The 233,475-nt window shown below is 39.7% G+C and overlaps 8 protein-coding genes and 1 long non-coding RNA gene across 10 annotated transcripts; 4 read left to right on the plus strand and 5 right to left on the minus strand.

Annotated features, from left to right (window-relative positions):
- Window positions 1-44,468: 44,468 nt before the first annotated feature.
- On the minus strand, window positions 44,469-50,464 carry adcyap1b (adenylate cyclase activating polypeptide 1b). Of its 2 annotated transcripts, XM_061045048.1 has the most exons (5): window positions 50,157-50,463; window positions 49,674-49,778; window positions 48,561-48,695; window positions 48,146-48,250; window positions 44,469-47,554 (listed from the first exon to the last, which is right to left on the minus strand). In XM_061045048.1, exons 2-5 carry the CDS (start codon window positions 49,775-49,777, stop codon window positions 47,371-47,373), a joined length of 528 nt encoding a protein of 175 aa, XP_060901031.1. In that variant the 5' UTR covers window position 49,778; window positions 50,157-50,463; the 3' UTR covers window positions 44,469-47,370. The 2 variants fall into 2 exon arrangements, with proteins under 2 accessions (XP_060901031.1, XP_060901032.1); XM_061045049.1 differs by lacking the exon at window positions 48,146-48,250 and having other exon boundaries at window positions 50,157-50,464.
- A 3,954-nt stretch (window positions 50,465-54,418) lies between these two features.
- yes1 (YES proto-oncogene 1, Src family tyrosine kinase) lies at window positions 54,419-81,255 on the plus strand. Its single transcript, XM_061045050.1, has 12 exons — window positions 54,419-54,797; window positions 66,014-66,304; window positions 67,616-67,715; window positions 69,323-69,421; window positions 70,710-70,813; window positions 71,061-71,210; window positions 72,479-72,634; window positions 74,431-74,610; window positions 75,825-75,901; window positions 76,738-76,891; window positions 77,220-77,351; window positions 79,391-81,255. Exons 2-12 carry the CDS (start codon window positions 66,022-66,024, stop codon window positions 79,597-79,599), a joined length of 1,644 nt encoding a protein of 547 aa, XP_060901033.1. The 5' UTR covers window positions 54,419-54,797; window positions 66,014-66,021; the 3' UTR covers window positions 79,600-81,255.
- A 130-nt stretch (window positions 81,256-81,385) lies between these two features.
- Window positions 81,386-86,533, minus strand: clul1 (clusterin-like 1 (retinal)). Its single transcript, XM_061045052.1, has 9 exons — window positions 86,411-86,533; window positions 84,923-85,065; window positions 84,480-84,628; window positions 84,221-84,391; window positions 83,517-83,955; window positions 83,264-83,386; window positions 82,946-83,160; window positions 82,105-82,283; window positions 81,386-81,950 (listed from the first exon to the last, which is right to left on the minus strand). Exons 2-9 carry the CDS (start codon window positions 85,023-85,025, stop codon window positions 81,935-81,937), a joined length of 1,395 nt encoding a protein of 464 aa, XP_060901035.1. The 5' UTR covers window positions 85,026-85,065; window positions 86,411-86,533; the 3' UTR covers window positions 81,386-81,934.
- A 2,891-nt stretch (window positions 86,534-89,424) lies between these two features.
- LOC132979337 (collectin-12-like) lies at window positions 89,425-137,086 on the plus strand. The gene is made up of 23 exons (XM_061045055.1): window positions 89,425-89,947; window positions 93,295-93,345; window positions 114,129-114,251; window positions 117,152-117,238; window positions 117,360-118,403; window positions 119,785-120,366; window positions 120,749-120,891; window positions 120,995-121,104; window positions 121,272-121,336; window positions 124,592-124,687; window positions 127,683-127,767; window positions 128,003-128,078; window positions 128,617-128,712; window positions 128,850-128,996; window positions 129,315-129,405; window positions 129,592-129,787; window positions 130,226-130,320; window positions 131,353-131,441; window positions 131,601-131,688; window positions 131,842-131,896; window positions 132,001-132,154; window positions 133,032-133,153; window positions 133,916-137,086. The coding sequence occupies exons 1-23, from the start codon at window positions 89,941-89,943 to the stop codon at window positions 134,127-134,129; spliced, it is 3,816 nt and encodes a 1,271-aa protein (XP_060901038.1). The 5' UTR covers window positions 89,425-89,940; the 3' UTR covers window positions 134,130-137,086.
- Window positions 137,087-139,317: 2,231 nt separating this feature from the next.
- tmem236 (transmembrane protein 236) lies at window positions 139,318-144,453 on the plus strand. Its single transcript, XM_061045054.1, has 4 exons — window positions 139,318-139,698; window positions 140,631-140,703; window positions 142,154-142,277; window positions 143,764-144,453. Exons 1-4 carry the CDS (start codon window positions 139,445-139,447, stop codon window positions 144,402-144,404), a joined length of 1,092 nt encoding a protein of 363 aa, XP_060901037.1. The 5' UTR covers window positions 139,318-139,444; the 3' UTR covers window positions 144,405-144,453.
- A 2,805-nt stretch (window positions 144,454-147,258) lies between these two features.
- cacnb2b (calcium channel, voltage-dependent, beta 2b) lies at window positions 147,259-185,183 on the plus strand. The gene is made up of 14 exons (XM_061045053.1): window positions 147,259-148,873; window positions 148,969-149,293; window positions 173,669-173,734; window positions 175,416-175,538; window positions 175,647-175,786; window positions 176,783-176,844; window positions 176,946-176,971; window positions 177,718-177,798; window positions 177,893-177,951; window positions 178,054-178,163; window positions 179,829-179,980; window positions 180,074-180,169; window positions 181,116-181,289; window positions 183,331-185,183. The coding sequence occupies exons 2-14, from the start codon at window positions 149,246-149,248 to the stop codon at window positions 184,141-184,143; spliced, it is 1,950 nt and encodes a 649-aa protein (XP_060901036.1). The 5' UTR covers window positions 147,259-148,873; window positions 148,969-149,245; the 3' UTR covers window positions 184,144-185,183.
- A 2,239-nt stretch (window positions 185,184-187,422) lies between these two features.
- Window positions 187,423-207,753, minus strand: LOC132979338 (macrophage mannose receptor 1-like). Its single transcript, XM_061045056.1, has 31 exons — window positions 207,550-207,753; window positions 206,458-206,814; window positions 206,166-206,336; window positions 204,837-204,992; window positions 204,541-204,651; window positions 204,301-204,438; window positions 204,019-204,198; window positions 203,625-203,779; window positions 203,361-203,474; window positions 202,608-202,723; window positions 202,331-202,479; window positions 202,033-202,235; window positions 201,509-201,624; window positions 199,923-200,010; window positions 199,664-199,808; window positions 199,445-199,483; window positions 197,844-198,007; window positions 197,673-197,734; window positions 196,695-196,795; window positions 196,395-196,537; window positions 196,104-196,209; window positions 194,764-194,903; window positions 194,528-194,560; window positions 192,583-192,700; window positions 191,643-191,872; window positions 191,011-191,176; window positions 190,746-190,916; window positions 190,529-190,645; window positions 189,181-189,336; window positions 187,910-187,939; window positions 187,423-187,821 (listed from the first exon to the last, which is right to left on the minus strand). Exons 1-31 carry the CDS (start codon window positions 207,611-207,613, stop codon window positions 187,556-187,558), a joined length of 4,305 nt encoding a protein of 1,434 aa, XP_060901039.1. The 5' UTR covers window positions 207,614-207,753; the 3' UTR covers window positions 187,423-187,555.
- Window positions 207,754-212,385: 4,632 nt separating this feature from the next.
- Window positions 212,386-213,401, minus strand: LOC132978472 (uncharacterized). The gene is made up of 2 exons (XR_009673930.1): window positions 212,743-213,401; window positions 212,386-212,700 (listed from the first exon to the last, which is right to left on the minus strand). It is a non-coding gene; the product is annotated as an uncharacterized LOC132978472 (long non-coding RNA).
- An 864-nt stretch (window positions 213,402-214,265) lies between these two features.
- LOC132979339 (macrophage mannose receptor 1-like) lies at window positions 214,266-230,753 on the minus strand. The gene is made up of 31 exons (XM_061045057.1): window positions 230,561-230,753; window positions 229,924-230,280; window positions 229,495-229,665; window positions 229,206-229,361; window positions 227,946-228,056; window positions 227,470-227,607; window positions 227,163-227,339; window positions 226,589-226,743; window positions 225,979-226,092; window positions 225,607-225,722; window positions 225,345-225,493; window positions 225,053-225,252; window positions 224,264-224,379; window positions 223,852-223,924; window positions 223,599-223,752; window positions 222,845-222,883; window positions 222,316-222,479; window positions 222,158-222,219; window positions 221,548-221,648; window positions 221,050-221,192; window positions 220,433-220,535; window positions 220,058-220,185; window positions 219,669-219,713; window positions 219,336-219,438; window positions 218,549-218,781; window positions 217,699-217,864; window positions 216,512-216,676; window positions 216,260-216,376; window positions 215,841-215,996; window positions 215,504-215,533; window positions 214,266-214,899 (listed from the first exon to the last, which is right to left on the minus strand). Exons 1-31 carry the CDS (start codon window positions 230,661-230,663, stop codon window positions 214,652-214,654), a joined length of 4,293 nt encoding a protein of 1,430 aa, XP_060901040.1. The 5' UTR covers window positions 230,664-230,753; the 3' UTR covers window positions 214,266-214,651.
- Between the last annotated feature and the right edge of the window lie 2,722 nt (window positions 230,754-233,475).

Below are 233,475 nucleotides of genomic sequence, written 5' to 3' on the forward strand. Positions count from 1 at the left end.
TTCTGGTTAACACTGAGACATTTACATTGACTTTGTTGACTGTGACTTCCCTTGAGAATAGATACATTAAATAATATTTAAAAATTGTGCGCACTAAAAAGGCTAAACACCTTTTACAAAATGATTTGCAGTATTTGCAGAAGCTACACAACATGAGCTGCCTAGGTATCGTAATCCCAATTAATTCACAGAGTACATTTGTATGTTGTTTGTATTACTTGAGTTTATGACACTAATTTGTGATGGATTTAGCAATGATGTTTCAGCAGGAATTATTCCTCTTTATTTTGTGTTTTCAGGATTTAGTTTACAATTAGATATAATTATTAATTCAGTATTATGTTTACATCTCTTACACTTGCATGTAACATTTAAGATGCTATTTTACGTCTACTTGCATTGTTTTGAACATTAGTTCCTACCTGTCGTTGTTTCAAGAGGAACATTAATGAGTTTGACAGTGCAGAGTGACTCGTGCAGCTTTAGCACGCCGTAGTTGTTGTGAACGCTGTGCTTTACTGTCTTACAGTATTAGTGTCAATTAGGGGTGAACAAAGAAGACAACTGTTGAATAGATATTCTAGCCTTGCTTATTACCCACGGCCAAAAGAACTGGAAGTTATTTCCCAAGAAAAGATATATACATAAAAAATTGTAAGTACGGAATAAGGAGATGCCAACAAACCATCTACAGCCACAGTAGCCCTGAAGGGACATATGTCATGTCTATTTTTTTATTAAGCTTGTTATAACACATTATAAATTTGCATCAGGGTGTGAAACACGTTACACTCTCTCTTATCCAGCTCATTTTCACAGCTGGCTAAATTTGTTCTCATTTGGTCAAGTTCTTCAAGAGTCCAAATTAAAGTCTGCTGAAGATGTTTCAGGCAAGGCGATACTGGGATTTGTGACTCTCAGACTGACCTTTGAGTAAATGCCTTTCACAGAACAATCGCCTCATGCATTACAAGTTTCTTAAGGGGATGTTTTGGAGAGGGAAGAGTGGTTTATCCAACAAAGACCTTGCATGTCTTGTCTTGCATGAGGAGAAAAGGAAATTATTTCTTGTTTTTATCCATGTTTTATTTAATAATTCTGCCACTTCTTTCAGTCATAAATTAAAATGGTATTAATTGTAAAATATAGATTAGCCACATGGTGTTGTTAGTGGCTTGGTGGAATGTGAGTTAATCTTTACAAGGCTAAACCTCTCATGATTATATTCTGGACTTCATGGTTGATGTGTGAGTATAAACAGCTCTTTTCACAATTGGTTGCCCAGATTGTCGACCAGTCGTACCATTTGATTCTATCTTCCTACAGTGAAAAAGCATCAGCATCCACCTGTGGTTGACTTGTGTTTGTGTGTTCAGCCTTTTCTTCAGTTGAATGTAAAGATATAAAAAGCAGCTTTAGAAAAATTCAATTGAAGCACATGGTACATGGATTGTCACCTCTCGGGGGAAGGAGCCCGAGTTGGTATGTGAGGTGGAGCGCTACAAGCTAGATATGGTCAGTCCTCAGTCTTGGACCTCCAGCAGGCATTGGGGCGGTTTGCAGCCAAATGTGCAAAGTGGCTGGGATAAGAGTCAGCACCTCCAAGTCCAAGGCAATGGTCCTCTGCTGGGAAACGTTGCATTGCTCCCTCCGGGTTGGGAGTGAGTCATTGCCCCAAGTGAAGGAGTTAAGTATCTCAACTTAACTTCAACATTATTTGTCCCCGAAGGGCAGGGCAGAACAAGACAGTAAAAAGACAGAAGACAAAAGTACATCCAAACCGCCAGCACAGCGAAATACAAGAGACACTGAATATAGCAGCCTTCGAGAAACAACCGAGTTCGTTGACTGAGGCTCTTAGCAGCTTTCATTATAATAAAGTGGAGAGTCAACATGAAATACAAACAGGTCACTGTTAAATATACATCACTGGTAATAAAATTAAAAAGTGCATATTGCAACACAGTCAAATACATACCGAAACAACTTGGGGTTATCTGGGGTTTTGAGTGAGGACAAGATGGGCCTTGAGATTGACGGGCAGATTCAGGCCATGTACTGGATTGTCGTGGTGAAGAGGGACCTGAGCCTGAAGGCAAAGCTCTAGATTTAACGATCTTCATTCTAACCCTCACCTATGGTCATAAAGTATGGATACTGACTGGAAGAATAAGATCGCGGATTCAGGTAGCCAAAATGAGTTTCCTCTGGAGGGTGGCAGGGCTCAGTCTTAGAGATAGGGTTAGGAGTTCAGACAATCAGTGGGAGCTCCGTGTAGAGCCGCTACTCCTTCGCATCGAAAGAAGCCAGTTGAGGTTGTTCAGGCATCTGATTAGGATGCCTCCTGGACACCTCCTTTTGGGGGTTTTCCTGGCACGCATAACTGGGAGGAGATCCTGGATAGACCTAATTTTCGCTGGAGGGATTATATATCCCATCTGGCCTGGGAACGCCTCGGAATCCCCCAGGAGGAGCTGGGAAATATTGCTTGGGGAAGAGAGAAGTCTTGGTTGACTTGCTTTTCCTGTTTGCCACTGCGACCTGACCTTGGATAAGCAGAAGAAAATGGATAGATGGATTGATGGATAGATGGATTGATGGATAGATGGATTGGAATGAGATTTTTTGTACTATCCACTGTTTTACTATGTCTTATTGTTGTTTACAGGAGGACATGTAAAAACTTTTGTAAATGTGTCTTTAAAGGTCCCATATTCAGCTTTTTCTGGTTTTATATGCCCTTTAGTGTGTTTTCCAAGTGTCCTGTGCATGTTTAGGCACATCTATGTGCAAAAATTCAAAGTCTGCGGAAACGCGGCTTCTCCTACATCCTCCTGTTAGCTGTAGCATTAGCTGCATGTAACGCTCGGTTCTAGCCCCCCTCAATAAAAATTTGTAAGTCTGATGTCATTGTCAGTGTGAGATCACTGATCTAAGCCCATTGGCTCGTTGTGGCAAGCCCAGCAGCTCATGTTGAAATTTCCGAGACGCGTGCTGAGCAACTGACCAATAACGACAGAGCGGCTCGGCGACCAATCGGAGCAGACTTGGCCCACGTGGGGTCTAACAGTGTGGGCTCAACAGAGTGCAGCTGACGGACTCAGAGCGTAGAGGGAGCAAGGAGGAGCAGTACATGAAAACAGACGCTTTTTTCGGACTTTAGCTATTGTGAACGTACAAAAGTAGGTACATAGATTAAATATACGAACCCCAAGAAGGGCATAATATGGGCTCTTTAAGGCAGAGCGATACACCATACACTCAGGTTTGTTGCTGAAGAACCAAAACAATGCTCTCGAAGAGGCCAACAGATAAGTCTTTGGAGTCTTTGTTCTGGGATTTAAATTTTATATAAATGCACCTTCTATATTCTGAGGATTTTTTGCTGTAAATGACACAGCCTTTAACCAATATTAATACTAATAACTATATATTGCACATTAAAGAGAACCAGACTTTGAGGAAGAAGCATGGGTATTCCAATACATTTATTTTATATGCCTGACAAGACGACAGGATTACAAATACAAGTTTAAAAAATAAATTGCCATTTAATGTAAAGAAAGATGATATTTTTCTCAACCCATGTACAGGACAAGATCATCAAAGGGATTAATTGTCCTGCTTTCACATGGGACACAAAAATGAACACAAACTGAAAGTTCCTCATAGTGTCTTTAAAAGGAACATTTTTAATCCTGTCATGAATTTATGATTATATGATTACGACGCCTAATTAAAACTATTAGTTACACACAGAATGCATACTTTAACAAAAAATAGAACAGATGGTTTGGTTTCACAAATCTGCATCTTTTATTTTCAACACATACCAGTTACTGAATCAGTTTAGAATATGGTGTTCAACCACCAATTAATTAAAAAGCAGAGAACATGTAAGAGCTGCACACATGCACAATTGCTTGACTTTGTCCTGTCCTGATACTGTTTGAGGCCATGTGTATGAGCTGTACTGTCAATACATCGGCCTAGAGCTCCTGTCTAAAGAGTCTCTATTGCTGATAACAGAGATTGACATTTACCTCCTGGCTTTGAAAGAGTATCGCTTACCATTTGTCTAAAAGGTTTGATTAGCAGCTGAGGCACTCAGACTTACTGTATATGGGTGTCTGTAAGGGGAGATGTAACTGCTGTATGGCAAGGGTAAAATGTATGTACCTGAAGGAAACATTGATGAAAAAAAAAACAAAGATATGTTTATTCATACTCAACAGTTTTACTGTATGTAAACTTTAGGCCCTAACTGATGAGGTAATTGTGATGGACAGTAGTTTTAAAATGTGCCGTGTGGAATTGAATGTTTTTTCCTTCTTCAAAACAGATAGAGAAACAAGGAAGAAATGAGCAGGGATAACCAAGAAGTAAATGTTTGAGAAATGTCCTGTGAAAAGTTTATACTTTCCAATCAATCTTGCTCGAGTGTATTTTGTTGGGCAGAGAAGTTTCTCTTTCTGTTGCTTATCTTATTTATTAGTTCATTGCGTGTTGCATTAAATTGTTTCTATTGTGTGAAAGGCAGTGGATGTTTCCACCAGTTGCTTCAAGTATTGCAAAATCCCCCAAAGAGACCACCTTGGAAACTATAAATGTAAAACTGAATTACAATAAATACATTATGTGTTTAAACACTATTTTTCTGCAAATATACATGCTTCAGTTTCATAACTGGACTTTTTAAAGGTATCCCCTTCTCCTTTTCGGCTGCTTTAACCCCCTTTTTGTTCCCATCATGAAGAGAAGTGTTCCTAAAATCTTTGTTCCTAATTAGGGCTCAGTTCCTGCCTCTGGCGCTGCTGCACACACCCTGCAGATCACTGCAGGTGTTTGCATTGGCACAGAGGTGGAGAACACCGTGCCTGAACAGAAAAGAAGACAATCACAAAACTCTGGTATAGTCACGTGGACTTCAAAACTCCAAGAATCCACGCAAACTGTCTTTTCTTGACTCTGAATGGTAGAAGCCACTGGGACATCGGCAGCGCTTTATATTTAGCTGCCGCAGTTCTTTTTCAGTGTTGTGACGTCTCCTGCGGTCTCCCCCAGCTGTTGTATCAAGTCATTCTGTCAGGCAGGCAACCCCGCACTGCTGCATTATTCATCCTCTGTTATGGAGATGGGGGAATCGGAAGTCCCGACCACCACTTTGATGACATGCAAAGAAGGGGGGGGGAGAGACTCTCTGCAACATTTACATCTGCTGTCACCTGTGCTTTCCCCGCCACTGTGATCATCAAGACCAGCACAGGAATCAGAGATGAGCCTGAACATGTGTGTTTTTATGGGTTTTGGATTTCATGGCGGGCGATGAGATCTGTGTGGGGAGGTAAATGAGCGCTTATGTGTGCGTGTAGATAAAATTATGCACAAATCCTCCACTTGCATGTGCGCAGCAGATTACATTTTTTTGTTTAATGTTATTTTCATCCACATCTCCCTCTGGTATTACATTTATGCAATACGTTCATTAAAACCATTCATCATCCTCATAGCTTTGGGTTTCCCTTGCACAGCTCCTCTCTGTGCTATATATAAACTTCATGGTGAAACACCCTCCTAAGGATGTGTCAGAGACAAATCCAACCAGCAGCTTGGATAAAATATGTCCACGTACATTGTAGGGTAATTACATAATCCAGACATTCTGACAAGGAAACAGATGTGAAAAATGAGAAACGTGTGCTTCTAATACATTATATTCCACAAAGTCTTGCTTTCTACTTATGTTTGACAGAGACCGTGGCTGCAGGGAGTGTGGCTTATCCTCCATCACAGAGATTTTGGTGTCAGTCTAACGTCATAATAGTAATACAACAAAGCCAGATGGATTATAAAGACACACACACAGACACACACAACAAAGGTATTGCCGCTGGAAAAGAGGAATGTTTGAAACCCTGATGTAAAAGTCGGCAAGAATCAGTGTTCGCTGATGTTTGCCCATTTGTGTTTGCATAAATGGGCGAGCTTGATTGACAGTGTGAGTGCTGGTGTTGACTCAGTGTGATTGAGTTGGAGATGTGAGTGCACTCCGCCGGCTGCGTTCTCCATTTGTCACCATCTCAAGCCTGCGAGACGGTCCGGTAGACCGAAAAGCTTCTGTCTGCCTCCCCGTAATCCCACTCTTAGCATGTACAGGCACGTCTACGGCCCCCGAGAACACCCATCTCATGGAAGCTAATCCATTGATCCCTCTCCGTGTGTCAGTCACAAAAGCAGTTAGTGCTGTGTGCCACAGAACCATGCTATGTCAAGTGTGGCCCTCGAGGCTCAGGAATCCATAGTGTGAACGTCATTTGTGATGCAAATGGCGGAAATGATGGCTCTCAGTGTGTGTTGAGCAGGGAAAGAGGACGTACAGTTGAAATAGGTACTTTCATAATAAACGAACCATTACATTACATTGTAAACAACAAATACGCCCCACAATTTCAGCTTTACCTACAGACACTCTGTGTTATTAGGGATGTTCTTATCAACTAAATTCCCCATGTATTAAACAGGACATTTCTATCCGGACAAAACTTGATTTATTTTAAGGTAAGAAAACAATCAGAAAACAGTTCAAATTGAGCACACCCATTAGTTAACTAATTAGTGAATTTAAATGAGATCTCGCTTCCTACCAACCTGCTAGTCTACTATTTCCTAGTGGAAGGAGCTATGTAAAATTATTCCACTAACACCCTTTTGAGGACAGATGAACAAGTTATTATCACAGCCCCAGGATTATCTGCCTAAAATTCATTTCTAGAATAATTAGATTCAAGAATAACCCCTGATATAGGACTCTATAGTACCCGGCCCCGGAGGGGGAATAACTGTGAACTCCCCTCGCTAGAATGTTAGGTGTGTATGGGATGTGTAGTAAAAGTGTGCCGTGGTGTGACTGCTCAAACTTACCTTCCGAGGTTCACGGGGTCCTTAAGGGGGACTTCAGTCTTTGTGTTGTAAATGATTTCAGTCAGAAAATGATTTCAAAAAGTTTCCAAAAATGTATTAAAAAATTTCAAATGATATTCCAAATGCAAATACAAAACAGTAAAAGTAAAAATATAAAAATGTAAGAAGAAAAGCAAAACACAAAGACCAAAGTCTAAACCCGAGAGTGTAGACACTTGAGGTTTTAAAAGATCTTGGTCTCAGAGACTAAGTCCCAAAATGGGTATTCAAAAGTCAGAGTGACGTGGAGTCCTTTAGAAAGGCAAAAAAGAACCCCGATCAACATTTCTACATCGTTTTTATAGCCAACCCGTCTCTTTTTTCAAGATCCTGTAAAACCTCAACAATGCACGTTTGCAGAAACGTGATATATCCACAGATGATACCAAGTTCAACCAAGTTCATAACACAGGCGATACGAAGTTCATATGTGGTTTTAGCTCGAAGACCGTGAACCGAGTAGATATGCAGAAATGCTATATACGCCTACGAGCTCGTATGTGGTTTTGCTCAATTGTATGGCACACTTATCCTGACCTCACAGGTGCGTAGGCAACGCGAGTGTGTGTAAGTTTAACAGGAAATATAAAAGCAGAGAGAAAAAAAAAAAAAATATGACATATGAATTAAATGATAAATTGATTAAATGATAATAAAAGAAAATGATAAAAACAAATTCAACAATTGCATAACTCTTTCTGATCTTTCAACACAGCCAAAGAAAGCACATTAGAGATCACCTGGTTGAGCCATTTTACTGACGTCCCTCCCCTTCAGCTAACCAAAACATTAGATCAAACTAACAGATCAAATGTCAAAGGATCCCTCAAGTCGGTACAGTCCACAGCAGAACAGATTCAGTTTGAAGCTCACACTGTGTGTTATGGGAAGTTCAATGACTGTAGTGTTAATTTATGTTACATTTTCTTTTATTGTTCCTCCAGTACTCTGATATGCTGTCAATTCTTAAATTGTACCCCTTTTCATAGCTTCAAATAATTATTAAATAAGTTTATTATACAATTAAACTGTTAAGACCTAACTTGATTTTCTAGTTTGACCCATGTCCCAGCTGTTAACACAAATGAGGCATTACATATGACCTATACTACAGCCTGACAGTAGGGGGAGCTCCAAATATTTTGGCTTCACTTTGAGGAAGCAGTCATTTTGTTAAATTTTAAAACATTTTATAGCCGTGGTCCTCATAACACAAGGGCCCATAATGAACTTGCCACCCACATTTCTGATATTTCATCAGATTTAGGTAATGATACTGACTCTGTTTGATGCATGTCATCCCACACTCTCTCCCTACATTTCCTGTCACTCTACAGCCGTCCTATTCCCCCCCCCCCCCAAACAATTATTTTTTTTTTTTTTCAGTATACACTGAAAAAAAAGATACATTGGATTTACTCAATTCAATAGTGGACATCGGTTGCACACAGAATAATTGCTTTGGACGCAAGTTACAGAATTGTGTTAAATCAACACAAACTATTTATGTTTAATCAACACAAGAACTTTATGTTGATACAAAGTTATTTAAATTACATATATTAAAACTATGTGATTATTTTAGTCCTACACAGTTTGCTCGCTTTATTCCAATACAATTCACTCCCTTTTACTGCAACACTATTTCATCAGTTAACTTTAACACTATCTATAATATTAATATGGATATCAATTATGTTTTCATAATTATTATGATTAAATTACATTTTATATATATATTTTACGTATACATAATTTAACCAAAATATAAAACAGTTTAAATATAAATTCAACAAATTACAATTAAAATGTCAATTTTCTTGTCTAATACTTTTAGTTTAGTTACTTTAATGTTCTTGATTCTAAACATTACCCACTTCCCCACCATTTAAAATGATGAAACAGAAAGAAAATTATAATAACAGTCAAAACTTTTATTCCTGCAATAACTGCACATGGAGTATTAATAAAATTGTCTAAAACTAATAGCTGTATAACATCAACACTTCTGGTATGACGAACAGCCAAACCACTTAGTCCAGGTACGTGGAACTCTTTCACAGTCCTTTACCAGGGGTATTTTTGTTCTGCCAACTGGTGCATTCAAGGCTTTGAGCCTTTTGTGATACTTCAGCTGCATCTAAGTCCATGATGAGCTTTTAAATGACTTCAAATGTGTGGCGGAGCTTTAACAGATACCTATATTAAAAAAGGTATTTAAAAAAAAGTCCACAGCAATAACTATAAAAACAGCAAATGCAATGATAATAAAAATCAAAGAACTTTACAGTTATACAAGTATAACATGTATAATACTGGTGGTAGGACGGACAGCCACACCACTCAGTCCAGGAACGTGGAACTCTAAGTGTTTTATACAGTCCTTTACCAGGGGTAGCCACCTCTCACTGGCGCATTTTAGTTTTTAGGCTTCGAGCCTTTCGTGATAGTTCAGCTGCATCTAACTCCATGATGAGCTTTTGAATGACTTGAAAGGTGTAGCGAAGCTTTGACGGATAGCTCATGTTGAGGGTGTAAAATAGGCCAAACAGCATGGCTGTTGCAAGTGCCACCGTGTCCAGATCGTGCAGTGCCACTACACCCTCAATGATAACACCCACATCTGAAAAGTCCCCGTTGGGAGTCTCTCTGACAACATAAATTCCGACGGTTGTGCCCTCTATGGCCCCCGAGGGTGTTGGTGTCAGTCAAGTCCTGGTGAAAGGAATATATTTTTTGGTTTTTTCCTTCTTTTTAAACTGTTTTTAAAACTCAACCTCATTAAGACACAAAAAACTGTCTGAATGAGGTGAAAAGATTAAGCTCTAAAGACACTCTTTTTTTAAACATGTTTTAACAAACTACTTTTTTTAAATGTGGCAAAAAAAAGGCACCAGCTACAATGCACACTCACCATGTACTCCTGCACCAGATCATCAGGATCCTCATTGAGGTAAATGCAGAGTCCTTTTATGATGCCCTCCCTGCCACCATCGATGTCTTCCTAAAGAATAAGAACAAAGAACTTAGCAACATTTTAACTCAAATTGTCAGTAGCTGGGATGAAAGTGGGCAAAGACAAAAATGAAACTGTTCTGTAAAAGTTCACTTGTGGGACTGGCATCTGCATAAACAATCTGAAAACCAAATAGAATGCAGCCTCATCTGTTCACCTATGAAAATAAATCGATCATTGAAAAACTAAAGCCAGGGTTTCCTGCAGCACTTTATAGTTTGGGCAGCTGCCTAGACAACACACACCGCCCACCTTATCTACCGTGTTTTTATATATAAATAAATAAAGAAGAAGAAATGCAATTTATAACTCCATAGTTAAAAAGTTCTTACCGTCATCATGGCCGCCATGTCTTTGAGGTTTTTGGCCCTGCTGCCCCGAACGCTTCTCAAACACCCGTAGCAGGCTTGCAGAGTGTAGGTCAAGCTGTGATAGAAACCTTGACTGAAGAGGCGTAGTTGTGACACGCTTGAACTCTGCGTTTATCTGAAACATAAAACACATACACACAAAATGTGTTACTCCCAAACTGCACCGTCCGACCATCACTGCGTGCACTTGTTTAGTCATTTAATTTCTGAAAAAAAGGGGGGAAATCTTGAACTACATCCTAATGGAGCCAAGCATTAGTCTAACAGTTGCACATACTATCTATAGCACAAGTCACAACATTATTGAAAGACTTTTTTTCTTGCCTCCATTACATTGAAGAGACCAGGCCATCTCTCTTTTACATCACTGATCATGGGAGCATCACGAATGACTTCTTGTCTTTGTGATGCAAATGTTTTCTCCATTTTAAGCCGAACTGTCTCTCTATTAATCAGCTTCTTGATATCTGAAAGGAGTTCAACCCTCATCTTCTCCAGGGACTGTTGACTTTCTCCGGGTGGAAGAGAGGGGCAGTAAGCCACTTCACCCCTCTTTGGTTTCTTAACAGAAAAGGCAGGAGAACGTTTTCCATCTGGTTTATGTTTCAAAGCATTTACACATACTTCAGGACATCCCACTTTTCGGAGATGTGTGCGGTGGTTGGACAACTTGTATTTGAGGCTGGACTTCCAACCCTCATAGCCAATGTCTGAGCCTTTTTTCTTTTCGTGCCTCTGCAACTTGATCAAACTCCCTGTCTGTGAGATAGACTTTGTGGTGAACTACCTCCTGAATCAACCCCTCCAGTATATCGGACTTCAGTTTTGGATCAGGGATCAGCAGCGTCCCGTTTCCTTTGAAAGCTTCATGAGCTTTCTCAAGCTTGAATTGTGCATCATAAGAAAAAACGGGGAACATGAAATGTATCTGGCCAGGAAGACCGTGAAGAAGTGGACTCTGGAGATGTTAGAATAACCGTGCTGTCACCAGAAAAAGATGTGGTGTCATCAGGAGTACTGGTTGGTGGAAAGGAGAAACAGCCCGTACCTTGATCTGCATCAGCATCTTGAGGTTGGCATGATGTGTAGATGACCTTGACTGTAGCTTTGTCTTGGATTTCTTCCATAGAAGTTAAGTTCATAAACTCACAGCCAAAAAGGGTGTCCATGAACTGTAGCCGAAAGGATTCCATTATTTTACACTGACTCTTAATCTCAGTCTCCAGCTCAGCCCCAGGATCACTCTGAGAATAGCTGAAGTTGTCATGGTCTAACTTTACTGTCTGTTAGGAAAGAGTAAATAAACAAAAAGTTTAGAATAAGTTTTGTTTCAAGAGGTTCATGTAATCATTAAAAAGTAATTTGACTGTCACTATGCTTTATTTGTATATTTTGAATGTGATTAACAAATTCTGAAAAACATTTAGTTGGAGAAAAAAAAAACTGGAAAAGGAGATGTAGGCACAACGTTTTTTCGTAATGGCGTCAGTTTAGAAATACCAAAAGCAAAGTAGGCTACATGTGATTCAACAGCGCAGCGAATAACCTCACAACAGTTCATTAACTTATGTTAGCGACTCTCAAGACATTAAACTACATTTAGTTATTCATTGACCAACATTCAAATTTATTCCAGCCATTCAAACTTACCGAGCTGAGCAGTACATGGACGTATGAGGAGAGGCGATGACACTGCTTTCAACATGGACGTGAAGCATGGATGAGAAGTTGTTCTGGCGCGCAAAGCGGGATTGCACGAAGTATCGCGATAATAAATGATGATTCATGATTCACTCACTTTCTCCAAATATGAGCTAAACATGTCCGTGCACTCTCCCTGCCTATAATGTAGTTTCTACACAATACGGTTCCATTTTGCTTCAGAACATGAAACAATTGTGATAAATTGATACAAGATGCTTAAATAAATCGAACAGATGGCCAGTGCCCTTTTTTTCAGTGTAGAGATAAGAGGTACAGATTTGTCCACAAGGGAAGCCAACATCAACACAAAGTCCTTACTTGCTGCTGTAACTTCAAGAACGTTTACTATATATATATAAAAAAAGTGGATTTAGATGAGAGGAAAGTTGTGTGAAATGTAGTTTTCTTCCTGACACTGAGTGGACATTTAGGTATTAATAGAACTGTTATTGTTTAGAATGAATAAATGTGTGTAGACTTAAACTTGTTGCATTTTTAAATTATGATTGTTATATAGGTTTACTGTTCATTCTTTTGTTGTTATTCATGTTAGGCTATTAATTTACTCTTATTCATTTGCATGTTTTAAATAAATGTATTCTATCCAATCAAACAGTCCTTTTTAAATAAATATGGTTTGTCTATGATTAAAAGTCTGAGCAAGAAAGCCTTAAGAAGGCACCAGAAAATATCATTCATCACCCTCTATTTTTCTAAAGTCTAAGGACATTTGTTCCCTTCCCCCCCGTGTACATCACGTCTAGGAATAAAACCCAAATAAAAAGTGATATAAAATGATTTATGGAAGAGACTCATTGGAGAGTCAGGCAATGAAAATGCCATCCGCCTGAAAATCTAATAAGCATCCTCAGTGAATGGGCAAGAGAGGCGGTGGCATGTTCAGGAAGCCTTTCACAGGATGATCATGTATTAAACAGACTTCCCCTCCTCAAATATTCATGGGCAGAGATTTACTCATTAATCTTTCATTATCTTCTATCGCTCTATTTTGCATACATCAGGGGCTTGTTCTTGGTTACAATAACCTCCATTGCACTTTTTCCTGGGAGAGGACGTCTGTGGTTCCGGGCTGCTTGTATTGCCTTCAAGAAGAAGACAATGAGTCGATTCAATGTTTGAGTTTCTGATTTTGTCGTCTCAGTTTTTGTTTGCACTGGAAATCAAATCAGATGTTGTTATCGTGAAAGACACAGACAGAGAGTGAGTTCTCTGGATTTCCAGCTCAAAGGCTTAAGTGAGAGAGGAGTTTGGTTGACCGCACATCAGCAGGCTCACTGCAGCTTAACAGGATCTCTACATCAGTACAGATGTGTGTCTCACTGACAGGACTCGATTCAACATGTCAGTACGGCTGCAGGTGTACCGACAGAGAGAACAAACAGGGCTGGAAGAAGTACCTGTATTCCTTCTTTGTAACCCTTTATAGCTGAGAGCACAGACACAGAAGGGGAATACAGGGACATAGAAGAGACATGAAGTGAGAAGATATTCTAAGAACCAGAAATTATTAAATGAAACCCTTAAATATTAACAAATCACAAAAGTGAACAATCAAAGTACAAAAATCACAATTCTTATGTAAAGTGTAAAACATAGCGTGAGAAGATATAACCAGAAATACACAGAAGTATTCAAAAACTTTAAAGCAAATCAAGCAACAACACAACGTTAAAACATCCAATTACAAATCCTGGGAGCAATATTCAAATGAAAAGAACATAATTCTTAACGAGTATAAGAAGCACTCATTTCTTATAAAAAATAGATATATATACCATTGTTGCGGTGCCACTTTTCATTCCATGCTCTCACAGTCCAGTTTCTTAATGTTTCCATATCCTTTTATTTAATAAAGGCATAACCCCCCCTCCCCCCATTTTTTAAAAAATTAAATAAAATCTGTTGACAGGAAGCATTTATTTTTGTACCTGGATCTAAATTTGACATTTCTATAAAGAAAGGTATAGAGTTGCCCAAGGGGATTTTAATGTGGCAATCAAAAATTTCCACTAGAAATGTTCATATACCATTTCTTCATTCCTGACACCGATTCCAGCACCTAAATTAGAATATCAGCCGACACCAATTGCCTCACTAAGATTAAAAGAATATATTTGACGAACATTATACTCTCTTCTAGCACCACATTGTGTTGTTGTTGTTGTTGTTGTTGATTGATAATTTACCTGATAACTGTTTATTTTTGGGGTATCAGACATTTTTTGCCTAAAGTTGTTTTGTTTAAAGCTGTATCAAAGGCTAATAGAGATACTGGCATTGATATCATCCCTTCTGCCTCTCATACAGATACACAGGGTTCACTTTATCTATTTTCAGCCCTTCAGACATGCTTCAATGTGGGAAACAATCGTTGGTCGGTAAGGTTCAGGCTACAAAACGTCTTGATGAGGAAAATAACGTAGTTTGGGTCACACAGGACAGTATCAAGGGTCTCCTGGGTTAAAGTCCAGTGTTTGACCAGTCTATTGACAACAATCCCCTCAATATATGCAGACTATGTCACTCTTTATTCTTCTAATATTGTCTTGGCCTGGTTGACATTGGAGTTAGAAGAAAGCCTAGAGGGAGGTGGAGGGGCTGGAGAAAGTGTCAATACTTGACAACCTTGGAATGAAAACAGTGATAATCTGATGAGATGAAAATGGAAAAACAGAGTTGTGCTTCATGTGTTGGAATACAATTCTTGGAATAATCTTTATTGTAATTTATTTTATTTCTTAAATATACAAAAAAAATGTCTCTTTTTGTCTCTTAAAGTAATTTATTATAAAATAATTGAGTTTGGAGTGAAAATCTGTCTTTGGTGGAAATACTACCTGCTCAAAGACACCTGAAGTAGAAAAAGAGCCTTAACTAGATATTGTTACTGATATTAGGGTCATTGCAAGCTTAATTTTAAAAGTGCAACTAGATTCACAATCTTAACACATACTTTTTTTTTTATAGAAACCCTTATCCAAAAAAGTAATACATCTGTCATGAATATAATGTAATAAAAAAAGCATATCAAATGTACAAATGTATTAAATACAGAATATAAATATTTAAGGAAATCCACCTAATTTATGTACTTAAGTAGAGTATGGGAGCACAAGCATGTTTATCTACCGTCTCTGCAGACATGCACATTGTACAACAACAACAATCTTTACCTTCTCTGCTGCCATTAAAGGGCATAAAAAGATCTGGATTAGCTTTAAAGTAGCCCTCCTAAGATCATAACAACAACCAGTCCTTTGATTTGCAGCCATTTCTGTGATGCTGTGATGTGAATCCTGTGTTTAGAACACATTAGACTATTTCAGGGAGAAAAAGTACAAACTGTCCCTCTGAGATGAAAGTTGTTGGTAATCCACAGAGGTCAGCGGTTCACTGGATGCACACTTGGCTTTGCTGAACCGCCCCCAGCATGATTAAGGCTGTGCTGTGATGTGATCCCAGTGATTAACATAGATGACTATAGGAGGGAAAAGCTGCTGGGAGATAGTGTGTGTGTGTGTGTGTGTGTTTTGGACTTTAGGGGGACACTGGTGGGCAGGGGCTCTATCGACCTGCTCCCTTGGATCTCTGTTAATAATATACAGGGACTTAACACGCCTACACATGTGGACAATGCCCAGACAGAAATGCATGGAAAAAAGGCACAAACCAAGAAAGCAAGCACTGGTAGAAAGAAATAAGAACAAACAAGGCACCTAACTAAAAATATATATCACACACACACGCACACACATACTATGAGTGACATACATAAACTCAATAATACCTCAAATACAACACGTTGTTTGAAATGTGGTAAAATGTTGCTTCCGGTAATGAATTTTCACACCACCTGTAGCATCATTAGCACCCTGGTTCTGAGCAGTGATTCATTTGATATCCTCCACAATCTCTTCCATCACAATGATTCAATGACTTATTGTTAACAATGAAATTAATCGTCACTTTATTTCTGAGAAAACAAATAATTCTCCACCAAAAAGTCAATTGTTGCCTTTTGCTCAAACATTGACTCACTGAAAGCTGAAACAGCTTTTAGATCAGACCAGTGGAAAAACTAAAATCTCCACAGAACAACATACGCTAGCTTGTGTTTGTATCCTGAAGTGTGGGTTTCTGTCTCTGAAAGGACTTCAGTAATTTTATGAAAGTAAGAAACATTTTTTTATAGATTCTTTCTTCATCTCTTTCTGTCCACTGATGTGACTAATGTCATCGTGAATCAGTGCTGTGCAGTCAGGCTCATGCTGTTCCCACTGGTCATCGGGTTCTGAAGAGGTATGCATGTCGGCCATCTGTTGTTATTTGGACACCCGCTGACACCATAAAATGATGCATTGATTCATATCTATTGACAGGTTTTCATGCTTTTATTTAGCCCCACCCCACAAAAAGAAACCTACAGAGGAAAAGGGATATGATGTAACTTGTTGCTATTATCAGAGTGTATCTTGCAGCGCTAACCCCTGATAGTTCATCAAACACACGGTGATAAAAAGAGTTTAAGTCAACCAAGTTTTCATACACCTGTTAGTGGTAGAAAAATAATTCAAGCAGAGACTGCACATTTCCAGCCGCCTTTGTGTTTGTTAGATCTATCTGTCGACTTTCCATCAGAGCCGTACTCTTCACAGAAAGCGGCCTAATGGGTGTCTTACGCATGTGTTACAACACTCTTCTGGGTTTAATACGTAAGTTAGCTAGCTTGCTTGGAGTCAGGCTAAAGCTAAATTAACCAGCCAAAAGAAACCGGAGCTGCTCACAGCTACAGTTGAGAGGACTAAGGCAATTGAGGATGATGTTGTACTGCGTTGCAAGAAATTGTCCTTGCTGCTTGTCCAGACACATTCTAAATCCTTGATGTTCTCTCCGCCCCCATTAGCATAGCCGTTAACAGGCAGCTCGCTAAGTGCATGTAAAATTAATATTTTATTACTGCACTTTATTATGTATCTTTGATGTGGCATTGTGTTAACAAGTTTATATTACATTCTTTCAAATCCCTGGAAATCAAACCAATTACTGATGCATTATAAAAGCATGAGTATCTCAGCTGATAGTTAAAAAAAAAACACATTATAAAAGAGCCATAGATGTTTGAGGTATGTTTAATAAGTGGGCTTTACATAATATATCCAACACAGATGGTTAATATCATCATGGTTGTTATCAACTAAGTACAGAACAATCTGAACCACATCATTATTATTAACAAGACCCGTTAAATGATCCATTAAATAAAACATTTGTGAATTTTATGAACTTATATCTAGCATGAGTACAAGATAAGCAGTCAGTGGGGCATTACCGACATGGTTGGGTGTAGACTGGGGGAGGGGCGGGGTTGTTCTGTCATGTCAAACACAAGATAAAGTAATGAACAACGTGCCTTTGACCTGACCCCAGTTCAATTCCCAGTGGATTGCAACACCTAAATTGCCCCGTCTCGCCTCCGTCACAGCTGACACAAGTCTCACCTCCCACTTCAGCTCGGCTCGCGTTCACGCTGCGTTTGCGAAATCAGAACAACAGAAAAACCTTTGTAGCTGTGAGTTGACATTTTCACTGCACACTCATGCAGAATAAGCCCCTTGTGGCACCCCCCCCCCCCCCCCACATGCTGTCATGACACTGGATGCTAACTGGTCCCTGTGTTTGACCATGTGTATCTTCAATGACTGGTGATATGGCTGAAGTTCTCTTGAAGGGCAAACTGACAGAGGACTTTCCAGCACTAGCTGCTTTGAGCCTCTAATGTCTTTGCTGACGATGGAGTAATAGAAAGTCCTGAGATTCATCGAGAGCATTGATTAAAATTACATACAGCTCTGTCAGTACTAATGTACAGCTGAAACAGATGGGCAGATGAAACAGCTGTGCTCCTAAATTAATAGCATGTGCAGCATCTAGCTGACAGCCCGTCTCAGTGGACACTGTGGGAGTTTCCGAACAAAACTCAGGCGCCGGTGGCCTGGTGGTTATGTGCCCCATGTATGGAGGCTGTAGTTCTTGAAGCGGGCGGCCCCGGTTCGAATCCGGCCTTTTTTCCTTCTTTCCCGCATGACATTCCCCCACTCTCTCTGTCCGCAATTTACAACTCTATCCACTGTCCTGTCTCTACGATCAAGGCATAAAATCTTGAGAAAAAAAAAAACCCAAACTCTAATAACAATTGAAACTCTTCTTATAAAGCAATGTCATTTTAAATTGGTCAAACACAAAGAGTAGGAATAGTAGTCATGGAGATTTGTTGTTTTGTTGGGGGAGGGGGAGGCTTCACAAATTTCTCTTAGCTAAATGCTACACTCTTGTTCACCAACTAACTGCTAGTTCTGTCTTTTTCTTGAGTCGTGAACAGAGGCTTTAAAACTGAAAACATCTGCCTGCTGCGTCGATGAAACTTTTGAGAGCAGTTACAAGGATGAAAACAAACAACCAAAAAAACAAACTTAAAAGCTGTGCGTTGATTTCAGGCAGTGTACACTGATGCACAACGACCTATTACAGCTTGAAGAGTTTACCCTACACTCACACACTAGAAGTTCACATTAACCCCAAAACCCCGGCTGCAGTCAGCTTCCCCTAAAACATAATCATTACACAAACTCTCACGTCTCACACCACAACATTGTTCAACATCAACATATTCAACACATACACACTGCTCAACTCCTCAACTCTCTTCTACCTCTCAAGTCCCCCTTACAAAGCACCTTCTCTCTCTCCCCTTCTCTCTTTCTCTCTATCGCTTCTTTCACTTCTTGTATCCTTTCTTAGGTATTTCCTATGGTTTTGTAATGTCTTTGCTGGTTGTAGTCTAATGTGTGTCTATTGATGTCTTAGTACTTTGCTGTCTTTATTTATTTATGCCTCATTTGTTATGTATATGTCACCAGTTTGTCACACTATTGCACCTACCAGTTTTAATTATAATTTCAATATTATTTTGGGGGTCAAATTCACATTAGGTCACTCAATCTCAGATAAATTGGATGCCAACTTGTTTGACGGTGGTGAAAAACGACATCTTTTTTTTACCCACCTTCACACATAATATATGATGCTCTGGAGATGAGATTCTCTCATGTGAGACTACATTTACATACTATCCCTCTCTGTCAGTTGGTGTATTCTCAGACTACTTCGTAAGGCATGCCATGACGCGCGTGCAGCAGTGTGACCTTCCTGCCTCTGCGCCTCAATAGCATTTTTTATTGGATATCTCTTTTTCAAAGTTCTGCAGACACTGTGAGATCTTATTTCAACATCTCTTGGTTGATTCTGGCTTTTAATGTGAGGCTTGAAAGCAATACGTCTGAGACAGATATTTTGCCTTCTATTTTACAGAGACGCACCTTGCTGTTTTTATCTGTAGGACATTTTTTACTCCCAATTCTTAGTGCGGTTTGTCACAATGCCTCATGGATTATTGGTCCATGAACGGGGCGGATGGGGACTGGATGTGTCACCAGGCTGATGATGTGTTGCCACTAAGAAAAGTCTCTGAAGACAAACATCTGACATGTGGTTTTGTTACTGTCTAATGGTTTCTGATGGAATGAAATCATCCTGAGACAAAACTTCACACATGTATTCTTAGGAGAGATGGGGGAAAAAAATGGCTCATCTCTCAGCACTCTGCAAGAATTCCAAGGATGTTAGAACTTCTCTTATCTTTTACCTCAGAAAAAGTAGACCTCATTTATGTGTTAGTCACTATATTTTATAATGTATTGCTTAACTTCTCCAACTGCACGCTTACTTACTTTCCTCATAAGCCTGGAGGGGCTGGGTGTGCGTATCTGTGTCCACAGCTAATCTTGAAAACCACTGGACCCATCAGCCAAATAGCTTGTGTGCAAGTTTGAGCCTGTGTAACAACCACCAATGACAGCTGTCATTCAAAGTTTTCCAAAATGCATGTCTTAATTAATTAAAAGTATACTCTAATTCGTTATATACCCGGAATAAGCCAGTCATCCGTCTACCGCCTGCAGCTGGTCCAAAACACTGCAGCAGCTTCTGACTGGGTCCAGGAAGGAGGAACATATTACTCCTGTCCTAGCATCCCTTCACTGGCTCCCAATGCGCTGTTTATATTTAAAGCCCCGAGTGGCCTGGCTCATCTGTACATAACCGCCCTCCTTTGCCCTTACACCTCATCATGGCCCCTTAGATCGTCCAACATGGGCCTCCTGGCAGTCCCTTGCTCACGGCTCGAGCTCAAAGGTGATAGTGCCTTTGCTCCTAAACTGTTGAACAGCCTTCCATCTGTTGACTCTTTTAAGTCCTGCCTCAAATCATATCTTTATATGTTAACATTTGAGCCCTCAGGTTTTGTTTATTGCCTTGTTATTTCTTTATTCTTTAGAAATAAATGTGACTTGACTTAACTTGACTATTGACTGCTGACTTCTCCCTCATCTTTTCCGGCCAATAGGAGCTACAAGAAATACAAAAAAAATAGCTTACATTTTGAACCTTGTTCTGAAGTAGAATCTAGTCCCTGAAGAACGCAGCATCCCTGTGTCCTTGCTTCAATTGCGAGTCAACCCCTGTTCATTCTGGCTGTGGACATATCTTTTAATGAATTTGCTCTTGTTCTTACACTTACTCTCTTTATATGTTAACTGTAAAATGTCAAAGAAATATAGAATATGAAAATAGTAAAGATTAATCACAGTCAAATTATTCTTTAAAAATCCCCAAATTTCAAAAGATTAGAAATTGTCCTGTAGTAGAGACACACTAAAGAGGACTTTTTCTATGCAAAATGTTTTGCATAAACATTAAATATATTAGAATGATTTGGTTTGATCTGCATCTAATAATTTATTCTTTTTTGGGCTTTTTGTGCCTTTAATGGAGAGATAGGACAGTGGATGGAGTCGGAAAAAAAGGGAGAGAGAGTGGGGAATGACATGTGGGGAATGAGCTACAGGCTGGATTTGAACCTGGGCCGCCCGTTTGGAAGATTAGCCTCCATACATGGAGCGTGCACACTAACCACTGCGCCACCAGCGCCCTGATTGAATACATTTTTGTGGTCAACAATGAACAGTTGGCGTCTGTTTGGCAAAATAAAACACATTCCTTTTTAGTTATCCTTCCCTGTTAAAGGGATACTTCACCCATTTGCATTAAGCTTTGTATCATTAGAAACCTGGTAGTATTTTTGAATGGTCGTGCATCCCGCCCTCATTTTCCTCTGAGATGGGAAATCTTTGTATTTCTGAGTCTGAAAAGGAGCTTCCAGTGACGCAAAATGACAATTTTGGCGTCACTGGAAGCTGTTGCGGTTAGCAGGGTGAAACTACAACGCTAGTACCTCATATTCTTGACCGCTGAAGCTACAGACCAATCACAGATCAGTGGGTGGGAACGAAAAGAAGAAAGCTGATAATGGCGAAAAAATATAAATATAGCGGCGAGACGGCTGCTGCCGACAGGCCGGTCTTGTGTCTTGGCTGCTGCGGCCGCTGGGCGCTGCCCGCCAGGTGCTGGCCGCCGCTAGCTCGGCCACTAGCCCGGCCGCCGGGCGAAATTTGGGAATCAGTTGAGGAAATGGCCTTAAGTGTTGAAGTAAATATGTCTGTAAATGTTTTTATTACTATATTTCTACTGCTATACTGTATATTTTGGAGAAACTGTAACGATCGAATTTCCCTCTGGGATTAATAAAGTATTTCTGATTCTGATTCTGAACTAGAGGACCTTAGTGGGAGTGGCCTGAGGTGCTGTGCATTCTGGGATTTACTGTCTTTCATCCACATGAGCCAAAAAGACACTTTCTGCCTTTTCCCGGCCAAGAAAGCACCAACTTCAAAATTGATTTCACATTTCTACTACATATATGACCCAGTGTCAGTACAGATTCATGTTTCAACGGGTGAAGTATCCCTTTAAACTTTAAAACTTTCTCAACAGTTTAACATCCTGATCCCTAAGAAAACTTGAGAGCTCAGTTTACTTTCTAAGCCTGTTAAGCTGACCTGGCTCTGCACTGTCTGGCAAATAGCTGCGAGATGCCTGAGCAGATCCATATCCTCAGAGACCAAAGTATTTTTTACCTTCTATTCAAGAGAAAAATACAACAGTAGCTGTCTAATCTGTTACAGCACAGCATGTTTATGAGGCATCCACCATGTTGGTCTGACTGAATGTGCCTTAAGGTCAATACTGCCACATCTAGCTGCATTTGCAAAAAAGGAATAACATTACACTTACATGCCATCATAGTCAGGCAAATAATAGTGTGATTCTGTGCTTTTTGTAATAATTATTTTGTAAAATGTAAAAGCTTATCGCCATGACTGTGTGAATACAGATGTGCTTCTGCATATGTAACAGTGTGCATGCTCCTGTATCTCCTCTCCTCCCTTCACCCAAATGTTTCATCCGTCTGCTTCTTAGGCGATGAAGCAACTACAGAGGGTTGAGGAATACCCTCTTATGTTTATTTTTAGATCAAAGAGAAAATAACACGTCAAATGTGGCGTTAACAATCAGCGGGTTTATTTTTCCTCTAGGTTAGGACGGCTTCTGTTTGGATCTATTTATGAACCCACCAGGGAAATGTTATATCAGCTCTGATGTGTCCCACTAACTGAGGGAGCTGACTGCAGCTCTGCAGCTCTGCAGCATCACAACAGGCTTTACTGATCCTGCAACAGTCATGGCAGGATCAAAAAAGTCCCTCATAGAAACTCTGGTGCAAACAGAGAGCATCGTGGGACCATGCACTGTGGCTGCTATGATTATGGCGTTCTAACTCCAGCTCCCTGATGCTCTTTATTTATGATTGTAAAGCCTTCAAAGCAGGTATACACCACCACTATTTGGACTCCTTCAGACACTTAAATGTGAAGTTATACTACTTGGTCAGATCCCTAAAAGCCATTGTGTACATGTTATATGGCCCATGGTTGATGTGGAAAACAAGATGCATCAAAAGAGAATGAATTGAAGCTTAATGTTATTTTTGAATAATAAAAAAAATACATTTGGGACTTTTAAAACATATCCACCTCCTCATTTATAGGATACAACACATTCTATAAACTCTACTGTTTTTATAAAACCAACAAAATAACCCAAAAGGCATGAAAAACTTGAGTTTGAAACTTGGACAGAAAAACATCCGCTGTGACCACAAGTTGAAACTATAACTATAAAATAAAATAATAGCAAATTCAATTTCAATTATTCTTCCAAGATTGATTCCTTTGATTCAGTTCTATTAAAACACCTTATTAAGATAAGTAAAAAAAAGGAGAACAGCATGCATGTATTGAGTCATTCTCAGTGTTGGGACTACCGCGTTACCACCACGTTACTGTAACGCCACTACTATTTGTGGTAACCAGTAACATATCTAGTAACTTTCCAGATCCAATAACACAGTTACAATTACTGACATTTAAAAGCACGTGTTATTTATTAATTAAGGCTATGTGAAACAGCCGACAACAACACCAGATTAAGGTTTATTGACATTGATCCTGGGAGGAAGAACGTTACGTGCAGTAAACAAACACAGGCAGGTGATCATTCAGCCGTGAGCTGTCTGGCTCGGAAATACTGTCTATATTTTCCCCTGCTCAAGTTAAACGACAACAATAAAGTAGTGGGTTGTATTCTGTGTACAGGAAGGAAAACCTCTCTCATAAGATAGAACACTCGAGACCCAGGAGCAGCTCAAGTTAGCTCGGCAAACCTAGGAAGAGACACTCCTCTCAAACAGACAAGGCTTGATTTAAAACACTGCCAGATCCGTGATCTGTAAGCGGGGCTAGTAGACTGATAAACAGGTATGTTGTCGGCAATGTGCTTCATATCAACTGTTGAGTCTGCTGCCTTCAGAGACCTAATTGGTAAAATACCTTTACATTTCAAATGACTACACTGTTATTTGAAATGTGCAAGTGGTCAGAGCTCAATTCTGCCACAGCACCACTAAATAATGTACACATTGATATGAGGAATGTAGAGTAACTTTTATAAAGCAGTAGCCCTGTTAGTAATTCAGTTCCTTATTGAGTTGTTTTTGTAGTAACTAGTAACTGTAACTACTTATTTTCAGTAACGTGCTAAACATTGCTCATCCTTTCTACAATTTTCAACTGGCCAACTGCAACGTAAAAAAAATGACATGCAACCCCAAAAAAAAAACATTTTTCCCTCAAACAAAAGCCCATCAAAGTCGGTTCTCCATCTGATAAATTCCCTTTTTTATGGGCAAAAGTTGAATTAAAACCAAGCATCACACTTCAGACACTTCAACAGCAACTCCACCTTTCTTTACAAAGATGTTTCATCACTTTGTATCATTGAGTCCTGCTGTGGTAAAGGTTGCGATTAACATCAACTTTTATGAAGACAAAAAAAAGTACAAAGAGTTGCTCCCAGTGACGAAATTCTGAGGAAAGGATCATGCTGTTTTCCCCTTAAAGTTTTGACTAGATCCTGGTACAGATGAGTTATTCACAAAGCATCTTAGCCCTTAAGAGAGCTCATTTGGTGAAAATCTGTCAGGAATAGTGAGGAGGACTTTGAAGAGAAAATTGTAGTGCAATGCAAAAGTAGGTGACCCCACAAACAATTACAGCATTTTCACAACCTTAACATTAATATCAAAAAGCACTAAAATAATTATTTGATCATTTTAGACATTTTATTCCATTAGCGAGCACTCCTTGAACTTCTTTCTAGATTCATCTATCCATTTTCTTCCGCTTATCCGAGGTCGAGTCTCGGAGGCAACAGGTGAAGTAAGTCAACCCACACATCCCTCTCTTCAGCAGCACTTTCCAGCTCCTCCTGAGGGATTTCAAGGTGTTCCAAGGATGGGAGAAAAAAAAAAAACCTTCAGCGAGCTCTGGGTCTAACCCGAGTCTCATCCCAGTTAAGGGTGCCTGGAAAACCTCCAAAGGGAGGCATCCTAATCAGAAGCCTGAACCACCTCGACTGGCTCCTTTTGTTGCAAAAGGAGTAGCGGCTCTACTCCAACTTCCCCTCGAATGTCCGAGCCCCACCTGCTAACTCTTAAGGCTGAGCCCAGGCACCCTCCGGAGAAAACTCATTTCAGCCACTTGTATCCACAATCTTGTTCTTCCAGAGAATACCCATAGCTCATGACCATAGGTGAGGGTTGGAACAGAGACCGAACGATAAAACGAGAGCGTTGCCTTCAGGCTTCGGTCCCTCTCCAGTACAACTGTAGAACTAGCTTTCAAACTCAGAAGATTTTGGCCAGTATTTTACAAACCACCATCACCTTCAGAAAAAAATGGACTAGACACATTTATTAAAGGTCTTTATTTTGGGGCTTTTTATTGCCCTAATTCACAGATAGGACAGTTGATAGAGTCAGAAACCAGTTGTATTTCAACCCAGACTGCCTGCCTGGAGAACCACAGCCTCATACATGTGGTGTGGGCACTAACCACTAGGCTACTGGTGTCCCCTAAACACATATTTTTGTCTTTATTGCCAGTCATAGCAGAATGGCTGCTAGTGAGGCATTGTCGTTCACTTGCATTCACAGCCTTCACAGCTTGTCCACAGCACAGTGCCAAGTCTTTATCCGGCTCTCAGGCCAATCAAATATTTTTCCAACCAAAATAAGATAGAGAAAATCAAACATCTTGCCATCTGAATAACAAAAGACTTTGCCCTGCTTTTAATAAACCTCAGATTCCCAAAATCAATCAGAATTAAAGTATTTGATTACCAGTTTCCTAGCAACCCAAGACCATGGCCATCTGTTGCTCCTGCAGACAGACGAGTCAGCCTGCGCTGCAGCCAGCAGGGAGGAATTCCTCCACGAGTTATATTCCTCCAGCTCATGCAGAGGTCCTCTCTACCCTGAGATGAAAATACAGGACCCAGTAGAATGGAATATGCAAAATCTGGGAGCCTTACAAAGACTGTTTTTCAGAGTGTATTCTGTTCAATAATTTAGCATTGGACTGAAGGAGAAATGTAATATTCATACAGACAAATGTCCCGCTGTATTTCAGTCAGGACTATGGAGGACTGAGAGGATACCAAGCACTTCCTCTGACACTGTAGACAAAAAAAACACGAGGGGTATATACACAGAGACAGGGGATCAGTTGGAGTTCAGCTTGTAGCTTTAAAAGAAGTGGATGAAGCCTCAGGGTGAAAACTGAAGCCAGTAAAAAAAAAAAAAAAGCCTAAAACCTGCATTCTTTTTATTTCATCTACTTTCATCACACACTGGGTCCAGCCCTCTGGCAGCGACTCTGACTAACACAGAGAGTAGAAGGTGGAAAGGTGAATTTTCTACATAAACTTTACAAATCAACTTGTGGCTTACAATTGCGTTACTGGTACCTCTCGTAAAACAAGCCTGACCGTCTTCAGCTGCCTGTGACTCCCACACAGTGCTTCATCATGTGTGCTGCAGTCACCTCTACAAGTAAACAATCAGTAGAAAATCCGCTCCATTAACGGTCTGTAAGTGTGGACACGGCATTAAAGAGCACCAGGACGAGCTGCTGCTGATAAAACTCATTTCAGATTTGTAATTCAGCATCTGCCTCGTGCTTCATGCCAGTATATCCGGGACGACAGCAGCATCACCTGTACCCAATACATTTTTACATTAAGGTTACACATGCACACTGGTCAGTTCTCTGACTACTGATGGTGATATCACACAGACTTTTATTGTACATTAGTCATGGAAAAGAGAAAACTGGCTATTTTGGTTTGCATCAAACAGTTCAAACATTGCATCATGACCATAAGAAACAATTATTAGCTGAGATGCTAACTGTGCTAGCAGAGTGAATGCTAAAATGGGAGACCTTTTCAGTGCTGGGGTGCATTACATTCTGAATCCCTTTACGATGCTCAGCCGTTAAAAGGCCTCACTCAGCAGATCCAAGAGGCCGTTTAGGACATTAAGGAGCAAAATACTTACTCATGTACTCCGGCACTCTGATATGCAAGGCTTCATCCAATCAGAGACACTGGCTTGTAAAGACATTGACAGCAAGAGCAGAGAAACCAGACTGTGATATGATGAGGAATTCATGCATTTTTGATACAAGAGATTTATGTGCGTTTTGAATCATTTATCATTTAAAAATAATTTTGAATAATCCTATATCATCTTACAAAAGTGCAACACACTGTTGCTAAGTACAAACAGATTGCCTAAAATCCTCTACCCTATTCATATTTTATTTATCTGCAGGAATTATACTTTTTTTTCCCCCATTTATCTCATTTGATGAATATTTTAAGTAATGTTGCTGAGCATAGTCCCAGCTCAATTTTGACAAAGAGTTGCTGTATTCATATTTTAAGTTGTCCTGTAAAGAGAAGTCAATTTTTTTAACTATCCTAAAACCTCTCCTAAAAACACAATCCTTTACCAAAATGTGTACCTAAAGGTTATTGTACAATGACTACTCAAAACAAAAGGTTGCCCCCAACTTTTTCTACCTAGATGAAGGAGAACATAGTAAAACTTGTTCTTTATAAGAAGAGATGGTTTTAAAGGAACATGTGTAACAATATCGACTGACATATCAATAAAGAGGGCCAAACCAGTGAAGATAGGGAAAGGAGATACAACAGGATCTCCTCTGTGTCTAGACAGTGGTGGTTTTGAATCAATGGGTTGAAAAATAAACCCAGTCGGATAAATCTATGAAAGAAAAAAAGAAGATCATGGTGGCGATGGAAAGGTGGTGGGTTGTGAAATAATAGATCTGAAGGACAGAATTAAAAGATTGCACTTGTGTCACCAGGTTCAAATAACCAATCTGCTCAGAAAAGACTGCTTCAATGATGGATAGAGACAATATGAATGCTAAGAATGAGCTGAAAGTCATGAATATAAGAAGAAAGAATCTTGCTGATGATCTTCATCAAAGGTTAATTTGTTACAGAGACAATGCATCAGGGAAATGAAGTAAACATTGATTTGAACATCAAAGTAGAAATCAAGCCTGAGTGTGAGTACATCCATTTGACTATCAGTGGAAGAAACATGAGCATTAAGTTTATATCAATTCCTGCTGCAGAACCATTGTATACAGTGTCACACTGGAACACATCTGGCCTATCAATAATTCATAGTTTTATAGATTTTACAATAATAACACATGCGCACATTATCTAACAAGCAAATCACTTCACGAGCAATTAAGTCTGGCTTCAGTCTAAAGAGGATGTTAGCCTCAATGATTGGATTTATTTAGGGGCCGAGCCTGATCATTTCTGTAACTTCCTATATGACATTAACACCCTCTTCACGCTGTGATTAGACCAGAGAGGAGCCTGAGATTAAACTTCACACATAAATTGTCTTTTTTGTTTTTCATTCCTGGCTAAAGACATTTAGTGTTTATGAACCAACAGGCTGAGAGGGGGGGGGGGGGGGGGGTCTCCATGCCTGTGATCTCCATGATTTTGATGTCTTTGTCATCTGTTGTTTTATGCCTTGTCTGTAAAGCACTTTGACCAGCTCAAGCTGTTTAAAACATGCGATACAAATAACTTGACTTGACATGACTTGACTCTTTTACATTTTATTAGCCTTTTCGATATACAGGTGTATATTTTTTTTCAGCCTTCAGCAGTGCAGAAAAAAGTGAAAGGATTAATATCTTCTCGTTATATGTCTATGAATCTGTATGAGTGCAAATACGCTTTTTTGTGCTGCTGCAGTGGATGGCTACCAAACTGAATAACATTGTTGCCCTTATGCAAAAAGGATCTAATAATAACTCCTCATCCTGAAGAAACAACTTAAACCTCTTTCAATTACAAAATACTGTTGGACGATGTGATTATTATTATTATTCTTTTACTTTGAATTCAAAGCAGTTGACTAATCACAAGAAATGTTCATATATTTGTCGGTTTTCAAGCTTTTCTAGTACTTACAGTATTTATTCAGCTGAAATGTTTCTCCCAAAATAGAAAAGCCCATGGTTTGGCTTTCATAGCTGTCACTTTCTTCCTGTACCTTTGTGAACTAAACCGCTGACTTTTACATCTGTGCAGGAAGAACGTCAGCTTCACATCATCTGTGCCTCCAACCCGGTTTGTCCTCATTGTGACAATATTTCTTGCAGCTGTAGGCAGCCTGTTAGAGTTGAATGAAATCATCCAGCACGCAAAGTTACTCTCTGCAGCTCTCTTTTGATTCTTTGACGTTCTTCTGAGACACTTTTTGTGTCTTTAATTTTGCCTTGTTTTGTGACTTGGTAAATAATACTGAAAATAGCTTGGTGTCACCTGAGAGCAGGTAGCAGGTGATTTTCCAGTGAGACAGCTAAGCTTCCTCTCTCTCTCTCTCTCTCTCTCTCTCTCTCTCTCTCTCTCTCTCTCTCTCTCTCTCTCTCTCTCTCTCTCTCTCTCTTTCCTCCTCTGTTCCTCTCACTGCCTGGCAGACAGACTGTCTTGACTCCAGGCTGTGTTTGCTGCACACTGTACCTTCACTGAGACATTCAATAATGTCTTTCTATAATTAGAAGCTGTAGTAGTGCACTCATTTCCCCTCTTTAATCCTCGGTGGTAGCTGTTGGCTGCAGCCCTGGTTTGGTAATATTATGTTATTAGCTGGATTTTCCCACCATATGGCTGCCTGACATATAAGTAGCCTCTATAATATCCTCGGTTTTATTAAAGATCTTATCCCTCATTATTTTGTGGGAACAGTATCTGCAATAAATTTGACAGTTGCTCAACTGTTGTTCATACCTGTATAAGAGGCTTTATCACTTAAAATCCATCCATATTCTTTTGATTTACTCAGAGAGTGAAGACTAGGGCTGGGTTATAAAACAATCTGAAAAGCCATTCTTAAGAAAGTTCACATCCAAAGATATGATTAAGATGAGTTTAGTGTAGTTTTAATTGTACTTAATTGGTAGCCGCCTGCCATTTTGGTTTGCACATGAAGTAAACACTGGAACAAGGCCTTTCCTTTCTTCGCGCTGACAGTGAATAAAGTGGATCTCTTAAAATCAAACGAAAAAAAGAGAAACAAAAACGACAGTGAAAGTGATCTCCCATTTCTCACAAAAATTGAATTTCTGATGAGGATCCAACCAAAACCACCTCGTGTGAGCCTGTTCCTGTTGGAGAACATTGTAGGTGCACTGAGTTTTAACTGTCTTTTTTCTAACTTATTATAATTAACTTTACTGAAAATACATTCTAGCCTTAAAACTGTGTCAAAGAACTTAACGATATGTCCACTAACTATTTACTGAAGTTTAACTTGTGAGCATTTTGGTTTCATGAGAAGTTCAACATTATCAGGATACTCTTTATCAAACTATATTCTTATTATATTGACCTACGGAGAAATATAAGTAATCATTACATCAGGGTCATATTTTTTGCCGGATCAGCCAGATATTGCTACTTTTCCATTGTGTTCTTTATGCACTTAAAGGGGACATGTGAAAAATCCACTTTTACAGTGTTTTTGAACATATATTTTGGTAACCTGAGTGTCTACTGACCCACAAAATGTGAAATAAATCCATCCAGTCCTTTGTTTGTAGTCTGCATAAGTCTTACAACACAGAGAAAAATGCTCCATTTCAAATTTGCTCAACTTGTGACATCACAAGTTGGATTCAGGTAAAAAGAAAAAAAAACCTCTCCTTCCCCTGATATCTCCACCCATGGACTCCACCCCCAGAATAGAACAAAACTTTTGCCCAGGTCCGCCATTTTTACTCTCGCTACAGAGGAGTGAAGTCTACCGAGAAAACTGAGTGGGGCTAAAGGCTCGAGACCCCATTGATGAAGGGCGGGCAGGAGGTGTGGTGAGGAGCATGGAGGAAGCAGAACGGAGGGTTCGAGAGGGTGTGTAGGTGTGAAGGAGATCAGAAAGGTACAGAGGTGAGAGGTTATGGAGAGCCTTGAAAGGGAGAAGGAGAATTTTAAAATGAATGAGATATTTGACAGGGAGCCAGTGGAGTTGTTGAAGGAGAGGAGTGAGGTGTTCTGTGGAGGGGGTTCTGGTGATGATCCGGGAATCTGAGTTCTGGACCAATTGGAGTTTATGGAGAAGCTTGAGAGGTAGACCAGAGAGGAGAGAGTTGCCATAGTCTATACGGGAGGTGACCAGGGTATTGACAAGGATGGCGGTGCTGCACTTTTCTTTTCTTTTCTTTTTTTTGCATTTAACCCTTAAACACTTTGTTTATCATACTATCTGTGCTATACTTTTAGAGAAATCTAGCACGTGAATTCTCATCAAGTTATTTTTTTGCTTTTATCTGTATGGAGAAAATTCACCGGTTCAGAAGGAAGCCCTTAAACATACATGCACTGTAGAAATCTTTGTTTGCATTAGCTGTTGTTTGTTTGCTGGTAGTAACCTCCCTCTCCTCCTCCCTCTGGACACCACTTGCATCATTACACCATTCAGCACGGGTGCTGCTTTAAAAGGGGCAAAGCCAGCCCCGCTGGAATCCTTCAATGGCCATTATTAGTATTCTGTGGGGAAATGAAGCGACCCATCTGTGGTGGTGGTGATGAGGGGGTGACAGGAGGACGAGGGGGAGGAGGAGAGGGTGGGTGGCGTCCCCTGAGAGACCCAGGGATTAACCACTGACACATGGAGCCTGCTAATAAGGCGGTTGAGAGAACCCCAGCTATAGGGGGTGTTAGTTACACATGCGTGTGCATGTGTAACAAACAGCACACATGCACAAGCAGTCTTATAGTTTAATATATCTATCTACAGTAGCAGTGTTTCTCCCACGCACAAGCAGAATCTTAAGTCTGTCGAACACACGCACACAGGCAAACACACCCAGTGGCATCTTAGCATCTTTATTAAATTTGTAGAAGGGCCACATCTGGTCACTTACACCCCGAGAACAAAAGGAAGAGGTGGTGGATGAGGAGGCGGAGGGGTGGAGAAAAGCTTGGTGTCAGATATGGAGATTTAATTCCTTGCTGCAGATTATTAATGTGCGTGTGCACGCGCCAAGCATCTGTCACATCTAATTGGAAGGTGTCAGGTGCGGACATGGGGGCCAGATTCAGTCCACCCACAACATGAATTGTCTGCTCCTGTGACTGGTAGAATCTGTGTGTCAACATCTTTATTTATTACGGGGGTGACCCAGAGGTTTTGGGACGACAACTGCCTGATGGGGGATGAATGACTCTTGAGATTGCTGTGAATCACGCTGCGTCAATCGGCAGACCAGAAGCGCCTCATTTGTAGCTGCCCCTATGTTGCTGTTGTAGATTTAATCGGAATTCATTGATTGTCTGGAGGTTTTCCCCTGGGGATGTTACTTCTTCTTTCTTTCTTTGGACTAAGGTAAAATCTTGGTTAATAGTGGATATTTGATAAAGCAGTACTTTTAAAGACAGACTTTTTTGGCTGTCCAAATTGTCCCATCACCAAGTGCTGCACCTAAATGGGATCCAAGTGCATGAACATGGACACTTCCTCTCATTAGACTTACCTGTCTCTACAAACACAACACAAGCTCCCAAGAGGCACAGTCCTGCTTGGTAGGAGAAACCACTGCACCGCCAGCTTCTGTAAAAAGGTTTTGACACATCCCCACACTGTTTGTGAACGCAGCCCAGAATTGTCTCAGAGTTGAGTTCCGGTTCTGCTTTGTCTGACTGCTGCTGAATGGGTGCTGACATGAGGCAAAATACTGCTCGTTACCTCCAGGTTTCATTCACGCTGCGTAGGTTACCTGACACGCCTGTTGATGAGCCTTCTTGGAATTTACCCAAGAGGCCATGCAATTAACAATCAGGCAGAGCAGCCTCAACAACAATATGACAGGGGGTTCTTCCTCCTTCAGTCTCTGCATCTAGCCTAAATTTAGCTTAAGTGACAGTTGTAGAGTTCTCGGATAGAAATAGATCACTTGGACAGGGGGCGAGACGAGGCAATCTAATGTCATTCACTGCAAATCAGGTCTCGTTGACTTCCTGAGATATGTTGGATCCAGAAATAGAATTTTGCTGACAAAGGAAGTTGTTGCCACCAAAAATCGATACACTCACTCGCCTCCCCTGCTTGAAGCCCTCAGCATTTTTCTGAGCGCTGCATTTTGTTTTCCTTGTTCCTGTCTGGCCGTGCACTGACTTACGAGATGCTAGTTTTGACTTTAATAAAGTTTACTCCTGAAAGACTGGAGTGCCTGCAGAGTCAGCTTACAGGGAAATTATGCAGACTGAGGCTGCAGTCAGCCAAGACTTTGAGTTAGAAACCTTTATTATTGTAAGTTTTACAGCTGGGACAAAACAAATATTAATCTTCTCTGTAAGATATGATGTGTTGCTATGTCAACGCACTTGATAGGAAATTTCCTCAGCGCTCAAAGTCTCAGGTAAAATCCAATACATGAACACAAAAAGCAAGATCCTATTTATCCACTCAGACCTTTGTGTTGTGTGCTTTGTGTTGCTTCTTTTATTGCATGACATACGGACCAGTGAAAAGCTAATGAAACACCACGGTGCCATAATCTGGTCCCATTGTACTATCGATTGGCTTTCCAGGATTTATTTCTAGTAATTCTTTATTCTCTGAAACGTCAAACAGTGAAAAAAATGCCTTTCACTATTCTCAGAAAATCAAGTTGGTTTCCTTAATGCTTGTTTGGCTTGACCAACAGTCCAAGAATTTAAAAAAAAAACTTAATGTGCCGTCACATATAATGAAGAAAGAGGCATTCATTTCCAGTAACAACATTCAGCAGCATTATCATGCACTGATGATCAGCTATAACATTATGAGCACTGACAGGTGAAGTGAATAAAATGGACGATGTCAGTAGGTTGGACATGTTAGGCAGCAGGTGAACATTTTGTCCTTGAATTTGATGTGTTGAAAGCAGGAAAAATGGGCGAGGGTAATGAGGTTAACAACTTTGACAAGGGACAACTTGTGATGGCAAAACAACTGGGAAGGGCATCTCCAATTCTACAGCCCTTCTGCGGTGTTCCCGGTCTGCAGTGATGAGTACCTCCCAAAAATGGTCCAGAGAAGGAAAACCGTTGGACAAGCAACACGGTAACAGGCGGCCGACGCTCATTGATGATCACTGGGAGCGAAGGCTGGTCTGTGTGGTCCAATTCAAAAAGAGAGCTGGAGCTAAAATTGCTGAGAAAGTTAAGTCTGGTTCTGATAGAGAGGTGTCGGAATACACGGTGCCGTTGGTTTTGTGTGGGGCAGCGTAGATGCCATGCTGTCCTCTGTCCACCACCCAAAGCACCTACAATGAGCACATGAGCATCGGAACTGGACCATGGGGCAATGGGAGAAGGTTGATCCCTGCTCCTGTTGAGTATCTGTTGGATGTCCAACCAAGTCTGATCCGTGGAGGGCCAACCCCGCAAATGACAGGACTTAAAGGCTCTGCTGCTAACTCCAGAGGTCTAGTGGAGTTCATGTTTCGTCAGCTCAGGGCCAAAACAGTTCATACAGTGCCAACAGTCGCATTAGTTCTAATTTGTCAAAGTGCTCAACCAATTTTGCGCTTAGAGAAAAGTCTTCTCAACCTCAAAGCATTTTCCCTCACTCTTTTCATTTGAGAGGCCTGGAAGACAGGACTCCTTCCTTGGAAAGCAAGCAAGGACAGTTATTGTCCTTTAAAGTTTTTTTTGTTTTTTTTTACTTTACTGGAGCCAAGTAAAACTTTGTTGTCATGCTAAACAATAGCAATTTAATTTAATTTATAAACCACATTTTATTAAAGGTTACTCGATGTGCTTATCATTCTGAACAAAGAACATGGGAATATAAGAATTAACAATCTCTTCCACCATCATGAATAAGACAAAAATCAAAACAATTAAACAAACACAAACCCAAACCAAACACAAAACTAGAAAGTCACAGCCACACAAGTGATCACATATACAATCACACAGAGTAACTATTAGCACACTCTAGAGAATGGATTGGCTTTGAGTTTAACTAGAGAAAAAGGCCTTCTTACAGGACTCTAATTTTGGGTAAGGGTAAGACCTGCAGGATTGCGTCTGATATTCAGGTCTAATATTGTATCCATGTATTGGACACATTTCAGGGTTTTGCAAAACTTTCCATGTTGTCTGATAATAAGTTTATGGTAACTTTTTGTAGAGAGTCTCTGCCCTCCTTACAACTCTAATGTGAAGATTTCAACTTTGGATCAACATCATTTGCTCAAAGGGGATTTGCTTCTTTTTCAAACAACAACAAACTGAGCTCCTACATGAACCAATTGAAATGTTCTGCCTGGCACAGTGCTGTATTTTACACACTGAGTTAAACACTGAAGCCTTTGGCTTGCACCAACATGCGGCAGTCAGTCTTTCCCCATATGGCTCTGAACATGCTCACAAGCTGCTGTCAGTCAGTGACTCGATGCTTCCCACACCCAACAGTGGAAAGTGAGATGGGCCTACGCTACACGTCCAGCAAAACAGCAGCAGATGGTGAATATTCTGGATCCGCGAGCCATTGTGATGGACTCCTCTGAGAGTCGCCTGAGTGACAGCTGTTTCTCAGTACCTCTCCAGATACTGTGTATTCAGCCACAGATCAGCAGGATGACCCTGGGGGGGGGGGGGGGGGGGGTTGGCAAGAAAAAGCTTAATCACAGATTGGACGTTGTCAACATGCACCCTTAGTTATATCATTAAGTGATAATGAGGTGGTCAGAACCAGTAAAGATAATGGGGTTTTTAAATGATCAAGGATTTCACAAATTTAACCTTATATTCTTCTACCTGGCTCGACAATTATTTTTACTTCCACACAGGCTCTATAACAATGTCATTAGACAGATGTTCCCTGTCAACCTCTTAAACACTTTTTTTTTTAAGAATGAAAGATGGCTGCTTGCATCCCACCTTAATGAATTATGATCAACTAAGCTTGTGAAAATAAAGCATCTAAACAGTTTAAGTAGGCAATCTGTGAAGCGTGCTTAACTCTCATGACGATAAGGTGACTTTTGACATCTCTGTTTGCACATTTTCACTATTTTTAGCTCCATTTGCTGAACTTCTTTTCCTTTTCTTTTCTCAGAAGACATGAACACAAAAGCCTTATCCTCACCATCTGCTGGTGTTGCTGCTTCTGTCAAACATCTAGCAATGCTATTTATGGTATAAACAGTGTCTGAACTCAGAGGTGGAAGAAAAGTCACGCATAAAAAAGAAAACATCATATACTCATTAAAGGTGCTCGACAGAAAAGCGGTCATGAATGGAATTTGCTCAAGCACTAATTCAAGTATCGGTTTTAAGGGCAGGTGAAAGGTTAGTCTCGTTAAATTCGAACATGCTTCTCTTACTATCTTTTCTTCTTTTCTTATGTTGTGAATAAAGCCACTTATTTGACAGGGAATATCAAAGGTATCTGCAAAGCGCTGGAGCGAGAGCCTCTGTAGTTTTTTTAAATGGTTTCACTTTGCATAGGATTGGCACAGATTCAAATCAATCACATCAAATGAATACTGTTGTGAAAGTAGATGATGCCAGTTTGACATGCATTTGTGAAATTTGAGGCACACTCATTATAAATCCTTGCGTAATTTTTGCCTAGAAATGACTGACCTAAATGGGCACAGAGCTTATGCAGGGTTAACTTGGTTGTTGATCTTGTCTTTTGGGATAGATTTGTGTTTCTTCATGTTTTCTCTGACTGAAATCTACCCACTGAAGACTAACTTGACTACATTGTACTAAGCCAGTGTTTTAGTACTTCATCTTTATTGCGTGTGTCTCTTAACATTAGCCAATTAAATTAGCTTATAGTGATTATCTGCACTGTTTTTGTTTTTATTTGCAGACATCTTTGGTGCTAATCAGTCATCGCTGTGTTGTTTTCACTGCATCTCCGACTAATCACTGTGCCAGTACTGGGTTGTCACTGCACTGACAGCAGCTGCCAAACCCCAAAACAAACAGGCACGAGCCTCGGAGGCTACAAATAACACAACGGCAGAAATTAACACAGTGACTAAGTCTGAAGAGACAAGAATATCTGCACAATTTTCAAGAGCCTTTTATGAGTTGATATAGATGTAGACACCCGTTTTGTAGTCATTAGAGAACAAAGTAGACACTACTTTGAACTACTTTATTGAGCCACTGCTTACAGTACTCTTTTCTCTTTACAAAATATTCCTGCCTGAGTATTTTTCTCGACGTATAACAAGATGTGAAACTTGCTGATCCATGACAATTAATGCACTCAGTCTAGACTGTGACTACAAGCCGCTATAGAAACAAGCAGTGCAAAAGATAAAACAGCGTGATTTACATCTAATAATCCGCCTTCACATCCTTTTTTAATGCAAAGTGAAGATGCAATGCAGTATTACATCAGTCTATCTCTATTCCCCTCACACTTAATTGTTTGAAATAATTCCAAAGAAAGATAAAAGAGTCCCCTCCTCTCCCCTCCCTCCGCATGACACAAATGAATAATATCAAAGTACTGCAGTGTCTGTTTGTGTCGATTAATATGATAGTACAGCAGCGATTACTTTTTGCCGTTTCCCTTAAAACAGAGAAATTAGAGGCATGTGTGGCCCAAAACTGACTGTGTATGTCCTTGTTCTAAAGCCCTCTAGCTACGGTAGTTATCTGACAGTGATGTAGGCTGACCTCAGGCCAAAAAGGTTGGAAACCCTGAGTTACAGAATCGGCTGCAGAGCTATTAAACACAATTTTTAAATGTCACGGATCAATCCTTTAGGAGCAGGATTGTTTCATCACCATGCCTATCAATGTAACAAAAGGGTCTCTGATGGGAAGAGCGGCATCTGACAGAAGTGAGGAGAGACAAAAGGGAGATAGCGGGAGACACGAGGCAGAATGTGTCTCCCCTCCGTGTCATGCTGCTGCAGTAACAGGATGTTGCTCACAGGTGTGAATGAAGAGCCTGGTTGGTTGCCTCGCCTCTCTATGTTTCCCACTCACACCTCTCCCCTCATCACACCGCCTCATTTCTTCGGGAGCCACTGCAGACAGTTCCCAAAGAGTTATGTGTTGCTCGGTGACAGGCAGTACATTCTGTTGAGAATATGTGTGAAAAGATGGGAAAAGCCTACGCCTGCTTTGTGCCTCCACCTCTCAAAGCGAACGCTTACCCTTTTTTTGGTTTAGTATTTGAGGTTTTTCTCAAAGCAATCTCTAGAATCTCTGTGTGGGAACTCTTGCAAGCATGTGAAGTCTGTAAGAACGGAGACGAGGCATTTAACAAGCTGATGCGACTATTTTAACACAACAAACTGTTTCCAGTACAAACAGAAGATTGTGAGACAATGTTCAATTCTCTCTATGTGAATCCTTCCAAGCTGTGTACCGCAAGAAAATAATAACTTTTTAGCTATTTTTATTTTCCAGTAACTTTTTCTTCAAACACATGCTGTGCTTCATAGTCCATAGAACTTGCATCTGGAGATGTTCCCATAGAAACGGGATGTTTGCATCACCCTGCCTTATGCAGTCTTTGCCAGTATTTTGTCGACCCATTAAACATTCTTCACTACACACTCACACCCACACACTCATTTTGTGTTCATTAAAGTAAAGATACATATAGAACAAAGATAACACGAGCACAAGCTGTGAGTCAGCATGTGAATGTAACTATCAGGAAGCCTGAAACCTGACGTGTTCACAACTCTCATGTGTTCATTATCACTCTTCTCATTCAGGAATTGTGTCCCAACTTTGCAGCCGTGGGGGCGAATGATGTGGAAAGGAATGGATCTGCAGGGGGCAGGAGTAATAGGGAGTCTTTCTCCTTCATTAACAGGAAACTGAGAGAGACGGGGAGGAGAATAAAAAGAGCATGAACATGTTCCTTCCAACTAATCTCACACTGAGTGTTCACACCTAACTGCTCCAGCAATGATACATTATTCAGTGTTTGTACAGCATCATCCAATCCAAAATGAGCTCTGAGTGTTCCAGTTACAAGTGAAATATATCACAAAAAGACGGTAAAGTTCAAGGTGTCTATTGGTTCACCTCGTACCCTACTGCCAGCGTGTTCAAGGTTTAGATTCTATAGTTCATGCGTACTATGTTGCACAAACCCTCTGGCGTTGTTATTGACAGAAAATTTTGAGGACACATGGGACGGTTCTCTGTTCATGTCTTTTTTAGAGATCCACAGTGGGAGAAGGCGGCTTTAAAGTCATTTGTTTGAAGTTAAAGCACACAGAGAAAACAATCTCTGGGGATCTTTCCAGTTAAGTATTAGTGACTAAAGGGAAAGAGAGTTCTGAGGAAAAGCCTGTTAAAATGTGCACTAACAAATCAGGGATAGCACTGATAACCTCAGTAATCAGACTTACATAAGAGAGGGGTGTAGAGAGTATAACGTGTAACTAATGGAGATATGTGCAAATTAATGCTCATGTTTGTTCGATTTGCCCTCATAAGGATTGGATTCATGACTGTGAGTGAAGGTGTGACTTCAAGGTTAGGTGTAGACTAGTTCCCCAAGAAGCAAACCCGCCTGACTGAAAATCAAACCTCAGGCAGTGATAGTACATGCCTCACAACTTGGTATATTTCTGTGAATACACATTTGAAAAGGTGCAGTAAAGTCGCCGTTCATTTTTTATCCTCTAGGATAATGCTACAACAAATGCATGTCAAATGCTTATTAATAAACTAAAGAAATACACGTAACATCCAAGCGGCAACCTCTGGTGTTGAAAAATGAAGCCAATGCGGAAGTGTAATATCTTGCAATTCATCTAGTGTCCACTTGGACTGGCTGCAGAAGCACTAGAAGTCACATACACACCCATACAAAAAAGCCAGTTTTTACAGCAGAAATTAAAGTCTTAAAATGTAATTGATCTGATTAGCTCATGCCATGATCAGCAAAAAATGTACAGCGGGGCGAGTTTTTTTGATAACTCAACCGTTTTGATTTTATGAAGGAGAAGTGTTATTCACAATATAACCCATAGCTGACCTGATTGACAGGCGGCGCGATGTAACGGTTTGTCAAGAGGCTTAAAACCCGCCTCAGCTCCAGCTCTTACCCTGTCGTTGGCTTGACTGAAAGTTAGGGTGAGACAAGCATCTCTAGCACGGCCCAACAAAGGACTCCAAAGCGCTCAGCAGTAACAGATGGGTGATGTCACTCTGGCTTCGTCCATTAATATTTACAGTCTATGATGACATAAGATGAGATGAGATCAATTTTGTTGTTCTTCCATTGGGGGAAATGTGGTTGTTACAACAGCTCCAAAAAGAGAGGAGTACAATCAGCAAAAGATAGCAAAAAGTTATAAACAAACATATTTAAATTAAATATAAGAAGGAAAATACGGCAGTAATAAAATAGTAGAAATATACTCTATGTAAACTTTTGCTTCTGAAAAGGCAGAGAACAATTATTTTAAAAAATAAAATCACACACAGTGTATCGTCCAGCCCCAAGAGGCCACTTGGAATAACTGCATTTTTCTAAATATTTTTTTTTTCCCTCGGAGGCTGCTGCTTGACTTTACATTGAGTTTATTGGATTGTTAAAAACATGATTTCAAATAAATACTTACACTGATCCATTTCCCTCTGCTGTTATCAGAGGCAGTTAACACACCCTTCATATCAGTTTACCTATAGGGAAACATTGTTTTATGCAGGTTTCATTTTACTTATATTATAACTTACTGAAGAAAATTACACTTTGATTAAATTGGAAGAGCAAATATCTGGCAAATCATAAAGCAATTTCCTTTAAATGATCCTAAGACATGCTTTGTATTTGTTTGCTCGTAGTTTTTAACATATTGCACCGTTCTTTGCAATCTATTGATTTCCTGTGTTTAGAAACATTAGCCGGTACCTCAAACATTGCATCATCTGATAAACCTTGTGGCTCGTTTAGTCTTTTCAGTTTACCTGCTTGTTCTTCTCGGTTTAAGCATGTCTTCTGTTCTCATCCCAAGTTTTCAGATACGGTCAAATGATGCTGCATCCTCCTTCTAGAGTCATTTCTGGATACTCCTCTGAATTTTCTTTTTGATGTAGCTTTGAATTCAGGTTGCCAAGTATGAAGACCAGAACAGTTAGCTGTCGTTGGTGATCAGGGTAAGATGGGTTAAACAAACACTGGACATCTTGTTCACCTACAGTATATCCGATCCATAGTTACATTGCTTATTAGTGAAGTAAATTATTGTGGATTAGTTAGTTAGCTTCATCATGATACAACAGCTGTTTACATGAGTACTTACAGACTGAAGCTAAGGTTTGCAACCACATTTTACAGATTCACAGGTTCAAGTTAAAAGTCAAATATCTGTCAATCGTGAGACTTGTCAGCAGACTTTATTTGAATAGAACTACATGCTGCCTATTTATTTTCACTACTTTGTCTGCTTTTAAAGCCTATTTTGTAAGCTTGAATGCAGAAACCTACACGTTGGAAATGAACTGTTATAAATATGTTTTACTCTGTAATAAACGTGTTTGGCACAAATATTCTCTTTTGGTTGAACAACGTTTTGATTATCTTAGGATACACACCATATTCAAACTGAACACACACACACACACACACACACACACACACACACACAGTAAGACAGAGAACAAGACATTTGAAATGGTCATTTCCTTCCGGGCTCTATTGCCTTATGATAAATGATGGATAGTTGGTCACCCATGCCTGCCCAAGCAGCACAGGTAAGTGTTTCCCTCTAAGCCTGAAGCAACTCTTGGTCAGTGGTCCGCGTCTGCAGCCCTCGCCCACACCTCTCTCTCTCATCTCCCTTGGGGGCTGCTGTTCACCACAGAGTGCCTCCAGCTTAATGCTGGATGTGACAGAGCCCACCGCACGATGGGATTCAAGGGAGAGGAGGAATCGAGAGCTTCGGGGGCTGACGCAATTTGCACAGGTTTCTTTGCAGGCATGAGTGACCGGACAGTCCCCCCTTCAAACCTGACCGCTGAATGATTCATGATGAGAAAAGCAAGGGGTGGGGGGGGGGGGGGGGGGGGGGGGTGAGGTGTGTGTGTTATTGCATCATGGCTGTGTCTGGGCCTCTCTTGTGAGTGCTGTATTCTTAACCCTGACATGCATGAGGGAGGCTGGGGGGGGAGGAGGAGGGGAGGTGGTGGGCCGTGTTTGTGTTGGAGGCAAATAAGCACAAACACACACGACTAAAGGAGGAGGCAAATGTTAATAATACAAGCAATAAATCAGGATTACACATGCACACACACTCCTGGCACCAATGGTGACAAAGAAATCTGGGTGTGGCTGTGGGTTTAGGGGGGTTGCAGTAAGGGTATCCCCACTGGAAAACCCCCCGAACACAACCTGCCCCTCCCCCTCTGTCACCTTATACATAATTAAGACATGTCGAGAGGCATTGTGGGTCAAAGGGGAGATTATTCAAAGCTGTGTATGGTCCCAAACTCTGTGTAGAGTGAGCCAGACTGATTTTGCAGCTTTTCTCTTCAGAGACGTTCCAATTTTCCTCCCAGAATGCGCCAGCTTAACAAGTCTCTTGAAATGAAAGATCACTCAATCCTACAAACAGCTTCAAGATGCTAACAGGGAGATACGAAGTGGAGTGGTGCATGCCTTAGAGGAGCTAGTTAAGAGGAGGCGCCATCTTTTATTGATTCAGGCATTAATGTACATTATGTACAAATTGGTCAAGGGTGGCCCCCGTCTTGTGAAGCCTGTCCGCTGCACAAACCAATTTGGAGCGTTTGTTTCAATATCTACCTTGTGGGCACATCCGGAGGTAAGTTGTAACTCCAATTTACTGATGAATACATTTTTTTTTGTTTAATTCTTCTTGTTTCGTATATATATATATAGAGAGATTTTTTAGTCTCAAAGGAGAAATGTGTGAATATCTGCATGTCAGGAGGACTCAGCCTGACTTTCTTGGTGACAACTGAAGAAGAAGAAGAAGTGAGGGAGTGAGATAAATAAAGAGTAGAGTTGTTATATATATATATCACACAGGTAGCTCAAACCCTGACAATCGACAAACTGTCAGCCTTTTCATAGCAACAGGGCACACTCTTATGAATCAACATCCTCAGGGAGGAAACAAGGGTTTAAGTCTCAGGATGTGTTTGTGCGTGTGTTTTTTTTTTGTTTTTCAGGGCTATTTGTTGTTTAAATGTAATTCATCACATTAATTCATATTGCCAGTGACTGCTTGCATAGTGGAGAAACATACAGTGTGCATTTGTGTTTCCTGTGTTCTGCAGGCAGTGTGTCTTTGCACTAAAGTGCAAGTGTAACGTAGAACCCAAATACAGAACCAGCTCAAGTCCCGCCTGTGCAAATGCACGCTTTAGCATGTACACACACACACACACACAAATCCATACACACTCATCCCCTCTCGCTCCCTTTCCACACATCCAAACACACTTGACACATGCGTCTACATAACCATGTCCCTTTGTGGACGGTTGCCATGCAACATTTCTCTGATTGGGTTAGTTGAGCTCTGCTGCATGTGCACTCACACACACACACACACACACACACACACACACACACACACACACACACACACACACACACACACACAGTTGCTGGCTGATGAGGATCAGATCACACACACACACACACACTCCTTCGCCACACCCATCCTCCTCTCCCAGGGGACACAGCTGCACTTCCAAGGCCAAGGATGAAGAGATCGAGGAGGGAGAGTTGGCTGATCCTGGAGGAGGATGTGCTGCTCGGTCCAGGGTCGCAGCTTCTGCTCATGATCTCCTCTGAGGTTTTAGACCATCCTTTGGTTTGAATTCCAGGAGCAATTTCTTGGGCTCAATCGACCGTTTTCTCAATTTTTTTTTTTTTTAAAAACCAGTTACTTGATATTCTTGTACCCCTTTGAAATGTCATTATGTGATAGGGTTTGATCCAAAAAACACCCAAAGTCCATCTACCTTTGCCTTTTTGATTTTATTTTTGAAATGGTCATTCGTCTTGCTGATCGGTCAGCTGTTGCAGTAATGCCTTGAGTTTTCAAGATTTTCTGTTTTACTCCTGCTGAGATGACTTTGAAGAGATAAGTTTGAGTTGACGAGACTTCAGGGCAACATAAACCTATAGAAAAAAAGTCTAAATCATTTTGTTTTGCTGCAGGATGTCTAACCTGTTTGCTGTCCCTGCTTTGACACAAATTGTAAACCTCATATTCATGTACACTCAGCTTTAATAAAGCTATTATTAATCTTGATTCTTATGTAAGCTGCGAAACCAGGCTGCCATCTAGATCTGTGACGAGGCCACAAGTTGCTCTCTACTTCCCTTTTTTTTTCTCCACAACACGTGTATCATCTTAAAAAGTAATCAAGGATTAGACATTGATTAGAAAATGTTGTTGTTTACAAAAATTTATTCATACAAATCTTACAACACTTTCATGACATTGAGAAACGTAAAACCCCATAGAAGGACTGTGTGGATAACGATGTCACTTGTACTAAGGTTCACTTTTCAAACACATAGTTTTCAGATAGATAAGAGATTAAACATTGAAGTAAGGCGTTTGGCGCTTTCAGAAATATCAACAACAGGCATTTTTTTATGATCTGAACAACATCGCAGTCATGGTCTCAAACCCTTTAATCCTACATAGTGATGCACAGAATATGTTAGGGGTTTTTCTGATTAATAATAAATTACTGACCAATATCAAATTAACAACACCTCATAATCGACAGGAACAATCACTGGTCATTGTTCACAACTCGCACGGACACTGAACACCCCGAAACCCATGCGCACACGCACACACACACACACACTTACACACACATGTTGCTTGCTCCATCAACAAATACATTCTACTCTTTTTTTTTTTTTTTTTTTTTTTTTATTATTTGATTTTATTTTTGAACTCCATGAATCGTTGGCCATGCTTTACAAAGAACGTCTAATTCTACTACTCTCGGGGCAGACTAAGCCGAGCAATTAAACAGACTTAAAAAGAAAAGGAAGTTTCAATGTAAGCTAATGGACTGCAGCATTGTAGGGCCACTAAAAATTGCCATCTGTCACTTGTGGCGAATTTTATCTCGGTTTTTTTTTTTTCTCACGTCAAAGCAAGGCACCAAAGCCAAAAGCTGTTTCCACCTCCTCATGCGCGTTCAGACAGTCGCTCATTCACACAGACAGACGTTCAATGCACACACACACACACACACACACACACACACACACACACACACACACACACATGCACGCTCACAAACTACGGTGCAAACATCTACACATTCACACAAAGCCTGAAAGCCAAATTGAAGAGTGTATTGATAGTTTCTACGTGGGAACGCAGGCCACAGATTGGATTGCAGGGGTGTTTAAAGCTGCATTTGCATAATATTGAATAAATACCTTAGACTACACTGGCTTTAATTCACCTCCGTTTTAATCTGAGGTGGTTGGGCTCTGTGATCTGTGTGGCCTCGTCAAGCTTCACACGCACACTTAATGTCGTTCTGACAAAACAAAAGGAAGGGAATTCAACATCTGATATGCCCTATCAGACTCATTGACCCTGATCCCACTCTGTTTGTCCCTGTATTGCACCTCTCTCAGACCTTCCTCTTATGTAACAGCTTTTTCTCTTACACACACTCACTCTAATATTTCTTCGCTTCCTCACTCTATCACCTGACAATCGTCTCATCTCTTTGTCACATCCTTGCTGCACACACCTCAGTATACACCTAACACGTATCAGCTTTGTTGGTACAAAGAACCACAGCACTAAAATCAACAATTTAGCACAGTAGTCTAGAAGCAAAACATCTCGTAAAAGAAAGGAAAAACACCAGGACAAAGGCAAAAAGAAAAAGGGGGGTCCAGTGTCTCGTCTTATTACATCCACATGACAGCAGCAGGAGAGGTAGAAAGAAAAACAAAATCAACAAGTCAGTGCAGTACCAGTTTCCACCACCTCTAGCCCTCCTTTTTCACATTCCCAACACATCTGAGGAGGAGGGGAGTGGTGTTGAAATAGGCCTGGCGCAGCCTACCTCCCAAGTAGCACAATCCAAAAGAAAGCACGATGGCATGCAGTTTCTGAGCAAAAAATTGGTCCAGATGTCAGTCTCCACATGCACCGATAAATATGACACACTAATCCTAACTCTGATGCTACCTTTCCTCTTCACCTCTTCACAATAAAATGCTTCGTTTCCCGCATCTTACATGGTCTGGGTCCTTTCTGAGTTTCTGTAAAGCCTCCCAAGCACAACAGTTGGAGCACATTCTTCCATATAATAATCCTGTTGTCTGACAACATTGAGATGTGCACTGTGTAATTTCTTAACTGTACATAACACACACACACACACACATATGGAACATTCTTTACACGAGTATGATTAATCTCCTGCAGTAAAATGACTTTGAGGCAAGTGAGCAAGCAGTGTTCGCCGCATACTCCTAACAGCAACTTGAGTGCTTCCTCTCTGTTTTGTAAAGGCAATGTGACGCCCTTGGAAAAAGCCTGCGATTAATTTGTGTTTAAAAAGAGAATTGGATTTTCTTTTTAACCACCAGTTACACCAATCACTGTGCAAGTCAATCAGTTATCCGTCAAATAAGAGGCTGTGCAACAAAAGCCATCCGGATTCCCCTGGAGGGGGCAGCAAGCCCTACAAACCCACAGAGCTCCCATTAAAGGGAGCCAGGAGGAGGAGGAGGAGGAGAAGGAGGGTGGACAAGGGCAAAACATCTATCATTTAGGGATAAGCTGGATATGCCTCACAGAGCATGCTCACTGCTTCTTTGGGCCTGTTTTTTCTCTTCTTTTTTTGTGAAAACAAACAACACTAAAAAAATAGAACGTTGGTTACAAAAATAAGTATAACATTCAATACTTTGATTGTCTTTTTAAAATTTATTTTCTGCATATGTAGATGACTTTTTAAAGATTTCAAGCGCATAACGTTGAAGGTGCACAACTATCTTTTTCTGATTTATTTCTTTTTCTTTTTTTTTTTTTGTTTGTTTTTGATTTCAACATCCTAACATGAAAATAAAATATTGGTCCACAAAGTATAACTGTGTGGTATCAAGTGCTTTTGTACAAAAAGAAAAAAAAACGATATTATTATTAAAATATTCATTTTAATGGCTTTACTTCATACATAAATACATGTTGAAAGAACACAGGCGCAATCCACTGGTTGGTCAGATATATCTGAATGACTTTGATTTAACGACTGGATGTATTTACACAGGAGGGCAGTTTGGGCGCTTTGACGACGCTACAAATAGGCGAGCCGGCGTCCTTTGTTCCTAACTCTCTGTCTGTACCTTCTTCCCAGCACCGCTGCCAGGTATTTCTGCACCGCCTTCTGCTTTCTATAGCGGCTGTAGCTGTCGGTGAAGATCCCATCTGAATGTCTTTTGGATAGGGGCTCTGACTCTTCCTCCATACTGGTGTCTTCACTGTAAAAATAAAAAAAACAACAAACAAAAAACACAAGTTAAAACTGCAAAATTCCATTTCTCCACATATTTATGCTCTTTTTAAATTGTGACTTTAATTAATCTTTTCATTTTGCCTTGATGCAAAGTGCCTAAAAATGTATTAAACTGCTTTTTGTTGGCCTTTTACGCGTTAATATTTCGTTTAAAAATATGCAACAAGCAAGACAGTGTAACAAAAAACTGTGATTTAAGCGTTTTATAAAACGTATAAATTATTCATCTTGCAGCCCATTGCATATTCTGACGCATGATTCCTCATTAGCGCAAGAAAATAAATCCATTTATAGATTGACCACATATAAATCGCAGTGTATATTAGTCTCAGACCTTCTTGTCCCTAGGGGAACACAGTTATGAACGCAGAGCCACGCCACAACAAAAACACAAACCATGAAAAATGCCAGACGGTTATTATTTATATAACGAAGGATGAAAAAAATAAAAAATAAATGATTCACTCACATGAAATGATAAGACAGCGATGCAGCAGCCGTGACATGAAACAGATGATGATGACTGCAGGTGAACGCGTAAAAGAAATGCCCTTACCCTGCACGAATTGTCATCAGAGAATGCAGATAATGTCTCGCTGTTAACTGACCCAGGATCTCCCTCAAGGCTCTATCTAATTCTTCCTCAGCATGCCTTTCTGCTCTGAGATGATAAAACGCCAAAACACATAGATCATCAGTGACTAAAAAAAAAGCGCAGACACAATGATCAAAAGTAGCCTAAAATGTTCCCCTCCACCCTCCCGTAGCACCAGAATCACATCAGGTGCAAGCCTTTTCTTGCAAACATTTATCCGTTTTTAAATGGATTATTACCAGTATTTGATGCAACATTTTAGGCTACTCGGCATGAAAATAACACAGAACAAATAACATGAGAAACTCTGGGATAAAACAAAGCAAGCAAACATTATCGCAGTCATTATCCAGTGATCTGATAAAGGCACATTTACCTCTTTTCGGGCGGGTAGTAGAGGGTGTACGCGTCGTCGTTTAAGGATGGAGGGCTTCGTATAGCAATCTGATCGCTATCAAACCCCATGTCGGATAATGAGTTCCCATCTTCATCGAAGGCGTCGTTATCAAGTCTGCAGGGAAAAAGAGGAGACAGCGCATTGATCACAAATCTGATCTGTGCACGAGCCCGAGTGAAAGAATGCCAAAATGTCTGCGTCCGTTTCTAAAATCAGTGGGAGGTTATAGATGCATTGGAGATATGGGAGGAAAACGAAAATAAAAATGTAATGATTTTTTTTTTTTTTTTTAACGAATTAAAAAAAATTGAGCACAATAAATAATAACCTTATATTCATTAAATACGTTAAGCTTGTTTTTTTGTTTCTTTAAAAAAAAATTGATCGGGAAATCTGTCTTTTATTCCAACTTGATGCTGCTTCCCTTAACGTACAGCCTCATTAATTATTAAGGACTGGGAAACAATGGGTGTGAAAATGATCACATTCGATGCAGGCATGGGGCCAAAAATTGGATTAAAAAAAGAATACTGCAATTAGCGGAGAAAAATTTAGAATCAATAAGAACCACGCCCAAAATTATGGATATGCTTTACACGGAGAGGGAGGGAGAGAGAGGGGGGGGGAAAAAGATAAATCTTAAATGGGTAGAGCTCTATTCGGTTTTGCCTCGCCTCTCCTTGGTGACGCCAGTCCACCGTCATCCCGAGGGCTATCCATTGCAACGACTGCGCTCTCATTTTTAATAAGGGGAGTTCTGTGTAACGTCCCACCGGACAGATACCTCTACGCAATTTCAAATGCAATTTTCCACACAAGCATTTATGCATTTTTGAAAACACGTAATTACCTTTTCCCTCGCCAAATTCAATGATTTAAAATGACGCGCACATTTTCGTGCGCAATTACGCACACTCATTTGAAATAAAATAACCAGATCCAATTTTTTAAATAATACTTTCTGGGGGGGGGAAAATCAAAATGCAGTACCACTATGAACACAAATGATTTGCAGAAGCATTTATCATCGAGTAATAAAAAAAGTCTATTTAAATCAGAGTACAATGATACATGTAAAGCGCTCCCACCTACCTAATCTTAGGGTAACTTAGTCCGAGAGGTGTGCAGAAGACGCTGTAGTGCATTAAGATTCCGTAGATGAGCAAGATTAAAGTCGATTTGCTCGAACTGGCCATGCTGTTAGAACATGAAAGAGAAACATGACACATGTTAGTTACTCCCAGGAACAACATGCTCGCTCTTTGTTCTGTCTAATTCATACGCTGTGCTTACTTCTCTCACTACAAACTACAAAGCTGGATTGAAAAAAAAAGGAACTGATTAAACAAAGCTTCCAGTGTAGATTTCTCTCGTGTTTTTAGAAAAATCCCATTTCGTAAAAGTTTAAATATTAGCAGAGAATCCTTTGCATGCAGCGCCAAAGTAACCAAACCCAGCAGACCTCCATGCAATGCAAAAAAAAAAAAAAAAGGAGAATATTTTCCATTACTTTATCTCGTTCTCCATTCAAGAATCTCGACGAGTTTTAAGAGAATCCGTGGATAAAGCACGTACCTATAGCAGGGGAGCAGGGAGAGCGCGGAGTGCTGTGCTGGAGGATGTGATCCGGGCGCGGCTGTGCTGCTAGTGAGTGTATGCCTGTGTGAAAAGAGGGAGACGGTATCTTTCTCACGGCACTTCTTTCCTGGCTGAAGCGCCTCCGTCGTCTCCTTGTGTTGCCCTCCGTGCAGCCGCCTCTCTCACTTTTTATACACAGATAATAAGACTCAAGCAGCCGGAACAAAAAACTCAGGAGGAAAAGTGCGCCGTGTCCTCGTCTACATATCGGTGCTCTAAACTTTTTTGTCCTGCGCTGTGATTGCCTTGGATTTTTATCCATGCATCGTAAGCCTTGCCCCCCCACCCACCCACCCTCTCCTCCTCCTCCCTCTACTCCTCACCTCCCCTCCACCTCCTCCTCCCTCCAATAAGTCACATTAAGGATGCTATAGACGTCATCAAGTCTGCCTCCCGGAATATAAAAGTACAGTTCCTTCCTCATCGATGCATCCGTCAAGCCCCCCCCCCCCCCCCCCCCCAAAATGGAAGTTTACCTCTAAACTTTTTTAAAACAAAAAAAAAAAAAAAGTGAAAAGAGATAGTTGTGAATGCACTCATGGATTAATCACCGGATTTTGTGACTGCCGACACAAATCAATTTGTCCCACACCAAAACCGAGACCACATGCCCCCCCCCCAACACACACACACACACACACACACACACACACACGCGTCATCAATAAGTCCAATTAGGCTTTTATGATCATGACTGAGCTGGGAAATGACCATCCTCCCTTGACTGTGGTGGTTTCGTGTGACTCGAGGATTTTAATGGAAGTAAAGGGTGTGTATCAGTGTATGTGGTGGTTGGGGGGGGGGGGGGGGGGGGGGAGAGATCAGGCTTCCGATGACCAAGTTGAAGGCCTCTGGGGACTCGGGAGCTGTCCGGTGCTGAAATGAACACTCTCGAGTTGCGGCTTTTCTTGTATTTACAGTAACTTTTCTTTTCCTAATCACTTCCAATAATTGCTCACTTGATTGATATCGGCTTTAATGGCCGTGCAATGACAGCGCTCAGGCCTCTCTCTGCAGATCTGTTGGATAGTTGAAAGAAACGAGGCACGTAATGTGATTTGAACGCTGACTGGTGACGCAGGATGCCGCTTCAGAGAGCTGTCATAGAGCCTACGTGGCTTTTTTAAACGATTCACGCATTCTCGCAGACGTTATTCTGATGATCTTTTTAATGTGATAATGTACTGATTGATGCGTTCAAACGAAATAAACAAGAGGAAAGTCTCTAAGTGATGGGCTACATGCAGAATGTGGCATTCACCTATGAGGAACATTGGGGCCTTTTTTCCTTCGCCTCACCCCGGGTCGATAAAGTCTAATTTCGAGATTTTCTTTTTCAACATGTAGGTCTACTTTCAACTTTTCTGTAATGTTTGTCTTATTATTTTGTTAAAAAAAATCGAAGCTCAATATAATCCAAGCGTTTCTTTTAATTTCTCATAAAACTGATGTTTTACAGCAGAACATGTCATGCAGATTACGAGTTTTATAATATAAAGGCGTACGCCTGTGTAAGAATCTAATTTTGTAATCCTATAAGGGCCTTGTCACAGTCATCAACACGAGGTCATATCGCTGTACAACACTGAATCAGTCCTATAGCTCATCTTCCATGTCAAGAGTTTGCCAAAGAGGCGAGAGATCCACGTCAGCGTTTTTGTTTACTCTGACGCAATATGACGAACAGGGCCAGTCATTGCAGGAGGGGACGAGGGGGGCTATCCACAACTTCTTTCTTCTCCTCTTTCTTGTGCTAGGAAGAGAACAACTTAAAGCCCATATGGGTTAACTGGAGCAGACAGCAGATATCAGGCCTGTTACAGCAGGTGGAGATGCAGCTCAGTAGGATGAACACATAGCGCCATCATGAGGAGAGAAGGAAAACGCATGTTCATTCTTCTTGCACATGGGGGGGATAGGTGAGGGAATACTCTCACATTTTTAGTGGTCACCAGCCAAACAACCAGAAGCAAAAACAGATGTGTTTCTACAGCACTAGAAATCTTTTTTTTTCTCCCTTCTTCCCTCCAGGGGTTGTCATTCTGATGAGAATGTATTTTACTCTAAATATATATATTTCTGTCTATGACCTTTAATAAATCAGCTCTTTTGCGAACATAGAGTTGGCCTAGTCATAGAATTTGCTCTTTGTTAGTTACTTGTTTTTTATTCATAACTAGCATGTGTGTTTCTATTTTAGAACATTTGACTGAAGGGGAAGTTATTGTGCTGTATTGGGACATTTTAATTTTATTTCAAGTCATCTCATTACATCCTTTGGATTTAGTTAGTAGTTCATAGTTTTAAAATAGGCAGTGGTTCCCAGTCTGTCTGGTTTTCACTCATTAAAACGTAGCACCATTGCATTTATGACTTTTGGCAAGAGTCATAACCTCCTTCTGAAAATCTGAGAGTGTTTGACGTTAGAGACCTAAAGATGCAACCACATCAATCGGCCTACATAAACGAAGAAAATGTCTAAAAAAAAATAGATATAGTCAAATTTTTCAACCAATATGAAGCAATAGAGGCCTTTAAAAAAAACCTAGTTGAAAGAATACATAAACATTGACTATACTGGAACACTTTATTTAGATTATGGTCTTTTTTGGTTGTACAATTAATCAGAATACGTGTCGAGAGCAAACATTCAAATGTGTGTATGTTTATGACTTCATTGTGTCGTTTTATTTTGGCAGTCTTAATTTTTCTTCATTTGTGACACATCATTTTTATCTTCTTCCCTCAGACCCTTCTTCCCGTGTGTGTGTGTGTGTGTGTGTGTGTGTGTGTGTGTGTGTGTGTGTGTGTGTGTGTGTGTGTGTGTGTGTGTGTGTGTGTGTGTGTGTGTGTGTGTGTGTGTGTGTAGCCTCTTCTCTTTTCAGGAGACCTCCCTTCAGGGAACATCGGAGCCGCCTGCGCACAGTGCATTCAGAGTCAGTAGGGGTCAGCAAATCACTTCAAACATCTCTGTAGCAGGCGCTCTCACACATTTTCCTCCTGCAGTCAAATGGCAATGCAATGGCAAGCTATCGTTTTGGCTGATAAAAGTTGTTTTTATGTGCATCCCACTCTCTTATTCTGCCTTTTTATTATCACTTTGCAGCCCATAGCAAACAAACCACTGCCCCACTATATTCTTTTCTAAATGTTATATGAACTTAAACGTCAAGAAGTTCAATATATTTTTCGAACACCTATTGTTAACTTCAGGCGTGTATTGGTATTTACTGGTAATAGAAGTAAAGAATGTATCATTTATCCTTTATTTGACCTAGAGGGCGCCAGATGCTTGCCCATTGTGATTGAGGTTCATAGGTTAAAAGGGACGATATGACGTCGATATGTACGTCTTTAATGATAAAACTTGCAAATATTTTAATTTAATTTTAATTCACCGATTCAATGAAAAAAAAGAAAGCAGCTTTATCTGTTTGTTTCAGGGCCAGATGGTGGATTTTTTTCCCCCCTCAATCTGAGCCAGCAAAGTCCGCCATATTGGGCACAAGGGAAAACCATTCAGTAGTAGATGATGTGACGTTCAAGTGCTCTCGGAAATAATCGGATATAGAGGTATGGGTTCTTGACAAACCTTGAAAACGAAGTCTAAATTTCCTCACTCTTTGTCCTAGAAGGTTGGTTGCGTGTAGATGTTTTTACGAGATTAAAATAAACACATGGAAAGTGTCATAGTCCTTTTTGTACTATGCAGCTGCTCTGATCGTAAACGAGCAGTAAATTTAAATGCCACAGCTTTGATGGCTGTAATATGTCAATTTTCTAAATCTCATGTTTGCCACTTTTCACAGATTTACACTACATTGTAGAATGAATATATTTGGTTTTTGTACCATTGTGTCTTTAAAGAAGACATTTGTGTAGGCCTTAGTCTAATAATTAACGGATAGGCCCACCTGATAATAAGATGGTTAGCTGCAGCCATAATTTATACACATTTGGATATAAAGAGTCCGGTAGATAAAATACAATTTCGACTTTTTATTATCGTTGCTTTTTCTAGGACAACGTTGAAAAATCTTATATTTAACAAGCACATAGGTCATGCTACAGTTTACGGTGTTCTCGTGTGGTCATGTTATTGTTTAAGTGCCTTGATGGTTTTAATTCACGTGTTTTAGAATCAGTTGATGCTAAGAAAGCAAGATGTACGAGTCTTCTCTGAGTACCTGAACGCAGCATTGTTCCTTCTTTGGCCTCGTCGGCTCCTCGGTGCTAGTTCGGCTATTGTTGTGTGTCTTTCAGGGCAACCCTGACCTATCAGCAGGCGGTGATTTGTGGATATTTTAACTGTTTTGCTTAGCTCTCATCCCGCCTTATTAAGCAGCCTTTTGTCGGCTGACGACGCGTTTTCGTTTTAGCAGAATATAAAGGATCCCAGCGGAGTGGGCTGCCGAAGTAGTAAATCGGTATGGGACAGAGGGAAGACTGAGATTGTTCAGTGCATTGGTCGGCTGTTTCCACTTCTTTGGATTTCCTACGTAAAACACGAAACGTGGGGGAGAAAACATCACAGGACGTATGTAGCCGAAGAACGACACTGCAAAAGTCGCTTTTAAGGTAAGAAATACTCTGCCAGAGAAAGAAAGTCACATTTTGCATTAGAAGTAGTGAGCTGGGCCTCGTAGTCACTTGGAGAAAGTTGGGATGAGGAATCACGAGAGTTTCCTTCATGTGCTACATTGTCATAAAACATCTTCTACGTTGTTCTTCATGGAACAGGAATGTACTTTTAGGGTAGTTTAGTTTTATAATTGAATGTAAGGAAAACATAATGAAAAACCAGGAACGAGCCAATAATACTGCATTTATAACGAACTATTTAAACCGTCAACTTAACAGGATGACCACGAAACCCCTTTTTGTAGCATGTGGAGCGTTTCTTAAAAAGTTTTTATTTTAGATTTCGCCAAGTTTACTACCTACCATTCCCTTTCTCACTGCCTCACCCAATCTCTCTCTCTCTCTCTCTCTCTCTCTCTCTGTGTGTCTCTCTCTCACTCAGCTGCTCTAGGCCTCAGCTGTTCAAGGCCTTTATTGCAATGCATTTTGTTTCACGACAGATGAAGTCTCTTAACCTTTTTTTTTTTTTTTTTTTTCATAAAGTTTTTGGAGTCTTTTTCAGCCCTCCTCTTTGTGGGCTTTTAGTGTGACCGTGTAGCTGTGCTCTCCAGGGTTGCACTCACTAAAACATTGATGTGTGTGAGAAGATGTGAAGTAATGATGTAATTTTGCTTTAGTGTGTGTGTGTGTGTGTGTGTGTGTGTGTGTGTGTGTGTGTGTGTGTGTGTGTGTGTGTGTGTGTGTGTGTGTGTGTGTGTGTGTGTGTGTGTGTGGCTACAAATTCACTGTCCCTGACTGTGCATGGGTCTGTCCGGGTACTTATGCACTCGGGTGCCACAGTAATCCTCCTCCATGCTAATCCCTCTGTTAGTGCTGCCTAAATTGGTTGGACAGTCGTGTGTCCCCCCCCCCCCCCCCCCTTTTACATATATACACACACACACACACATACACACACAGCTGGAATGGAGAGGGCTGTTGGCAGAGGAGTGAGGCGCACTAACAGGTGGTGTTGGCTGGGATTCAGCGACTTGAGTTTAACTGCAGACATTAAGGATCCTCTCGTAGTCCTCAAGTGTCCTCATGGCACGATTGAGACTCTACAATGTCATTTCAGTTTGCTGATTAAAAGCTTAGAAGTCAAACTCATTACGCGACACACTCTCGCGCTAACAAACTGGATGAATGTTTGGACTTGTGTCGACCGAAAGAGAAACTCAGTCCTCAGAAAGACTGCAGTCAGTGATGAGGGAGAACAAGAGAACAAGAAGAGCTCTTATATTTTATAGCTCGTAGATGGCTCATTCTCTTTCCCAGCTTCACTCCAGTCTTTGACAGTCACAGCAGGTGGGCTCAGTGGCTTGAATGGATTCGGAAGGAAGTCCCCCCCCCCCTCCCCCGTGGCCCCCTCTGCTTACAGTGATCGGCAGAGATGGCAGGCTGCCCTGAAGATAAGGCCGGGCTGCGCCTCTGAAAGTGTGCCAGGGAAATTACTACGCTTCAGTAATGGTTTGCAGCCCTGGGTACGATCGCCTCCTCTCTGTGAGGAAAGTGTTTACAGTGCAAGTGTTTCGACTTGGCTCTCGGGCTCACACACTGGATTTATCTCTCAAGATCGCATTGTTAGATTTCACATGCTGCAGTTTGGCTTAGCTATGTATAGAAATGCTCAAGAGCATCCTTGTGGCTCCGTTTCTATTGTGTTGAAATTAATACAAGAAATTGTAGCTCATCATCATTGTAGTGATTGAAAATCTTTGAAAAACGGCTAAACTGGTTTCACGTTCTCAAATTTTACAATTAGCTACTTTTCTAAGGGTAATGTTGTGAAACTAAGATTTGTTTTGTGTGGTACACAAAGTCATTACTACTTACTCTATGAGATTGTGATTTCCTTCCTTAACTATTTTCCTATTAAAACCATTCTCTGTAAATAGCCTCAGCCCTCCTGAAACATACTTTTATTTTTATTTTTTATCAATGGTATGTGTAGTTCAACACATTCATAAAAAAAACAGTTTTATTGCATAACATGGAGATCCCACCAGTGGCATGAATAGAGTAAATGGTCACGCACCAGTCGCAGGATGGAAGCATCAAGATGACCCCCTCTGGCTTGCGGTGAATTTTTCCTGAATATTTTCGCTGGTTTCTCACATCAGCTCACTCCGACCTCCCCCAGAAAATGGTTTGAACACTAATGGTCAAAGCACCATCAGTGTTGTTACCTGATTCTATCCAAAATGATATCTATTTCAGTACTGTATTCTGAGATGTAAAAACCTCAGAATCAGAGACACTTTATTCATCCCAGGGGGAAATTCATGTTTTTACAACTGTAACAGGCAGCTCGCGCGGTTTGTGCTAGTGCACTCATTTTGAACCTGGTTGAATACCTAACTTCACCCAGTCTGATTATCCTGCCGTCCTTGACAAATTGTTGTGACAGCCTGCCTTTTCCTCATCCTTTGTAGCACTGGTGTTGTGTGGGACAATAGATCCGCTCTACAAAGGACCACACCTGACCACATCCCGCTGTAACGTTGAATGTGTTCAGAGGTTCCTCAAGATGTGGCGACCTTGGAAGCAATAGTAGCCGTCCATTGAAAATAATCATAGGACCTTAAACTGGGACAACACTGCAATGGATTGAAACGAATGCCCAGTGAGACAGAATTTTACAGCCCTGTAAAAATGTGAAGATGTTTCTTTTTTCTTATCTCTCATTAGAAAGTTTTGGACATGTGGTGGTTTTGCATATTTCTAATTCATATTGCCATCTGATGTCTCATTGCCCTTTTTTGCAGATGACTTTGTGTTGTTTTGTAGGAGCCAGGTTCAAGTTTACGCAGACGACTTTGCGTGGTAATTTAGGGACAAGAGTTTAGCCTGAACAGGCAAGCGTCTATCCTTTTGTAAGGAGAAAGCTGTATCCGTTTTGTTAACCGATTGATTGTTGTAATGAAAGATACAGTAGTTTCTGCTGCTGTGATATCTTTCCAAAGTTGTTGATCAGTATGCTTGCTTACAATGCTTTCAAAGCTTGATCCAAATTGACATTGTATCTCCTCTCTTGATCCTTGCTTGTGTTGTACTTACTCTCTGATGTACGTCACTTTGGATAAAAGTGTCTGCTAAATGAAATGCAGAATGATAGAATGAACTATCTGATCAAAGAATAGATCAAGATCAAATGTAGTAAAGTTGGACAAATGAATAAATATAAATCCTGTGCTGTATATCCTAAATATAATCTCTTGACAAAGGTGTCAGTTTGGTCCCCGGTGATCCAAAAACGTTACATAAGTCAGTAGCTCAAAGGTCGGTTGGCCTCTCCCAGTACTGCAGAGTTGCATCTTATCTGAAGAGTCACACCGATAACCAGAGTTCAGAGCTTTGTAATGTTTGATCAACACATATCTAGAGAGGTCACTCTTTTCTGCGGTATCTTATAATGCCAGGTTTAATAAGCTTTTCTCCCAAAAAAATAGTGTCAATACTTTGATCTATTTAGGCCTTTAAAGAGGGTATACCTCTGTAACTGCTGCTTTATACTAATATTATAAATAAAAGACACGAGTTGGCCCTAAAACACTTCAGACCTACAGGCCTGGTTAGGCATTGTGCTGGGATTTTCTTTTCCACTCAAATGTCGCCTGCATGCCAGCCACAGCAAAAGCTTCCCTCCTGCAGCTCTCCTGCATTGTTGTTATTCAGGCCTGTGTGAAGCAGGAGCCTGTGTCTCCTTAATCTGACACGGCATCACTGGCAGTCTGGCACTCAGCCTCACATGTGACATGTCCTTGGATGGGGTCTGGCTCCTGCAATTCGTTTGAACACATACCACAGGCTTTTGTGTTACAGTTATAAGCGTATACAGTAAGCAGAGAGAGCTGTGAGCAAAGTCTGTCTCCTGTGTGTGAGCACATTTCAGATGTACTTTTGTCACTGTATGACAGGGCAGTGTTTACTGCGTTCCCTTGGAGCCTCTGAAAGAATGGCGCATTCCGCCAGCTAATCTCATTGTGTGTTAAACAGCCTCATTTAGGAAACCATCTGAGAGAGGGTAAAATAGTCAGCCTGTAATTTGATGTGCTGTGGAGTCAATTAGAGGCGTCATTCATTTTGGTAAATTTGTCACACAAGGAAGTAAAACAGAGGCGGTGATCATTCATCTTCAACACTGATATTATCTCCTTTAATTTATCAGTTTATGTAGTTTCATGGAAGGGTTTGCCTTGTTTTTTCTTTTCAGGCAGTGAGGGTTGAATGAAAGGTGAAAAGCATGGTGGAATCCCCCACACTGCCAGAATAATACAAAAAAAGTGTTTTTACTAAATGGTCTGCATTGTAAAATCTGCCCATTCACAGTGGCTGTACTTGTAAATATATTCCTGACTATTAACTCGTCTGTTTTTTGTTTTTTTTTGCTTGATGTTTTGATTGATGGTTGGCTTTCTGACTCCATTCTTGTGAGGACAGCGTCTTCAGCCTTATTAGCATTTGTGCTGCTTGGTGTTAGCATGTGTATGGCTCAGGGGATTGTGAGTGTGCTGTGCTCTGTGGGGGAGCAGCACATGGTACTTTCTCTTTGCACATAACAAAAGGTAGATGGGACTAACAAAAGAATAAATGGGAAGCCTTTCTCTGTCATATTAAACAGGGAGAGTTGGGAGAACAGTTCTCCACGGGTGGTTTCAAAGATGCCTTTCAAAAGAGCTAAAGCTGAAGCTAGAGGATTGAGTGCATTTAAAATGATGTCTTGATAATTTGTTGATTTTTGAGGGGATTTTGTACCAGGGGCAGCAGCAACATGTCAGTCAGTCACTAAGCAAGAAGCTGATTGTTCCTGATATTTTCATGGAAGAGCCTGACCAATACATCTTTAGGCTGATGTTTTCGCTCATTGGAGATATCACAGTATCAGTCCATGTGGTGTCTGATATTTGCCAAAATTTAAACGTGTCTTAAGCTTTTGCAGATTTAAGAGTGATGTCAATATTACATACTTTTCTATTCGACTGCAGGACTAACCTTGTATCATTCGCCAGAGAAGAAAGGATTCCAAGTCAAACTTGAAGGTAACAGATAATGTGCCTGCTCAGGATTGTGATCGTCATGGCTATTTCAGGAGATAATCCTCCCAATGCATGATGGTGCAAATCGTAAAAGATTGTCACTTATAGAAGAAAGTGGTGTTTTAACATGTTGCTCAGGCTTTATTACATGACCACATGACCAAGAGAAACAACACGCTGCTGGGACAATGATATACTTTAAGTCGAGGACTTCTGCTCATCCAGTGGAGATAAATTCATTAGTCATAAAGACACTGAGCCAAACAAAGCCCAAACTACTTTGATTCAGCTCATTCTAGTTCAAGATCCTGATTTCATCTTCGTTAAGGTGTTAGTCGAGACAGAATGGAATCACAGTCATCATGATCTGTGGCAGTCTGGTTCATCAGGATTAATCCCAGACTGGAGTATTCACTTCCGGGAAACGGCAGAGGATTTGACCCATTGATACCCTCTTTGAACTACACTTGCACTCTGCTTCCATGTTTTCTTTTAACAGGCCCGCCGTTTGTTTGCTGTAGCATTAGCTTTAAGGTCAGGCACTAAGTGTTGTGGACATTTGGAAACATGTCACGGTTGACACGTGCGAACAGAAAAGGTCAAAGGTGGTGGTCATGTTTGTGTTGGCACCGGCTCTGATTTCTGTGGCTTCTATTACGTCAAAGTACCAAAAGTGGCAAGCATTTTTAGTCCTTCCTGCATATTAATACAGTAAATACTACACAATCCAGAGACGTGGGCCGCATCAATATTATTCCCCTCTTTATCCGTTAAACGAGCAGTTTCTGGATAGGTCTGTGAACTGCCCATTACAATTGTCTTGAGCTGTAAGACACTGACAAACATTTTGTTGTATTCATAGACTGTGTATAACATGGCTATACACTCAGTGATGTCACCAGAAAGCTCCTGAGCATTCTGAAGAGGCTTTATGAAGCCCAATGATGGTGGCCCCCATATTTGAAATGTTATCTCGACCTGACTTTCATTCAATCTAGAAACAGACATGGTAGAGCTAAGGAGGCCCCAAGCCTCCTGGCAAACAGCTACAATGGAACCACATGTCAGTCAATTCAGCCAAGCCCATAATTAAGCAAATATTTGAATAACTCTTATGCCTGATAAAATCAAGACGCACAAGTTATTAATAAATTCACCCTAACCCCTTTCCTAATATAGAAATTAGCTATTGATGCCATTTCTTTTTGTTGAACCAGGCTTTAAACGTGTTTATTTGTGCTGTAAAAAAGGGCTTTTGCAGGAAGCTTCAAGTGGACACTCTAGGGACTGCAGTATTTTTCATGTCAGAACAGGCTTCATTTTGAACACAGGCGGTTGCTGCTTGATTTTATCATTCATGTAAGGTTGTATGGGTGGATGGATGAATGTTGAAATGTTAATAAGAGCTAGCAAAATGTCAGCAATTGTTATAAAAATACATTTAAATCTTGCCTTTGAAAGGAAACTTTGTCTCAGGACTTGTCTATCTGGAATGGCCCACAATCCTCCCCTGACACAAGCTATAAGGAAAGATGATCCACTGCTGTGACATTTTTGTTCAGGATAAAGAGTCATGACTGTCATCTTCTTCCTGGATGGTCTCATTGTCTTTCGATTAAATTTCTCGTCCGTCAACGGGAACCAACACTTGCAAATCTCTTCCGACCCTTTATGTTTCAGTGGTTCATTGAATCAAACAAACCTGATGAGTTGAGCAGTGGAGAATGTTCATTGTCTTCAGGGTTGAGTGAACATAAAGAATCGAAGGACAAAAGAACACAGATGGCCCATTGTGTTTTCTATCTAATTGTTATTCTAGTTTAAGATTGATTTTTGGGGTGTTTTTTTTGTTGTTTTTCATGCAGAGGTGTACAGTATATGACATCTCTCTCTGGTGCTCACTATAACCTGACGTGCATGTATAGTCTCTGACACATATGTAGACATGAACAAATCAACTGTGCATATCAGTCAACTATGCTAATGCGACATTTAGGCTTTATGACAACTCAAACACCTAGGGATGCACTGACTGAAACTTCTTTCGCCTGTTCCAATATCTGATTTTGCAAGGTCTGATCTATTGATTATGATTTTGGCCAATTCAGATATCCTTAATATAATTGACACCAAAAGCTATATTTTTCTTGTAACTTCTTCAGTTGAAATCATAATACATCACTGACTGTTATTTAGGCTAACTATTGATTAAAAAAACGCTCTCATTCTCCTTGACTCCTGAAAGTATTAGGAATTACCCATCAAGTAACCACAATTGGTAACCATTGCAGTGTCTTGCCTGTCCCTCTTTCTTGCTGCCATTGTATTTGCCACTGTAGAGTTCTTCTGATCTTGTTTCGTATCTGTTAATTATGGATATACATGAATCTGTGTTATTCCCCCGACACTGATACTTCTCATCATGGCAGGTCAAACGTTTTAATCGCTCACACCCTGAACTTTTTTATCATTTAAGTGTCCAACTGTAACTAAAGAATATTACAGGAATATTAATCAAATAATGTTTAACGTCCTGTGCTACCCCAGCCCTGAGGAGCAGAAGCAAGAAATAGGGACCGGGCAAACGCATACGATGCAGAATAAAACCTTGGAGAGATACTTTCAGGCAAGAGGAGCGAGTGGCAGGAAAAAGTCCTTGTTTATCCTCCAGCAGGTCAATTACTTTTAACCTCTGCTGACGGGCACCCCATGTCCATAATGCCAACATGTTAGCTTGCACATGGTGTCAAACATGCGGCTTGTGTTCTTATCTGAGTTCCGTCCAAAATCGGATGTATTTAAAAGGACTGGATGGTCACCTACGTGGGCGATTGGGCGAACAAGCTGGAAATCGTCTGATTCTGTTTACCAGCCGGTGCATAAACATTCACTTTAAATAGAACCTGTTTTACTCAGCATACAGGTGAATAAACAGAGTGGCCAACTTAATCAGACTATATTATTGCAAATGAAGTGGATTAGTTTGGTGGCCCTTGTACATGAGTCTGGCTGCCATTTATCATTTTTTACGATCTGATTCTTTTCTGCTTGGAAAAATGATCTCATCTTCTTCAGCCTATCTTAGACACTGTAGCAGGTTAATTTACAAGATGTTGCTGTCACGTCATGGCAGCAATTTAACTGATAAAATTGTTTGACTAAGAAAAGTCTGACCATTTTTTTCTGTCCAGCTCCTTAAGTTTTACAGCTTCCTGTCTAACAATTCATCTCCATCCATCCATCTCAGTCCATCACTCAGACTCTATTTCCGCTGCCTCAGCCAGCATTGGCTTTTGGTCAATACTGTTCATGGAAGCAAATCAATACACCATTCATCTAAAGAAAAGTATATCCATAGATAGATTTTTTTGACTAGAGCTGCCCTGCACAAGTGAAAGTCATACTTTCAGTAGAGACTGAGGATTTTTTTGTCTTACTTCCAGTTTGTTAGAACAAACTTAAGTGCTGCCAAATCAATACATCCATAAAAAAATCACATTCGTGGTTTGGGGGGGGGGGGGGGGGGGGTTCATCTGAAGTAAGTCCCTTGTTAATTGTCCCTTGTACAGTTTTGGACACCTGAGGGGGTCATAGCCTATTTTAATCAGAATAGTTTATGTTAAATGTTAATTTACACAGAAAAACGTGTACGTATATCAAAGTAGCTCACACATTATTAATTACAACAGAAGGTACTGAAATAAGAAATTCATGTTCTTAATATATGATAAATTAAATACAATGAAAAAATGATGCCACCTGATGATGTCAGGTGACAGAATTTGGCACCAACCCAGAAACAATATGCAAAATATACTTATGTGTACACTTAATATTCCTACATGCTCAACTCAAAATTATGAAAAAGCTGTGTAATTGAACGTAAGAGCAATGGTACATTAAGGGCACAGTCACACTGGCCATCCGTACCGTGCCCACGCACGCTTCAACGCTAAAGTCCAGTTCGTTTGACCAGTGTGACCGCTCCGTATCGTGCTCAGGCACGGTACACCTCCTTGGCTTTGGCACACTTGGGAGAGGTGTGCTTAGGCACGGTACACTTCATGCACGAGCACAAGCACGCGGGTACACAACGCTGACAGCCTTCATTAAGGAGAAATCCAGAGTTTCATGGCTGTATCTGACTAAAATGACACAATATAAGACACAAAGTAGCTGTCATGTTCTCTGTGTTGTCCTCCGATGTGCGGACTCACGCACGGACTCGCGCGCGGACTCAGCCGCGCATCTATTTTATTTTTTTATTGCTGTGTCTAATTAAAATGGCTTAAAATAAGCTGTAAAGTCAGTAAAGTAGCTGTCATGTTCTGTGTTGTTCTCCGATGTGCGGCTGCGGACTTGCCTGTGGACTCGGTCGCGTGTCTATTTATTTATTTATTTATTGCTGTGTCTGATTAAAATGGCTTAAAATAAGCTGCAAAGTCAGTAAAGTCATGCTCTCTGTGTTTTTCTCTGATGTGCAGACGCGGACTCGACTGCGCGTCTCTCTCTCTCTCTCTCTCTCGTCCGCCTGTTTGTAAACTGAGCACGCTTCATAATAACATAAAGCGTGTGTTGTATTACGACGTTATGTACAAGAGGTAATCGTGCTTAGGCACGGATAGTCCTGTGTAGTGTGACCGCGGCCCGTGCCGGCCAGCGTGGGAATGGCGCAGCGGGGGGGCAATCGTGCTTGGGTACAGCACGGTACAGATGACCAGTGTGGCCGCGCCCTAACTTGCCTTAAAAGTAAAAACGAGTCTCTCTGAGCCACTGAGCTGTATCATCTGTCCTTTGTTCTACCTCTCTTGTCTTTTTGTTTCTTGTCTTGACTTTTTTTGTCCTCCCATATATGAATGACAGCAGCACTGACCTTTGTCAACCTATTGCAAAAACCAGTATGTGACCTGTCTCTGACGGCCATTTGAAACCATGTTGTAACATTCCCTGGCCAGGATATGAGTCATGGGCAGTGGATCTGTCTCGGAGTTGTCCTGTCTTGGCAGATTGTTTCATTTTGTACACAGGAGGACACACACATGCACAGAACTACTTGACGATGAGGCCAAAGGTGACAGAACAATGAGTAAACAGAGGAAGCTGTAGTTGACCACACACAAACATATACAGTTATAAAATCAACTGCATTTATGTATTTATATATTTCCTCCCAATGACTGACTCTCTGTCCAAACATTAAACATTCTCTTTCCCTCACTAACTGAGCCTAAACATTTCAAGAGGAGGATATGTTGTCTTTCCTTTGAGCTGAACTGATTTGGTCTAAGTCCTTGAAGTCCAGGAAAAACGCATCATGACACATACACATGGGTTCATATATGAGTAAGCTCAGTAGCGTAGAGCACGGACTTGTAACACCAGGAGCCCCCTCCCCCCCTCTCAAATCTGTGTCTGGTGTGATCAAAGGGGGCAGAGTTGAAGTGGCCATAGGCTGTAATTGGAGCTCATTTCTAGATGGGCTGACTTGACAGGCTTTTGTTGGGACTTGTGAAGTCGTATGAGGTCATTCATGGGATTGCATTCTTTGTATTCTGTATTGTAAAGAATGGTACCCCCAAAAAGATCAGGCCTAGTATGAACAATAACAGAATCAGTTCTTGACGTTTGTTACAGTAAATGTACAACAACAAAACCCAGTTCTTCTATCCTCCAACAAGTGATGGCCTGTTGTTAGGTTTATTTCACAAAAGTAACAATAAACACCTAATTGTTTCACATTCACAAATACTACTGAAAATGGGATAGTGTTGTATAGTTCCTTTTTTTTTTTTTAGCAGAAATGCATTGACTGTTTAGCTCAATACTTTCCACTTTCCATCTCTACACTGAAAGGCATAAAACGCTCAAAAATCTTTAAAAAATACTCACCACTTCTAGGGAGTTTTTCAAATGTGTATCTTCAAGTCCAGTACAGTTTGCTTTAATGATTCTTTGTACATATTGATCACAAGCTATAACCCCCCCCCCCCCCCCCCCAGAATTATTTTTATGTTAGAAAAATGTCTTGAACGGCCGATCCAGTAGATAATTTGAATGGTCAAGTCAGAGATAAGAATACACTTTTACTGTTTGTGTTGACAGCAAATCAACTCACCTTTTTCCTTCTCCCTGCAGGCTTGACGATGGGTTGCGTCAGGAGTAAAGAGGACAAGGGCCCGGCTCTAAAGTACCGACCTGACAACCCAAATGCCACGCCGCTCAATTCTCACTTGGGCCACTACGGGCCTGACCCCACCCTGATGGGTCATTCACCTGCCATGAAGACACTCAACAACAGCTACAACAGTCACGCCGCCTCCCTAACGCCGTTCGGTGGGGCGTCTTCGATCATGACGCCGTTCGGCGGGGCCTCCACCTCCTTCACCTCAGTTGCTGTGAGCAGCCCGTTCCCCGGCATCATCACAGGTGAGTCAGTGGAGGAGGTCACAGAGAGGGAAAGAAGGAATAACTTTGGATAGCTTAGCCCCTTCAGAAAAGAAACAGAAACAAAACCGAATACACCTCTGTCAGTTTCTAACTTTTCTTTGTGTTAGTCAGGGTTCAACTTTGGAATAAACTCTGCTGAACATTTGTCTGTGCAGTATGCACAGGACTTTATGAGCAGCAGATGTTGTGCAAATTAGACATTTGAAAGGACTGGGCCAAAACATCAAGGCGAAAGAGGAACCCAAAAATAGTCTGTAATATGGGAAGCAATGCACAGTGTCTCCGGAGCCAAAGAAAACAATGACTGACCCTGACTTCAGTGAACTGAGTCATCCACAGTTCTAGTTCTACTTTGGATGTGACTTTGGATTTGTCAGAAATGAAATGACTGCTGGTGACATGAAAAGTACTCGTGTGCCTATTTTGTGTAGTTAATAAATTATAGATTAGATGGTTAAATTATGCAATAAACAGGCATAACACCGAGTGATGGTTCCTCCCAAAGCACACACACACACACACACATCCTCACACATCCTCACACACACACACACACACACACACATCCTCACACATCCTCACACACACACACACACACACACACACACACACACACATCCTCACACATCCTCACACATCCTCACACATCCCCCGGTCCCTGCCGTGATCTCTCAAGGAGGATAATCTGGCCTGAGGGGCTGCTGTAGATCTAATCCTGCCCTTTCAATTTCCTCCTCCAGATAAACATATCAGAGTCATGTTGCCTCTCTGTACTCTGTCACTTCAGAGCCGACAAATCATCTCTTTTCATTACGGAGAAGAGATTAAGTGACATCAATTTGATTCACTGACGTGAAGCTATGCCTCCCAGTCACACAAAAATGTGATTCTCTGGTGTGTTTTCTGTCCAGGCTCTGAAGCGCAGGCAGGCAGCGGGATATTAGAAAAAATAAAACAAAGTGTTTGTTTTAGAGAAATGTCTCCAATAAAGTGTTTTGTTTTATATTCTTGGAATATAACATGAACATGAATGAGTCTTAAGAAAGTAGTGTGTAATTCTTTTCACTCAGGTGTAAAATTTTATAAAAGTAAGAAAGGAAGGTGATAAAAAAGAGCATCTTATTTTGAAGGTTTTACATTGTTGAAGGACTTTTTGTTTCTTGTGCAACACTTCAAAGTAAAAAAAAAAAAGACTTCATTTACGGAATCCGACGTCCCATTGAGGAACTGAAGGTTTAAGTGGCTTTGGTTTTTCCACACTTTTGATGCTTCGTATTCTCTCGTTTTCAGGCGGTGTAACATTTTTCGTCGCGCTGTACGACTACGAAGCGAGGACATCGGATGATCTTTCATTCAAAAAAGGGGATCGCTTCCAGATTATCAACAACACGTGAGTTAAACAGACAAACTCCTGCTGCGGGGATATGTGTCCTCATGGTTTTGTGTTTGTTTTTAATCCCTCATTGTATTGGAGTCTGATATTAAGGCTGAAATCTGTCTGGGTTAATGGTTCCTCTAATGGGGCCATCTGTTTAGTCCTCATAGCTTCTCCCACACCACGGTTGATTCCTCCAGTTTTACCTTTGGAATACAGTAATTATCAAACCGCTCTCCCCTCATTATTTCAAATACGAGCCGTTGATGTGATGTAATGTGTAACATTTACAGAATCTTTATTTAAAGCCACTAAAAGTACGCTGAAACAAACCTGAAGGTCAAACTCTTCAGGAATCTGTTTGCTTTAAAACACTTCTGCTCATTCTTTCTCAAGAGACAAATGTTGTTAGCGATGTAGCCTGTCTATTAAAAGCATTCCTCTCTCTTGTTTATGTCGCTAAATATTATTTGTGAGCGCTAAATTCAATATCACAGCTACAGCATGGCCTTTATGTCCACAACTATATTTGACTGATGTTCATCATACATGTCTTAGTGGTGTTAAATAATCAAATAACTAAAGGGTGCTAAATGCTCATTCCTCAGTTCAGAAGAACGATATTTCCCAGGCGTGCACAGGTGTGAAAAAAGGCACAGTGCCAAGTTCTCCACATTCATCACACCCTTCTTAAGCCACAGTCCATACACAGTGATGAAAAGTCCATCTGCTTACAGAAAAGAGGTGGGAGGAAGACATTTTTCATAACTGCAGGGTAACAGTTTCTTCCTATAGGATGGTTTCCTGATCTTTGTTTAATTTATGCTCACACATCTGCTGTTGTTCTCATGGACGTAGGACTTAGTGTTCTATATCTTACTGCAACATTTCCATTGTTAGTTGTAGGCGTGGTGTTTTATATCTGAAACTGTGGAAATGAAGCATCCATTAAAATAGATTTCGAGCATGTCTTTAATTAAACATATTTCTATTCATGTACTTTTCCACGAACCTACAAAGCTTTTTTTAATACAGTCACAACTGTAGGCCATCAGTGGTGAAAGGAAATGTGTGCACTTTTTTTTATTCATAACACATTACCAATCACAGTGTTTTTGATAACACTGCAGTTACCAAAAAGTTTCAGACTAAGATTTGACGATGCACAAGAAGCAAGTTTACTTTGAAATATCAAAGATTAGAAAAGCATTTTGTAACCTCTTCCAACAACTTTTTAATTAATCGCATGACAGCATGCTGATCGGGGGCTTTTATTGTGCAGAACAAGTACCATTACTTTTTGTAGATGACACTCCTGTGTCCATGTTAAAGCAGGGTTGCTTATGCACGACTATTCCTATGATATTCATGCTTTTCCCTCTGTGAGGGATTTACGTACTTCGTCCACCTCTGCTTGCCACGACTTATAAACCACTCCCTCCGTATAATGGCTTGGAGAACTGCCGTGTTTGAATGACGCATAATGTGACCTTGTTATTTAGTATCTTTTTTTTTTTTTTTTCTTTTTAAACCTTCGGCCTACTTTTAAGAGTAGGTGTATTTTTCAGTCATGCTTTTGTGTCTGTATTGTGTGTTTCTGATTTCCAATTTGCTTCCCTCAGTGAAGGTGACTGGTGGGAGGCTCGCTCCATCAACACCGGACAGAAAGGTTACATCCCCAGTAACTACGTGGCTCCAGCCGACTCCATACAGGCTGAAGAGTGAGCTCATTAACTTTCCTTTACACCCTTTGTTTCTATCTCCGTCATTCTCCCACCCTATTATTTATTTTATTTTGATTTCCTTCTCATCATTCCTTTCTGCTGCCTCACCCTGCTTAGTTCTTCCCTGATTGAGACGACGTGATTTGGCTGGGCGATCGCACATTGTGACTAACAAGTCGTGCACCGACATGGCAGCACAGAGTTGAAACAATGGAGCCCTGTGCTGTCGCTGAGAGCCGGTGGCATTCCCATTGCTGTTTATCCGGTGTGACAGAACGGTTCAGAAACTGTGCTGCTAATAGACTATCATGGCCTGGTTTCTGATTGGTTGACAGCTACGAGGATACCTGTATTAGTTGTTTAAGCAACTCATTAGAAAAAAGAAAATCGTGGTTAAACCAGTTTGTTAACTTTTGCTTCAGTCTAAAAGTTCAGGACTGAAAACAGCCAGAGCTAATATTTTTTTGTTAAGGTCTTGTGATAGATTGGGCTGAATAGTTCAGACATAAGAGCTATCAGGGAGCTATAATAATGAGAGTTTAGGGGCGCTGGTTTTCCTCGGCCAGTAGAGCGAGCGCCCATTGGACAGAGGTGAAGCTGTCGTCCCACTGGTTGCTGGTTCGACTCCTGCCATATGTCCATCTGGTGCATGTCCTCCCCCCGCTCTCTCTTCCCCACATATTCTCTCTCTCTCTCTCTTCAGCTATCAAAAAAGTCGAGGGCCGGGAGCGCCTGTAGCCTCGCAGTTATGTTGTGCGCCCCGTGTTCACAGGCCATCCTCAAATATATAACAGTTGTAGGTTCAAATCCAACCTCGGCCCTTTGCTTCATGTCATCCCCCTCTCTCTCCTCCCAGCATTTCTTGTCTCTCTTCAGCTGTCCTGTCCAATAAAGGAAAAAAGCCCACCCCCCCCCAAAAAAATAAATAAAAAATGTAATAATGATGATAAATTAAATCAATCCTTAAAATACTATTCTTGCTTTTAGTTTATTCCACATCATCAGATTAGAGGCTGATACATTTCTTCTGTCTGAGTTTGAAGACCATTTCATCAGAACCAGTTACAAATTCCTGACTTTTTATAGAATCTACCTAACTAAAAATGTTACCTATTTTCCTGTTCCATTTTTTTTTATCATGTTAACTTAGTCAAGATGTTTGAGATTCCTACATAACCAGAGCAAACATCAAAGAATCAGATCCCAAGTCATACTAACTCCTGTGCAGTGTTTCACTCTGAGAGCTTCTCCTGTGTCTGACTCTCTGACTCTCTTGCTTTGGCAGATGGTACTTTGGTAAAATGGGCCGCAAAGACGCTGAGCGTCTCTTATTGCTTCCAGGGAACCAGCGGGGCGTTTTCTTGGCACGAGAGAGCGAGACAACCAAAGGTACGAGGATTATTTATTGAAAGCGGTTCTTAAAAGAAAGGAAATGTGTTCTTGTTCCCTTTTGTGTACTTAAGTAAAATGCTGACTTGGTTTTATTGCAGCCATTCGATAATTCAGACGAGAAAAATGTAGATTTGTTTACGTAGGCTAGAAGTGAAATGAAATGTATCTTTAGTGTTAAGTAGGATTCATTGGATAAAGATTTGTGTCACCATAAAGCATAACATAACATCTGTGGATTTCAAAGGTGCCTACTCTCTGTCGATCCGGGACTGGGATGAGGTGAAGGGAGACAACGTCAAACACTACAAGATTCGCAAGCTGGACAGCGGCGGTTATTACATCACCACTCGGGCCCAATTTGACACTCTGCAGAAGCTGGTGAAACACTACACAGGTATGCAGTCTGTCAGCGTGACCTGCTTGCACATCATCATCATCATCATCTCATGAAGGCAGCATTTAGACAAATAGTTGTTTACAACGGGACTGCTGCTCCTACTCTCAGACTCATGTTGTAGTTTGTCATCTTTTCCTCTCAGACTCATGTTGTAGTTTGTCATCTGGAAAAACACACCGATGATTTCTAGTCATTTCAACATTTACAGTGGAATAGTCTTTGTAATACAAGTTTCCAATGAATTCAGTTTGTTCAACTGAAATGAATCATTCAAATGCAGAACTGCTTCTGGGGCGGCGTTGAATATGTTTTACAGACACAGTTGTAGCTCAGTAATCATGCCTAAGTCCCCAAAAAATCTGCAACATGTTTTGCTTAAGCCAATAGAAGCGTGAATATAAGAAATGTCCCATTAAAAAAAACACAGCCCTAAGCCTGCTGTTCTCTTTCCATTACATTGATAAAGCAGGCAGCTGTTCCCAGAAAAATCCCCCTGACTGTCACAAGAAAGTCTTTAGATGATGAAAGCACTGGTAGGATAGACTGATCATTGAAAGTGTGCTCTAAATCACCCAGAAGTAGAACTCCTCATCTTAGGGGAATAAGAAACACTTCTTCATTTAATTCATCACATGTATTGAATTGACTGATGATTTCAAAGCTCCACACTCCTTTATCTCCCTTCAAGTGTAGAGCTGTGAAGTGCAGACAGAGGTCACTAACAAGTGTGCGTTAATGCGATTGATGTTTGTAGCTTCTTACCTGTTCAGTGGATGATTAACTGTTTCTGTTTGCCGAATTCAAATAAGGCTTTTCACATGAATGTTAATGCTGTTGAGATCAACCACTGTTTGCACTGTGTTCTTTACCAAAAAAAAACAACCCTGTGATATTTATGCTTTTCAACTCAAATTGGAATCAAATTGGGTTCCTCGTGGTTCATCTCAGGATGTTCAAATAACCAGACATTGTGATTATTTCTGGAAGAGAAAACAAAGTGTTGTTCGAGGAATGACTGACTCTTTTTGTCAATTTAATCTGTTGTTGTTGGAGTGCAGTTTGCAGCTGTTGTTGTGAAGCGCTGTGATGTATACCTTTTTATTTTGACAGTCCACTTGCTGTAGAACAGCTCTGCTCTCTGCTAGGATTGTGTGTGCACTAAATACTATACATTGTGTTTGTGTTGAACAGACTGACGGTTTTACTTGGCAGGCTTTATCTAAAACATGTTTCTTTTCTGTTTCTACATGTCTGTTCCTGACCAGAACATGCTGACGGTCTGTGCTACCGGCTAACAACCGTGTGCCCGACAGTAAAGCCTCAGACTCAGGGGCTCGCTAGGGACGCCTGGGAAATCCCACGAGAGTCTCTCAGACTGGAGGTGAAACTGGGACAGGGCTGCTTCGGAGAAGTCTGGATGGGTAAGACACTAGTACTGCTCTACTCCAGCTCACAGTAAATCTCTCACAAACATACATAAGCTGGGTTTTTATACAGTAACTTCAGCCGGGCAGGGGGATTTTCGAGGAACTCTTTGCATTCCCACCACATTCATCAGGCTCTAAATAAACCCAGAGGACTCAATTCTCAAAAGTCTTCCTGCTTTGGGAGAAGTACTTTCCTTTCCACACATCTACATTTCAAGTAGCCGAAGCAAACATACTGATACTAGTTGTTACGAGCAACAATTCAAAAACTAAATGATTTGAGTTGAACCTGATGAAGAACAGAGGTAGGCAGAACATGATTTCATTTGAGGAGCTTTTACCAATTCATGTTTTTCACCCCCGACCCCCCACCCCACGGAAAAGAAAAACTTAAACACATCTTTTTGTTGCAGATTTATTTTCTGTTAACTCACAGATTACTAACTCGTAATACTTTAAACTGTAGGAAGTGTTGATTGACGAAGTTTCATTTTCAGTTTTACTTTGTAATTTCATCCTGACATGAAGTCTAACCAGGTGTAATGAGGATTCTAGTTGAATCATAATGTAGAAGTCCTAAATCCAGATGTTGCTGATGCAGTTAGAACATGCACCTGGGTAAGGTGGATGAGTATCAATTTGAAGAATTATTCTGTCGACTTCCTTTGTGCAGAACACACACGTGCATAAGAAAAACACTGAAATATTGATGTTTTAATGCTAACACTGATCATGAATTAGTAAAGAAAACAAACAACTGCAGAAACACACACTCACAGAGCCATTAGGGTTTACATATAGAAACAAAACATCCGCCGGACATTATTTATAAGGCATGTACATTTGATGTAAAACAACTCAGAAACAGTAAAAGCACATAAACAAAGTGTGTTTATCGAGTGATTCATGTTAGCTTGGAGCTGAGTGGGACTGACCTCAGAACAGATCTGGTCTTGCTGCCTCACTGGCCCACATACTGATGCAGAGACGGATTGCAGCACGCAGCTCAGTAATGACAGGTCACCTCCTACGCTTCGGTTCCCGGGGCCTGCGAGTGAGCACGACGCTGTTCTTTCATCACTCAGTCTTTCATTAAGCGTGGCCTGCAGCAAGCCTCGACCTGAGCGCCTCCGCTGTGCAATCCCAGGAATCTCTCTCTCTGTCTCTCCGTCTTCGTTCTGTGTGGTCTTGCTCGGCTACAACTTCTTCCTGAAACTCCTCTTTTTTTTTTTTTTCTCCCCCCTGTCTGTCCAACTCTGAACTTTTTTAAATGTCTTGCAGCCTGTCAGTTGACCCCTGCTCTCCTACAACCACACGGTATTAGAAGATCATTATCATTGCCCTACTTTGTCCTTCAGCTCGTGTGTGTAGTCTGTTCAGTATGATTCATTCATGAAGGTCAGCCACATGACGGAAGCAGCAGATCTCCTGCCTCAGCTCATTGTATGTAAGCAGGGCGTGAGTAAGTGGCTCTCAAATGAGGAAGTGGCTGATTATTTAAGCTGCTGTGTTCTCTCTGAGCCGCTCTTTACCCACGGGAATGCTGCCAGGGATCACTGGCATGGCGGCGGATTTTTAGAATCCACTTTTTAATCACTTAAAAGGGGTCAAAAAGTCTAAAATGCACCTTCGTGGTTTAAGCATTACAGAATGTATCACTTAATAAATTGAAAATGGGTTAGATTAATTATTTTCTGCATTTATACCGTTCAAGCTCCATGACTGCACCACTGCTTAGCAGTTCATTTTGAACAAGAGATCTCATTTTGCTCTCATTCTATGTTGTTCAGGTACGTGGAATGGCACTACTAAGGTGGCCATTAAGACACTGAAGCCGGGCACCATGTCCCCAGAGGCCTTCCTGCAGGAGGCTCAGATCATGAAGAAACTCCGACATGACAAACTGGTGCCTCTCTATGCTGTGGTGTCTGAGGAGCCCATCTACATCGTGACAGAGTTCATGGGCAAAGGTAAAGACTGGAGAATGTACCCATACTTCTATTATTTCCTGTCAAGAATCCCTGCATGTTCAGGGCTGAATAATAAGCACACAACTTCATTCACTGCTACCCGTTAACAAGAACATGAAGTATACCGTCGCCAGTTATGCATTTCTCAGTCTAAGCACATAAAAAGACGCAGACTGGTATTCCTGCAGGATATTATCTCCACATCATCTGGATCTGCTCATTAAGGCTTTTTTTGTTTGACCAAAACTGAAGATTACCATCGCTATGTCAGGCAGATAAGATGTGGTTAAAGTTCTTGAGTGCTTGATTGATCGCAGCAATCAGCAACAATTAGGTGGAAAATATATTTAAAAAATATATATATATTATGAATTCATACTTAGCAGTTCTGCAGCCAAGCTGCATAATTTATTTTAGATATATTTTCAGCCTCACTCGAAGTTGTTGTGTCAGAAATTATATTCCTTTTCAACAAGTTTAATTAAGTCTCAGAGCTCCCCAAAAACTAGTCTGAAGGTTCTTAACAAAAATCCACTCTGATCCTGTATTTAAAGATTCCTACAGCCCCTCTGTTTCAGCCCTGCTCAGAACAAGCTGCTTTTGTTACTGTAGCTTTAAATATATTAAGCTGTTTTGACCACGCCCCTCTGGATATTCTTGGGTGGTTTGGACTTTCCTTGCACCATGCCCTATTGTTTACAGTGAGAAGGCAGACTCAGAGGTCAGAACAAACACCTAGCTGTGGGAGTGTCACCCACCTGGGGGAGGGGTTACCACCCTTTGTGATGTCACAAAGGGAAGATCTCCAAACGGCCTGTTTGAGCACACATTTTCTGAAAAGATGGAGATGATGGACTTTTCTCCATCTTGGGGGGGTTTGTAGACAGGCTAGGAACATAACATGTGACCTTTAAACACCATATGAAAGTCTTTACATTTGATGGAGGAAAGTGATATAATAAATCTGAAGCTTGGTTATGGTAAAATACAATAAGAGGAACTTTCTTTAGTTAGGCACACATTCATGTTCAAACACCGCTCAAGCTGTGTCAATTTACATGCAAACAAATGAAGCCACTGTAGAAAGCTTGTTTTTTGTGTTTTCTCATGCTGAAACTTTGTCTCCTGTGATGCTGCATTTGTTTTGTGTTGATACTTTGACCAGACGGTTGTATTGATCGTGCCTCACTGTAGTTCTTAAAAACCTCCCACAGGTAGTTTACTGGACTTCCTGAAGGAGGGAGATGGTAAATATCTGAAGCTGCCCCAACTGGTGGACATGGCTGCACAGGTAGGATGAAACCCCGGTGTTTGAGCTCTAACACTCCTCCCCTTGAACCTCTGAGCTGTTGTTTACACTCTGTGAGGGAGGGATTATCATGCATGATGAATAAAACAAAGAGAGCTGCGTGTGGGCGTGTACCCAGCCGTGTGCGTAGGTGTGCATGAGTCAAAATATTCAGAATAAAGGTTCTAGTTAACTCTCCATCTGGCTGTTATATTTATTTAATACACAACCTGACACTTCTACCTTCTTCCTCCTCCTCCCTGCTGTACGTGCATCCCCTCAGTCTCCACCACTTAACTGACTGTAGCACTTAAACACCACTCATCAGAGGCCACTTGAGCTGGAGACTTCAGTCACCTACTGTGATCTGTTCTTAATTCCCAGGCTCCCTTTTCTCCCTCCTCTCCTCACTCAGCAGAGCATGACAGTGTTTGAGAATGACAGTGAGGCTTTTTGAAACCCAGACAAGCCTCTGAGGGAGTCGAGTGAGGAAATGTTGGATAGACTGATGGGGTGCCGGTTTGCCTAGCGTTATGAAGGGTGCCCCGTGTGCAGAGGCTGTACAGAGTCCTTGGAATCGAATCCGACCTCAGTCCTGTCATCCTAAGCTCTCTACTCCAAAAATCTCCTGTCTCTCTTCAGCTATCCAATTAAGACAAAAATGGCCCAAAAAATAACTTGTTTTTATCCGATTGTGAGTAGGGTTGATTCTCTTGTCTGCCAAAGTTTGAAGCTCTCAAACCAGCTGTCTTTGATTTAGCTGGTTTTAATGTCTTTTTTCTTTTTTTTTTACCCCTCCTCCTTCCGTCTCTTCCTCTTCCTCTCCAACAACCTCTCAGATTGCAGACGGCATGGCCTTCATTGAGAGGATGAACTACATCCACAGGGACCTGAGAGCCGCTAACATTCTCGTGGCTGATAACCTGGTGTGCAAGATAGCCGACTTTGGCCTTGCCCGGCTCATCGAGGACAACGAGTATACGGCCAGACAAGGTTTGTGGAGAGAGAGCATTGGATGAATTAGATGTGCAGAGACTCATGTAGTGAGAACTTACATTGGCTCTGAAGAAACTACACATTTCTTCTGAACACTTCTATCCCAACCCTGAGGTTCAGTTTATCCAATTATTGCCTCAAGAATTATTGAAGTCTTAAATTCTCCATGGCTTTGCTATAAAGCTGTGTCATGTTGACTTTTTAAGAGTATTCAACAGATTTATGAATAATGAATGAGTGTGGTATTCGCAACCACATCACTAGAATCTGTCCTGTTTATAACTCATCATATTTCTTTTCTTAACCCCCCCCCCCCCTTTCCCAGGTGCCAAATTCCCCATCAAGTGGACGGCTCCTGAAGCTGCTCTGTACGGCCGCTTCACCATCAAATCAGACGGCTGGTCTTTTGGTATACTACTGACTGAACTGGTGACCAAGGGCAGAGTTCCATACCCAGGTACAGATGAGAAAAAGTTCTGTTCAAACTTTCCCAGTATCTTGTATGTGTTTCTCCCCCCCCCCCCCCCCAAAGAACATGAAGGACTGTTTTATGAAGTTCATCATGGACGGCTGGGATGATTCACTCATTTATGCCTCAGGATAATTCCTACATGCTATTCTGATTCTCCCTCAGCTGAAGCTTTTAATAGCTTTTTTTTCTCACACATGCAGATCAGAAAAGCACTGCATGAAGCTGAAATGAGTCATCACAGATGTCTACTGATTTATCAGAGCATGGGAAAGTACCCCTCACTCTCATACATGATCTCTCTGCTTCCTGTCGCCTCATCTCTGCCCCCTGCTGTCTAAGAGGGGTACTGCTGTCAGCGTGTCAGTGGTGGTGACTGTTGGAGTGGCACTGATTACAGAGCGAGCCATATGGCAGACTTAACCACCCTCTCTGTTAGGGGACCATCTGGCTCCTGTGGCCCTCTTGGTTTTTGATGCAAACTGTTGGGTTTGATTAATTCACCTCAGAGCTGCAGAGTCTTGGGGCTGAACCCCCTCGTTTCTTTTTTCTTTTTTTTTTTATAACTGAAGTGTGACTCACCAGACATTTCTGGCTCCGGTCCTGCTGTGCGGGGAGTTTTATTTTTATTCCCTCGCTTGGTAGCATAGAGCAGTATGAAGCAGGTATACCAAGACCACGTGCCAAGCGTCTGCATGAGAACACATCATCTTTCTTCTATTTCAGTCTCTGTTTTTATAAATAAATGTATAGCTTCATGACAGCATGTTATTAGAGCCGAGGTTCAGAGTTCCAAGACATAAATCACGCTAACACCTCAGCATCCGACAGACCATCACCGCAACCGTATCCTGGTCTCAGCAGTGGCTCTGGGTCTTTCCTCTTTCCTAGTGTGAGATAACCTGATCCCCACTCCCCCACAGAGAATGGGGGGGGGGGGGAGATGGAGGGGGGTGGTTTGGCAGGATGCATCTCCAACCATGCCGCCGACTTTGTGTCATCACCTCTTTTAGCTGCATTAGAGCTCCCCATGGAGCAGTTTCTGCACAGTGTCACAGGGTTCAGGAAGACTGTCTTACTGTCTTGAAGAATCTAAGACTCTGGCTGCTCTAGTAGGACAGAGACGCAGTTTTTTTTTTTTTTTTTTTAAGACTGCAATTAAAAGTACGGAATTGCAGCATGAGTTACAAACATGAATTTCTATCAGTGTCCTTCAGGTTGCAATATCTTGTGTTTATTTGTTTTTTGCCAGAGATCACTGGGACATGTTACATTTATATTTACATTTCATTTCTACAGAATAAGGACAACAATTCTAATCTGTATGTGTACAGGCCTCAGGTTGAACACGTTTAGTTCGTGTGATGTTTTCTCAAAGCAAGAGTATGTAACTTTTACACTTTTAAACACTAGTTTCAGAGGTCGATTTAACATAAAAAAAAAAACTTAGAGAATAGCGTCTACCCCATGCCCACAGTGCAGCCCGGTCGCCTGTTTACTGCAGTATGTAACTTTGGCAGCGGGCCAAGGTCATCTTGTGAAAAGTGTGTCTACGGCTTTCAGGCACTAGTTCACACAATCCTTCAGTTGTAAAAACAAACCAGTCAACCTGTCTCAGTACTGTTAGATACAACATTTGATGCTAAGAGACTGAGGAGAACAGTGACAGCTAAGAGAAAAAGAGAGAGAGAGAGAGAGCATGGAGCAGAGTGTTCATCCCTGCAGATATTATTCAGAACAGATTTCACTGTAACTTTAGGCGGTATAGTTATAGGTGTCATCATTGTCTCATGTTTAGCAGCTTTACCTTGTGCAGAAAGTCATCTAACACAAGTTATCTAACGCCAAAACGGTGTCTTTCCTCGTTGATCTTCAAGTTGGCTTTTTAAGATTGGAACCTTACAACTCGATCTCAACCAGCATGTTATAAATACGCCTCTCCAATGTAGCTATTTAACCACAACCCGCTGCTTTACAACATCAGTCTACTTGGTTCATTTTCACCATATTTGTGTTTTTTTTCCCAGGTATGGTGAATCGCGAGGTACTCGAGCAGGTAGAGCGAGGTTACCGTATGCCATGCCCCCAGGGGTGCCCCGAGTCCCTCCATGAGATGATGAGGCATTGCTGGAAGAAGGATCCAGATGAGAGACCCACCTTCGAATACATCCAGTCGTTTTTGGAAGACTACTTCACAGCCACAGAGCCACAGTACCAGCCAGGAGACAACCTCTAGTTTAGGCCTCAATCGGTTCAAACGTTGGCGTCTCAAAGAGATGAATGAGTGGAGATCAAAGCTTGGGACAACGGAAAAACCTTCAACTACAATGGGAGAAGCCTTGACGAGGCTGCAAAGAGAAATCTTAATGCTACAAACTAGTCGACAACCACACTGGTACATCTGCAATGCAAGAAGGAAAATGTGTTGGGAGGTAGAGGTTTGTTTGTACCGCTGGACCAAACGTGTGGGAAAGCATTCATTTGTGCACATTGGTGCTGGTACGTTAAACTCTGGGATTAATTAGAATAATCCACATGGACCGGCCACAGCACTGTGATCAAAGAGCAAAGGTTTTTTTTTTTCTCCAATCATTTTTTAAATCAACAGCTACTTTATTATGCTTCTTTTTTTTTTTACGATTTAGATGATAAATTTCCCTTTGCTCCTCTGATTTTTTTTTCAAATGTTATTTCACAAAACAATTCTTTGATGTACATGAGGTTGAATATGTTGGTGAATAAGTTTGTTTTTAAGCGACCAACAACTGTGGTTGAATTGTCAAGTACGTGCTGTGACTGTTAAACTTGGACGGAGAAAAGATGGAGAGGAAGAAGATGGCAGACGTTATGGATGAGAGAGTGCACAGGAATATCCTGAGGAGATGTACATACAGTACGTGCAAACAGATGTATTTTAGTAGGTGTGATCAGGTGGATGAATGAGAGCACGACGAGTGATTTTGTATGATTCAGTTTTGACGTGGTCACTTGAATGGCAAATCAAGTCGGTTTATTCTGATTTTTTTTTTTTTTATTTAAACAAGGACTTGAAATCACAGAGAGGTATTTTGATAATATACGAAAAACATTTTCTGTTTAACATTGTATAAATGTTTTTAAAATGACATTTCAGCTGTGAAATTTCAGTACGATTTGTTCATTTCTGTTGAAGATGAGCATCTTGTCTTTCATTTGAGTCACCACTCTGATTGCTGTAAAACACTCTTTAACAAATGTCTTTATTTTTTAGCAAATCTCTACATACAGCTGTCGTATTTCTTGTCTCTTTCCAGTAAAGTCCCAGCGACCTGTGACTAAACATGCCTTCACTGTCCTCAGTTCTGTTTCTGCTGCAGATAAAGCTTCATCCAAAGCCAACAACACAAAAGACATCCCTTTAATTTGTGTAACTATGCAAAGTCAGCCAGTAATGTTTTATGGAAAGAAAGAGTCTCAAATGGTGTTTGCCTGTCTAGCTGCCATTATGTCATTGATTTCCTTTTTTAATTCCCTGTTTTAGAGAGGATGGATCCTGTCTTCAGTGAGGTAACAACAACCAGACAAAACCAACACCTTGCACACGTTGTGGTCAGGTTAAATCAGGCGAGATGTTGACGACACATACATCCCTTAAATAAGTTCTTAATGAAAGTCCCGCTGTCAGTGCAGCTGTGTGTGATGGGACATTTAAAAACAGTCGTCTGTCAGTAACCAAGCTTAGCAATGGGGTAAAGATGTGAACTTTTTTTTGTATTTCTTTCATTCATGAGAAGATAACCTGACTGTTTTTAGACATTTGGACTTGACTTAGGGAGGGGGATAACATTGGACTTTCTGAAATATGGTAACTAATATGATTTTGTACAGAAGAAATAAAAAGTTTTAATTAAAAGATTGCTTTTAGCTTTCGTGTTCTTGACGAGCGACGGTGATCCTCGTTCTACACCACAGCACAAAGACGACACCCAGAGAATATCAAGTCAATTTATTCCATCAAGATTCATCTGGTGAAAATGTTTGTCACCTTTAAAAAATACTCTTTTTTTCTTTATATACACCGATCGAGAGCAGGTATGACCTTCATTTTCTTTTTTGACATTCACAAGTAATTAATGATATGAGCTGAATTTAAGATTAAGATTTACTTTTATTGATCCCCACAAGGGGAAATTTCTGTTTTTACACTCTAAGTCATGCAACACACACATGCACAAACAGGAGCCTATGGACATGCACTAATGGAGAGATGTCAGAGTGACGCAGGCGCTCCTGAGCTGATGGTGGAGGAGGGGGGGGGGGGGGGGGTTCGGTGCCTTGCTCAAGGGCACCTCGGCAATGCTCAGGAAGTGATCTGGCACCTCTCCAGCTACCAGACCAACTTCGAGATATGGTCCCGCACCGGGACTTGAACCGGCGACCCTCCGGTTCCCAGCCCAAGTCCCTTCTACTGCCGCCCCCTTTTTGCAGTATATTTACATTTCAGCAAGATGATGCTACTTTACAGGAAAGCAATCTAGTTCTGTTTACAAAGAAAGTGCAGAAAGAAGCTCTGAAGAGGAGAAACTGTAGATTTACTCATCGTCAAACCTGTGAAGAGAGAATATTCAATCATGTCTGTAATTTAACAGTCAATAATGGAATAAAATGTTTGTAAGCACAGTACTTTAAATTTCAGGCACACTCATCCTGAAGTAAGTAGCTCAAAATATAAGACTTTTTGCATTGAGGTTAAGGTTCTCACCTGACCATGTCCTTGTACTTGTTCAGAGCCTCCTGGGTCACATACTGGATGAAGTCTGGGTCCTGCAGCTGCAGCTCCCCGGGGACTGAGAGGACCAGAGAGGGAGAGTTCAGGATGCTCACCTCCACTGTGGTCTCAGTCTCTGACAGATTCTGTTCATCAAGGATCTTTGGCGCCACCTGGAGAGAGGAAGAAGTAATATGTTACAGCTGACACTGCCGGCATCCAAATGATCTACAGTTGTCCCTGTTTCCTTAAGAAAAGTCCTACAATATGTTTTCCCAGTATGGACCAAAAGTTGGTCTGGAGAGGTGTCGGGTCACCTCCTGAGTACTGCAGAGGTGCCCTTAAACACCAAGTCGCCAACAGCTCTAGTGTGCTCCCTGTGCAGCAGCATCTCTCCATTAATGCATGTCCATATGTCCTGTTTGTGCATGTGTGTATTCCAGGCCAATGTGTTAGGAACATGTCTCTCAGTAACGAAGTGTAGTTAAAAAAAAATTGTTTATTTGATGTTTTAATTTATTTCTAGAGTTCAATTAATTGGTGCAGTGGAGCATTTCAGCAGTTACAGCTTCATCTTGTCTTTCGGTCTGTTCTCTGTGCACTGCCTCTTGCTTGGGCTCCTTAAAAGAAACTGAGGTCAAATGAAGAAGATGAGAGTCATATATATATATATATAAAAATAGAATGATTTTATATATGTGAGTTCATGATTTTAGCCAATTAAGTTGGTTCAAATGTCTAATGAGTAGACATGTTCTCTTTATTGTTAGAAGCAAGTAACTGCTGTTTATGAGTATGTAAGGATTGTTTTAAGAAACTGTGAATTATTCCTTACCACAGTGACACGGAAGACGTTCTCCGGAACGCTGCCGTTGCTCACAGCCTGAGCAACCCAGCTGAACTCGGCTGCCATGTTGCTGAGCCAGCTGACCGTTTCATCGGTGTGACGCTGCACGATGGACAGGATCTCGTCATACTGCTCTTTGGACACATCCAGCAGCTGGGAGACCTCATCCAGCTCCACGTGTAGCTCCCGCACAGCCTGGCACTCTGGAGACAGGAGGAAGAGTGGTCACATAAAGTAAGTGTAAGTGGATATCAGATTAAGTCAACAAAGGGGCTGAGGGGGAGGGGGGTGGAGGGGGGGCTTTACCTGTGAGAAGGGCTCCCTGGCAGGACTCACACTGGCTCTGGAGCCTCCAGCACTCTGAGGTCTGCTTGCGAAGGTCTCGGCACAACTTCCTGTTCTGCAGGAAGCGAGGGAAACTCTCCCTCTCTGAATGAAAAAGAAAACTGGTTTCATTTTCTTACTCCTAAATGTATTTCCAAAGTCACCTCTGATATATAAGCACACTCTAAGAATGGGTTTTGATGCAATAATTTCAACATCTTCTGCAATCCTCTACCTCTCTTCTTCTCTTCCTCCACTGTCTCCTGGATGTCATCAAACACCTGCGTCACCACAGCTCCAAACTCATCCACCACACTCTTGCCAAAGTCAAAGAAGGAGTCCAGCACCTCCTCCAGTCCCACACCCTCCAGGAAGCCGGAGTCCCGGGCGGGGTTGTAGGGATCCGAGGTGTCGGCCTCCTCCTTCAGGATGTTAGTGTTGTTGAGGAAAGCCCTCTGGAGGACTTTGTCCAGCCGGCCTCTCATCCCGGAGACCAGGGTGACGCTGTTGCTCACCAGGGTGCCCACCTTGCTCATGAGGCGGCTAAAAGACTTCTGGATTTGGGCGACCTCTGTGTCGGTGTTGTCAGGGCCTTGATTCACCAGGATGTCTGCTTCAACACGGGGCTGCTGGGGGCCAAAGCGTCGGGACACTCTGCTGAACAAGTTCTCCACCTTGAATTCGACAGTAACAAAAGTGAGTTTACTTGACTGGTGTCAGTGTGGCTTTTGAACTTTTTCTAACTATTAGGCAGCTTATCTTTCATTGTTTCATAATTTAAAGTTCTACCTCTTCAGGCCTCCTAACAACCTCAAAGAGTGCACAGACTGAGGCCAGAGATCTGATTCCACAAAAGGTAAAGTTCTCAGTGAGGAAATGTTGCTCCAAGTTTCCAGCTCAGAGTGAAAAGGCAGGCGGTTGGAGGTGTAGTTTTCATACCTTGGTCTTGAAAGTTGCAAATCCCCTGCGGCAGGTGGAGGTGTAGAAAGTTTTGCACGCGTCCTCCAAACAGGGTCTGCACTCCTCCCACTCTGACTGCAGGGAGTCTTTGCACTGCTCCTCCGCCTCCTTCAGCTTGTCAGTCACCTCCTTAGCCAGCTGAACTGCCCCCTAGTGGCAGGAAGGGAAACAGTTCATTTATCTCTTCATTACTGCCGGGTCTTTCTCTATTAGGAGAGTTTGTTGTTGTCTTTCTCACCTTCTTCTTTTCGCTGCTGTGTTGGAGCGACCTCATGAGGTGATCGTGCTTCTGCTCATTTCTCCACATCACCTCCTTCATCTGTTTCACCCCGTACAGAGCCCTCCTCATCTCCTCATCCACCAGTTTCTCCCCACTCAAGGACAACTCTGAGGAGAATGACACAAGGCCAGGTTGAGATATATTCTTACAGTGAACACAGGGAATGTATAAAAGCTGCTGATTTATAAGTCAAACAAATGTAATAAAAATAACTACCAGCTATATAAAGTGTGTAACATAAGTGAATTTGTGTCTGATATGTGACTGTATATCTGACATTTGCAAAGGGATTGCTGTTAAAAACAAACTTTAACCAACTCTGGTACAAAACCTAACTGATAATGGTTTAAAACAAGTCATGTAAGTTAAACATAGATTTGGTTTTCTTCGTGCTGACTCACCCTTTAAGGTGTCCCCTGAGATGCCTGTGAACTGGTCCTCAGGGGTAGAATAAAGGACCCCCAGAGTCCCTACCAGGACGGCCAAACGCAGCAGGAGCTTCATTGTTGAGCTCAGTGGGTTTCTCTGAAGACGAGCCAAGTCTCTGAAATCACACGACAAGAAATCCAACAGATAGAACGTCATACAATACAAGCTCACATGCACACAACACGGGGGGGGGGGGGGGGGGGGGGGGGGGGACAACACCAGACAAGACACACACTCTTGTCTGGTGTAGTTCATAGAATCTGAGTGGAGTATGATCAAACATGAAGCACCCTGCACATGGTCACAATAAGGTCTGCCACTTGGTGGTGCTAAATATCTGTTCAACCCTCAAACACTACTAGTCAAGTGGAAACTAAGACTTGGATAAAGGTCAATAAATAACTGGGTCAGGGACTGTTGATTGGTAACCTCAAAAAATATGTTCCAAACAAAGGTTTAAATGTTTCATGTGCAGCAAAACCAGTGACAAATTAAAAGGGCAAAGCTTATGGGTAGATTTTCAGCTCTAAAACTGTTTTCTTTAGTGACATGGGGCGTGAGGTGAATATGTCGACAACTAGAGCATTTACCTACAGATGAGTTCTCCTTTGTGACAAAGTTTCGGTCCAGTATGTTCTATTACTTAGATATAAAACTGCACAAGTATTGTTTCTTATTTTGGACATTAATCTGTAGATATAAGAGCCTTAGGTGAAACCATAAGGCGTCAGCAGTAGGGGGTGAGTGTTGGACACCTTAAAGGATACCTCTCAGAGCCAACCACAGCTTAAGAAATGTGCCCGTCTGTGTTTACGTCTTTGCCATCTGCTGTGTCAGGAGGTCAGCCTCCATCAAAAGCACAGAAGAGACTCTTAGAGGCTTCTTTTATCACAACATGTGCTTACATGATCTTTTTTTTTTTTTTTACCAGTAAAAAAGCTGAGCTCACCCTCTGCATCACTTCACTGGAGACTTTGCCCCAGTTGAGTTACACAAGTTGGCATCCAGCGGGGATTTACAGTAAATGAGGATGTTCCCGCCTGACTTATTTCATTATGGGTTTAAGATGCTGGTACAATCAGTGCTATTGTATTCTTCTCACAACATGTTTAGCTGTTGTTTCTAATCTGCAACAATATTACAGCAATAGCTATAGAGACAGGTGAATATTTATTCATTAGAATTACATCTAAAAAGGGCTCAAGTTGACAAACGGATGTCGCAGTAAACATCAAAACTAAAAAAAAAACAACCTTAAAGTAGCAAGCAGTCAAAATAAAATAAAAACATTTAGCAAATCAAAATAAACTTTAATAATATATTTAGCAAAGAATATATCACAGAAATGATTACATATTAAAGTAAATTACGGTTAAACACAAAAAGCGAAGTCATGACTGATGGTTGAACTGAAATGGTTCAAAAAGTTGCACACTGACCATGTCAACAAAGAAACTTACCAGCAGAGTGAGAAGGCGCTTCTCCACTGGCGGGAATAAACAAAGTGTTCTGTGTGAAGAATTCCTGCAGTCCCTTTGAACTGATCAGGTCTATTTGAGCTCTTTGCACTCCAGCTTTATCCTATTATAGTCTTTACTTGATGTTTATCCCGTTAATCCAGCATTCAGCACGCCGACTGAGCGGCTTGTTTTGCATAAGAGGATGCTTAGTCATTCAGACGGTCAGACACAGGCTACTGTTTACATGGCAGAAACATGGGTGAGTGAGGTTACAAAGGGTACGGCATATGCCACAAAATGCTAAATTATCTGTGTGTTGAAATCTGATGTTTTATTTCTAATGACAATGCAGAGAGCGTTTACATTTCAACAGCCGTCTTTCATATGGCCGGGAATCACAGTTACTATAACATCCTGATACAGCTAATATCAATAATTCTGCAAGACAAACTCAGAATGATACATCAAATGATCAGATAATCTAAACAATACAAAATGCCCCACAAGAGGTAAAGTGCCGGATGAATGTATTTATTCACATCAAAGTGATGTCATTGTCACCTCTTATCACACTTCATCTCTTAACTTCTTTTCACCACTGTCCAACACTATCCATCTTCTCCTTCTTTTTTTATCCAGCTCTAAACTTCTTCTTTTACCAGTTAACCTCAATTCACGTCACACTCACTGATGTCATACGCGCCACCTTGAGGAGTCATGAAGCAGTGACTTTGTAATTCTATAACTATATCAAACGAGTCAGGAACACAACATATTGCACCCACCCTATTCAAAACCCTTACAACTACTTTTGATAAACATAAAGGATAGTTAAACATCATTTTATTTGAAGAAAATATTTTAAAAAAAGAGGGGTGCAAAAACTGATTTAACCTTTTAAAACAGCAAACATGTTTAGGAAACACACATATGTTGAATCATAGTAAATTATTATGTTTATAAGATGTTGTGGGTGGGGTCCTTAGGGTGCCAACTTCAGTGCTAAAAGTATCCTTCAGTAGTAAATGCTTAATGCAACACAAACACACACACACACACACACACGGCCCAACCCTGGCATGCACAGAAGTGGTGTCATCACAGTACTTGAGATGTTTCTGGTATCTGATTGATGGGGCAACTTGTCAGTGTGGGATTATGGGTAACTTTGTTGCAGTTATCCAATAAGAAGAGCTAGAAAGAGATAACATGATCAGGAAGCTGGCACCTGTAAATATGAACAAACCCCATTCACATAGAACACAGATTCTTATATTGAAGAGTCTGTCACTGCAGCTATTCTTAGATCTACTCCCAGATGTGGATCTGTTGTATTTTTAGTAAAAGGAAACATTCCTCTCAATGTGAAGCTGTTTAGCGTGTCCTCTCCTGGTGGAATGTGAGGGTCTCGGGGTGAAAGGGTTCCTACGTCCCCGTCTCTTCACTGGTGCCCCGTCTACCTCAAAAATGTGCCCTCTTTGCATGCTGTGACCCAGAAAATAGGGTTCTCACTGGATAATAATCAAAACCAGCCATTGCTTCGGCTCGGTCTGCGGCCTCGCTGACACCTTTGACACCTGGTTCCTATAACACTGCAGGGAGAGACGCTCTTCCCATGTTCTCCCTGTAGACTGACCTCAACATGAAGCAGTTGTCAGTAAAAAGCTCTGAGGATACAGACGTGCTATCACTCATGCAGAGAGAAATGTAAATCACGTAAAGTTGAATCAGTCGTAGTGATATGAGCGCTCATTTCAATATGTGCACACTTTGAAGTTGCAGAAAATTCAAGGTGTAGCAGAAGGTCCATATAAAGAGCTCACGGTGGGAGCTTGTGTAAAATGTTGTGGTGCTGATCAAAGCACAGCGTCCTGAACTGACGAGGTAAACAGGTGCAGGGGATAAAGTGCTTTAAATAGACCTGGAGTAATGGATGAAACAGTTAAAGAGTGGGAACACACAGGTCTGAGAGCTCCGTGTGTTTTGTTTCAAGGCAGGGGAACACAGGGAAGCTCACAGGGGAAAGTGCAGCACATATGTCCTCAGTATAAAATACAAAAATGCAACATCATGCAACACATCTGCAAGAAATGGGAAACATATTCAACAGAACAGTAAACTTATTCACAAATGTTTGACACAAATATATGAATCTTTCTTCTTTGGCAACACACAAAGATGCCCCTCTTTTGACATTGAGTGATAACTGAGTCTACCATTTCCTATTTGTGAAATGTAAATATTGATTGTTCAGAGAAATCTCAGTCTGCAGGTTCTCTCAGCTCCATGTTTTGTTTTTTCCGGCAAAAAACGTTCCTGTTTCTTTTTTCGTTCCCACCACTCTTATCAGTTTGTTTTTAGCCTCGTAGGACAGCTGTTTCCAGAGGAAAGGCTTTGATTCACTCACTGTGCTTCACTACTTGTTGTGCTTAAACAGCACTCACACACAGTCAGAAACAAGCTGGTGAACAAAGTGAGACCTTCGTCAGTTAAATTGTCTGATATCTCCCCCAGCAGATGTTGAGGATATTTGTTCTTTTATCTCCCTGCTGGCTAGACACAGGACGCATAATCAATGATAATGTGTCTCTGTGTTTGCTGGATATGTGAGAGGCCAACCTTGGCGAACAGGTTTGTCATTTTATCTAAAGCTTGTTGCTGCCTCAAAGGTTGAAGAGCTTTTGTGCAGGATAAGAGTGTCTTTACTTTTAACAAGTTACAGATGATCATCTATTTGTAATTCTGGCTTATGTTAGAACATGAACAAGAACAGAAACATTTGAAAGTGTATGAATTCATTTAAACATACAGTATGTTAACTTATTTTCCTCTTGAACTATCCAGCACCAAGTTGAGGGTTATCACAATCCAAATTTGAAAAAGACGGTGCCTTTGATTTCAGTGATGAAAATCTTGCAGAAAGGGGTCTTGTCCCCCTCATCACCATCACAAGTTGCTCAAATGTGTCTATTGACTTACTGAGGTAGCTTAAAAGTCCACACACACACAAACGCGCGCACACTTGGAGCAGCAAGGAGTGCAGACGGTGCGTACAGATGTGGGAACACGTGGCCTCTCCTTGCAGCCCTGCGGGCGCACTACTTCCTCTCACGTTTGGATTTCTTCACTCTTGGAGTTTCTCTGTTTGCGGCTGCGGGTACCACCGGAGTGCTGAGCTGGACTAGGATAAACCCCCCACCTCTGCATCTCTTCAGACTGCTAGATAAACAAGAAGAAAGTTTTCTCCTTTCGCTCTTTCAACTTTCGCTTGCATTCAACTGGTGCAGCAAACTTTATTCCTGTTTAGCTGCAGCAGCTGAGGTGTTACACTGAAGTTACCTGCGCTATACGAGTTTGTCCTCAGTGTGAAGATTCAAGAAACTCGGATGAAGATTTGAATCATCATTTTTTTTGCAACTCCATCAAAGAAGACATTGGGAGCTATAAAGGGTGCTGTTGGGCTGATACCAGTGCGATGCAGTGGATGTGACTTCAAACAACAACAGTAGAGTCCTGCAGCCTGCACCACAATGAAAGGTAGGGTCTCTCAGGCAGAAGTAAAGCTGAAGTTCACATTGCAAAGCCAATGGTGATTTTTTATTTATTTAGGTTTTGATGGTACAACATGCCTCATGCACTTTCTTTGTCACTTTTCTGCCTCTTTCTCTGTGTGAGACGTGAGGAATGCGTGGGCTACAACTCACTACGTCTAACATCTGGTTTCAATTAAGGGACTCTGTTTGGGATTTTTCGCATCTGGCCGCTGCAGCACATCAAACACAAGCTACACTAACACAAGTATTCACATCAGTACCACAAAAAAACATGACAATAACTTCACAGAGAGAGCATTGTAAAAAGCACTTCGTGTTACTAATTAAATAGCCCATAAAAGGAAAAAATAAATGTAAAGTTTTGGTGATATATAACAGATTTTATTTCCCATTTCATGCTGCAGTGAAGGACTTGGTTGGTTCATTAGTTTGTCTTTGCTTTAATAAAATCTCATACTTGCTTTATTGTGGTAGGACTCCCTTTAACACATTTGGTGAACTAAAATAGACCAAAAAAGTGCGTGAGTCATTGTGGTCATTGAGTAATAAGTCGTGATTTATATGAAGCTTTATTCCCTGATGTTTTGGACGTGGTTAAATTAGTATCGTGCACGTCACTCTCACCCTCACACACTTGATGGATCAGGATCAGAACAGAAAGCTGGTGTCTTTATAACATTATATAATCAATACTAGACTACTGCCACCTTGTGGTACTTTGCAGAATAATAACACAAAGCTCCCCATTGTGGGCATGAATATATCCCGCTCACAGTAAGCCACTAGCCACTTCCGGTAGCTACTGTAATGCTGTGACTGCAGTAAGAGGGAGTTAGACTTAACATTACACCCTTTAAGGGTTTGATTTCAGAGGGCTGTTGTGGCTGATATAAATTGTGTGTGTCTGTATTTGATTTATTCCAGATTCATGCAAAGTGTTTTCTTCGTCTAGAAATGGTGTTTAGTTGTGTAAGCACGAGTCAGCACGTTGGCACATCGACTGAAGGACCAGCTTGCACCTGCGAGATCTGTTGTGTGTTTTTATCATTACCAGAACTTCAGAGGCAGCAGTGATCAAGATTTCTTTGTTATTTGTGAGCTTGATTGCCCACTATAGATAAACCTCAAGAAAAATGGAAAAAACTTTGTCGAGCTTCTTTGTTCGTTTCAGAGTCAAAGCTCCCTTGTGTTTTTTTCTGGAAGCTTCTAGCCTACATCAGTGCACGGCATTTGCTCATGATGGCAATTGAGATTTGGCAAGAAACAAAAAGACTTGTTCTTAGACTTTTTTTTTGAGAAATCAGAATCAGCTTTATTGGCCATGTATGTTTATGCATAAAAGGAATTTGTCTTTGGTGAACTGTGCTTTGAATGTACAAAAGTATAACATTAAATATAAACATAAAATTAGCAAAGACTAATATATTCAAGGCCAAATAAGACAATAGTGTAATGGTGAGTAGTGCAAAAATGCTGAGCAATGGTCAAATTTTAACCTGCTCACGGATGATCCAAGTCAGTGGCATGTTCCTGACGTTAATTATGGACAAATACCAAATACAATGACTAATGGCCTCAGAATGCAGGATATCATATTTATTATAAGCATATTCATTCTCTGTGACTTTTCTCTAAATATTTAAGCATAATATCAACGTTAGTGGTCAACCGTTTGGATAAAGCTACGTCTTGGTTATAACTGAGCCCAATCTGTACAGTGAAAGCTTTAAGATGTCTTGTCCAAAGACATCAAATATACTCGCTTTCCAATCAAGGTTTGTCCAGTTTTGTATAAATGTCATGACATTGTTTTGCAAACTCACCAAATAAGTGCTTGCTGGGATCTGCTTCTGTGATTTTGACCAATCCTTATTCAGTGTAATGGCCCTATGTAGCAACATTCCCCCCAAACTCCAAATAACACAAAGTTGTACTCAGTGTTCTCCTCTCCAGTCTTCTTAGTTTTTTAACCCTTTGGGTGAAGTGTAATGAACTCCACTTCCCGGAATGGCTCTTAAAAATCCAATCACACTTACGTTTCCATTGTGATGGGACACAAGCATGTTGCTCAGTAACAGAAACCGTATTGGGGGTGTGGGGGGGGGGGGGGGGGGGTGTGGGGGGGGGGGGGGGGTATTGGGAAATGCAAATCCCTGGAGTAAAATGTGATTACATATTATACAATTGTTCAGATTGTTCTTGTCACATTTCATTTCACTCCCCTCTCTGTCATGAGAGACATGTTAAGAGTATCTGGGATTTCTTTCACCTCTAAGCCCCAGGAACAGTTTTTCTGAACATTACCAGACTACATGTTGAGCTCAGAGAGACATGCAGTTCATCAAGAGTTCTTCATTTTCTTGTTATCTCTACAAGGAGCCATTCTTCACTGATGGGCAGCCTTAAGCGGTATACATAATAGATGGTTGGATTAGTTTTTTCTGAAGATGTTTGGGACATGCAATGATTCTTTATTTTCACTTGACAGGGATCATGAAAAGCAAAGAAAGCTTTGAAGTTGGCAAATTCATTTACAACAGATAGATAAGATAAGAGCTGCACTCAGGGGCTCTCAGGTCAAACAGAATATTAAGTTATAAAACAAAGTAAAAGAAATCAATTAACATGATTGAGTTATTATTATTATTGAGCTGAGCAAGGAATAGCAAGTCAGGGTTCTGACTCAAGCTCTGCACATACAAGCTACATGGCTACATGTGGCCATACAAGCTTTGAAAAATAGACATTTCCTATAGCTATAACTGGATAAGAATCATAGTCGAATTTGCTGATTAGTTAACTTGTAAAATTTGACTGTTGACCTTGGATAACCTTGAAATATAAATTTGCATGCTCTGCTTACCTGCTTTTTAGCAGACTGCATTCAGCAAAGTCTCTCTGTTTGTGAAGACCCTCAGAGGTGGAAAAGACTTTTAAATTTGACCTTGCCTTATTTTGGATTTTTGTGTGGTCATTATTACAATGTTACAATTCACTTAGCAGACGCTTTTATCCAAAGCGACATACATCAGAGTAAGTACCAATCCATTCATACACCGCCACTGAAGCAGCGGGAGCAATGTGGGGTTAAGTGTCTTGCCCAAGGACACATCTGACATGTTGCTAAGCTGGGGATCAAACCCTCGACCTTTTGGTTGAGAGGCGACGACTCTACCAACTAAACTACAGCCGCCCCATTATTCAGATGCTCATGTGATAATATGAAATAATGCTGCTGTCTTTGTTTATATTGTTTAGCCAAAGTATAACTATGTTTCATTCCATCTTTATTTGAGCCTTCATTTGTTTATTTCTGTGTTCTCCCTGCAGACGACTTTGCTGATGAGGAGGAGGTGCAGTCCTTTGGCTATAAGAGGTTTGGTAAGTTTCAAATGACTTCTTGATTTCCAGCTGTGAACTTAAAGGACCACCTTTGATCCATCCCTTATGCGACACCCGTGATGTTAATGCTCTAAATGATTGCCTTTTCTCAAAATAAAAGGCTGTAACCCTCCTACAATAACTTCTGAAGTTAAAAGGAGGCTACACCTCGCTTCTCGGGAACTTATTTTTGGCTGCAGCTTTTATTTTTGTTTCTCTGTTTTAACAGAAGTGAGCTACAGAGGAAAGGAAAGCCACAGCATCCTGGGTGTTCCTGACCAGTCGAATAACTTTGCAACCTTATCAGCCCCTCTGTGTAATTTTCGTCTTCGACTCAGCAAAAAAACTGAACATAATAACTTTGGTCTAAAACCAAAGAAATCAGCCTGAAAATGAGTCTGCTGATTTCCTCCCTTGTGTCTGAGTCTCACATCCAATTTTTTTCCATTCAAGTCTATAATCTCACCCACTCATCAGGTGATAGAAATGTTACCCTTCGGCCAGATGTTGGTATAGACCCTGAGCTGTGTAGCAGGTTCAGAAATAATACATTCACACATTTCTGTTGTAGATCCCCTGACAAACTCACAGCCACAGTCATTTCCTCCAAGATTTTAGCAAAATATGCAAAACGTTCTCTTCTGAAGAATTCTTTCTGCAGTGTCGAAGAAGGTCCTGAAATACTTTTTTTTGAACAAAAGTTATCCAATGAAAAGGTAACTTTATGTTATATATGATCGATGATTTATTTAGAGATAAGGGCTGCTCGATTTTGGCAAAAATGATAATGAGGATTATTTTGATTGATATTGAGATCACGATTATTATACGCGATACTCATCTGGTTGACAACATCTGGATCACATTCACTTTTCAAACTTAAACAATCATACCACTTTATCGCTCTGAACACTTAAGAAAAACAATTATTAAAATTAATGATTGAAAAATATAAATATATAAAAATGCAATAAATATATCAATTAACATAAATGAACTATGTTATTGGGGTAGTGGGGATGTACTGTTGCAGCGAAAATATAACAACAAACACTTTGAAACATTCAACACACATGGTAAAACCTTTGGACCAAACGATGACAGCAAAGCATGCTGCACAATAATCGTTTATCTTCATTATCTCGTTTACACGATTGTAGGAAGCTGAAATTGTAATTGAAATTGAAACTCAGCCCTATAGAGATACCTCAGGGGGACTAGGTACATTATTGAAATAAATATTGTACTTTTTAACTTTGTTACCTGACTACTTTTTTGGTAGAACTTAACATTCAGGACCAGATTTTTGGTGACTGCACACATTTGGAGGAGCAGAAAATAAACAGATTGGACAACCTTCTAAATGCTAGAAACTCAATCTCAACCTCCGTAAATCTAAATCGATCCATTTTGTTTGATCTAAATAATCCAGGATGGATAACTGTCACTTGGCAAATTCCGTCAAATTCAATCAGCAGTCCACCTTCCAAGTGTGAAGTTGATAAGATGTGCTGTTGTCAAGAAAGTGGGCTGACATAAAGACAGACTAGGAGTCCTTCCTTTATTGCAAGATTATACACTAACTCATCTTCACTTACCATTTGTTTATATTCAGTATGTCCCACACATTCCTCGACTCTGTAATGTGCCGCTTTCAGCTCCATATTTTCATCTCTGTGATTGCATAGCTGGGAAAGCCAAACCTTCAGTGTGGTGTGGAAGTGTCTGACTCCCCATTACTCTCTCTGCTTCTGTCCCAGAACAGAGCTCAGGTTTCAACACTTTGGGGTGAAATGGTCACAGTGATAGCCTCTGGTTTCAGAATCAGAATCAGAATCAGATTTATTGGCCAGGAATGCTTACACACACAAGGAATTTAACTTCGGTGAACTGTGCTCTCTTATGTACAGGTACAACAATAAACATAATAAGACTAATATTTACATGACTAAACATGAAACAGTGCAGTGGTGCATCGTGCAAAAGATGCTGAAGTAACATGATAAGTAAAATGCAGTTATGTGACAGATGGGTCAATTAAGATGTCAATTACAGTATTTACATAAATAAGTGTGCGTATATTGATCATTTAAATTAAATAATATATACACATATATGTATATTCAGGTCTGACACTCTGTGACTGTTTAGCGTTCATCAGAGTGACAACCTGGGGGAAGAAACTGTTCTTATGACGGGTTGTTTTTGCGTACAGTGATCTGTAACGCCTGCCAGAGGGGAGGAGTTTGAAAAGTTTGTGTCCAGGGTGTGAGGAGTCTGCAGTGATAATACCTGCCCGTTTTCCTGGCCCGGGACTGGTCTAAGTCCTGGATGGGGGGGGCAGGTGGACACCAATGATTTTTGGTGTATTGAATGATTTAAGAGGTGTTTCAGTGGATGTGTGTCTTCCAAGCACTCAGCAGATGTATGTCAGGAGGTGTGGGTGTAGTAGAGGTCCACATTGTGTGTCATCACAATTCATACATGTACACATCTCTTGCTGCATAACCCAATCCAAACCTCCATTCAAATTCTCAAATACAAAAATATACCTTGCCATATAACGTGTTGGGCCAGTGTCCCCCATATGGAAGCGGTTGCGTATGTTGCATTTCGCTCATTTATCAAGGGTTTCTTTTAAACAAATAGTCAGACATTTTGAGGAATACACTGATGCCGTTTTCACACTAGCAGAAATCTCCTGAAAAACTACTGATATTTCCCAGAGGAGCTGTACATGTGAACGCAAACAGCCAAACGTTTCACTCGGACTTCACCCGCAGTTTCTCCTGCCAGACTCCTAGTATTTTTTTTTCGCAGCAAGTCCGAGTGAGCTGATGTGAGAACTCAATGGAATATTCTCCGGAGAATTCACCTCGAGCCAACAGGAGGGAGAGTGACGTTTATATACTATGACTGTCTGCGAGCGACCACTACGATCTCGGTGCACGTAATTAAACGACTGCATTGTGTTTTCTGTTTGCCAGTATGTTATTCTCCGTTTGACTACACATAGCATTGATATAAAGGCAAATATTTCATTCTAGCACAGTATAGGGGACTCTGTTGCTTCGTCTGCCACTTCCACATCAGAGACCCCCCCCGCCCCCACTCCTGTCCCACAGGGATAGTCTCCCTCTGTGAGATGCATGTGTGAACAACCAGATCAGCAGGATTTCAGGGGCAGTACTCCTGAAATTCTTTAGACATTTTCAGGAGTGCATATGTGAATACGGCAGTGACAGTGGTCTTTTGATAGGCTGTATGATGCATTTGGAAACTTGGACAGACCAAAACCAAATTTGTTTCCCCTGCTTCTAGTCTTAATGCTGAGCGAAGCAAATCAACTTATTGCTCTAGATACAAATTAAAGACAAACAAATAGATAAATGTGTCAATCTCAGCAAAACATTTTGTAAGAGTAAATTCCAAAAATCTTGAACTTTTCCTCCTGTTTGTCATCCATCCCCAGCTTCCACACATTCTTGTGTACTGGCAGAGAAATTGGTTGTCCTGCTTCTTGTTTGTCTTCGGTGTGGAGAGGAATGAGGTCCTTGACTCATTTTGACATCTGCTTTCCACAAGAGGTCTATTATTCCACTGAGAGTGTATCCAAACCTGAGAAGTTGCTGAGCCACTTCCTGCCTCCATACTGGAAGTTTATTCAGGGCAAACCTATATACTTGTAGAGTACATGGAGAGGTGGAGAGGGAGTGGGCATTATGGGCCTTCAGGGTTTACACTCGGGCTGTGCTGTGTCAGCAATGTGTCAAGGAGAATGAAGGAAGAGGGGGATGGAAAAGGAGAAAAAATACAACCTCATGTGGATATAATTTTACAAATGTTTATTCCTAGATGTTTTAATCTAATTTCGTTGTGTTCCTCAATGCCAATTGGATGTTTTAAATTGTATTGACATACTTTATTCGTTTCAATTCTTGGAGAAACTGTTTCAGCTGAGAAGTCACATTCCTTGCCTGACTTATTTTTGGGTTAGGGTTAGCAAGTGGTTTCAATTTACGGGGACTTTATTAGCAGAAAAGAATGTTTTCAGGATGCCTGCCTGTTACTTAAAGCCCCCTCCAGGGCCTGCATGCATGCACACTGTGATGTCTCGTCCTAATGAAAGATTACTCGCTCATGTTTTCAATAAAGTGCAGAAAGACTGAGAGAACATTTCAGGATTACAAAGAACAGATATAAGTTCACAACATAGTTACAAAAGAAGAGAGAAGACATTTAAAACAACATAGAGCAGTGATGTTTTTTTTTTTTATCTTATCCCAGGTTTACATAGCCTGAAGGGAATCATCTGTCACTGGTCAAAGGATGGTGGGTCAATCCCTGACTGACCAATGACAGGCAGACAGGAATGCATCCCAGCATCCCAGACACAGCACAAATCAATGCGTCCCAGCAGGGGCCAGTAAAGCATACCATGATGATTTCTGCTGAGAGTATTAGTGTGGCGTAGGTCAGCTGCAGATAAACCACACACTAAACAGCAGCCTATTGTTTAAACTTAATACAGCTGATAATGGCTCAAATGTAGATGATAATAAGAAAAAGCTTGAGTCTAATAATCCTAGTCAGTAGAGTTTTATGGCAATGTCTCTTAAATGTAGCCACACTGGCTGATCAACAAAATCAGACTGGTAACAATACTGAGCGAAAGAGTAACTAAGTTATTTTTGTTTTCAGTCTTTTAATAAATCCTTGGCTAACTTTTGATGTTAGGTCCGGTATCCTTGTAAATAACATTCATACAGGACTATGTCAGGAATAACATTTTATTCTGGTCCTGATAGTTTACCTAAAACATATCCTAGAGAATCTGGAAATTGTTGACCCTTACCAGCCTTTCTCCATCATGTACTTTGATGTAGTTGATAATAGTTAGCAAGTATCTACTTCAGGTTACCATGGAAATCAAAATCAGCCTGACTGACAACTTTTTGGATGCAAAGGGTCAGGCATCATCTACATAAAGTTGAACCCTACTTGACCTTCCTATGTATTAAGTTTCTTGGAGTATTTCACTGCGATTAGATGATTTTAAAATAATTTGCTTCACTTTCCTTCTTTTGTATTCCTGTTTTCTTTTAGGGTGTGCTGGTGTAAGAATCAGGGTGGACGATAAGGGCTGGCTAAATGGCTTTGATACACAAGACCAGAATTGGTGGTTTGTCATAGACCAACAATTGCTGTCAGAGTTCTTCAAACCCAACTATAATTATAGTTACCTAACCTCAACCATACAAACTATATAGGAACCATACCTACTCAATCACACAGTTTATTTCCCCGAGACCCCCCTTTGGTGGAGCCTGAAACAACACTTCAATAAAAATAACACGAACTGAGGTAAACATTTTAAAAAAATCACATGAATCTAAATACAAAGGCTGCTATGAAGTTGGAAAGTTATTTTTGCTGGAAGTGCCAAGGATGTACAGGACGTAAGCGTTGGTGAATGCAGTTACAGCAGTGCCATATTGTATGGACTGCTCAGTGTCAAACAAAGGACATTTTCATAGATGCTTTTAAGGTATATGGATCATATGATTATAAAGAGAGTCGTTCTGCCTGATTTACTGCATGGCTCCAGTTGTTATCAAGTTTGGAGATCGAAATGCGTTCCAGCTGCTCTGACTTCCATCTTATCTTTATAGGAAGCACTTATTAGACTCACACAGTGCAGACATTGCTATGCAGGCATTAGAGATGGGGCTCCTGAAACGTCTGTGTGACCAATATGGTTGCAGTGCATGTCATATTTGGCCACAATATAGCCATCTCAGTCCCAACCAGGGACCTTTGTTGCAAGGCAAACCCCAGTCCCTTCCCCTTTTTTGTCAGTCTGTCTACTGGACTGTCAACCAAAGCGAAACATGTCAGAGAAAATTGTGTTAAAATAAAGGAAGACCTGGAGAAAAGGCATTGACACTCATGGTTTTACTATAGCGTCTGTCAGTAAGTCGTTTTATATATTGCTGTAGTTGTTTTGACCAAAATCTTCCTAACCACCTCATCAAACATCTTAACACCACTCTTTGCAATGTGTTCCCAAGGGATGCGTTGCTCAATGGTAACGAAAATGCTTGCAACCGACTGTCATCTGGCCGAGTGTCTTCTTTCACATAATGGATGTTTGTTAGTTAGGCTCTTCTTTCACAGCAGGTTTTGGCTCAGTAACAAGAATAACACACACAAGCAACTGGAAGTCTCTGGCTCCATTTTCTGTCGACAGTCTCAGAAAGGCTGCCTGAAGAAGTTCTACATATGGTTCGGCGTCGGCGTCACACTTGATGGAAGGTTTTTGGCTCTGGAGAGGGCCAACATCAACCTCGCTGCTTCCTCAGAAAGCTCAAATGAAAAAAGTGTATTTTTCTTTGTTCTGCTGTGAGTCACAGTGCTCACTATCCGACTCTCAGACCTGGCTGTGCTGCGTTTATGGCTCTGGCTGTGATTACGTTGGCCCAAAACAAGCACACCACTTGGTGTGTTTCTTGTTTATCCGTTAGTACTTGTATTTGTGAAGATGCTGGAAAAATGTCTGCGCGTTTTGGAAAGAAGGTAGCCATGTAGTTTTTTTCCAATGACTCAGCGCTCAAGTGTGGTATGTGTTTGTGTTTTCACATCTGTACAGCTGCTGCAAGTTTCATAACCCCTCGGTCTGCCTAAACATACCGAAAGCAACTTTTATTAAGTACAATTAACTCCATTGCGCTAAGTAGTTTAGTACAATAGTTCAGGATTAGTTCACCCACACAGAAACATATGTTTTAAGTTGCCTCTTTAAGTAGTGGCTAGTCAAGAAGATAGATGGAGTTTTGGTTTTGTTTGGCCACATATTGGGATTTCTGCAATCCAATTGAGGCATATTTAGTTTATAAAGCTGACAGCAATGTTCTTGTTGGTCCTTTTGTGCTGTGGACAGAATTTCTAAATGTGCACAAGATGGAATTTGACACCCCAGTCAACAAGACTTCCGGTGTGCTACATGTTTAATCACTTTCTATTTGCACTATTGAACTTAAGAAGCAAATTGGGATACTCGTTCAGGAAAGGAAGGTTGCTGCTGTATTTCATTTATTGATATATTTTTATTGTCCTTGTAATATACCAAACCGTCCTTTTCACCCTATAGTTCAGAGTTACATATTGTCATGTTAGCTGTTTTTGATATGATTTTAGTCAACATACGGTAACTAGGAGAAATTAGCTTTACATTTGTCAATCAATATTTTTAAAAAATCAAACATGATAATTTTTACTCAACTTTTAGCCACAGTAGTCTGTTTACATTATCAGCTTTTGGTGACAGTTTTTCTGTCCCATTACCTGAGGCATTGAAAAATTACACCAACAGTTCTTTGGAGTTTGATATTGTTTGTTGTTTTTTAAACAGCAGTGCATTGACAGAATATTCCTATTCAATTCTTGGATAGGAATTATTTGTCTTTTAATGTAGAGATCATGTATGTACATTATGTAACTCTACTAGTTTAAACTTGATTTACAGAGCTGCTACACTGGCCTTATGCAGCAGTCATAATCCACCTTCTTTGTGGTCAGCGTCTCTACCCAGACGTAAAGCCAGACTTGGCTGGATGTCTGGCTTGATCCGCACTGTGTGGTTTTATTGGCTCTGTTTGGCGATGAAGCTTGAAAGTGGTGTCCAGTGATGCGATGGAGTACAGCGTAGGTTCATGCTGGGGATCAGTAGACTGGGTGATGACTGTTTCTGATTCAGTATCTTAAGTGCGTCCACGGCGGGCCACCCAGCCAGCCACCACACAAAAACCCCATTGCACAGATGGACTGTGAAGTTAACTCCAGTTCAACTTGGCACCCCGGCAGCGGTTTGGGGCTCGAATGAACACGTAATGAAATATTCCTAACCCGCATGATAAAACATGCCTCACTTTGTTTGTGTTGTTGTTGTTGTTGTTGTTGTGGTGAGGTACAGATCAGTAAGAGTCAGGCTTTTTGGACTTATTGCACTGCACCAAATTGTTAAATATCTGCCAAGGTTCAGATATGAGGCATCACTTTGGGAGCCATCAGAAATAAAATGGCTCTTCTCCACACCAGCATGGTTACAATTATATAAATTGTTTGATATTGATCATGTGTGTATAATCCAGATTTCACAAACAAAGTGCAAAATGTTTTTCCTTTTAAAAGAAAAAATGCTGGACCAAAATAGGCCTTTGAGATGTAATGACATCATAAGCACAACACATTTATTCATAGAAGTTTCAGTCCAAAAATACAACCACTCATAAATTCTCACTTTACTGGAACCTCTTGTGCACTTTGCCTTACCCTGGAAATGACTTAACAGAAACTTTTGTATCTAATGTGGCTTTTGTCATTGAAGTGGCTGGTGCTTGCACAAAGTGGGCTGTTTTATAATTTCCATGTCTCAAATGTTGGCAGACTATTTCGCCTTTTGAACAACACATTTTAAAGCGTCTCTCTCACTGTTGGAGTTAGAATGGGTTCTAAAGCTAACCCTTATTAGCCTTATTAGCTGTTGTAGAACGTAACAGAACTGATCCACTACATTATTTTGGGACATTTATAATCAAATTAATTGGGTTAATTAACCCAATTAAACCAAAAACAAACTAGATGACATGTTTTGCCACCGACAACTCTCTGCTGTTATAGAGATCCCAACGGTCACAGTGCCATAGCAGTTGTAGTTTAAGATATTGTACATTTTTACAAGGGACCTTTTCCAGATCTTTGACAAACACACTCAATAACATGGCTGATTTTCATTCAAAAACCAAATGCCATTTTTGACACGGACCCCTTGGAGAACTTTATTTAATGCGTAGATTTATTTTTACTGTTACAATTTTTAATTGTGTTTTTTGATTTACAGGTCGTTAAGCTAACTAGGCATTGCACTAGCTGTCTGAGCCTAATGAAATGCAAATAGGATATAGCAGATTACTGTTAAGCTAACTGATGACTTTATGTTTTGATTTTTACTCTTGTGGATGCTAATTAATTTCCTAAAGATCCTTAACATTTTCCGGCTAAAACATTGCTTCTGTCTGGCACTTTCAGCCTGTTGCCCACTGCTGTTTTCATAGTTTCACATCAAATCTTTAAAGCTTTTACCTGTTTTCAACCTTTATTGGAAGGTTTTTTAGCACACTAAATTGTTGTAAATCTTGATGGATATTTACAGCAGAAGAACATGTATTGCACATTCTCACAAGTCATTAGTCAAAGATTAGATAACAAACACTCATGTAGTGTGTCTGACATGATGAAAGTGAGGATCAGTGGCCGACCCCCTCTTCTCATTCTCTCTCTGAGGTTCACATGGTCCTGGTTTACGTGAAATGACCTAATTCCAACATGCCAACACTGGAACATGAGCTGGAGGAGCCAGGGGGTCTGTAGTCCTCCACTCAGACCATTAAAGATAGTTTATGGTCCCATGTTTTTTTTCTAAATTCATGGTTATACATGGCAATGTCTTTTATAGAGCAGTCATTTTACATTTCTAATTAAAAATATTTTGCATTTTGGTTGGAAATATGTTTTTATTGCAATCAGACAAAAAGCTTCAGAGTGCAAAGTTTTGCACACAAGATAAGTTAGTACAGTATATGGTGCATTAGAGTAACACTGATTAGAGTTAATTATTGAACATGTTCAAGACTCAGCCCCTTAAGAGTAAGAGACTTGAGATTTTACAACGTTCCTGAACTTGTTTTGTATTCACAGCTGTAATCAAACCAAAATTTACAGACTGAATTAATTGTTCTCAAATCATAGTTTGACCAAGCCATGCATAACAACAACAAAATCTATAATAAAGTAAAGTAGTGATTATAACTTTGATTAAGACGGCATGAGAAGTTTCATTGTGGGGCTGAAATTCCTCATTAGTTAGTAAAGTAAATAAGATCTCAGTGTGTATGCATGAGTGTACATACTGTTCTTGCATGTGCCTGCTAAAAACATTCCTTTTTAATAGTGCAGATGCAGGTGCTGTTTTAGTTGCATTTTACAGTTTTCCCAGGGAATATTAATTCTCAATTACATGTAAAACAAATCTAACACCACTTCTGCTTGCCAACTCACGTTGATAAAACACATGTTGTATTTCATAACACAGTCAATGATGTGCGTTTTTTGACTTTAACTCTACTTTTTATCTCCAAATCTCATCCTCCACAGTCAGGCACACGCACAGGGGCGGCATTTCAGTCTTACATCGAAACTGCTGACTGGCACAGCATGTTTTTCTTTTATTTTGATATTCAATCCTGCTCCACAGTCATCTTATTACGGTGGCCCAGCTTTGTTTATGAGGCACACTTGCGTGCTTAAAAGTCTGTCTCTTGAGATCAAGATATATGAGCCATTTGTCATAGTCTGTCTTCTTTTAACCAAGCACAGATGTCCTGACAAAACCAAATCTAATCATCTCCATGTCCACTGCTTCATTAAATCTCAGTCTGTTTTAATAGGCCATTTTGGCCATAACTGTTTTCTCTACCAATTCGGCTGTTTGTGTCTTTTAGAACTTTGGGGGTGAAAAAATAGAAACGTGCACAAGAAATGCACCATAAAGTTTAACGTCAACATTGAGCCCTGTTCAAGGGAAGGATACCAGGCTTCTCTTTTAGCTTCTGTCAAAAAGTACACCACTGTTCATCATTTCCAATGGTTTCTCTACTGCTGATGGCACACATTACTTGCATTTGTAGTTTTTGCATAGAAAATTTACAGCACAAAGAGCAAGAGGTCAAATCCATGTTGATTTTGCATGGCATATACACTAAATAAGTAAAAAAAGCAAATCTCAGCAACAATGAACTCCTAGATATCTGGGTGGGTGGGGGTTAAATCTAATTTGTTACTTTGCAAGACAGTCCCCCATCATTTTTATATATTTTTTGACGGTCCTCTTGACATTGAAAACAAATAAGGGAAGTCCGTCAGATAATAAAAATGAAAGCTATCTTTGTGGTTCTACTTGTGGACTTTAATAAAGCCTTCTCAGTAAGTCTCACTAGGAAAGAATGAATCTGGGATGTGAAAAGGTTTAAAGTTTGTGCTCTCCAAAAAAATCCATAACTTTCACTTTAGCATAAAAGAAAAACCAATAACCTGTCTCCCCTAGCAGTATTTGTATAGTCTCTAAGTTAGATGCAGACCCATGTGGCACAAGATAGCATGCTGAGGAGGATATTTTCTGAAGACGCCCATCCATATTGTACTGTATATCTCAGTATGGTGTTGATGTTATGGTCTGTGGTCAAAGCCTTCAAAGGACACTGTTCAGCTTTGTCAGCTTTAGGCAATGGTGTGTGTGTGTGTGTGTGTGTGTGTGTGTGTGTGTGTGTGTGTGTGTGTGTGTGTTTGTGTGTGTGTGTGTGTGTGTGTGTGTGTGTGTGTGTGTGTGTGTGTGTTGTGTGTGTCTATATGTTATTCTTCTTTAAAACTACCCAACATACAGATCTCTGTCTGTAAACCACTGCTCTCCTCTCTCATCTTGAAAAGGAATTGAGTACCACTCTTATAAAAGCGACCAAAAAGCCCACTGTAAGCACATTAAAAACATAGCCCCTTCTTCTTCTGATGCTTTGCATGAAGGGATGATGTATCAAATGTTTGCATACATGCTTTGATTGGGCTCCACTGTAACGAGGTCCAGATGTTTTAGTAGACCGGGTCCAATTTAAAGTGTCATAAACCTGCAAGAGAGAAAAAACGGAAAAAAAAAAACATGGCTCAGGCATGCAAGGCTTGCTCAGCAATTCAAGGACCCTAATGTCTTAGTAATTTGTCTCAGTGGTAACTTCCCCTGTTGGAGAGTGTTTACTTGTTAACATTCCTGTTGGCAACTGTTAATACTGGGGTAGCTTTAGGGGCCAGAGGGGGACACCATGGCCGTGGTGTACCTTGTTAGCCAAGTAAGTTACATTGTCTCAAGATTGAAGTCAGTGACTTCAATGAACACCAATCAACAATGCAAAAAAAAAGATAAATAGCCTACAATTCTATTCCATCCGTCTACATTGTATTGCGCAGGAAAAAATAATCTATGAAATGAAGTCTCTGTAGCCTATTTACAGAAATTCAAGTGTTGTACATGGCGAAATCTGCAAACAGAAAGTAGCAAACAATATACTGATGATATACAAAATGTCAGCTTGCAATACAAAAAAGTGATCACTCTGTTTAGAGCATAAGGGTTCTAAACTGGATGGAAAGGAATCCAAAATGTGTCCCAATAGAGAAACAACAAGACACCAGAAAAAATAAAAATAAAATAACCAGTAAGCCGTACTGTTAGCTTGACGTTGCTAGCAGCAGGGCTAAGCTAGCAGTATTTTTATTAGGGCAACCTTGACAAGACTGGAAACGATTAATTGTCTGAAAGCATTCAAGGTTACCAAAGGATACATTTTTATGACTTTGAAGTTCCTCTGACTCTTCAACGGCCTCCATCATGATGCATATTGCAATGACATCAAGTGCACAAAACCATGTCTTCTTTAGGATGAATGGACTTTCATCTAGTGCCATCATTAGAGCCAAATTTCAGCTTATCAAACATCTCCCTAATCACTCCCGTGTTAGCCTCAGCTGTGGGAACATGCTGAACAATGCCTGCCAAATACATACATGTTAGCACTAACTATAATGGTTTGTAGCATGCACATGTTAGCATTTAGCTGAAGGCACAGTAACATGAGGGTAGAGTCTTGTTTTTCTTTCCCCTAGTTTTTACTTTTTTCACTTGAGGTCCTGGAAACTGTCACCTCTCCAGGCTGCTAAACAACCTCTAAATAACAGGCTATAAACCCAAGAAGGAAAAAACTCTTTGGTTGACTTGTTTAGATGACACCTCCCCACTAAGGCCATAACCTGTCACAAGCTGACAAGAAGACAGTACATCATTTAAAGAGGTCGTACGGGAAAAAAGTGAATTTCTGGTTAGGCGTCTAAAATTACACAGAAATAGAATGTGCATAAACTGGGTTGAAACCATATCATGTGTAATGGCTCTTCTGAAATGGATTTTTTATCATTTTAAATTCTTCTTTCTTTGCGGTATTGGCTGTCTTATCCAATAACACATTTCTTAAATATTTTTATACAAGTAAATCGAGGCAATGAGGCAAAATAAATGTTTCCGGTGTTTGTCTCAGGATTGGAAATAAGACCATACCGTATTGAAACTGTGTTTTTCATCCTCAGTAATCCACTGTGGTTTAAAATGTTATTTTTTTGCATGAGTGTGCTTTTCAGAAACTACTTTAAACCAACATATCTGGTGAAAGAAATTTCAGACTGTAACTTGAGTCACAGTGAGATGTTAACTGTAGTTTTGACACTTTGCAGCAGACTACCTGACCGTAACCACTAAAAAGAAATAATATGTGTTCCCTCCCTGCATTTGGCTGTGAAGTGGAGGGATTCCTGTGGTCTCCTCCCTGTTACTGTATATAACATAGTATTAACACTCTGTACAAAGAGTCTTCACACAAAGTCAAGTTTAGTCTGTACAGGGTTTCTTTGTGTTGCCATGGAAGTTTCCATTGCCAGGCTGGAGTGAGACAGGCCATGCAGCGAGTCTAATGGCAGGTACATGGAATAAGGGAATAAGTGTTGAGATTTTTTTTCTTCTCTTTGACTGAGTCAGAGGCCAAATGAAATACAGCTGTTTTACAGACACATTAGACTGGCATATCCTTTTTTTCTGTCTCTCTACCTGTTTCGCTGCCTCTCTATCTTTCAGTTGCATAACAGTCAGCTAACTAACAACAATAAACATTGAGACACAGTTGACAATAACATTGTTGCTTCTTCTTCTTCTTCTTCTCTTGAGCATCTTGTGCTGTGATGTAGCTGACCAGTTGGAGAGCTGCACTCCACTAGTTACTACTGCTGCCAGCAAAATATTCTTTAAATAATGTCTAGGTGAAAAACTTTTTACAATGTCAAAACAAACTTAAGGGCGTGGTCACACTGGCTATCGGTACCGTGCCGTACTCAAGCGCGATTGGCCCCCTTGTACATAACGTACATAACAGGCAGAGAGAGAGAGAGAGAGAGAGAGAGAGAAAAAAAAAAGTTGAGTCCGCGTCTGCACATCGGAGAACAACACAGAGAACATGACAGCTCATATTGAGTCACTTCACGGCACGAAGCGGTCACACTGGCCGAACGAACTGGACTTTAGGTTTGAAGCGTGCTTGGGCACAGTACGGATGGCCAGTGAGACTGTGCCCTAAAAGACATTCTAGCAGTGCTGTAAATCTGTACTTTGCATAATAGTACTATTAAATAAGGGACTTTACATTCATGCTAACATGCTTCCAATGCTTACTGGCTATTATTTAGCATTGATGTGCTTCTTGTGCTCACCATTTAAGTATTTTCTGTTTGCTCGCTTATATTTTCTAGTTCTAAATTCAAAATCAATGTCGTAAGTTTTGCAGGTAAGAGGGAAAAAACCAAAGCGTGAATTAGATCTCTTCAAATATTATACAATTTAACCTGCAGGGAATGAATGTATGAAATGTTATAACACTAGTTATCAATGCATTTCACTTAAAACTATAAATGTAAGCCTTTTGGTGTTGCTGTGTAAAAGGCTGGAGGGGAACCATGTCTTTAAAATACATCTTTTTAATCAACCCGAGACCCCCAATGACAGCATGGCTAGTAAGACATTTTTTGGGAAAATAATTTTTTTTGTCTTGGTCTATAAGCAGAGCCTAAAAATGACCATGCAAATACATAAAGCAAGCCAAACTGGACACACATGGTTCTGACTTGACAGCAATATGTAAGACACTGTATTCCCCATGTTCTACCTCTTCTGCTCTTTCTAGGCTTTTTTTGGCATTTATCTTCCCCTTGGGAATGATCTGGCACGACTCCAGCTTGTTGATTTGGACGTCCTGTCTGCCGTCCACCTCCCCATCTTTCTACACGCTCAGTCCTCCGTGTTCTTTACTGAGCCATTTAGTTTGGAAATGTGTTTTCAGTCAGCTCATGACATGTTTGTGTCAGCATGTTTATGTTCTGTGGTATCTGTATATGCATCAACAGCAAATAGTCATAATGGCATTTGGATATAAAAAAAAAAGGTATCCTACATTGACTGAAGTGACACAAAACGAGTAATACATCAGCAAGAAAATAAATGTATTTTTCATTTAAAGGCTCTATTTCACTTTTCATTATCAATTTGTACATGAAATATGACCCCTTGTTTCAGCTTAAATAGATTTTATATGATGTTTTTGACTGCCCAGGGCTTCATTGCAAATGTTTTTTTATTTTCATCCTCAGGATAATTAACAGTGTGAGTTCTGTCAGGCTAATAATCACACGTTTGCACACTGAAAATGGCTTGGCGACCCACTTTTGGGTCCCAATCCACCACTTGAGAACCAATGCTCTATGCACTGCCATCATTAACTCACACAAAAAGGTGGCTTAGTGGTTGGTGCGCGCGCCACATGTGCAGAGGCTATGGTCCGCCAACGTGCAGCCAGGTTCGAGTCTGGTCTGTGGCTCATTCTACTCAACTACATTCCGGCATGTAGTTCCCCACTCTCTCTCTCTCTCCCCGATTGTGACTCTCTCCCCTGTCCTGTCTCTAAATAAAGACATAAAAAGCCCCAAAATAAACCCACTCCAATGATTGATATAGAACCCTTTTAGTTTTATTATCCTTCTAGTTTCTATGTAACAGAATACTGCAGCTACCTTGGAAGTATTGGCTTCACAGCACTGACAGAATTGTTGTTTAAGCAGAATACCTTAGAAGTGAACACTTAATTACTCTAGTGACAAGCAGAGGAAAAACTGTTGTGACCCCAAAAGGAGTCACTTGCTTTTCTGCCCAGAATAAATTTCCATGTTAGTTCAGTGGAAGAATGTTGTCTCTGAGAAGATCAATTTCTGGGTTTGTAACTTTTCTCTGCCAGGCTAAACAGCTAAATATGTTTAAAGCTGTGGAGGTGTAAACTCAAGGAGCTTTAAAGTTTACCAAGAGAACAAATATGCATTCATGTTTAAGTCCTTATAGTTAAGGTTTATAATGTTTGCTTGTGATTAAAAAAAATAGAGAAACTTTCCCAGGACAGGACAAATTACTTGAACATGTGTGTTCGGAGTGAGAATCCAAATATGATTCAGCGTTTTCCATTACTGCCCCCGAACATACTACAGTCTGTAAATGTACAATGTGTTAGGTCTTACCCTTCTCTGGCAATTTTTAAATCCTTAGGAACATACTCTTTGTTACACATATTTCCCTCCTTTCCAACATCTATCCTACATTACACATACTACACATGATGTCATAATTTTCTTTTTTTTTTTGCTGACTTTTGTTGTTGTTTATTGCCTTAATACCTTCAAGTACCCTCATTATAATGTTGTTTAGTTTGAACAGCACTGAAATGTGGCTTCTACTCTGTTAAAATCGGAAATGATTACGACAACATGCTCAGCCTGACATTAAGTTCAGTCATCAACACAGTCTGTGAGTGCAGATTGATGACAAAAATGTTCCTACTGAGGGCTGTGTTTAAAGGGATACTTCACCCGTTGAAACATGAATCTGTATTGATATTGTGTCATGTATGTAGTAGAAATGTGAAATACATTTTGAAGTTGGTGCCTTCTTGGCCGAGAAAAGGCAGAAAGTGTCTTTTGGCTCATGTGGATGAAAGACACCAAATCCCAGAATGCACAGCACCGCAGGCCACTCCCACTAAGGTCCTCTAGTTCAGAATCAGAATCAGAAATACTTTATTAATCCCAGAGGGAAATTCGATCGTTACAGTTTCTCCAAAATATACAGTATAGCAGTAGAAATATAGTAATAAAAACATTTACAGACATATTTACTTCAACACATGAGGCCATTTCCTCAACTGATTCCCAAATTTCTTCCAGAATTGATGTTGGAAATTCCTGGCAGAAAACAGACTCTATGTCTGTGTCCATAGGCAAACAGTGAGAGCACCAACACTACCAGTCCGCCCCAGCTCGAGCCGGCCCGGGCTCCTCGTCCTCACCACCACCGACAGGCAGGCCTTATGTCTCGGCTGCTGAGCTGGCAGCGGCCTTGTGTCACGGCGGCCCCGGCGCACGGCGGCCGCAGCAGCCGAAACACAAGACCGGCCTGTCGGCAGCAGCCTTCTCGCCGCAATATTTATATTTTTTAGCCATTATCAGCTTTCTCCATAGAGCCTGTGAGCATAGCTTCCAAGCAATATGGCGGACGTTAAGTTTCGATTCTGGGAGTTAGTTCCCACCCACTGATCTGTGATTGGTCTGTAGCTTCAGTGGTCGACAATATGAGGAACTAGCGTTGTAGTTTCACCCCGCTAACCGTAACAGCTTCCAGTGACGCAAAATGACAATTTTTGCGTCACTGGAAGCTCCTTTTCAGACTTAGAAATACAAAGATTTCCCATCTCAGGGGAAAATGAGGGCGGGATGCACAGCAATTCAAAAATACTACCAGGTTTCTAATGATACAAAGATTAATGCAAATGGGTGAAGTATCCCTTTAAGATTCATGCTCTTGTTACTTTTAAAACTTTCTTTTATTGGTTATTTTCATTACGTAAACGTATCTTTTTGTCTGTATACATTCTGTTCATATCTATAAATTAAACTACATGTTAACAATTTCATAAAGCACATCAGAATTATCATCTCTGATATCTATAACACAATTGGCCATATAGTTTATAACACAAAGGTATGTGTTGGAATTTTGCCTCCTGGAATCGGTTCTTTATGTCATTGTTGGGGCTATCGTAGAAAAGTTCATTTCTGGGTCTCTGGATGGCCTAGCGGTTATGTGGCATGGCCCATGTACAGAGGCTATAGTTCTCATCACAGAGGCCGGGGGTTTGAATCTGACCTCGACCCTTTGCTGCATGCCGTCCCCTGCTCTCTCCTCCCAACATTTCCTGTCTCTCTACAGCTGTCCTATCCAAAAAAGGCAAAAATAGCCCAACGGTATATCTTAATTATTGAAATAGCTAGAATGCTAAATGCTTGAATGAAAGAGCTTTGTCCTTGAACTTTATTGACCCTGTAAGCATGAAGTACAAACGTATGAAACAGCCACCATGGTTGAGTTCTGAATAAAAAAACACCAGCTCTGCTTTGCTCTTGACCCAGAACCTGCAGACGCTCCTCTGCTTGTTTACATGGCGAGATGTTGTGGTCAGGACCAGTAGGGGGAGGGTTGTTCCGATGGAGCCCTCCATACTGGTTCCCAACATGAGGCCCTCGAGACACACAAGGACAACAGAGATGTGCAGATCCATGTCTGGGTCCTTGGCTGGGCCCCTTTGAGGTGGTCGGATGTGATGTTTGCACAGATGTGTAGGTCCAAGGCCTAAAGGACCAACCACCCTCCCAGTGCCCCTCTGGTGGTCCTGTCCCACCCCTGACTGGGAAGGATGGAGCCTCTTGTGGCAACACATTGAGTCCCATCATGGGTGACATGGCTTAAAGAGACAGAGCTGGGATTCTGATTCTCAAAGTTACATGAAGATTTCTGTCCAGCTGGGGAACTTTGGACTGGAAACAATAAACCTACCTAACATAAAAAGACGCTCAGTGCTTTAGATGATGATTCTGTTGTGGTGACATTATCCACTTCTCCTGTCTTCTAGACTTCTAGACACCAATCAGAATCAAGTTTATTGCCAAGAAGGGATAAAGGAGTAGAATCAAAACATTAACAGCTAGTAAACAGCAGTACTCTTACTGTATGTGGACATTGATAGAATAAGATCAAATCAACAGTAAAGAAGAGAAATACAAAAAACAATATAATAGCTAATATGTACATTAGCTGAAATAGAAGAACTTTACAGTTGTGCAGGTACAGGCGTACTTAAGTCGGGTATTAAATCTTATACTGTGCATGCCAAACGAGAGTTTAAGTCGAGAGTTTAAACAAGAGTTTAGTTATTCCTAAAACATATCTAAAAGTGAAGCTAAGTGATGGAGAAAACCTGTATTTATTTTACATAACATGAAGACAATATCTGAACTTTAAATCCATGCAAAATGGTTTAAAAAAATGTTAATGGTCAAATTCATGAGCACCTATTCAAACTGCATTTTTGTGCACAGGTCAAAGTTGAAAACGTTGACTTGGCTTGTAAAAAAAATAAAATTAAACATGGGGTATGTGTTTTAACACATGTGAACATTATTACCAGTCCTGTCTTTTAATGATCACACTGTAACACTCTTCATAAATAAAAAGTAGCTTGAACTTAAAAAATGAATTGTCAGTGCTGCCCTAAAATTTAGGCTGCCATATTAGTTTTGTTTCCAACACAGAATTGACTTTCCAATCATGGCCAAACCGAGATAAAAACCTTCTAACTGTGTTAACAGCTGAACGATCTGCTCCAAGTAGCCACTTCATGTAAAATCATCTCAATAATATATTTTTGTTTGGGTCAGCTGTATGTTAAAGTTTATCCTCTCGACCTCTTATTTTCAATTGAATTATTTTTGTAGGTTGGAAATCTTAAGAATAGTTGAGATTACACAAAATTAAGACTTATTCCTTGTTGAAGTGACAATACATGTTACCATGACTAAGTGTTTTTACAGTGCATGATGACTAGGTGACATTAAGTCAGTATTAAATTGTGCCCATTAGTTCCATTTGTTACAATACAATATGTTCCACCAGTTTTTGGACTATGATGAGGTGGCTAGTGGTGAGAGAAGAATTCTTGTATAATGTTAATTATATAAAGGCAATAATAAGCAGCTATCTGTGACAGTGCTCACTACACATGACTTAGCTCCTTCAGTGTTCCCTCATTATGTGCTCACTTCTCGCTCACCTATTTTAAGCAGTGTTTCCTATTTTGAGTTCCCTGCAGTCACTCAGATGAGTCCAAAGCAAAAATAATAATCAAGCAGTGATACACCAAATATCTCTAATGAGTTGCATTTTGTCGAACCTCAATTTTGAGTCCAGTTTGTGATCATAGAAAGTTATATTTTGAATTGTTATTGCTTACTATGTTTTACACTATTCTGTCTAAAAATGTTGTAAAATATTTCCAACATCTCTCTTTTTCCATGTAATCCTACTTTGCAGTTTCTTCTATTTCCATAAAGCTCATTATAGCCTGTTGTGAATACACAGCTACACAGCTTGGCTCTCATTCTGCCTGCCAGAGGCTGCTATGTCTCTTCTAATGAAGTCATGTAAACATCCTGTCTGTGGTTTGATGTTTAGCATTGTATCACATGGTGCTGGTGGTTTTCAGGACGCAGTGAACAACATCTGGGACATGGATGACCAAAACAGTCACTGCAGCGTGCCTTTAGTTGGATGGCAACAAATAATGTCAGAAACGAAACTACTTTTATAGCTTTGCTTGTCATATGGCCAACACATGTTGCTAAAGTTTCATAATGACTCTTCTTGCCTCCTCATGAGAGGAAATATTTTCAATTGATCCTTGGCTGAGGACAGGCACAGCGTGTCCCATTTTTAGACATGCAATACTAAACTTAGTTATGAAAAGACAAAAACATTCCATGTGATTTCATCTCTAAATGAAAACCTTCAGGGTGTTATTATTAACTCACAGCTCCAGTTGCACAGTGTACGACTACAACTGCTTCAAACATTGTATACTGTTTCTAGGTTAAAGCAGACTTATGGCATAATATACACTGATTTGTGACATAACATCTGTTCTATGTTGCAGGAATTCAGGAGGGGACGGAGTGCACTAAGTGTAAGAATGACTGGGCACTGAGGGCGGCTATTGCACTGCTGTATGTGCTCTGTGCCCTGCTCACCATAGTCGTGGCTGTGCTCGGATACAAAGGTGAGTCCTCTGCATTTACAGATTTTAACATCTGGGGTATTGTGTGGTATACACAAGCATGATCAAAGTTAATGCAGACTCATTGACTGACAGGGGGTTATCTTTTTTTATAACTCATCCGTTTTGATTATTTTAAGATTGGCTAAGAGTTATACATGATAAGATAATTATCAGCTTTGTTAATTTCACTTGCAGGCAGGGGGTTCATAGCTGTTTGCCAGGAGACTGTTACTTGAGTGAAGTAAACTAAATCTGTTGCTAACCTAAATCTGTCGGCTTTGTTCATGTTGTTTTCGTCATTTGAAATATGCTTGCTAGATGACAAGCTAGAAGAGTCTAATGCGCATTTCTCAGCAGCCTGGTATACATTCGGCCCGCCTCAACTCCACCTCTTTGCTTGCTTCTTCAACACTAAGTTGGCTTTCCAATTTGGCGACCGCCATCTTGGGCATCACAACGCCTCTTTAGAAACAAATGGGTGACGTCAATGAGACTACATCCATGTTTTATACAAAGTATGTTTTATACAAAGTTTATACCCTTACCGTTAGGTAGTGCCCTCCAGACGCTGCAGTCATTTTTACGGGAGAAAAGGTGGAAGTTATTAGTATAAAGAAAACGGTTCGTATCTCGTGTGGAGCTTAAGTAAAAGCCGATGTTGTTGTACCTGTGTTCCTGTCCTCAGCGTTAACTTAAACAAAGTGCTACCATCACCTCACCATAACCTCACGTTTCATGCCTGTGTGAGGTATGAGGACATGTTGGCCATGACAGTTCAGTTAGAGTCAAGGTCCCCCGAGGATGTAGCTCACTGACTTTTGTTATCTCCCTATCTTCAATAAACAACATAGATACAAACAATAAACAGTCAAAATTCTAATGCGTCTAATTCTTTGGTTTATGGCAGTCATATTACTGGCCACAGGATGTAAAATCAAATCCAAAGTCAGAGAGTACAGCCGAAGATTTACCACATTAAGAGACTCCCTTGACAGAATGCATTGTTTAGTCTCAGTTGAATTGATATCTTTCAGATATAAGCCATAGCTTTGGATTATAAACACATTTGTTGTGCAACACTGTCCTAACTGCATTCATTTTCTAGTGTTTCTCCCTGTTTGATCCAGGGCAGTAATGTTAAATAGAAACAGAAACGATTCCAGTTATCACACACGCCACCAATAAGGAATGCTCTTTGTGTATTGTCCAAATTTAAACATTTGGGATCACAATCAATCATAGAAAACTTGTCGTAATATCCCGAAGCGAAATATTGTAGTCCCACCTGCTCCACAGGTGGCCTGTAACCTGATGAATCATGTGCCTGAAATAACACACAAAAACTGCATTTGCAAAGCAGGGAAAGCATTTTTTTTCAAAACATGCTAACATAAATAAATATCTGAGTCTGATCCAGGTCTTGTAAGTTCTGTCAGGAGTTTCCAGATTTGGGTCTGTGTCAGCATGGAGTCCATGTGATGTTTTGGCTCTAATGTCTACCAGATGACCATGAACCAACTACCCAGGCTTAACAACCCAGAGGAGATTTTATGGCTTGGTAGCAATTTGCTGTCTCATGAACCACAGGTTGACTCACATAAGCCTGCAAGTGTCCAAAATAGATTGCCAGTGCCGGCTGGATTGTTTGTTTTCTTCTCCTCTACACCGTTTAACAGCATATTCTTTAGTTGACCAGAAAACATGGACAGAGTTTTTGCCCTTTTGTCACTTGTTCTTGTCTTCCACCTTATCCATTCTTTGAAGTCAAAAGCATTTGTTTGTGTTACCTTCTGTTTTAGTGTCGGCTCCTGCTGCATTGATCAGCATTAAGCTGCTTGCCTTATGTTAGGTAACTGCTTACGTATTGCTCATAATTTGGGTCATAATAAGCCTTACTCAAATTAGATGTCTTATATAACTGCTAATGCTTTTCAAAAACAGTGCTGTGGGGTGGGTGGGGGATAGAAGGTTTGCAAGACATAAAATTTTTTTTTTTTTTTTCCATGAATTCCTATTGTATGTGATGTTATTGTCACTTATTTAGGGGATAGATTTCCCAGTGTTCAGAAAGATACATAAATGAGCACTTTAGCAGGGAGAGGGAAAAGATGAGATCCAAGCTGCAGACATTCAGCACCGACAGCTTATTGGCCCGTGTTTCTTTGTTTATCCCAAGTGCATGTTATTGTTTCGTGTTTTTGTCACTTCTGGAATGATAACAGTGGAAGCTGAGGATGTTTTCCAGTGAACATTTAAGTCTCTCACATACCAACAGAATAGCAAACGTTGGAGGAGACCAGATGAATTTTTGTAGCAGATGTGATGAGGAGAAGAGAAACTGTAACCAGAGGTGTATTCTTCATATGTTCCACACTGTTTATATTAAATGAAGTGGAATTTATGCCTGCACTCTGCACCATGAGTTTTTGTAATAACCAACAAATATACAATTGATCGGCTGCAGAAACGTAGAAAAGTCTTCACGCTGTTCACAGTTCAGTGTGCAGAGCAGCAGTTTGAGGTTCCAGATTTTCACTGGAGAGGAGAAAAAAACAATAGCAACCTCTGCTGTTCACTGTCAGTTTTACACCTCTGGTTTCTATCTATCTATCTATCTATCTATCTATCTATCTATCTATCTATCTATCTATCTATATATCTATCTATCTATCTATCTATCTATCTATCTATCTATCTATCTATCGATTGACATGATTGATCTTATATCTTTATTTTTATTTCTATTTTTTACCTTTTTTTTCTTGTTTTAGACTTTAATAATTCCGTCTATTTCTGTCAATTGTATTTTGTTTCTTTTGTGAAGCACTTTTGGTGCTATTTGACAAAGTAGAGTTGGGTTGAGTTATTTTGTATTAAATCTTTCTTTCCTCTTTTGTCAGTGGTCCAGAGAATGGACAATGTCACAGAGGGCATGCAGAATTATGGAGGCAAGATCAATGCTGTTGAGACGGACCTAAAGAACCTCGGTAAGGATCATTAGATATTAAAAACGTGTAGTTTTCTGCTTTTTGGGCTTTGAACAAAAGTTTTTTTCCGTGTGGAAAATGTTAGGTTTTCTATTATCCTATATCTCTTTCCTCTTTTCAGATGATCAGAACGGAGAGAAGTCAGTAAATGCCACAAGTGCAATAAAGACTTTCAAGTCAGATCTGGAAGCTTTACAGCACCAGCTGAATGATGTTGCCGTGAGGGCGAGCAAAAACAGAGACATACTCAACGAGCTGCGGATCACTGGAGACGATATGCAAAATGGCCATGTCTCCCTGCAGAGTTTTCTACAAGGAAACGCTGCCTCACTGCGTGGGGTCAACCAGACACTTGCCACCTACGGGGGCATGATTGACAACCTCCAGACAAACACTGCATGGCTCCAGTCTGAGATACAGAACCAGGTCAAAGAGCAGAGTCAGACCCAGGTTACTGTCAGCGCGCTAAACATCACCCAGGCCCAGCAGCGCAATCTGCTCAGCACGCTGCAGAAGACAGTTGAGGACGCAGGCCAGGCAGTGCAGAAACTCAAGAACGACTATCAGAGTCTGCAGCAGACAGCTAGGCAGACCCGGGCTGACACAGAGTGGCTGAAGGAGAAAGTCCAGAACCTCCAGGTTTTGGCAGCCAATAACTCAGCTCTGGCCCGGACCAATGGTGAAGCTCTAGATGACCTGGGGTCACAGCTCAGCACGCTAGCCAGCCAGATCCAGAATGCCTCAGCTCTTACTGAGGGGCACGACCAGAGCCTTCGGGAGATCATGGACCACCAAAGAGACCACGATAATACCACCTCATCCAAGTTTGACGAAATGGAGGCTCGATTAGACAGACAGGAGAACGACATGGACCGTGTAACAGGGAATGTGAGCTTTGCTGCGCAGCTGCTAGGCTCCATCAACTCGGACCTGAACGGTCTGAGGTCCTGCGCTGAGACTGTGCTGCAACATTCAGACCTTTTACTGGGGCTGAACAGTAGTGTGACCGAGGCCAGGACAGAGAGCCTTGAGCTGAGAGCCCAGCAGGATGAGTTGACAGCCAGGCTGGACAAAGAGGTCAACAACCTGTCCATTGTGATGGAGGAGATGAAGCTGGTGGACAGCAAGCATTCCCAGATCATCACCAACTTCACCATCCTGCAGGGTGAGAACAGTAGATGTACTGTCAATTATGATCCAGATCATAGCACGGTTTATTTGTTTGATTCAAATTAACTTTCCAAATACAAGTGAAAGTAGTGAAATGCAGACTGAACTTGTAGCTAACAGTATGCACAGTATGCAGATTTTTGCCCTTTTGACCCTTTACATGTAAGTCTTCTGAATGTAATATCCTTAGGGTGAGAAGGTGGATTTTCTCATGCAAACATCCGCTTGGACGTAAAGAAGAGACTGATGAGAACTTAGCTATGACTCAAGACTTAGTACTATCCTTATGATAAGATTTCTAACAAATAGGCTATCTAACAAGATGCAATAACCAATTTTCAGTTCTACGTATGCCTAACAAACATCCATTTGAACACATGGTGAGGAAAATCCTTTAATTTGGGCATGAACAACTATTTGGACTTAAAAGTGAAATTATTACATTTTGATGGTCACGGTTAATGTCAATGTCATGCCATAGTGACCAGAAATTTGTCTTATATTTGTGAACAATATGTCCTTATCAGTCCTTTGTACACCAAAAGTAGTTTCAAAAGTACTGAGTCCAGTCATACATGCCAATATAATAACTATTATTCATTTTCAATTTTATTTAACGCTCCTGTGTTGAACTACGGTGTGTGTTGATTATAGCGACCTCTGTGGACAAAGCATTATGTCTTCTCTCTTTGCTGATTTTGTCTTGTATAAGCTTAATTTTACCAGGATAAGATACCCCTATCAAAAATCTTTGCCGTGGAAAATGAACAAAAAAAAAAAAAGGTCTATCTTTGGGCAGGTTGCTGCTAAATACTTGACTGACACCGACCTGCCGGCAGCGGTTTAAGGCATTTAAATGACAGAATAGAAATAATGAATCTTGTGGCTGACTGTCTCTTTTGTTTCAGTCTGTTTTATAACTCGCTAAAAATATCCTTGAAGTAACTTTAATATTTGTGTCATAATTGATGTTTCATTGAATTCCTATATAGTCTTCAATAATTATATTACCTGACTCTAGACATACATAAAGGTTAACAGCAAAAATAATTGGCATGCAACTTGGAGGTAGTAGTTTCGGTTTGGGCCTATACTAAAAATGTAGCACTCAAAGTAAAAAGAAAATTGAATTAACTGCGACAATGCCCCCCATGCAATGAGAGCACTGTGATCCAACACATAACAATATATATATATTTTTTTTCTACATGGAGGACTATTTGCTAATCTGCTAAAAACTTTTGTATCTGTGTAATAATATTAATTAAAGATAACCATGTAGAGTAAGTAATGTTTTTTTTTTTCTGTAATAGAAATATAATGAACAATACATTTTGAAACAGAAAGTCCTCTCATACACTGTAATTATGTTTCAGGTCCACCAGGTCCAAGGGGGGCCAAAGGCGACAAGGGTCCCCAGGGGCCAGTGGGCCAGTCCGGACAGAAGGGCGATAAAGGAGATAAAGGAATGCCCGGGTTGGTGGGAACTAAAGGAGACAAAGGTGCTTTTGGAATTCCAGGTGCAACAGGTCCAAAAGGTGCAGCAGGAGCTCGGGGTCTTACAGGGGCTAAAGGATCGCGGGGGTCTGGAGGTCGACCTGGAAGTCCTGGTGAAAAAGGTGACCCAGGGTCTACTGGGCTTCCTGGTCTTGATGGACTTCCAGGGATGTCAGGTCCAGAAGGGCCACAGGGGCCCTCGGGAGCTCCAGGACCTGCAGGGTTGGAGGGGCCTCGTGGGCCCGTTGGACCCATTGGCCCTGCCGGTCCTCCAGGGCTACCTGGGTTACCTGCACCTGTACCTCCACCGCCTTCTAAGGCACCTCAGCGTCCTCAGCCCACCCAGCCTGCAAAGATCCTTGTTTCCCCCAAATCACCTCAACCTCCCAAACCAGAAGAGAATCAACAAGGGTCCACGTCACCGCAGGTCCAACCCCCTGTCGCCCCGACTCCAACACCTGGTAAGTTCTATAGCTACAGCAGAGTCAATCTTGGGACCCAGCAGCTATTATCTGACGACAATCTAGCCTCTGGGAGTGATAGGCAACTCTTCAGGGCTGCTAATGTAGCTTGCAGTTAAAGGACCTTAATTCAAGACTTAATTTTCTGTGCACTGGCCAATGTTTTCAGTTCAATCAGCTTCTTCAGATCTACGAATGGAGAGATGATTTCTAATTGATTGATACATTGGTGTGTGCACTTGCATGCATATATCTGTTGATAGTGATGGACAAATCTAATCCTCCATAGATGACTGCTGATTGGTTCAGGTATTGCATTGAGGCTAATTGTATTCCGTCTCTCTTGAACTAACCTTAATATTCTGTAAATGATCCACTCCAGGTTGCCCACCTGAGTTCAAAAAGTTTGGAGACAGCTGCTATTACTTTTCTTCTGGACCTCAGAGACTCAACTTTGATGAGTCCTTTCAGTTTTGTTCCAACATGTCATCTCATATGCTCATTATTAACGACAACGAGGAACAGGTAAATGACACTAGAATTAAACATTTTTTTATTATCTTACAGTCCAAGGCTTTGTTTCTAAACTAATTATCCTCTCTGACATATTTTGTTTTTTCATCTGTAGACGTTTGTGAGAAATGCTATTGCAGGAAAAGGCTATTTCTGGCTGGGTCTCACTGACAGGGAGGAGGAAAATGTGTGGAAATGGGTGGATGGGACCCTACCTGTTTTTAAGTGAGTAAAGCTGCCAAATTGTTTTGACAACTACAGTCTAAATATAGTTTTATTAAGCAAATTTAACCTGTGTTTTCTAGGGATTTCTGACGTGATTCATTCTGTTCTAAATAACAACTTGTATGATGCTTGAACTTTGACACATGTTTGCATGCTGTTGATATCAGGAAATGGAAGCCTGGCCAGCCTGATAACTGGACTCATGGCCATGAAGACGGCGAGGACTGTGCCGGCCTGATCCACAATGCCAACTGGAATGATTTCTACTGCACCGACCGCATCGGTTTCGTCTGTGAATGTGCCTCTGACTGTCAGTACTTGCGAATATATGTTTTGCATAGTTAGGTTTAGATTTTAATTTTTTTTGTAAAAAGCTTGTCCTGTTTTATACCAAAACCAAAGTTGTGTGGGTTAGACAAACTTATACATTAATTCTTCTCAAGTTTAAATTTAAAGATTAAGAAAAATGAACGGGGTAATATAGCATCGCAGGTGGGAACTGGAATATATAGAATATACAGAATATACAGTATTTTGTAAGACAGGTGCTAATGTTGTATATGTTAGGGACTATTTTGTGCAACGGATTTGTTAACTTTTGTCCCTGCACGGAGTCATAATATTGAGTACACCGGGATGTTGTAATTGTATTTTTTTCTGGACTTTTTGATCACATCACATGGCCTGGAAGTTGAGTTACATAAGAGGACATGAAAAAAGTTCAAATTTAGTGAAAGTGAAGTTAAAATTTTCCATAACTCCAAGCTCCTCTAGGAATTGTCATTCATGACCATATTATCAGCAATTGATAAAGCAATATGTATTAGTGCAAATATTAACAGCAAAATAACATATCCAAATGTAGGAGTGGGTCATGTTTGTACTTTAATTAGTTGGAGGAATATGCTTTGTATCAGACTGTTTGCATCATTTTATATGGCAACATTTCTGACTAATCTAATTTAGTCAAGTTTTTCTGTTGCTTTAATATATAATTACTGTACATCACAAAGTTGTTTTAATATATCTTACATGCTTTGTCTTTTTTCTATTCACAGTGAAAGTTCCAGTTTTATAGCATTCATCTAAGGCAGTGTGGGCTGTCTCTGGGAATGAAGTGAAAAAAGGCTAAAGCTGGGATGGAAGATACTGAAGGATAATGAAGGACACAAAGAGCTCTAAATGACTGGAGGACTCAGAAAAAGCTCGCTCTGTCAAGCATCACTGAGCGTGGACTGATCTTTGTCTTGAAGGCACTTCACAACACAGTGTGGTGCAACAGACAGAGCATGAAGGACGGACATAGCCCTCCATGTATTGATTTAGTACTGAAGGAAACATAAGAATGTAGGCATTTATTTAGGCTATACTAAGGCATTGCTTGGTGCAGCCACTGTTGTACAGTTGTATCTGTAAATAACACTTCATAAAAAAAACATTGTTTTCATATTGAATTCAATATAGTCTCAATCCCAACATTTACACAACAAAATCTATATCAGAGAGTTATGTTGTAAGTGAGGTGGAGCTTTTATTTTTTTTTAACTGTCAAACACACAAAACATTCAAAACTGTGATTACAAATAAGCTCTTAAGAGAACAATGAGCAACCACTCTCCATCACCAAATTACTGAAAATGAATAAATCAGAAGGGTATTGTAAATTTCACAAAAATTGAAATATTAATAACATTTTTTTATTATGTTGTTTGAGAATAGATGCTCTATGTGAGCAGTGCTGCTGTTTATGAAGGACATTTTTTCTAGCTATTAGACTGCCAGTATGAGTTTTATATAGTATGAAGCACATATAAACAATATTTACGTGTTTTTGTTTTGTAGCCTATGATGATTTGTTCCAAATGCCAAGTACAATGTGTGAAATTTATGTTTATGATTTGAATAATCACTTATTGTTGTATGATTGCCCTTGAATAATTCCTTCTATGCTTAAGAACTGAATAGCAGTCAGTAACCTTCTAAAGGCTCATATTACCGTAATTAAACATTACAGAGTTCCTATGGATCACAATAAAAAAGGACCAAAACTGTATGTGGAGTCAGTGATTTGCGTCCTATGATGAACTGAATGAATTGGGGGATGGAGCATGAAAAGCCATTTATGTTTCTTTAAAAACTAAAGAAGAATAAGACTTCTATCGGATGCTCTGAAGATTACACTCAGTAACATCTGCATCCTTTCACAATATTTCATTTGTATTGTGTTTTCCAGTTCTAGTTAGAATTATAATTAAGGAAATGCATATTTACATTCTAGATATTTAGACTAAAGGCTACATTTTCATTTTGAATATCTAAAATTAAAATTATACAATAACAACTGGGTTGTAGATATCTGAAATGAGAGTTGAATTCTATTGCAGATAGCTTGAATGTTCATTCTTGATAAGAATAAAAGAATGACCTTGTTGATAGCTGAAATTATAAATCCAAAACACCGCTGGCTTAACATAATTTCTCTTAGCTTGTGGATATCTGTAGGCAATTGTTGATAAGAAGAATGTTATTGTGGATATCTCAAATATTCATATTGACTAGCCTATAGGAAGAATTGAATAATATCTCTTATGAATATCCATTTATAGCTATTAAATGTTAATTCTGCTTGCCATAGGCTAAAAAAACAACTGGCCAGTTTCAAGTAGGCCTGCCTAGTTGACTGAAAGCTTGGATCTGTTTATTTTATCTTTCTTTTTTAAAATGTTTTAATCAGTATAGGCTTACTGATTATAATTTAAACGTAGCAAGGTTCACCCAAAAGATAGCCTCCTTAAGTAAAAGTTAAATGACTGATTCGAAAAGTAGGGTTCAATATTTATATTTATTTAATTTATTTATATTTATATTTTGTATTGTCCTCTTAGTTTTTGCTTTTTTGTTTGTTTGTTTCCTGTCAAAGCGTCTTTGAGTATTTAGAAAAGTGCTATATAAATATAATTTATTATTATTATTATTATTATTATTATTATTATTATTATTAATAATAATAATAATAATAATAATAATATAAGCCTACACAAAAAATATTTCAAAACAGTAACAGAAGTAAATATAATTCATCACTTTTGACCCCTGGTGAGTGGAAGAATATGAATCCAAACAGGAAACATTAATTGTTGTGGCTGATGGTCACTAACTGTAGAGGTAACAGTCACGTGACCGCCGTCACCTGACGATGACATGTTATTTTTCCACGACGAGGGCGATGCTAGCGTTTCAATTACTGTCATACACATTGAAGCGAGAGACACTAGCAGCTGTATGAGTCTTGAGTTTTAAAGTATCGTGGATGACAGCAGTGGATTTTACACGCTACTGTCCGCTTCAATTACCCAGAATGCCTCGCTTGTTTCCGTCTGGCGAAGCAGTGACAGTGTAGAATAGACTCAGCCAGCTAACAGAGACATTTGACATTCATGAAGTTATCGTTACTATGCATTCGTGTTGTATGAAATAAGGCAAAGAGGGTGCGAAAATATCAGGGGAAGGGCAATTTTTTTTGTTGTTGTCAATACGCCAGCAATGCCTCTCTTCGCGACCAACCCATTTGACCAAGATGTTGGTGAGTAATCAGAACTGGAGGCTACGTGTAGCATGCTAGCTAAAGTGGCTTTTATCACTCATCTTTGTTTGTGTTTCCTACCTGAATGCTGCTTAAATGTCAGCCTTTACACCTATATTAAAGCGGCAAATGTGTGGGGTTTCTTGTAGTATAAATCGCAGGTTAGATACACCGCAAAGCTCTGGTCTTAATGTTATTTTTTTTAGATGTCTGTGTTTGTTGTGATTTGCTCAGTTAGTCATACAGCACAGTTGGCGTTAGCTTACCTTAATGTATGTGCAAATTGAAGCTTTAGTAGCAACTCAAACTTTGTTTTTACAATCTAGTAGCGTCTACAGAGTTCGATATTTGAGTAGTTATTTGGTATAATTACATAAAGGTCACATTTTAAGTGTGTGTTGAGGGTTACATGGACGGGGACACCGATGTTGTCACCAGATATTTGAAGTGACGTTAGCTGGCTAGCCGTCTGCCTCATCATCGCCTCACTGTTGGTTTACTAATATGATGAGCCTGACATCTCACTGTTACAGCAAGTGGAAGAGGAAGCGGTGAAATATGAAACCATTTACCTACTCTGTGTTTCCCTTTCTCTCTTTGTAGCAGTGTCGAGTGGTTAACCACTTCATTTGCATGTTACAGAGTTCAAAGGAGTGATAAAACTGTAGCCCTTTAAACCAGCAGTCAGTGACATTAGGTTAAGCTTATAATGTGGATTTGTGGATTGGCAGGTGTTTATCAGTATGGGTGGTCTGCCTGTTTGTTTAAATGTGTCTCTGATGTCTCTTTGACATTGTTGATAAAATAAATATAATAATAATTGAGTTTACAAGTTTTATATACACAGATGTATGTTAATGTGTGTTATATATATGTAAATTGTACATATAGTAGCCTATATCAAATTGTATATATATATATATATAGATTGCATCAAATGTATAATTGTAAACATACTGTACCAAACTGTATAGATATAAGGATTGTATAATATATAAATATAGTACATCAAATTGTACAAATAGATATGCATATATAGATATATGGATTGTATAAATATATAAATTATAAAAAATCATAGTATATCAAGTTGTATATATGTATGGAAAATCATTGGATTGTAAATATCAAATATAGTATCATAAATATAGTATAGCAAATTGTATATAGGTAGATTGTATATATAGAGATATTATAAGGAACTCACCAATTTAATTTAATAAATATTAATTATTGAGCTGTGGAAAAGGGGTAGGATTAAATAAGTGTTATACTTCTACCTACTCCTTTTCAGGCATATCAATTGAATATATGTAATTTTCTTTTTCTTTTTTTGTGAAATAATTTGAACTTTGTTTATTGTACTTTCATGCTTTTCATTTTGTTTTGTATTTTTTATATGTTTGATTTTATTTGATATGTCTGAAATAAATTTAATCAAATTTCAAATTTCAAAAAATTTCAAATTTGATTGTAACTATAGGTTAGGAGTATAAATTAAATGCTGTTTATCTGAAGAAAAACAAACAATGTAATCTGAATCCTTATATTTTTTAAGAGAATATTTGGTAGTCTTTTTACTAGGATGTAACAATGTGTGTCAATACCTGAAAGAATTGAAAATGGCTTACTATTTAGACTATGTAAGTGCAGTTAACTGACTGCATTTTATTTCAAATACAGCTGAAGACACGGGTCTTATGGTTAGGAAGCAGTATGTCTCTGCTTTGTCTCCTATTTTCTTTCTTTTTTTGTTTTTGCTTTTAGTAAAAGTGAAGGACATTTTGGGTCAAGGCAAGTCAAAAATGCAGAAATAAGATACTACTATATCAATCATTCAATCTTTGTTTGTATAGTTCCGATTCATACCAAATGTTATCTCAAGACACATTACAAAAGAGCAGGTAAAATACCTTACTCTTGATTATATTATCAGAATCAGAATCGGGTTTTATTGCTAAGTACATTTACACATACAAGGAATTTGACTTGGTGTATTGGTGCTAAACAGTTAACAAGGAAATAAAGCAGAACTAGCAACAACTTAAATAATACAGTATAAGAAGCTATTACAATATATAAAATAGAATTTAAAAATGTAAAATATATTATGTTACAAAGACCCAACATTAACCCATCAGGAGCACAGCACTATGCAACATTGAGCAAAGTTACAGTTGCAAGGAAAAACGTCCTTTTAAGAGGCAGAAACCTTGAGCAAAACCGGACTCATGTTTGGTTTAGGCCGTCTGCTGAAACTGTGTAAGACAGGAAGGAGGAGACTGATAGAGACAGAGCAACAGCAACAACGATGAATAAAATATATTTATAGCTATAATGTCAGTAGAAATATTGGCAAAAGTATATGTAGTATTAGCAGTCACAGATAAGTAAGGTAACAGACTAATCAGTCTAATATTAACATGAGCAACTGTAAGAATACTATCTGTAATTCATAAACTGCTGATCCATCAAGCACTGTGAAATTATGTGTTTTGGAGATGAGGGAAGTCTTCCAAAATTCATATGCCAGAGACGGAGAAGCTGCTATGGCAAAAAGAAACTCACTCACTACCACTCAATGAAAAACAGTAATCTTTATGTTTTCTTTACTGCACAAGCTAACGTCCCAAGATTGGTTTTATACAATACCTCCAGCGGTCTTTACACAAACCAAACATTATGAGATTCATCAAATTGGTATTTACTGCAGGGCTTTGAAATGTATAGGGTTTCTGTTTTTGTGTGTGTCTGTATCTCTCTAGTGTTTTTGCCCATTTGTAAAGGTTGTTAATATGGATGTTGTTTACACAGATTTAAGATCACAAGTTCTTAAATCATAGGGACTATGGTTAATTTTTTAAAAAGCTGAATCAATTCTCTCATTAGCTGCTATTCTAATAATCTTTACCTCTCTCAATTGTCTCTAAATAGTCAAAGTATTTCTATCTTTAATCTGTTTTCTTATACTGGTTACTGTGCTTCTTCCCTGCAGAGAAAGCGACCAGTGAGATGAACACAGCTGAGGACTGGGGCCTCATTCTGGACATATGTGATAAGATAGGACAGTCACGCACTGGGTTAGTTAACTGCCTTCAAACATAACCTTGCACACAAACACATTAACACACGTCAAGGACTTCAGTAATAAAACATACATGTCCTAGGGTTAGTGGTCAAACCCAGGGACAGAAAGAGTACAAGGTATATACAAATGTTGATAGTGAAGTTGTATATTTTCTTGCACAAAGTTTGGGTCATCTTTTCCGAGCAGTTCAGCTCCAAAACCTTTTTCGTCCTATCATCTTGTTACAGGCCCAAAGAATGCCTCCGCTCGATAATGAGAAGAGTGAACCACAAGGATCCCCATGTGGCCATGCAGGCACTGACTGTGAGTAAACTAATCACCGGGATGTTTACAAGATAATTGTTGTTAAACACTAAAAAAAGGGTTGAAGAAAGCCAGGAAGGGGCGCCAGTTAGCCTAGCGGACTCTCCCTCTTCCCGGTTTCTGCCTCTATCCATTGTTCTACCTGAATAAGAACTTAAAAGCCCTAGAAACAAGTCTTTATTGAAAACAAGACAAAGGTACCAACATGGTGAGTGCTAGAACGAGAAAGTACCAAATGTATGTAACTGTTGAGTTGTCAACGTTTTCTCCGTTCAACATGTAACCAGTTTGTCGCTTGCTAATTTATTTGTCAAAAAACAAGTTACCATGTTATGTTACGTAATAAGTTTACTGATAGATGTTTTCAAAAATAACAAGCTGAACGGGGGCCTAATCGAGCTATTCTGTAGCTCACCTTAACTATGCAAGTGAACTTACTGACTAAATGTGAGCTTGTAGAGTGCCTGCTTTCTCATTTGTAAAGTTACTGTGGATTTAGTTGGGAGTCTTATAAATAGTTTTACCTCTTTTCTTACAGCTCCTTGGTGCCTGTGTCTCAAACTGTGGGAAGATATTCCACTTGGAGGTTTGCTCCAGAGAGTTTGCCAGTGAAGTCAGTAATGTCTTAAACAAGGTAGGTGCTGTCATGTTTACTTGCAGTGAGTGTGCTGTCAACATGAGGTCCATTTACTACTTTCTATTACTTGAAATTAGGTCACATTGCCTCCACTTCCTTGTTATCTTTATGTGTTGTGTTAATATTGTCCTCAGGGCCATCCCAAAGTGTGTGAGAAGCTGAAAGCACTGATGGTGGAGTGGGCAGAGGACTTCCGCAACGACCCCCAGCTTAGTCTGATTTCAGCTATGATCAAGAATCTACGTGAACAGGGGGTCACATTTCCAGCCGTTGGATCCCAGGTAGGTGTATGGTCCAAAACAAAAAGTTCTTTAATTTTTTCTTTATATAACAAGAGTAACGGGTATTTATTAAGACCCCTACCATAGCCAAGTTTCTCACTGAACCTCTCTATTGCCTCCCATGTTTCATGCTTGTGTCTAGCCTTTATCTTAGTTAGTAAAATTGTAAAAAAGGTAAAATACTGCTACATTATCTAAAAAAATATTTCATTTAATTGTGAAATCTGTCGTAGTCTTGCTTTCATATAAAGATTCAGACTCATCCTTTAATCTTGTTATTTTTGCCACCTAAACTTGTGATTATAATTTTATTTATAGGCTGCAGAGCAAGCAAAAGCAAGCCCTGCTTTAGTTGCGAAGGATCCCTCCACCTCAACAAACAAAAAAGAAGAAGAAGACTTGGCTAAGGGTAATGACTCATTTTTGATCCTTTAAGTAAACATCGCTTTGAAGAGGCTTTATTCTAAAAGCTTTCTGACTTTCATTTCATAAATCACTGTTTACATCAGATGTATGCATTGCAGATGTTTAGCTGTTTTTGAAGGCATTAAAGGGCAAATGCTTAATTTTATGCATCTGTCTTTTTCTGTTTCAGCCATTGAGCTGTCACTGAAGGAGCAACGCCAGCATCCACAGACCTCCCTGTCGAGCCTTTACCCAAGCACCTCCAGCCTACTCTCCTCACACAAGTCTGATGGCAGGAAGGTCCGCGCCATCTATGACTTTGAGGCAGCCGAGGACAACGAGCTAACCTTCAAATCAGGAGAAATCATCACGATCTTAGACGACAGGTGAACATTTTTTTCTAAAGATTATCTTTGGGGGTTTTCTTTCATTTGGATAGGATAGCTGTAGAGTGGCAGGAAATGTGGGCAGGGTGATTGGGGGTTGAAATGCACCATACAGTGTCAGGATCTTGAGTCGAACCTGCAACCACTGCAACAAGGACTATGGCCTCTGTCCATGGGGCGTCTGCTCTCAGAGGGATTCATATTTGGCTGCTTTTTTAAATGTCCTTGAGTGAAGCACTGAGTCTGCCTGTTTTAAACATATCTCAAATTTAATTTATTAACATACTTGATCATGGAGTTTGATAAAAAAAACTAAAAGAAACCCCTCTTCTAAGTGAATGAATCCCTAATGGGATATCTGTCCAGCAGTAAAAAGACCGCAATTAAATCTGTATTTGTTTTTTTTTTCTGATCACTTTGGTCTGTTTGTTCTTTTAGTGACCCCAACTGGTGGAAAGGGGAAACATACCAGGGAGTAGGGTTGTTTCCATCCAACTTTGTCACAGCTGACCTCACCGCAGAGCCTGAGATGAGTGAGTAGGCACACACACATACTCTCACACACACACTCACACTCACACAACCATTATCCTCACATATCTAATGACATTTCTGCCTCTTTGATAGCACATCAAGTCCATTAGCAATATTGCTTTATTGATCGTAAAGAGGGAAAAACTTTATCACACACGTCGCTGATGGAACAATACCAGAAACACAGTGCAATTAAGACATTGGTTGCTCACACAGCACATTTCAGTAGGTTGTAATGACATGCGGTCAAAACTATACTGCCTGTAATTCTGGTAAGCCATACAAGAGTTGCGCTGATAGCCTTTTGGACACATTTCATCTTATGAAGAGAGTTGCTTTTCCATTTGTTACAAAAGCTGTGTCTGCCTTATTGATTTTCTTCTGTAGTTTCTGACCTGTTCATTTGCTACTGTAATGCTCTTGGCTTTGTCTGGTGGCATGATGCATGCTCTTCTCAAATCATCCCTCCTTAACAATAACTTCATCACTGCCAAAAGGGGTTCTACAGTGTGTGCCAACAAAACCGTTATCCTCTGCAATGCCAAACTTGTATCGTCTGCAGTGTTCGGTCGGATGTAGATATAAAAGAAAGTCCTCTGGAAGGAATTTATAGATCTATTGGTTCAACAATTGTTGACAATTTATTGCTGGATCTGTGTTGTCTGCATTTATAAAGAAGTTCTATTTTTAAAACCCCATGCAGAAAAGGTTCATAGTCTGGCATTAAATTGATTCCATGCAATCAAGTGTGATTTTTTTCAAGCCTCCTGGTAATATCCAAATGTTCTTAATTACTGGTCTTGTAATATCCCTAGTTGCTTGCACAACTTCATTATATTCCTTTGCATTTTCATTCTGCAATGGCGTCATCCCTCATAACCTTCATGCTGCATGAAAGCATACTACTAAACTTAATTTTCATCTGGTTTCTGGACCATAGCTAAATGTTCTCCTGCCTTTAAAATATCTGTAATGATTGCTTTTGCGTTGTTTTGCTGCTGCGGCACCCGCTGCTGCTTGGAAATCTCCAGTGAAGACGGAGAAGAAGACAGTACAGTTCAGTGAGGACATCCAGGTGGAGACCATAGAGCCTGAGCAAGAGCCTGTTTTTATAGATGAGGTAAGTTTCTTTGTTTTCACACTTTAATATGTTTAACGGTCACCTGCTGAGCTAAACGGAACATAGTAGCATTGACTTTTTCATAAAAAACACACTGAATTGAACTCATAGCATGAACCTGGAAAGTTTAATCTCAGAAACTTGATTGAAATCTTCCAGGACAAAATGGACCAGCTACTTCAGATGATCCAGAGTGCAGACCCAACAGACAACCAGTCGGACAGCGTGGAGTTGCTTCAGTTGGAAGGTGAAGCTAATTTTTTTCTCAATTGCTATAGAGTTTGTTAATGTATGTAAGTCAGAAGTCAGTGCCTGAATATAGAAGCTTTTCTGTCTGTTTTGACTGACGTGAATTTTATTTCAGATGAAATCATTAATTAGATGTTTATTTTATCTTTAGGTGCCTGCAATCAGATGGGGCCCCTCATTGACCAGAAGTTGGAGGATATAGACAGGTACATTGAGCTGTTGTTTGTTGTGTGTGTTAAGTTTGCTATTTTATTTGTTTTACAAGTAGTAGACATTTCTAAGTTGAGCTATCTTGTTTTGTGTTTACCAGGAAGCACTCAGAGTTGTCAGACCTAAATGTGAAGGTGATGGAAGCTCTGTCTCTGTATGCTAAGCTAATGAATGAAGATCCTGTCTACGCCATGTATGCCAAGCTGCAGAGCCAACAGTACTACATGCAGCAGCCGGCCAACGCAGCTCAACAGGTACAGTCACTTAGTCATATAGAGGTGACCCCGGGGCCGAAGCCCATGAGGGTCAGTCTTTTAAAAAGCATAAAATCCAAACCTGCTGCCATCAAAGCGGGTAAACTAAAGGTGTAAAGGTTTAAAGGGAACTTGGTGGACTGCAAAATGTTATTGAAGACTCAAAAGTAAAATCACTCGACAGCACAGTAGATATGTACGTTGAAGTATAATATTAAGACTGTCAATTGATTCATTTTTTTAAATATTAATTGCCAAATTTCAAAAGTTAATCGGGATTAATCAGTAGTACAAAAATTTTATTTTTCGCATTTAAAAATAAAAACTGTTAAGCTTTTATTTTGAATTTTTGTACTGTCTTAAAAAGAACTGTATGTGCTGTTTGAATTCAACCCTACTTTTATTTTGAAATAAAGTAAGGACCTGGTAGAAACAAAAATGAAATAAAAACAGCTAAAAGGAACAGGAAAAGAGAAATGATTGACGTTGTAAAGAAGATATTACTTCTTACTTATCAGCTGAGCTGTCTGAGAGTTTTTTAAAGCGAAATGAGAAATAAGACATTCAAAGATGAAGCAGTGTCCTTTTCCTTCACTGTGACTACAGGGAGACACTGCGGGGGCTTATCCACAGTTAAGTGATAAAATAGCCTGCGATTAATCACGATTATTAAAAACTGAATTGACCTTAATGAATTGAAATAACAATTTAATGCCCTTTTAATGAAAGTTGAAGGAACAATCTGAGAGCATGATTTACCTTCAGAAGCTTGAGCTCTTTACTGTATCATAACCTACTATTTAACAAAGTTTCTTCTTTTAACAGGCTTAGTCCTTCATTAACCCTCGATATGTGCTTTGCTTGTATGTGACCCTAGGTGTACCATGGTCAGCCTGCATCAGGTTCTTACGCCATGAGCGGCACCGCGGTGCAGGGTTACACCGTTCCAATAGAACAACTTCCAGCTGGAACCCCCATACCTGGTCAGCCAGCCCCTAGGTGAGTCTCTCACACACCCTGTTTTGGCAATATTCTGAAACGAGTGCATTTTCTCCCCTACATGGGCACTGTGATATATAGAAGAAAAACTATTTATTGCCAATTTACAGACAGCAGGATATGAGGAAATGCTGCTTTACTCCTTTACATTATTGTATTCTCATTTAGATTGTGTTTAACTTTTTATTTCCAATCAAACCTTTGTTTGTAATGAAAGTTCTAAAATTGAGTCTCTGACTCTTTTGTCTTTTCATTAACCACAGAATGAACCAGGCTTTAACGTGTGACAGAAATAAAGAAGACACATTTCTTTTGCTACAGCCCCAATCATTAAAAAATATACTTCAGTATATTTGGTATGAAGCCTTGTTGTCTTATCTGCTCCATATTGTTGCTGGTGATTCCAGCTCAAAGCTTCTTCCATGTTAAGCTGCAGTTAGACAAATGCAGTATCTTAATTCACCAACAAAGTCAGTGACCACTCTACTGCTGTTAACTGTGTTTATTCACAAATGATTGAAATAGCATAGTTTCTACCACTCCTTGTTATAAACGCTGATATTTGCAGGAACTGGTGAGTCCTAATTGAAAAACATAATGACCCTCATCAGCGCCTTAGTTTTACCGGTCCTTTTGAAGATTGCACTTTTTTCTTTTCTTTTTAGACAGTTTGTCATAATGCATTCCTTTCTTCCACATGCTGTTCAATGAGTCTTCCTTGCTGTAGATATTGAATACATTTTGCTTCACTGTTTCCCACAGTGATGTTCATATGTACATGGGCCAGCCGCCAGTCTACACAGCAGCTCCAGGTAGCATGGCCCCAGCAGAAGTACAGTCCTATCAGAACCAAGCACCAGGCACGACTCCCGCAGGCATGACGCAGACGTCAAACTACAGCACCCCCTCTGGGCCCAGCATAGCACCTTCCTCAGACGCCTCCCAGGCCCCTTACTCAGAGAAAGCCTTGCTATAGGGCCTGCTAAGCTCACTGGAATCCTCACGCATACACACACACATACATGCACCAGACCTTATCAAACAGTGGTCATGGATCATTTCTTTTATTATCATTTTATAATGGGGTTTATCATAAGACTTCAGATGGATGGAAAAAAAAAAACTAAACAGAGAACTAACTTAAAATTTGACACCCTAAAATATTCAAATAAATAGACGGTCTCAATCCAGGTTAAGACGTGATCATGACGGTTTAAACAGCTTTCACCAAGCACCACAAGCTCTGTATGTGTTCTTTTCTTTAGTGATTTATTTATTTAATTAATTAATATTCCATATGTTTATTCTTCTTCCTCTTCCTTATATCTATACGAGACACAGATATCTAGACATGCAGGAGCTTTAATTGCACTTGTGATTTGGTCATCATTAAAATCTGATCACTTCTTAATCTAAATCTGATGCCAATAAAATGTCTATTTTGATGTTTAAGACCTGACATTCATTGTCACTTTAATATGATTGGATTTAAAAACAGATGTGGTAATGCTTTATTTAATGGCTCAGTGATTTGGGAAATAAAACCCAGGAACTTTTATGGAAAGAATCGTATAATCTGATACCAATTTAAGGGGAAAGAACTACTCGTTAGATGATAGTTCATCTCGTAAGCATTTGTTGATTTCTACAGTAATGTATTTAAAACAGCGGCTCTTTTTAAACCCAAGTTAATATTTAGTCCTTTGTCATTTATGATTAGAAACCCTAAAAATTCAAACTTGTTATATTTTTCTGATGCTAGTCGGACCTATTTTAAGTCTACACTAGTAGCTAATTTTATTCATGAATTAGACATGCATTGAATTTACAGTGTTAAATGTGAAATTGGTATCACATTAAAAAGTTATTTTATGTAAAGTTCACAAGGAAGTATTTGAAAAATGACGGATTTATTGAATAAGGTGTTACCAAAATTGGCTGCCATCAACCTCAAAGCAAAATATGTATGCAGTGACTGTGATCTTACTCCAGGCAGGTGTACAGCGGTGCACACAAACACAAGTTGCACAAGTTAGTTCACACATCATCAGCAGTTTGTTGTACTAAACTTTCACTCGCACACTAACTCCAGTAGAAATCCACAACATGTCTCAGCCTTTACACAAACTAAAAGCAACCACAGTGCTTATCATGTCACACTAAAAAGGGTCACAAGTTCACATTTATATATATTTTTTCTTTTAATTAAAAAAAAAAGAGGACTTTTAGCTATGCTGAGAACGTTAGGCTACTGCATTCTGTATATGTCGTCGACTTTTAGAAGTACTGAAAACTGAAGCCACTTTGTTTATTTTGGAGGGAAACCAGAGGTGTAAAAGCATGCACATGACTCTTGTATATACTGTAATGAACTAGTAGTGTAGCCACATGATGACCTCATGGGTGGGGCCGTTGTTAGCACAGCTCCGGGTGTTCCTCTCAGCCTTAAAGGTGAACTCTGCTGCAGGTGTTACTTTCTTTCTTTCCCGGTGTAAAAGCCAAAGAGAACAAAGTGGGGAAAAAACACACGACAGAAAATATTTTTTTTTAAGTCTTCTTTTTCTTTCCTTCCTTTTATTGTACAATGATTGACTCCTCCTTTCATGCTGCAGAGTTTTCCTTTTCAAACTGAGCTGTGTCTCCATTCACGGGCTGTACTAACACACTCGCTCCACACGCTTGGCTACTGAAGGGGGGGAACTCTGTGAACCGCCCCAGTGTCTTTGAAGCATCTCTTTAGTCAGTGTTGAGAATTGAATACAATGTTTTTTTGTAGTGCATTTTAATTTATGTTTCGATTCTTGTTATGCTATTTTAAATGGAGAAGCAGTGCAGGATGTACGTATTCAGAGAAAAGCGGAATATGTGATGTTCTGCCTGACTTAGTTGTATATTTAAATCACATGAGAACATGGACTCACTCTTCTCTCTGTGTTTGATACATGCTTATTGTACTGTAGGGTCAAATGGTAATGTGAAAAACAGATCACACCTACCCCCCCCCCCATGCATTTCAATCCTGTCCTTCTCTCAGAGCTGTCTTAACACTAAAACAAATTCTACCTGAAGAAGATCAGAAGTACGGTTTCTGGAGAAGTACAGTCTGGATTTTTTAAATAACTCAAATTCTCTCCAAGTTAAGTTACAGAGACACGTCAAAAGGCATGAAAGATCAAATGTTGTACAAGCAAACGTCTCATACCTTACATTTTACTACGCACTACCTGTTTATAAGTTTTGGGGGAGAACTTAATGCTTATCAATAATGATCAGATTTCAAAAAGTTGGTGAAAAAGCGAATATATTTATGTTGTTGTATTATGTTGAATGATGCCACATGAAGGAATTATGACGCTGTTTTAAGTCACTAGGTTTTCCAATTGCAGGGCAGATTGGTGTGTTGATCTGACTGTAAATTTGTGTCCTTTCAAAAACTCATGAAGTCCTTCGTTTGAAATGTGCTACACCTTATGATCTCTTAGCCACCTTGAGTTTATAAAAAACAACCCAAAAAAGTTAACCTGGGACTTGGAGAAGAAGAGGCCGTTGTATTCTCCAGAACTGGATTCAAGCATTAATATAGTTTATTCAAAGACATGAAGTCCTTTCTGCAGCCTTTGAATACGACCGAGGGTGAAGAAGTGTTAATCATTTTTGGATGGATGAGGGCTGAAAATATAAAATATATAAATAGTAGCAGCTATTCTGGGACCAGGGAACCAGGAGCCAGTTAATCATCACACATCTTCCTGATGTGTTGGAGCTCAGATGTAACTTTATTGCACAGGATTGAGATGCTGCCTGTTTTTAAGTTTTAATCCAACATCTTTATTGTAAAAGTCTCAAACTTGTACCCTGCTGTTTGTATGTATTATTTTAACCATACTTATTAATTGATATTCACAATAAAACCAGGCCAAATGTACAGAATAATATGGAATGCACTGTCGTCTCTTTTTCTGTTGCTTTTCTGGGCAAATATGAGAGAACTTGTTTTTAATTAGTTCAACCCTGATGAGAGTTTCACTGACAAGGGGCAGTTTGAGAAAGAGCCCTAAAAAGCTATTTTCAAAATAAGCTTCAAACTTTTGAGTGATAATTTTGATGATGATTTTTCTTTTTAAGTTAGAACAGCTTTCAGTGTTCTGCATGAAAGATCTAATTACAAATTTGTTCACTTTCTCATTCACTCATTTAGAGGAAGCAAACAACAAATGCATATATACACACACACACACAATATTAAAAACAAAGGCATGAGTTTTTTACTTTACTCCGTTCTTCCAGACTGTCCTTTAAAACCACAACACAGACAAAAACATAAACATTTAATAATCACATTGACAACTTCAAGCAAAACCAATATTAACTAATCATCTAAATAAACAAAATACTTAACAATGCTGTCGCAACACAGACACACTTTTCCCTCGACTTCCTTCAACTTTCATCACATCAGCGCATCCTGGATTCATACACAATTCAGTCACATTGTACAACCTGCACACCATCAACACAAAGCATCCCGTAGTACAAATGTACTTAAAATTAATTTCCTGCCTCTTCATTTGGCCAGCTCTGCAGCTCCCATGCTTTACGAAAGTGTGGTTGATCCTCATACTTTCATCTCTGATCAGATTTCCTTTTTAACCCCAACAGTGTTTAAGTAACATTTGAATGAAAACATTACAAAACTGTTAATCTTATCTGATGTAACCTCACACACAGGCCTGGTCCTAATTTGAAGTACATTCATCAATTGATATACAGTTACTGATTTTATTAGACTTAGCTAATCTTGTTTTTGTTTAATACAAAAGTTCAGCAAGAAATGTTCCCTTGATGAAGATGATGATGTTCAGTATTTGGTGAAACTGTTTCCCATTTAAGTTCATTAACTGAGTGATCATGTGTGAAGCTGCTGTTGTTGGTTCACTTGTTGTGTTGCATCATATAAAGAGGTGTTTCTGTTATTTAGCAGACCTGACTGATACGATTCAACATCACCACCGAGGCCTCCAAAATCATTCAGTTTAATGAACACCTCTTTAAAGCAGACGGGTCAAAACAATTTATAGAATAATGAGAACAATAATAATAATAAATTAGATTTATATAGCGCTTTTCTAAATACTCAAAGATGCTTTGACAGGAAACAACAAAAAACAAAGCAAAATCTAAGAGAACAATACAACAGGAGTAGTGTCGAGGGAAGAGGATGAGAGTCAGTGGTTGTAGGCAGTGATGAAAAGGTGAGTTTTTAGGGATTTCTTGTCGGAATTGAGTGTGGGGGAGTCTCTGATGTTTTTAGGGAGAGAGTTCCAAAGGGAGAGAGCGGCAATGGAGAAGGCCCTGTCCCCGCCAGGACCGAAGGTTGGTCCTGCATCCGCAGACCTGAGAGTGCGGGTGGGAGTGTGCTGGTGGAGGAGCTCAGACAGGTAGGGGGGAGCCAGGTTGTGGAGGGCTTTGTAGGTGAGGATGAGGAGTTTGAACTGGATACGCTGGGGGATGGGGAGCCAGTGGAGGTCATGAAGAAGACAGAAGATAGAAGAGGGAAATGATTGCCCTGCTTTTGAGTTAAACTCCAGTTGTTTGTGATGTTCCCAAAACATTTTTTTAATTGTGAGTGTGTATTTCTTGCCAAACTTTAATCCCAGTTGATGCTTCATTCATGAAATTGTGTTGCATAGAATACTTTAGCCTGGACATCCATGTTTTCCCGAACTTCAAAAATGGTCCTCTACCCTGCCACTAGATGGCATCAGTGTTCATGAAATCTAGAAAGAATAGACAGAAGATAGAAGTTTGACCAACTCATGATATCAGTTTTCTTTAGCAGCGGTAAGTGGTGGGTATTTTCCTCATGGAAATTATAAGGAAACATTTAACTTGCGTTGCATTTTTGGTTTGGCTGAAATCCTAGAGAAAACTAAATTTATGGAGATACTCAATGTATTAGATTTTCACATATCTTTAATATTTTGTTCATCAAAAACAACACATGTTAAAGTTAGAAAAGAGTGTTAATATGATCAAGTAATTTGGTATGGATCATTGGCTCAGTGTAGTTTTCTCCTTGAGATCATGGGATGAGAGTGCTCTTTTTGTAAGCCCATATAAAGTGAGCATGAGCAGCTCATTACCTCAGCAATAAAATAATACTGCCTCCTGTGCAGTGTAAGCAATGTCAGTGTGCAGAGTCCAACAGCTCCTCCGTCTCGTTTCGTGGGAGATAATTGTCAAAGTCTTTAGCTCCCAGGTCAGACCACATACTGGAGTTCAGGGACCACCATGCCCTCCGGGAAGAACATCAAACTCATCCTGTATGAGCTGCTGCAGTTTGCGGCCCTGATCGTGCCAGTGTTTGTGATCATGGAGAGGTTCGCCAGACTCATTCGGAATGTTAGAGGAGGCGATCTCACGGCCTACTGGCTGGTGGTGGCGGCCTCCATCGCCTACGTGACCTCTGTGACCCTGCTGGTGTGGGTCCCCCTGAAATATGTGACCCTGAAGCAGAGGAGGTTTATCTTGGAGATCACACAGTGGTGAGTACAGCTGTTGATGAGATGAAGCAACATACCTGAAACACAGTGAACACAGTCAGAATGACTAGAACAATGAAACCTTTTGGAACAAGTTTGGGATTTCAGCCTTTATGAAGAAAGTTGTCGAAGAGAAAAACATTTCAGTAACAACAGCAGTGGCACAACTACTTACACTATTGTAAATGAGTCTTCTAATCGTAAGGTATTGCCAAATAATATCCAAAGTTAAAAAAGTTATGATCATGATGTGACATGACCCCTGGTGTTGTACATTGAAGCTGCTTGATGTGATGTACATTTCAACTACTTTATATTGTTGTTGAATTTCTAGTGTAGCCTATATGCTTCTTTAATTTTAATTCAAACATATTGTATTTACAATGTATGAGGTCATGTCTGAGAAAGGCCTGATACTGTATGAAACTTAAAAGAAATGACTGAATCTTCCCTAGAAATACAAGTTAAATGTATAAGATTTACAATGCATGCCCTGCTACATGTAGTTATACTCTGACCCTCTACTTCTACAGATACTCTATGTCTGGTTTATCTGCAGCTTTGGAGGGCTTATACTAAATAACATTAACTCACTCTATCTAGATATCTCTTAAATTGACATCCCTGAGTCGGTTCACGTATATAATTAATCTTCTTCACATGTGCTACACTTGTCATAGCATTTTTTTTAAATCACATAAATGGCATGTAGGCACAGTCTCCTTTAGCTTTGCTCTAATGTATAACTTACTGTAACTGGTTTCCATAGACATCCCACAATGCAGTGAGTAAAAACTGAACCATTTTCAGCTCAAATGTTTCATAAGAATAATGAAGAGTTATGTATTTATGTATAATAATTGATTTGAATATCTTACATGCCTGGTTGTTTCTTCTTCAAATGTCGACTAATACTACTTGTTTTGTTTTCCCAGGAGACCCACAGCACTGGCGTACATCATCCTGTGCACATTGCCTTGTTCTGCTATTCTAATAGCCAGCTCCAAGGTAAAGTCATCAAGACGGATTGCGCTTGTCTCTGTGAAGCACCTGTTGATGTTTTGTTCTGTCGTGCGCTGCCCCGGGGTCCTTGAAGAGGCTTATTCGTTGTAAACAGTCCATTTGTGGCACCAACTCGTTTGTGTGTGTGTGTGTGTGTGTGTGTGTGTGTGTGTGTGTGTGTGTGTGTGTGTGTGTGTGTGTGTGTGTGTGTGTGTGTGTGTGTGTGTGTGTGTGTGTGTGTGTGTGTGTGTGTGTGTGTGTGTGTGTGTCTGTCTGTCCTGCCTTTTGTAAGAGGATGTGTTTAAAGGACAATAATGATTCACTCGGTGATGGTGGACACGGCACATTGCCCCACAGAGAAAGTCAAAAGATGCCATGTCACCAGTTTTGCTCACTCTCTCTCGTGTTTTGTGCTTTTGAAAAGGTGCATCCACATATTTCTCTCCCTGTGTACTAGAGGTGGAGGAAAAAATCCATACAGTTTAGTATCGGGATATTTTGTGCAGCAATATTTTATCACGTATCAATATTTTAGATATGGTTTTTAATTTTTAACTGCTGAAGGGGGTTGCAAAATTCATTTTAATCAAGTTCAATCAGACTGAAATACCAACAGTTCAGATTGTGAGGTGCATGCAGCCTCTTACAGGGTTTGACTTTGATCACAGTGTTGATCAGTCTGTGAGCTTGACTCACATTGTGTAGAAATAAAAAGACTGAAGTGAGATGAATAAACCGAGAATATTTTCTTATCTGAAAAAACAGCTCTTGATTTCCTTTAGTGTAGTGGACATAATATGCAGTTAAAAAGCCTAATGGCATATTGAATCGCAATTCTCAGCATAATCGCAAAATGTTTAAAATCGCAAAAGAATCAATTGTGTCTCGAGCATCACGATAATATCGTATCGTGATGATTCCCACCCCTTCTGCATACTGAGAAGGACTTTGGCATGATCTGGAATAAAATAAAAAGGCAGGGGGAATGTGCGCTCTGTCACGAGACTACACCTGAAACCTGAGGTATTCAGTAACCAACAGGGACCATAACAGGTTGACCATTAACGCAAACTTTAATACCATCCAGTACAAAAAGACAGGAATTTTTACACACGTGACTCTGTGTCTTTAATTGATGTAATCTTAGACGAGTCAGAACATAAACAAGAGGTACGAGCCACAAAGATTTGTCACACACATTCAGACATATAATATGTCTTAATCTTGAGTTAAGGCCATTCAGCAGCATCTTAATGTCCATAATGATGGGGAAATAAAAAACCCTGAATGGCTTCATAAAACTTGGGAAGCAGGATATCCTCCTTCTCACTTCAGCCAAATGCCATAACCAAGAGTTTCAGTTTGATGTCTTTCTGCCCCCTCTCTCATCATTTTTAAGTGTAAGATCAATATTAACTCCGCTCTAATCACATTTGTGTTTGTTATTATATTTTAGGTGCAAGTGGACGGTGGAGTAAAACGTGATCTGTTCACTGAGTTACCCGTCTCCTTGGTATTAATGTCTCTTATCTGTGTGGACATCATAGAGAGGATCCGGCCCTGCAGGCTCCTCGGACAATGTAAGTCCTAACGTTATTGGCTGAAAGAAGCCTGTGGCTCCTTTCCCGCATGTCAATCCCCACTCTCTCTCTCTCTCCCTGATTTCCGACTCTAATCACTGTCCTATCTCTCCATTAAAGGCACAAAAAGCCCCCCAAAAAATATAATAATAAAAATCTACCTGTACTTTCCGCTGAACTTCTGCCTCAGTCATATTGTAGACGGTTTATATTTGACCACTGAACACTGTCAGACGAAGTGTTTATCTTTATGCTGTACCTACACATGTATAGGACAGAATCAGCGAAAAGAAAAGAAAAACCCGCTTGCCCTCAGGGGTCGCCAAAATCAACGCAAAATGAAACTCTTCAAAGGTGCTTGGATTCAATTTTAAAAATCTGGCTAACCTGCATAGAAAAAAATGAAAAATCATTTTGTTTTTGTGTTAACTCTAAGTCAGTGTTTTTATATCTGAATTTGTTCTGTTTAATTGTTTTGGTATTAGTTAAATACGTTTGACCTGGTTGTAAAGCACTGAAACTATATGAAGAAAAGCTTTATCTAATGACAGGTACTTTTTAAGTCCTGAAATAAATCTGCATGAAGGTCAAAACGTCTTTTTATTGGCACATTTTTTATATAGGTGATGGATCATCCTGATTTCATTAAGCAGCTTTATTTTATATGTATTAATCTTTTACTGACAGGTGTATCTTTGTGTTTTTCCCTCTCTGTTCACATCAGGAAGGGCAAACTAACAACTGAAACACCTCTTTGAATAATGTTTCATTCAGAGTCACTTGAAAGGATGAAAAAGACTATTTCCAATGATTGTCTGGACTTTTAACAATATCAATCAATCAATCAATCAACTTTTTTTTGTATAGCGTCAACTCATAACAAGTGTTATCTCGAGACACTTTACAAGAAGCAGGTAAAATACCTTACTCTTTGTTATGTTACAAAAAGCAGGTAAAAGACCTTACTTATTGCTATGTTACAAAGATCCGGCCTATCCATCATGAGCACTTTAGCAAAGCAGCAAAAGTTACAGTGGTAAGAAAAAACTGCTTTATTAAAAGGCAGAAATCTTCGGCCGGATCCCCGGCTCATGACGAAACAGTCTTCACAGGCCTAGACTGCGCTGGGCTTGGAAAGGGATAGGGGGAGAGATGGGATAAGATGCAGGAAGAGGGATAGAGAGCAAGGGGGTGGGGGGAGGTAGACCGTCCATCAGCAATCCGTTGGGGAGGGGAGGGGGTGTGGGGGGGTTGTTCTGGCAGGCCGCCAACCCACGATCCGGTGGGGAGGGGGTAGTGGTGGGGTGGGGGTTGTTCTGGCAAGCCGTCAACCGACGATCTTGAGGAGCCTAGGAGAGCTCAAGAGCTCCCAGGAAAGTAGGTGGTTAGTGACTGAGATTTATATATTATATATTTTATAGATTAATATCCCTGCTATATTCAGAGTTCATGTAACAGCTGGTGTTGTGTGCTTCGTCATTCGCAGCAGACAGCCTGGACTCTGACCTTGACATGGCAGGCCCAGTCCTCACCCACCTGGAGCAGGTGACCACGGTAACAGGCCAGCTGCACACTGATGAGGTCCCTAACGGTGTGACCCAAGACCACCCAGAGGTGAGGAATGGCAGCGCCTCAAGCAAATGGCAGGACCCTTCACGTCCAGCCAGCCGCTTGACAACCAACTCACGAGTGTCCAGCATGGCATACCTGTACTCCTCTTCCTCACGGCCCCGAGCGTACTCTGGTCCTCTGGGATTCTTTTGGAGGAGAGACGGGAGAGGGGAGGTGTTTGTGGATACTTTCCTGTTTTGGATGGACACAGTGGAGATGGTGAGAGTTGCAGGAGAGCCGTCTGTCTTCTACTCCGCCTGGGTGTTCCCCGTCTACATCCTGGCCTTCATGTCAACACTCCGCATGGTCATCACTCCCCAAAACCCTCTACTGTCCTTCGCTGGATTTGCCCTGCAAGACTTTCCTTTCTTCATCATCCGAGTGGCTCTGATTGCTGTGTTCGGCTATGTTACCCCCGTGTTGTACCCGCTGAAAAACGTGCTGGTGAGCCTGACTTTTATCTACTTCACATACGTGACCAAGCTGAGGATTTTCAAAAGGCAGAGCATGTTCTGAAGAGGAGTGGCACGTGCTGTTGTAAATAAAAGATCTGCTCTGATTGTGGATGGTGGAACAGTTAGTGTATTTATGTGGTGGGGAGGGGGTTGTGTTTATTTGCTACATTTTCCTTTTCTTTTCTTTTTTTACCACATTTCATTACAAAGTACAAAGTGTAAAATACAGTTATTTTCAAAACCCCTGAACTATATGTGATAAATGTTGTTTGTTTAATCACTTTTATTATTGTTTAATAAGTGTGGATTCATGATTTCGTCAATAAATATTTCTTTATAATGAAGTCCTGTGTTAATTAATAATGTTTTATTGTTTTTAATTTATTATATTTCTTCAATTATGAGTTAAATGTCAAATTAAAACATCCCTGAAGAAGCTCAAGTTGTTATCGAACTGCACTGATTTTTACTCCACTTTAAAATTAGCATCTGAAAAATGTCTCGGCTTATGGAACAAAAGGTTCAGTTCAATTCTGGAAAAAAATTAAATCTAGAAACCATGTATTTGAAATTGGAGCCAGTGCATGCAAGGACTACTTTTATCAGCTGCCACAGAGTAAAAAAAATGTGATGTAATAGAGACTTGGACTTGTGTAGATTAAAACACTTCTGTTTCAGACAAATGTTGCTGCCTGACAAAAACCCTGAAATTGACACAAAAGCTGTGTCTGTGTCCAGAGGATGAGGACACTGTCATTGAAGAAGAGACCCCATCATTCCAGATACGTATGTTTCCTCATAGGATAAATATGATTGCTCGTATTTAGAATAGCTTAGTTTGTATGTTCAATGACCCTTCACTTGCCAAGCTATGGAAATGCCACCAGTATAGGAACATCTGCATCTTTTTTTATGTCCCTTTATATCTCCACTAATACACTTATAAATGGATTTGTTCCCCTTCTGTGTATGTGTATAATGGCATAATTTAGCATAATGTAGGAAACCAGAAGAGTCATCAATCAACAATCTATGTCGCAGATTTCTTCTGCATGACATCTTCTTATTTAATGCGGAGTCAGCAGATAACACAATCTTCTTTTTATCTTTCTGATTTTCATTCTTTACGTTTTTCTTTTTCTGTCTATAATAAACAACCCCTCCTCTACCCCCCTATATCACGGTGCAGGCAACATGCTGGTTAATGCGCTTTTATAGCCATATAACTCACTGGAGTGTAACCTTGGAGTGTAAGTGTGTGTGTGTGTGTTTGTGGATCAAAACAGAATGCCAGGGAGACGCTGGTGTATAATCAAAGTCCTCAGCTGGCACACGTCTGACAGAATTACACCCCATGGAGCAGTCAGTCTTTGTGTGTCTGATGGGTGAGCAGGGGCAGCAGACAGACTGTTAAAAAGTCTGTGTTTCCTGTCCCTTCAAAGTAAACATAAAAAAGGGGAAATAGGAAAACAGCAACAACAATCCTGCTGCATCCGAGGCATAGTAAATAATAAGACTGAAAAAAGAATTTATATCAGTTTGAACCGTACTGCCTCACAGCGAGGGAAGATTTGTTAAGGGCGTAATAAATGACAAACACGGCTGGTGACAGAACGCCACACAAGCAGTAGACATTCACACAGAGGGACCAGAGCTGGCCTGCTTTCATTTACTGCTCAGAAAACTAAAATTAACTTCTCTTAATTTCCCTACAGCCGTGATCACTCCTCCTCCTCCTCCTACTCCTCCTCCTCCTCCTCCTCCTCCTCCTCCTCCTCCTCTGTGATTCATACTGTAATCTGCAAGAAAGCATTAGTGCAGCTTGACTCATTGTGGCCATTTTACAGTTCCCCATGTGTTGGCAGGCAGGAGACAACTTTTTTTTTTATTTCCCGTGACACGGAATGAACACTTCAAATGATCAAAGAAAAAAAAAAAGCAAGAGCCTGCATCTACACCTCCTAATGCGAGTCTGTGAGTTTCACATTCAACTGCAAAACCTTCTTGCAGCCAGAAGCTTTCTTTTAATGCATGCTCAGACGGGCTTTGCATTAATATCCATACAACTTCATATGTTGTATGCTAAAAATGAACCTTTTATTTTTACCTCTACCAAACTTTTTGTTTGTTTGTTTGTTTGTTTGTTTACAGGGCAGGATTACTGCAGTCCCCATTGTCATGAAACTTAAGGTGTAAGGTTGTAGACTTGACCAAGAGAGAACAATTACATTTCAGGCCAGATCTGGATCTAATTTGGAACGAGTTAAAATGTCTTATGCGTTTATGAATATAAACATGGATTATAAGTATGTGGTTAAAGTCACTGCTTCACTGCTGGTAATATTTGGATAGGCATAAACATACGTATACATAATTATTTGTGGTATATACACGTATATCATGGTTGCTCCTACAGATCTGCATTAGGACTGTATTATTTGCCTTGGCAGAGGTCTGTGTGTCTAGATGTTTTAGATGTTTTCCTTCATGACTAATTTACTGAAATCAGCTAAGACCCACTTTAAACACAAATCTTATTGTTTTGAGTTCTTTCTTGATCCAAGTGCAGCAACCTGAATTTTCTCTTTAAATATCAAACACACAAGAGCCATAGTCACCAACCAAACTCTGTGTCAAATGGTCTGTTGATAAATGTACATTTGTTGCTGAAAATACTGCAGCTTTTTTTTTTTAAATTTCAGCTGCCCTATATGCTTGGCTCTCAGGATATCAGTGGTTGTCTGTTTGTGCTGAATATCTCACCAAATTTAGGAAATTATTTAAAAGCAATTGTGGTCAAAATAGTATGAATCCTAAAGAATACTGTGATCTCATCACTATAGTCCCACGGAACTGGTTCATCCAGTACTTCAACTGCTACTGTATGGCTTGATATGATATTTTGGACAGATGTATCGTAATGACTTTGGGGGATCCCCCTGCTGTATATCCAGCTCCACCAGCAAGTTTTCACTTATCATGTGAAATAATATATATTCAATGGATGAACAGGCTGATACTTTGGCAATGACCTCTGTGGTCCCCAAAGGACCTCATTTTCCTTTGTCTTTTTCTGAAATATTTCAAAAACGATTTGAGTCTGTGAAATATGGCACTCATTGCCCCCTCAGGAGAAAAAGTAATAATCTTGGTGATCCCTTAACACAATCTTATATAGAGCCAATTACAGGAAAAAAATTGTCATAGTCGAATTCCTCTAATACTTGAGACCTTAACTGTACTGTAGTTTATTGGTTACCGTAATCACTATTTATGAAGATTTACTGTACATGTTGATCATGTAAGCCGGCTGATATAAGCCTCTGGATCAATGCACCACTGTGCTTAAGTGCAGCCTCCAATAACTGCTGGAGTAGCTGTTTACCCTTAGTTTGAAAAACAGACTAAATTTAACTTGAAAAGGTGACGAGCACTCATCTGTTATTTTGGAGACAAGTTTGATTCTTTTGGAAACAACTTGAAATATTCTCACTGCGCTGACAGATTTTCTTCACTCTTGTCGAGAGGTATCAGGTCTTAATAATAGACAGAAATGGCTTGAAAAGACTGACTTTTTTTTTTGCAGCAGTTAAGCAGAAGCAGAATTATCCCAAGCACCTTCACTGTCAGGGTAACATTAAAACAAGAGAGAGACAGCTGAGAGGAGAAACGACACAAAGGGAAGCAACAGTGGGAGGAGTGGGAGCAGACACTGTGGACACAGATGAGGAGAATAAGATAGAGGGGTGGAAAAAAAAAGAGAGCACAGATGAGATGACAGAGGAGAGGGAGGAGGAGAGATTTGGGGAGGGGGTGTTGCTGTTAAGGATGGGTGGAGGCTTTGTAAATGTGAGAGGCTGGAGGCACATTTAAATTCAGGCTGTGTGTCTCCTGCGCTAGCCGAATGTTACCTGCTCTAGCATGGCAACAGAAAGAGAGAGAGAGAGAGTCAGGGTTTCAGCTGCAGCCTCCACACATACACACACACACACACACACACACACACACACAGACAAAAACACACACACACACACACACACACACACACACACGTGCACAGACAGCCACAACAGGAGTGCAAGGAGTGACTCAGGTAAGCTCCTGATGAGAGAGAGAGGGAGCAGCGTGGTTGAGAGAGAGAGGGAGAGAAACTGGAGGAGGAGGAGCTACAGAGCTGAGATTTTTTAGGAAGGAGGAAGAAAAAGAAGGAATTGCATAGAAACCCCTGAAAATCTCTGTATGTGGACTCCTTGGGTGGGCTTACAGGGGAAGGAGAGACGGGGGATGCTGCAGACGCAGATGTGGAGGGATGCGAAAGCTCTGATTGGATAAATCTGACAGACTAGAGAGACACACACAGAGAGAGGAAAATGACATTTAGTTTTTTGTAGCAGGACTGTTCGGGGGGCTTAAGCTGGGGGAGGCTGGAAGGGAGGTTTGCAGACAGGGGTGAGTCGGGACAGAGGAGGGGGTGAGGCGAGGTGAACAGACACAGGATGGCAGATGGACCACCTGTCCTTCTGAGACGAGGTGAGCATATGAAGAAACACTAACCTCACATTTACACACTCCTAACTCCTGGGACAGTCTTCAGATTCAGGAACCAAACATCTTTCTTTTTCCAGGACTTTAGAGATGTTATGAGACATTTGGCATCCTGATCACTTGGACTCCTCTGAGGGACCAGCATCCACACTGCCCTCGCAGGCGCTCCTCCTCTGTAAAGAACCTGTGAGCACAAGAAATTTGACTCTTTATTTTTGGCTCCCGGGATCCCTAACTTCCCCGAAGAGCTGCGATCAGGTGGATCACCTGTGCCATGAGGATCCTGGCCTGAGACGACCCCCTTAAAGAGGCTCCATCGGCCGGCCCCCCTCCTCTCCCCACCACCTGGATGTCTTGATGTATTGCTGTGGGCTGGGACACTGGCGGAGAGTGCAGTCCACCTATGTAAGTGAACATCGCAGCTACCATCCGCATGTTTCTGATCCCATAGCAACAGTGGAGTTGTCTTGTTTCAGGAGGGGAGGGGGCGATGCATCTTAAAGGAAACTCTATGGTACAAAAGCCATGGCAGATTATTGCACACACATACTATTGCTGTGTAGTTGCTTTATACATTTGCTCATTAATCGAGACTTTTCATATCTGTGTTTTGCTGCTAAGGTGCTCACTCCTCAGTGTCATTCTGTGCGAGTTTTCAGCTGCGCTGCAGTTTATCAGGACAGACAGTGGCTTTGTCAAACAGCCTGTGTATTGATCGCGGTACAGGACTCCATGAAAACATTACCTAACAGCCATTAACCTGTGTTTGACGGCTTCACCTTTGCTGGTTTGTGCTGCAACTCTTATTATTATTGACGAGGAAGTGAAGTGAACAAGGTCTGATCTTTGATTCATTGAAAAAAAAAAAACATGGTCGCTACTTATAAGAGCCTTTTTCCCTCACATTATTTGACTTTATCAGAAGAGACAGGGGGGCAGAGGGGGCAACAGGCAGGTGCAGTTATCTCATTACAAGCCAGGTTTTACTGTCCTCTCAATGACAGAGGAGCAGGGAGGACGGTCTCACTCCTCTCTTCCACCTGTTCCTTCTTGATTCATAAACTCTCTCCTCCTGCCCTCCCCTCTCTCTCCTCTCTTTCAGTTTTTCCTCCTCGTCTGTTTGCTGCTGCATCACTGTAGTTATTGTTCTCCTCATGTTGCAGCCGACACTATATTGTATAGAGTTAGAGCTGTGCATTGTGTGATGGCGCTGACTGCAGAGGTCCCTAACGTATTCATGCTCCTACATGAAATAGGCTTACTGTCAGACCTCAACACTCAATAGGCTGACAGCCCAGAGCCGCACAGATTACCACAATCTGTGCTGCTGCTTGCAACATGTGCCCACCGCAGCAACGAGGAAAAAGGAAACTTACATACACAGCTTAAAGAAGTGACACATCAAGAAGTTATCCCATTAGCTCTATTTGTATTTCCAAACTGCTTGACACAAAAAAGGCCATGAGCTGAGGTAAGGCATGTAAATATCAGCAAGTGGGGGAAATCCAAAGCCTTTAAATGCTGCCTTTGTGTAGTGCAGGTACGTTACTCATTCCTTATTTCCACACTTCGATTCTGTTTATATGTTGCCAACAGCACAGCTATCAATAAGGGTTAAAAATTGATCAATCTTGGGCACAACTTAACCCAAAAGCTGAAGCTACAATCCCCGTAAGGAGTCCGAGAGGACTGACCAGATTGGAAATAGAAACATGAATTCTGCACAAGTTATGGTTTATCATATTTTTCTCATATTGTGTTCTTTTCCTATCCCAATATTTTTAGTTTTTCTGTATTGAAACTCATAGTTCTCTCTCATTAACTTCTAAAGAGGGAGGGTCCCTAAGAGAGCCTAAACCTCAGCAGACCCCTTTGGGCCAAATCTCTTCTGTGATACGCAAGTCTGCAAGTGCAACCACAATATACCATCTCAAAATGTTTCCATGACTTAGATTTCTGTCAAAATATTCTCATGCCAAGCTGAAGTGTCGACATATCTTAAGTGCATTTGTTATGTACTTCTCTGATACATTGAAAATATTTCACATATTAAACATGCATTTGTGAAAAGGAGCCCTTATCTTCATTTACAGTACATACACATATGATTTACTTATAATAAATTGCATCATGTCCTTGGCATCTTGTAATGAAAACAGCTGGAATGCGAAACAGTTTATGGTTAAAAGACAGATAAGACTTTTTGGTCGTTGAGTCAGATCTGCGGTTATTAAGACAAACATGTGTTTCTTAAATTTCCCGATGTTCTTGTGTCGGGTTTGAATCAAGTCCAGAAGTGAGAGTGCTCCTCCTGGCTCCATGCTGCATCTTATCACCGCTGTTCATGTAAGTGAGGCCTTAAGTTTTTCAGTCATTTTTCTAAAAACATACCGACAGATATAGCCAAAAACAAAACTTCTTCGGTGGCGGCAATGAAACTGTCAGAGCCGAAAAGATCACTCAGGGATACATGATAACAGATTTAATTTAAAGAATTGGAAGATTAAAAAGGCAAAGAACCTTTAAGTTTAGCTTTAGGATGAGGTAATATTTTGACACATGATACACGTTCAATTCAACATTGTTTTCAGACTTCAAATAATTTGTAGTAAATCTTTTGCATTGCAGCATTACATTTTTCCTTTTTTTTTTTCTAGAACATCCCTCCAGGTGTGACCTCTGCTGGCACGCAGCACAGCTGGATTACTTTAAGTGCTTGTCTTGGCTCTTAAGAAGGCGCTTAAGACGTCTCACTGTTCTCTGCTTGCTGCTGTTTCATAACGCTGACTGTTGGGACGGTTCAGCCAGCAGGTGAAGGACAAGGTTCAGCTTAACCCTGTTCACAAACATCTGGTAAAACCCAAAGCAAAGAACTTTTAAGGAAAAAGGACTTTCCAGACATTTGATCTCAACATCAAATTTCACACAAAAAAATCTAAGTTTGTTTCATGTACATTCCCATATATTATGTGTATCATTACAATTACAGTATAACATTTGGATTTAATTGTTTCTTTTTTTTTGGGCTGTTATATCCGCTTTAGTCCCAGATTTAAAATATTACTGCGTCAAGTAATATCCAGAATCCTGCTTTTATGCCTCATGTACTTTTATCTCACTACATCAATTTATCACTCTACTTTCAGAGGATATAACCTGAGTTTCATTCCTAATGACCCTCATAATGATGACATTAGAAAGGATATGAAGCAACTAGTTGTAAGAAAATGTACATTTTGCATGGTCCACACAGAGTCACAGCTGTACCTGGATTTACCCGCTTTATACCTGATCATCAGTATGAGCAGGATTGATATATTTGTCACTTCATATAACTGATGGAAGACATTAAAAAAAAAAAAATCAAAAACGAACAGAGTACATGAATTATAGAAGTTGGGTCTGTGCCTGATTTTCCGGAGTGGCAGTGAGTTTCTCTTTGTACCTGTTTTTTTCACCTTCACAGTTTTAGAATCTGATTACTGCATTGCTTATTCAGCAGTTCTCTGAAGTATCAAGTTTTAAATCTGCACAGGAGAGGAAAAAATCTTCTTCTTCTTATATCATGACGAGAATAGCCTGCTGACAAAATATACTCAAACTCTGATCAGAACATAACTTCTCAAAGTTTTCTATTTTTTTTAAATGTGCGCTATGCAATATTTAAAATGTTCTTTTTCTGTTTCTTTTTCTTTTACACTGCAGAGGTAGTTTTGTTCCTTTTTTTTCTTGTTGCCTTCTTCAAACGAGGTGAATCCATGAGGACCACAGATCCATACAGTGCTAAGGTGGACATTGATTATAACGCTGAATCAAATCCTGTGGATTTAGTAAACAGGCTGCAAGCTGTGGTCTGTATTGACTTGTTTCCACATTCAGCTCTCACACTGCTATTTCCTACTTCACCGCAGGCTAAGGGATTGTAGTTCACAGATGGGTATCTTTGTAAGACAAAAATACGATTTAGCTTGATCTGCTTATCTATCTATCTATCTGTCCATTTTTTTATATACAAAAAAATAATAAGAATACATTTGCAGAATGCAGAGTAGTTAAAGGAGGTTGCTTTTTTTCACGTAGTATTTTTTAAGTTTTATGCTTTAATTATAGAGACCGGAGAGTGGTTAGAGTCAGGGAGGGAGAGGGAGAGAGAGAGAGAGAGAGAGAGAGAGCACCCTGAGGTTGCATTAGTTTAAGACAAATATTGCCAAGCTGTTTTATTCAAAAAATAAATATTAAATTCCTATCTGAGTCATTTAGATTGTGTTAGATTTCTAGCTCAAGGGAACAGTTCATTTTTTTTCCAACAGTAAACTGATACTCTCGTGTCCGAAACCTGGAGCTATGGCGCAGTTAGCCTAGCTAAGCATACAGACTGAATTCATTGGAAAGTAGCTAGCATTGCTCTCCATGAAGATAAGATACTCTCACCAATAACTCCAAATTAACTTAGGGTTTTTAATTAACAGACTAAATTAACAATATACATTCTCTAAACAATAAGCTATAGCACCCACGACCAGGCACAGCAGGCTAATCAAGCTTTTCCTCACACACCAAATCTACGTGTTGGAATGAGAAAAAGATAGCTTGTAAGAGCTATGAGAGTTTTGACTTTTTAAGTCTTCCATTGAATGCATAAATCCAACTGTGTGTGTATCAAGTGACTTATATTAGTATGTATAACTAGCTACTAGTAAGCTGGGTTTGTGTGTTCCCCAAAGCTAAGGGTTAGCATGTGGATAGCTACATTGTGTGTCCAAAGAGGTTAGGTTCAAGAAAGCTGTTTCTAATGAGAGAGACAGAGAAGAATTAACTACACATCAGGAAAATGTTCTTTTTATTTGATTTATGTAAATTGAACCATAAAAACACACTTTTCTGTATTTCTTCTCGTTTAAGGTGGAACATATTCATGACTATAGGACTATTGTCACTCAAGCAAGAGTTCAAAGAAAAACTAAGTTTGGGATTTGGAATTGGCCGTTCGGAGACATCCAAACCATCTATAATACCATCAATCTCTTGTTGTGGCAATCCATCTCTCTCTCTGTCTCTCTAGAACCCACCAATCACTGTCCTGGAGCTCAGCAGCATGATTACAGTCAAAACACACAGAAGTAGAAGCCCAATCCCAAACAGTATAAAAACATAGCCTATACAAAATTTTCTTCTCTGCTGTTGTAGGAGATTTAGGGTCAGATTTTGGACAAATGTTGTATATTTTGGAACATGATGACCGTTTTTAATCTCATGTTAAGGATCAGTAACCGACTATCTGGGAAGGCCTTGTGTACCCTACTGTCTGGCCTTCTGCAGTCGTCCGCCTTCCTTGCCCCTCCATCCTCACTCTGCTCTACTACCCATTGTCTCTCCACTTCTCTCCCTCCATTACGCTTGTCAATCTCGCCTCTCCCAGATGTTATGAGGGCTGGATTGGTCATTTACCAGCACAACCCTCTGGATATCCAAGAGGAGGGGCATCAGCCAGATGTTTGGTTGCATATTCATACAGGGTGTATGATTGTGAAGAGTGCGGGCAGCCACGGAGAAGAGGAGGAAAAGGAGGATTTATGTGCACAGACTGAAGGAACTTTCCTGCTTATTTAAGGCACTTTTGAAGTTATCCTGTCTCCATCTCTCCTACTCCTACTCCTCCTCTTCCTCCTTCTACTTTTTTTTTTGAGTCAGTTTTGGATCATGCTTAGTCGGGTGTGATTGTAAAAAGGCCGATGCTCCAGGAGGTTGTAAATCTGGAGAGGGTTGTTGTTGGCACAGTGGAGTCAAATGAAAAGCCAGACAAATGAAAAGCCTGTCTCCATCTCAGAGCAGGTCGCTGCTGCTGCTGCTGCTGCTGTTGCTGCTGAAAGTGGACTGGGATCTGTGTGGGTGTGTGTAAAGACGCTGAGTGTTTTGGGAGTTTGGGCCATGACCTCTCTGCCATGAAGCCATGTCAAAAGTGCCCAAGAACAAAAATGTCTCCTGGGTGAGTACTGCCTCTCTGGCTGATGGATCGGGGGGTTGTAAGTGTTCAGTATACTTTTTCCTTTCTGTTAACCCTTTTTTACTATGTTATTCCTTGAAATCATACAGCGTATACTTATAATGGCTTTAAATATACTTATGTTTGGTGCCATTCTTACTTACAGCTAAATTTTTCCTTTGTCGACCCAAAATAAGGGTTCATTTTCAGGGCTGGATTAAGGAGTTATGATAAAGTACCATATAAACGCATTGTCTTTGATGGTCCTTTTGCACATCTGTCTTCATGTGACTAACAGCTGTGGGATCAAAACTATTCTAAAGCCTCTCTTCTACAGGCTGCTTTACACTATCTGCCTCAGCAAGTCAAACATTAAAGGGCTGTAAAAAGAAAAAAAGACGATGATTAGGATCACATCAATGCATGTCAATGAATGTTTGCTGACTTTGCTCACCCAAAGTAGTCTACTGAAAGTACTATTTGGTTGCATCCATTTGTAAGCAAATGCCAAGCTCATGGAGTCTTTTGTGGGTCAGGGCAGATGTGTGGTTTGTAGTGGTGTGGACACAGTAGAGGGCAGAGTGAAAGGCCGAGGTCTGGAGCTCTGCCTGAAATCATGCGTGCCATCCATCTCTGCCCCGGCAGCCCTGCCCTGCACTACAGGCCCCAGCTTGACAGCACACACACACACACACACACACACACACACACACACACACACACACACACACACGCGCACACACACACACACACACACACATACACACACACTCGCTCACTCACTCATAAGCACACATTCTGGTTGTAAGAGGCTTAGGGACAGATGTTTGTTTATGTATGTGCACATGAACACGTGTGCATGGAGGGAGTGAGATGACTGACGGGGTCTTCTCTGTGAGAGATTCAGTGGTGGCAACATCTGTAAGTCTCTATGAGGTCGTTGTTATGTTTCTGTACGATTTAGAAAAACTAATCATATGCCTGTACTGCACCAATAATGAAAGATTGTATGAGGAGCACCTAGATTTATGGAAGGCATCAACTCCCATTCACTCACTTGTGTGTGTTTGACTAATGTCATGAAAATGTCAAATAACCAAATCTAGTTTTTCTCATATTATCTGCATTATTTCTCCATTATGAGGCTGTACTAACATTATGTTCGAAGGCTTTTTTTAACTACTTCTCATTTTTATCATCTCTTATGTCTCTTAATCATTGAATCACTTCATAGACTTGTTTTAAAGCCTGTTGTAGAATCCCAAGTCTGTCTCTTACTATGTACAACAAATAGTACTTTTACGTTTATCTGAATATTATAATTAATTTCTTGTTGCAGCATTATGTATCAAGAATGACATCCAAGGAATTCCCCCTCCGTCTTTTACTGAAGCACAAAGTGTAAGCTTCAGCACCTATCGCCGTTTGATGAAGTTAAAATTTGAGTACAGCCGCACTTTGCTCCGGGAACTTACATACGTGCATATACTTTACGTTACAGCAGAACTGTGCAAAACACATCCAAAATAACAGAGAAGGTGCATGCATAAGTATGTTGCGAAAAAGACAGGAACTTTTTTTATTTGTATTGATTGAAATGTAAAAATGAATTTGAGAATCATTTCCAGTATACAGAGTTTGTAGGCCCTGAAATAAATGTTCATATTCTTGTACGGTTGCATGCCAATAATGTACAGAACACTGAAATTGTTCGGTGGGTGCTACTTTCTGTATTCCATGTATAGCTCATTGCAGTGCACAGAAATGATCCGACCGCCTTATATAACAATTCAACAGATGTCCTCAGACGGAGTCAGCATAAGCAGGGACTCTGATGGAGCGTTTTGTTGAGCACAGTTGGCTCCTACTGCAGGAGATTTGAGGTGTCATGGAGCAGATTTAGTAAAGCTACAGCTCTGGTTCAATCTCAGGTCGCAGGTTAAATGTCACAGTCCTTTAATTCTCAGTGTTTCTTTCTTTGTCACAGCTGGTCTGACCTCTGATGGAGATGTCCACTCCAGTACTAAAGATATTGATAGGGACGTGTGTGTGTGTGTGTGTGTGTGTGTGTGTGTGTGTGTGTGTGTGTGTGTGTGTGTGTGTGTGTGTGTGTGTGTGTGTGTGTGTGTGCAATATCAGCTAGTGTGTGCATGTGTGTGCAACTGTGATTGCTGTAAGTCCAGATGTGTGTTTGACCGAGGGGTCGGTGTCACAAGTTCTTGCTCTAGTGCAGCTGATGCAGCTCTGCATGTTTCACTCCCATTATGTAACTCTCTCATCTGCGTCCCGCGCTTCCCAAAGCTCTCTGCAGATTTTGGTACCTAGACACGTGGCCAATCTGTTCTTTGAGGGTTTCAAGATCACAGTGATAAACAGACCACACAGTTTTATTAACCTTAAGGCTAACCAGTGATGGAGGCAGCATAAGAAATAAACACAAAATCCCTTCATCCAAAGAATCAGAGAAAAAGTGTGGACACACAATATGCTATTTCTCCAAGTTTTAACAAGTTGTATGTCCATATGAGTGACCTTCCAAGAACTAGTCTCTGTGAAAACTACCGACAGTCTGGGACCTCACTTTGGAAAATAATGTTGCTGCTGAATTTTCGAGTTTTAATTTCACCAGGAAAAAAATCCATTTAACTCCATTAAATTGTGCAGAGGCAGAAGAAATGTCCTTGGTGTCCTTCAGCTCTCTGCACGGCCAGACATCAGTGAAGGATTTTGTTGTTATATGAACTCATTCTTTAATTTTGTAGCTGGTCTAGGTGTTTATTTACTATTTTAAAACGAGCCATACTGCATAGATATTTTGTATAGTTTTGGATGAAAAATGTATGTAATAATATAATAATTCTGTCCTATTCAGCAAGCAAAAATGTCATCTTCAACATTGTAACAAATTGAAGAAACTGTGAGGAATTGATGAATTATGAATGGAATATTTCACTGTGAAATATCCGAGTCCAACACATTTAAATTAGTCTGATCACAAAACTGAATTTAGAGAAGACCTTGCTAAATTAATTCTTTAACCTATCTCATTATTCATAGCATTGGTCCCAGATTTGCCCTCAAACCTCTTCAAATTAACAATCGCCTGTAACCCCTCATCTCATCTGATGTCTTTGGTGTAGACATAAATTGTGAGCAGTTTAACCACAGCTATATTTCGCCTCCTGATTTATATTTTTATTCTTAAAGTTTAGAGGAGGTTTGAAAAGGTGAAGGTATTAACAAAGGGGAAATGTGCAGGTTTAATCATTTCATAATAACACATTATTTTGAGGTCTTGGGGATGCTCCTTCTCTCAGGTTGGGAGATTTTCCTTCTTCTTTTTTTTTTGGTGCTTTGGGCCTTTTGTAACATTTTGCACGTAGCTTAATAATGCATGGAAGAGAGAGCTCTTCAAAATATGGGAAGAACTTGTTGATACGAGGGGACATACATTATAAGAGGATGCAGCTTCTGTGTGTCTTCAATAGGGACACATGACTAAACAATGAAGTGAAGAAACAACAACATTTAAGTTAAGAGGTTAGTTTGTTGGTCAGTCTGTAGTTGTGAGCTGTGAATCGGGTGCTCAAAGTAATTAAGTCGTTCTAGCTTTTTAATTTCATCTTTCTATTTTGGAGCCAGGCCACTGTAATACTCCCATTTTTGGAAGTCTTTGGATGCACAATGACGCGCGCGCGCACATTAATCAGGCAACACGCGCACAGTGGACGCAGCCAATTCTGGCCAACAACATAAATGAGACACTCCTTTACTTCGCGTGGACACTGAGTGGGCAGTGCGGATGGGTTCAACGCCTCCTTGGTTTTCCCGGTTCTTGAGGTTAGACTGAGCGGCGCGCGGCTCAACAGATGCCGCACCGAGAAATAAGCCGTTAATACCCCGAGGACTCGGGAGAGGGTAACTCCGCTCAACTCACAATGCAGACTTAAGTGAAACCCACTCACGACACTCATCCGCGTCTCCTGCTGTGTTTTACGCGTCGAAGTGTTCGGAATAAGTTTTTTTTTTTGCACCTTTACGCACAAGACGGTGCGCCAAGAACGGCTTTTTTTTGCAGCATTTGGGAGCACTTTCAGACGCATCCACTTGTGTCAGACGTAAAGTGCGGCTCATGGCATGCTTGTCCATGTTTCATTCACTGCAGCCAGGTGAGCGATAATCTGATCTGGTCGTTTCAACCGGGGAATAACACCAGTGGAGCGCTTTAACCACCATGCCACCCAAGAAAAAGGTAAAATATGCAAAGTGTGTGTGTGTGTGTGTGTGTGTGTGTGTGTGTGTGTGTGTGTGTGTGTGTGTGTGTGTGTGTGTGTGTGTGTGTGTGTGTGTGTGTGTGTGTGTGTGTCCTGGACAGGAAGGCTAGGAGAATACACCATCTGTTGCACCGGGCGTTAATCCTTGTGTGAGGCCTTTCTACATCACTGCACAATGTCGCGCAGGGCAGATTGAGAGATGCATATCCATGCATACATGTATCATGCCATGTGTTCACTTAAAAACGTCAGACTTATAGGTCTGAGTAGGTTTGATATAGTTACATAACCAATTGCCTGTGTGACATCATTTGGATTGAATGTGTTTTCTAACATTCATTCCCTTCACTTACGGCTCCTGGACCTGCTGTGATCTTTTCTCACTGTATTTATTGTTAATGCTTCAGGTTTTAAGAACCCTGTGCATGGTACATTGTTTGGCACATGTAGTGGTTTAAATTTGTTCAACAATAGTAGGTGCAATCAAATCCCCCATCTTCACAATGGACAAAGCATCAATACCTAACTCTTTCAATTACATTATATCTGAACATTTCAATCATGAGTTGGTTGTGGTTTACATACAGGTATCATTCTCCTGAAAAGTTTTTGTATTGAAACAAGCATACAGTCTTATGAGACAGAGCTGATTGCATAAGATGATGAAACCTTCCTCTTTGAAAGCATCCACCTGTTAGTCTCAAAACTCAGATGTTATTTTACAACACCTATGGCTGTTCAGAAGATATTCCCAGGAGCCTAACAGACTCCCTTAGCCATCGAATAAAAATAAATATTCTGTCTGCTGCAATAACTACCATTACATTATTTAAAATATTAGAAATATTTAGAAATATTAGAATTTGTTAATGCTCATAATGACAACGATAGTAACAAAGCAATACGCAGTATTTAGTATAACAAGTATAACAAACCTTTATTTTACGCCCTGAAACTTTCTGGTTTTGCTCTCCTTCGTAACTCTTGTTTAAACTGGAGCCTTTATCAGTATGAGTAAAGATATTTTACTGTAAGCTTCCTATCCAGCACTAAACAGAGAGAAGACAGAGTAAGCGAATAGTTGGTTCACAAAGTTTATTAATTAAAAAAAAGGTTTTTACAACAGGGGTTAATTAGGTTTTTACAGTTTTTCTGATGCCCAGAAATGACATGACTCCAAGCTGCTTTGTAACTGCTGAATGAGTAATTACGGAGCTGTTTGCAAAGTTTCTTTATATTTTTATTTAATTATTTATTTGTCTGATATATCCTTGGTTTGGATATGTCCGTAACATAGTGGTTCTTGAGCAAACCCTTCACAGTCTCTGGATGGCCTACTGAATTGCATTACAGTGTGTGCTGGTTAGTGCTGCCCCACTGCTTGTTACCTACAGTACCTAGAATAGGAAAAGCCTCTTAGTAGCTGTTACTGGAGCGGATACCTGCTCTCCTTTCAGGCAGGAAGTGGAGCAATGAAGAAGCTGAGCTGTCTGGAAAAGTGTGTAGACCTGTTTCCTATGACGTTAGGATAGTGTCCAAGGTGCATATTGTACCCTTACTTTACCCTTTCTTTTTTGAGTTCAATCAGATTAATTTTTTTACATTCATTTCTTACTGGAAAGGAGTGTCCAGGATGTCAGTTCCAGTGATAGTGTTGGTAGCCGCAGTGCAATCAGTGAGAAATTATAACACTACAGGAATGGTCTGCAAATGATTCTTTCATAATCCCGACTCACGCACCCCCTCCTTTTTCCGACAGGGTTCATGTTGCATCATAATGCTATGCAATGCAGCAGAGCAGAGGCTTTCTGTCTATGAACCATTGGTGAAATGTATCTATAACAGGGGCCGTGCAGGCCAGGTATTAAGTTGTATAGATAATTTTAATGCTTCTATTGTGTTTATATCTGATGACTGTCAGGGAGTCTGAGCACTGGCAGCCCAGCAGCAGTTGTTGGCTGTCTGTGAGGAGTTTGCATTTGTCTCCCTCTCTCTAAATCCTGGATTGACGCATGCTATCTTAATCTCCTTACTCAGAGACAATCATGACCCAGAGAGAGACCGAGGAGCTCAAATACACAGGTTTTTCTGCCTGGAATGAACAACTTTTTTTTTTTTTTTCTGTTATAAGTTCCCCCTAAAATGACATGTAGATTTTCTCTGTAGTTTTAGTTTTTATCCTTTGAAGAATCATTCAGCGTTAGGCCAGATCCCACACACACAAAAAGTCAATTACAAAATGACCATTCGAAACAAAGAGTACTGTTAACATCTAATTCTTTATAAATTCAAATTTTAAAAAAATTAACTCAAAATAACGAATGGAAGGACAGAACAGTATAAACTACAAACATGAGAACATTTGAAAGTCATAAACAAAATGGTCGTAATAAGTTACGAGTTTGGTAAATTTGTACACCAAAATTAAGAACATATAATCTGATCATACAGTAGGAGTTTACAGTCCAGAGCTCTGTGTCACTTTTTAAGGTTTATTTTTGGGCTTTTTATAAGAAATAGGACAGTGGATAGAGTGAGAAATCAGGGAGAGAGAGAGTGGGGAATGACATGCGAGAAAGGTGCCACAGGTTGAATTCGAACCCTTGCCCCCAACATGGGGCGCGCACACTAACCCCTAGGCTACTGGCACCTCCTCTGTTAACAGACCTACTCTTAACCTAACCAAAGCAGATTGGTCTGTGTGTGCACAGGTGATATGTGGTATTTGGTATTGGAAAGGTGTGCTCTGTGGGATCTGGGAGAAATAAAAAAATGAAATGCACGTTTTGTTCTATTGCCCTTTGTATTACCTAATACCCCAAGATGTCAATTTTTCTGCAAAATTTCCAAAGATTGTCTAGTTTTTTTTTTTTTTTATGTCTGATGGAGATAGACTTCAGTATCTGTTTACACACTAAATGTTTCAGCTCGCTCAATTTGTGTTAAATGTCTTCCAACTCTTGTTTTTTTGCTCGTCTTTTTTTATTTTTCCAGTAGCCATATCCCAGGTGGGCTGGTCAACTCTTTTGGAGGATGATACATTTCAATTATAAACTACTAGGCCTACTACTAGCATGCCCAGCTAGCTAGCTTACACATACAGTAGGAAACCTGTTACCTCCAGTTACAGTGGCTACTACATTATTAGCCTTTGTGGGATGTTTACATTAAATGGCCTCCTTCCCTAATAACACATCCAGAGTGTAATGTGTGATTTTTACCTGATGTGTATTAGTTGGCCATGAATGGTATATCAGAGTTTAAGCTAGCTTAATTGCTGTTTTTTTCTGGATGTGGGCAGGTTTATACCTCAACAGGGCAACATTTGTCAAGATTTGACTAACTTCAGAAAATTGGCTAATCCTCTCATTCAAAAACTTTTTCTCATTAACAACTACAATTAAACATAACATTCGCAAATTTGAAGTATAAACAATAAAGCACAAGTATAACCTCTGCTTCTTTTGCTGTGAAACTTTTTACAATGCGTTACTGGCACCAGCTTCACACTCAAAGTACAGTATTTTTTACTGTATTCTATAATTACAGTAAATTACTTGAAATAAATGTACAGTTCATATGTATTCTACATACTGTATTGTGTATTATTTACAGTTTATAGACTGTATTTTAATCTACAGTGTCCTGTATTTGAAGAATGTTACTGTAATGCCACTATACACCCCTTTTTTGCCTGTTCTCATTTAAAAAATAATGAAAACATATAATAGTCAGATGAGAGAGACCTGTGTAACCAACAAGCTAGCTTTAGCTTAATAAGCTAATTGGTTAAAGTAGACAAAATATACAGTGCAATGCATTAGGAAAGCACTATTTCAAAAAATATTTAATAAGTCTTTTTTGATTATCATAGTAGGACTACTGCTGTTTGTTTAGGCTATGGGAGAACAGAAAGCTAACGGGCTTAACAACAGTCGGATAAGGGGGATAGGTTTGATAAAAATTAAAGTTAATTCAACTTTTAAGCTATTCCTTCAAAGATAGCCACAACCACAAACTGGATATATCAGTAATAATGATAAATGACATATTCATATACTTTACAGACATTTATTACATTTAGGCAGATAGATTCACTGCCACTCTTGATCTATAATTGGAGATCTAAAGGGCCGTGGTGCAGCCTTTAACTCCACAGACGGAGACTTGTGCCAAAGTAAAGGTGGCGGTGCCAGCCCAGCTGTATCAGCTCTGTGGTAGCATCAGGCAGAGGGCATGGAGCCAGTCTCCTTCAGACAGATGATGCTGAGTAGCTGATTAGACAGGGCTTGGAGAAAACGGGATTTAAACTCACACTGCATGCAAATGACCGGCCTGTAATAAAGAAGAGATAGAATGGCGAAAATCATTGTAGCATCAAAGTAGATTAAAGCCAGCGACATTGCAAGAGATACTATGTTATTAGATCATTTTCACTGTTCCTGGACAACAACAAAAAAGCCAATACAGGAAAATATTCATACGCGAGGAATTTGTGAATACCTGGGCTGAGTGCCAGCCGCTCATTGGAGGGCTGACAGGAAATTAGTCACAATTAAGATGGTGACCTGCTCCATGGACAACAATTAACTGTAGTAAAGTGTGTGGGAAGCAGGCAGGGTTTTTGTACTTTTTGGTGCATGACTTTATCCTCTAAAGCTCATCTGCAAGGTTTAAATGAAGCTCATTTATTTAACAGCTAAAACTGTTTCTGCAGACCAACTAGGATATCCAGAAATGGGAGTAAACATATTAAAGTTTTGATCTTTTCACATAGAAAATCTTTCTCAAGCAAGATCATGGTTCTGTAGTCTAGAAGAGTAAAAACTGGGTCTACTTTTACTCTCATGTCCATTAACTGTGTTCAGAGTTGGGGTAACATGACGTCAGTGCTGATTTCTGAAGAGCTTTGAATGGGAAGGATCATTTCGGGGTCCACTATTTTAGAAATGGGAGTTCTGTTCATTTACTGCATATTGAAAGACTTTGGTGAAGATTGAAGCTGTTATCTGTACATCCCTGGGGGTAATTATGCAAAATTAACACTGGTGCTCGCTGCCTGACACATTTTCTCCCGTAAATCCCGAGTAAGCTTCTTTAAATATGAAATATGAGGCGGAGAGGGTGGACCATGAGAGCATTTGAAACGTGACACCTCGGAAATCATAAATGTTTTTTTTCTCCAGCTTAGCTTTTTGCAGGTTTGAAATCTTTGTTCTGATTATTAACGCAATAGTTCAGGGCGTTTCATGGAATAGGGTAACATGAGGCACCTAATAGTAAGTGTAATACATACAGTAGGAGGAAAGGGCTGTCTGATGTTGTTATGAATATATTTTTTTATACGGTATATAAGACTATTTTTAAGTTGCAGAAGTACGCTACTGTACATAATACACTCATGTAAAAATACAACCCCGCTTCAAAAACCTGAAATACCCCTTAGTGATTGATGAAGCCTTTTTATGGCAAACATCGGGTTTGCACCTGCATGTTTGTTTTAGCACATCTTCATCTTATCTGGACCCCTACCAAGTTGACATTCACCAAAGTCAACCTTAAAATCTCTTCAGGATAAACCCATTTGGCAGGGCAGTATGACACTTAACCAAGCTCTTTATCTCTCTGTTCTTCACTAAGTCGTCACTTTACCTTCGTTACATAACTGACTGGGCGCATCATATATCTACCTACCTGTTGGAAACTCTTCATCCTGGTTTTTTTTTTTTTTGTAGCTATAGTTGAGACAAAGATAATAGCAGAACAGATGGAAAAGCCAGCAAAGAGTAATGGATATCCAGGGATGGAGCAGAGAGAGAGGGGCGCACACACACATTTCATCTCCCAGTTCAAACAATCAGGATAACAGTACCCACCCAAGCAAATGGTCACATGCACAGAACCCCCCCCCCCCCCCCCCCCCTGAAGTCTCACACACATTCTTCATGTAGAGTGCCGTGAACCCCACTTCTTCCCACTTCCCACCACTGCTGCTTCCATGTGGGGTCCTTAATGCTTAAATGCTGTACTCATGCTAGATCAGTGTGCTCTGTGTGAGAAGGATGCACATTACATGCAGGGTAAGCATTCATTTGCTGCTATTGTTTTAATATGTTAGGTCCTTATTTTCTTTGTTTGTGTCCTTAATAGTTTTATTTATGCCTTTAATGCATGTGTGTGTGCGAATTGTGAAACCCACAGCTTTATGTGTTCTCATTTCTAATGTGATTTACCTGTTTGAATGACACTTGCAGTTGGATGTTTGTCGTCTTGAGAAGGACAGTAGCAGTGATATCAAGCTGCTGCCAAGTTGACTCAGTTCTACAGACGCACTTTATATCTGTCAATTCAATAACTCCTTCTATTGATTTAAATGTAGACTACTACTCAATTACTGTTGGCATCTTTGAACCGTGTATGAGTGTGTTGTGGATTTCAGCGAATAGTTGTAGTCGGTAGATTGGAGAATGATTGTTTTTCTCTCTCAGAAGATTAAAGCGTACAAGCCGCAAACCAGAGAAAGTATTTTCATCAGTGGGAGTCATTTATGCTGAGATGGCTTTTTTTTTTTCTCATATGTTGCCATGGTGACATCTTCCCATTTGTGGAGCGGGTGTGCAGAAGGATCTGGTATCTTTAATGACACAAGTGTGCACTATATATCTGCTGCTGTGGATGATTGCTACTGGTGCTGAGCTCAGGATATTGTTTTGTGGAGAGGGGAGAGGGTTGGATTCTTAAATCAATAATCAGACTGAACGGATCTGTTCGTCTGTCTCTGGGTAGGTTTGATAGATGGAGGGATTTATTTTTTTTCTTTGCAATTATATCAAACATTTCTTGTATTTATATGTATACCATTTAAAGGTATAATATGTGACTTTCAGAGTAAGATGATCCAGTAATTGTCCCACTTTAGCACTAGTCTCTCAAACTAAAACTAAGCTGTCCCTTCAGCGCACCTCTTCCCCTCCTGCCCGACCCCGCCCTTAGTGTTCTGACCGAGTGCAGCTGTTTCTATGACTGATCTGATCTTCATTCAGATTTGCGGCCCAACGTGTTTTATACCAAAAAAAAGTGTTTTCTTAGGTTTGAAAAGTCTGTTGGTTGTCCTTTAATAGTAGTCTTGAATGAAACTCCGACATTAGGCCTTTTCTATCAGTGTCCCTGAGTGGGTTGGGCCGTTTGTCTTCTGCCACTTGGGCTAATGGTTGGACAGGGAGAGGTCACATGAATGAAACATGTTGGCGCCTCTGAGCGAAACATAAACAACTAACGTAAGCACCGTCCTGTCCCGTATGAACACAAAGCTGAAAAACAGCAAACCCAGAGGGAGTTTGAATTCATTTTTTTTAAAGACATTACTTACTGATATATTTAGACAGGATATATATGATCCCTGCTATATTAATGTTTGAAATGTTGCATATTGTACCTTTACCTCACCAAAGTGCTTCACAAATGTGAACAAATTCAACAGAAACTTAAAGTAATGTCAAGACTAGATATATGTCAAGATAAAAATAATCAATTTTGCAAGCAACTAACTTCAGTTAAAGCCGATTAAAGGTGTTAATTAAACCACTTTGCAACAGTTAACGTTTTAGCTGACACCCTTTTTTAAAATTAAAACGACTGTAAACGGTTAAGTACATATTATCCTGGCTTAATAAACATTCACAATGAGCTGAGCACGAATAAAAGACTTCCAATGTACCTGCTCTGCATATTTTTTACAACCTCATTATTAGGACCTAAATGATGGCGAGTCAAGAATTCGCTTAATCCCAAAGGTCAATTAATGACAAACTATAAAAGCATAGCAGCCATCTTGAGATGATAACTACAAACAACTATTTTCAAATCTCCACAGACAACACGCAAATAAATACAAATGAACTAACTTCTCATACAATTTTAACACAAGTGTCCTTTTTTAAACCCTTATCTGTCAAAAACATGGTTTGAACACTGTCACTGAAATCTGGATTTGTTTGCTTGTGTTTCTTGACATGGACGTTTAGCATTAAATCTGCCAAATCAACAGTTTTTTCTTTAGCCTTAATCCTGTTTCCATCGAGCAGGATCACGTGTAAAAAAACAATCCAAAAAGAACACAAATCTTCCCCTTGTGTGGCTTTGTATTTTTTTTGTCCACTTATTAACTCTGGAGTGACTCATACAGTATCCACACTTGTACTATAAACCAAGATGCACAAAGCATTTTGCTTTACTGTCAGCTTTTTCAAAGAGTGTTTTCCGCTTTACAGTGAAAAGACTGCAAGGGTGACGACTAACTGGTTTTGTTGGCAAATGTACATCCATTAAACTCACTTGCTGTTGAAGAAGGACTGTGCACAGCTGCTTCTCTGATTGTGTCAACAAAATATTGAAACACTGCTCTTACCTATAATATACTGTAGCCCCAATTTGGGGTTATGTCTAAGTAAAATACCTATGAGTCGGATAGGAAAAAGCTCTCCCGTGGAAAAAAAAGTTGTTACAGGGGTTAAAGGTATACAGCCAATAATTATTATATTAATGGGAAGATCAAAATATAAGGAAGTTGATCAAAAATCATACCTAAAGTGTTATAAATACATTGTGATATTTTAGCAAGTCTCCGCTTCGGCCTTGTGTCAATATTTAGTGCTATAAACGGAGTTAGACAGGAGACAAAGGGATAGGTCAAAAGAATACTGCAAAAATCAAAACTTAGCGAAACCTAAGCTTAGATGGAGAAGCGGTGAACGATCAACGCCATCGTCTTCTCACATCCAGGACGACCTTTTCTGAAGCTACTGTCAAACAGTTGAAATAGTCAGTAGTTTAATGCACATATATAACATCTTTGTAGTCTTCAGCGTACTCAAAGTGCTTTTACACTACATGTCAAATTCTCTTTTTAAACAATATTGGCTGTGCCTGGAAGGACCGTCATCATTTAACACATTCACACATTCACATACAGACAGGGGCAGCTACGGTTCAGAGTCTTGCCTAAGGACACATTGACATGTAGATTGCAGGATCCAGGGATTGGACAGCAGGCCTTCCAATTGGTGAGCAATCTGCTCAGTGTTCTCTTATGTCATTCAGTGCTTTGAAACAATTGGCTCTTGGACATATTCTCTGTGAAGATAATTGAGTTAGACCTGGATGGATGATTTGGATAAGGGCTCAAAGTACATAATACAAGGCTCAGCACTAGTTTTCTCAGCTGCTTGATTACCTGTATTTGAAAACGTGGCTAAATCTCCAATGAGAACATAACTTGTATCTCAGCATTTTTTTAAGACCTACCCCAGAGTTGGGTTGCCCTCTGGGGAGTTGCAGTGCTCGGGGCCAGCCAGCTGGCTCCTGGTGACTCGATAGTTCTGATTATTTCTGTTCAGGGATGCAGTCCATCTCCCCAATCAGACTCTCCACTCCTAATGCACTCCCCTGGCTCGTGCCGAAAAAGCTGCGTAAACTCTTTTGAGCGGGAAAGGAGTCACCTTCAGGTAGCAGGCGACAGAATGTGGCTTTACTTGTTCCCCCATCCTCCCATCATCCTTGTCCTCCACCTTCCATTGCCCACCTTCTAAGCCTCGTAATCACGGTAATGGGCTGAGATGGCTCTGCAACAGGGAGGGACACAGGGGACAGGAAAGAGAGGGGATGAATCAAGAAGAGGGGAAGACAGTTTAATAAAAGACTGAATAAGAAAATAAGCTGTATTAGACATGGATATTATAAAGGATGAAAAATAGGAAAGGAAAAGGATATAATGCAGTGTCGAGCTCAGGAATCCTAGGTATTGTGCTCGGTATTTAAGAGGAAGTTTCTTCAAACTGAACCTTTCTTTGACTTTAAAAAAACATATTTTTATTTAAGAGCACAGAAGGAGTTCTGGGAAATGTGCCTTTGTCTTCACTGTTTTTCTTAAATGATTTAAAAACGAACCTTCTTCCAAGAACAAACAGAATCTGTTTAAGAGCTTCCTTTTTTTATATTCAGTTTGCTCAATTTTTGCAATCTAAAATATAGCTGCAGCAGTAAGTAGATTTATCAAATATACTATTCGAAGAAAATCAATTCACCACATTTTTTGATGGATGATAAAATATTAAGTGTACATTTTGAGGCAAAAACGTCACAGATTTGTTTGTTCCAGCTTGTTAAATTTGAATAAATGACAGTTCTCTTTGTCATTTATGACACTCATTTTGGTTTTGGACATACGGTTGGACGATTTATGTAATTAAAAAGTAATTGTTCAAACAATCTTATAATGTATCTTCATAAAATGAAAAAAGTAATATGCAGCAACCATATCTAGGACTAAATAATTGCTCTTAAGATAAAGCACTATAGGTTACATATTTCTGAGGAGCTTCTTTAAGAGAGCGTTGATTGAAATATTAAGTCATTTTTCTAAATAGTGATTATTTTTGTGTGAATTATTAGTGGATTGATCTCTGTCTGGTAATGTAAATCCCGTTAACAAAATGTTTTGATAAAGTAAAAAGTCTGTCTAAAAAGCATCAGCATTAAAACGTTATCATAATGTATTTAATAGTACGAGAATTACTTTCACCTTTAAAAAGAACCTTTTTGTAAAAACTAATGTTACAATGACTTCCTTTATATATGTGTAGTGTCTTATACAGGGCAACAGTTATCTCTGACTGATTATGTTGCACTATAGTTTAAGACATTTCAAAGATTCCAATGGACACAATGCAGAAGAAGAAAGCAGGTAGATAATTTATTCCTCACTGTAGACATCTCCAATAAACCGTACCTGCAGAAGTGAGCTGCACATTGTTTAATAATTCAGCGTGGGCGTTTTGTTCTATTGGCTCGGTGACATTGGCTCGCAGGCGTGGCGGTTGCTGTGCGAACAGATGTCTACACCAGCCATGGGTAAACACAAACTCATGCCTGGGCATAATGCTGCCCAGGGGGGATTTATTTCCTCCTCTTCATCCTCTCTTATTCCCTCCTCATCATGTTAAAGTTCTCTACTGCATCCTCTCCCCCTCTGTAGTTTACACTCTGTGTTAATTAGCAACACCACCTACATACATTATGTCCTCATCCTTCTTTAGTCATAATATTCAAGACCATTGTTATTTGTCTCCAAGGTTATTGTAGCTTTATAAATAATGTTCTCTCCTATTCTGAGGACATCTCTTCTTTCTTCCTCTTATTGATTTCCAGTGTAACTTTTTGAGATTTGGATGAAGTTCTGGAAGTTTAAATTTTTGGTTATCATCCTGAGAAATGTTTCACTCATTTTTATTCATGTGTCATGCTGTAAGTTTTTAGAATTTTGTTTTCAGTGTTCTGCTTCTGTTTTTTAGATTATGATATCAGTCAGCAGTACTGCATTTCCCCTGTATATCCTGGTTTTCCTGCAGTTGATCTCACCATAGCTGCCATTTTTTGCTCATGTTTTTTAGTTCAACCAGCATTAACATGGCTGCCAAATGACAAGAAGCCAAAACCATGGCCAAAAGAGTAACTCTGACACATAGCTGCTAGCTTAAGAACACAATGATAGCTTGAATAGAGTTAGCTTATTTTACCAACGATAGAGTAATTGCGAAACAGACCTGACCCCTCCTCTTTTGTATAAATTGGGTTAGCGAAGCATAGAATTAGTACATTAGAGTAGAAGCAGGCATTTCCTGCCATCCTCCTATTGTCTACATTGTCTGCATGAAGATGTACCACGAGCATGCGGGAGGGGATGATTACATATAGTATATCTTGCAACCGGTATACAAACAGTGCAATCTCGTAATGTATCTGTTTTTATTATGGTGTCGTGAGTCTGATCCACCTCCCGACCGACAGGGAAAGTCGCCCGCTGTAAGCAAGCAATTTTTCGAGATTTCAGGGGCAGTCAGCCTGAATTGTTTTATTTTGCGTGAAAATGGCTTCAGCTTAGCAAATTCAGAAAAGACTAGAAAAAGGTGAGACTACCCCTTAAAAACCCCCGAAAATAGTCAAATTAGCTCAGGTTTTGAGCAGGCATGACTCCTTGTTTAAGTCAGTAGACTTAGTTTAGACTAGCTTAGAAGTAGAAGCAGGCTTTCTCCTTTTCGCTCTAAACAATTGTATAGCATTTTATAGATTTAGAAAATCGATTACTTATGAAGGTAATCAGCAAAGTAACTGATAATGAAAATAAATGATGCGACACCTGCGAGCTAGTTCAGACAGTCAACTGGAGCTGCACTGATTTCACACTTGACATGCGTCATTATCCACAATCAGCTGACATCCCCTCCTTCCAATTGGCAGTCTATTTCAGTTGCAAGATTTCCGGTCTCTCCCTCTGCTCTTTCATTGCCAGCTCTGACCTGCGCCAGTACTGCACTCTCACTCCACCACCACCACCACCACCACCCAAGCGTCCACCTGTAGGCTCCAATGGGAGGGTTTAAGATATTATCCCATCACTCCTCAAATCTCTGCGTGTAAAATAAAACAGCGAGGAGTGATGAGGTTGGAGCCTTGACAGCAAACATAAACAAGGTTCTGCTGCTGCAATAAATATTTTAAACAAATACAAAAGTTGTCTGACTGAACTGCAGTCTATTTATGCATGGTAAGCCTTATAATCTAGAAAGATCATCTAAGGTACTAAAACATATCCTGCAAAGACACATGAAAATCACTTTTCTGATACCGTCAACTAAAGAGTAGCATTACAAAATTTGGAAATTTGGAGGACGGCATTTTAACCTCCAGCATTTGCTTTTCAATACGAAGTAACCATGAGAACAAACACTATTGATATAGATAAATAATGAACATATAAGAAGATTCTTGGGCGCCAGATAGCCTAGCGGTTATGTTGCTCGCCCCATGTATGGAGGCTAAAGTCTTCATGGCAGCGGGCATCGGTTTGAATTCGACCTTGGCCCTTTGCTGCATTTCATCCCCCACTCTGTCCTCCCAACATTTCCCTTCTCTCTTCAGCGGTCCTGTTTAATAAACGCAATAAAAATAAATTGAAAAAAAAAGAAGATTCTGACAAAACATTTGCAACACATTGGTGTGTATGTAATGTGTACAATGTAGCATGAAGATTGTTAATTAAAGGAGCTGCACCTGTAATGAGCTTGAAATATTACATGTGAGTGAATGTCATAGATTGTTAAGTAATATTTCGTCTGCCATAGTGTGTTGTTGTTAAGAAACACAGACTCAGACACACTGTAACTCACCAAGGACCCTGGATCAACCCATTGTTAAAATGCATCAGACTGAGCAGACTGTCTACATTAAGACGGATGATTTGTGACTGTATGATGCAAATGTGTATCTTTGAATGCCAGATTGATGCAGAGGGCTGTGCCTCCTCCTGGCTATGACAGAGAGGGCATTAATTAGCATGTCTTTGAGGGGACAGTCTAATCTGTGGGACACATGGCACATAAACCTGAGCATCCCGGGGGAAGGGGGGAGAGGGGGGGATCTGCTACAATGCTTCTTAACAATTAAGAGCAGGAGGCTTTAGGAAAAGGGAGACAGTAAATGTAAAAGCATGCCTTCACTGTTTTAAGATCCACTTGACGGTGAAGTCAGTTGTCTTGAATTACAGCTTTGACTATTAGATATTTAGAAGAGCTGATTAATTTAAACAGAGTGATCTATGGTCTGTCATTCAACAAGCAGCTTGGATACAAATGCCTCAATACAATCATTTCTCTATGGCCAACTGAGCAACTTACAAGTAGACAAACATTGTTTAACCATCTGTGAGCTATTCTGAAGACATTTAATATATGGGAGTATTAAAGCTCTGAAGCCCTACAGCAAAAGTCAGGAGCCACTTGCTCAAACTGGGAAAGTGGCTCCTGACAGTTCTGCTCACATTTCACAATTAGAATAACTCTTTCTGCGAATTTGAAGGGGCACTCCAGCAACTTGATGTGATTAATTTAGTTTAAAGTCACAGGTGAGCGTAAACTGTGTAAAGCATTCAGATGCAAAGTGGAGTTTGAAAGATGCAACATTTACCAGTCATTAAGGGTCTGACATAGGATACCATTATGAGTATCTTATGGGAGTTGTAGGGCCTGCAGCAAATACTTTTTGTAAAAGCCTGACTAAAAACATTGTCTAGTTAAGATGTCTTAGTCGCTGTCATAGGTGAATACCATCACTGTCTATGTCAAGTGAAACCATTCATTCTTGTTTTGTCTCTGACGTGTCAGTTTAAACTTGATTCTCAGTATCATGGTGTCGTCATTTTAATTCCTTTGATTTTTACTTGACAAATGATATTTTAACCTAATTCACCAGATGTTTTGGTGTACTATAAAAAATATTTTTAATCACATTAGTGACAACGCCAAACTTTATCGATGAGTTGAAGTAGAATGTGAGGGCCAGTTTTGTTTTGAAAAGATAAGTTTGCCACATATTGCTGAATTAGTGTTTAGTATACTTCAAAGCAGAGCCTTTGAATCAATGCAGAGAATGAATGAAACTTGACTTCCCTTCTCTCTGTCACTCCTGCAGGGAGAGCGTCAGGACACGGATGCCTTCGAGGAAAGAAACGCCCAGGTGCAGCTGGAGAAGGCCAAGGTATTGTTTCCCTGTTGCACCATGGGAACGTCAGGAACCAAACACTGCATGGCGTCAAAGTCATCTTTCACAGAGGCTGTTCTCTCAAGGACATTGCTACATCGCAGACACGAAACACAGACATCAGGGCAGTGGATTAGCAGATAAATGTTCTGCTGTTAAAATGAGTCACGGTTGTCTCTGCCGTCATCCCGTTAGGTTACGCTTAATGTGTGGATAAGAGTTATGATGGAGGATATTGATTATTGCTGACTCAGTTCAAATACTTTCTAAGACATAAACAAGTCTCAACTTGTAAAAGTTCACTACTAAATGTATTTTTGATTACATTACGTACTTGTTCATTACTTGACTGGTTCCCAGCAGTATAGCCCTGTATAGTTTATACTGTATGTTGAAACTATGCCTCACACAACTTCATCACACTGATTGATTTTTGTTCAGATGATGCAAAGAGATACCAATAACATTATAATGAGTAAAGTAAAGTTATTGCTTAAAGAACATTTCTTGTTTTGTCTGGTAAGGACTGCAACTCCTTTAATTTTTTAGAGTACAAGAATGAAAAAAAAACTATTCAGGCCCATTGAAGTCTGACTTCAACAAATGTGTTCATCCTTCATCCATCCAAATCCTGCCTTTCAGGGGGAAGTGATTTCATTACTGATAAATATATACTGATAAATTAACCTATAAAAGCAGCGACCCGTTTGCTTACATTTTAAAGTAGAAGCTTATGCATTGTGCTCTATGCACCAACATATGCAACAGCAGTAACATGTCATGTAAAATATGATAAATAAACTGTACCATTCTGCCAAATGTAAGCTCTTTAAAACCTTGTCAAGGTGAACTATTACAACCTCGTAAATAATACTTGCTGCCAGAAATACTCTGCACAGGTGGTCACTGTTAAAAATGGTTTTCATATATGAAATTGTATCAACTATTATAGTGACCATTACATACATTTATCTTCCTCTTTCTTCTCTTTTAAAGTACAGTCGTCTGATACACGTCCAGTTGAATATTGAATTAAATCCTCCCCCCCCCCCCCCCCCCCCCCCCCCGACAGATATAATGTGCCCCCACTGCTGCTTTGGAATTAAGGTGGTGAATACATTCGCCCTGTCCCCGGCTGACCCCCACACTCTCTGCTACACAGCCTTGTCTTCAAAGTGGAGTAATTAGCAGCTTGATCTGCATGCCTCTGACATTTGAATTTGATAGGATTACAACTAGGCACCGAGGAGCCACTGTGCTGAGCTGCAAAGAGTATTTTTTACAGCACATAGTTTGATTTGACATACAAAGATAAGCACAAAGTTCACTAATACATTTCCTGTGGCTCTGTTCTCTTCAAGGGTCCAGTTAGTATGACAGTGTGACAACAAGCCAGACAGTTAAACTTGCTGAATGTGTTTTCTTTATTTATAGCACAAAAAAAACTTACTACACAAAAACAAAATAATTTAAAAAATAAATAAAGATGCTCTATCGTATAGAATGTTTTAGGAGTGTCCAATATAACACTATATTGGGCTCCAGACTAATCATAATGTATATTATTAATTGAAATAAAGTAAAATCTGAACTTTTGAGAGATGAAACTCAAGGATCAAAGAAGACTGTGGAACCTTTAGTAATACAAATTTGAATACCTGCCCTCCTGTGTTCCCAGTACAAGCCCGTGGCATTCGCAGTACGTTGCAACTTTTCATATACGCCAGCAGAGGACGACAACGTTCCTGTCCCCGGCCAGGCCGTCACCTTCGAGGCACGAGACTTCCTGCACGTCAAAGAGGTTGGAAACAGACGCCACACACTCATAACTAAACACACAAAAGATAGAGATTACAAGCCTTTAATATGAACATTTACACTGAGAGTTTTTGTCTCCTTTAATGAGCAGAAGTTTAACAATGAGTGGTGGATCGGGCGGCCGGTGAAGGAGGATGGTGTGGTGGGCTTCATCCCCAGTCCAGTCAACCTGGAAACCATTCTCATCAGAAGAGAAGTCCAGGCGAGGAAAGCTGCCAAGGCCTTAGCCAAGTATGCACAGAACAATTCTCCTTTTGTCTAGCTTCAATGAGACAGGTCTACAAACTAGAACTAACTCATTAGCACACAGCAGCTTGTAGGCAGAACTATGGCTAAACAAGCCAAGAAAAAAACATTTCCATTAAGGGCTTTTCAGTTAGGATGCGGTGTGCACTGACTTTACACATTATCAATTTCTAGTTCAGAATCATGTTCCTCCAGAATTTAGATCAATAGTTTAGGAGAACATTTCATATTTCTGCATTTATGTTGTAAATGTTACAAACATGTCAGTGGTACATTATGCCCTTGATGTATTCAATCAATCACACTAAATAACTGAGAGGGGGGCTTTTGGGAGGCAACCGGGCCCAGCTGGTAATCAGGTCTTGAGCGATAAAACAAACAAACACAGAATATAGAGCAGAATGTTAAAAGGACGGTCAGAAGCAATTGAAGAAGTAAAGAAAAACTGAGTATTTCAAATAAGTTCCAGTCATCTTACACATTTCAGCATATTTACTACGTACAATATTCTGTCGCCGAGCTTTTTACTCACAAGTATTATTTTAAATATTACATTTCATACTAATAGCGTTAAAGCCATTTGTTTTTATTTTTTCAAAAACTCAAATCTGTGAAACTACTTTCAGATTAAAAAGCAGGATGTATTTTCTCTTTTTCATATCTTAGGTTGTGTCTATTCAGAATGGCATTCACAACACACTGAAAGATTTTTTTTTACTTGACCTAGTTAAGCAGAACGCAATAAATCTAGAGGATCTTGGAAATTTGGCAGTGGTGGGAACTGTTTGCTGATTCACTTCAAGGGATTTACCTCTAAGCACTCTAAGGCTGTGTCTTATATAAGTAGATATGCTGTCTGTAAGCACAGATTATTTCATATCACAGACACATGGGACTCTATTTTCACCACGACTGAAACAATGAAACATTCAATCTGTCTTTAGTGGGGGAAAGATCTGAGCTCATGTTCTCTTATTGCAGCAAAGCAGCATCTCAAGTAACTCAAGATATGAACTCAAAGAAATACACTCCTCCATCACAAGGTCAGTTGTGTGTGCTACATAGCATGAAAGCATTTTGTGGTTGTCTATTTTCATGATTGGTATGTTAACTTGAGATGCTTTTTTTTTTTTTGCACAAACAGCCAATCAGCAGGTCAAAAAGAAACCAGTAAGTGACCAATCATTTGTTTTTTGTCTTGTCAACCCTTTAATATCTCCCATTGTTACTCATTATAGACAAAGTCAGTCTATGTGCAGCTTTTGATAGATCTTAATAATTCAGAGTTATTCAACAATAGGGAAAGAAAATCAAGTCATATTACATCCATGCATACATTATTTGCACCATGCTTTTCCAAGTTTGAAACATCTTACAAAATTAATGAAGTTGCATTTGTTACCAAAAAAAACAAACAGAAGCATATACAGAAGCCCTAAGCAGAAAAGCATCCATACATTTTAATTCGTCTTTTTTTTTTCCATGAATGCGGGTAATGTCGGGTTGTTTTTCTTGAGAGCTTGACTTATTTATCTTGTATTCCCACGAGTTGCAAAAGCACAAAAAGCACTTACCCTATTAGTGTTGCCAATGGCAGGATGACATATCAGCTCATCTATTGATGGGGGCAACTCTTCTGCTGAACAGTCAATGTTCTTTTTTATGTCACAAAATGTCATTATTTTGGAAAATTTCATATAGAAAGATGGTTGAACCAGTGTCTGAAGAGACAGTAAGCTTTCCTTTTATAAACAAAGTAGCCGAGTACAAAGAATTAAAAATATGCAGCGGATCTACTCTTAGATAAACTGAGATGTTGCTTACAGTATAAACATGCTATAACAGACATGTGCTACATCCCCTAAAAACAATAGCTCATACACTGAAACAACACTTGTGTTTCTTTGTGTTTACAGGGGGAGCAGGTGTCGATGTATGATGTAGTGCCTACAATGCGTCCTGTGGTTCTAATGGGACCATCGCTGAAGGGCTTAGAGGTGAGTCTCTTAAAACAATTATATTGATATTCTGTGCTGGACTTATAGAGAGTAGAATTTGATTTGAAAAATAATGTTTTTCATGTAATTCCAGGTTACAGATATGATGCAGAAAGCTCTATTTGACTATTTAAAACATCGATTTGAAGGCAGGTCAGTTCTCAACTCTCAGTGTCTCAACTTTTATGTTGAATTAAAAAACAATGAAAATCAGGACGGTGTAACAGACTCTGTTTTTTTCTGTCCCTTCTCCAGAATCACTATTACCCGGGTCACAGCAGACATCTCTCTGGCTAAACGGTCCATTCTCAACAACCCAGGCAAAAAGGCCTTAATGGACCGGTCTAACACCCGCTCCAATTTAGGTACACAGCTTTACCGTACAAGGATGTAGCTAGGAGTTCAATTAAACGATCTTTTTGAGTCTGGAGAGGAAGATGGTTAGGGTTTATCAGGATGATTCACATAGACAATATATTTAAATTAAATTCCAAAATAACTTGCTTTAATTGTCTAAGTTTTCTGGCACTCGTTGTGTTTTCCCTTGTGGCAAACCTCACCCACTTAAAACCCTATTTAGGTTAAAACAAGCTGCAGCATCTTTCTGACCCAGGTCTGAAATAAATGTGTCAGACTTTTGATTTCTACTCTGCCTTACTGTGCAGTTTAAGACGCAGAGCTGATCCCTTGTCCTACGAGGTATAATGTTAGAAAGCACAGCATACATCAGAAAGGAGACACATACGGTTCTTGTAATGGTTTAACGTTTTGGGAGATTTTGGTGGGAGTTATACCAGCAGATTGAAACCAACCTTCTGAAAAATGCAAATGCAAACAGGAAGCTACATTAGCAGCCACCTAGCTTAGCATAAACACTGGGGGGAGGGGGCTTATCAGGCTTTTTCAGAAGGTTGAAAACAATTTTCAGTGTTGCCTGCAGTAACATTGTGCAGTAGGCTAGAAGTCTAAATCCCGCCTTTCTTCAAAAGGATAGGTATTGAGGAGAAGGGGAATAAGATTTACTTGGTTTTCTCTACTCTTGTCTCTCTCATTGCTCTCTCATCCCAGATGCTGCCGGTATGTATGACTGAAAGCACTGGTAGTCCATGTCTGTCTGAATACTCCACTTCATATCTTCCTTCCTTCCTTGCTTCATCCCATATCAGTAACAACAGCCTTTTAGTGAGTGTCCAATGTGTGAGATGTGATTTACTGGTATGGTAAAAATATCTCCCTCTAGTGACCAATGTTTACATTAGTCCTCCTGTGATTGTAAAACATCCTGGTTTTGGAAATAGATTAAATAGATAGATTGGTGTTTTAGTCTGTTGCTGAAGTTGATCTTCAGATTGTAAAGCGTGTTGTGAAGAGGGTGGGAGACATTGTCCTGAATAGTTGACAGCGATAAAAGCAACCTATAACAATAAAACATTCAATGATAAGCAACATAACATACATAGTTTAGTAACCTAGCAATTCAAATACAGCATCTAAATTCATTTATGTTTTCTCACTTAGTAGCCATTGATTCATTTAAGGCCATATTTATATATATATTTTAATGTTTTCTGAGCTGTTGTTCGTTTGTCTTCTTAGTTGCTCACAAGTCTGTATTTTTAACTTTTAATAAAACATATATTCTTCTTGTTATTTTTTTATGTATTAAATTGCCGGAAAAAAAAATCGTATACCTTCGAAAGATTTCAGACTGAACCCTCATTTCAGTGTCTTGATTTAATAACGTAAAAAACCCAAATCCTTACTGTATGCTAGCTTTGAAATTGCAAATAAATATGGAGTCGTTAAAAAAATACAACGGCATAATGTTGGTGTATCTAATGAATGTTATAGATTGTGGAACTGAAATTATAATATACGGCTTGTGAAAATATAAATAGAGTATATTTTCTAAACTGTGTAAGCTGTTAAAGGTGGAATCGTATTAAATGATAGGAAAAGGAAACATAGACAATTTATGTATCCTCTGGATTTCTGGTGACAATTAATTCTTTAACTTTCTGCTGTTTCAGCTCAGATCCAGGGCGAGGTGGAGCGAATCTTTGAGTTGGCCCGCAGCCTGCAGCTGGTGGTTTTAGATGCAGACACAATAAACCATCCTCTCCAGGTGGCCAAGACCTCACTGGCACCCATCCTGGTCTATGTCAAGATCTCCTCACCAAAGGTAAGCTGTCCCAGAGTGCACTCGATCTAGTACATCTTTACACAAAGGAAACATAATACTGTTATCTTCCTGTCTTTTCCCTTGTCTGCGTAGGTGTTGACGAGACTGATCAAAACTAGAGGGAAGTCACAAACCAAACATCTCAATGTTCAGCTGGTGGCAGCAGACAAGCTCGCTCAATGCCCGCCGGTGAGTGCCATCTAGTGGCCATTGTGTGATAATGCTGATTGTTCGTGTTAATAAGACTTGGTTTAATCTTGAATAAATTCTGTATTATTGTGTCATGTGAGAGTGTCCTATCTTTTAATTATTTCAGATACATTTTCGGTGGCCAAAGTTGCAATAATGTTGTACAGATTTAGATGCACAATGCAGATAATTCATGACTCCTCTGCAGGGGGAGGGGATATTCTACCATTCATTAAAATGGTAAAAGGACTTGAGCTTAATTAACGTTTTTCTAGTCTTCTGACTACTCTACACCACAGGTCACACCTACCCACACACTGATGGCAAAGGTTTCTATGTACTAATACATGCACATTCATACGCCACCGACAAACATGTGTCTAGCCCAAGGACACGTCGGACATGTAGCTGCAGGAGCCGGGGATTCAACCCCTGACCTTCTGGTTAGGCGATGACCGACTCTACCAACTGAGCCACAGCCACCCCCTAAAAGGACTCTGGCTGAATCCCATACTTTTAAGCCCTGTGAATGTGACATATACTAATACAAGGCCAGCAAAAACAGTTTAAATGTGGGGAAATAAATCCCACAGAAAATGTAATTAAACAGCTAAAGAAATGCATACAGTGTGACAAAACGTTTATTTTTCCACACATAAGATTGTGTTTATGGTTTAATTGCATGACCTCAGTATATGTAACATTTTTGCCATGGCCCTGAATGTATGCATACTATCAATATCAGATTAGGTGTTGAATTTTACTTTGTCAAACTAATGTGTACGCCCCTGTTCACTTGGGTGTTTTGGAGATGTCCAGATGTTTTTTTAAAGCTTGCTCACACACATTAAACACATTTTCACTGGCATCAACCTGCAGGCCTGTTTTTTTTATTTTTACTGGTGATCTCTTACTTATTCTTGCCCCTGCTCCTGTTGTCCTGTAGGAAATGTTTGATGTCATCTTAGATGAGAACCAGCTAACGGATGCCTGTGAGCACATCGCTGATTATCTGGAGTCTTACTGGAGAGCCACTCACCCGCCAGAGATGGAGCCTGCCAACGCACTGGTGGCTGGGCTGGTCGAGAACACACTGCCCACCAACCCAACAGGAATGCAGGTACATTTAATATAGACAAATATATGGGGAACACTACATGAGAAATAAAACATGATGAAATATTATTTAATAAGATATCATAGTGTCACCTCATCCCATCCCATCCATTCCATCTGAACAGAGATTTTGCTGACTGAGGCAAAAAACAACAAGAACTGATAACACATCGAATTAAGATTTTATATACAGCAGAAGACCTGAGTGTTTTTTGTTACCATCTAACATTTTCATTTCATTTCTCCTCATCCTACTCCTCTGGAAAGTTGAAGAAATGAGATAGGTCTACCTCTGGTGAGTGATGTACTTTCAAAAATGCTGTAGCTGAGTTTTACCCCCTTTCACTGCAGACATAGAGATTATTTTAGCTGTGCCTTCATTAGGATTAAAACAAACAAGTACTTTGTTCTTATAGTTGACGACAGATGAGTTTAGATAAGTGTTCTGTTCAACAACAATCCAGGAGGCTGGAATTAAATTGTAATTTCATCATTGCTATATGAGAGAAATGATTTTAGTATTAATGCATAAACAATGTGTTCAAACAGGTTTATTACAAATTACTTATAAAGGTGAATATATAGGCCTCTTTCCTCCTGCCACATGTTGATACCATACTGTCAGATGAAGCTACCATGAAGACATCAAGAATCAATAATAATCGTGTGCGAGCTGTAACAGCACTATACTGGTCTTGAACAGGCCCTACATCTGCTACAGTGGAAAGACGTTTAAGCTGTTTCCACATGTTTACTTCTGAACATTTCTGGAACACTTCAGGACAGCATAGCCCTGAAATCTTCATTTGTGGCAGCTAATGGGGATCTAAATAAAGGAATAAACTCTCTCACATCCTGAATATTTCCTGCTGGGTTCTCACGTCAACTTCCTAGTCAGTCAGCTTCCTAGTAAAATGTCAAGAGTGAGCTGTTGTGTTTATGCAGCAGGTTATGCCAATCAGCCTCTCGATGGAGGATATGTTTTTAAAATAAGAGAAAGGAAACACCTTGATGTCACACAAACACAATCTGTAAACACTCAGCAATGATCAGCAGTGACGAAACAGCCATTAACACCCGCTGATCATCTGAGTTTCTTTTTTTTTACGTCCAGTCTTCATTCTTATCTGTGAAATACTATCCAGCACCTTATTAAAATCCACTGCTCTGGGCTAATCCTGCACCCTGAGCTGAACGTTTCAATTATAGGATAGTGAGTATTTAACATTTGCTCTCCCTGGTCTTTAGCTTGCACAGCTGCACAGCCTTTTCATTTTAAAATGTTTTATTTTATTTCTGTGTATTACATTGAATTGTTTCATGTTTCCTTTCCTCCATGTTTTCTCTGTGTTAATGGTATTTACTAACAGACCAAGGTTCATTCATTTAAATGTTGTAATTTCATGGCAATAAATGTGATTCTGATCATGTAACCAGTACTTAGCTTTCCCCAGTATTTAAAAAAAAACTCTGCATATTGATCTCTCTCAATCACGGATAATTCTCTGTCTTTGCATGGACACCCTAAAGAAGTATTTATACTTCTGCTGATCACGTAGGGGTAACTTTTGGGTATGTGGCTAGCATTTATCACTATGTTTGACAATTTATACACACAACTCAGATCAAGAAGGTCTGTCAGTCTACATTAGAACTGGATACATAAAGGACTTAGGAATACCAACATTAGTTGCAGCAGCTGTAGAACAGATGCAGAGATGCCTGAGGCAGCAAGTCAGTCTGCTTCCATGTGAGTATGTGCACAAAGCTGCACCGAGTAGCCAAGGGTCCCCTGATATTCCAAATTATTCAGTATGCCTGTAGCATGGCCTGGTGGTGATTACCAGTTTGGGCTCTTGAGGGCCAGCCACCTCCTTAAAAGCAGCTCTGTGTGTGAGAGTGTTTTGTAGTTTTTAGTTTTTTAAGTGTGTAAGTGTAGAAGTATGGGCTTCGGCAATATGTCTTTGTCAGTTCAAGCTTATGTAAAGCGTTTACTTTACATGCATGTACTGTATGTGACATTACGTTGCATTGTCTTGATCCAGGACGGGCAGAAAAACAAGAAGTCAGCTGCGCCCAAGAGGAAGGGTTCCCGGGAGAACCATCTAGAGGAGGAGCCCCCTTCAGCCCCGGCGCAGGAGCAGAGGGCTGAGGATGGCCAAAAAGAGGAGGAGGAGCGGCTTCTGAGGACTGAACCAAAGAGACCCCAGCACACCCACCACCACCATCACCATCATCACAACCGCCGGATGGAGCACCACGGCCAGAACAACCAAACATCGGGAGGAGCAGAGGTACAGTCCAGCAGGGAGTACAGCCAGAGGATTCACCGCAGGCACATGCCGGAGGAACGGGAGGAGGAGGAGGAGGAGGAGGAGGTGGTGGTGGTGGAGGATGTGGTGGAGGAGGATGAGGAGGAGACTCGTTATAACCACCGGGGCCATAACCACCAGCATCACAACAGCAACCATCATCATCATCACCACCACCACCACCAACATCACCACCGGGGGAGCAACCAGCCACACTCCGGGCAGGACTATGAGCAGGAGCACAACGAACGCAACCGGCAGCACAGACATCACCAGCATGTTTCAACACGGACACAACACACAGATCACTATCCTGCACACAATCATCACAACTACCACCACTATCAGGGCAGAGACAGAGATAGAGACAGAGACAGAGACAGAGACAAAGACAGATACAGAGATAGAGACAGAGATAGAGACAGAGACAGAGACAGAGACAGAGAAAAATACAAGGACAGAGAAAGAGACAGAGAGAGGGATCATGGTAGAGAACGAGACAGAGATGCACGACAGTGGCACAGGGATTCCTACATACACCAGTGACTGATGCCCCCCCCCCCCCTGTGTTGGTGCAAGGTTTCATGCTGCTCAATTATAATGCACTAATGAATGGGGCACAGTGTGTCATATTTGTAGAAAATGTTTCTCTAAAAATGTATTTGCCAGTTTACTTTACCTTTTTCCACCCAACAATTTTCTTATTAACATGAATATTTCCCCTTATTTCAGCTTATTTTCCACTTACACATTTGGCTCCAATTGTGTGGATTTTTGCACAAACACAAGTCATAATAAATGCAACGTAATGTTCTGGAGATTTTGACGTCGCTGATTATGGAAGCCACAAACAGTCATGGTTGCCGTAGTTTGATTAAAACCATTATTGGGTGCATGTGTTTTTGTTTTGTTTTGTTGAAATAACAGGATAACTCCACCTCTAATTTATCAGGTATAACTCTAATTTACACCTAGCCTAAACGAATGCAGTCCAATGCAAACATCCTGTAGTAAAACCTTATGCATTCAATTCATTATTTAATTGGGAAGTTATGATGTGTGTGAATCATTTTTTTGGATTTTGTTTTGCTGTTTGTACTATATTGTTTGACTCTAACAGCCTTTCACTAAGCAAACCCTCATTGACATAAATAGTGAAGACACAACTCATCTATAAAATCACAGATAAGAGCCTCCAAAATGATGATCAACACATTAAATCATTAAACACAATTAACAGATGGCCTCCATGAAAATAAGACTCATTGCAGGACTGTCAGATATGACAACCTTAATTGGAACTTGATGTGTGATATAAATATTTAGCCTATCTAAAGCCTGACATACACTGTATTATTTCAACCTGATTTAGGCCTGATATTAGAGTTGTACATCTATTTTTTTAGTTTGAATTTCAACCCCCCCCCCCACCACAATGTGAGCTGACATTCCACTACCAATTTTACACAATCATACAGTGTATGTAAGGCTTCAAGAATAAGGTGTTTTACAACATAGCAAATTGATGATTTCTAAACTTAATTAACTAACTGCCACAAAAATAAGGAATGATTTATCTTAATTAAAAAAAAAAAAAAAAATCTCGCCAAATTGCCAGATCGTCAGTTTACGGGATTTTCTTTTTGTCGGCTTCCGTACAACAAATGCATTTAATGATTTCTGTTTTAAGAAAATGGATGTTTTGTTCAGATGAATGGTTAAATATCTTTGTGGAACCTCAGACTTCTGTGTTTCAGTGCCACATTTGAGTCTGCCCTGATGTGCGTATTTCGAAAGACAACGATTCATTTTAAACATGGAAAGTCAAACTATTTTTCTACATGTCTCTCAACGGAGGCCACACTGTACAATGCCTCCTTCTTTTTTAAAGGGTGTTGAAGCATATTTATTGACTTGCATTTGCCCTGTCTGGAAGCATGAAAAATCTTTCAGTGACACTGACCTGTGCTATACGCTGGATACTCTATGCATCTTATTGTGATAAAATATCTTGCTTGAATACAATCTCTATGCATTTGTACATACTTCATAACTGCCTTGTTAGGTTAATGTAAGAGAAACCGAGCCTGTTGCACTGTTTGGTAGAAACCATACTGTGTATGATTGCTTTGACTTGATAAGACTGAATGGACTCTGTTTCTTTCAAAATGATATGTTTTGGTTATACGTATATGTGTTTTGTACATTATTCAGGACTTAATTTTGACAAATATGCATTCTTTTGTTGATAATCATTAAAATGTGAAACTAAGATTGTGTTTAGTAACATCAATTGTTGAAGGTGCTGGCACCTTGACACCTCCGTCATTTTATCATGTCCAGACCAGATCATTTGACCTTGATACTTCACATCGATTCTTTTCAATATAAAATCAATGTAAAGCTCAGCAGTTTTATCAAAAAAGAAAAGTAGGTTGATTGTGTTAGAAGTTTCGCAATCGCAACCAATGTGAAGATAAATCCTGCAAGTTAAAAGGAAAAGGATATAGTTATATGATTAAGATAGAATTGAAGCAAACCTCAATGATCTCGATCCTTTTTTTTTTTGCTTCCACTTGGTTGGTTTCTACAATTTTAGGAAAGAAACATCTGCCTTAGCTAGTCAATGCTGAATTGCATATTAACCAGCCAGCTGAGCTGCAAATCTGCCTTTTTGGGGTAAGTGCTAAATTTAGAATATATACTGATTTTAAAAAAATGAATGTAGCTACCAAAGAATGTAAATAATAACATTTGCTTTTGGTATGAACATTTAGGCTACCAATTTTCCAAACAAACATTTCTTAGTCAAAGTAATGTCTTCCTCTCCGTGTAAATGTGTTTAATTTGAGATAAGAAGCAGCGCCCCCTGGATGCAATGACTTGTAAATATTGTGCAGTTGTTGAGAACGATACAGAACGTCGCGAGGGAATCTCAAGGGAGGTCAGGATACTTTGATTACAAATACAAGTAACGCATTTTAATCATTTAAAAACTTTCTAGTAAAGAAACTCAGATGAAATGTGAAAATAGACAAACCTTAGCCCAGAAAGTTGTAACAGACATTTAACACATTAAGTGTTGGACAAAATAACCGGGGGAAAAATATGTTAACTTCTTTTTCCACTCGCAAGACGCCAGTGTCGCTAACTGATTCGGCTAAAAGCTAGCAGACTGGGACTTCTGCCAGAAGGGCTACAAGTGCACTGGAATAACTTATGGCCCACTCCCCCCCCCCCCCAATATATTTTTTTAAAGATTTATTTTTGGGCTTTTTGGGCCTTTATTGTAGAGATATGATAGTGGATAGAGTCGGAAATCAGGGAAAGAAGTCATTTAAGGATACCTTTCTGATAGAAAAGGACAGCATGTCATTAAAAGTAACACATGAACACCAAGAGTCCTTCAAGTGTTTGTGTCGGCGTGTCGGCTTGTCCCAACATACAAGACACTTGATAAAGAACAAGTTGATCAGGTTTGATCAAGAAGGAAGCAGATAACCTATTTTAACTCTGACTCTTGTGTTTGCAGTCCATAGGCTGGTTTAGGTTCTGACTCTCTTTTGGATAGTTTACCAGGTCACTTGTTAACATTGGTTGCCTCCTAAATGTATAATATATTCAACAGATAAGTCTGTGTTCCTTTTTTTAAAATTCTTCATCAAAATAGCACAAGCAGTAACCTGGATAAGTAGCAGATGATTGTGTTCCAAAGTAGAAGAGGCCAACCAAAATGTGAACGAAAGGTGAGTAAAAACATTAGTCGTAAGATAGTTTAGATAAGCACAAAAACCCTTTGAGCCTTTGAAAAAACATTCACATTCATACATTTAGGTAAGTTGTTGTTTTTTTAAAATGATACAATGACACTTAATTTCAAAGTTTCACAAAATAGATTAGTATGCTAAATAAGACCCCGTTTTTGTTCATGAAAGCCCTTTTCTTTGCTTGCATGAGTTCACAAAGTTATACCAGCCTCAGGGATCTCTCCTTCGACATTTCCTTCTACTTCATTTGCGTCAACCAGATTAGGCTGTGACTGTGTTCTGTTAAAGAATATTGGGTTGTGAAAGGCAGATGACATTGGTACACTAAAGCGGCCAGACTTTTTGACGAGAAGTAATACGATAACAACTATGAGGATCACTAAAGCAGTCGCACAAATGACCAGGACAACTGGCATGATGAGGCTGCCATTGGATTGGGGAGTCACCACAGGGCTTCCTGTACAAAATAAACACATAGATGATGAGTCAGAAGAATTAAAGTATTACAATGACTCAAATCAAATAAAGACACAGACATAACTTACCAACTGATGATGGTGCCTGTTGTAAAATGACTGTAGAAAGACAACAAACAGGCATTACTTTATAAAGCCATGTTAATAAATTAATATTCTACTAATAATTCTTATCTAAATGAATTTGTTGATGAATATACAGGTGTAATTTGTGAGTTTCTTCACAATGTGATAATACATTCAGTGACTTTTTAGGATCATTGACAGACTATGTTTCATGAGACAGTGGGAAACACGAGATACCTGGGCGGTGGAGTGGGGGGGGAGTGGGGTGCAGACAATCGTCATTTTTTTTTCTTACTCTTATCTTAGGGTATATTTTAATATAGGTTTGTATTTCTATCAAATGTGTTTCCCCTCTAAATTCATTTTGTTTTTGCAACAAACAACTTTGATCTGTTCAATTTATCCACGCACGCACACAGACACAAACACCAGGAGTATGTCTCACGTTTTGAAAAGTTCCACTTGATATACCATTATTTATATCAGTTCAGCACAGAGTCAGCAGCAAGCAGCTGTATATTAACATTTTTAAAGCAAAGCCATGAGAAGCTTCAGCTTTTGATTGGCGCAAGGTGCATTTACAAGAGGGGTGCGGACAGCGGACCTTCTGTCTCTTTCTCTGAAGCTGATGTGATTTCGCTCTCTTGGTTCCCGTCTCGCCAGTCTCTCCGTAGGAGTCGAGATAGGAGTTTTGCTGCACAGAGCGATGAGCGCGCCTGCACTCACTAGCGCGCTCTCTCTCTCCCTCTGTCTCGGTTTTGTTCTTCTACTTTCTCTGCACGGAGCCATGCTCATGCTCACTCTCTCGCGCATGCAGCAATTTCTTTTTTTAATGAATGAATGAAAAAATAAATAAAAACAGGTCGGAAATCTACTCGGGAAGCCATAAATTTACCTGGGCGGCCCGTCCGAGTGTCGTCTATGTGTGGGAAACACTGTGAGATTAAAGTGTTTAATGAACGAGAAAAATCTAAAATGATTTTACTTCAGATGTGTTTAGGGTTTTTTTCCCCATAAATCTTTGCGTTTTCTTTCAAAGTCATCACTCTCAGAGAATATCCAAGTTGTTTTCATATAAATATCTGAATAATATCTTAGAATATCTGACCTTCTTATTAATTATTTTCTTCTAAAAATTAACCTTCAAGACCTGAATACACCATTTTACATTCCTGTTACTGTGAAAGAAACATTGTACATGACTGTTTTTTTGAGTTTATATAAAATAAATCTGATAAAAAAATCTCTCTTAATATATAGTATGATGATCTCACCTTTAGGGGTTTTGCAAATATATCCTGTATGGTCGTTCCTCGTTGTGATCCATCTTCCATCTGAAACTCTTATCACTCCATAACGTTTTTCATAAGGTTCACCTAAATCCCAGTTAGTGTAGTCCATGGCTGCTTTATCCAACCACAGCCACTGGCCTGAGGACAAGAAGAGGTTAAGTTGTTTTCCATTTCCGAGTATTATTTTATTCCAGTGTTTTTGTTCAGCCTCCTACCCAACTTATTTAAAGGTTTTGCTACTGAAGGTTTCAAAATCAGTGTGTAAAATATTACTCTTTATTTATTCTTGTCATAGTTTAAATGATTTGTTTTTACATTTTACACCCACATTTAGGCAAATTCCACGATATTCCACGTTTTACACTTGATTGCATTTTCATTGTCAAATTTTGTGATTCTGTCCATGTTTTCCACATTACAGAAATCATAGGGCCCTCGTTTACTCTCTAAGTAAGTGTGTTTTTCCTTCAGGGTCTGTTGTCACTCACAACTCTGTCTCACCTAATGTCCCGCCCACAACACTGGCTAGATATCATACGAGTGACAGCCAATCAACACTGAGGCCTGGGTGCCACTGACATGCAAAGAGACGAGAGCGGCCTAGAGCAGGAGGATATCTCCGGTTGAGCATTTAAAGCACTCTCTACCCTTGGACAGAGAGGCTCAGCTCTGCTGATTGGCACCTGAAATCCACACTGCTGACATGTTGGCTTGTGTATGTGTGGCGCGCTAGTGTTATTTTCGCTGTGTGCATGAAACATGAAAACAGCTTGTGTGTGTGAATCTTTGATCGGCTCAGAATTTGTGATACTTCTGGTCACCTGTCACGGCAGAGCAGGCTGAAAACCAGCCGATTCTGGTCACGTGTCGATCTAACAGTGCAACTTCTTATGTTAGTAAAAAGTATCACTAGATTCACTGGTGATGACAATACAGATTTAATAGAGATGCACTGATTGGGAAAGTCAGGGCCGATACAGATGTTTGAAATAACAGTTTAGCCAATTGCAGATTCCGATATACAGCAGATGTTTGATTTTGTCTTTTGGTGTAAGACTCCCACAATGCCATCATTTTCTCTCATGTTTGACAATGAAAACAAGTCAGAGTTTGTTCAACAGGTGACTTCATCTACCTAATAACAAACCTCTTCTCTGAATAAGTAGTCAGGTGTACTAGATGCCAGCATTATATTTATCTGGCACAACTAATAAACATCGGCTACTGGCTCATGCCACATTATTTGCCGATGTGCCAGTGTCTGTCAACAGGGCCAATATCGGCCAATACCGATGTTGAACAGATGCATCTGTGAATCCCAAAAATTTACCTCTGTGTGTTTTGTACAAGCCGATCCAGTAAGACCTCTGACTGTCGTCATACACTTGTATTTGACGATGAATGAAGACTTGCTCTGAGGGATCTTCAATGCTGACAAGAGATCCACCTTCACCAACAAACAGACACAAACAGCAGGTTTTAAGTTAGAGATCGATACAACTGAGTGATTAATATTAGTACTCAGACAATTAACAGAAAGTCCTTACCATATGCTGCACAGTTAGCAGATGCATCCGGCCAACTACATCGTTGTGGCCAAAACAGGTAACAATTGCCCTTAAATGGCAGCCAGGTGTACAGCTGTCTTCTGAATTGTAGTTGCTCTTGAACATCAGGGCATATTCCAGGAAACTCAGATTGCTCTGTTGGAGGCACATCTACAGATGTGGCCAAACAGAGGAGACTTGCTGTATTTCAACATTAACCAGACTAAAACTGAGTGTATTACACTGTACAGTATAAAAGCCTTACCTGTACTCTTCATACAAACACTGGCCATTGTCCCATCACACTCAGAAGTCCGCCATTTTCCATCCACATTCACATACACACAAGGTCGGTCACTTCTTGGTTCCCCTGCATCCCAGTAGTTTGAATTGAGATGCCAGCCTTCAGTATATCTGAAATATCCACCAGTCTAAAAGCAAAATAGATCAAACTACATTCAATATAATACTTTTAAAAACAAACAAGGGACAGTTATGAAGAACAGATTACTCTCTTTTCTTCCATCCTCTATCTCATTGAATTTACCCAGACTGTATTACTCCTGAAAGTCTTTTAGAAATATAATTACAACATATGTGTGGTAAATAAATGCTGCCATATTAAGATTATGTGACTAACACAGCTCAAAGACAAAGGAAACATTTGGATCAACAAAAAGCCATCAACAGTATTTAAATAATTGTAATTAGCATTTCAATGAAACATAGAGTTTATAATTGCAAAATGTAATAATTAAGATTTACAGTAAGTGTTCCCTGAAAGAAGTATCAAAGTCATTGTATGTTAACCGGTCTATAGTATTAAGACATTAAACATTTCAAGCAGAGGTAAATAATGTTGCCTATGTAAAGTTTGAGAGGTGTCCTGCCTTGTACCTCGAGTTTGTTCAGTCCAATCCACACAGGAGCGTTGAGATTCAGAGTTATCAGGTCAATGTATGTCTTTGACCAGATATTTCGCAGGCTAGCCAGTGTGGCACCATCATCTTTGCAGTTCTTCTGAGCTGAATACCAGGTCATTTTTCTAGTGATAACCTTCACAGAGTCATTGAAAATGTTGACATAGTTTGGAGTTGTTGGTTGAGGAGAGTCTGGCAGAGAAGGGTCTGTTCAGAGTGAGAAATAACAAAGAAAGAGTTTTTCATTCATCCTTGTGGCATATTCCTGCTTGTACTGACGCTATAGAGGTATTGTTTTTTTTCCAGCTCCTGACCCACTCTGATTTAGCCTCTTCAATTTTGAAGATCTAAATAAGATTTTTGGGGTATATATTAATTTAATCCTGCATGTGACATATGGACAATTTATCCACACAGACTCTGTTAAACAGCGAAGAAACACAGCTTGTTTCTTTGGATTCAAGGAAATGCTTAATTCACAGACGGATTTTTTCTGTGTGTTTGTAATGTTGATAAACTTTGTCTACAGGGATGGATCCAGGAGTGGCCTTGGCAATAATTATTTGTTTTAAATAAAAGTGAGCAAGTCCTTTTTTTTTTTCTTTATTTCCTAATCGGATAAAATAATCCAGTCCGATCCATGTGTTAAATCTGTCATCTGATCCAAAAGAACATCATACCTTAGTCACTCAATTAAATGTACTGAAACAAATTTGGATGTGAAGCAAAAACACAATCTATTATTTTGGCTGGTAAAAATATTCTTGGCCGGTAAATGTTTTCATCTACCTGCCACCTTGGCCGTTGAGTCAAATGTTAATTTCAGACCCTGCACATGGACATCAATGTTTCCATCCTTTTCTGTAAAATAAGGCACAGGAAATGTATTCAAGAAAAGAGGCAGAGGATAGGCTCACCAACACTTCGAAGGCAGACATATCCATTGGTGTCATTGCAGGACTTTTTAGTCCATTTTCCTAGTTCCTTAGTAGAAACACTGGTCATCACAACACACTCTTTTGGCTGAAACACAGACTGGTCAGAGAAAAGGCAAACTGATCAGCTCCAGGATAATTTTATGATAGGACATAATCCATCTTCAATCTGCATCTGCAATTAAATTTAAAATCTCTTAAAGTCAACTGCTCTCATTGCAGCTGATTATTTGGCAGCAGTGACACGTTACACACAGCACCTTTCCCATGAATATGTGAGTAATATGAATCAGTGAAATAATGTGTAAATTAATAGTTTATATAGTGAAGCTTCAGAGGATTAAACTGAATTTGTACTCTGAGGGCCTGATTTACTAAAGGTTTGCGTGTTTTAAAATGTGTGCAAACTTGATACCACCCCCCAACAAATGTGCTATCTGATCTACCCAGTGTTACGCACAACAGGGCGTTGTTATTTTAGTTAGGAGGAGAAATAGGCACAATAGAATTAGCCGTAAAGATCGCTTTATTTCCCACGTGTTAATATGTTCTAAATGGCGTGCATTAAGTTTTTAGTTTGTTTTAATAATCATTAACGAAGAGAAACACCATGATTCAACTTATATATAGCTATATTGTGGCCTATTTATAGCCAAACAGTACTGAACATTCACAGCCACTGTAGCTTAAAGAATTTCAACATTGTCATTTAATTCGTCCTATTTCCCACTTTTCGCCAACATTACGTTTTAAACTGGGGATTTCCTCTTTCTCAGGTTGTGCGTCTCTCCCCCAGCTCATCTCCTCCCTCTACAGCCCCCTGTTGCGACGCTGTAGGATGCTTGGAATGTTGGACCTCACCAGTGCTTGTACTAAGCTTGGGCGGTATCACGGTATTACGGTATATCAGGGTATTTAGAAATCCCGACGGTATGACTTTTAATACCTGTGAAAATACAAACGCTACTTTCTCTGCGAAACTGATGCAAATATAATGTATTGATGTGAGGGGCTGTAGTGCACAGCACACACCAGCAGGTGTCAGCTCCTATGTAGAACCCCGTTACGGTGGCCACTATGACTGCAGAGCTGATAGCCCTGCTGGAAATGTAACCGGCTAACGTCAAAGTGGAGGAGGGAGACTTTTTCATATTTATGGTCGTTGTCCGACCAGACACAGCACTAGCCAGCTTTCTGGAGCGCAAAATGGCCCTAGTGTCGTGCCTGAGCGCCCGTGCCACAGAGGACACAACTCGTATCCTGACAATCCATCTTCTAAAAAAGATGGAGGGAAGAGAAGAAAGGCCCTGTTTAAACCAAAGTTTTCTTATAAGCTAAAAACTTTCAGATTTATTTGCTATAATCCGAAATGACGTTCATGTGCCTCTTCCACTACTACCTATTTTGCGCTTGCAGTCATTATGCTATCCTTCAAAACTCTCCATGATTTAAACCAGTAAAACACGCTAAAACTTATTAAAAGTACTACCGCCTCCACAATGTTTGCACCGCTTATCATTCATGCAATTTTTCTTAGTTGATAACCTGCAAATCGCACACCAACCAAATGTGAAATTGTATTTTCAATTCAGTACTTTTTACTTGGGATCTCAGTAAATCAGGCCCAAACAGTGGCCTGTTTTACTTTAAAAGTTAAGAGAATTTCTCTTTCTTCAGTTATATAATTGCTTACAGTTTTACAACAAATATTTGAGAATTGACGTTTATATCATCACAGTTTTTTAAAGAATTATTTCAGATAACAAGTAATTCAGCTTAAAATCAGTTTTTCATAATTTGTAATTAAACACAAATGAATGCCTCTGCGTACCAGACACACAACCCCACTTGACATCAAGATGGGATGTATTTGGGCTTCAAGTAAAGACAAATAGTGATATCACACTTTTTAATATTTAAGATTTACCTGATCATGGTTATAAAGGTGATCTGAAAAGCTCTGTTATGGAAAATCAGAATATTAGAATGATTGAAACACACATAAGAAAACTGGTTTACACAATACAGATGTACATTTATGTTCACAATTCCCTCAGCTGCAACAACAGAGAATACACAAAATTGTAGTTATCTGGTAGAGCAGAGCATTATTTTATTATTATTATTATTGTTAAGATACAATAGTATTAAGTTTCCACTTACCTGGTAATGCCATTCGTTATTCCAGTTGAAGTATCGCCTTGATAGACCATCGGTCCAATAAAACAGATGACCGTTTTTATTATGCAAACCAATCCACAGGTCTGTGGTTGGTGCCTCCGCCAGTAATGTGGTCAAAAACACTGAAATCGGTACACACTTTGTTGGTTTACAGCCCAGGTAATTTTTCTGCATGTCTTTTTCCCCAATTGTGTTACAAATAATCAGTGATTCTTCTTTCTTTTCTGGGGTTTGACATTTCTCAGATACTCCTTTTTTTGGTAAATCGAAAATCTTGGCATTAAGTTGTCTCTCTTCCCAATGTTAACCTTGAATTATGAATGATGTTAAACATGTTGTGGTTACATAAAGTGTATTTTTTAATATGCCCCATTTATTTCTGATGCATTTGATGAGTAAGTTGGTATGTTCTGTGAATTTACAAAGCAAAAACAAAAAATAATTCATTTTGTATTTCAAGCATACAATCAAACTATTTAAATGTAAATGGCTGCGTAACTGGTATCGTTTCTCTTATATTCACAAAGGTTTCAGAACATATATAACATGCACAATATAATTACACTCCTTTTTAAAATGTACCCTTGCTCACTTAAGCATTAAAATAATTTATCTACTGAACACAAAAGTTTTACTACCTCTTTCCCAAAGGCTGCACAGCCCTGGAAACCAAGTAATTATGCAAAAAAAGCACTTATTTCTCGACAGACACGAGGAAACTGAAATTGTTCAACTCGTCTGATTTAAAAGCCACTGAAGCATCCACAATGTCAAAATTTTTCTCTCTGTTTTTTCTCCCCATAACACCGGTGTGCGCCATTTTCCATGAACTGAGGTAGGGAGCAGAACACAGAGGATGATGCTGTCTAGACACTTTTTGTTCCTGCGATATCGCCAAGTTGACGATACCGTACATTAGTTTTTCCTCTTCTATTATACTTTGTTAATTCCCCCTAATGGGTATATATCGTATTATTTTGTTAACAGGGGTCACCAAAATTAGCCCGTAATTAAAGTTTCTCACAGTATCCTTAACTTTTGGAATAAACTACGTATGCGCATGATTTAGACCATATATCTAGTTCATGCTTGTAGGATAACAATTTGTAAAAGCAATGGTATTACTGTACTTCCTGAGAGTCTGTGAGTCTGTTTTTTAAATATAACAACTTCATGTGCAACACCTTTCAATAATAAGGCCCATTTTCTGTGGCTGAATTTATTTTAACACTAAGGATACATTTAGATTGTATGTGTAATTTGCATGCTTCGCAACTCTCTCTAAAATAATGTTCAGAATTAATAATCAATCAAAAACAAACCTTGGACATGTCTCGAGTTAATTGAGGCCAGATTTCCTCCCATGGCTATGCATTGTGTCCTCGCTCCATCCCACGTTTCCCTCTCCTTGTTAATAATGGTGTAACACTGTAGGTGTAAAAAAGCAGCTTGTCTTACAGTATGTGATACCTCAGGAGAGCAGTAGCTTATTTTTTTAAACACAAATATCCTGTTTCAGACTAAATGCCTATCAAAGTGCAAACAGAAATCAAATTGTGTGCAACATTTTTTTATTCCTATCCTGTCAAATACAATTTAAAAGTAACCCTTACCTTTGAGTCCATTTTTTTCCAGTTTAGTGGACAGCCACCTTTTGGAGGGACTGTTGGGGGTACAGTAACATGGGCTGGGGGTGTATCATTGCGTTTACAAATGAAGGAATACTCAAACCCACAGTTACTATCATGCCAGAACCCTGTGGGCCAATCCAAAATATTGAATCAATATTTCAGCGTAAACAATAATAATAATTTCAACTTTAGAACCATAGTTTAAAGTAACACCATATCGTCGTATTAAAATAATTTAAGTAGGGTCTGCTCGTAAAAATTGGTAATTTTTAGATTACTCACCCATTGAGCTCCTCATGACAGCACAATTTTCATCATTGTTTTGGAAACGAGGTTGACCTTCATCCCACCTTAGAAACACCACTGGAGAACCATCCATCCACCTTTTCAATATAAAAGGTTATTGAGTTTAAGAAAAGTTTATTCACATCTTCTCTACACATATGGCAAAACTATTTGACAAGAATAGCCCTGATCGGGGCGCTGGTGGCGCAGTGGTTAGTGCGCGCGCCCCATGTATGGAGGCTGTCGTCCCAAGCGGGCGGCCCGGGTTCACCCCCCACCTGTGGCCCCCCTCCCGCATGTCACTCCCTGATTTCCGACTCTATCCACTGTCCTATCTATCCATTAAAAAAGCCCAAAAATAAATCTTAAAAAACAACAAAAAAAAAAGAATAGCCCTGATCTTGTATTCCTGCTGCACAGATCTTTACTTTTATATCTACAATTATTTTTCAGTACCCATCTTCCATCTTCCAGCTGCTCAGCTCTTGAGGGCCCCTTTGTTCTATTTTGCATCATTGTTCTGTTTTCCTGGTCTCAAACTCAACTCTAATCACAGCAGCCTGCAGCAGAAGACATTCAAAGTAAGAAACTAAACACAGTGCTCAGATAGCAGTCGAAAGAAAACTTTTTTCCCCTCATGAGTTTATGAAACCAAAACAGAACATAAATGAGAGTGAAATATTTATTCATAAGCTATATTAGCTTTGGGACTGGTATAGCCCATTCCTATAATTGGCAGATAATAATTATGAGAACTAAATCTTTTTGGTGTGCTGAACAACTGTGAGACAAGTGGTCCCCTAATTTTCATGCAACTATAGCTGGAATAAGTAAACGAACAATGGGACCAACAGTCTAGTTTAGCACCTCTGGTGTCAGGCCAGCCTTGCAACATAAACTGTGTTTAATAAATGGTTCAAATAGAGAGCATCCACTTTTTTCACTTATTTTATTCATTATACTACCCATACTCACCCATATGTTCTATCAAGATCTACAGTCAGGCCAATCCAGAAAGAATTGCTAGAACTGTATATCTACACACAGGCAGCAAACGAGTTAAAATATGTTCTGTGCTTATATGTCATGGCATTTGATTTATGTCAGTCATGTTGTTTACAGTTTGAGCACATGATAACTGCTTACCCGTTTCCATAAAAAGATACTCTCAGCTTCGCTGTTGATAGTTACCAAGTCGCTATGCATCCGTTTGCATAACGAACGAGCATCTTCCATGGCCAGTGAGTACCTTGAAATATAATACTGATTCCCGTTCCATTCAAGCCACCCATCCAAGGTCCTATTGTAGGCTGCAGACGCGTCACAAAAATTTAACATTTTACAGTGCATGTTTATGTTCCGATTTTTTCATTAAAACAATTTTATCAGCATATTTCTATGAATTTCAATATCAATCAGTGTGTTCGTCCCACAATGAATGATCCCTCATGGTGTTTCATGGCTGAAAACGAGGCTTAGGTGCTACTTTTCTTAGTGTGTAGACACATGTATGTGAAGCTTGCTCACCACACTGCCTTAACCAAAATCTCTTTAAAAAAATTATATAATTGTATCAGAGAAAGTACAATTCAAGCTGATTAAAGCCTGTTTCATAAAATAAGTGTGCCCTTTTCAAAATGTAATTAATACAACATAGAAGCTAATGTGTAAAAAAAAAAAAAAAAAAGGTTGAAATTAAGTTTCAGTCAAATTAGGTCTGCGGCAGGGCTGTAAGTCAACATTTTTTTACCCATAGCACTGGTGAGGTTGATAGTCGTTTTTGTAGCACAAGACAAAAACTTGTAGCAAGATGTGTTAAACATCTGTTACATCTCTAAAAACAAACACAGGTAGTGCAGTTTATGATTTAAAGAGGTTGTGGCTGAAAAGGACATTAATGTTGAATACATCTCACAAAGTCCAACATTTAACAGGAAGTGTTTTAAGACAAAACATAAACAACATTATGTGCCCATAGGTCAAAAATGTGAATGTTTCCTTCCTTCCTTCATCAGAAATTAAGGAAACATGCTAAATTGATGTGCTGACTTCTCTGACGACAATGCAGCAGCCAGTATGTCCTCCTAATTTTGAATGTGGTCCGTAATGGTCTTCATTTGTTTGTACCAGAGAAGGTAGGCGGTTGTAAGTACTAAAGGGTTATTGATAAAAGGTTTACATTATTGTGAAATTGTGCTCGTTTGAGTTGTAGCTTGTATGTAAATTGATTTGGTTTATTTGGTTTATAGTATACTGTACTGGTAATAGAGATGAAGAAATGACACCTGGGGGAGGCTGGTGAGAGTGGGAGCGGTATAGTTTTTCACCTGAGAAAGTCAGATACGCTTAAATGATAGGCTACCTGATTTGTTTATTTAATTTTTCAAGTGTCATAATTTTTTGATGAAAGTCTTTCGTTAATAAATTTAACGAGTTGACTTGAGATGCGTGGCAGCTTTTTGCTTTTGTTTGCATCCGCTCAGCAGTGGCTTTCCTGCAAGTTCTGTTTGTTTTGTTTGAAGCCATAACTTGGTTTTACAGTAGACTCTAAGCGTCTGTCAGTGAAATCTGGTACTTCATTTAAAAATGAGTTTCAAGTGTTCCACACAAAATATTAAACCATGATCACCCTAAGAGAAGTAACTGCAGTAGTTAGTTTAAACCATTCATAAGAAAATATCTTCCTTGATATAAATGGACCAGCTGTGTTTTCTCTATATGGTTGCATTGAAAGATACCCCACTTACCAGGACGGACAGGGTCTGGAGAAGGATTTGGAGTCAACCCTGTAATGACAAGGACAGGAGATCTTAAGATTGACAACACTGAATAGATTGCTGGATTGATAATGGGCAACCCTAAGTGGAGAGAATATTTCACTGAATATTTTTTAAGGAATAAATTGTAGGAAACCAAGCGGAAGTGGTCAAAGAAATGAGAAAGAAGTGTCACAGTCCCCATTATACCTGTTTGGATCTGACACATCCACGCAAGCTCTGTCTCACAATGCACATCGCTCCAAGACCCTCGCAGATAAAAAAGGAATTGAACACAAGATTCCACATTGTTTTTATTGTTTGGCTCATTGTCTTCCCAGTGTTGGAACTGAAGCTGAAAAACAAGCAGAAAATGAAAAAAACATTTTCTATTTAATTGAGGCTGGGCTGAACTAAACTAAATTTGATAGAGTAAAAAAGCACAAGGTAAAAAAAAAAGTTTACTCACTGGGGATCCATCACTCCATAAATATCCAGTGCCTGGGTCTGGGGCACTCAGTCCAATCCAGACAGATGAATATCTGATATGACTGTGTCTGACGTAAATAGGACAGAGAGAACATACTGCTCCTTTAAGTTTATAACGTGTACATCTGGAGAGAATTTGAATCTGAAGGAGATTTAGGAGTCCCCTCAAGTTGAATGTTTACATTGAGGTGTTGTGTAAGAGAATTGCCAAATATGGATGTGTTACATGATGTTTTTTATGATCCATGACGAAAAGCAGATGTTTAGGTGCATATAGGAGATTGTCTCTGTATGTTCGCGAGAGATCATTATTGGCTTCATGATCCTCCTGGTCAGACGTGTCCAGTGACTCTGTTTCTTGCATAAATAAAAATTATACTCTTTGAAAGCAAGTCAGTCTCAACGGCGAATTTCTTCATCATCAAACATATCAACAACAAGGAAATCCACATCATGATCATCAAATTTACACTCATTATTCACATTAGGCTTGGGCGGTATTACGGTATATCAGGGTATTTAGAAATCCTGACTTTTAATACCAGCCAAAATACAAACGTTACTTTTTCTGTTAAACTGATGCAAACATAATGTATTGAGGTGAGGGGTTGTAGTGCACAGCATGCGCCAGCAGGGGTCAGGTGCTATGTAGACCCCCATTAACGTGGCCACTTTGACTGCAGAGCTGATAGCCCTGCTGGAAATGTAACGAGCTAATGTCAAAGTGGAGGAGGGAGACTTTTTCACATCTTTGCGTTTAACACATCTCATGCATTTACACAAAACAGGGGTATATTGTTCCGTAAATAAACACTGTCGGGTGCTCTTTTGAATGAAAGAGTCATATGTTAAGGTTAGAGGTAAGAGTGACCAGCGGAGTCAGGCAGAGAGGTCGCTAGCTAGCTGGTCTGTGCCTCTGCTTCACAACTTTCACTGCAAGCTGAGCGCTGAGCAAACTCAAAGGGAAAACAAACGGAACTAAACGAGCAACAGAGCTGCACAGAAACTGCACAGTGTTGACATTATTGAACACAATAGAAATCGTCACGCAGGAAAACAGTTTAAACTTTTTTTTCTCTCTGAGAGACCTTCAAAAACAAGGTGCGTCTTATATTCCGGATTTTACAGTAAATGAAACTCGCCTGTCGCTGTTGTGATATGTGGACTGTAAAAACCTCAGCATCTGAGCAAATCTTCAGCACAGCGGGAAACACAGTCGCACCGCAACACTCCTAACTAAAACCATACAATGTAGATGTGCTTATCTTCTTGGCAATAAATCTCGACGATTAGAGTGCCATTATTTTATTTGAAACAGAAGTTGTAGGTGTCCTTAATTGATGTAAAAGCAAAATAGAAAATGAAATTTATGACAACAGGAAAGTTAGCTAAAGCAAAACCTAGGTCTTTTTTTTTTTTCAAATACCGTCATATACCGTATACACCGTATAAACAGATACCGCACAGGCCTAATTCACATATGAACCTTGTTTGTCACTAGCCAACCTTTTCTTCTGCAGAAAACTTATTTTGTTTTAATTTTTAAAATGCAAGGTCATACGGTACCTTATTATCGACATTAGCTCATCCTCGCTGTGGATGCTGAGCAGGTCCCCTCCAATGGCCTTGCAGTAATCTCTGGCTTCATACCAAGTCCTCCCAGCTGAGGAGTCTTTAAATGCCTGAAAAACAAGACAAAGAGGTTCAGCAATGGTTTTCACTTCAAGCACTGTTTCAACATTTAAACATTTAAATCTGTTACTATTTGAGTGGTTTCATCATTTTGCTTCCCAGAAATAGCAAAAGCACATTATCTGTGTGCTGTGTAAAGCATTAGAGTGGGCAGAACATAAGGTGCTTCATGAATGCTAACCATTTATTTTTTTTACTATTTTTAACTCTTTATTCATTAGTCCATACTAACAGGTGTTATTTTAGCACTAGAAGTTTACCAGAACAACCAGCTGTCAGAGGATGAATAAAATAACAATACAGGCTAAGAGTGTGGAAACAAACAGAGTCAGAAATTGTCATTGTACTTCCCATGTTCCTTTTTGGATAAATATCTGCTTTTTCAAATGTGGCTGTACCTTATAACAGTAGTTTCTGGTTTTCAATAGCTCCCACTCAGGGGGACATTTGGGAGGAGTGGTAGGAATGGGTGGTGCAGGGGTTATAACTGCTCCCTCTGCCAGGTGTTTGCAGATGTATTTCTCACTTTTGGTGCAGGGCAGCAGATCCCAGAGACCAGCAAAAATTCCAGTTGTCATGGCAACACATCCTTGTCCACTACCTATCATTTTTTTTAAAAGAGAACATTTGTAAAATGTCAATTGTGAAGTACATTTTTGTCACATCACAGAGTTGGAGTGTGAAATTCCTTCATACCAGGCATATGAGCATTCCAGTATGTAAATCTCACGGTGTCTGTGTTGGTCCACACAAATTCATCAATATTTTTCTGGTTTGAGAGCCCGAGCCAAAAGTGCTTCTCTGATCTCCACCCTAACAAACTGACAAGGAATGCATTGTCCACCCTGGAAATATTTACACAAGTCATATTAACAGTGTTTTCATGTCACTCAACACGGCAAAAGCTTGAAAATCTTTATTACATTAAATAAATCCCAATACAGGCAACCTAAAAAAAAATCAATGTTCTTACCCATTTGAAACGTCAGCTAAATAAGAATTGTAACTCTTGCAGTCATCCACAGCCTCATCAAAAGTTTTTGACTGTGTTCCTGTAAAGTAACAATACGAGCCATGTCTTCTCCATCCCTGAATTGATGGAAAAACAAAAAAAATGCACAAGGACTTTTTATGATTTCTAATTATTTTCCATTCCAAGCTGACAGTAACTCGCTCAAAAGCAACCATGTTTATATTTGGTTAATGTGTTTTTCATTAACTTTCCAAACCAAACCATGAACAAAACTACACCCACTACAATACCATAAATATTCTTTAAGTCAAATATTGGCCTAAATACATGCAAAGCTTTTTTTTTAAGTAAAATAATTTAATGTAATTCGGCATTTTTATAATAAAAAATATTTCTTCTAAAAATAGTTAACTTAAATTCATTTGGAAATCTTTCACCATCCACCCGTTCTTGCAAGTGCAATATTTAGTTGTCATTTAGGTTTCTGTGTAATTGAGACAGCTACAGCTCTGCCTTGCACTCTACTGACCCAGGCTTATTTTCCAGCTTTGTGTTTCTGTTATGTTGAGCTGGTCAGGTTGAGTAACTTTAGTTTACCTGAGCGCTTTCTTACTCCTGGAGACTACTTGAACTCTGAGCTCAAACAGACAAACCAGTATGTAAGGTTACTGGAAGTTCATACTCTACACCTTTTTTAAACTTTTAGGATCACGAATTGAACAATCTATAAACCTTGTGTTAAACTTAACGCACAGTTCTGCAGCCTTCATCCATCACAACTTCATCTTCAGTGGCCTTTGTGGAACTCAACTTCATGCAAATGAAGCCATGTCTCTCCTCACACGCACGGTCAGCCCAGTTCCCAGTCTGCAACAAAAATCAAATTAAATTTTAATTTTTCTACTCAATGTATTGGTAGAGACATCATTCAATAAAGTGGAGTGCCAAAAATAGGACTTATCTGTTATCTGCATATTCATAAAGGGAATTGATAAATATCAATATGAGGCTGCTTACCTCCCCCCTCATGAGAACACAGTCGTTTATATCAGTGGAGACAGCAGGTTTCCCAAACTCCCAGCTGGTAAAACTGACAGTGGAGTGATCAACCCAATCAAACAGCTTCTCTGTCTTCCTGTCATTCAGTCCAATCCAAAGCTCATCAGTGGAAGCTGCACACAGAAATAAAGGATCTTTCCTTTAAAGATGTTTGATAAACTTTGTTACTAATCTTTAGTGCTGTCAATTGATTAAACAATTCATATTATTAAATACAGACTTTGTGTTGATTAATCACAATAAAACGTACACCTGAGTGAGGCAGAATTGCTTGACTACATTAAGTGTGTTTTTTTATTTATTCTATATCAGACTCGCGATTTAATGCAAAAGTAGACATATATTCACGTACCAAATCCAAGTTGAGAGATGACAAAGCTTTGGTCTTCCACACTGTGGATGCTGACAAGGTCTCCTCCTCTGATACGACAATCCCTCTGAGCTTCAGGCCACGTTTTCTCAGTACGATTGAGGGAGAAGCAGTGGCCATTGTAGGGAATCCAAGGACTTGAACAAAATCCAGTTTCTACAACTGTTCATTTACGGAACAGAAATATTAAGACTAACTGACACATTTTCAATGGAGCTAAACAGTTTCCAGAGGATGTAGACTTTAATAGCTCTTCATCTTTACCTTTCACAGTCTGTACCTCACTCGCTTTGCTGTAGCAGATGTACCCTAGTTTCTTGCTGCAAGGGAAACTTTGCCAGGAGTACCGTACAGCAGGATCAACCATTGCACAGTTGTGTCCAGGATCAGGAAGCGGATGTCCTAAAGGAAGATCATCATTAAAATGGACATTCTGTTTTGAAAAGTCTCTTGAATAACCCCGCTGCTCGAGTTTCAGGTATTAGTTCTGGAAAATAAACCTACCTGAGTCCCATTTCATATAGCGGTAAGGCCTTCCATTAGACCACTTCCAGCTGTGTCCGGGATCCAGGATAAGTCCAGTCCACAGCTTATTACCCCCAGAACCTAGTAGTGCTTTTAAAAAATATAACAAGAAAAAGAAAAAGCAATAATTTTAATTTTTAAATATTATTAAAATATGTTATTGTGAAATCCACTCATGACACAATGTTACAAAAACATGTTTTTGAATCTAATTTGTAATAGTTGTGTTTGCCTGGATACCCACTTTCTCTAATAGTGAAATACGATCACCATACCTGTGACATAGGCCTGCTCATGAGGATCAGTGATACTGAGCAGGGAGGCACCCTGCTGTTGGCAGCTGGTCTCAGCCTGGGGCCAAGTTAGAGCTGACTGAGTGTTGAGCTGGTAGTATGCTCCTGTTGTTGGGTGTATATTCCAGTATCCTTTGGCTGTGATTGGATAGACAAATATGGAATGTTATATTTACATTAAAGGTATAATATGCACTATTTTAAAGATTAATATAGCTGCAGGTATCAAATATAGCCTGTATATAAATTTATATCATGATTTCTAAAATAAACCTTTTTCACACATACGGAAATCTCCTGAAAAACTCCGGAGATTTCCAGGAGGAGCTGTATGTGTGAACGCAACAGCCAAATTTTTTACTCTGATATTACCCGGAGTTTATCCTGCCAGACCCCTAGTATTTTTTCCGCAGATAATCCGGAGGAGCTGATGTCTGAACGCGGCCGAATATAATCCGGAGATTTTCAATTTCAGCCAATGAAAAGAGAATGACGTTTATATACAGTGACCGGCTAAAGTGTCTGCACGCGACCACCACGATCTCCGTGCACGTAATTAAACGGCTGCATTATGTTTTCTGTTCGTCAGTATGTTGTTCTCCACTCTTTTGTGGATGTTGTCATTCCATTAGATTACACGTAGCATTGATATAAAGGCAAATATTCTCATTATAACGTCGCGTAGCGGACTCTGTTGCTTTGGCCGCTACTTCCGCGTTGTTTATTTACGTCACGTCTTACCTCAGGAAATCCCCCGATCCCCCTCCCCTCTGACAGGGAAAGTCCCCAGCTGTGAGGAGCATATGTGAAGTCCTCCTGTAAATATCTAGATATTATCCGGAGTGCATATGTGAAAACGGCTATAGAGTGAAGTCCAAATCCCCGTGGGTTTGTTGTTCTAACCTCTTTGTTAACACTGACGGGACAATGCTTCATGACATTTAAGGCAGCGTTTGCACAAGTGCCAGCTATTTGAACAACAGCAGACTCGTCACTTAACAAAAGCCAGCTACTTTTTTTTCTATTGTTGATTCTAAGAGTTAACTTTAACAGGTTGTGTTTTAGAAACACTCGCCTCGGCTTCAATTCGATACGAGCATGAGAATAAAGTCCTGCCTGTCTGTCTGTATTAGAGCTCCTGACAGTGTTGCAAACTCACTTAGATTTGTTAATTTTTGAGATCTCAACTCCTCTCAATTTTAAATATTTTGAATTGACTGAGTTTTTTCTGGGCTGATTGTGTTCAGTGGGCACTTCAGTTTTACATTTTAGCAATGACAGAATTTATTAATGGTTTTTCAGACCACTCACATGTAACCGGACAGTAGCCCCAGCGTTCACTTTGATATTTTGTTTCCACTGCACACCAGAGCTGATTTTCTGGTGAGTCAGTCGTAGTGCAGTCGGAGTACCACTGGTCTTTGTACTGGAAGGGAAACATGCAAGGCATCCCAACTGCATTCCCACCAATGGAATAAAGTTCTTACAGGAGATAAGAATAAAACAAAGATTACTTTCAGATTATAAATACTTACAATGATTTTCCTTTTCTCTCTCTCTCTCTATATATATAGATATATATATAAATATATACTGTATATACCTCTGTATGTTCTTGTGCAGGCCCCACTGGACCCCCCTGAAATGGTGAGGTAGCTTTTGGACCCAACAGTTCTGGAGAGAACGGCTGTGTTATCTGCAGTAAGCTCAATGTAAAGCTCTTGATCTCTAAGAGCCAGCACGGTTCCATTCTTGCATTCCCACTTTTGGAGTTCACTGTTTTCATCACAATCGTAAAGGCTTATTTCACTTCCAACACTTTTCCCTTGGACGCCCAGGCACTTCTTCCTTTGATGAACCAGAAGTCGGTCACCAGTTGTCCACCGAATTTCATTGCAGAAGTTATTTGTTTTAACCAAACAAAACCCAGTGGCCTTGTTGCTAAGTTGAAATGGGGAATCTGTTCAGGAAGATAAACATTTGTTCCAGAATAATTAAAAAAAACAGCTGTTTAACAGTCCATCACAGGTCTAAAATAATCAATAAGCAAACAAATTCACAACCATTCAGTTATTGTAAAATGTAGATGAAGTGAAACTACAATAAGCTCATGAAGTAATCGTAGCAAACTAGTAATTTTTCAATACATGTATCACACAAAGAAAACATATGTGTTATTTACAAAGGTTTAGCTAGACTTTAAGTTTCTATAAATAATTATGTAAAAATTATGTTTCATTTCGGAATCAAAAACCAGGACTGGGCATACCACGAGTATGTTTGTTTACAAGCAATTGTTCTTCTTTGTCCATCTATCTATTTGTTTTTATCATACATTTGTAAAATCATTTTAAAATAGCCTCTTGGTCATTTTTTTCTAATGATGTAACATAAAATGTACCAAAGAAAAAACAAAAAAATTAAGATTATTATAAAATGTTAAATACTTTCACATTCTTAATAATGACCAAAAAAAGTCAGCAATCAAATGTATTTTCCAGAAAAGCTTGCAGTGCTCTAAAAAAGGTTACATTTAAAATGTAATTAAATTGGACCCTTGAAATTCAAAGTCCAAATGGATCTTTAGATTTGGAGAATAATGCCACCTCTTTATAAGACAAACTAGTTCTCCTAGATGAGAGTACACATGCACACAAATAGTAAAAAGAAAGGATGAAATGTTGGAATACTGTACCATCTAAAGCCAAACACTGTAATGTTTGGATTAAGAGCAGGAAGGCTGTACATGTAATCCTCATGGTTGAATTTCTTTCTGAGATTTCTTACAGAAGCAGATTGTATCCATTAATTTCTCACAGAAGATAAAGGAACTGTTAACTAAGGGATATTCACAAGTCAACCTCCATAGTGCTGACACACCGTCCTGACTTATATTTGGTGTGAGATTAGTTCCATAAGCACTGTATTTAAGGCAAACAAGGGGGGGTCAAATTACTGTAACCCCCCCCCCCCCCCCCCCCCCCCCCCTCCTTTACCAAAACCCAAATGCTGAAATTTGCAGACCTCGCTGTTTCATTGTATTTTCATTTGTATTCACAGACCATTTAGCACATTACGATGTGGATGTATGCCATTGCATAATACACAGACAGTGTGAGAAACAGGAAACAGTGATGTTGCAATAAATGACATCTACGTGTCTACTTGGCATGTGACACAGAGGGAACAATTCCTTATTTTCAAGAAATTCATGTTTCTTTTCTTGATCATTTGAGACCGAGCCGCTCCAGCCTAGGAACCGCCCTTGGGTAGAGAGGTACTATTGGTCAAGAGCAGCAGGGAAACAGTGTTTGTTTATCCTCCAGTGTGTCAATGCTTGTTCACCTCTGCTGATAGCGCCTTACCTCCACTCTGCAGACATTTAGCTCGTGTGTGTATGTGTGGCTGTTGCGTTAATGTTTGTGACCCTAAGCACATGGGCATAATGAGCTTGTGCGTGTGAGTCTGAGACTGGTTCAGAATCAGTTATATTTGTGAGGACTGCCTAATCACCAGTCAGGGCTAAACAGGGAGTAAAACTGCAGATTCCTGTCACATGCCGATCTATTGATACACCTAATTATATAATTCATTCATTATATAATATATAATTCATTATATAATTATCCGTCCCCGCGGAGGGTCCGCCATATTAAGTCCGTCCCAAACCAACTAGCGGGGAGTGGTAGTGGGTTATAAAACCCTCCACCAGTGAGTGTGCACCGATGCCAACTTTCGGATCACGTGCAACGCCTATTGTGTCCGGTCGTCATGGATGAAGCAACCTGTGAGTTCTGTGCAAGTGCCTATAAACACTGATCCAACTCAGATAGACATTTAATATCCTCATACAGACGTTAACAACTTCAAATGTGTATTGTATTGAGGATCAAATATATGTTTATTTAAAGTGTTTTATATTTACAGGGACTGTTGCAAAAACAAAAGAATATTAAATCATGTTGCAGACAACTTTTCGCTGTTAATATTTATTTCTTATTTTTCTACTTTTGATGTCTTTGTGAAATCTCAATTCAACAACAAAAAATACACTTTTTGCTGCTCTGATGTTCAACAATATTATCCTTGTCTTTGCATTCATTTAGGACACCCTGATCTAAAGATTACAATAAATTAACTTAAATGATAAATTACAATAAACAATGTAGGCTCAATCTAATAGTCTTGTTATAAGTCTACACTAATATAACTAAAGTAGAAGAAGAATCTAGGCTACATAAATATTTTTACAGAATGCATTAGCTACAAAAAAAAAAAGCTGTTCCCGCAAGATACCGCTGAGTAACCATGGTAACACACAGTTCCTGTTTCCGTGTGAGAGAGGGAAGTTTGTCCCAAAGCTTGCCGCTGTATTTCTACCCTACACCTTGATGAAGGACTTCATTCAGCTGAGAGTGTGACTTCTAACGGAGTGCACTGAGGGGGAGTGTGTAGGGGTTGGTTTGAAAAAGGGCCTTACAGACATTTGGAGCTGAATGGAAACACAGCCAAAATGAGCGAAAGTAACACTGAAGAAAACGCTGAGCCTACCAGCTCAAATCAGGGAATAAACACTGTAGACTAGAAAGGCCACTCAACTTCAGTTGTTGGGAGATATTTTTGCTATTTACAGTCCGACAAAAGACATAGGAACGTGCTCTATATTTTGCCGAAGACGTGCCAGCCAAAACGGGCAAAACCACAAACCTTTTCCACCATTTCCAACAATACCACCTGTTAGAACCATAGGTTAGAATACACCGAAAGCAAGAAATGATCGTCCTAAACCAGTGCCAGTGGAACCCTCAGCAAGCACCGAGCCAGTAAGTGTTACTCCCCAGCAGCAAACTATCAGCATTTTCCAGCACTGTGCACTAGAGGTGGGAAAAAAATCGATTTATGTAAAAATGTAGATTCTTATCTTCTGAGATTTTAAATAGATTCATAACTTCCAAAAATCGTTTTTTTTTTTTGGCCAATCTGTCACTTCCTGATAAGTGCTAAGGCATAGCTTTCAAAAATAGTCTTTGAATCATGAATCCAGAATCGTTTTGAATCGAATTCTGAATTGAATTGTGACCCCAAGACTTGAAATCCCAGAAAAAGAAAAAAAGATTCCCAGCCCCACATAAACCAACCTTCACAAAACCATCAAAGATGATAACCGATTGATGCCACACCTTCAGAAAGACATGTGTTATGCATGGCTTACCCCCAGGTGGTCTGGTTTACATCAATCTGCAGACACTTCAATGACATAGGCTTGTGTCTTAAAAGGTCCTTGTGAAATTATCTGTAATTTAATGTATCTGTATGTTTAGTGCTGTTTCATTTGGTGACCTGGACACTACTTGTTTCAACAGTGCGGTTAAAAAAAACTCATGCATGCACTTTTTTTTGTGAGAACAAGCATGTTGAGAAAGAGGTCAAAAAGTGGATAGTTTGAGGCGCAAATGGCCTAGTGGTTAGGTCTTGACCCAAGTACCCAGATGGATGCTCCATGCAGGCGACCTGAGTTCATGTCCAACCTGAGGCTCCTTTCCTGCATGTCATTCCCTTCCCTTTTTTCATTCATTACAAGAACTTCATTTTGAAGTCCAGATATCCTGAGGCTTCTTACAAGGTTTTGAAGACTTGCCGTATGCATTTGCTTCAATTTGGATGCAGGATTATTCAAATAAACTTGCTTTCATCTTATGGTCCACATCACTGAGGTTGAGGTTAGAGCGTTTTTTCAACCAGTTTGGTTTTTCCACACACCAAATTGCTAAAGACAAAAAAATCAGTTATGACCTTGCTTTGTGCGGTGTTGTAAATTGTTTCGAAACAGGAAACAGCTTTCCCTGACCAACTGTTAATCCCACAGTTGTGCAAGATATAAATGTTTGTTTGACAAACATTAGCAGGGCTCACTTTTTTGTTGAGCCCTCAATTTGTATGTCTTTGAGGGAAAGAATATTATCTTAGTGTGTGAATATGTATTCATGTGCTCAATCCCTTTTAATACTGCAACACCGTGATATAATACCGTTACCAGACAAAGCTAAAAATGAATACAGTGATATGAATTAGAGGACATATCGCCCACCTCTAACTTTTACGTAGACTATTACTTTGATTGTGCAGCAAGATCTACAGTGGCCACCAGGTACAAAGGCTCAGCAACGGCCAAAACAGCTTTCCATAACTAAAAGATGCAGCATAGGGTTGGAAAAAAGCACCCACCACCCGCTAAACAGATGGTTTTGTGCAGTGTCGGATGAATTTGCTCAACTTACCGCCCATGGTGGGATGAGAATATAAGTTATGTATAACAGAGTGATTTTTGACAGAAAACCATCATAATGCTAATACCATCTCCGGTCTTCTGGTTGATTTGCTCTGATCTTATGAGAAGAGCCAGGTGGTTCTGCACGCCCACTGACTCCAGGGCTCTGCCCCTCATCATGTCAGAGCAAGTGTCAGGCTATGTGCTGAAATGGCTTTCCAAAAAAGATGTGAAAGAGTTTTCAGTAACTTGTAAATCAGTGTCTCATTTGTATTTCTGAAGGTATGAGTTAGACAGGTAAAATTTGAGAACCAAATGCTTCTCTTAGAGACTTCTCTTACTTTATTCATTAGAAGGTATTTGGAAACGAAGCGACCAGACTTTGCCCCAGGGCACATTCTCTACACTGCTATTCAAAAATGGAATTGCAGAAGGCATGGTTACTACGTTCCTCTGAAATAGCCCTCTGATTAATTTAGTAATATTTGGAGAGTTTGCTGAGAAGCATAGACTTCCTGCATCAGTATCTTTAAACGTTAGAGTCTGAGAAAGCTGCCAGGGGAAGGTAATGCCTCTCAGCAACATAATCACTCCTGAGGGGATTGCATTGGAGACAATGGCATATTCCTTGACTGAAACAGGGAGCTGATATTTTTTCAATAAGTCTGTGTAACCGTAGAGTCTACCATCTTAGTCGAATAACTGACATACAAATGTGACCACTTTTAAAAAAACTGATTTATTTTTGTAGAGACTGTCCTTATTTTTCCAGATGCAATATCTGTGTGGAGTGAAGTTATATGTTTAAATATCAGAGACCAAGCAAAGAGCATCTGTTGATGGAAGTTGGATAGTTTGATTGGGATTTTACTGATAATTATAATTGCACAGTTATAAAAACTTCTGGCCACCAATTTTAGAGAAAACATAATTAGGAATCATATTCCATAGAGATCTTGGGTTATTTAAAAAATGTCTCAGCCATTTCACTTTGAATGTATTGTTTAGAGTCGTGAAGTCTAAAAGGTTCCCACATTGACTCGTGTTCATTATCACGTTCTTTTTAACATTATGCATATTTTGTTTTTCCACAGAAATTTAACGGCATATTCACGTTTCCTTTGGGGTTTTTTCATTTCATTGTTGTGAGAGCCATATGTAGCATGTGGGCTAATTGTGCATTTAAGTCAAATTTAAATTAGGAAGAAATAAGGTAGGTCTCTATGAGCTCAATTGTGAATACCAACAAAATCCAAACACAGGTAAATTTAAATAATATTTTTTGTATTTCACATAAAAAATACTTCCAATATAACAAAACAATAAGTTCAAACAACCAACATAAATATCCTCTTAATCAGAAAACGCTTCTTGGGTCCATCAAAAAAACAAAAAAAAGTAAATATCTTTCGATCCGTGTTCGAATGTCTTTTTAGATCCTACCAACGTGTAGGCAGGGTTGCTCTCGTAGGTTTTAGCTCGCCATCTCCACGGTGTAAGGTTCATACACAAAAAACCTGACCGCTGTGTAAATCATAAACTCGTTGTCCCGTCTTGGGCAACCAAACAATTCTGTCTCTGCAACATGCGATGAGATGAGATGAGGTGAGGGGAAGTGACCTCGTGAACCGGATGTTTATGATAAGTGGGAGGAGTTCTGATTGGTTGAAGATTTTAGCGGAGTTCAGGTGAGATTATGGGATGTTAAGAAAAAAAAATGAGGGAAATAAATAAATACAAAATAAAATGAAAACCAATTAATCATAAGTTATGGAGGTTCACTGAGGTCACTCCCCTCTGAAAAGGAAAAAAAATAGAGGGCTAATATCAAATTCAATTTAATTAACCTGGGTTACACATGTGCCAGGGAGTCGAATGCTTTGAAAATGTGATCATCATCATCACCTTTTCAGGGTGATGATTTGCCTAAGTGGCTCTCATATTACTCATATTCCCTTTTGTGTATGTCACCACAGTCTGGCAGTGTCTTCATATTGTTAAAGCAGTGTCTGTCACCTTTTCTCCTTTGTCATTTTTGAACACAGGAAAACTAAAAGTTCCCCTCATGTCAGATTTAAAATCTGCTGGAGTATCCACAATCTCTTGACTCCCTCGCATCTGACACTGGTGTCCACCATGTTCTCTGTACTGAGGCAACGAGCAAAGGATGATGAGGATGCATGAGGTGATGGTAGATGTCAGTGTAGTTCAAACATTTCCATTTATAAAATAGTCTATTACTTTAATACTATAAGCCTTGATTATAATACCATTAGACAATACTGGTGGCTGGTAGTTTTTTTAATCCACCAGCCACAGTGGCAAATTTTTCAACCCTGGCGCAGCATATTCAGAATTGATGCAAATTAAAAAGCAAATGCAACGACTGAAACACACTGCAATGGAAACAAGCATGCTTTCAAAAGCCAAATCCAATGTTTAGCAGCCCCAGGATGTGTAAGAGGGAGCTAAGTACCCCAGAGATGCCCTGACAAAATCCAGGCTGGACCCGCTTTCTTCTTTTGGCTGTACTTGTAAAATTACTCTCTGATGTCAAACTGCCGTTAGTAAATAGTGCCATAAAGTAATTTTGTCACAAAACCAACATTTTGACCTGCCTACGGAATCCAAGTTAGGTATCGCAATACTTGAAGCTGAAACAAAGCTTGAAACTAATTCAATACTGGTTAGATGCCTGACACCTTTTTGATCAAGTGTCCACAAGGGTTTGTCACATTTTAGAATTCACAGTTTAACAATCATAAATGTAAAAATAATCTGACACTTTAGATCCACCATAGTAGAAGAGATTTAAAACATAAGGTAGTAGCCCTGTACAAACCAATTATTCCACAAATAACTGGAGCTTAATACGTTTGTAGTTTTGGAAATCAGATGTTCTAATATGCTTGTCGTGCTATTCACGATGCCGCGTGGGGTTGATATGGACACTCTACTAATACACAACTGTTGCGTATCTCATTAAACATAATTCAGAAGTTATTTTACTTCTAAAACTTCTCTGTGCTGGGACTAGTGATTTATTCATATCACTATTATTCATTACAATGCTAATTTAGAGTTTTCTTAGGTATGTTGGGTAGTCACTATGACAGATATAAAGACAACAGGGAGAATAAATCCCCAATCTACTTATTTCATCAGATTTAATGTACATGTGACAAGCAGTAATATGTTTTTACATATGTCAAGAGTACAAGCAATAAACATCATCCAGTTAGCATAATCAAACTTCAAATATATACATTCAATTATATATATATATATAAATAAAAAATCAAATACAAGTCATTTCCATTGAGACATTCTCAAGCCTAAACTGTTCTGTTTCATGAGGTTAGACGTTGCCAACTCAGTTGAAACGGACACCTATAGTGACATTAAATAACTGAATATAAACTGTATCATGCATAAAAAAGGAGCAAAAACACAAATGAAGCATCCAAGTGTAATACATCAGTGTGGGTTTCTGGGATACAGAACGGTATGTGACATTTCCTACTAGGGATCACAGAGCTATAATTGGCTCAGGGTTTTCTACCTCTGCATTTTCTATCAGTTTGTTGGTGTCAACAACATCAGGCTGCGATCTTTCACTGCCAAAGTAGAGTGGATTATCAAAAGTTGGTAAGGCTCGAGGGGCCTTCTTGTAGAGGAAGAATGCAAACGCCATCAGTGAAGAAGTAATAGTAATGATCAGCACCACTACCAAACTGGTGTGGACCCGACTGCGGGGGTCCTGACTTCCACGAGGCTCTGCAGGAATACCAGCAAGTCAATGTTGATCAGACAAAACTTATATTCTCTTTCTTAAGATTTAGTAAATGCACTTGTTACATTCAATTTTATATTTCACTTAAAGGCAGGGTTGGTAATTTTCTCCTGATACATTTTTTTAAAAGATTTTGGTTGAAATTGTCTTTAGGTCCTGACAGACATTAAGAATGCATGTGCTCTGAAAAAGGAACGAAGAAAATCCGTCATCTGTAGCTGTTGTTAGCCTGTAAAAACTTTGACCAGTGTCTGCCACGAGGTACCAATCTGATGAACCAATCACGCCTCCCCGTCTCCCTGCTCATTCTCTACCCCATGCATGCACGAGCCCACACTCAAAGCATGAGCTGAGCTCCACTTCTGGAACCAATGGCGCTTGTGCATGTAAGTGAGGGGCGTGGCTTTTGAGGGAGCACAGAGGGGAGGGGGGTGGGTGCAGACGGAGCACTGAGGGAACGCTACATTCAAAATCATGCTAGTTTTTGAAAATTATCAACCCTGCCTTTAAATGTTTTTAATATTGTATTACACTTAACTTTATTGAATTATTTATATAATTCAATAAAATAAGACAGGTGCAACTTACCAGCTTTTGATCCTGGATCTTGAGGTGTCACTGTTAGATAAAGAAGAATAAAGAACATTATTAACAAATAGCAATATGTTATTTTTTAAATCAGGGATCTGTCAATATTTCAGCATTTTAAAGATTGACCTCTCCTCTATATACTAACAAATTGTGTTAGAGGTACCAGAACTTCACTTCACAATTTTTACTTCATATGTTTTAAGCACATGAAAACTTTTCAATTAGATTGAAACCTGATAATCTATTGCAATACTGAACACATTAACAAGCTACATTTCGTTGGCTGAATCTAAAGAGAGAGCATCTGTTTAATCCACATGGGTGATATCACTACCTTTTGGTGTTTCACAGATGTATCCTCTGTCGTGCCATCTCCGACCCGTCCTCCAAGCGCCATCTGATGCTCCGATCTCTCCATAGTCATTTTCAGGCTCATCAGGGCTCCAGTTTGTGTAGTCCATGACTGTTTTATCCAACCACAACCATGTCCCTAATAGCGTACAGAAAGTCTGTTAATATTTTCACTATAATAGTTTGCCAAATAACTGTTGGAGAAAAAAAGAATGGGTATTGTCTGGTTACCACAATCTAAGTACTGTATGAAGGTTTTTTTTGAAGTTCTTTGTTTTCTTCCTTTTGATTCTCTTTTTTTAACAAGACAACAGGTTTGTTGTTTTGGCGATGAAAGTTGATATTGGTTATGAACTAACTTTACAGCAACTTTTTGGTTTTCAATAAGAGAAAAAAGAATACCTTTATGAGTCTTAAACAGGCCAACCCAGAAAGCACTGACGCTATCTTGAAATATTTCAACATTGCTTTTAATGAACTGTTGCTCTACAGGGTCTTCGATACTAGCCAGGATTCCACCTACACCAAACAAACAAAAAACAAAGTCTGGTTGTAACAACTACAAAAACACATTTTTGATTCTGTTCATACATTTCCACTGGCATAAGTAAACTACACAGCATCCAGCCAATTTTCTCTAAAAATGTCTCTTACCGTGCCGTACACAGCTACTCGCTGCATCTGCCCATTCAATTTCCTCTGTCATGAACAAATAACAATGACCCTTAAACGGCAGCCAGGAAGCAGTCTGATGGTATTCCACTGTCGTGTCTTCTGGGCAAACTCCAGGGAATATGGCTGACTGTGTTGGTGGAACATCTGTGAATGGCAGAGACAGTTAGTAGTGGATCGCCTGATAACAAAATGACTGAGTTGAAACAGTTATCCATATTGTTTAATTTTAACTAGTATATCAAAAGGTCTGGTATAATGATGACATCACTAATTGGCACAATTTTAAACCATTTTGATGTAGCCAGATGCAGCGCAAGCTAGCTGTCAAGTCAACTGTGATTAATTTGTAACAATTTTATGGTATCAAAGCAAGAGATATGCTGGAGGAGAAGAAATTGTCATGTAGAAAAATATGTTGAGTGTTGGTGTAGCTGCAGCTTCTCTCTCTCTTGCTCTGCTGATTGTTAATCCAAACACTGAAGATACAGTGCACGCGTAATGCACAGTCCCCTTTACTCACAATATGAACCGCAGGAGCAGTCAGAAAACAGACATCCACTAAATGAACAGTCGGTTTATGTTACGCGGTAAACTTTGGTTACTTTGGTTTGTGTAGATTAAAGCAACTGTATTATTCACAGATGGATGTTTGCTTGAGGTTATGTTGTAAAAAGTGGCGGTTTGGGAAACAGGATCTGTGTGTTAAAGCTAGTATAGACTATAAAATAAAATAGTATACTATGCCTAGTCAGAGTGAACTTCAACATTAATTAAATAGATTTTTTGTTGACATTGACAGACTACTGAGGAACTTAAAAAAATAATTTAGAGGTATTAAACAATCGTAGCTTCGTAGAACAATGCTAAATTAGGTTTTATGGAATTTTCATTGTATTCAAAATGTTGCTCTCCAAGGAGTTATAACATAAAGTTTAAAAGATAGTACAATTCCAACCAAGATTGTACATTTTTGTTTGAGGTTTCTATAAAAAAAAATATCAGTTTCAGTCTCAGCCAAAGGCTTTATTCCGGTAATTATAGAACAATGCAAGATGCCAGATTTGTTCATATAAATAAATAAAATCAAGTAAAATTGCAGCAGTTATAGTACAACAACTTGACAATAAACAATTGTGCTCATTTACAAAGCTCGCTCACAAACATACCTATAGACTGCATGCAAACACTGTTCATGGTCTGATTGCAAAGAGCCGTTCTCCATTGTCCATCCACATCCACATACACACAAGGGAGACCTGTCCTTGGTTCACCTTCAGCCCAGCTGGCAAAGTTGAGGCTCCAGCCATCAATGTATTTATAGTAACCACCGGTCTGAAAGCAAGAATAGCTTGGATGCATTTATGTTGCAAATATACATTTTAATTTAACATGCTACTGATTAATAATCTAAATGACTCTTTAGCAATATATTATTAATTAGATTGAACATTTTCCAAATTTACATAAAAACAAATGTGGTTAGCTGATTGAGAGGTTTCTTTATTGCCATGGAAAAAAATAGATGGACATGAATGTGTCATTCATAAGTGTATACCCAAATAATATCTGAACTGAAGTTCTTGCACATAATTCTTGCACTGATTGTCAGACTACATGGCAGTAACTAGTCCTTAATACTCAAAATCTAACCTATCAAATTTGATGTACTGTAAGCTAGCGGCTATGGGCTGTCACTTTGGTAAGTAATAGTGGAGAAATCACAAATTGTTAACACTTTATATGATACATAATTCACACACGGTCCGCACAGTGCTTTTTTTTTTTTCGTTTTGCCGATCAGAAAAACAAACTGATCCGTGACAAAGATCTGTGATCCGATCTGAACCATGAGATTTGTGATCCGTTGCCACTAGTAAATAATCTGTTAACAGAAAGATCTAAATAGTAGTCATTTCTTGGGAGGTTTAAACATGACTCAATTTTTGTGTTTTAATTTTCCTTGGAACTTAGTTTAGGGCAATTTTATGGTAACACCGGATGATTGTAGACTTCTACCTGCTCTTTGTTCAGTCCAATCCAAAGAGGAGTTTTAAGATTCATCGATTGCAGCTCGACATAGGCCTGTGTCCAATCTCTCCGCAGACTAGCCAGGTTGGCCTTGTCTCCTTCACAATTTTTCTTGGCATCTTCCCAGGTGAGATTTTTAGTCACAACCTTAATGCTGTCATTTCCCAGTGATAGGTAAGTGGTTGGAATGGCTGGTACTGGTACGGGATGGATATTTTGATCTGTTGAGAGAAGAGATAAAGTAGATGAGAGATGAACTTTGTTTTCTAATATTAAGGGGAAGTTTATAGTCACAGGATTTGCAGATTCATTTTGTATAAGTTGGCATATTATTTACAAATTCTATCTTTATATTGACACTTTTATGCTGCTGTCTTGGCCAGGACTCTCTTGAAGAAGAGATCTTTTATCTCAATGAGAATATTTTTTCTCAAAAAATCAAGATTACATCAAATATTACTGACAACAATGTATTGCATATCATTATCGCAACCCAGTGACTAAGTTGTTTAATTAGCATTTACTAGCTTACGTTAGCTAAACTATTTTTTTTTTCTGTAGCTCTAGTCTTATATAAGAAAGGAAAACGAAGTAATTCATTCACATTCTATTTAGTCTTCCTCATTCAAACTGGACAAATGACCCCATCTTGTGACCAGAAACCTTTTTTTGTTTTTGTACATAGGCTATATGAATGGTACTTAAAGGAGGTATTACATGATTCATTTTTAATCCATATAGAGAAAAATAAATGAGAGAAAAAGAATGAACTCACCAAGACTGCGTTGACACATAAATCCATTGGTGTCATTGCAGGACTTCATATACCATTTGCCAATGCCAATAGAAGGATTCCCTGACATCACAACACATTGTTCCTGGGGAAAGAATTTTAGAGTTGGTACTATTTCTTTTTTTTCTCTCAGTACGACATGGCAGTTTCAAACTAATGCTGACTTGTTTCAACTTATTAATGACTGATTAAGTGATAAATTGACTCAATGACTAACTCTTCAAGGTTTGTAAGCAAGCGACTAGCATTTGTTCCTTGATGAGAAAAACTTAAAAGTATCGTTTGTTTCTTTAAAATGGATATTGAAATTGTTACCTCATTCCATCTTTGATAAAAGCTCCCTTGACGACGGATATTTTTCTAAGAACAGAGAATGGTTATTTTTAGCATGTGCATTAAAAATATATATATTTCCTACATTCTTTTTTGTATTAAACGAGTAACTAAACACCAAGCAAAAGATCAGAGCTCTGTACTGACTTACTGAAAATCTGCCTTAAGGACAGACCACACCCACTGATACTGATCATCATTAACACTTTGATAACACAGCATCAAGATGAGCAGTTTAACCAGTAGAGGTCAGCAAAAAACAGATGTTTAGTTGGTGTTAAGTTACTCTTCATTTTTTTCTATTGCATTACTTCACATTGAATTGCTTCACTGTAAACACAGTATATCGATTCCATATTGCGTGTACTCACAGAAAAGCCCCAGTTTGTGTATTTCCTTTTCTTCCCATCAGTCCAATAAAATCCATCCTGATTTAAACTATTTAAACCAATCCAGACGTCTCCAGAGTTTAGTTCAGCCACTCTGGTGATTAAAAACGCTGAACATTGAAAAAAGAAGAACAGACATTATTTATTTGTCTGACAAATTTCAATAGCAAAAGACAATAGCAAAAATTACATTTAAATACAAAAATAATTTTACAAGATAATGCATGAGCATCTGATTTGTTGTTTCATCACAGATGATACATTTCAGATGTTAGTTTACTGATGGAATAGTTCTCTATATTGTTGTACACATAGTTGTGTATGTTTATGTTAACAGAGGGGGATGGTAGAACAGACCTTGTTCACGCCTTGTAGGAACTGAGACTAAACTGCCTCCCATGATGATGCATTGCCCTCTTGCTTCTTCCCAGGTGGTTTTCCGATTACTGATACTGTAACACTACAGGTAAGAAATACAATGAACATTTTTCACCATAGAGAAAAACTTTTTCTTTTGATGTCATCTGATGTGCTTTTTAAATAATCTTTATTCCTATTCGTCCACCACACTTTGTATATTGTATCGAATCCATTTGTCTTATAGCCTATAGTGACTCTTAATTATCAAAAGAAAGCTATACCAAAAGAAAGCTATACTGTAATCACGTTGTGTGAGGAATTTTAAATGAAAAAAGCTTCAAATAAATACTTCAACTTTGTTTATTTCTGTGATAACATTATCTACGTTATTTTATCTGTTAAACGTGGGATTTCATTTCTTTGCTCATTATTTAGATTTAATTTGGTCATTCCTTTTAATTTCTTTCAATATTTGATTAACTTAATTTATTTTGTAGTTTTCTTAACTTTCACTTTATTTCACTAACTATATAAATATAGAGATTTTTTTTTTTTTGCACTGAAGGTCTTATCTAATTTTCTCTCTTTTTTGAGGGTACACAGTTATTTCTGACCTTTGAGTCAAATTTGGTCCACTTCATTGGGCAGCCACCTTTAGGAGCAGGTGTGGGGATAGCAGTAGTGTTGGCAGGTGCTGAGTTTCCTCGTTTACAAATGAAGGAGTGCTCCTGCCCACAATTACAAGTTTGCCAGAAGCCTGAATTCAAGACAGAGGTGGAAAAAAAACCCACAAACAACATCAACATTTTAACCATCAGGAAATGGAATTAAACATTTTTTTTAGAGCAGCACATCAACAACACAAAACAATTCTACAATTCATTTAGCAGATGCTTTGATCCAATCGACTTACATCAGAGAGTAAGTACAACACAAGCAAGAATCTAGAGAGGAGGAAGGAACGTCACTAAGTGCAAACGGACAGCTTTAAGTCTGATTGGACACACAGGTGCTGACAGGCGGCACACAGAGGCATCAAAACAGGCATCTAAACATTGTCCACTACATAGAATTTGGTCTTCGGTTTTGAGTGCATTTTCTAGATTACTCACCCATGTAATAGGTCATTGCCACACAGTTCTGATCGAAGGCATTGGTATTAGGATGATTCTCATCCCACTTTTGTATCCCCACTGGAGACCCATCCGTAAACCTTAAAGCACACAAAGTTTGGCTTAATTATAAAGTTTACAATGTCAACAATAATCCCTTTGACGTTGGGCTTTGTATCTGTTTTATCTGTTCTATGTTTTTTTATGATAAACAAAAGGAGAAGCCTGACAAGTTCAAATAACTTAAATCCAGAAACGGTGAATGATTGTTTGTTTACCTTTTTAAGAGTAGTCAGTATTGGTTTGTAGACAATAGATAGTGTCAAAAGTCAATGCTTGTGCTCTAATCAACAATGTTTAGCCTTGTTGAAGTTGCATGTTGGATTGAAAGTTATCTACATAACCTTGACCAAACGATATGAGCTTTGCACTTTCCTCTTCCCTATGTACAAATAGATCCAACAAACAAATCAGTTGTGGTATGCAACCAGTCTCTCTACTGTACACCATCAATACTTTAAAAATATGTAGGTTTTCAACTGAAAACAGACAGTTTCTCTTTATCAACGCTGGCTTTACATAAATGTGCATGGCATTTATCAATACTCACCAGAAAGATCCATCAAGATCCACTGTCAAACCTATATAAAAGTGACCATAGCTTCTGGAAATCTGTGAACACAAATGTGCTTTTACTACTAATTTCTAGTTAATAAATGGTCTGCTAGTTAACAATGAGAAAACATTTGAAACAAACAAAAAACCTACCTGTTTCCAAATAAAGGTATTTTCCTCTTTGCTGGTGATGGATACGAGGTCACCATGCCTCTGCTGACAGTAGTGTCGAGCATCCTCCATGGACATTTGATTTCTGTTAATGAAATACTGGTTTCCTCTCCAAACAAGCCAACCATCGTGAGTGGTAGTGAAGTCTGAAAAAAGTATTAGTATTTGTTAAGATGCAACTCATGTCTCTTTTCTGTTATAGTAAAACAATGTGTGCTAACTCCCAGAAAAAAAGTTTTAAAAAAAAATCAAACTGATTTTGACAGTCAGTTGGTAGTCTTTTTTTTTTTTTTAAATAAACCATATCTAAAACCTGCTCAATAGTTAAGTAATTAAAACTGTGGAAAATGTAGAATTACGGAAAACCATACACACTGCGATACACTGCGATTTCAGGCTTTTTCGGACCCGATTTTTTAAATAAACGTTATTGACAATTGTCAATGCTCCTTCCAGATGTAACACGTAGAGTCTGAGCACATAAATTGTCAGCGTTGGTTTTGTAACTTACCCACTACGGTGTTATTCGGAGGTGGTTTTGGAGTCAATCCTGTGAGGGCACACAAAATTGTAAATTTCTTGTTTGGGAAAAAAAAAAGCCGATAAATCTTTTTAATCATTCTCCCAATCTCTGCTTTAGCTCCATACTGTGGGAAACTGTATAAAGAAGAACTATCGTAGTTGAATTGACAGAATTTGAGTGGTCAATAAGAACATTTATTGTCAAAAGTTAAATGGATAATACTATCTTGTTGGGCTGCATGATGACAGAAAACACTGACATCCATATCTTTTCTTTCTGCGATACCAGATAAATCCAGTTTGTTTTATGGACATATACAACTTTTAATTAACAACCTTTTTTTTTTTCATCTGATAGAAAAAACCCTCATTCTTTCACTACGCCATACAGTTGATCAAAGTAAACAATCAACATCATATGCTCCATAGGTAGTCCTGAGTTTAGAAGCTCCTGATGTAGCATTTTCCATTTCAGAAGTATTTTCTGTTGCTGAAGAACATTTCTATGGAAAACTTGTGAAGCAAAAAAGGCTTTAGGGAAGCCATATATATGATCAGTAGAATCTTAGACATAGCAGCAGAACAGTCATCTTAAACTTACATAAATATCACTATAGCAAACATAGAAACGTGACTGTGATAATCGGTCAACAATGTGATGTCTTGATCATCCCTGTCTAACCTTCTGAAAACTAAGGGGAAGAGAAAACTCCCCAACACAAGCCGTCATTTGTTATCAGTACCTGCTCGGATCTGACACAGCCAATCATTGTAACTGTCACAGTTCACGTCGTTCCAAGATCCGGACTCATCCCAGTGATAGATTCTGAATTCACCACATGATTCATCATTGTTATGATTGTTTGGCTCTCCTTCCTGCCAGTGCTGGAAGTTTAACTGTGAACAAAAAGGAGGAAAAAAAGATTCAGATAGAACTTTAATATCAAAAAAAGGATCTTGAAATATTTGGTATTTAACATAATAAATTTAACTAACCGCAGTTCCATCACTCCATGTAAAGCCGGAGCCTGAGTCGGGAATATGGAGTCCAATCCAGGCTCTTCCATGACTGCTGACACACATCACATAGATTACTAATCCCTCCCCCTCTTATTTGAAATTGATAAAACAAAGATTTTGCCAAGTTTGTCTCTTGTCTAATGCTGCGCTGAATTTCTATTATTTCTAAACTTTTATGTATTGGTTGGTTAGTATGGAAGCGTCGTCACAACCCTGTTTTACAACATTACGCTTGAACATTTTGTGCCATAGCCACTAGCCAGGGCAATTCTGTGTCTCAATGCATCAGCTTTTAGTGTGTTATAATTCACTGATATATCTAATAATGTATGTCATCTTAAATCCTGCAGGAACAATGTTTTGTAGATGGTGTTTAACCAGCTCGTACCCTCCCACTCGTAGCTCTGAATCACTGTGGATGCTGAGCAGGTCACCTCCGATGGCCCTGCAGTAATCCCTGGCTTCATACCAGGTCTTCTCCTCTGAACGAGGCCCTGTAAAAAACTTGAATACAAGACGAGAAGTAAAGATATGGTTAAAAAGGGGACCAAATACATACAGCACAGTACAGTACATTACATGTTTTTTGGACATTTTTGATAGTTTTTTAAAATCCTGGCCATTAAAGGGCTGCATCATTGTTCATTTGAAGTCATGTTTCTAAAAGTATTAATGGGGAAGACTTGATCCATCAAGGCACAATTTGTTTTGACCTCTTCATGGACTTTGATGAAAGTGAGAAAAATATTGAATCCTGACATTTGCTTTTCATTCTCAGGACCCAGAGCACTCACTGTATATATGAATACACTTACTTACTGTATGTATATATAAAAATGGACACAATCACCTTCACGTTTAGATGCCTAAACAGTCCTTAATTACATGAAGTGACAACATTCCCTGTATTAAATAATATGGTTCTTTTGAAAAACGTACAAGCCATGATGTTGTCCCATTTGTCATGAATATTTATATTTGCGATAAGAAATATTGTAACTAGGATCCTCAGTTGGTGTGTTTGGATTATTTGAACTGCCCACAGTAGCCTATCGGATCATGTTTAACACATTGCAGTAAGTGTAGCTAGACTCCCGCTGTGCCTCTTGAGCTGTTGACGTTAGCAAATAAAATGTTTGATTTGTGTTGAGTTAAAAGGGATGATCTCAGGCTGTACCTTAGAACAGACACTTCTTGTTCCAACTCGAACCCAGCCGTCTTCACACTTGGGAGGAGATTGAGTTGGTGGTGCAGGGGTTAAAACTGCCCCCTCTGCCAGGTGTTTGCAGATGTATTTCTCCCTGTTGGCGCAGGGCAGCAGATCCCAGAGGCCAGCCAAAGTCCCTGTTGTCATTGCTACGCAGCCCTGTTGGTAGCCTTGAGTTTTCAAAGGGGTAAAAAAAAATCAATATTAATCCTTAAGAATTAGTTTGATTCCTTCATGTTCAATATTGTATTTATCTTCATACCTGGCATGTCAGCGTTCCAGTGAGTATAACTGACCAGGGTATCGCCGGTCCACACAAACTCATCAATGTTCTTCTGGTTTGAGAGCCCCAGCCAGAAGTGTTTTTCCGATCTCAGCCCCACCAGGCTGACAAGGAATGCATTATCCACCCTGGGAATATTTACAGAAGCTCATAGATTATGTTTTGTCTCCTTGAAAAGTGTAGCTTATTCTCCATAGTGCATGCACAAATATCTGCTACTAAATAAATCCGATCTTCTCACCCATTTGAAACATCAGCTAAGTAGGAGTCTTTGCTTTTGCAATCCTCCTTTGCTTCATCGAAGGTCGTCGTCTCTGTTCCTACAAAGTAGCAGTAGGAGCCATGTCTTTTCCAACCCTGTGGAAAACCAAGCACTGATTTAAATGGAGGAGTTACGATTTAGACGCACATTGATTTTAGTGTTTGTGTTATTTCCTAATCAAGTTGCTTTATGTGCAAAATATGTAGTGCTAAGTTTGATCACATAAAACAGAAAGTTGGCCGATCTCTTTATAAATCTTATTTTAAACCTATTTATCTACTTCATTGTTGGTTTCAATCATGCAGCCTGATAAGCCCAGATTCCTTTGAATGTAAATGTAATTCTACTTACAGCTTTGCAGCCTCTGTCCAGCTCTACTTCATCTGCGGTGCGCTCGGTTTCACTTTGCTTCATACAAATATAGCCATGTGTCTCATCACACCAACGATCTGCCCAGTTTCCATTCTGAAAGAAAAAGCTGTTTAATATTCCTGCTTTTACACTACTATAATTGCTAGACTACAAATTGTCGTCTGTGAAGTTCTTTTACTTTGTAAAAAAAAAAAAAAAGGCTAATCATAGAAAAACAAGAAAGATAAAAGTTTTGCGCAAACCAATTTTTTCCCCATTGAACGATGCATATTGTTGGACTTCTAACATGTATTTTTATGCCATCTTATGTGATTTATTTCTTATATAAAGACGCAAAACCTTTCACCAAAGCAAGGAGCCCCACAAGGCTCAGGTTTGAAATTCACATTGTTCACAAAAGTAAAATCACAAAAAGTAGTGATACAAACTTGTACATTTTGTTCCTACTGAACAAGAGTTTAGAAATGAGAAAGCTTTGATAAACACATGAAAAAAAGTTCCTCACTCTTTTGTACCCAATTTTAAGATCAAATCTGTGCAAATCATATAACTTGCACGTGAAACAACCGAACCTGACAGTGCTCCATACCTCTCCTCTGATAAGGACACAGTCATCTGCATCAGTGGAGGTAGCAGGTTTCCCAAACTCCCAGCTGGTGAAGGTAACAGCAGAGTGGTCACTCCAGTCAAACAGCCCCTCTGTCCTCACGTCATTCAGTCCAATCCAAAGCTCATCCGTTGATGCTGCAGACACGGACAGTGATGAATACACCTGACCATTTGCTAAAACGTTGCACAGCTACCACGCTCCATCCACAAAGATGACAGGAGTTATTGATACCACCTAAAACTGATTAATACAGACCAATGCAAACTTAATTTAAGCCATAATAAATATATTTCTCATTTGTATTTTTTATTCTTCTAAAGAATGCTTGAGAATGCTTTGAGGATGATTTTAAAAGTCTCATTTTTTCCATAGGGTCTGCTGGATGAAATGTGACAACAGCAAACTGTAGGTGAGAATATGGCAACTTGTCCTGATAAATGGTTTAGATGTGGATCCCTGAGTTACATTCTTCTATCAGTGTACAGTAAAAACAGAGCATTACAGGCTTACTCTTTGAAGAAGTTTGCACTGTCACTGTTTTGTCTTCACGTACCGTATCCAAGTTGTGAGATGACAAAGCTTTGGTCCTCCACATTGCGGATGCTAACTAGGTCTCCTCCTTCTTTGCGACACCCTTTTTGAGCGACAGACCACGTTTGAGCTTGACGTATAAGTTGGAAGCAGTGGCCATTGTAGGGAATCCAAGGGCTTGGACAGAATCCTTGCTCAACTAGCGATGAAAAGAACCAAGATATCAGGGATTGAATGGGTGATATTAAACACTAAATCCTCTATATAAATAAAACCACACAGTGGTCAGAGGAAGGCAGAGTTGAATTAAGGTAAATATTTGTCTTTACTTTGTGGAGGACTTGGTGCTGTCCCGTCTTTGTAGCAGATGTACCCTAGTTTTTTGACACAAGATGAACTTTGCCAAGTGTGCTGCCCAGCAGAGTCAAGAAACGCACAGTTGTGCCCTGGATTAGGAAGAGGATGTCCTGAAAAACAAAATGTTTACCTGTGAGATTCCTTCTTATTTTTTTACACTCACTGTTTTAACCCCTGTTATATACATGCTATCCCATGATCCATTGTTAGTGTAAAAAAACTGATCATGATTGCTATCAGCAGGTTTATTTTATGTAGCTGTCCTTAAACATTAGGCAGGGATTGTATTTGTACATTTTAGAAAAGCTAAAATCCAATCTTCTTGTTACTTCTATTACTTTATTCAGGTTACAATTTTGCAAACTAATAAAAGAGTCAACTAACAGCTGTTTTTGCTCAATGCTTTAGATGAATGATTCCTGTTTCTTTAGAGAAGTTGTAAACTCACCTGCACTCCATCTCAGATAACGGAAGGGCTTGGCATCAGACCACTGCCAGCCATGCTCTGGGTTCAGGACCAGTCCAATCCAAAGTTTGTGTTTCCCAGATGCCAATAGTGCTGTGTGTTTACGTGTGTTTTTATGGTTGAGAGGGACAAAAAAAAAAAAAGGGAAAAGGACAGAGTAAGAAGTTGTTCCTCTTTACCAAATTGTTCCTCTTTTTCATTGCTTAGGAAGAAGTCGAGAAGAAGACCAACAACCGCATGGAAACACAAGGGTGACAGTATACTGAGTAGGAAAATGGTGAAAGTTTACCTTTCCAGAATAGTGGTAAATGTATCTGTACCGGGGTGTCGATACTTAGTAACATGAAGATTATAGACTAGACACTTAAGCCAGTCCTATAGTTTCAGATTTAAAACCAAAGTGCAAATGATTTATAATTCTCTTGAACAAAACAGATTGCACAATCTCTCCTCTTTACTCACAGTGTCACAGTGATCCTATGACTCTCACTTTAGGGAGAGAATTCATCGCTCACACAGTTCTTGAGCTCTTTCTCTTAAAACAACTGGTGAATAGACGATAATACTTACAAGGTAACTGCAAGTAAAGACATTTCTGATCGCTTGTTTTTTTTTGTTGTCTTTATTTTACAGAGCTCCAACTTCTGTCCTAATATTTTTTGAATATAGAATATTTTCTCTTTTTGGGGCAGCGGTGGCCTGGGGGTTAATTTGCGAGCCCCATGTACAGAGGGTACAGTCTTCAAAGCGACAGCCCAGGTTCAAATCTGACCTTTGTCCCCCCTCCCCCCCCCCCTCCCCCCCTCTCTCTCCCCCTGATTTCTGACTCCATTCACTGTCCTGTGTCTCTCATAAAGACGAAAAAAGCCCCAAACTAAATCTTGAAAACAAACAAAACAACCAAAAAACAATACTTCCCCTTTTAGAAAGAAGCCATGCTAAAATCACAAATGTTGCTAAAGCTAAAAGACATGTACTTTGTTTCCATGTAACAGTACAGTAGTCTATGTCATAGAGGAAACTTCCATAATATAGAAAATAATAATCAATCAAAGGTAAATATTGAAGACATTAAAATATATTATATTTCATTATTATATTATGATACAATATATGCCTATGGACTCTTTTTTGGAACTAAAAACAGCTGTTTGTTTGGATCAAAACATTTTCATTTAATGATAAAACCTTTTATGTTTATTTGTGTCAGTACCATAAAACCTCCACCAGGTGGCAGCTTACCTGCGACGAAAGCCTGCTCATTGGGATCCACCACACTGAGCAGGGTCGCCCCCTGCTGTTTGCAGCTGGTTTCAGCCTGCGACTTGGTCAGGACTGACTGTGTGTTGAGCTGATAATACGCTCCTGTTATCAGGTTTCTGGTCCAGTCGTCTGTGTCTGTGTACCAAAAAAAAGGAAATGTCAAACAAAATGATTCAGCCACTCGGAACATGAACTGACAAGTACATCCAAGCTTCACATGCTTCCTTTTTTATTGTTGTGGGAATTAGATCTTAAGTGCAGTACTCACTTGAAGTCGGACAGTATCCCCACTGATCGTTTTCATATCTTGTTCCAATTGCACACCAAGCACGCTTAGTTGAGGAGTCGTAAGTAGTACAGTCTCCAAACCAGCGGTCTTTGTACTGGAAGGGAAACATGCAGATCTTACCGAACCCATTCCCCTCAAGGGTGTAGAGTTCTGAAAGGGAAGAAAAGAAGACCAGAATAAATCATGTTAAATTTAACTGTTGAATATAAAAAACGTTGCAAATAGTTATTCGTTTAACCTTGTAGTCTTTGTCAATGGGTGTTTGTGAAATTAAAAGAGATAATCTAGATGACCGCCAGTAGCCAAAGCATATCTGTTCTGAAGATTAATAGCTCATGCTTTGTGATCTTCTGCCTTTCCAACCTCTCCAAAAGCTTTAAACACCAGGGGGTTGATTTTATACTGTACCTCTGTATGTTCTTGTGCAAGCACTGCTGGACGTCCCTGTGATAGTGAAGTGACTATTCGGCCCCGGAGATCTGGTGAGGCCAATGGATTCATCGGCACTGGCAGCGATGTAAAGCTGTGTGCCTTTGAGGGCAAGCTGTGTTTGGTTCCTGCATTCCCACTTTTGGAGGTCACTCTTGTCGTCACAGTCGTAGAGATTTACTTCACTCCCCACACTTTTGCCCTGCGCTCCGATGCACTTTTTGTTTGAGATAGAAAAAAGCCGATCGCCCGTCGTCCAGCGCACCTCCAAGCAGCGACTCGATCTTTTCAGCAAACAAATGCTATTAGCTCTGTTAGTGAGAGAGAATGAAGCATCTGCAGAGACAAAGGGGTCAAATGTTCACAACATCCCAAATGAAGTTATATTTTTGTAAATGTGTACGTTTTTAATTGATTACCATTTCGATTTTTGATTTAAATAGACAAAACCTTGTATTTATAGAACACAATATAAAACTATATAAAGATTAATGAAGCCTGTCTTTTTTAAAATGTATGAAGGTTGCTGGTCCTCACATCAATATCAATGTACATTAAAAGCTAACAAACACCAAACATGAAATGTCATATATAAAAGCTTCATTGCATACTGTACCATTTGTTGGTGTGCACTGAGCTGTTGGGATGAAGAGCACAAAGGCTGCTAGAGTTATCCTTTGGGTCAGCATTCCTCTGATAAGTCTTAGAGCAGCAGGCATGCTCCATGCATTGCAAGTAGAAGACTTATGAGCATGAACATGAAAAAGAGACAATCTTATTACTACTGATGCTGTCAGGTTTTTTTTCTTTTCGTTGAGAAAGTGTCATGTAGCAGATTGACACATTTCAACATTTTGCTACTGGTAAAAAAAAAAAGGGGGAGGGGAGGTTTTTAGGGGGAAGTAGGAACCAAATACACAAAACACCAACACACACTCACACACTTTCTGCCTTGCACGGATGTGACTCTCCGGAAATGGGGAAAAGAGAAAAAAAAGTGCCCCCATTCACTTCTTGTCTCGCAACAAAAACAAGAGAAAGATTTGTAAGAGATTTATGCTAGACGTGACTCATCAGAGTCAACGGTCCAGTGCAGCGTTCACCAAAGGGCTCAAGACATGCCCACTCCGACTTTACTTCACAGTTCGATAGTCGATGAAAAAAACTGTGATTATATGAATATTCTGTAGGAAAAAAGACATAATTATGCACTCTTGATTTGCATGACACATCCAAGAGTTATGACTTACACTTTGTCTCCCACAGAACAATGGGAAAGGTTCTTGCAAATGCCATTCATTGAAGATATGCCATTATCTAGGTTGGACTCTCAGGGTAACTCATGATACGATACGATAATGTCAAGATTCAGCAACTTTGTGATAAGTTATATATCACAAAACAATCACATAATAGATATTTTTTTTTTTTTTTTTTTTTTTTTTAAAGATTTATTTTTGGGCTTTTGTGCCTCTAATAAAGAGATAGGATAGTGGATAGAGCTGGAAATCAGGGAGCGAGAGTGGGGAATGACATGCGGGAAAGAAGCCACAGGCTGGATTTGAACCTGGGCCGTCCGCTTTGAGGACTATAGCCTCCATACATGGGGCACGCGCACTAACCACTGCACCACCAGCACCCCATAACAGCCCATTTCAATTGGGCAATTCCACAACAGCGCTGTAACGAAGCTCCCCCATCTGTACGTCTTAGTACACTCGATAATATTGGTTATCTAATGCGAAATGTAGACCTGGTGACAGTCACTTTGTTTAGCTTCCTTTTTAAACTGAATCACACTAGTTTTCTACTCCACAAAACTTTATAAAGTACTTCTTAAAATGAGTTGGCCTTCTTTCATTGGCGTTCCCATTTTAAGTTACATAAGTTGAAGGAGCTTTTGAGTCTTAAATAAGAAATTAAAGTTCTCAGGATATCCAGGATATTAACAGCCTTCGCTTGATCCAAAATAGTAGCAATGTGAGAAAATAACAGACCCAGTCAGAACTGAGTTTGTAAATCATCTGGTCAGAATAAACATGCAAGCTTTAGACTTATGACAGGCAAAAGAGTTCCTGTGAACTTAAATCTCTATTTGTGAATGGAGGGTATAAGAGGAATTCCCAAACACATTTATTTTCTGCCACCAACTTCTTAATTCATAGATAAAGCCATGCAACCTGCTAATAACATCCAAGTAAGCACAATGCATGCTTGCAATAAAAAAAAGAGCTCTTAAGGTAGTAATTTATTAACACAAGTATACACTTTAAATGCTATAATAGCTACAAGGGGTAGAGAGATTGCTTGTGAGGTTATTAGAGCTGAGTGATATTGCACTGTTGCTGACTAAGAGAAATTGTGTGCATCCTGAGTGTAGCAACACAATATCCTGTTTGAGGGGAGAACATTCAGATGTTGAGGTTTGCTCTTCAGCTCTTCCTTAACATCCATCATAGCGTTTTATATTTTCACTTCCCCTTTAGTTATTCTCTTTTTTTTAAGTTGAGGACTGTGCACCTATTTCCCTGCATTTAACGTTTTAAAGGCCTGTAAGTAGGAGTAGATAACAGATAAATATCTATTATTCACACTTTCTAACTTCCCCAATAATATCTAGTATACCACAAGATAGTGGCAACATTAGCGAAACCTAAATGTTTAATGACACTAAAAGAAGATTTATGTTCAGAATCACAATTTATAGTACTTTTAAAAAAGTGCATGCAAACTCCTGCAGTCTAATATGTAATGTTTCTTTGCCAGTTAGACGGAGTGGATTACGTTCCTATTAACCTGTCTTATTAAATAGATGTGCAACATTTTATTTAAGATTTAAAGTACAAACAAAATAAAATATGCTACACTGATATGTCAAGAAAACTACTAGCAGCATTTGCACACAAATAATTCCCAATAGTTGGTTGGTCCAAAAATAGTCCATCACAGTTTAGGATTTTTTGGGGTGGCACCTGGGTTGGCAAATCACATTTCTAGGGGGGGGGGGGCCAGTCCACCCCCCCCCCCCCCCCCCCCCCCCACTCCTGTTATCTCTCCCATGATATCCAGAAAGTCCTCTTATCTTTAAAATCCTTGTTCAGAACAAATTGATAGTGTGGCGTTTATGAGATGATGTTATCGTCTGTTGTTTGAAAGCACATTCAACCTAATGTTATAAACATTACACTATTTACAAGCTTGTTGGCCTGACATGCGAGCCGGTTTCTTCTGGTTTGTAGAGGTTTGGGGTTAAGACTATTGTATGGGGTTTTAAGCCCGGCAAAGGTCATAACTAACATGATATAAAACAAATTCATTTTCATCCACTGATTTGCAGAATACTTGGTGACCTCACAAATTCAAAAGAGTACATGCAGTCATTTCTTCCAGGAATTTTTACAATAAGATAAGATCCTGTAAAGCTTTTCCATTACCACTTACAAAAGTTGACAGGGTAAATTACCTTATTTGACTTTACTTTAGAAATGAACATCTTAATGTAAATGCAAAAAACAGTAAATGCAAGAGCAA

The sequence above is a fragment of the Labrus mixtus genome, chromosome 8 (assembly GCF_963584025.1).
Source record: "Labrus mixtus chromosome 8, fLabMix1.1, whole genome shotgun sequence".
In the NCBI taxonomy this organism is placed as follows: Eukaryota; Metazoa; Chordata; class Actinopteri; order Labriformes; family Labridae; genus Labrus; species Labrus mixtus.

Excerpts from the sequence above, each read along its gene's own strand:
- adcyap1b (XM_061045048.1), bottom strand. The coding sequence starts at position 49,777 with ATGGCCAGTTCGAGCAAATCGACTTTAATCTTGCTCATCTACGGAATC. Across the intron at positions 48,696-49,673 it reads CTAAGTTACCCTAAGATTAG|ACTTGATAACGACGCCTTCG; the intron begins GTAGGTGGGAGC and ends TTTTCCCTGCAG. Across the intron at positions 47,555-48,145 it reads CTGATGACAATTCGTGCAGG|TGAAGACACCAGTATGGAGG; the intron begins GTAAGGGCATTT and ends TTATTTTTACAG.
- yes1 (XM_061045050.1), top strand. The coding sequence starts at position 66,022 with ATGGGTTGCGTCAGGAGTAAAGAGGACAAGGGCCCGGCTCTAAAGTAC. Across the intron at positions 67,716-69,322 it reads TTCCAGATTATCAACAACAC|TGAAGGTGACTGGTGGGAGG; the intron begins GTGAGTTAAACA and ends TGCTTCCCTCAG. Across the intron at positions 77,352-79,390 it reads GGGCAGAGTTCCATACCCAG|GTATGGTGAATCGCGAGGTA; the intron begins GTACAGATGAGA and ends TTTTTTTCCCAG.
- clul1 (XM_061045052.1), bottom strand. The coding sequence starts at position 85,025 with ATGAAGCTCCTGCTGCGTTTGGCCGTCCTGGTAGGGACTCTGGGGGTC. Across the intron at positions 84,392-84,479 it reads ACAGCAGCGAAAAGAAGAAG|GGGGCAGTTCAGCTGGCTAA; the intron begins GTGAGAAAGACA and ends TCCTGCCACTAG. Across the intron at positions 82,284-82,945 it reads ACGTCTTCCGTGTCACTGTG|GTGGCGCCAAAGATCCTTGA; the intron begins GTAAGGAATAAT and ends TCCTCTCTCCAG.
- LOC132979337 (XM_061045055.1), top strand. Across the intron at positions 128,079-128,616 it reads TGGCCATGCAGGCACTGACT|CTCCTTGGTGCCTGTGTCTC; the intron begins GTGAGTAAACTA and ends CTTTTCTTACAG. Across the intron at positions 129,788-130,225 it reads ATCACGATCTTAGACGACAG|TGACCCCAACTGGTGGAAAG; the intron begins GTGAACATTTTT and ends TTGTTCTTTTAG.
- tmem236 (XM_061045054.1), top strand. The coding sequence starts at position 139,445 with ATGCCCTCCGGGAAGAACATCAAACTCATCCTGTATGAGCTGCTGCAG. Across the intron at positions 139,699-140,630 it reads ATCTTGGAGATCACACAGTG|GAGACCCACAGCACTGGCGT; the intron begins GTGAGTACAGCT and ends TTGTTTTCCCAG. Across the intron at positions 140,704-142,153 it reads TTCTAATAGCCAGCTCCAAG|GTGCAAGTGGACGGTGGAGT; the intron begins GTAAAGTCATCA and ends ATTATATTTTAG.
- cacnb2b (XM_061045053.1), top strand. The coding sequence starts at position 149,246 with ATGTATTGCTGTGGGCTGGGACACTGGCGGAGAGTGCAGTCCACCTAT. Across the intron at positions 173,735-175,415 it reads TGCAGCTGGAGAAGGCCAAG|TACAAGCCCGTGGCATTCGC; the intron begins GTATTGTTTCCC and ends CTGTGTTCCCAG. Across the intron at positions 179,981-180,073 it reads TCAAGATCTCCTCACCAAAG|GTGTTGACGAGACTGATCAA; the intron begins GTAAGCTGTCCC and ends TTGTCTGCGTAG.
- LOC132979338 (XM_061045056.1), bottom strand. The coding sequence starts at position 207,613 with ATGAGGATTACATGTACAGCCTTCCTGCTCTTAATCCAAACATTACAG. Across the intron at positions 206,337-206,457 it reads CTGCACAAGAACATACAGAG|AACTTTATTCCATTGGTGGG; the intron begins GTATATACAGTA and ends ATCTCCTGTAAG. Across the intron at positions 203,780-204,018 it reads CATCTCTCAACTTGGATTTG|CTTCCACTGATGAGCTTTGG; the intron begins GTACGTGAATAT and ends TTCTGTGTGCAG.
- LOC132979339 (XM_061045057.1), bottom strand. The coding sequence starts at position 230,663 with ATGCCTGCTGCTCTAAGACTTATCAGAGGAATGCTGACCCAAAGGATA. Across the intron at positions 229,362-229,494 it reads GGGATACTGTCCGACTTCAA|ACACAGACGACTGGACCAGA; the intron begins GTGAGTACTGCA and ends TTTGGTACACAG. Across the intron at positions 215,997-216,259 it reads CCTGTTTAAGACTCATAAAG|GGACATGGTTGTGGTTGGAT; the intron begins GTATTCTTTTTT and ends GTACGCTATTAG.